Source organism: Choloepus didactylus, chromosome 16 (assembly GCF_015220235.1).
Source record: "Choloepus didactylus isolate mChoDid1 chromosome 16, mChoDid1.pri, whole genome shotgun sequence".
In the NCBI taxonomy this organism is placed as follows: domain Eukaryota; kingdom Metazoa; phylum Chordata; class Mammalia; order Pilosa; family Megalonychidae; genus Choloepus; species Choloepus didactylus.
This window is the reverse complement of record NC_051322.1, coordinates 46,740,166-47,028,523: the sequence shown is the minus strand read 5'-3', so window position 1 is coordinate 47,028,523 and position 288,358 is coordinate 46,740,166. Positions and strand designations below refer to the sequence as shown.

Genomic DNA, 288,358 nt, shown 5'->3' with positions numbered 1-288,358 from the left:
GTGGGTGACATAATCTCAATTTGGGCATATAAAGAGGTAGCTGGAGGTGTAATCTCCAGAGAAGTCAACACATTGCCAGCAAAAACTGCCAACCAGCCAGTACTTATGCAACTGACAAACCAGATCGCACAGCCAATGAACTTCCCTCAGAGATGTCACTTTCCTAATACAGGATCAAGACAATTCACAGTATTTTGCCTTTAAAAGTCCTACCTCCTCTCACCTTGAACTTCATGCCAAGAGCCTAGTTAGACTCTGTGTTGGATTGAATTACCTGCTTGGCAGGAATAACTTTTTCACTAACTAATCAATCTTTAGTCTTTAATAGTCTATTTTTTCTCTAACAGTATGTTTAATAAAACCATATTCTTGATTTCTTAGACTTAATTTTTCCTCAAAAGTTGTCACAGTTTTGTGTTATTGTTATAATAAGTTACCACAAATTTAGTGCCTGAAAACAGCACAGATTTATTGTCTTACAATTCTGGAAGTTAGAAGTCCATGATCAGTTTCACTGGGGTAGAGTCAAGATTTGGGCAGGGCTGGTTCCTTCTGGAAGCTGTGAGGAGAGAACAGTTTCCTCGTCTTTTTCAGCTTCTAGGGGCCACCTGTATTCCTTAACTTGTGCCTCTTCTTCCACCTTCAAACTGCATCACCCCAACCTCTGGTTCTGTCATCATACTGCCTTCTCCTCTGATTCTCTCTCCTCCTGTGTCTGCCTTACAGGCTGTTGTGATTATACCAGGACCACCCAGGTAATTCAGTAGAATCCCATATCTCAAGAACCATAACTTAATCACATCTGCAAAATCCCTTTTGCCAAATAAAGTAATATTCACAGATTTCCAGAGATTAGGACATGAGCATGTGTGGGGACGTTATTCTACCTACTGCAAAAATGCTTCACCTAAGAAAGAAAAAAAAAGAATGAAAGAAAAATAGAACATGATTAAGGGGATTTTGCATCATCTGGAGAAAAGCAAATTGTACCCAGTCTTCTTTGATGAAGCATAGTGAAGCCTGGTGGAAGAATCAAACAACCATCATAGCTTAATGGGTTTCTTTTTTTTTTTTTTTTTTAATAAATGTGATTTGCTTACATCAAGGGAGAAAAGAGGAGAAAAACAGTACCGCAAATATCAGGCTGAGAAGCACCACAGTCAAGGAAAGTGTGAATTACTTAGGGGGAAGAAGAATTTTAAAAGGAGTCTACTGCAGAGATTCAGAACGCAGGGGAAAAAAGTCACCCTTGTTTTAGTGTAGCTCTTCATATAATTTTTTTTCCCTGTCCATTTGCACTCACAAACGTTCATCACTATAAGCCTAATTGATCATATTGGAGAGTTTAGTGGAGGAGAGTGCCACCATCTGCTGGATTTCAGCAATAGCAAATCCTTTGGGATGTTAAAAGGGAGGAACTTGTTATTTTGTTTTCCAGCCATGTCAATACTGGACTGTTTGATAACAGCCCATTTTAGGAGATTTAAAAGGGTGTGTAAATGTAGTGGATAGACTCACATTCTGAGAATAATTTCCTTATAAAAGGTTTATTTTTTCCTATGTTGTCAGGCAAAGAAAAAACTGTTCAGCAAAAATAATTACAGCATATTAATCACTTACTGTGAATTCTGGCTAGAAATTATTTTTGTTAAACTTGGATTTTTAACAGAGCAACCGTTAATTATTCATAATACATAGGTATCTGGTTTGAACTATCTAGTCATATCATTAAATTAGTCATGAATATGTATTTGTGAAACATACTTTCACCATATTTCATGATTTACAGATGCATCTGCAAATGCCTGTGATGCAATCTTTCATTAACATTGCTGACTTAAATGCACTTTGAAGAAAGAAGTCTTAAAAGACCATGAGATGAAAGCAAAATAACTAAACTGAATTTTAACTTGGAAATTTGTTTAATAAGGATTATGAGAGAAATATTCATGAAGCACAAAATGAGAAGGTTATTATTCAAATGAAATGGAAAGAGCTTCTATTTTTATACACAGACAAATGCCAAGAAAAGTAAAAAAGCTATCTGGAAAGGGAAGTAAAACTGCTTAGGATTTTTCCTCTCAATACAAGCAATAGTATTACTGTTAGAAAGTTAGGAGAATTATTCCCATTCAATGTGTTTAATAGTCAAATTTGCTAATAGAATGAAAATAGGAATTGGGTACTTAGAATTCGTACACACACATACACACACGTACGCACACTCTTCTTCAAAATTCAGTTAATTCAATACTATTTGGAAAATGAACAAGAATGAAAATTTTGAATATATACTAAACTACTTCATTCTAAGTTAAAGAATTTTCCTTAGCTAATGTGTCATTCATATAAACCAAGTTTATTTACAGAAGCCAAAAAAAGGAGGAAACAAAATAGAGATGACATTTTTTTTCAAAATAACTTGCAAATGAAAATTCAAAAGTTTATGTAGTATGCACACTTGTTTTCTTCATGCCTCAATCAAATGTTTATCTAATACCCATTTTTTGAACAATTACTTGACAGATTGTTTTGTTAGATGCTGCTTAGTGCAATCATACAGTGCCCCATGGGGAAACCATCTTGGTCATGATTTTAGGCAAAACTATGAAATACATTAAACTGGAATGTTGCCAGTGCTATTTCTCACTATTCTGAACTCAAATCCTCACATCCCTTCATCCCTTCTCCCACTCAGGCAGGAGCTTTCCTCATGACCCTTCCTAAATCCAGTATTTGTATATTTGTCCCATTTTCTAAGGGCTCTCCTATGTCAATGGTTAGTTAACTGGGAAGATTCATTCCAGCTGTGAGGTGATAATGACAGATAAGGCCATGCTTGTTAAATTTGCAGTCTGTGTTGGGAAGGCAGCCAAAGCCACAGGACAAATATGGATCATTAGCATTGATTTAAAATTTTCTCAAAATACTTTCATATACATAATCCCAATTTTTGCCTCAGAAAAACTTTAACGTTAGAGACTATAGTATATCACCATCTTGAAAACCCAAATTCAAATAATATTGCCTAAAATAAATGCATTGATATTTGTCTTTGAAATAGTGGATAAAAAGTTGAGAAGCAAAAATTATTTTTAAGAAATCATAGAAGTATTATTTATTATAAAATTCTTACTTTAAAAAATAGATGGCTATGTGATGAGATACACATAAACTGGGGAACAAAGCTTTGTTTCCTCTAAGAATATCAGAAATGACTGCTGACTTTTATCCTACATTATTAAGCCACAGTTGGGTGGTTAATCAAAATCTCAGTCAGAACAAAACAATACTAGAAAATAATATTCAATGAAGATTGTTAAATAACTGTAAAGTAGAATAATTTCAGTTTCATAAACATGTTTGGCAGAATTATTGTGCTCCAAGAGTGCAGTTATTTTCAAGTTTTGCAGAAAAAGTAGACAATTAACTTTTCCCCACATTCTAATGAAAAAAGACCTAAGATCTAAATGTGGGCAGTTCCAGGCTTCCATAATGATCAGCTCATTCACAGCACAGTTCATTAAGTACATTGTGCCACGTTAGGATGGACTTAGAAACCAGATCAACTGAAAAACAGCTGATTTGTTGGGATGGTTAAGCACAGCCTTAATAAGCATAATAATTTTCCCAGAATTTATAGTACTATTTTATTTAATAGGACTTCACTAATTCAAATGTATTTGAAAATTTTTCTAAGACTCAGATTTTGCATTTTAAATGAAGGATTTATTAAGCAAATTGACAGGTGAAGATCCTAGGAATGTTTAATATATTTGCAACTGTTTCCAAATACTTGAGTAGCAACCATTTGTACTAAAATAATTAATGTGCTAGTTACATATGTGGCCTTATTCTCTTTGTTGGAGCAGAGTCAGCAAGACCTCTGGTTGACAGCGATTTTTACTTAGTTTGAGGAACTGAATATACTTAGAAATAAAATTACATTAAAAAAAAAACCAAGAAAAACTCCAATCTCATATAACTCATTATTCCCTATCTATAGATGTCTCATTCATCAAATTCACCCTGTGAAACACAACAGCTGCCTAGTATAAAGCTATAAAGCTCTTTTGCAACATAATTGATTTATAAAACAGGTGATTCTGTAACTTCTCCCATTCCTTAGTCTCATGTTTTAAAAAAAGGCTTAAATGATCTGCAATTTAAATATTCTACTATTCTCTAATTGGCTAAAATTTACCAACCTTACTATATGAGGGTGAAATTGGCCTATGTCGTATTGGAAAGTGATAAATTATTGATTTTCAATGTTAAACCCACACAGGAGCAGCATATATGAATCCAGGATGGTGAGAGTTTTATTTTTTCTTTTAATTACTGGCTACCATTCTCTGTTTACTGTTTTTGGCAGTCACTTCATTCTAGAAGCCATATTCACAATGTCAACTTCTATAGCACCCAGGTTCTGAGTAGTGATGGATTTAGATGAGCATCTATCATTAAAGCGATAATGGTTTAGCTTTGCAGTGTTTTCCCTCTGCAGTAATAGCTAATCTACCTCGAAGTTTATTCCCCTTTATATTTGCCCAAATTTATTAAATATAATGACAAAAATATTTAGTGAACTCATGGTAACAAGAGGAAAAGGAAAGAAGGTGGGAGAGAGGAAAAACTGGAGGGAAAAAAAATTGGCATTATTGGTAATACAATGGGCTCCTGAGAGGCATCTGCCGAGGCTCTGAATATGAAAACCACTGTTTCATTGGGGGTGCAGTGGGGGTAGGAGGGTGGGGATCAAAACTGGAAGGGAGGAAAAGGGGGCTTCTGGAGTGCTGTTATTGTTCTGTTTCTTGATCTGCTTACTGGTTATTTAGGTGAGTTCAATTTGTAACAATTCCTCAAGCTGTATACATATGATATGTGCACTTTTGGTGTGTATATTATACTTCATTAAAATATTTTTAAATAAAACGTGTGCTATAGGGGAACACACATTATTTTCCACCTGTTTTACGTTTACCTAGATGAGGGGACCTTGAAAAGTGACTTAAGGCCATCTATAAATGTCAGAATCAATATGATCTTAGTCAAAAAATAACATCGAACTTAGTTTTAAATTATGGCACTAGCTTGTTAATAACTGAGAGTTCAACACCTATTAAATGTGTTATCATCCCTACTTTGTAGGTGATGAACATGAGTCACAAAGAAGCTAAACAATCTATCCAAGAATCAGAATAGAATAGGAATCAAAGCAAATTTCTCCTGGCACCCTTACTCAGTATCACTGTTGTGCATATTAAAAGTAAATTTTTGTTGGCATGCCTAGGAAGTGCCACTTTATCCCTTGCAGTTCACCTTAGAAAATATGGGAATTCATTATGTTCCTAAAATCCTTTTTAGTCATTTCAGGATACAAGCAAAATATGCAACCCAATTTTATTACAGGGTTGCATAGGGGAGGTAAAGACACCTGGAGCAATATAAGAACCTGCTAGATACGATGGTGCTTAAAGATCAAAATGATCGATACAGACTATAGGAGCAAAAGGAATTTTGTAAAAGAAAGCTCAAAATGGATCAGGATAGTTGAGAAAAGCATCATGGGATTTGAAGTAGAAGTTTAAGAATGGGACAAATAAGTAGAAAATTTAGGGAAAGGCTTAGAGATCAGGAAAACAACACACATTTCTTCTACATAAAGGCCCCACAGTTTAGTCCCAATTTTTATCTTCAGCCTTTGTTCACTTTATAAGCCCTACCGACACTCCTTCCCTCGACATACACACTCAAAACTTCAATCACCCTACTCCTCAAAAGGACTCAGCTCCTTTGTACAAGCTGCCCCCCCTTGCCTCAATCTCTGCTCACTGGCTCATTCCACTTGCAAATTCCTATTTTCCCTTCAGATTAAAAATTCAAATTCACTTCCTCATATTTTCTAAAAGGAAAACAGCAATTTCCTCTTCTCTATTCCCAATTCCATCATAACACTTGCTAGATTTTTGGTAATTTATGCCTGAAAGTGTCCCCCAAATATATCAAACACAGAAATCTCTGATAAATATTAACTAATTCATCCTGATCAACAAATTTGCTCTACCCTTTGGTTGAGCACCATCAAAATCCATTTACACTATGTATACCAGACCCTTCAAATTCATGTTTACCTGTACAACTAACATGCAATTCCAATTTCTTTTTATATTTTCAAAAAAAGTTAGACATAAATCTAAAAACCTTTTGACTCCATCTTCAATCTGAGGATCCTCTCCCATTCTCCTGAGATAATCCCATTATGTCTTTCATGTATATTTCCAAATATCTTTTTTGCCTTTAGTTTGTGGGTAAGTGTAATATTTTGAATTATTTTGTGAATTTGTTTTTTTATAGGTGACATCACATGCTATGCATAGTGCAATGTGTGACTTTTAGAGTTAACTATGTTGATATCTGTGGATTGTGTATTTCAATTATAGTCGGTAGTCCATAAAATGCACATTCCATGTTTGATTTATATTTCTTCTTTTGAAAGACAGTAAGTTTGTTTTCAATGTTTTGATAATTCAAATAATACTGCACTGAACATTCTTTTATTCTCAGGCACAGATATCTTGATTAGAGTTGCTAGATCGCAGGCTCAGAAAATTTATTTTTAATTATACTGGCAAATTGCTGCCCAGAGTGAAATAATCAATTTATTCATACCTTAAAAATACTTAGTGAAAGGATATGTTCCCACATTCTTATCAACACTTTATATTGTCAGAGTTTTGAAGAGTGGGGGAAATAATCTCACTTTTGTTTTTATATACATTTCCCTGATTAATTTGGGGAATATTGATATTTTCACAATATTCAATATTGCCATTATGAATGTAGCATAGGTCTAGGTCTCTTTTTATTAAAATTTATATCACTGAATAAAATTTTATAATTTCCTCCATAAGCATTTTGCATATTTTATTATTTTTAACTAGACATTTTATAATTCTGTTACTGTTATAAACAAGTTCTTATTCTCTATTTTAATTCTTGTTTCTGGTACTATTTGGCATGTTTCTAATATGTTATTATTAAATATGATATTTGCATAGGTTATTGTCAATTAGCTTTTAATGAGTTAAGCTAATTAACTCATGTTTTGTGTTGCTGCCATGAATAGATGTTAGATTTCATACAGTTCTTAATCAGCATCTATTAAAGTAATCATATAGTTTTTCTTCTTTAGGCAGTTAACAAAGGGAATTACCTAGATAGAATTTCTTGTGGTGGCCCATCTTTACAATACATGAATAAAACTTTGGTCACAGAAGATCGGGGACCCGCTGATCTTTCAGCTCCCCTCACCCAATGTCATTTACTCCTCCAGGAAAGTAGGTAGAAAGCCAGGAACTGCATGGGCTGGACACCACAGAGCAATCTGACTTTGGGCATACTTCATACAACACTCATGAAAACGTGGAACTGCTGAGATCAGCGAAATCTGTAAGTTTTTGTGGCCAGGGGACCCGCACCCCTCCCTGCCAGGCTCAGTCCCGTGGGAGGAGGGGCTGTCAGCTCCCGGAAGGAGAAGGGAGAACTGCAGTGGCAGCCCTTATCAGAAACTCATTCTACTGATCCAAACTCCAACCATAGATAGACTGAGACCAGATACCAGAGAATCTGAGAGCAGTCAGCCCAGCTGAGAGGAGACAGGCATAGAAAAAACAACACGAAAAACTCCAAAATAAAAGCGGAGGATTTTTGGAGTTCTGGTGAACATAGAAAGGGGAAGGGCAGAGCTCAGGCCCTGAGGCTCATATGCAAATCCCGAAGAAAAGCTGATCTCTCTGCCCTGTGGACCTTTCCTTAATGGCCCTAATTGCTTTGTCTCTTAGCATTTCAATAGCCCATTAGATCTCCGAGAAGGGCCCTTTTTTTAATCCTTTTTTCTTTATCTAAAACAATTACTCTAAGAAGCCCAATACAGAAAGCTTCAAAGACTTGCAATTTGGGCAGGTCAAGACAAGAGCAGAACTAAGAGAGCTCTGAGACAAAAGGCAATAATCCAGTGGCTGAGAAAATTCACTAAACACCACAAATTCCCAAGAAAAGGGGGGTGTCCGCTCACAGCCATCATCCTGGTGGACAGGAAACACTCTTGCCCATCGCCAGCCCCATAGCCCAGAGCTGCCCCAGACAACCCAGTGTGACGGAAGTGCTTCAAATAACAGGCACACACCACAAAACTGGGTGTGGACATTAGCCTTCCCTGCAACCTCAGCTGAATGTCCCAGAGTTGGGAAGGTGGAGCAGTGTGAATTAACAAAGACCCATTCAGTCATCATTTCAGCAGACTGGGAGCCTCCCTACACAGCCCAGCAGCCCAGAACTGCCCTGGGGGGACAGCACTCACCTGTGACATAGCACAGTCATCCCTCAACAGAGGACCCGGGGTGCACAGCCTGGAAGAGGGGCCCACTTGCAAGTCTCAGGAGCCATATGCCAATACCAAGGACTTGTGGGTCAGTGGCAGAGACAAACTGTGGCAGGACTGAACTGAAGGATTAGACTATTGCAGCAGCTTTAAAACTCTAGGATCACCAGGGAGATTTGATTGTTAGAGCCACCCCCCCTCCCTGACTGCCCAGAAACACGCCCCATATACAGGGCGGGCAACACCAACTATACACGCAAGCTTGGTACACCAATTGGACCCCACAAGACTCACTCCCCCACTCACCAAAAAGGCTAAGCAGGGGAGAACTGGCTTGTGGAGAACAGGTGGCTCGTGGACGCCACCTGCCGGTTAGTTAGAGAAAGTGTACTCCACGAAGCTGTAGATCTGATAAATTAGAGATAAGGACTTCAATTGGTCTACAAATCCTAAAAGAACCCTATCAAGTTCAGCAAATGCCAAGAGGCCAAAAACAACAGAAAATTATAAAGCATATGAAAAAACCGGACGATATGGATAACCCAAGCCCAAGCACCCAAATCAAAAGACCAGAAGAGACACAGCACCTAGAGCAGCTACTCAAAGAACTAAAGATGAACAATGAGACCCTAGTATGGGATACAAAGGAAATCAAGAAGACCCTAGAAGAGCATAAAGAACACATTGCAAGACTAAATAAAAAACTGGATGATCTTATGGAAATTAAAGAAACTGTTGACCAAATTAAAAAGATTCTGGACACTCATAGTACAAGACTAGAGGAAGCTGAACAATGAATCAGTGACCTGGAAGATGACAGAATGGAAAATGAAAGCATAAAAGAAAGAATGGGGAAAAAAATTGAAAAAATCGAAATGGACCTCAGGGATATGATAGATAATATGAAACGTCCAAATATAAGACTCATTGGTGTCCCAGAAGGGGAAGAAAAGGGTAAAGGTCTAGGAGGAGTATTCAAAGAAATTGTTGGGGAAAACTTCCCAAATCTTCTAAACAACATAAATACACAAATCATAAATGCTCAGCGAACTCCAAATAGAATAAATCCAAATAAACCCACTCCAAGACATATTCTGATCACACTGTCAAACACGGAAGAGAAGGAGCAAGTTCTGAAAGCAGCAAGAGAAAAGCAATTCACCACATACAAAGGAAACAGCATAAGACTAAGTAGTGACTACTCAGCAGCCACCATGGAGGCGAGAAGGCAGTGGCACGATATATTTAAAATTCTGAGTAAGAAAAATTTCCAGCCAAGAATACTTTATCCAGCAAAGCTCTCCTTCAAATTTGAGGGAGAGCTTAAATTTTTCACAGACAAACAAATGCTGAGAGAATTTGCTAACAAGAGACCTGCCCTACTGGAGATACTAAAGGGAGCCCTACAGACAGAGAAACAAAGAAAGGACAGAGAGACTTGGAGAAAGGTTCAGTACTAAAGAGATTCAGTATGGGTACAATAAAGGATATTAATAGAGAGAGGGGAAAAATATGACAAACATAAACCAAAGGATAAGATGGCTGATTCAAGAAATGCCTTCACGGTTATAACGTTGAATGTAAATGGATTAAACTCCCCAATTAAAAGATATAGATTCGCAGAATGGATCAAAAAAAATGAACCATCAATATGTTGCATACAAGAGGCTCATCTTAGACACAGGGACACAAAGAAACTGAAAGTGAAAGGATGGAAAAAAATATTTCATGCAAGCTACAGCCAAAAGAAAGCAGGTGTAGCAATATTAATCTCAGATAAAATAGACTTTAAATGCAGGGATGTTTTGAGAGACAAAGAAGGCCACTACATACTAATAAAAGGGGCAATTTAACAAGAAGAAATAACAATCATAAAAGTCTATGCACCCAATTAAGGTGCCACAAAATACATGAGAGAAACACTGGCAAAACTAAAGGAAGCAATTGATGTTTCCACAATAATTGTGGGAGACTTCAACACATCACTCTCTCCTATAGATAGATCAACCAGACAGAAGACCAATAAGGAAATTGAAAACCTAAACAATCTGATAAATGAATTAGATTTAACAGACATATACAGGACATTACATTCCAAATCACCAGGATACACATACTTTTCTAGTGCTCATGGAACTTTCTCCAGAATAGATCATATGCTGGGACATAAAACAAGCCTCAATAAATTTAAAAAGATTTAAATTATTCAAAGCACATTCTCTGACCACAATGGGATACAATTAGAAGTCAATAACCATCAGAGACTTAGAAAATTCACAAATACCTGGAGGTTAACCAACACACTCCTAAACAATCAGTGGGTTAACGAAGAAATAGCAAGAGAAATTGTTGAATATATAGAGACAAATGAAAATGAGAACACAACATACCAAAACCTATGGGATGCAGCAAAAGCAGTGCTAAGGGGAAAATTTATAGCACTAAACGCATATATTAAAAAGGAAGAAAGAGCCAAAATCAAAGAACTAATGGATCAACTGAAGAAGCTAGAAAATGAACAGCAAACCCATCCTAAACCAAGTAGAAGAAAAGAAATAACAAGGATTAAAGCAGAAATAAATGACATAGAGAACAGAAAAACAATAGAGAGGATAAATATCACCAAAAGTTGGTTCTTTGAGAAGATCAACAAGATTGACAAGCCCCTAGCTAGACTGACAAAATCAAAAAGAGAGAAGACCCATATAAACAAAATAATGAATGACAAAGGTGACATAACTGCAGATCCTGAAGAAATTAAAAAAATTATAAGAGGATATTATGAACAACTGTATGGCAACAAACTGGATAATGTAGAAGAAATGGACAATTTCCTGGAAACATATGAACAACCTAGACTGACCAGAGAAGAAATAGAAGACCTCAACCAACCCATCACAAGCAAAGAGATCCAATCAGTCATCAAAAATCTTCCCACAAATAAATGCCCAGGGCCAGATGGCTTCACAGGGGAATTCTACCAAACTTTCCAGAAAGAACTGACACCAATCTTACTCAAACTCTTTCAAAACATTGAAGAAAATGGAACACTACCTAACTCATTTTATGAAGCTAACATCAATCTAATACCAAAACCAGGCAAAGATGCTACAAAAAAGGAAAACTACCGGCCAATCTCCCTAATGAATGTAGATGCAAAAATCCTCAACAAAATACTTGCAAATCGAATCCAAAGACACATTAAAAAAATCATACACCATGACCAAGTGGGGTTCATTGCAGGCATGCAAGGATGGTTCAACATAAGAAAATCAATCAATGTATTACAACACATTAACAAGTCAAAAGGGAAAAATCAATTGATCATCTCAATAGATGCTGAAAAAGCATTTGACAAAATCCAACATCCGTTTTTGATAAAAACACTTCAAAAGGTAGGAATTGAAGGAAACTTCCTCAACATGATAAAGAGCATATATGAAAAACCCACAGCCAGCATAGTACTCAATGGTGAGAGACTGAAAGCCTTCCCTCTAAGATCAGGAACAAGACAAGGATGCCCGCTGTCACCACTGTTATTCAACATTGTGCTGGAAGTGCTAGCCAGGGCAATCCGGCAAGACAAAGAAATAAAAGGCATCCAAATTGGAAAAGAAGAAGTAAAACTGTCATTGTTTGCAGACGATATGATCTTATATCTAGAAAACCCTGAGAAATCGACGATACAGCTACTAGAGCTAATAAACAAATTTAACAAAGTAGCGGGATACAAGATTAATGCACATAAGTCAGTAATGTTTCTATATGCTAGAAATGAACAAACTGAAGAGACACTCAAGAAAAAGATACCATTTTCAATAGCAACTAAAAAAATCAAGTACCTAGGAATAAACTTAACCAAAGATGTAAAAGACCTATACAAAGAAAACTACATAACTCTACTAAAAGAAATAGAAGGGGACCTTAAAAGATGGAAAAATATTCCATGTTCATGGATAGGAAGGCTAAATGTCATTAAGATGTCAATTCCACCCAAACTCATCTACGGATTCAATGCAATCCCAATCAAAATTCCAACAACCTACTTTGCAGACTTGGAAAAGCTAGTTATCAAATTTATTTGGAAAGGGAAGATGCCTCGAATTGCTAAAGACACTCTAAAAAAGAAAAACGAAGTGGGAGGACTTACACTCCCTGACTTTGAAGCTTATTATAAAGCCACAGTTGCCAAAACAGCATGGTACTGGCACAAAGATAGACATATAGATCAATGGAATCGAATGGAGAATTCAGAGATAGACCCTCAGATCTATGGCCGACTGATCTTTGATAAGGCCCCCAAAGTCACTGAACTGAGTCATAATGGTCTTTTCAACAAATGGGGCTGGGAGAGTTGGATATCCATATCCAAAAGAATGAAAGAGGACCCCTACCTCACCCCCTATACAAAAATTAACTCAAAATGGACGAAAGATCTCAATATAAAAGAAAGTACCATAAAACTCCTAGAAGATAATGTAGGAAAACATCTTCAAGACCTTGTATTAGGCGGCCACTTCCTAGACTTTACACCCAAAGCACAAGCAACAAAAGAAAATATAGATAAATGGGAACTCCTCAAGCTTAGAAGTTTCTGCACCTCAAAGGAATTTCTCAAAAAGGTAAAGAGGCAGCCAACTCAATGGGAAAAAATGTTTGGAAACCATGTATCTGACAAAAGACTGATATCTTGCATATATAAAAAATCCTACAACTCAATGACAGTAGTACAGACAGCCCAATTATAAAATGGGCAAAAGATATGAAAAGACAGTTCTCTGAAGAGGAAATACAAATGGCCAAGAAACACATGAAAAAATGTTCAGCTTCACTAGCTATTAGAGAGATGCAAATTAAGACCACAATGAGATACCATCTAACACCGATTAGAATGGCTGCCATTAAACAAACAGGAAACTGCAAATGCTGGAGGGGATGTGGAGAAATTGGAACTCTTATTCATTGTTGGTGGGACTGTATAATGGTTCAGCCACTCTGGAAGTCAGTCTGGCAGTTCCTTAGAAAACTAGATATAGAGTTACCATTGGATCCAGCGATTGTACTTCTTGGTATATACCCGGAAGATTGGAAAGCAGTTACACGAAGAGATATCTGCACGCCAATGTTCATAGCAGCATTATTCACAATTGCCAAGATATGGAAACAACCCAAATGTCCTTCAACAGATGAGTGGATAAATAAAATGTGGTATATACACACGATGGAATACTACGCAGCAGTAAGAAGGAACGATCTCGTGAAACATATGACAACATGGATGAACCTTGAAGACATAATGCTGAGTGAAATAAGCCAGGCACAAAAAGAGAAATATTGTATGTTACCACTAATGTGAACTTTGAAAAATGTAAAACAAATGGTTTATAATGTAAAATGTAGGGGAACTAGCAATAGAGAGCAATTAAGGAAGGGGGAACAATAATCCAAGAAGAACAGATAAGCTATTTAACGTTCTGGGGATGCCCAGGAATGACTATGGTCTGTTAATTTCTGATGGATATAGTAGGAACAAGTTCACAGAAATGTTGCTATATTAGGTAACTTTCTTGGGGTAAAGTAGGAACATGTGGAAGTTAAGCAGTTATCTTAGGTTAGTTGTCTTTTTCTTACTCCCTTGTTATGGTCTCTTTGAAATGTTCTTTTATTGTATGTTTGTTTTCTTTTTAACTTTTTTTTCATACAGTTGATTTAAAAAAGAAGGGAAAGTTAAAAAAAAAAAAAGAAAAACAAAAGGAAAAAAAGATGTAGTGCCCCCTTGAGGAGCCTGTGGAGAATGCAGGGGTATTCGCCTACCCCACCTCCATGGTTGCTAGCATGACTGCAGACATAGGGGACTGGTGGTTTGATGGGTTGAGCCCTCTACCATAGGTTTTACCCTTGGGAAGACGGTTGCTGCAAAGGAGAGGCTAGGCCTCCCTATGGTTGTGCCTAAGAGCCTCCTCCTGAATGCCTCTTTGTTGCTCAGATGTGGCCCTCTCTCTCTGGCTAAGCCAACTTGAAAGGTGAAATCACTGCCCTCCCCACTACGTGGGATCAGACACCCAGGGGAGTGAATCTCCCTGGCAACGTGGAATATGACTCCCGGGGAGGAATGTAGACCTGGCATCGTGGGACGGAGAACATCTTCTTGACCAAAAGGGGGATGTGAAAGGAAATGAAATAAGCTTCAGTGGCAGAGAGATTCCAAAAGGAGCCGAGAGGTCACTCTGGTGGGCACTCTTACGCACAATTTAGACAACCCTTTTTAGGTTCTAAAGAATTGGGGTAGCTGGTGGTGGATACCTGAAACTATCCAACTACAACCCAGAACCCATGAATCTCGAAGACAGTTGTATAAAAATGTAGCTTATGAGGGGTGACAATGGGATTGGGAAAGCCATAAGGACCACACTCCCCTTTGTCTAGTTTATGGATGGATGAGTAGAAAAATAGGGGAAGGAAACAAACAGACAAAGGTACCCAGTGTTCTTTTTTACTTCAATTGCTCTTTTTCACTCTAATTATTATTCTTGTTATTTTTGTGTGTGTGCTAATGAAGGTGTCAGGGATTGATTTAGGTGATGAATGTACAACTATGTAATGGTACTGTGAACAATCGAAAGTACGATTTGTTTTGTTTGACTGCGTGGTATGTGAATATATCTCAATAAAATGAAGATTAAAAAAAAAAAGAAAAAAGAAGAAACTTTGGTCAGTTTATCAGTTAGGAATTGCATTCAGCTACTACTAAGAGATTCCCAACTATAGTGGATTAAATACACAAAGGCTTAGCTTTCTCAAGTAACTAAGTCTAGAGTAAAGTGGTTACTGGTTTTCTTTCAGACTCCAATATTGCCACCAGAGATCCAGCCATCAAGTCCTCATCAGAGGCAAGAAACATGTGGAAGGGTATTTCAGGTTACAACTGCTTTCCCAGAAGTCTTATCCAACAGTTTTCTCTTGCATTTCATTAGCCACCCTAACCTCCAAAAGATTGAATGTAATATAAGTTTTTGCTGGTTTTATTAGTGATTAAATTAAATTAAGGTTTTTGTTACCAGAGAATAAAAGGGCTGAGTGTTGAGCAGGTAACTAATTGCCCTCTCCTCAAATATAATACATTGTTCTTTTAATGCACTACTTGATTTAACTGACATTTTATTTGTAATTTTCTGTCATCATCAAAAGTGATTGTTTCTGACTTTGGTATCAGAATTAGCCTTGAAAAATGAGTAGGGGAGCTTTCTTCTGGTTTTTAGTCTCTGGAACAGAGACTGGTAAGAATTAAACAGTTTTCTTTTTGTTAGCATTTGCTAGAATAATTTTTTTCTATTTCTTTATTTTCCATTCTCTTATGTCACTTTGGTTTAAGCATGTGTTTAGTAACTAAGGATAGCTGGATTTTTAATACAATATTAGAGCTAGGTTACTTGAACCAAACTAGATTTATTGGTATAGTTAATTTTTTAAACTTATTCCTTCCATCTTATTTTGTGGTTAATATTTATGATATTCTCTTTGGGTGCTCTCTCTCTCTCTCTCTAACTGTTCTATGAGGATTGGCCTGATTACATTTTCTTTGTTCCATTTACTTCCTTGTATGTGTAGAAGTTTAACAGTCTATTTCTAGAATAATGGTATGCTTTAATGATTTAGTATACATGCAGAATAGGATTTTTAAATAGCATCTAGATTTAATCTGTTCTCAGTCTCCCTCATATAATTAGCCTGCCATCTTGAAGCCAGATGTCTTACCCAGATATGTGAGGTTATATGTTGCTGAACTTTTGGGGGAGATACATTTCATTCATCTGTCAGCAAACATCTATGCCTTTAAAATTTCTCTTCTCTGATTCTGCATTTCAGTTCTGAATGCCTTGTTGAACTGGTCAGAATGTGGTGAGATAAGAGGGAAATTCCCCAGCAACTTAATGGGCTAGGTACTTGGAGCCAAAATTATGGTAATTAAAAAGAAGGAAAGAAAGTGATTACATGGCTTGTTTTGCACAGAGTTTTTGGATTAAAATAATTACTTGCTGCTTGCTTAAAAATTCAGCTGGAAAATATTTCAAGGAAAATACTTCCTGCCTAAAGGTTGGTTGTATTTAAGGATGACAGTGCAGCACCCCCAAAATTTTAAGAAGTATCCCCAAACTCACAGATTCAAGATATATTTACTGAGTGTCTGTGAACAAAATAGACACTTTAAATACTTTAAAGAAATAAGTACACTAATATGTACATTTATAACAGGATGCCCCACCAGAGACGAAATATTTAGGGTTTTGTTTTTTGTCTTTTCCATAAACAGAGATGCCAAAAACAAAAATAGAATCACTGAATAAAGTCCTTCTCCTCCTTAAAGGTAAGTGACGGGACTCCTGGAAGCAGTGAACTGTTGTGAACCAATTCAGCTAACTGGTGAAAGTTAAAGTAGTTAGAACTTGTTTGTTCTAAGGATTGAAAAGGAAATACTCCAGATGCTAAGGAGTGGATTCCCTAGGAAGGCATGCCAAAATTTAATATAACCCCACATTTTTCACTTCCCAGTCCCCCCAACATTACTCAAGTTACCCCTTCTCACTGGTGAAGGTGATGCTTGTGGGTACCTAGGCAAAACTTACTAGGTGTAAGACCTTTGTAAATATTAAGACTGAGAAATTTTCACACGAAAGGCTGAAAAAATAAGTCAATATAACAGTATTTAGAGGGTGTCAAATTAGCAAATCAATGCACTACAAAACGGTGACAGGTAGGCCATGCCTTGCATTGATAAAAGATCTGCTTTCTGGATGGGATTATGAAAAGCTGTGAAAACAGGAATCTTGTATTTGTTGACATGAAAAATTAATCAAACTAGTGTCATTAACAAATAATTAAAACAGGAAAACTAAAGTCAAGTTCATTAATCATTTTAAATTAATTTTGACAATGATGTTAATAGCAATTTTGTATTTGCATTTGTATCATCATTTTAGAAAAGAAATGTGAGCATATTAGAGATGTAGGAGCAGTGACTCTCAAAATTTAATATGAATCAGAATCTCCTTGGGAGAGGAGGCCTGTTAAAAATGTAAATTACTGGATCTCACCCCCAGAAATTTAAATTGGTTCATTGTGAAACAGGGTTCAGGAATCTGCACACACTCCTACACACACACACACACACACATACATACACAATGTCATTCTGAGGCTGACGATTGGGTAGATACACTTTAAAAATTTTTTCAAGAAGAAAAACAGTGATAAAAATGAGAATTGTTATGTCATCTATTATGAGTTAGCATTTGTTTGAATATTTCCTTTATATATTTTCTTTTAAAAGAGTGATTTATTGTTAGGTAATGAAGTTTTATTAATTATAGATACTAATAGGAGTAAATCTATAAACTAATAAAATTGTTACAAAATAAACTAATACAATTAATGTAAGGAGAGTTCTAGATCTGTTTTCTAGTAAGATGCTCAATAGCATGACAGTTGGCTCCCTCCTCCAAGAGCAACCAAAGGGAAACTAGATAGGGAAAACAATGAGAAGAGGAAAAAAAAAATGTAAAAGTTCTTGGGGGTAGAGGGGGACCTGTCTTGGAATTGTGTGTTTGGGGGCTCAATTCTAGACATTAGCCAGGATGGGAGGCAGCCTGTGGTTACTGTAGGAGGCAAATGTAGGAATGGAGCAGTTGGAGTTCTGCTTCTGCTGCTTCCCAGAATTTTATATCATTTTGTAGTTCTAAGAAGACAAAGTTTAACTAGCATGAAAGGCCCCAATGAATACAAACGTATTCTCATTGGAAAGTCTAGTAGGCTAGGTAAAGTGACAGGACAAGCTACAAATAGACTGAGCCTTATTAAAATATCAACCAAGCACTCCACTCCATCTGTCTAGCATAAAAAAGGAAATATTCTCAGGTGTATGATATATTATCTGAAAGATTCAATAAAATTTGCTTACTACCTTAGTTCCTGTAACCCAATACATTATGTCCAGCATTAACAAATGCTAAAAGAAAAAAAAAACTGTTAGAAGATATGAAGAAAGCATCAAAACAGATTCAGATATGATGTAGATTTTGGAATATTAGACAGGACATTTAAAATAAATATGATTAATATGTTAAGGGCTTTAATGCAAAAAGTAGACAACATGTAAGAACAGATGGATAATGTAAACAGAAAGGTGGGAAGTCTAAGAGTCAAAAGGAAATGCTAGAAATTAAAAATGGTGTAAAAGAAATGAAGAATGCCTTTTATGGTCTCATCATTAGAATGGACATAGCTGAGGAAATCATAGGAAGATACAGCAATAGAAACTTCCCAAACTGAAATGCAAAGAGAAAAAAAGAATATTTAAAAGAAAAAAAATTGTATATACTCAAATTGAGGGACATTTCAAGAGCTAAAACATATTTGTACTTAGAATGCCAGAAGGAGAATGAGAAACAAAGCAGAAGAAATATCTGAAGTAATAGTGACTGAGAATTTTCCAAAATTAATAACAGGCACCAAACCACAGATCCAGGAAGCATAGTGAATACCAAGCAGGATAACTACCAAAACGTCTATATTTACACATATCATCTTCAGACTGCAGAAAACCAAAGACAATGAGAAAATCTTGAAAGAAGCCAAAGGAAAAGAACATCTTAGTACAGAGGTACAAGGATAAGGATTGCATAGGACTTCTTGTCAGGAACAACACAAGCAAGAAGAGCATGAAGTGAAAAAAATAAAGTATTGTAAGAAAAATTACAAAACACTAACCTAGAATTCTATATCCTATAAAATTCTCCTTCAGAAGTGAAAGAGAAACACTTTCTTGGACAACAAAAGTGAAAGAATTCATCTCCAGTTGACCTATGCTGCAAGAAAAGTTAAAAGAAATTCCTCTGAGAGAAGGGATGTAGATCAGAAATTCAGGTATACATAAAGAAAGGAAGAGCATCACAGAAAGAATAAGTGAAGGTAAAATAACATCTTTGATTTGTCTTAATTTATCTAATCTAATAGATAACTGTTTAACATAATAGCAACAATGTATCAGGTTATTGTAGCATATGGATAAACGAAATGAATGACAGCAATGTTATAATGTAAAGAGGGAGGAATTGGGAATATTCGATTAAAAGATATTACCCATCAAGTGATATATTATTATTTGAAAGTGGACTTAGGTTGGTTGCAAAGGTATGTTGCAAACTCTAGGGCAGCCACTAAAACAAAGTTTAAAAAAAGTGATGTATAATTACATTTTAGAGAGAGTAGAAAGTAAAATCATATGAAAAGTTCAGGTAAAACAGGAGAAGACATTAAAAGAGTGGAAGATTAAAAAGGAACAAGCAAGTGCAATGAATAGAAAATATTTATAAAATGGTATATATTTATCCAACTCTATCAATAATCATTTTAAGTGTGATTATTAATTTCAGACAAAGCCAACTTCAGAACAAGGAAAATTATCATGGATATAGAGGTGCATTACATAATGACAAAGAGGTCAATACTCCAAAAAGACTTTAATAATCTTTAATGTGTATGGGCTTAACAAAAGAATGCCAAAATAGTTGATGCAAAACTGACAGAACTACAAGAAGAAATACATAAATCCACAATTATAGCTTGAAATGTCAACATCCATCTTTCAGTAATTGATAGATTCAGCAGGCAGAAAATCAGTAAGGCTGTAGTTGAATTGAACAGCACCATCAGTCAGCTTGTTCTAATTGACATTTATAGAATATGCCATCCAACAACAGCAAAATATACATTGTTCTCAAGCTCACCTAGAATATTCCCCAAGATACCATACTCAGGGCCATAAAACACATGTTAACAAATTGAAAAAATTAGAAATCATACAATGTATGTTCTTTGGCCACAATGGAATTAAACTAGAAATCAATAACTGGAAAATCCCCAAATAATGGAGATTGAACCATACTCTTCTAAATAACTCATAGATCAAAGAAGAGCGATTTTAAAATATTTTAACAAAATGAAAATGAAAATGCAGTTCATCAAAATTTGTGGGGTGCAGTGAAAGCAGGGCTTAGAGGGAAATTTATAGCTTAAATACATCTGTTGGAAAAGAAAACACATAAAATCAATAATCAGGATTCCGTCTCAAACTGGAGAAAGGCAAGCAATTTAAGCCAAAAGCAAACAGAAGAAAACTAATAATGAAAATTAGAGCAGAGACCAGTGAGATTGAAAACAAGAAATCAGTAGAGAAAATCAACAAACCCAAAGCTAGTTTTCTTAAAAAGATGAATAAAATTGATAAACATGTAGCCAGGTTAAGGAAGAAAGAAACAGAGAAGACACAAATAAAAATTCTAAATAAGTTCTCCAGTAGAAGGAAAATGATCCCAAACAGCAACTTGGAAGTGCAGGGAACAATAAAGAACAATAGAATGAAAAACTAGGCAGGTGCTTATAAAAGTATACTGACTGTACACAGCAATAATAGTAATGTGTTGTGGAATTTAAAATACATGCAGAGTTAACATGTGTGACAACAGTAGGACAAATGATGGGAAGTGGGTAAATAGAGTTCAAGTGTCCTGGAGTCTAACATAATTAGGGAAATGATGAAATCAATATTTTAGTTAGATGTATTGTTACACTTCTATTCTTTAGAGTAAAGATCTTTAGAGTAACTGCTGAAAGAATAATAAAAGAATGTATACCAAATTAAAGAGGGAAGAATAAAATAATTAAAATATTGTATTAATTCAGAAAAGACAAGAAAGGATAGAAAAATGAAACTAAAGAGATGTCACATGGAAAGCAGATTACAAGATGGTAGATATTGACCCAAATGTATCCATAATTTACTTATATTTAAATGGAATAAATATTCAAATAAAGAAATAAGAATATCAGACTCAATTAAGTACAAAAAAAACACAACAATATGGTACTTACAAGAGATATATCATAGAGTCCATGACAGAATGTTTGAAAGTATAAGAGATGAGCAGCTTATCAGAGTTACTTAGGGACATTTCATAATGATAAATGGAACAATCCATCAGATAGACATAACAATCCTTAATCTGTATATACACAATTACATACTTTGTAACAAGTATTACATACTTTATGTGCCGGTTTGAATGTATTATGTCCCCCAGAAAAAGCCATATTCTTTGATGCAATCTTGTGGGGCAGACATAATAGTGGGGATTAAGTTGGAATGTTTGGATTAGGTTGTTTGCATGGAGGTGCGCCCCACCCAACTGTAGATGATAACTGATGGGATATTTCCATGGAGGCGTGGCCCCACCCATTCAAGGTGGGCCTTGATCAGTTGAGCCATGTAAACGTGCTGACTCAGGGAGATGGAACTCAGTGCAGCTGTGAGTGATGTTTTGAAGAGGAGCAAGCTTGCTAGAGAGGAATGTCCTGGGAGAAAGCCATTTTGAAACCAGAAGTTTGGAGCAGACGCCAGCCACGTGCCTTCCCAGCTAACAGAGGTTTTCCGGACGCCATTGGCCATCCTCCAGTGAAGGTACCCGATTACTGATGTGTTACCTGGGACACTTTATGGCCTTAAGACTGTAACTGTGTAGCCAAATAACCCCCCTTTTTATAAAAGCGAATCTATCTCCGGTGTTTTGCATTCCGCAGCATTAGCAAACTAGAACACTTTATAACAAACAAAAACTGACATAGCTAAATGGTGACATAGACAAATCTGCAGTCAGATGAGGTTTTAATGTACCTCCTTCAATAGCTAACAGAACATAAGAATTCATCCCTCTTAATTCTGCTTCTACACAAAAGACAAAAATCCTAATGAGAAAAGGATTTTCCAAATGGGAGGTGATTATTTGTGGTTTTCTGATGTCTGGGATTTTATCCATTCATTACATCATAGACTTTATCCATTTCCCTTTGTTGGGACATACAGGGCTACTTACAAACTGAAGTCTGATAGAAAAGCTGACACCTCCAAGAGGAAATGTCCTCAAAGAATGAAATAACAAGATATTTGAAGAGACAAACTATTTGCAAAGAAAAAAAAAACTGTAAACAGTCTTTCATAAACATAAGCATTAGAACAAACAAACCCAAAATTTAAAATAAGTGTAATAAATAATATAAAGCATATTAAGGCATGAATAAGATATTTTCAATGTGAACTAGAATGACACTGTGTTAACACAAAATAGAAACACTAGTTTGAAAAAAAAGATTATTTAAATAAAGGGAACAATGGTTGGATAGAATTGATTTTGTATAACTGAGGAATGAACTAGTAACTGGAAGACCTACTTGGGTAACTATCCCACAAGGAAGATGCAAAGGATTTAAAAAATATTTTTTTAAATGTTAAGAGATATGGAAAAATAGAAATAAAAGTGCCAAAATACAGATCACAGAGGACCCCAAGAAGGAAGGTGTCATGGAAATTGAGAGGAGGAAATATTTAAGGAAACATTGGAGAAACATTTCTTGAAATTAAAAAATAAATGAAACAATTCATATGGTAAGCATCCATAGATTGTCAAAGGGGAGAGAATAGGGGAAGAACACACCTGGAATTTAAAGAATATATCAAAAGCAACAAAATTTCTAAAAAATTCAGAAAGATGGAAAAAGATGAGCTGAACAACACATTTGCAACAGAATCATTGGAAGCAATACAAAGATGGAATTGTTCTGTGAAGTTACTGAAAGAAAGAAATTTGAACATAGATGCTTATATCCACCCCAACTAATTAAAATATTAGAGAATGATTAAAATATTCAATCATTCATTGGATTCAAAACCTTAGCAGTTTTTCCCAAAAAAGACCTGCTTTAAAAAGTTTTGATAACATTTTTAAAATAACATTTTAATTAATAACATTTTATCTCAATAAATCTGAGATGCTATAGAAGACGAAAAGAAGGGATTAAATATGTCAGCAAATTTATTGTTTTCTTTAAAAAACAAGGGCTGAGAGATGGAAACACATAGAAAAGATACCATCTTATAAAAGAGAGGTATAGATAATTCAAAAGAATAAATAAAATAAGATTTAAAATAGAAAACATGGAACACATTGAAATAATAAGCAAACTGTTAGAATTAGGTACAAATTTATTAAGAAATAGACTAAATGTAAATTTTCTAAACTCACTAGTATACATTTTCAGATTTAATTAAAGAAAAAGAACAAAATCAAGATATATGTTGCTTACAAGAGAAAGACCTAAAAAAAAAGACATGCAGAGATTGAAAATTTTTAAAAAGTGAAAATATTCTAGTAGTCCAATAGTAACAAGAAGAAAATGGTTATAGGTAAGTTAACTATTAGAAAATTATATTTTAAAATATTCTAAAAGATTGCCTACAACAAAGCTCCTAGAACTAATAAATGAATATAGCAAAATGGTGGGGTACAAGATCCATACCCCAAAATCAGTAGTGTTTCTATACACAAGCAATGAACAAATGGAAGAAGAAATCAAGAAAAAAAGTCCTGTTTACAATAGTAACTAAAAGAATCAAATATCTAGGAATAAATCTAACCAAGGATGTAAGATTCAATATTGTTAAAATGTCAGTTCTACCCAAAGCAATTTAAAGATTTAATGCAAACTCAATCAAAATCCCAGCAACCTTCTTTGCAGAAATGGGAAATGTGGAAGGGTAAGGTGTCCCGAATAGGCAAGCCATTTTGAAAAAGAAGAATGAATAAAACTCATTACAAAGCCTCAGTAATCAAAAGAGTGGTACTGGCACAAAGATATATAGATCAATGGAATTGAACTGAGAGTTAAATGAACCCTCACATTTATGGCCAGATGATTTTTGACAAGAGGGAAAGACCATTCGATTGGGAAAGAACAGTCTCTTCAATAAATGGTGCTGGGACAACTGGATCTTCATTTGTAAAAATCAAACTCAAAATTGATCAAAAACCTAAATATAAGAGCCAGAATGATCAAACTATTAGAAGAAAATGCAGGGAAGCATCTTCAGGAACTAGTGGCAAGTAATGTTTTTTTACACTTTACGCCCAAAGCACAAGCAACAAAAGAAAAAAAAATAGAAAAATGGGACCTCATCAAAACTTTGTCTCAAATGTTGGATAAAATGACAACCTACACAATGGGAGAAAATATTTGGAAACCACATACCTGATAAAGGTTTAATATCTGAAATATATAAAGAAATCCTTCAGCTTAATAACAAAAAGATAAACAACACAATTAAAAAATGGGCAGAAGATTTGAATTAACATCTCTCCAAAGAAGATATACAAATGGCCAAAAAGCACATGAAATATGCTCAAGATCATTAGCCATCAGGGAAATGCAAATCAAAACCACAATGAGATACCAGTTCATGCCCACTAGAATAGCTACTATGTAAAAAAGAAACAGAAAATTATAAGTTTTGGAGAAGATGCAGAAAATAGGAACACTCATTCATTGTTGGTGACAATGTAAAATGCTGCAGCCACTGTGGAAGACGGTTCGGCAGTTCCTCAGAAAGTTAAGAATATCATAAGACCCAGCAATTCTAATTCTAGGTATATACCCAGAAGAATGGAAATCAGGGACTCAAATGGACATTTTCATACCAATGTTCATAACCACATTATTCACAATCACCAAAAGATGGAAGCAACCCAAGTGTCCATCAATGATGAATTGATAAATAAAATGTGGTATATACATACAATGTTAAAAAGGAATGAATTTCTGATATGTGCAACAACATGCATGAACGTTGAGGACGTCATGTTGTGTGAAATAAGCCAGAAATGAAAGAACAAATAATGTATGATCTCACTGATATAAAATAATTAGAATAAGCAAGCGCATAGTGTCAGAATCTATTATATAGGTTACCATTAGATGGGTTGGTGATAGGGAATAGGGAGTTAAGGCTTAAAATATACAGAGATCCTATTTGGAAGGCTGGAAAGGTTTTGGTAATGAGTAGTGGTGATAGTAGACAACATTATGAATGTAATCAACATTTCTCTGAATGTGAATAAATGGGGAAATGTTATGTAATATGTTTGGTAATAGAATAAATTTTTTAAACAATTCATGAAACTGCACAACATGAACAGTGAACCCCAAATTAAGCTATTGACTGTAGTTAATTGTATAATTATAAAATATGCTTTAATCAATTGTAACAAATGTACGACACCAATTTAAGGTGTTAATAATGGGGAGAGGATATATGGGAATCATGTAGTTTATGCATGATTGATCCATAAACCCACAACTTCTCTAATAAAAAGATATACATACTAAAAGATATAAAACAAGGGTCATCCTACTATTTCCCCAGCATTTTGCCTGGAGATGTTTCTGAACTGAGTCACAGGGAAGGGGAACTAAAGCAGTGGCAGGCTGTCTTACTAAGTGGAGAGAGATCAGAGTTACAGGAGGCAGAGGTATTCGGAATTTGCAAGGCATGGTAGGGAAGAGGAAGGAACTATGCAGAAAAAGGGCTACAGAAATCTACAAGTCTGTTCAAAGAATGACCAAGGAGGTACAAGTTGTATGTATCACAGAGCTCAGAAACATTCAGGTTCCAAACAGCCAGAATAGAATCTCTTAGACATTCAGAAGAGACCCCAAAGGGTCATGTATTGATGGAGGGTTAAACTAGCTCCAGAGTAAAAGCTACTATAAATACACCATGAAAGTCTTAACAACAAGCTTCCAATGGAAAGAAAATCTGAATAGTCCCATGTCTCTAAAAAGATATATTCTTTAATAAATGTTCTTTCACAAGAAGACTCAATCCCAGAGGCCTTCAGTGGTAAATTCTATCAGACACTTAATAAGAAGCAATACCATTCCTACACAAATTTTTTTTCAGAAAATAGAGGAAGGAGGAACAATGCCAACTCATTTTATGAGACTGCATTACCCTGATAGCAAAAACAGAAAACTGTATTACAAAAATAAAATTATAAAGGACTATTCTACCTATTTTAAAGATATGAGAAGATAATAGGCTCTAATGTGGTTTTATGTTACCTTGATTAATGTTCAAAGGATGTTTCTTAAAAACAATATTGTGTATTGTCCCTTTGTTAAATATCCAAGAGATCTGATGTCCTCAGGGCAATGCACCATACTAAGATTCTATATAGGTAAAGGATTTCAAAGGAAAATCAACATGATTTTAGGAAATGGTATGTATGGAAATTTGTCTTCAGGAAATTCTTGATATCCCTGAGGTACTAACTTTCCAATCCTAAACTGGATTGCTGATATTATTGTACAGTTATCTATGCTGTTGCCAGGATAGTGCTTAAATGTCCTTCAGAAAGGAGGTCTAGTCCTGGGGCTGCCCCATCACTTACATGAGGATTCTGTTTTCTATCTGACTAGAAGTTTATATGAGCATGTCACTACAATACTGTAGCATCTGCCTCCAATAAACCTTTCCTGCAAAGTATTTACCATAATTCCTAAAGGATAGAGAAGTAGGGCTTTAGCAAGTCTAAAAGAATGGGTTCTTCAATCTTTTTATGTTTGCCTCATAACAAATGTTTAATTGTATCAGAATTCATCTGAAAATTGCTTTTATTTTAACATATGACCTAGCAGAAACTTTGTGGGGGACGTCCCTATAGCTCTCACCTCTCACCTCCTCAGATGACTGAAGAATTCCATAACAATTGTAGTTGACCAGATTGGCTTGGATGAGCTCAGCTGACAAAAATACCAACTTAAAATCAGGAATAAGAAATCTTACTTCTAACTTCTTTCTTTCTTCTGTCTTGACTTCCTTGTTTTTCCCATGACCACAAATACATATATATGTAATATATATATATATATATATTTCCAATGTGTGTGTGTGTGTGTGTGTATATATATATATATATATAAATATATCCTAAATTATGTATATAGAAGTTCCAATACATTTAATTCCATTATAGGTTATTACTGATTTTTCCAGTTCTAAAAACCTCCTAAAAATAGATACAGAATTTTGAAAATCCATAGATGGAGCTTCTCTTTCTGCCATACTACAGTGTCCTAAAAATGTATCAATATCTTTAAATAATTTAATTTAAATGTAAAATACTTAAGTATTAGTAGGATCAATTTTTAAATGTTTGAAATCAAATTAAATTTTCAGTACCTCAGGCATATTGTTTTTGCTCCCTTTTTAAATAGAAATCAGGAAAAGTTTTTTACATAAAAGCACATACCACATTTTTTTCTTCTTTGAAACTGCAACCTTAGCTTCCAGCAGAAGTTCCCCAGGTTTTTAAAAACATCAATCAGTTTCACAACTGGAGAGTACTTTCTTTGAGAACAATTTTATCTAAAAGAAGAGTAGGCTTTGTCATTTTCAAAGGTACATGATGAGTTAAATTTAAGACATTGCAAGAAACATCTTTTCACTCATAACTGACTTTATTTAAAGAGTTAAAAATAGAATAGGCAGAGAGATGAAACAGTTACCTAAGTCTTTCAAGTTCCAGTTATGTCTGAACATAGCAAATGGTGAAGTGAGGTAATGGTCACTGTCAGGCTCTGGGCCTAGGGACTGTGCCTGTCCAAATCTGCAGAGAAGTCTTGATGTAACAGCAGCAAGACAAAAACACGTTATTATTTGTACTTCTCCCTGAGGCAAAAGGTATTTCATCCTCCAGCCTGAATCCTGTCAAATAGAGAAAATCTAAAATCTCAAGCAAAAGCTTTGCTTTAATTTACAAATTGTGTTTTATTTACCTTTTACTTGAACTTGATGCTTTTACACACAAATAAAAGAATTTCATAAATTAATCTTCCTTATAATATGATCCTGAGATAATTGTTATTGCTGTTAGTTCATTTAGGCAGAAAATGGCAGTGAATTATTTTAAACTCTGTGTATTTTAAAGGAAAATACAATTTTTTAAAAAAGAGATAATTATTTGACATTTCTAATAAAGCTCATTCATAGTAACTTTGTTTTTACCAGTAGTTTAAATAGGCTAATTTCCTTCCCTATATCATTGTCACAATATTTTGACCAAAATTGCGGAAGATTCAAGAGGATACTTTTAGTCAATGAAGATAAGTGTAAAAATGTTCTATTTAATAAAGCTTGTGCATTTTTTATTGGTTGATTCATATGAAAACAACCACTATGCCATAACCAATTGAGATATTGCTTTATCAAAAGTTTATAAATCTATGTGCAAATATGCATTCATCTATGGCTAAAACATGAAATAATAATTTGGTAATTAACATTTAATTTCACCCAAACAATTATTTTAAGTAAACCACAAATATTTTCCTCAGAAAATCTATCAAGCTTAGAAGCAAAGAAGAATGCTTTATTTCTTTTGTAATTTTAACTAGCTTCCAGGTCTGAAAATGGGAAAAAAAAAATCACCAATTCTGAAGATGGATTAATGTTAATAAAATCATTTGAAACCCTCATTTTGATATGTATTGCATAAATATGAATGTATTACTAATGAGAACTCAAATATAGTTTGAAAAAACAAATTGAGGCTTTCAGGTTTTTATTGCAGAAGTTTGCTTGTGCTATTTGTTTGTGCTATTTGTTCTAACTGGTTCTACTCTTTGAAATTATTCACAAACCAGAATTTATTTGCCAGAATTCTCTTTAAAATGCAAATGTGAGAATACTGATATTATTTAATATTAATATATTTAAAAGTGTACTTTTCCCATTAACAAAATAATTTATGTGGACTGATTTGGAAAAAAAGTAACATGATGATGTGTGAGAAAGCCAGAGGAAATGGTAGGAGGAACCATGCGATTTGTAAAGAAGGAAGCATGAATTGAGCATCTTTATGAAATGATACTGAGAAATTAATTTTCTAATGTTTACAAATAAGGGAACTGGGGATCACAGTTAGGTAACTTGCCCACAGTCAGTTAACAGACACCGAGTGGCACACAAAGCCAGATCCAGCTGCCTCCAAGGCCTAAGAAAATGGCTAAGTAAATTGTTTTGATCCTTCTTCATAGTCCTGTACAGGTGAGCCCAGGACCTTATCCAGTACAAACTGAAGTGGACAAACTTGAGGCTTTTTCATGCTTTGTTTTCTATACAGTGCCCCAAATGTACACATATCCACCCTCATACTCACCCCAACAGCTATCAGTGACACCTTCCCAGTCCCTCCCATTTTTTCTTGTTCTGTCGTCCATTTTATTCATTTAATTGTTCACTCATGTGTGAATTCATTCACCAGATATTGAGTGTTTACTATACACTAGGCACTGTTTTGACACTGAGGCTGCAAACGTGAACTAGATGGGCACCATCTCTGCTTTCCTGGAGTTACAGTCTAATAGAATCTGAGAAAAACCTTAGGAGATACTCTTAATTACACATATAATGCATACTGAAATTGTGGTTACTTTTCATACTCCCCTTCTCCATCCTCAACTCCAATCAATGTTATCTCTCATGAAAGAATTTGAAAACTCAAAGTATAATGTAGATCTGAGCTTTATATCAAGCCACATTCGCATAAGAGTCTAGCTACCAACTAAAAGGTGGCAGGGGTAAGGGATGAGGGAGGTACACCTGAAGCCCCTAATAAGTGTCAGGGAGGCCCCCTTGCTTTCTCATTAGTCTAACTCTGTTACTGACTGGCAAAATGAGTTGTGTTCCCTGTTTCTCTCTAAGGCTCTATGTCTCCTGAGAAAGGAATGGCCTTATTTATTTGTGTATTGCCACATCCATGGCATTCTGTCTTGCACATAGGACACATTCTGTAATATTTATTGGATGAAAGGAAAAAGGAGAGAAGGAACCCATCGTATTAGCCTTTAATACTAATTACAGTGATAATTTATAGGCAAGTCACTAAATGCATATAGCACCATCTCTTCTGGCTCCCACGGTAATGGTGACAAGAGATCTGCTTTCGGCTTTTAACTACTTCACAAATTCCAGGTATTAGCCATCACTAAGATTTTTTGCTATGGACTCAGCAGTGGAGCGTGGGTGTCCATAGTTGTGCACATTTCATAGAACCCATGATTTATACAGTACTCTCATGACTCTAACTTTATCCCCTCTAAGCTTCCACATGTCCAGCTGAATACCTTTAAATCAGGCTTATCCACTCAGAGGCATACTAGCCCTGTTGGAAGTAACCCCATAGGTGTACTCCTGTTTCCAACATCCTGCCTCTGTTTCCCTGTTCCAGTCCCAGTGCACACCCAATTTCTGACCTTTTTATTTGTTCTCTTGTAATCTAGCCCATGCTTTAACATTCCCCAGGACAAAATTCCATCCTCATTGTTGGACCTCAGCACTCTATAGGTGAGGTATTAAGTTTACCTTTCAGTTCTTCCTGCTCTTGGTTGCTGTGGATAATCATAATGTCTAACCCAACCCCAATTCCTGGAACTGGATTTCAGGAATATATGATATCTTTCTTAGGCCTTTCATAGCTTCTCATGTACAGGAATTAAATTCTTACATGCCTAGATCTCATTGAATTTCCTGCCTACTTGGATGAACATCTTGAACATTGAATTGAGCTTGGATTCCACTGTTCTTTCTTATAGTGGATTGAGCTCACTTCTACCTTTGGATTCAAAGTCTCACTTTCTCATCTTGCTTCTATGTTTATCTCCTTAAGTTTTGCTTGAACAATAGGTATCAGGTTTTTCCCAGTCAGATTTCTCACCACAGTGGAATCCTCCTGTTTCTTAGAGTCTATGCCTTAATATACCATAGAGTTATCCGGAAAACTAATGTCACTCTCAGCTGGGGTTGGTTACCAAGTCAAATTAGAATTGCCTATACCCAAGAGTATTAGGCTTCCTTGATGTATCCTGAATTATTCAAGAATCTCCAAAACCATCCAGAACAACACAGTCTTTAGAATATCTCCCAGATCTTGAAGATTCAACCTAAATCTTCTCAGAAGAAAGCTAGCAAAAGATTCAGAGCAAGGTCTCCAATTTTAAAAGAATATTAATATGAATATTAATAAAAGAATATTAATATTTGCTCCAGAAAAATGAGTGACTACTAGAGGAAATAATAAAAGTCCTGTCCTGCACCTTCCCTCAAAGGGTATCCTGTCATTCTTGGATTTTAAAAAGGGCATAACAGAAATACTTACTAGATTTTATCTGCTTCATGACTGTATGATTAAGTTAAATGTTGACCTGAATGTTTCTATGTACCATTGTTACCACATGTCTCTCTCCAGCAGTGCAGGGAATAGAAAATAGTTGACTTGGCACTGCTGTTATTTATTTCATTAAGGCTAATACAAATTTATTAGGGTACAAAAAAAATCTAGTTCCAACTGACACCAGAACTAAGGTATCTAAATATTTGATTTCCTTCAAGACTTTATCAATTAAGACCACTTATTTTTTTAAAAAATAGGGGACTTCTGGGAAGATGGTGGATTAGGAGAGACAGGGCAAAATTCTTCTCTGTGAAAAACACTAGATAATGAGCAGAAAGTGCTCCAAAGTAGCAGCTCCAGGATTCCACCAGCTGGGCAGGTACTTTTACACCCATAATGAGTGTGTACTTGGAGAAGCCGAGAGACTGCATTTAAGACCAGGGAGTGTTCGGCCCAGAACGCTGCCAGGGAATGGGCAGTTGGAGCCAGTTGATGAGCCTGGAGGGGAGCACCCTCCGTGTCCCGGGCAGCCTCCTCCGTGTCCCGGGCAGCCTCCTCAGCACTTGGCTCAGGTATAACCCTTCACATATCTGTGGCCAAGAGCCCCTGTGACAAGGATGGACAGTTGGAGCAGGCAGATTAGCAAGGCAGTTGGCTGGGGAGATAACCGTTCACAGCCCCACGGCCAAGAGCTTTCTTGAGGGAATTCGGGATTTGGCAGGCTTGTGATGGTGTCCACCCTTCCTCCACAGAAGACTGTGGTGTGTACAGCCTAGAGGCAAGGGCGCCACACAGAAGTACCAGGATCCCTCCTCCAATCACAGAGACTCACTGGTGCACAGCAGACAGAGACCGTGGGGCATTTGAGTTGGAAGGTGATATGTACAGCTCTGCAGCCCCAGAGTACTCCAACTGCAGCCCCAGGAACAGCCAGGACCACTGTGTCCTGGGGCAGACTCCCTGCCAAACTGCATAGGGCACACTACCCACGTACAGGGCAGGCAGTCCCCAGTGCACACGAAAATTGGTACACTGATTGGACTTCCATATGGTTTGGACCCCCGCTCACTGCATAGATGATGTTGAGAGAGAACTGGCTTGAGGGTAAGAGGTGGCTCAAGAGCATCTGCTGGTAGTTCAGGGAAAGTGCATCCACCAAGCTGTCCCTCTGCCAAATTATAGATAAATGTTCAAATAATCCTGCATATCCTAAAAGAACCCTATGAAGATAAGCAAATGCCAAAAGGCTGAAAACAACAGAAAATTATAAAGCATATAAAGAAACCAGAAGATATGGATAACCCAAACATCCAAATTAAAAAGCCAGAGGTGGCACAAAACTTGGGACAATTAATCAAAGAAGTACACACAAACATCAATGTCATGGCTTGGAATAAAAAGGACATGAAGAAGACCCTAGAAGAGCATAAAGAAGAATTTGTAAGAGTGAATAAAAAAAATAGTGATCTTATGGAAATAAAAGATACTGTTGATCAAACCAAAAAAAAATATTCTTGAGACACATAACAGCAGATTTGAAGATGCAGAGGAATGAGTTATTGAACTTCAGGACAGGGCAATGAATTGCAAAAGCACAAAAGAATGAATGGTGAAAAAAATTGAAAAATTTGAAATGGATTTCAGGGAAATGATGAACAACCTAAAGCCCACAAATATATGAATCATTGGTGTTCCAGAAGGCGAAGAGAAGAGTAAAGGCTAGGAAGAGTATTCAGACATTGTTGGGGAAAACTTCTCAACCCTTCTAAATGACATAAATATGCAAATCAGAAATGCCCAGTGAACTCCAAATAGAATAAATCTAAATAAACCTACTCTGAGGCATATTCTGATCAGATTGTCAAATGCTGAAGAGAAGGAGAAAGTTCTGAAAGCAGCAAGGGAGAAGCAATCCACCACATACAAGGGAAACAACATAAGACTAAGTAGTGACTACTCAGTGGGCAATCATGGAGGCAAGAATGCAGTGGTATGACATATTTAAAATTCTGAAAGAGAAAAATTGCCAGCCAAGAATTCTTTATCCAATCAAGATCTCCTTCAAAACTGAGGGAGAGCTTAAACTTTTCACAGACAAACAAGTGCTGAGAGAATTTGTTAACAAGAGACCTACCCTATAAGGAATACTAAAGAGAGCTCTACTGGATGAGAAAAAAAAGACAGGAGAGAGAGGCCTGGAGAAGAGTATTAGTAAGGGTAACTTAATGGAAATAAAGAGAGAGAGGGGAAAAAATAGATCTGACAAATAAAAACCAAAGGATAAGATGGGTGATTCAAGAACTGCCTCCAAAGTATAGCACTGAATGTGAATGGATTAAATTTCCCAATTAAAAGATATAGATTGGCAGAATGGATTAAAAAAATATGAACCATCAATGTGCTGTTTACAAGAGACTCATCTTAAACCCAATGACATAAAGAGATTGAAAGTGAAAAATGGAAAAAAATATTCCATGCAAACTACAGCCAAAAGAAAGCAGGGATAGCAATACTAATTTCAGATAAAATAGACTTTAAATGTAAGGATGTCATAATAGACAAAGAAGGACACTATATATTACTATATCTTGATAAAAGGGACAATTCACCAGGAAGAAACAACAATCATATGTTTACGCACCCAATCAGGGTGCTCCAAAGTATATGAGACAAACATTGGCAAAACTGGAGGAAGCAATAGATGCATCCACAATAATCATGGGAGACTTCAATACACTCTCTTCTATCAATAGATCAACCAGACAAAGGACCAATAAGGAAAATGACAACCTAAACAATGTGATAAATGAATTAGACTTAGACATATTTAGAGCATTACATCTCAAATTACCAGGATATACATTCTTCTCTAGTGCTCACGGAACTTTCTCCAGGATAGATCATATGCTGGGGCATAAAAAAAGCCATGGTAAATTTAAAATATTGAAATTATTCAACGCACATTCTCTGACCACAATGGACTGCAACTAGCTGTCAATAATGATCAAAGATCTAGAACATTCACAAATATCTGGAGTTTAAACAACAAACTCCTAAACAATCAATGTGTCAAAGAAGAAATTGCAAGAGAAATTGCTAAATACCTAGAGATGAATGAAAATGAAAACACAACACATCAAAATTTAGGGGATAAAGCAAAGGCGGTATTGAGGGGGAATTTATAGCTCTAAATGCATATATTAAAAAGGAAGAAAGAGCTAAAATTAAAGAACTAATGGAACAACTGAAGAAGCTAGAAAAGGATCAGCAAACTAATCCTAAAGTAAGGAGAAGAAAAGAAATAATAAGGTTTAAAGCAGAAATCAATGATATGGAGAACAAAAAAAAAACAATAGAATAAATAAAAACAAAAGTTAGTTCTTTGAGAAGATCAACAAGATTGACAAGCCTTTAGCTAGATTAACAAAGTAAAAAAGAGAGAAGACCCAAATAAACAAAATAATAAATGAAAAGGGGGCATTACTGCGATCCTAAAGAAATTTAAAAAGTCACAAGAAGATACTAGGAACAACTGTATGCCAACATACTAGATAATTTAGAGGAAATGGATAATTTACTGGAAACTCATGAACAATCTAGACTGACCACAGAAGAAATAGAAGACTTCAGCAAACCAATGACAAGCAAAGAGATCCAATCAGTCATCAAAAAGCTTCCTGAAAATAAAAGCCCAGGCACAGATGGCTTCACAAAGGAATTCTACCAAATTTCCCAAAAAGAACTGACACCAGCCCTACTTAAACTCTTTCAAAAATTTGAAGAAAATGGAAAACTACCTAACTCATTTTATGAAGCCAACATCACTCTAATACCAAAACAAGATAAAAAAAGCTACAAGAAAGGAAAACCACAGGCCAATCTCCCTAATGAATAGAGATGCAAAAATTCTCAACAAAATATTTGCAAATCAAATCCAAAGATACATTAAAAAAAATCATACACCATGACCAAGTGGGGTTCATTCCATGCATGCAAGGGTAGTTCAACATAAGAAAATCAATCAGTGTAATACAGCACATTAACAAATCAAAAGAGAAAAATCAAATGATCATCTCGATAGATGCTGAAGAAGCATTCGACAAAATTCAGCATCTTCTTTTGATAAAAGCACTTCAAAAGATAGGAATTAAAGAAACTTCCTCAATATGATAAAGGGCATTTATAAAAAACCCACAGCCAGCATAGTGCTCAATGGTGAGACACTGAAAGCCTTCCCTCTAAGATCAGGAATGAGACAAGGATGCCCACTGCCACTACTATTATTCAATATTTTGCTGGAAGTTCTGGCCAGAGCAATCCAGCAAGACAAAGAAATAAAAGGCATCTGTATTAGTTAGGGTTCTCTAGGGAAACAGAATCAAGAAGAGATATCTATAAATATAAGATTTTATAAAAGTGTCTCATGCAACTGTGGGTATGCATGAGTTCAGATTCTGTAGGGCAGGCAGCAAACTGGCAACTCCAATGAAGATGTTTGATGAACTCCTCAGGCAGCGAACTGACAACTTCGATGAGCATGTTCGAAGAACTTCTCAGGAATGAACTGGCAACTTCGATGAACTCCTCAGGAAACTCTTTACTGGTTAGCCGAAGCAGAAGTGAAGGTCCTCTATCCGTCTCGCTGAAAAGTCCTCAACTGATTAGATTAAACCCAGCTGATTGCATTCTCTCATTGTGGAAGACATGCCCTTCGTGGACGTAATCAGTCACAGCTGCAGCCAATTGATGATTTAATAAACTAGCCTTCTGGTTTATTGACCAGCCACAAATATCCTTGCAGTAATGTTTAGGCCAGTGCTTGCTTGACCAGACACCTGGGTACCACCATCTGGCCAAGTTGACACATGAACCTAACCATCACAGCATCCAAATTGGACAGGAAGAAATAAAACTGTCAATATTTGCAGATGATATGATCTTATATTTGGAAAACCCTGAGAAATCCATGACACAGTTACTTGAGCTCATAAACAAATTCAGCAAAGTGGTGGGATACAAGATTAATGCACATATGTCAGTAATGTTCCTATACACTAGAGATGACCTAACTGAAGACACACTGAAGAAAAAGATTCCATTCTCAATAGCAACCAAAAAAAATCAAGTACCTAGGAATAAACTTAACCAAGGATGTAAAAGAACTCTATACAGAAAATTGTATAACTTTACTAAAAGAGATGAAAGGAGACCTAAAGAGATGGAAAGATATTCTCTGTTCATGGGTAGGAAGGCTAAATGTCATTAAGATGTCAATCCTACCCAAACTGATTTACAGATTTAATGCAATTCCAATCAGAATTCCAACAATCTACTTTGCAGACTTGGAAAAGCTAGTGATCACATTTATTTGGAAGGGAAAGATGCCTGGAATTGCTAAAAGCATTCTAAAAAAGAAAAATGAAGTGGGAAGACTTACATTTCCTGACTTTGAAGCTTACTGTAAAGCCACAAGAGTCAAAACAGCATGGTATTGGCACAAAAGTAGACATATTGATCAATAGATGTGGAAAGCCGCCTCCCGAATCGGGCCTAGCGTATGCGCTGCAGCCTGCTCTAGAGTTACCCCCGCCCATCGAGTGAGCCAAGATGGCGCCTGCATCCTGTTTCCGCATAGTGACGCATGTATCCGCCACCCGCTCCTACCAATCGAAATCCTGTATACGCGATACTAGCCTAGAAGCTTATTGGTTGTTAATTGTGTATAAAAGGTCTTACCCGGACGGGGTAGGGTGAGACAGCCCACAAGGAGCCGTGCCTGACGGCCACATCGAGGCTGCTCTCCCACGAGGCGCCGTGCCCCGTGTGGGAACCAGTAACACAGAATGTTCATCTAGCTGTAGTAAAGGGCTTGCTTTCACAACTGCCGTGTGGTTCGAGTCGTGATTCATGACCAGGTTAGTTCGCGCAGTCTGCATCTCTCTCTCTCCTTCCCTGTTTCCCCTCGCCGGCCGGGAACCGGGGACCGAGCGGGGCAGCGCTGGACAAGTGGTGGCCCGTACGGGGACGCTCCTCCTCCTGCCTCGCTCTCGACGGTCCCTCTGTGAGGAGAGCAGCGCTGCGCGTCGAGCTTACGGCGGACTTCCCGCGCCTGATCAACGCGAGAAGGTGAGTGCGTCTTATTACATGATAGTTAGGGCCCGTGGGTTTTCAGGTGACCCCGGGGGACTCGGAAGAGCTCTCCGAGTGACTGAAGTATAGTGCCGACTGCAATCATGGGGCAGTCCGGAAGTTCACCTCTCTTAGCTCCCTTAAAGAACCTTTTGAAACAACGGGGTATCTCGGTCAGGAAAAGCTCCCTTCAGCGTTTTCTTGATGATGTTGATACTTTTGCCCCTTGGTTTGCCTGCACCGGCAGCCTTAGCCTACCCTCTTGGATGAAGCTCGGTCGCGACATAGACCGAGCGCGCCAGACGGGCGTGTGTATGGACCCGATTCTAGTACCCATATGGGAGACCGTCCGTGCGGTCCTTGAACTAGAATCGGCTACCGGCCTAAGCCCGTCCTCTGTCTTGCAAGAAGCACGGTGCGCGCTCCAAGAAACCCAGTCAGTTTCGTCAGCGGACGGCTCCTGTAAGGGCAAACCGCCGGAGTCCAGTGACTCTGACTCAGAGTCAGATAGCGATACTGACGAGAAGGCGGAAGCATCCCCGCTAATTGAGTGGGAGGAGCCTCCCGCCACACCCGTGCGGCCTTCCGCCCCGCCAATGTCTACCGCTGCACCCCCAGGGACACCCCAGCTCCCAACTGACGCCTTGGGCGGTCCCACCAAAGGACCTCGCCGAGAGCTCCCTCTAGTGGCCATGCCCAGTAAATGTAATTATCCTTTGCTGCCAGACCCGGAAACCCCGATGGGTCGGTCAGGGGAGGGGCAACCTTTGCCGTACCCCCCGCCCGAGTATACAGGCCCTCAGGACCCTTTGCCATTAGGTAGTGGTGGGAGACATTTCTGGAGATGGAACCCTTTCACAACATTTAGACCTTTTGGCATGCTGGGTGGCTACCAGCCACTTGAGCCGCAGCCAGTCTCAGAAATGTACCCGGTTATTATCAATCCCCAAGGTGGCAATCGGCACGAATCATATGATTACAAACTATTGAGGGAATTGAGGCAGGCCGTCCATCAGTATGGCCCCAATGCCCCTTATACCTTGAACATGATCGAGAACCTCTCTGCTCTAAATCATACACCCGCAGATATTTTTCAGCTAGCCCGTGCTTGCTTGCCGTCAGGCCGATTCATAGATTGGAAAGCATGGTTTGAGGAGTTAGCTGAAGAGCAGGCCGCAAGGAATGCGGCGGGGAGACGTGGCGGGTGGAATGCTGACATGCTGTTGGGGAGAGGCACCCATGCCCAGAACCAAACGGGTTTCCCACAAGAGGTCTATGCCCAGATCTTCCACTGTTTTGTGGGTGCCTGGAAAAAGCTAACAGGTGAGGGAGAGGCTCAGGCCTCACTCAGCAATATACACCAAGGCCCCACAGAACCATTTGCGGATTTTGTAGCCAGGATGCAAACCGCAGCTGAGAGAATCTTCTCAGATCCAGGAGTAGCAGAGACTGTGGTTAAGCAAATGATTTTTGAGCAGTGCAACAAGGAGTGCAAAGTTATCCTGGCACAAAACAGAGCAAAAAATTTGACAGAGTGGGTCAGGCTCTGTAGAGATGCTGGCAGCCCTTTAACTAATGCAGGTCTAGCTGCCATGCTAGCCAGCTCCCTACAGGTGGCTACAAAAAGCCCGAGAACCTTAGGGGCAAAGTCTAACGGGTGCTATGGCTGTGGCCAATCAGGGCACTTTAAGAGAGATTGTCCCAATAGACGTCAACCCCCTGCCACTCAACGGTTTGGCGAACCAGGTGCAGCAACCAGGCCGTGTGGCCGTTGCCACAAAGGCCCCCACCGCGCAGAAGACTGTAAATCGGTTTTCGATGCGCAGGGTAGACGCCTCTCTGGCCGCCCCGAGCAGATTCCAAAAAACGGGAAGAGGGGGTCCGCCCTTTCGACGGACCCCCTTGCATGCCATTCGACAACACAGGATCCGATCAAATTCGTGCGTCCCCCGGCTCAGCAGGACTGGACCTCTGTGCCACCTCCAGACTCGTACTAACCCCCTCCATGGGTGTCCAGTTAGTAGGGACCTCCTTCAAGGGGCCCTTACCGGCTGGTACTGTAGGGCTCATATTGGGAAGAGCATCCACGGCCCTGAAAGGATTAACAGTTATACCAGGACTTGTAGATTCAGATTTCACAGGCCGTGCCCAAGTTATGGTTCAATCTCAGCGGGGCACCTTAGTCATTGCAGAAGGTGATAAGCTGGCGCAGCTCCTGCTCTTACCCAGCTTACATGCAGTCTTTCCAAGCAGAATCAGACAGAGAGGGGAAAAAGGGTTCGGATCCAGTGGAGCGATTTTTGAGGGACTCCATATGTCCCTGGAGTCTCGACCTATGCTAACCATTAAGGTGCAAGGCAGATCTTTCTTGGGCCTGCTCGATACAGGGGCCGATCGGTCTATCATAAGACAACAAGAATGGCCCCCCACCTGGCCAACGAGCAGGGCGGAAGAGCCCATTAGAGGAATAGGCCAAATTTCAGCGCCCATGCTCAGTGCAGCTGCCCTTCATTGGGCCGATGAAGAAGGACACCAAGGCAGTTTCCAGCCTTATGTATTAGCCCTGCCTGTGTCTTTGTGGGGAAGAGACATTCTGACCCAAATGGACGTTACTTTAATTAGCGGCTACTCCCCAACCTCTAAGCGACTGCTAAAAGAAATGGGGTATACCCCCGGCAAGGGTTTAGGAGCTTCACTGCACGGACGTGCGGAGCCTATACAAGCTGCCCCCAAGTCTGACAGACGAGGCTTGGGTTTTTCATAGGGGCCACTGAGGAGAGATTCCCACCCACACCTATAAAACTAAAATGGAAAACCGAGGCTCCGGTGTGGGTGCCTCAGTGGCCCTTGCCACAGGAAAAACTTGCAGCGTTGCACGCCCTAGTATCAGAACAACTAGAAAAGGGCCATATCGCCCCTTCCACGTCACCGTGGAACACCCCTATATTCGTAATAAAAAAGAAATCTGGTAAATGGAGACTGCTACATGATCTAAGAGCTATTAACGATTGCATGGAGCCTTTAGGGCCCGTTCAGATGGGACTGCCCCTCCTCTCGGCATTACCGGAGCACTGGTCGATTTTCATCATAGATCTGAAAGATTGCTTCTTTTCTATTCCGCTCCACCCTGAAGACACCCCTAAGTTTGCCTTTACTGTGCCCTCTAGTAATCAAGAGGAGCCCTGTCAACGCTTTGAATGGACAGTCCTGCCCCAAGGCATGGCTAATAGTCCTACCATGTGCCAGCTGTATGTCGCTGCGAAGCTAGCTAGCACTCGGCAGCAGTTCCCTCAAGTGAAAATCATCCATTATATGGATGACATTCTCTTAGCCCATAGAGACACAGATCTTCTTAAAACAGTTTTGTCACATTTAGTCCTTAGTCTTAGAGAAGCTAACCTAGAGATTGCCCCTGAAAAAATCCAAATGACTGACATTACCACTTTCCTGGGGGCGAAAGTCGCACCCACTCATGTTTCCCCCCAAAAGGTGTCTCTCAGGCTAGACAATATACACACTCTCAATGATCTACAAAAACTCATGGGGGATATCAATTGGATCCGTCCATACCTAAAAATACCCAATGTCAAACTAACACCTTTGTTCGACCTGTTGAAGGGGGATTCTAATATAAACTCACCTCGAAGCTTCACTCCAGAGGCAAGGCGAGCACTATGCCAGGTGGAACAGGCGCTCAGTGGCGCTGCATTGAAGAGAATAGACCCTGATGAGCCTTTTGAAGCCTGCGTGCTGCCGACAGAATTACAGCCCACTGCGGTACTGTGGCAGCGGGGGCCGCTGCTCTGGGTCCACCCTGGAGTTTCCCCCAAAAAAGTCCTAGAGCACTATCCTACAGCGGTTGCAGACTTGGCCCTAGAATGCATTAAAAGGGCTGTGCAGCATTTCGGTCAGCAGCCCAAAAATCTCAGGGTGCCTTATTCTTCCCAGCAGCTTGAGATACTCACCGGATGCATAGATCAATGGGCCATTCTCCGGTGTACATTTCTTGGTCCCATTAACAATCAGTTCCCTAAGGCTCCTCTCTTGCAGTTTGTCACCCGGCACCCAGTGATTTTTCCCAAAGTAACCTCTCCTAGGCCACTAGCAGGCGCCCCCACCGTATACACGGACGGCTCCAGCTCTGGAACAGGGGCGTATTGTGTGGAGGGGGACACTCCTAAAACAGTGCTCTTCCAACCACAAAAGCCTCAATGGGTAGAACTGCAGGTTATCATTGCAGTCCTGGAAAGCCTTTCCGAGCCCTTAAATGTCGTCTCGGATTCTGCTTATGTTGTGAACTCTGTACAAATTTTAGAAACGGTGGGCATTGTTAAACATTCCTCTACAGTAAGGACGTTCTTTGCCAAACTACAGGAGGTTATATGGACCAGGCAACACCCTTTTTACATAACCCATATTAGAGCCCACACAGGTTTGCCTGGCCCTATGGCCCAGGGGAACCATAGCGCAGATGTAGCCACTCGACAGCTGCACATCTTTCCGACGCTGGTACCGTATCAACAAGCCCGAGAATTCCATGCCAAGTTTCACATCAACGCAGGTACCCTAGCTAAGCGGTTCAGCATACCACGTGCAGCTGCTCGAGATATTGTCCGAGCCTGCAACAATTGTGCAGAGCAGAGAGCAGTCCCCTCGGTTGGGGTCAACCCTAGGGGTCTCACCCCAGGGGATACTTGGCAGATGGATGTCACTCATCATTCAGAGTATGGTAAGATCAAGTACTTACATGTGTCGGTGGACACATGCTCCCAAGTTTTATTTGCCTCTGCTGAACCAGGAGAAAGAGTCTCCCACGTCATTGCACACTGCCTTGCTGCATGGACAGCTTGGGGTAAGCCAAAGACGTTAAAGACGGATAACGGGCCTGCCTACACTAGTAAATCCTTCCAAAAATTTTGTGACAACATGGATGTCCAATTAAAACATGGCATCCCCTATAACCCTCAGGGGCAAGGAATCATTGAAAGAGCGCACAGATCTCTCAAAGACTTGCTTAAAAAACAGAAAGAGGGTATAGGCCACGGCCTGTCCCCAAAAGCTCGACTGTCTGTAGCCTTGCTCACATATAATTTTTTAAACGAAAATTCACAAGGAATGACACCTGCCCTGCAACACACCACCCCGAGTCCTCCGCATAGAGGTCTAGTCCGTTGGAAGGATGTCCTGTCGGGGCAGTGGAAAGGCCCTGACCCGGTGCTCAGCTGGGCCAGAGGCTCTGTTTGTGTTTTTCCCCAGGAACCAGGACGTCAACCAGTGTGGGTTCCGGAAAGACTGGTGAGAACCGTGACATCACCTGAAGAAGCCAAGGAACAGCTGTCAGAAACGCCAACGAATATACAACCTGAACCATTAGACCAAGCCTCCGACCCTGCTGATGATGGCGACGACCGACAAGATGATAATAGTAGGACTGACCACCCCGCGGTTGCCCAAAAAGAGGATCGGTAACTCTGTTCTTTGCTCTCCTATAGCAATCCTTCTAATCTGCCTTTTTCTTTTTAGTGGAACTATATTTCCTCCACAAGCTTCAATGAGTCCTTCCCCCTCACCAATGACACACTGATCCTCTCTTTTGCTAACCTCTCTGTCAAGGTTGTCAACACCACAGTTGCGGCGAATGCTACTTGTGAAACTGGTAATGGCGAGTTAAGTAAGGGAGTCTTGCTTGAATTTCTTAACGTTACAGGGAAGAGCCGCCAGTCTTGTGAAGGGATCTTGAGTAAAAAGGAGACTCAAAGGTGCCTTTTCCTTCCGGGGTTTGCTCCTACAGTCTGCAACCGTTCCAAAGACCCGGATGCCTCGCCGCCCCACTATCCTAGTGTATCGCCCAAGTTATGTCTGGCTCCCCGTCAAGGCAACCGACTGGGTTGGCCCTGTTTCTCAAGTTGTTTCACTTAACAATATCCCCTTCTCTAAGTCTAGGCGTCCAAGAGGCATAAAAGAATGGCTATTGAATGCTGCCAGTGTAGCTTCCTCTTTGTTTGTCCCAACGATCGGGCAGGCTGTGCTACAAGCATGGACAGATCGGCAGCTCGCCATAACGATGGAAACGGTAAATGGCTTGGTCAACCTTACCCGAGACGTGCTACGCCGCCACAATCAGATGCTGAACTTAAATTTCCAGGCCATTCAGAAACTCCAAGCGGAGATAGATGAACTTGGACTGGAAATAGATGGACTCTGGAGAGTGCTTCAGCAAACATGTGACACCCGGTGGCTTACGGTTAAACTCTGTGTCACTCCTGTCAGGGCCAACGTGACCGGAAGCATTTCCAGAGTCTCTGATTGGCTGAAAAGGTCATATTTTCCTGAATTTGTTAATCTCTCCCAACAGGTGGAATCTAGTTTAGACACAATTGGGGGGATCAAGTTAAAACCCGTTAAAGTCGATCTCTCCGGGTTAGGCGAGGTTCTACAGAAACTATTGCACAGTGTTTCTTCCTGGTTCTCTTGGCCCAATTTAACTAATTGGATCCTCATTGCAGTGGGATTATTGGTGGGATTAGTCGTTGTTAAATGTTTGCTAGAACGCCTGTTTCAAGCGCAGCAGCAATTGCGTGTTACCACTATGATGGCTATGACTCCCACCTCTGTTACCCCCGATAGTGACCGATTTATTAACCATACCCCTTCCTGGTCGCCTCAGGTGGGGCGCTTTGGAGCAAAATTTGTAGCGAATCGCATGGCTGTTTCTCGGGTGTAAAAGGCGACACCAGTAGTCATAATTTTGTCTCAGGTGGGTCTCTAGGGCAGAGTCCTAGTTGTGGCCAGACTGGACCCTAGCCATTGCACAGAGACACCTAGTGACACCCCCGACTCTGGTTACTGCTGTTCCTGCCCCCGTCGTTGTTCCCCAGTTGCCAGGCAAAGCACTGCAGGGAGAGTCACGTTGCTTCCAGCTTACGGACTCTCCGGTCTCCATATGACGTGAGCATTCTGGTTGGTGCTAGAGGCTCCGCCGCTGGATGGCTGAGGCCTAGTCCAGACTCCCCAAAGCACCAAAGAGGTTGTGAACCATTTGGGTTCACGGGAGCACGCTCATCACTGGAGACACTGGGTCAAAAATAAATAAGAAAGGGGGAGATGTGGAAAGCCGCCTCCCGAATCGGGCCTAGCGTATGCGCTGCAGCCTGCTCTAGAGTTACCCCCGCCCATCGAGTGAGCCAAGATGGCGCCTGCATCCTGTTTCCGCATAGTGACGCATGTATCCGCCACCCGCTCCTACCAATCGAAATCCTGTATACGCGATACTAGCCTAGAAGCTTATTGGTTGTTAATTGTGTATAAAAGGTCTTACCCGGACGGGGTAGGGTGAGACAGCCCACAAGGAGCCGTGCCTGACGGCCACATCGAGGCTGCTCTCCCACGAGGCGCCGTGCCCCGTGTGGGAACCAGTAACACAGAATGTTCATCTAGCTGTAGTAAAGGGCTTGCTTTCACAACTGCCGTGTGGTTCGAGTCGTGATTCATGACCAGGTTAGTTCGCGCAGTCTGCATCTCTCTCTCTCCTTCCCTGTTTCCCCTCGCCGGCCGGGAACCGGGGACCGAGCGGGGCAGCGCCGGACAAATAGAATTAAATTGAGAATTCAGAAATAGACCCCTAGATCTATGGTCGACTTATTTTTGATAAGGCCCCCAAATCCTCTGAGCTGTGACATAACAGTCTCTTCAACAAATGGGGCTGGGATAACTGGATATCCATACCCAAAAGAATGAAGGAGGACCCCTACCTCAAACCCTATACAAAAATTAACTCCAAGTGGATCGCAGACCTCAATATAAGAGACAGTACCATAAAACTCCTAGAAAATTATGTAGGGAAACAGCTTCAAGACCTAGTATTAGGAGGTCACGTCTTACATCCAAAGCACAAGCAATGAAAGAAAATATAGATGAATGGGAACTCCTCCAAATTAAAAGCTTCTGTACCTCAAAGGAATTTGTCAAAAAGATAAAAAGGCAGCCAAGTCAATGAGCATGTATCTGATAAATAACTGATATCTTGCATACATAAAGAAATCCTACATCTCAATGACAATTAGTACAAACAGCCCAATTATAAAATGGGCAAAGGTATGAAAAGACGTTTCTCTAAAGAGGAAATACAAATGGCTAAAAAACACATAAAAAAATGTTCATCTTCACTAGCTATTAGGGAGATGCAAATCAAGACCACAATGAGATATCATCTCACACCAATAAGGATGGCTGCCATTAAACAAACAGGATACCATAAATGCTGGAGAGTATGTGGGGAAATTGGAACTCTTATTCATTGCTGGTGGGACTGTATAATAGTACAGTCACTCTGGAAGACAGTTTGGTTGTTCCCCAGAAGACTAGATATTGAGTTACCCTATGATCCTGCAATTTCACTTGTCAGTATATACCCAGAAGATCTGAAAGCAGTGACATGAACAGATATTTTCACACCAATGTTCATAGCAGCATTGTTCACAATTGCCAAGAGATGGAAACAATCCAAATGTCCTTCAACAGATGAGTGGATAAACAAAGTGGTATATACACACGATGGGATATTATACAGCAGTTAGAAGGAACAAGGTTGTGAAACATACGACAACATGAGTGAACCTTGAAGACATAATGCTGAGTGAAATAAGCCAGACACAAAAGGAGAGATGTTGTATGTTACCACTAATTCCGTGAAAAATGTAAAATAAGTGTCTTATAATGTAGAATTTAGGGGACCTAGAGATAGACAGAAGTAATGAAGGGGGATTGATAATCTAATATGTACAGATATGATAATATAGTGAACTTAATGGTACGGAATGGTCAGGAGTGACTATGGTTCATTAATAGGATTATAATTTTATCAGTGATACACTGAAGGCAAACATGTTTGCAAATGGTTGTTTAAAGGCATGTAACCCACAAAGTAGCACCACAAACTTAAATAAGTGTTAGCATCATATGACACTAGTGCAGAGGGTTAACAACAAAGTGGTATATGGAAAAACTACCCATTATGTATTAAAGACTATATTTAATAGGAATATCTTACCAACACTACACTAATACTAGGGATGAATAATTAGCAGCTCATAAGAGCTCCATGATGTATTATGTTATGATAATTGTTTAAAGTTGAGAGTAATGATGGTTGTACAACTAAGTGAAGATAATGTGAGAAACTGACTGTTTATCTTGGGATAAACTATATATTAAGTGAAATTAGGAGACCTCTACTTAATAAATGAAGCCCTTGACTTGAGGCATCCTCTTGTGAAACTTAGGGTTATAAATGGAAGACTGAGCCCTCCTATAATTATGCCTAAGTGGCACCTCCAGGAAACCTCTTTTATTGCTCAGATGTGGCCTTTCTCTCTCTAAACCCAACTTGGCAAATAAAATTCATTAACACCCCCCCCCCCCACCACCACCACTACCCCATGAAGAACATGACTCCCAGGGGAATGAATCTTCCTGGCTATGTGAGACATGGCTTCCAGGAATAAGCCTGGCCCTGGCAGCAAGGGATTGAAAATGCCTTCTTGACCAAAAGGGAGAAAAAAGAAAGGCAACAAAAAGCTGAGGTCACAGAGGCTGAGATCTGAAATAGAGTTGAGAGGCTATCCTGAGGTTTCTCTTATGCAAGCTCCAGATAGACAGCCCAAATGGCCACAGTATACCATACGCTTCCCAAAAATAGTCTGCAAATGTCTAGTTCCCTTCTTGAGATTCTATAAAAGTTCAGTAAGTTTTATCTCTCAGTAACTTAAAGCCACCAGATTGTTTCTATGCCAGACAAGTCCTAAAACCCAGAGGCTACAGCCTCTTTAAGACCAACAAACAGATGTAGCTTCCTTCCCCATGCTATCGACACCCCCTTTCAATATGAACAAGTTAGGTTGCCCACTGCCTAGACACCCCTGAAGATGGAGAAAGGATTAAGTGAGAGGAAGTGGTAGTAACAAACAAGTTAAGATTAACAAAGGTCTATAATACTGAAACTTTATATAAATACATTTATTTTTAGATGCTGGGGTGTTGGAATAGCTGGAAGGAGGTAAATGACATGGTGGAACTGTAACCTATAACATCCTTTGAAATTTGCTCTATAACTACTTGTTGAATTGTGCTTTGAAAGTCTCCACCTTTCTGTATATACCCTATATTGCATAATAAGGAAAGAACTGAAATTGTGAGACTGTAGCCCATAGCAATTTTTTAAATTGCCTATATAACTGCTTGTTGAGATGTACGTCGAAAGTTAACACCTTTCTGTATGTACATTATATTTTACAATAATAGATATGGTTGAGGTTGTGGAGCTGTGACCCATGACATTCTGTGAAATTTGCTCTCTAACTGCTTGTTAAATTGTACTTTGAAAGTTACCACTGTTATGTATATATGTTAAAGTTCACAATAAAAAAAATACAGTAAAAAATAGATGCAACTAAGTTTATCCAAGGGAACCTTATATTGCAAATTCCAGAATATCACTGTGCTAGTGCTAGTGTATGAGTTACCATTTATTCAATATACACCCATATATATTGCCTAAGGGGAATGTTATGTGCCTTTCTCAATTGAATACATGCATATTTAGTTGTGCTTATAGAAGAAAAGACATTTGGGCAGAAAAAAGAGGGTACTCAAGAGCAAATGTGACTTGCTGTCTTGAAATATACAGCCTCTCCTTGATATGGAGACATTTATGTACATAAATCTTTGTGAATTAAGAAATGAGTCAATTCTCTAGGTTCTGTTCAAGGTGGAGGAAGAGGGCTCAGCAAAAACAGATGTGGCCATTTGCTGCTACTCAATGAACACAAGCAATTGCCATGGAAACTAGGAAATATCATGGGGGCACAAACTGACCTGTAAGACTCCAAGTGCTTTATGATACAGGATTGCATATATATATGTATGCCTGTAACATAGATTTCCTTCCTATGTGAAAGTAGTACCATGTTAAAACAATTATTTTTTCTCTTTCTCCATTTAGTAATATCTTGTTTTAGTTAGATGCAAAACTGAACAAATTAGAAAGAATGCTTACAAAACATACTATCAAAAGATGTAAATGAATGGTGAATACCATAAAAAGATGTAAGGACTCCTACTTACAAACAGCCCTGGGAATAAAAAGCTCTGGTTATGTCTGAGAGCATTTTAGCTACCTTTCAACATAGTCACACAGTGACCCAAAGCTGTATTCTTAGTCATATTTACTTAATTCCCAATTAACCAAGTTTCCTTTAGCTGGAAAAATAATAATAAACTGAATGAATAAATTGATTGCTATAACTAACAGATCTGTATGTATACTATTGATACATTAAAGTTTAAAGAAAGTAATTAAGCATGTACTATGATAAATATTTTTTCAGTTTCAGAAAGGTGTTGTATGCATATGAGTCAATCAGGATAACTATGATGTGATTATCCTGTAGTTAATATTCCCCATATTATAAACAATATGCAAAACTTAACTTTTGCATGTTGAAACCTGGGATTAGTTTAGCCTTTAACAGAAGATTCCTCAGGAAGTGCGAGCATTTTTCTGGGAGCTGAAATTGGTAAAATTTCTGATGAGTTAAATTTCCACTTGGAATTAGATTCATTCCCGCTTGGTTTCCCTGTCACCAGCTGGTTAGAATCATCAGAAAGAGCAGCCTATGTGCTTAGTGTGCAGACTTGCCCTTCTCCTTAATTCACCAGTTTAAAACCTAATTTAATTGTTTTTTCTTTCCCCCATTTTAAAGGAAGTCGGAGTTATTTAAAATCAGGAGTACTGACTGCCTAATATTACTCATTTAGGAACAAAAGGGATCATGATAGTTGGGAATACCATTAACTTTAGTAGGGTCAACTATGACAGGTATCTTTTGTAAGTAGTTTCTCAAATTCTAGGAGTTGAAATAATGAGTATCATCTGATAACCTACAGAATACCACTAGGGGTAATGTTCTGTATAATAATCCTTATTCTATGTACCTTACGTAGTTCACCTGTTATAACAAAGTTAGGAAATAAAAGTCGATGGATCCTCTTGCAGAATTTTTACAGGGCTATAAGGGTTATAGTATAACATTGTATTATGCTTCCAATAATCTAATTTTGGTCATTGTATCCTCATTGTGCACTGTACCCATGTGAGTGTATCTTTAGAGTGAAGGTGTAAATTTATCCTGTCAAATGAGATTATGGAATTTTCCGCTATGGTATTTTTAAAAATCATTTCCTTAATAGTCCAGTCTATAAACCCATCCCTAAAAGACAGAGAATTTCTGTGGCTGTCACCAATCTTGACATTACGGTTTTAGTTGTATTAGGCATTTGTTTTGGTTTCTAAGATCTAAATAATCACCACAAGGTGCCCCATAATATAAGGTAACATATGTAAGTTAACATTCTCCCAATTGTCTAGTTCTGTCTAGTTTGGTCATTAAAAAATGGTATGAAGAGTCCTGTCACTGGTCCTGCAGAGATGTTTGCTGTTGACATGTCACAGTGTGTGGTTTCACATACAGTCAATGTTTCATTCCCATTGGCCAGCATTTGTTTACTCCTGTAGAAGAACCCATGGTACACATTCTGTGTAATGTTCTTCTTCCTGTGCTTAGTTTACAATTTCTTAACATGTAGTTATCTATTATTCATTTGTTTGCATTAATGGAAGAAGATTTTTAAAATCATCATAAATATCTTGTGGGTATGGTCAATTTATAAATTCTAGTGTAAATTAAGAGAATTCTTATAATCCACAAAATTGACTATGGTTAGTACTAAGAGAAATATCCTACATGGCCAATCTAATTCTGCGTAAGCAAACTAAGTATCAAGCCAGGCCCAAAATACTTTTGGTTTAAGGAGTTCATCTTTTGGTGTGGCTACTTTAGTTTTATGGATAGACATATTTCCATATTATATATTTGGCCGTTTCCTGACCATAAGGGTTATGTGAGCATTATTTGTTATATCATAGCTCTGTGGTACCCCTATTCTCATTATGTCACTGTACTGTAATGGAGGTAATTTCATATTAACCATAGGCCATTCTTTTGTAGAATTTAATAATTGCTGCTGTATGAGAGGTACAGTTATGGAGAGTGGTTGTGGTATAGTACTTAGGCATAGTGCTATTTCCCTTATCTTTTTCTTCTCTGTCTCTTTCTTCCTTTTCTTCCTCCTCCTTATCATAATTATCATTATAATCATCAATTTCCTCAAATATCCACTCTGTCATAACCAAATAGTATAAATATATATTGCTGAAAATTCTAAGTAGCATTCACAACTTTTCTTATTTTGTGGGTCACACAGAATCATGTCTGTATAAGATTAGTAATGTTTCTTCCTACAAGATTATAGTAACTATTCATAGCACACCCCAGAATTGTTTGGCAATTTCCAATTGCTTGGTAATCCATAGCTATGTTAGTACTTATAGAGAGGTGGTAGTCCTTTTGCTTTGTGCATGTGATTAGATTATGGATTCTAATGTGCTTATAGTGGTGATCTCCATACCTAATTAACTATCTCAAAGTATCATAACATTTCTACTGGAAATGTTGGTCAAAGTAATGTGCACAATCATGAAAGAATAAATGTTCCAATTCTTATGTATTCATTTACTCATATAGGTATCATGAAATTTGAAGGATACTTGTTTCTGCTAGCAATTATAGCCAGCCAAAGATTAAATGTTTCCCTTTAATTTGTATAATTGAGTCCTTGGTAGTATGGATTATGGTTGTAGTTTCATTACCAGAATTATCTGTCACCCTTCTCCTATGTCTCCCATGATTAGTATTATTGACAATATCACTCAACAAAAAATATAGCAAGCATAACACTAAACAATAACAGCAAGATATAGCCTTTTAGAGCAATTCACAGATATCCCCCCATGGATGTATTACTAGTTTCCCCAAGTGGGAACTACTTTGGCAGCTAACAGTCTCAGGACTCTTTGGGCTGCCTCTTTGGTGGCATCAGTTCTAAAGTGCCAAAAGCTCATTGTGCATATTATGAACTTACTCTTTCACTTGTAAACTTTCAAATGTGATTACAGAAAGCAAATCATGTAGTAAATCTGGCTGTTGTTCACTCAAGCCTTAAACAGTGTCTTAAATTACTGTGTCTAGCTCAATCAGAAATTGTTCAAGAAAGTCAGTCTCAGTACCTACAGTAGTGGAATTGTTAAAGTTCTCAGTGATCCAGGTTGGCACTGGGCATTCCCAATTGTCCTATTCAGGTTTCTGGAGTTCCTTGTCACAGCTGCTCACACTGAGGATGCCTTGCTCCACTAATTCTCTCCACTGTTCGAAAGTGCTGAAGTTACTGTGTGTAGGGTTGGTGCATTAGGATGCATGAGTGTAACCTTGGATTCAATGGAGGTAAAGTTGTTTGGTGGTGTGAGAGTGGTGTTGTGGACATTGGAGAGGGTAAAACTATTGCCACTGGTCTCCTCCATTTTTGTAGAGTTTGGCTTCAAATCTGGGTGCAGAGCAAAAAGATGAATAGTCTAATCAGGACTGCTGCTATCAGTACCCTGCCACATATCCTCAAGTTAAGTAGGCATGATATTAGGATGTTTAACCTGCTCTAGATGTCCTTTTCCTAGTGTTAGCCATTAAGTTTTGCTTAAGGCAGGTTTATAACTTCTCCTATCTCCATGGTTCGTCCATGCTTCTAACACTTTTCTCTCTATTCCTCATTTAGTCTGTCTTTCTGTATTACCTAGCATTTTTATTTCAGTACATTGTATTCTAATCATGTCTATAGGGCTAGACACATTTCAAGCTTTCCATGTGATTTAAGACTTTAGCGGCCTTCCAAACTTGTTTGGACCAAAATTTCTGGTCTGTGTTATTTGTTGATATTCTCAGTATTTCATTTAATAAACCATTATATCTTTCTATTCTTCCTGTTGCTGTGAAGTTGCTAAATGAAAATTGCAGTATATTCCTTCATTCTCTGCCCATTTTTACACTTCTTTCCTGTAAAATGACTCACTTGATCTGATTCTATGATTAGAGAGCCCCAGTAACATGCTATCTATGTTTCAAAAACTTTAATAGTTAATATCTGATCACTCTTTTTACATGAAAAAGGTATTGTAATCCCTGACCATGTGTCTACCCTATAAGGGAGTAAGTTTTATTTTCGTTCAGTGGCATTGGAACTATATAGTCGATTTGTCTTTGAAATGCAGTAGCTGGCTTTTGTTTGTCAGATATAATTTTTTATGTTTCCATGCTTTAATTTTTTTTATTTTTTTTATAGCTTTCACATTTGTGAACAATGTCTCTTGCAATGTGTGTGTGTTTGTTGGCAAATTTCTCTTTTGGATCCATTTAATTGTACCATATAATCCTTGATGTCTTCTCTGTTTGTGTGCCCATTCATATATTTTCCTCCACAGTATTATGTCAACTTTCTCTTTCTTTTTTTTTCCATTTCCCTTATTCTTTTTTTATTGATACCTTAGGTATAGTTGCTCTATGTTCTTTTTCTACCCTGGTTAACCTGTCCACTGCAGTACTATGTTTTGTTGTCTTAGATTTGCCCTTTTGATGTACCAATTCATGTATGAACATGATAATCTATTTTTGAGTTAGCTATTTTATCCCAGATTTCTTTGCCTCAAGTGTCCTGGTTATTAATTTGCCAATTTTTCAGTTTCTATGATCCAGATTGTATTGCTACTTCCTTAGTTACTGCCCATGAATCTGTAAATATGTATATTTTCTTTTTTTTTTTCTCTTTTAGCATTTGTTCAATTGCCAGCCAGATTGCTGCTAATTCTGCATATTATGCTAAATGCCCAGTTCCCTCACTAGTTGGGGTCTTTGCATCTCTGGATTTCAAACCCATAGCCCCCACCATATTCCAGAGGAGGTCATGGGGGCTCCACCCTCTGTATACCATGCATTTCTGAGTGCCTCAGACCAGGGTGCTCCCCATTGCCCAACTGCTTGTGTTTGCGTTGAATCACGCCTAGGAAATTCCTGTAAGCCCACAGTCAGCAATGCTGAGATTTCCTCCGTAAATGCAGAGGGTCAGCTGTCCATCTGAACAGTCATTTCCAAGTGAAAATATACCATTTCCAAGTGAAAATCCATTTGATCTGGCCCAATTCTCTTGTGCTTATTTGGTGTTTGCTTTGCCCATGCCAATATACATTGTGGGATTCTTAGCCATATGTTTTGTTTTTCCATTAATGGCCCTGTATTTGTAGTACTTCATACCATGTCCAAACATTCCTTTCTAATGGAAAGTATCTGGTCTCAACTCATGGAAATTTTTAGTCCAAAAACCCACTGGAGAGAATTTAGACTCTTTTGGAGCCTTGGTCGTAATGACCATATGGCAAAGCCTTGTGTAAAAATACCTTCTATTCTAAATTTGGAGTTTGGTACCATAGATAGATACTAATGCCTGATGAATTGTAGTTTCACTTTTTAGTTGTTGCAAGGCAATTCTGGAGTTTCTCCCCAGAGTGTACGTTGTTGTCTCAAATATTGGATTCAATAATATTCCTATATAGGGTATATGCTGTTTTCAATAGCCATTTAAACCTATCAATTTTTGTGCCTCTTCCTTTTCTTGGGTGATTATATCTGTTGAAACTTGTTTATGATTGGATACAGTGTAGTTCATCCTTCTGAGGACCAGTGTATTCCTGAGAGTTTTACACTAGTACCTTCCTGCAGCTTATTAGAGTTTATAATCCAGCCTCATTCTGTTATAAAAGGAAGTATTTGTATTTTAGTGTTCTGCTCTCTTTTGTCTGTTCCAATTATAATGATGTTGACAGTATAAGATAAGATAGATTCCTCGTGTGGCTCTGTGTTAGAAAATATATGTAAATCCTGTGTTAACAGGTACAGGTGGTGTGCTATTCCTGGCTGTTGATACATCCTTGTGATAATCTAGTGAACATATATTGCCTTCCTTCCCATGAGAATGCTGTCATGGGTTGGCTTTGACTAGCAATAGGTATTGTGAAGAACCTATCACTAAAATCTATGGTTGTAATAAAATACTGTAGTAATTTTGTTAATTATTGCACGCACATCCGGTAGTGCTCTTTCCAGTTTAGGAGTAACCTTACTGATATTTCTAAAATCTACAGTGAATCTATAGGATCCATTTAGTTTTTCTAACTGGCCAATTGGGATTATTATAAGGAGAGATTGTAGGAATTAGTATGCCTTTCTCCAATAGCTCTTGTATTTTTTTAGTAATATCTTGGAAACTTCCTTTTACATTATATTGTGGGGTATTAATTACTGTACATCTGGTAACACTACTGGAGTCCATTTATCCTTTGCTAATACCAACTGTCATACATTCCTTATTTCTATTTATATGTCCATTCCCAATATGTTTTCTAAATTGGGTTGTATTAGGCATTTGTCTTGCATGGGTTCTATTTTTTCTGTTACATCTGTTAACCAAGGTTCCTGTACTAATTTTGCCTCCAAGACTTTAAATATAAACTTTTTCATTATTTTGTTCATCTTTCCTAATCTGGCTTTTAATCATTATAATTTGGGATTCAGTATCTACTAGCATTAAATATTGCTCATTTTAATAATCATCCCTAGAAACATTTGTCTCTGGTTTTGGCTAAGAGATGGAGAGTACTGAGTCCCTATAGCCAGGTAAGGTCTCTATGTATTGTCATCCTTTTTCTTTGTTTACCCTGTATTTCACTCCTTACTGCCCTAGTTATGTAAGGGGAACTAGGTGGTCTAAAGTTTTTTTCTCAATCTACCATTGCTATGGCTTCTAAAAGGTAATATTATCTACATAAACAACCTGTTCCCATTATTGAAGGAATTCCTAAAATTTTTTATCCCATTTTGTTTCTGGATTTCCCTATTGGTATAGGCTGCTGCTTTGTTTTTTTGTTGTTGTTTTATCCATTCTGATGGTGATCTCAGTTTTTCAAACCTGAACAGTGCTCTGAATGCATAATGTTTATCTTGATTTAATTCTTCAGCAGTTCTAATTATACCAATTAATTTTCCAATTGTGTCAGCACCTGTGAAAACTGTGAATAGAGCCATTCTCGTATGACTTGGTGCTGATCTTAGTATAATTTTCTTAACTTGGTCTGTTGCTACTGTTTCTAATGGACTATTGGTCTGTAATAACTGTCATAAATGATGGCCAGTAGCCCCGGCTTTATTGAGATATTCGTGGCATCCCCAGCAGTGTACAAAGTCCCTGTTTTTAAAACTGTTAAATATAAGGGCCATCTTGATTTCTAGACCCTAGATATCAATCAAATCTTTCTATTTCTGGATGTTTTTCTCCAAAATTTCCATGTATTTGATTCAATCTAGTATGATTAGATATATTTCCTAATCGTATTAATTCTCTGCCTATTAGTGGCAAATTATAACCTCCTTGGACCATAGATTTAAGAGCCACTGATTCACTTGTTTCTCCATTTTACAAGACTTACTATCTTAATTTTATGCTTTCTTGTCTGGTAAATACCCTTTTCTCTGTTACTGCAATAGAGTCATCATCATTATGGTTCTTAGTAGTTTCAGCTTTAGTCATGGGTCTCACTACCCATCCCTCTGGGTTATAGGGTCATCCAGATGGTGATCACCAACTGGCAAGGGATCTGGGTCATTGTCTGGAGGGAAAGGGTTGGGATTTGGGATCGATCTTTTAGACACAATCCTTCTGACCAGAATTTTCCCTTTAGTTCTATTTTTGTCTGTTACTTACTGCTCCCAGTAATTGAGAAGATATTTTACCCTTCTTAGCTCTTTTAACTGTATAGGATATAACTCTTCTAGTTGGGTGATCAGGACAACATTCGGAGTGTTTCCGATCCTAAATTTTTGTCTTATGAGGTCCTTGATAGTCTTCCAAGGATATTCATTTTGATCCATAATTTTCCCTTTTTGGTTGTTTAAAAGATTTTCCCACATTTTTAGTATTCTCCAACCTTTTCTCAGGTTATTTTCCCAAATATAAATGCCAGCTAAAATAAGAACATACAAAATTCCAAATAGGCAATGAGAACATGTCTAAATAGGAACTCTATATCCTTTTGATTGATTCAGGTATGATGGTTTTACATATGTGTCTTTCATGAGATTCTTCTTTATACTGGCAGACTCTCTAATAGCACCAGTGTCCTTCTTGTGACCATTTGTCCCTTTCACAGGGTTCTTCCTTAAACTGTCTGACCCTTTTGGCATCTGTGCAAAACCTGTGACCAGTATTTCCTATTGATCTTGTGGCAATTCTCACCTCCTATGAGTTTTGTTTGTGTGTTTTGTCTTATTTTTAGAATTTAGACTTTAGATAAAAGTATTACAGTTATGGCACAATAACAAGGTATTCACATTGGTATTAGAATCTTGCCATCTAGGACAATTGTTGTAAGCATCACAAATTGAAAGCAGATTTTGCATGACTATAGTTGGCTGTTTGATGCAATTTATTTGCTTGCTTAGTCACTAGCTGTCAATACTACCAATACATAATAACCAGGTCAAGGGCACTGTTTTGGTCCCACCCACAATAGGTCTCTCCCGCAGGAATGGATTAAAAGAACACAGCCTTTTCTGGGGTACGTAACAGTTTCAAACGGCACACTCCACCCTCTGGACCCTCAGAAGACATGTTCTTTCCATATGCAAAATATAGTCATTCATCATAATATCACAAAAGCCTTAAATCATTTCAGTGACAATATTAAGTACAAAGCCTCATCAAAATCAGTTACAGGTGTGGTCTGTCCTAAGGCAAAATTCTCCTCTGCCTGTGGGCCTGTGAAACTTAGAACAAGTTATCTGCTTCCAATATACAAAGGAGCAACAGTCATAGGATAAACGTTAAACCAAACAGGGGTCAAGGGTCTCAAACAGTTCTGAAAACCTGCAGGGCATACTTCATTGGTTTATAAGATCTGAGAGTCATCTATAGAAAGATGTTTTATCTTTGGGGCTTGAGAGAAGAGCAGTCCCACCCCTTCCAAGGGCTTGTGCTGCAGCTCTGCTCTCTCCAAACACTAAGGTGAGTGCTCCAACATCTCCAAGCATTGGGGTGACTGTCGTGTTCTCCTCAAGCATCTGGGTTGCAGCCAGACTCTCTGCCATCTCTGGGGCACAGGCCAGACTTTCCCCAATCCCCAGGGGATGTGCTCCAGCCTCTCTGAGACTTGGGGCAGCAGCACTCTTCCTAAACAACAGGACTCCCCTCAGTTCCCCAGGTATGTGAGAGCCCTGGGGAGCAGCATTCTTCCTGGACAATGGGGAGGAAGACCTGCCCTCTGCAAACTCTGGGGCAAACCCAGCCTTTCCACATGCATGGGTGAGTCCACTCTCCTGGCCCAAGGTGTCTTGTATCCAAACCTCAGTTTCCAAGATTCTGCCTATGAAGTCTTTTTTTCCTTCAATCTGTTTCTGTAGTCCAAGCTGGCAGTGATTCCATTCATACAGATCTCACAAAAAACTTGTTGGTTTTCCATGCAGCACACAGGTGTCCCAACCTTAGACAATGGGACTTTCCACAAATCCCTTCTGGATAGCTGTATTTCCACTCCTGATATCTGGACTCTGAAGACAGGCTGCTGGCATCCAGGGTTCCTCTATCAAACAGCAAGGCACATGGCTGGGTCTGCTGGTCTTTCTCTTCTGAGTTTCCTTGCCTTCTGTTTCTGGTTCCAGTGGCCTCCTCTCTGAGCTTCTGTGGGTGTTTTTCTCTCTAAGCTCTCTTGGCTTTTTCTGTCCTTTATCCTCTGGGTCACTTCTCAATTGAAACAATCTAATCAGAAGGTCTCACCCACAATAGGTCTGCCCCCACAGGGATGGATTAAAAGAACGTAGTGTTTTCTGGGGTACGCAGCTTCAAACCAGCAGAGGCATACAGCACATTTCAAGGTGGAGAATACTAGAGTCTTGAAAGTCCATCACCCCAACACAAGCAGGTGGGCACCTTTAAGGAGAGGTCTCCGAAGCCTCTGATGGGAGGAACTGGTCTCAGGGCAGTGATGAGAGTGGCAACAAGTCTCACAGCACAGCACGGGCACTGGAGCCAAGTCAGAGCAGCCAGGTGTCAGTCAGCCTTGACCTGAGGCTCACAGGATTGGTGTCAGCATTGGGATTTGATGCATCAGAGGTCAGGCCAGTAACATTCTTACTGAGGAGTTGTCCCTCTGGCAGGCATAAAGAGAGTCCATATATCCTCACATGGATGTCTGCTTATCACTTGTTACAAAAACATGTTTTTCTAGACTCATTTACATTCTGACTGTGGACAACATGTTTACAATATATTGGGGATTCAAGATAATTAATATCATTTCACTACAAAACAAAGTCAGAAGGAAAAATCCCTTTTCGCTAACCTCAAAAGTTTGCAGTGAGACTAAAAAAGAGATGCGATTCTTATCTGTAATTCACCTTTGAAAATAAATGTATTCCTATTTGAAAATAAATGTATTCCTGTATGTAATAATATTCAAAATGCAACTTTTTCTATTTTATGATACTCTGTGGACATTTCCATTATTAAGTTTTCCTAGCAACACTGTGCATTATCCACGGTGATTTAAAGAAAATTAGTGAAATTATCCAGGATCAAAATAACAACAGATAAAATAAATTATCAATATAATATTTACAGAGATAAAACATAGAGGAGGGTGATTAATTATAGCAGTTTATGTTTTCACTTGAAGAACTTCAGAATACTTTGTAAACAATAAAATTTACCATTCCTTATAGAATTTATTGTGTTTATTTTCTTTCAACTTGCCTCATTAAATGAAATAAGCCATTTAACTTCCCAGGGCACGTCATTAAACTAACTCTAAGATGTCTTGTTAGAGGTAATTTAGCCAAGAAAAACTCAATATTGTATTCATTAACATCCCTTTGGTCAATGAGATTTTGGTGGATTTACACATACACTAATCCAGAACATGTAGTAGACCTGAATGAAGCAAAGAAATTGTATCTTAAATCCTGAATCACCTGCTCAGTTAGCATTAAATCAGGCTGGGGCTGTGACTTTTTCATTTGCTCAGATTCTCAATTCAATGTACAAAAAGACAATTTTGCCTAAGGCTCAGTACACTTAATTTACTGCTACACTCAAATGTTACCGAATCATAGAAGGCTATATTTTCTTTAAAACTACCACATGAATGATTCTATATGAATGACATGATTATTTCAAGGAAGTTTCAGAAATGAATGACTAATACTTTGTGTTCAATATAGTAACTATGATGTCATTCACAGTTCTTTAAATACTGTTTGCTAGCCCTTTAATTGTGCTATAATTGCAAATATTTTCTCCACTTTGTCATTTGTATTTTGATTTGGGTTATGGTGTTTTTGCCATGCAGAAGTGTTTTTTTTTTTAATATAGTAAAATTTCTCAGGTTTTAATTTACATCTGGATTTTAAGTCATTTTTAGAACGCCTTTTTTACATATAGGTTATTGAGGAACCTATGCATGTCTCTTTTTAATACTTGTACACTTTTTGTTTGGATTTTTTAAATTTAGGTCCCTGATCCATTTGGAGTTTTCTTAATGTGTGCTAAGGGACATGGATCTTCATCTTTATCTTTCTCAAAATGGCTATTCAGTAGTCTAGCACTGGAAAACTAAAAAGCTATCTTCCTATGATGCCACCTTTAACATATACTTAATTTCCACATGTTCTTTGCTCTATTTCTGAACTTTCTATTCTCTTCTCATCTATTTATGGCCAGTACTATAGTGCTTTCATTATAGAGGCTGTCTCATACATATTTTTTCAATTCAGTTTTATTGAGATATATTCACATACCTACAGTCATCCACAGTGTACAATCAGTTGTTCACAGTACCATCATATAGTTGTGCATTCATCACACCAATCACTTTTTGAACATTTTCCTCACTCCAAAAAATAAAAATAAAAATAAAAATAAAAATAAGAATGAAAATATAAGTCAAGAAGAACACCCAAAACCTACCATTCCCCCATCCCCCCTATTATTCATTTAGTTTTTGTTCCCATTTTTCTACTCATCTGTCCATACACTGGATAAAGGGAGTGTGAGCCACAAGGTTTTCACAATCACACAGTCACACCATGTAAGCTACATAATCATACAACCGTCTTCAAGAATCAAGGCTACTAGGGTGCTGTCTAACAGTTTCACATATTTCTTCTAGCTATTCCAACACATTAAAAACTAAAAAGTGTTATCTATATAATGCATAAGAATAACCTCTAGAATGACCTCTCAACTCTACTTGAAATCTCTCAACCACAGAAACTTTATTTTGTTTCATTTCTCTTCCTTCTTTTGTCAAGAAGGCTTTGTCAGTCCCTTGATGCTGGGCTCAGCCTCATCCCTGGAAGTCATGTTCCACGTTGCCAGGGATATTTACACTCCTGGGAGTCATGTCCCATGCAGGGGGTTGGGCAGTGAGTTTACCTGGCGAGTGGGCTTAGAGAGAGAGAGAGGCCACATCTGAGCAACAAAAGAGGTTCTCTGGGGGAGACTCTTAGGCACAATTATAAGTAGGCTTAGCCTCTCCTTTGCAGTAACAAGCTTCATAAGTGCAAGCCCCAAGATTGAGGGCTTGGCCTTCTAAATTGATAGTCTCCAGTGCTTGTGAGAATACCAGTAATTCCCCAGGTGGGGAAGTTTAACATTTCCACATTTTCTCCCAGTCCCCCAGGGGGGCTTTGCAAATACATTATTTTTCTCTGCCCAACTAACTTTGGAATATATTGGTGTTTCACACTAACTTGTACAAACCAACCAGATCTCACTCCCTATTCAAGGTTCCATGTAATTATGGTGTTTGAATAAACTGACCAATGAGGAAAAATTATTTAGTGTGCTACAGAAAATATAGATTCTGCACCAAATAAATATCTCTTCCTTTGGTCAATATCATCCTTTACCGTTTAGTCTGATTTACCTTAGTCCTAACCAGAGCCGCTTCATTCAAATCTCTAATTGATGCCTGAACTCTTTTTCAGCTTTTTTAACAGTTGCTGTATGGAATAATACTGACATTCATAGCTGCCAAACTCTAGCTCTGAGTCTCAGGTGTCACACAGATACCCAAAGTTCCAGAGACTTACCAGGTTATACACAAAGAGCTCAGCATCTCAGAATTTAGAGATAGCCATTACAACTCAAGAATAGCTGTGACAGCTATAAGAGCTTACAATCTAGGGATCTTTAAAATAAGCCTTCCCCTGATAACCTATGCTCTAAGATTCAACTCTCAAGAGTTTGCACATTAGAGTTAGTCTGTATGAGTGAGGGTTTATAATATCTGTCTTTTTATTTCTGGTTTATTTCACTCAAAATGCTGTTCTTAAGATCCATTCACCTATTTGCATGTTTCACAACTTCATTCCTTCTTGCAGCTGCTCAGTATTCTATTGTATGCATATACCGCAGTTCACTGTTCTGTTCATCAGTCAATGTACCCTTAGGCCACCTTCATCCATTGCAAATCATGAATACTGCCGCCAAAAACACCAGTATGCAAATGTCCATTCATATCTCTGCTCTCAGTTTCTTCCAAGTATATATTCAATATTGGGGTTGCAGGTCCTTATGGAAACCCCATACTTAGCTTCTTGTGGAACCACAACACTGCCTTCCAGATGGGCTGTACATTCTACTTCCTCACCAATAGTGAATAGGTACATCCCTTTCTTTCCACATTTTCTCCTGCATTTATATCCCACTGTTTATTTTTTTCACTGCAATTTTTTATTAACTTTATCAAAATATTTAAAAAAATTTTGAAACAAAAGAAAGCAAAGGAATAAAAACAAATATCCTAAAATAACTTCCTTATTTCCAGTATGCTCTTATCATACCATAAAAATATTAATGAACCATAGTCATTCCTGAGCATTCCCATATCATTAAGATTACTCTTAATATCTCATCTGTTCTTATTATATTATTGTTCCCCTTTCACTAGCTGATGTCAATCTCTAGGTCCCCTGTATTCTAAAATATAAGACACTTGTTTTACATTTTTCACAGAGTTCACATTAGTGGTAACACACAATGTCTCTCCTTTTGTAACTGACTTATTTCACTCAACATTATGTCCTCAAGTTTCATCCATGTTGTTATATGCTTCACTACCTCGTTTCTTCCCACTGCTGCATAGTATTCCAATGTATGTATGTACCACATTTTGTTTGTCCACTCATTTGATGTAGGACATTTGGATTTTTTCCATTTCTTGGCAATTGTGAACAATGCTGCTAAGAACATCGGTATGCAAATATCTGTTTATGTCACTGCTTTCTGGTCCTCTGGGTAAATACCAAGAAGTGAAATTGCTTGGATCTTAGGGCAACTCAACACCTAGTTTTCTGAGGAACTGCCAAACTGTCGTCCAGAGTGGCTGTACCATTATACAGTCCCACCAACAATGAATAAGCGTTCCAATTTCTTCACATCCTCTCCAGCATTTGTAGTTTCCTGTTTGTTAATGGCAGCCATTCTTATTGGTGTGAAATGATACCTCATTGTGGTCTTGATTTGCATCTCCCTAATAATTAGGAAAGATGAACACTTTTTCATGTGTTTTTTAGCCATTTCTATTCCCTCTTTGATGAAATGTCTTTTCATATCTTTTGTCCATTTAATAACTGGGCTATTTGTACTAATGTCATTGAGTTATAAGATTTCTTTATATATACAAGATATCCATCTCTTATCAGATAGATGGTTTCCAAATATTTTCTCCCATTGAGTTGGCTATCTCTTTACCTTTTTGACACATTCCTTTGAGGTACAGAAACATTTAATTCTGAGAAGTTCCCATTTATCTATTTTTTTTCTCTTTGGTTGTTTGTACTTTAGGTGTCAGGTCAGAGAAACAACCTCCTAATACCAGATCTTGAAGATGTTTCCCTACATTATCTTCTAGGAGTTTTATGGTGCAGTCTCTTATATTGAGATCTTTGATCCATGCTGAATTAATGTTTTTGTGTAGGGTGTAAGGGTAGGGGTCCTCTTTCATTCCTTTAGATATAGATACCCAATTCTCCCAGCCCCATTTGCTGAAGAGGCTGTTATGTCCCAATTCAGTGGCTTTTGGGGCATCATCAAAAATTCCCTGTAATTTTATATAGATATAGTCACATACCATACAATCATCCATACTGTACAATCAGTTGTTCACAGTATCATCATACAGTTGTGCATTCATCACCACAATCAGCCCTTGAACATATTCATTACTCCAAAAAATTTAAATAAGAATAATAAAAAAGAGAAAAGAAAAAATAAATACAATAACATTTTTTATTAACTTTATCAAAAAATAAAAAAAAACATTTCCAAACAAAATGAAGCAAAGGAATAAGAAGAAGATAACTTCATTGCTTCCAATATATCCCCCTTATATCCCCCTCTCATAGACATTTAACCTTGGTATATTTCCTTTGTTACAATTAATGGAAGCATATTACAATGTTACTGTTAACTATAGACTATAGTTTGCATTGACTGTATTTTTTCCCAATACCATCCCATTTTCAACACATTGTAAAGTTGACATTCATTTCTTCACCCACATGTAAAAACACTTTTATATTTGTACATTTAATCACCATCGTTGACCACTCTAGGTTTCACTAAGTTATACAGTCCTTGTCTTTATCTTCCATCTTTTCTTCTGATGTCATACATGCCCCTAGCATTCCTTATTCAACTGTATTCAGTCATCTTTGTTCAGTGTACTTACAATATTGTGCTACCATCACACAGTGTTGTGCTATCCATTTCTGGATCTATACAGTCAATCCTGTTGAACATTCTATACTCCTTCAGCATCAAATGCCTGATCTCTACCCTCTTTCTATCTCCCAAAAACCTGTGTTCTCAGCTTTAACTCTCAAAGTTTGTTCATTAATATTAGTTAATATTAGCAAGACCATACAGTATTTATCCTTTTGTTTCTGGCTAATTTTGCTCAACATAATGTCCTCAAGGACTCACTCCAGAGTGACTGCACCATTCTACATTCTCAACAACAGTGAATATGTGTTTTTCCACATCCTCTCCAGCATTTGTAATCTTCTGTTGTTGTTGTTGTTGTTGTTGTTTTTATATAATGGCCATTCTGGTAGGTGTGAGATGATATCTCATTGTGGTTTTGATTGGTATTTCCCTAATAGCCAGTGAAGTTGAGCATCTTTTCATATGTTTTTGAGTCATTTGTATTTCCTCTTCAGAAAAGTGTCTGTCCATATCTTTTGTCCATTTTTTTTAAAATTCAGTTTTATTGCAATATATTCACATACCATACAGTCATCCATGGTGTACAATCAGCTATTCACAGTACCATCATATAGCTGTGCATTCATCACCCCAATCTATTTTTGAACATTTTCCTTACACCAGAAAGAATCAAAATAAAAATAAAAAAGAAAAATAAAAAAGAACACCCAAATCACCCTCCCATCCCACCCTATTTTTCATTTAGGTTTTGTCCCCATATTTCTACTCATCCATCCATACACTGGATAAAGGGAGTGCGATCCACAGGGTTTTCACAATCACACTGTCACCCCTTGTAAGCTATATTGCTATATAATCATCTTCAAGAGTCAAGGCTACTGGGTTGGAGTTTGGTAGTTTCAGGTATTTACTTCTAGCTATTCCAATATATTAAAACCTAAAAAGTGTTATCTGTGTAGTGTATAAGAATGTCCACCAGAGTGACCTCTGGTGAGTTTACCTGCCAAGTAGGCCTGGAGAGAGAGAGAGGCCACATCTGAGCAACAAAAGAGGTTCTGAGGGGGAGACTCTTAGTCACAATTATAAGCAGGTTAAGCCTCTTCTTGCAGCAACAAGCTTCATAGGGGCCAGCCCCAAGACAGAGGGCTCAGCACATCAAGCGATCAGTCCCCAATGTTTGTGAGAACATCAGCAACAAGCCAGGCGAGGAAGTCCAACACCTCTGCATTCTCCCCCAGCTCTTTCGGGGGGAGGGCGAATATATATTTTTATTCTCCACCCAAATTACTTTAGGATGTTTTGCTATTTCATTCTAATCTATACAGACCTACCTTAGCTCACTTCCTATTCAAAGTTCCATGTAATTGTACGGTTTGAACAAACTGACTGTAGAAGTTATATTGTTTAGAAAATATAGATCCTACACCAAATAAACATCTCTTCCCTTGGTCTCACATGAAAGTTGAAGCTTGAACACAGTTTCAACCTTTACCCTTTGACCTGATTTGTTCTTGTCTTAACCAGATCTGCTTTATTCATAGCTCTAATTGAAGTCTGTTTTGCCCATTTTTTAATTCAGTTGTTTGTCTTTTTGTTGTTGAGTTGTAGGATCTCTTTATATATTCTGGATATTAAACCTTTATCTGATATGTGGTTTCCAAAAATTGTCTCCCATTATGTATGCTGCCTTTTTACTTTTATAACAAAAAGTTTTATAACAAAAATGTTTAATTTTGAGGAGATCCCATTTATCTATTTCTTCTTTTCATTGCTCACATTTGGATGTAAGGTCTAGGAAACCACCTCCTATCACAAGATCTTTAAGACATTTCTCTATATTTTCTTCTAAAAGTTTTACGATCTTAGTTCTAATATTTAAGTCTTTGGTCCATTTCAAGTTAATTTTTGTATAATGTGTGAGATAGTAGTCCTTTTTCATTCTTTTGCATATGGATTTCCAGTTCTCCAAACACCATTTATTGAAGAGGCTGCTCTGTCCCAGTTGTGTTGGCTTGACTGCCTTATCTAAGATCAACTATCCATAGATGAGAGGGTCTATTTCTGAACACTCAATTCAATTCCATTGGTCATTATATTTATCTTTATGCCAGTACTATGCTGTTTTGACCACTGTAGCTTTGTAATATGCTTCAAAGTCAGGTAGTGTGAGACCTCCCACTTCATTCCTCTTTCTTAAGATATTTTTGGCTATTTGGGGCACCCTGCCTTTCCAAATAAATGTGGTTATTGGTTTTTCTGTTTCTGCAGAGTAAGTTGTTGGGATTTTAATTGTTATTACATTGAATCTATACAGCTTTTTAGGAAGAATTGACATCTTAACTGTATTTAGTCTTCCAATCCATGAACACGGTACTTCATTTTTTTGTTTGTTTGTTTCTTTGTTTTAATGTCCTGTTTGATTCCTTTCAGCAATTTCTTTTAGTTTTCTGTGTATAGGTCTTTTGTGGCCTTGGTTAAATTTATTCCTAAATTCTTGATTCTTTTTGCTGGTATTGTAAATGGAATTTTTTCTTGATTTCCTCCTCCTGTTGCTCATTACTGTCATATGTTTTAATATCTGGTAGAGCTAGCTCCCACTTGGTTTATCTTTTTCATTATTGTTCTTGTTATTCTTGGATGTGTATTTTTCCACATGAAATTTAGTATTTTCTGGTTGCATAGCAATACTTTATCAATATTTTATTGAATTGTATAAAATTTACAAATTAGTTTTGGGAGAACTGACATTTTTATGATGTTGACTTGTCCTGTCCAAGAACAAAAGAGGCATTTTCTTTACACAAATTTATTTTTCTTTTATGAGTATATAATTTTTTTTCACATAGGTTTTGCTCTTCTTTTATTGAATACATTTCTAAGTATTTTATTTTCTTTGGCTATTGGAAATGGGATTTTCTCTACCATTTAAATTCTAATTGGCTATTATTTATGTGTATGAAAGTTTATTGATTTTATGATTTAATTTTGTATGTGCCTACCTTACTCATTTTTAAAAAATTATTTGCCTTAATAATTATTGATTCTTTTGGGTTTCTAGCTATGTCATTGTATCTTCTGTTAATAGAAAATCTTTTACTCTTTTATTTATAGTCTAACTCACATACCTCTATTTGGTTTCTGCTATTTAATTGCCTTGAGCAATATAGCCTAGTACAATGTTAAAGAGGAGAGGAGGGAATTGGAATATTTGCCTTATTCCTGATCTTAGTATTTACACACAAACACACACACTCTTACAGACACACACACACCCTTACACATACACACATACACGTGTACACAAACGTACAGACTGAGAGAGAGAGAACTAATCTTGCATTCCTGAAATAAATATCACTTGGTTGGGTAACTATATTATTTTCTACGGTGTTGTTGGGTATGCATTTCTCTTCACTAATGTTTTATTTGTTTGTCCATAACTTTCTTATTGGTGCTTCATTATTTAATGTACTTATTGATATTAAACTTGCTTTTAAGAAGTTGGGGGATTTTTCATCATTTACTCCACTCAGAACATTTTATGTAGCATTGCAACTCTATACTCTTCAGAGGTTTGGTAGAATTCTTCTGGGGAACATCTGGGCCTGGTGCTTTATTGTAGTTTCTTAATAGCTTTCTCTGTTTCTTCCACAGAAATTGTTGCGGTTAAACTTTCCATCTCTGAGACCAATGTTGGTAAATGTTATTTTTCTACAAATTTATGTTTCAACTACATCTTCAAATTTATTTGCATTGAGGTTTTCAAAGTAGGTTGCTCAGTTATGTTTTAATATTTTTTTGTTTCAGTCTTATTACTCTTATTTCATTTCTTCATTGTACGTTTGTTGTGTTTTCTCCTTTTTTATTAAATTAGATAGAGATTTGAATATTTTGCTGTTTTTCAAAGGAATAGTTTTAAAAAAATTTGTTAGAGCAATCACTTTTCTGTACTTTCCTCATTAATTTCTAATTTTGGCTTCACTCTTTCCTTCATTGTGCTTTATTTTGGTTTAGTTTATTGTTGTTTTTCTAGTTTATTTTTGAATTAGGAATGAATGCACTTATTTTCATTTTTCAATTTTCTTGATATGATCTTAAGGCAATACTTTTATTATTTCCCATAAATACTAATATTTAGAGTTTCCATTTTCATTATTTTAAAAAATAATTCTTTAATATGAGTTTTTATATCCTCTTTCACCCAGGAGTTTAATAGAAGGTTTTCAAATTGCCAAGAGGAAAGATGATTTTTGTTTCTTGAGTCAGTTATTAATTTATAGTTTTGATTGTATTGTGATATGAGAGTATTGTTTATAGTATTTCTTCTTCATGGAAGATAGTGATACTTTTTTGACTTAGTATATAATTAATTTTTGCTAAACGTTTACATTAAAGAAGTTTTATTGTCTGTTATCAGAATATAAAATTTTATATATATCCACAAGGTCTACTAATTCATTATGTTGATTAACTCTTCTATATCCTTACTTAAATTTTGTCCTTACATGTGTGATAAAATAGCCTGTTATGTGATAAAAATATCCTATTATTAGTATTTGCATCCAATTCTCCTCCTATCTTCTGCTTTCTAAAGGTGGATGCTGTGTTATTTGGTACATAGATATCTGTACTAAGTTATAGCCATATTGTCAAATGTGACTTTTAGGATTAAAATATGTCCTTCTTTGTCATGGTTTAATGTTTTTGACTTGAGTCCTTCTTGTCTGATACTAGGATTACAAACCCTTCCTCCTTCTTATTGTATTTGCTTGATATATCTTTGCTTTGCTTAGTTTTGAACTTTTCTGTGTCACTTCATTTTGGGTTGTTTCTTGTGTATACAGAATTGGGTACTGCTTTGTGAACCAATTTAAAGATCTTCTTCTAATAGCTAAGTTAATCTCATTCACTTGCTTATAGATAAATATGTTTGGTTGATTGATAAAGTAGCTATGCTTGGTCACTTTGATGGTTTAAAGCTGAATATACCTCAGAAAAGATCATGTTCTTAATGCTAATCCATTCCTGTGGGTGTAAACTTATTATAGGTGGGGACTTTTGATTAGGTTTTTTCAGTTTAGGCATGCCTCAAGTGGGTCTTAATCCTCTTATTGGGGTCCTTTATAAGAGATGAAATTCAGAGAAGCACATCTTGAGAAGTTCAGAGAGAAAAGCCAGAAAAGCTTGGAAAGGACATACAGAAAACAGAGAGAAACCCCAGAAACAGGGAACAAGTCACTGAAGCCAGATGCTGGAAGCCACAAAACCCAGGAGAGAAGGGAGAGACCAGCAGACATCACCATGTGCCTGGCTATGTCATAGAGGAACTGAGGATTGCCAGTAGCCAGTCTTGGGGGAGAAGTTATTGTCTTGTTGATGCCTTGATTTTGACGTTTTCACCAACTTCAGAACTGTAAGTTTATAAGCTAATAATCCCCATTGTAAAAGCCAACCCATTTCTGGTATATTGCTATTTTATAACTTTGTAAACTAAAACAGTCACCAACTTTGTCATATTATTTTATCTTATAATAACTGTGTGCATTATGTAATATTTACTGCATTTCTTTCCATATAATGTGTTTTCTTTGCTCTTTTATATATTTTTAAATTTATTATGGCATTAGGGAAGATTTGCATTTTTTCCTGTTGGTTACCTTTCTTCTTCTACCATTTTAAATGCCCTTAGTCCTGTATTTTTCAATATGACCTTTTAGTACCTGGTTTGTCAGTTTGTAATGATATGCCTATACAAAAATCAATCTCTCTTTCTTCTCCCAATTTTTAATTTTATTATTTCTCTTTTGTCAGTACATATGATATTCATATATTATTCTACCACTCTTGTCCCCACATCTGTGTTATTCTTAGATCTACAGTATATATGTTCACCATTAGCCTTTTGTTCATATTTTCCCAGTTAATTCTTATTTGGATGATTTTGTAAAAGATGTGAGGTATGAGGTTGTTGCTTTAGGTATTATGTTAAATATAAACAACTTGTCATAGTCAACTAGTGTCAAGGTTTTATCATTTTAGGGAACTTCCAGGGAAAATGGTGGAGTAGGGAGCTCCAGGACTCACTCCTGCTCCGAAACAGCTAGTAGACAGGCAGGAACTGTCCTAAATAACTGTTCTGGGGCTCCGGAGCCCAGGGGAGCACTGTACAGCATCCAGGGAAGTACAGGAAGGAAAGGCTGAGAAAATGTGGAAGAGAACTGTGAGTAGTTCCTCCGTGGCAGCTGCCAGTGCCCATCCCTCACTCTTGAAGCAGGCCACCCTGGGGTCTGGTCCCTGGCTGAGTGCTGGTGGACAGAGAAGGATGTGGAAGTTTTCTTCCTCAAGAACAGGGGAAGGGGGGTGCTGAGAGCCAAGCACTTATCTTGGCTTTTGATCGGTGAATTCAGATTGCGGGTCCTGGCTCTGAGCTGCTGTTTCAGCCCGCCCCACCCTTTGCCATTGTTTCAACCCCACCCCTGACAGAGGCAGTGGCAATGGGGGTTTACAGACACAGTACCTTCTTAGGGCTGTAGGAAATAGTCTGCTGAAGAGTGGCATCTACTATGCAGGCCAGGAAAGCACAGCTTAGGGGAGTCATCAAAAAGACTTCTGTCATCTTTCCTGACCCTCTCCCCAGGGCTCTTTGGAGTTGGTCTGCACCCCCTTTGTGAGTCCCTGGCCCTATTTTGGCTGGATAATGCTGACTTGGGAAAGTTCCCTCTGGAGTGATCCTCTTCCCAGATTTTCCCCTCCAGGCAAAAGCAGCTGAAGACAATGAAAAAAATGTAAACAAAAAAACAAACAAAAAACTATAGAGGTGAAACAACAAACAGAACAGATCAAGATTCTCAGAGAAGGAACAGAGGAAAGGAAGCTCTCTTCCGAGGGTGAAACAGTTGCACAAATAGGGAACCTTAAAAATTGTACTGCATATCCAGGTAAGAATCATATGAAGAAGAGCTGGAAAACTCTGAGCAGTTAAACACGGGCAATTCTAAAGGTCTAGAAAAAGTTGAACCATGTATCGAAGAAAAGCCTTAACACAAAGCCAATCAACAAGAACACCCTACACAAGAGAGAGAAACTGACCTTCAGAGTAAACTCATCAAGATAATCAGACTGCTAGACATCTGCAAAACCTTACAAGCCATACTAAGAAACAGGAAGATATGGCCCAGTGAAAGGAACAAATTAAACCTCAGAAGAGAAGCAGAATTTGAAATAACTAATCAATGATGTTCAAAAAATGTCCTAAATCAATTCAAGGAGATTAAGGAAAATACGGCTAAAGAGATAAAGGATATTAAGAAGATATGCTGTGAGCACAAAGAAGAATTTGAAAGTATAAAAAGAAACATAATGGAAATAATGGTAACGAAAGACACAATTGAGAGAGATGAAAAATACACTAGAGGCATACAACAGCAGATTTGAACAGGCAGAAAAAAGAATCAGCAAACTAGAAAAACAGGACATTCGAAATCCTACAGACAGAAAAACAGGTAAGAGAAAAGAATAGAAAAAAACTACTTGTTAAATTGCACTTGGAAAATTATCACTTTTATGTATATATTTTATATTCTACAATAAAAATTTTTTTTTAATTGAGCAGGGTCCCAGGGATTTGAATGACACCATAAAGCATGCAAAAAAAAGTGCATCATGGATTTTCCAGAAGGAGAAAAGGGAAAAGGGGCAGAAAGAATATCTATAGAAATAATGGCCGCAAATTTCCCAACTCATAAAAGTCATAAATATACATGTCCAAGAAGAGCAATGTACTAAATACAGAATAAATTCTAATAGACCTACTCTGGGACACATCACATACTAATCAGAATGTCAAATTCCAAAGATAAAGAGTGAATACTGAAAGCAGCAAGAGAAAAGAAATTTGTCACACACAAGAGAATTGCAGTTAGACTAAATGCCGATTATACATCAGAAACTATGGAGGCAAGAAGGCAGTGGTAAGATATGTTTAAGGTACTGAAAGAGAAAAACTGCCAGCCAAGAATTCTTTTTTCAGCAAAGCTGTCCTTCAAAAATGAGGGAGAGTTTAAAATATTCACAGATATATAGAAACTGAGAGAGTTCATCAACAAGAGACCTGCCCTACAAGAAATAGTAAAGTGAGTTCTGCAGGCTGAAAGGAAAAGTCAGGAGAGAAAGGCTTGGAGGAGAGTATAAAAAACTTATCAGTAAGGGTAACAAAAATGGTAAAGAGAGGCAAAAATAAAATATGCCATAAAAACCAAAGGATAAAATGGTTAAACTAAGCACTTCCTTTACAATAATAACATTAAATATTAATGGACTAAACTCCCCAATCAAAAGACACAGATTTGCAGAAAGGATTAAAAAGTATGATCCAACTATATACTGCCTACAAGAGACTCATTTAGACCCAAAGACACAAATAGATTGAAAGAAAAAAGTTGGAAAAAGATATTCCAAGCAAACAGTTACAAGAAAGAGCTGGGGTAGCTATACTAATATCAGACAAAATAGACTTCACATACAAAAATGTTATGAGGCAAAGAAGGACAATATATAGTAATGAAAGTGTGATCCACCAAGAGGAAATAACAATCATAAATATTTATACACTTAACCATGGTGCCCCAAAACACACAAGGCAAACCCTCTGAAGGGAGAAATAGGTGCTTCTACAGTAATAGTTGGAGACTTCAATATACCACTCTCATCAATAGATAGAATGCCTAGACAGAGGATTAATAAAGAAACAGAACTTGAGATTTATGATAAATGAAACAGACCTAACAGAAATATACAGAACATTGTACCCCAAAGCAGCAGATTATAGATTCTTCTCAATTGCTCATGGATCATTCTTCAGGATAGAACACATTTTGGGTCAAAAATAAGGTCTCAATAAATTTAAATAGACAGAAATTATACAAAGCACTTTCTCTAGCCATAAGGGAATGAGGCTGGATATCAATAACAGTTGGAGAACTGTAAAATTAACAAATATATGGAAGTTAAACAGCACACTCTTAAATAATCAGTGGGTCAAAGAAGAAATTACAAGAGACATCAATAAATATCTTGAGATGAATGAAAGTGAGAACACAACATTTCAAAACTTACGGGATGCAGTTAAGGCAGTGCTGAGAAGGAAATTTATAGCTGTAAACACCTACATTAAAAAGAAGAAAGTGCTAAAATCAAAGACCCAACCGCACACTTGGGGAACTAGAAAAAGAAAAATAAATTAATCTCAAAGGAAGCAGAAAGAAAGAAATAACAAAGTTAGAACAGAAATAAATGAAATTGAGAATAAAAAGAAAACAATAGTGAGAATTAAGATAACCAAAATTTGGGTCTTTGAGAAGATCAATAAAATTGACAAACCCTTAGCTAACTGACAAAGGAAAAAGAGCAGAGATGCAAATATCAGAAATGAGAGGGGAAGGACATTACTACTGACTCCATAGAAATAAAAGGATCATAACAGGATACTATGAACAACTGTATGCCAACATATTAGACAATTTAGATGAAATTGACACATTCCTAGAAACACACGAACAACCTGTACTGACTCCAGAGGAGACTGAAGAACTCAACAAACCAATCACAAGTAAAGAGATTAAATAAGTCATTAAAAACCTGCCAACAAAAAAAAGTCAAGGACCAGATGGCTTCATAGGTGAATTCTACCAATCATTCCAAGAAGAATTAATATCAATCCTGCTCAAATTCTTCCAAGAAACTGAAGAGGAGGGAACACTACTTAACTCATTCCATGAGGCCAACATCACCATAATACCAAAGCCAGATAAAAATACTACAAGAAAAGAAAACTACAGACCAATTTCTCTTATGACTATAGATGCAAAAACCCTCAACAAAATACTTTGCAAATGCAACCAACAACACATCAAAAGAATTACACACTGTGATCAGGAGGGTTTTATCCAAGGTATGCAAGGGTGGTTCAATACAAAAACATCAATTAATGTAATATACCACATTAACAAATCAAAGAGGAAAAACCACTTGATCATGTTGATTGATGCAGAAAAGGCATTTGACAAAATCCAAGATCCTTTCTTGATAAAACACTTCAGAAGATAGTCATAGAAGGAAACTCGCTCAACGTGATAAAGGGCCCATGTGAAAAACTCACAGCTAATATCCTATTCAACAGTGAGAGACTGAAAGCTTTTGCTCTAAGATCAGGAACAAAACAAGGAGGCCCACTGTCACTACTGCTATTCAACCTTGTACTAGACGTTCTAGCAAAGGCAGTTAGCGAAGGAGAAGGAATAAAAGGCATCCATATTGGAAAGGAAGAAGTAAAACTCTCGCAATTTGCTGATGACATGATCTTGTATAAAGTCTCGAAAAATCTACAACAAAAGTGCTGGAACTAAGTTCAGCAAAGTAGTGGGATTCAAGAGCAACATGCAATACTGTTTCTAGATACTAGTGATGAGCAACCTGAAGAGAAAATCAAGAAAAAAATTCCATTTACAATAGCAACTAAAAAATCAAATATCTTGGAATAAATTTAACCAAGGATATAAAGAACTTGTACACAGAAAAGTACAAAATATTTCTAAAAGAAATTAACTAAGAGCTAAATAAATGGAAGGACATTCTGTGTTCATAGATTGAAAGACTAAATATCATTAAGATGTCAATTCTACCCAAATTGATTTAATTGATTTACAGATTCAATGCAATCCCAATGAAATTTCCAAAAGCCTACTTTCCAGTAATGGAAAAACCAATTATCAAATTTATTTGAAAGGGTAAGGTTCTCTGAATATCCAAAACCATCTTGAAATAGAAGAGCAATGTTGGAGGACTCCCACTTCCTGACTTTAATGCATATTAGAAAGCTACAGTGATCAAAACTGATGGTACTAGCATAAAGATAGATATATTTACCAATGGAATCTAATGGAGAGTTCAGAAATAGACCCTCTTATCTTGTCATATCTATTTACAAGGCTGCCAGTCTACTCATCTGGGACAGAATGTTCTCTTCAACAAATATTGCTGGGAGAACTGAGCCATATGAGAAAGAATGAAAGAAGAACCCTATCTCACACCTTAAATAAAAATTAACTCAAAATGTATCAAAGACCTAAAAATAAGAACCAGAACCATAAAACTCCTAGGAAAAAATGTAGGGAAGCGTCTTCAAGATCTTGTGGTAGGAAATGATTTCTTAGATTTTTATACCCAAAGCACAAGCAATGTAAAAATAAATAAATAAATAAATAAAGGGACTTTCTTAAAATCAAAAAAACTTTTGTTCTTCAAAGGACTCTGTCAAGAAAGTGAAAAGGCAACTTAGTCAATTGGAGATAATATTTGGAAACCACATATCTGATAAGGGTTTAATATCCAGAATATATGAAGAAATCCTACAACCGGCAATAAAAAGACAAACAACCCAAACAAAAACTGTGCAAAAGACTTCAATATAAATTTTTCCAAAAGGAAATACAAATGGCTAAAAATCACATGAAAAGATAGCTATTAGGCAAATGCAAATCAAAACCCCTATAAGATATCATTTCACACCTACTAGAATGGCCATTATTTAAAAAACAGAAAACTACGTGTTAGAGAAGATGTGGAGGAATAGGAATGTAAAATGGTGAAATGGCTGTGGAAGATAGTGTGGTGATTCTTCAGGAAGTATAGAATTGCCATATGACCTGGCAATCCTGCTACTAGGTATAAACCCAAAAGTACTGCAAGCTGGGACTCAAACTGACATTTGGACACCGTTGTTCATAGTGGCATTATTCAGAATTACCCAAAGATGGAAGCAAACTAAGTGCCTGTCAACCAAAGACTGGATAAACAAAATGTGGTATACACATGTGATAGAATATTATTCAGCTGTAAGAAGGAATGAAGTCCTGATGCATGCAACAACATGGGTGAACCTTGAGGACATTATGTTGGGTGAAATAAGCCAGAGACAGAAGGACAAATACTGTATGATCTCACTGATATGAGCTAATTATAATAAGCAAACACGTAGGGTTAGAATCTAGAATATAGGCTACCAAGGGATAGAATGGGCATAGAGCTGGGGAGTTGATGCTTAATTTGTGCATAGTTTCCATTTTCATTGATTGTAAGTATTTGGAATTGGATGGTGGTGATGTAGGTAATTGTGAGTCTAATTAACAGTGCTGAATTATGTTTATGAATGTGGTTGAAAGGGGAAGTTTTGTGTCAATACAAAACATGGTACTGTATCACCAAGTAAACCCTACTGTGGATGATGGACTGTGATTAATAGTACAAATATAAGAATGTTCCTTCATGACCTATAACAAATATATGATACTATTACAAGATGTTAATAATCAGGTAGTATATGGGAAAAAGATACCTAATGTAAACTATGGGCTATAGTTAACAGTAATATTTTAATGGATTTCTTTAGATTTGTGGTTTACTCAACTTCTTGAATCTGTAGGTCCTTTGCTAACTTCAAGAAGTTTTCAGCCTTTATTTCTTCAGGTTCTTTTCCAGCCCTGCTTTCTTTCTTTTCTCCTTCTGGGACTCCAACGTAGGCCTGAATTCTAGAACTTGGTTAGCGTAGGTGAGCATGAAGCCACACAGATTTCTGTGGTGTTTGGCTTGAGTGAAGTGATTATTTTCGAAAAGTTTTGTCTTTCTAGGCTACCCCTTTATAGGTCTTTTGGCTAGAGAGAGCAGCCTTTGTTGAGGCTTTTTTTTTTTCCTGTGCCCTTAGGTGTTTCTGTGTTGCTGGCTTCTCCAATACCTAGTCTGGGATTTATGAGGCGAAAAGAAAACTCAGGGAACTCATCGCTGTGTCACTCCTTAAGTTTTGTGATTCCTACCCAGTCTGCCTTCTTTTCTACACCTTCTAGAGTCTTCTTATGTTTCCTTTATAGACGATGTCCAGAGATTTTAGCTGTAGTTAACGGGAGGAATAGGGAAAAGTATATCTAATCGACGTCGTCTTTTCTGAATCTGAACTCCTCAGGACTGTCATTTTCATTTGAAAATGGGTTCAGTTTGAATCTAGATAGTTTTAAAGATATAAAAAAATGGAAATAGATATGCTTGGCTTTTTATTCATCAAATATTGAGAACTTAAAGTAAGAACAATAACAGCTACTTATTATAAATAGCTACTTACTAAGCACCTAGTGTGTTAGGCACTGTATCAAGCACATAAAAATAATGTATTTAATTTTCAGAGAAAACCTATGAATAGGGGTAATTGTGCTCATTTTACATTTAAGGAAGCCGAGGCTTAAAATGGTTATACAACTTCCTTAGTTTGTACATGGGGTAAAATGTAAAATTTGATTCCAAACCCATGCCAGACTCTCAATTCCTTTTTTGTTTTCAACCCCTGTGACTGCCTTTAGGACATTATATTCAAGTAAATGGAGATAGGCATACAAACTAGAATCAGATTGAGTATGAAGCTTGACTGAATTGGTAGCCTTCACCATCCTGCCTTCCAATGGCTCACACGTATTTTAAATAATATTTTACCAAACTTTAGAATGTTTATCTTCCATATTGTAGTGGAATCTCTTTCTTGGCTCTTTATCTCATGTGCAGCAGGCATAATCTCCTTCAAATCCAGAGTCAATCCTGAAAGAGCAAAGTTTATAGCGCAGCCTGTCTCCAAACCTCGAACGGGTCTTGGAACAGTCAAACTCATATGTGTGATCTAATAGCCCTTCATGACTATTATGTTCCTTCCTTCCCTCCCACCCTTCCCTTATCAGACTTCTCTATTGTAAGCCAAATCCAGGATTAGGTATTTCAGGTCCATTTCCAACAAGCTGACTTGGCTCCTGGTTTCAGCATGCTCTCTCTCACTGCCATAATTTTGATTTCCAACCCATAGTCTGCCTAGTACAACACTCTGATTATGACATGAATGACAAATTCTTCGTCTGGGGTCCTACTATCCTTGCTCCTCCTTAACAAAAGGTTGGATTTGTTGAGTGTCTGCTACCCATGACAGATCTCCTGGAAAGAGGTCTTCCTGAGTCCTGATCCAGGTTAAGACTTCCTGAAATAGGTGTTCTTCAAGACATATTGTGCCTTGAAACCATATCCTTTAAACCCATGTTCTCCAAAGAAAGGATTCACATACCCCAGGGAACATGTAGGTTCATATATTAAGGAGCCGGAAATAAATATTAGACTACATGTATTTATCAATTTTTCAGAAAAAGAAAAATAAAAAACACACACTTTCCTATTATCTAATATGTAAAATGATGTTGGTATACATGTCATGAAGAGAATGTGAGGTATCTTGAAGGAAGAGAAAAAGTTATATAATGTGAAGTCTTATAGTGGCACTCTCACTAACTGATTCATTTTCAAGCCATTCAGTATATTGTGAAGTAATGGATTTACAGAATATATGCCCTTCAGTGGTAGAATCTTTCGAATACTTTGTAAAGAAATCAGGAATGACCATGAAAATCTTTTGTACCATAAAGGAATTTGAAGATTATCCAAGATGATAGGCTTAAAAGAGTCATTGAGCTTAAAGATGAATTACACTTTTCTGTTAAAAAAAAAAGACATATGCAGATCTTTTCTGTGATAATACATGGCTGTCAGCAGTATGATTTCTAGCAGATAGTAAAAAATAAAAAATACGTATTTAATCCTGTTCCTCTAATAGAGAGTTAATTTTAACAATAATTGAGAAGATAATGACTTTTCAAAAGAACCTCAGAAAAATAGAGAACTTTGAAAATAGATGTTTGAAACTGTTACTCTCATTATGTGCTGTTTGTTGCTGAAAGGATATTAAGTATTTAAACTCTAAAGAAAAGATTTTCAGATTTGGCCACATGAAAAACTTGGGAACACAATTTCGTAACATATTAATCTTCCAAATGAAGAATTTCAAGAATTTCTTTTAAACCAATTTACTAAAATTATTAAAATCCAACATCTTCCAATTAGTTTGCTAAAGCAACTGTTTGGTATTGGGGAAAATGGAAATATATTAGCTGAATTTCAACAGAAACCTTGGCATCATTTGTGCATGTGGTTAAAGAAGTGTGTGTCATGATTTAGTAAATGCCACGTTCAAGTCCTAATTCCCAGTCCCATGAATGTGACTTATTTGGAAATAGGGTCTTTGAAGATTTGATTAGTTAAGATAAGGCCAAACTGGGTTATGATCAGCCCTAATGCAGTATGGCTGGTGTCCTTATACAAAAGAAATTTGGACACAGAGGAGCACAAGGGAGGATGCCAGTGCAGGTGGAGGCAGGGATTGGAGTGCTGCCTCTGCAAGCCAAGGAAAACCAAGCCTGATCACAGCTTGATTTTGAACTTCGCGGCTCCAGACAGTGAGACAATAAATTTCTGTTGTTTTAAGCCACCCACTTTGTGTGACTTTGTTACGGCAGCCCTAGGAAACTCAAGTTGATTTCATATATCTTTGTGAAGTAAATTTCAGTTCTGTAGCCATTCAAAACGGGACTAAGCCTAATTTAGAGCTATTTCATTTTAGCATAAAATATTAAATTGGCTTTTCAGAAATAATAAAATCTTTTTTCATCACAGTGCTTTCACTGAAAAATAATAGTGGTTATTAGATGTTGCATGAGAACAAAACAGTTTTGTATAGTTAATGAATTAGATAAAGTGAAAACTAATTTTAAAATCTCATTTAATTCTTTAGAACTGCCCTTATAATTTGTATTTTATGTGTTTTATGATATATATATATTTGCTTCTACACAATAGTACAATATACATAATAGTACTTTAGAATTTGTGGTGGGTTTCCTTATTTTTTTTTAAACTCTTTAGGATGTGTACTTAGAAAAACAAAATTACAAGTTCATTGCATTTGATGAGGCCGCTGTCCTCGCTGCCTCTCTAAAGCTAAGTGTACCCAAGACTCCACACAAACATGAGCAGGAAGCAATAAAGAAACTACTCAATACAACCCACAAACCCATGGCCAAAGCTGTTTATACACTCAGACATGCACAGACCCATAGACACACATACAAATGCAAATGTAATACTATATTAATGATTACTGAATCTAGATGGAGACTATATGGGTGTTCATGCTTTTAGCTTTTAGAATTGTTGAAACATTTGCAAGATAATATGTTTGAAGAATAAAGCTCTTTATCCATTTATCTAACATGAAAAAATCATTTTTCAATATTTATGTATTTCTTAATTACCAATTCTATTCAACAATTATTGGGCTCCTGCTACATGAAAATATTTGAAAGACAATTTTTTCTGATATTTGCCTTAATTTTCACTTCAATCTGCTAATGTATACACCATCCCTAGTTATAACTATAGCTGGAGTAGAATCTTCAGTGAGTAAGAAATGTCAAAAAATGTATTTTTTTTCCTATAAAATCTGAACTGTTCTAACACATCAGCTTTTCTAACATGAGATTCATTCTTGGCAGAATACATTCTACAGCTGCTATTTATATTCATTCCATTTTAATATTTTCTTTATCAATTTGTAAACAGGAGGCCAGAAAAAAATAATGAAAAACTCAAGAGGGTTGATGTTGCTTGAAAAAATGTGCTGAATACTCTTCACCATGGGAACCATCCAGAAGACAAAAAATGTAAGCAGATTTCCAAAACAGCCTTCCAAGTCTTTCAGTGGCATTAAAGTTGAATTTTGCATATGTATAAACTGAGAATAGAAGGTGTTGCCAGTAAAAGAGGTTTCTATATATACATTAAAGGATTTTGAGGATTTATAATAACCATTAGTATGGAGCAGTGGCAGTTTGCGATGTTTTTGAAATCTCAAGACATTTAAGTTCTGTTATAAAATGTTAATGAAACAGCTGACAAGCCAACAAAATTACAGAGGCACACATCTCTGATGAGAGAAATTTGGTGACACTGATTTGGACTCTGAAGTGGGTTTTATGAACTTATAGTAATGGACATGCCTATTATTGCCTTTGTGTTTATTGTAGATTCAATAAAGAGTTGCAAAGCTTTCTGGCAAGACATATCATCCTAACCTCTTCCATTATTCCATGTCTTTTAAAACTACGGGGAAGGGCAGAACTTGAGCTGATGTTGCTTTTACTTGCTTTAAATATGAGTGATTTACCTTGCAAAGTGAATCTAGATTGGTTTTTGTTATTTTGCTATTAGGCATTTGTAGTTCTTTATCACTGCAGGAATTCCTGGGCTTGATACTTTTTGAGGGGGAGAAAGAACATCTGATGATTATCAGAAACACTTTCACCCACCAGGGGTGCCATAGGATCAGTTGCCATAGGCACGAAGTTTAGGGGACAAGGCTAACTCATGACTATTGGGAGCTAAAGAGCACTGGGACAATTAAGACATCCCTGAAGCAGAATATTACCTTCTTCTTCACCCCCCCCCCCCCAATTTTTGATGGCTCCCTTCCCATAACTCTAGGAGAGAGCAGTAGTATCAAAAGCAGCCAGCAATTCTACTCTATACTAGGAAAGAATAACTGACTTCCAGCATGTTTAATCCTTATCTGGCTGCTAACCCAGGACGTTTACCCATTTCTTGTTGTTGTTATTGTTGTTGTTTATACCAATGAGCAATAAGGACTACTATTTTCACAATATGGCTTTTGTTGTGCTGAGTTTTACCTGAGCGAGGCACTTAGAATATTTCTCCCTTCATAAGCAAGGATACATATTTGCACATCAGCAGGCAGAGTGATAGTAGAATTCTAGAGAAATCCCAGCACACAAAGGCATATGTGTCTAAAATATTTTGTTTGTATGAATCCAAATTACTTGTCCAAGATTTAACTTCAATATTGACCTCATTAGCATTGTATTTTAAACAACTGAGTTAACTATATATACACATTAAATAATTGCATCTCAACTGATCTTTGGCAAATTTTAAAGGCATTTCAATGGAGAAATGATAGTCCTTTCAACAAATGGTGCCAGAACAACTGGATGTCTGTATGGAAAAAATGAACCTAGAGATAGACCTCACAACTTTTACAAAAATTAACTCAAAACAGATCATAGACCTAAATGTAAAATGAAAACAATAAAAGTTGTAGAAGAAAACATAGGATAAAATCTCTGTAGCCTGGGTTTTTTTAGTAAGTTTATAGGTAAACACGAAAACAATTGAACAATAAAGCAAATAGGTGGTAGATGGTGGGACCATGATTTCTCATCGTTTTAGTGAGAAGCAAGGAGAGGAGATCAGAAAAATCCATGTGGTAATGAATCATAGTTGGAGACATCAAAATGAACTCATATTTAGTTTAATGTAAGTATAAATGGTTATGCATGGTAATATTTACAGATATGTGAATACATATCATTTAGTATTCACACATACTAAATGCTTTGTTAGATGAGAAGCCTTACAAACAACAACACTTCAGTTTCAATAAGCACAACTTACCATTTTGGTATCTAATACCCTTCTCCAATAAAAGAAACCAGAACTTCTTGGAGAAATGGCTGAATCTGGGACTCAGGTAGGGAATAAGGCCAGAAAGTAAGATGAGCAACAACAAAACAAAACAAAAAACAATAAACACAATGACAGAGGTATATGAAAGGGACACAGGAACCATCTCAAAGAGTTCACAATGGTCAAATAAAAAGTAGTATTGGTCTGAGCAATAAAAAGTAATATTGGATTATAATGCAAAATACAAGTAAATATCCATATGTCCGTTCTGATATAAATAAATGATTGGAAAAATAAAATAAATGGGAGGGGGAATAAACAAATCTCTGCAGAAGATTTAAAATAATCTATGTAGATACAAAGCTGGAGCATAAATCCCTATTCCTTAAGGGTTGGCCATGCATATTGGCTTCTTTCCAAAGAGTACAGCATGGAAAGGGGACAGGGGGAGGGTAACTTTCCAGGGAGTAACTCACAAGCACAATCTCAGGCATGTGATCATGATTAATATCATGATCAGATCAGTCATGTTGATCATATTTTCTCTTGTTGCAGTGTGATGAGCATGGCACTTTAACTCGGTGGTCTTTCTCCTCCAAACTCATGATTCTAATTTAATCATAAATATCAGACAAACCCCAATTGTCTTAGTTTGCTAATGCTGCAGAATGCAAAACACCAGAGATGGATAGGCTTTTATAAAACAGGGGTTTATTTCACTACACAATTACAGTCTTAAGGCCACAAAGCGTCCAAGGTAACACATCAGCAATCGGGTACCCTCACCGGAGGATGGCCAATGGCCTCCGGAAAACCTCTGTTAGCTAGGAAGGCAGCTGGCATCTGCTCCAAAACTCCGGCCTCAAAACGGCTTTCTCCCAGGACGTTCCTCTCTAGCAAGCTTGCTCCTCTTCAAAACATCACTCCCAGCTGCACTCAGTTTTCTCCCCCCAAGTTAGCTCATTTATATAGCTCCACTGATCAAGGCCCACCCCAAATGGGCGGGGCCATGCCTCCATGGGAACATCTCATCAGAATCATCTCCCACAGCTGGGTGGGGCACATTCCAAACAAATCCAACCAGCACCAAAACTTCTGCCCCACACAAGACCACAAAGATAATGGCATTTGGGGGACACAATACACTCAAACCGGCACATTCCACCCCCTGGAACCCAAAATGGCATTATCTTTCCAAATACAAAATACGTTCATTTCACAAAAACTTAAATCATTTCAGTAACAAAAGTTAAGTACAAAATCCCATCAAAATCAGTTTAGGCTTGGTCAGTTCTAAGGCATAATTCCCCTCTAGCTGTGGATCTGTGAACCTAGAACAAGTTATGTGCTTCCAATACACAAAGGAGAGACATTCATAGGATGGACATTTCCACTGCCACAAGGAGAAACAGTAAGGAAAACAGGGTTAACAGGAGCAAAACAGTTCCTAAAACCCACAGGACAAAGTCCATTAGATTTCAAAGTCCGAGAGTCATTTACAGAACAATGTTGCATCCTTGGGGCTTGAGAGAGTGGGAGCCTAACCCTTCCCAAGGGCCTTTTCGGCAGCCTGTTCCTCTCCAAACACTTAGGTGAGTGCTCCAACATTTCCACACATTGGGGAGACCACCTTCTCAGCCCCACCCTCCTCAAACATTGGGGCAGCTCCCGGATTCCCTTCCATCTCCGGGTCACACGCTCAACCCCTTCAGAACAGTGTGGTGGCAGCCAGGCTCTCCCCAATTCCCTGGAAATGTCCTCCACCCTCTTTGGGACCTGAGGTGGCAAAACTCTTCCAGAGCATCGAGGCGGAAAGCCCGCCCTCGACCTCCAGGGCAAACTCACCCTTTCCATGCATGTGGGCTGCTCCGCTCTCCCAGCCCTAAACCTCTTGACTCCAGACCTCAACCTCCATGGCTCTGTCTTTGAAGAGATTTTTCCTTTAATTTTTTCCTTGTCTGTCTCCTCCAGTCCAGACCGGCAATGGCTCCGTCTATAAAGATCTCGCAAAAATTCTGTTGGCTTTGCATGAAGCATGCAGGGGTCAAAGCCATCAGACAATAGGAGTTTCCACAAATCCTTTCTGCTTAACTCCTTATCCAATCTTGGCTTGTCCTCAGGTTGGGCTGTAGCTTCTGGGATTCTACCCACTGGAAGCCCATAATTTTCCAAGCCATCAACTTCTGGTTTCTTTGAACCCAAGAGTTCAGTTCTAAGTTTATCTCTCTCTGCTCGCATTTTACTATAAGCTGCAAGGGGAAGCCAGGATACGTCCTCCACACGTAGTCTGCAGATCTCCTCAGCTAAGCATTCCAAGTTGTTGCTTCCAGATTCTTCCTTCCATCTGACACCAGGACTCAATTTTGCCAAATTCTCTGCCACTTTAAAACAAGGATCGCCTTTCTTCCAGTTTACAACACATTCATCATTTCTGTTCAAGTCCTCATCAGAAGTATCTTTAGAGTCCATATTTCCACAAACAGTCTCTTTAAAGCAGTTTTGGCCTTTTCTATCAAGCTCCTCACAACTCTTCCAAAAATTCCCCCTTATCCATTTAAAAAGCCTTTCCAACATGTTTGGTATTTGCAAACTCAGCAGCAAAAGCACCCCACTCTCGGTACCAAAATCTGTCTTAGTTTGCTAATGCTGCAGAATGCAAAACACCAGAGATGGATAGGCTTTTATAAAACGGGGGTTTATTTCACTACACAATTACAGTCTTAAGGCCACAAAGCGTCCAAGGTAACACATCAGCAATCGGGTACCCTCACTGGAGGATGGCCAATGGCCTCCGGAAAACCTCTGTTAGCTAGGAAGGCAGCTGGCATCTGCTCCAAAGCTCTGGCCTCAAAATGGCTTTCTCCCAGGACGTTCCTCTCTAGCAAGCTTGCTCCTCTTCAAAACATCACTCCCAGCTGCACTCAGTTTTCTCCCCCCAAGTTAGCTCATTTATATAGCTCCACCAATCAAGGCCCACCCCAAATGGGCGGGGCCATGCCTCCATGGGAACATCTCATCAGAATCATCTCCCACAGCTGGGTGGGGCACATTCCAAACAAATCCAACCAGCACCAAAACTTCTGCCCCACACAAGACCACAAAGATAATGGCATTTGGGGGACACAATACACTCAAACCGGCACACCAATTGAGGGACATCCTAAAAAATATCTGACCAGTTCTCAAAACTGTCAAGGTCATCAAAAACAAGGAAAGTCTGAGAAGTTGTCACAGCCAAAATCAGCATAAGGCGACATGGTGACTAAATTAAATGCTAAGCTGGATGGTCTCCTAGAAAGAAAAAAGACAATAGATAACAACTAATGTGAATATAATGTGAACTTTCATTAATAATGTATCAATATTAGTTCATTAATTGTGACAAATGTAACAACACAGTAGGATGTTAATATAGGGTAAACTGGGTGTTCTAGTTATTGCTAATGCTGCTGGAATGCAAAACACCAGAAATGGATTGGCTTTTATAAAAGGGGGTTTATTTGGTTACACAGTTACAGTCTTAAGGCCATAAAGTGTCCAAGGTAATACATCAACAATCGGGTACCTTCATTGGAGGATGGCTAATGGCATCTGGAAAACCTCTGTTAGCTGGGAAGGCATGTGGCTGGCGTCTGCTCCAAGTTCTGGTTTCAAAATGGCTTTCTCTTGGGACATTCCTCTCTTGGCCACAGCTCCTCTTCAAAATGTCACTCTCAGTTGCTCTTGGGGCGTTTGTCCTCTCTTAGCTTCTCTGGAGCAAGCGTCTGCTTTCAACGGCCATCTTCAAACTCTCTCATCTGCAGCTCCTCTCTCAGCTCCTGTGCATTCTTCAAAGTGTCCCTCTTGGCTGTAGCAAGCTTGCTCCTTCTGTCTGAGCTTATACAGTGCTCTAGTAAACTAATCAAGGCCCACATTGAATGGGCGGGGCCACACCTCCATGGAAATTATCCAATCAGAGTTACCACCTACAATTGGGTGGGTCACATCTCCATGGAAATACTCAGTCAAAGAATTACAATCTAATCAACACTAATACATCTGCTCACATAAGACTGCATCAAAGATAATGGCGACTGGGGGACATAACACATCCAAACTGGCACACTGGGCCTCAGGGATATGGAAACTCTCTGCATATCTTTGCAGTTTTTCTGTGAATCTAAAACTGTCCTAAAACAAAGTTTATTTTATTTTAAAATAATTGTCTTAAGGGTTCTAAGGAAGTCAAGCACATGTGTGGGAATTTGTTTCTAAATAAATTTATGTGTTCACACACAAAAATGAAGTAAACAGCACTTGATCCTTTTACAAATATATATTAGTGAAACAGGTCAATAATTTAACTGACTTAGTATTTTCTTTGTGGAACATAAATTTCAGCAGAATCCTAGATATAATAAAAATATTTAGCCTAATTTTCGCTCTTTATTGAATGGGAGAAAATGTTTTGTTGCAGAAAAAAATGTACACTATTGTGCTGAAGTGTGGTTTCTTGGAAAAGGAGAATGGCCTAAAGTTTCATATCACCTCTATTTGTGGTTTTATGACCTTGGGTGAATCACTCAATCAATCGTCACCTAAGTTTCCTCATATATAAAAGAGGAATAGTAATAGTCCATTACTCAATATTGCAAGTAAGAAGACGGGTTCTGATAACTGTGCCTATGGTGTAAAAAGTACTCTGAAAAAATTAGCTGCTGTTATAATTAATATCATTATTATTAATTAATAAATAAGAACAATCAGTTTTCTCATACATATTGCCTTAACATGGACAAATGTTTGAATATTTTGATACATAAATATAAGTTAATCAAATTCCTATAAGTGTAGCCTTATAGATGTGAAGGTCAGATAATCCCATATTGATCATGAAGACACTGAAAGGGAGAGTCCAATTGCCTCTCCTCTTCTCTGCCTTCTCTCTCTTCTGTTTTCTCTCGCGCTTTTTTTCTCTTTATCCCACCCCTTTCAAGTGTGGAAGTGACAGTGATTATAAAAGAAATAAAAGGAGAAATGGAGAGGCTTCACTGGAGTGTCCTGGCTGAGAAGGATGGGCTTAATTGGGCAAGGCTGAGAGTTATAGTCATCTCAACTGGTGGTATATTAAGCACATAATCAGAGATGCACTTCCTAAACAAAATGTGAGGACAAACATTGCCATTGTTGTTTGGAAATTCATTCGTCAGTTCACTAATTTATTCGCTAAGTATTATCGACAACTACTATATACCAGGCCCTGGACTAATCATGGTACTGTCATGCTGGCAATAAAGATATCATCCTTTTCCTCAGAAGCTTTTTAATTCTGGAGAAAATGGTGGGGACCATCTACTAAGCAAAAATAATATTTAAAGATATAATGGCTTAAAATTTTAAAAAAATTTGTTGAAAACTATAAATTTAAAAATGTAAGAAGTTCAATGAATGCCAAGTTTAAGAAACATGAAATAAACACTACCAAGGGACTTTGTAATCAAAATTTTCAAAATAACCTATAAAGAAAAAATCTTAAATGTAGCCAGAGGAACAAAAGACTCATTATGAATGAGGAACCAAGATGAGAATGACCACAGATTGCTCATCATAAACAATGCAAGAAGAAAGTGGGGCATCATCACTAAAGTACCAAAAGAAAAACTGTCAGCCTAGAATTCTTTACACGGCAAAAATAACTTTCAATGAATGGTGAAATAAATGACCTTTTCTGATGTGACAAAACCTATAATAATTCTTCACTGAAAGACCCACACTAAAAGAAACGTTAAAGGAGGTCATTCTGGCAGAAAAAATGATACCAAATGGAACTACAGGTCTACACACAAAAATGAAGAGCACAGGAAATGGATACAAAAACAAACAAACATATCATCAATGTAAGAAAATGGATAGTTAAAAAGGAAAATTACAATGTAGGATAGGTGATATAACATATATCAAATTATATGACAAAATCACACAGATGACAGAACCAGAGAAATGTAGTTACAGCTTTGTAAGGTTTTCATGCTACATGTAAAGTGATATAATATCACATGAAACTTGACTGTGATAAACTAAAGATGTATATTATAAAACCTAAAACAATCACTAAAATAAGAAATTAAAGTTACAGCTAGAGACAGAAAAGGAGAGATATGGAGGAAAGACCAAATGGGATAAATGTAAAAGAAATTACAGCCTGATAGACTTGAAACTAACCATATCAATAATCACACTTAATGTAAATGATCTAAAAACAATTAAAAGAGACGGATTACCAGATTGTATAAAAAGCAAGTTGCAACTATATGCTGCCTACAAGAAATGTGCTTTAAATTTTAAAAAATGATAAAATTTAAGGACGGAAAAATACATACTGTGCAGTCATTAACCATAAGGCCTATAAAGTGCTTATATTAAAATACAACAAAATAGACTTCATGAAAAATGTAAGTGGAGACAAAGAGGTACATGTTATAATAATAAAACTGTCAGTACATCAGAAAGATATAAAAATTACAGACCTATGCATATAATAGCCACAAATACATGAAGCAATAATTGGCAGTAATGAAAGGAGGAACAGACAATTAAAATTGGAAATTTTAATACTCTTCTCTCAGTAATTGATGGAACAATCTGGAAAGAAAACAACAGAGATAGAGAAGATTTGAACAATACTATCCACCAACTTAAGTGACATTTATAGAATGCTACACACAGCAATAGAAGAATACACATTCTTTCCATGTACACATGAAACATTCTGCAGTTTGGATGGTATGTTTGACCATAAAACAAATCTTGATAAACTTAGCAAGAGTAAAATCATATATTCTCCAACATCAATGGAATTAAATTAGAAATCAGCAACAGAAATAAATTTGTGTAATTCTCAATATTTGAAAATTAAATAGCATATTTCTAAATAACCCATGAGTCAAAGAAGAAATCGTAAGATAAATTAGAAAATATCTTGACTTAAATTATCATAAAAACACAACATATCAAAATGTTGGAGAAGACAGCAAAAAATGCTTCGAGGGATGTTATATTAGAAAGAAATATATTTTATTTATAATTTATATATTTATTTATTTATAATATATTATACCTCTTTCTTATATTAGAAAGATTAAAATAAATCTAAATAAATCTGTTTCCACCTCAAGAAGCTAGAAATATAAAAATAAACCAAATCTATAGTACATTAAAGAAGGTAATAATAACAGGAGAAAGCAATGAAATAGAAAATAGAAAAGCAGTAGGAAAAATCAATGAAATAATAGTTTCTTTGAGAAGATTAACAAAATTGTTAAACACATAGCTAGACTGACCAAGAAAGAAAGAGAGAAGACACAAATTAGCAAAACCTGGAATAAAAGAGGGGCTATAATAACACCCCACAGAAATTAAAAGAATTATGAGGAAGTATTGTGAAGAAATATATGCCATCAAATTATATAATTTAGAGGAAGTGGACAAAATCCTAGGAATACGAATTCCCAAAATCAAGTTGAGAAGAAATACAAACTCTGAATAGGTCTTTAAAATGAAAAGAAATTTAATTAGTAATTAAAAATCCTCACACAAAGGAAAACCAAGAATGAGATGGCTTCCCTTGAATAAATTTATCAAATATTTAAGGGAAAAAATAATACAAATCCTTCACAGACCCTTTCAGAAAATAGAGAAGGTAAAAATACTTGCTAATATATTCTCTGAGATCAGTATAATTAATGACAAAGCCAGATGAAGCCATCACAAGACAACAAAACTACTGAACAATATCCCTTAGGAACCTAGGTGCAAAAACTTAGCATATTAGTAAACTGAATAAGCAAAATATAAAAAGGATTCTATACCATTGCTAAGTGTGACATATCCCAGGAATACAAATTGGTTTAATATCCATAAATCAATTACTATAACATAGTTAATACAGAATATTACAATTACAGAACAAAGGACAACACAAATGATTATCCCAATATACGTCAATAAATCATTTGACAATATCAAAAACTCATTCATCATAAAAAGACTCAATAAATTAGGAATAGAAATGGACTTTCTTAATCGGATAAAAAGAATCTATGAAAAATCCAGCCAACATCAGTTGCAAGGCAAATTGTCTGCTCTCACATTTATTCAACATTATATAGGAAGTTCTAGCCAGTGCAATAAGGCAATTTTAGAGAAAAAGAAGAAAAAATAAACTTATACAAATTGAAAAGAATTGTAAAACTTTATTCATAGATAGCATGACTTTATGTTAAAAATTCTAAGAAACCTACAAAGACAGCCCTAATAGAATTAAAAAGCAGCTTAGAGAAGTTGTAGGAAATAAAATCCCTGTAAAAAATCAGCTGTATCTCCATATACTTACAAAGACAAATCAGAAAATGAATTTGAGAAAAGAAAATTATTCACAATGGCATCAACAAAATAAAACATGTAGGAAAAAAATGTTTTTGAAAAAGGTCAAAGCCTATACACTAAAAAGTTCAAAACATTGGTGAGGGCAATATAAAAAGTTATAAATAAATGAAGAGATATAAAAAGCCAATGGATTACAAGTCTCAGTATTATTATGAAGGAAATTATTTCTAAATATCCATTAATTGAATGCATTCCCTACCAAAATATCAGCAACTTTTTTTTCCTTAGCAGAAAATGACAAGCTGATCCTACCATTTATGTTGAAATCCACAAGGACCTTGAAAAGTCGAAACAACTTAGAAAAAGCAAAACAACGTTGGAGGTTTATATTACTTGATTCAAATTTTATAATAATGTAACAGTATTCAAAACAGTGTGTTACTAGTGTAAGGACAGAGATATATATCATGCAGTCTAATACAGAGTCCATAAAACACCCATATAATTATGGTTAATAGATTCTCAACAAATGTATACAGACAAACTAAAGTGTTAAAGATCTTTTCAACAAATGATGCTGGAACAATTGGATATTCATGTCCCCAAAATCAACTGAGACCTTTAGTTCACCATACACAAAAATGAACTCAAAATCAATTATATATCTAAATATAAGAGCTGAAACTACAAAACCCCTAGAAGAAAACCTATGAGAAAACATTTGTGACTCTAGGTTAGGCAAAGATTTCTTAGATATGACACCATAAACACATTCAATAAAGAAAAAAGATTGATGAATTAAATTTTATGAAACTTGAAATTCTTTGCTCTTTAAAAGATGCCAGTAAGTAAACAAAATGTTAAGTTGTGGTCTGAGAGAAAATATTTGTAAATCATGTATCTGATAAAGGACTTGTATGCAAAATACATGAAGAACTCTTAAAACTCAACAATAAGACAAATGATACAGTTAAAAAGAGTAAAAGGTATGAATACTTCACCAAGGAATTTATGTCATTTTAAAAACAAGTCTGGCAGTTTCTTAAAAACTTAAACATATACTTACCATAAGATGCAGCAATTCCACCTGTAGTTATCTACTGAGAAAAATGAAAACATACGTCCAAGTGAAGATTTGAGTATAAATGTTCATAACACTATTATTTATAATAGCTCCAAACTGGAAAACCCAAAAGGTCCAACCGGTATACTGAAAAACAAAATCTAGTACACAGAAATAAAATATAGTACTTAGAAATAACAAGATAAAGAATCCAAAATAGATTATTCTAAGCAAAATAATCCATACAAAAAAACTACACGTATTGTTATTCCATGAGGAGGAATTTCTAGAAAAGCAAAATTATAGGGAATAATAAGATTAGGAAGGCCTGACTCTGGACGTGGGTTTGGGTTTGACTTCAGATGTGCACAAGGGCAACTTTTGGGGGAATCAAGTTTACAAAATTAGATTAAGGTGTAATTGAACACCTGTATAAATTTATAAAAATGGAAATATCCAAATGCACAATTACATTGGGTAAATTTGTGGTATGTAAATTATACCTCAATAAAACGGAATAAACTTCAATAAAGTAGAATTCAGAGAAACAGTGGAAATTATTAAGACATAGCCCTTCATATATCTCAGAAATTTAATTATCTGGCAAAAATCTTTCCATAAAAAATTTAAAACTTCAGTTATAGGTGGCATGAACAGTGAATTCTACCAAACAAAAAAGGAAGAAATATTAATTGAACAAAACTTTTTAGCATTTCATCATACAAATGAGGAAGAAACTCTTTCCAACTCATTTTATGAAGCCAACAATACCAGAATATTAAAACATCTCAAGTTAATAAAAGAAAAGAAAATTAAAGATTAATATTTGTCATGAAACTAGAAACAAAAAAATCATTAAAATATTAGGAAAATGAATTCATCAACATATAAAATATAATAAAAATGACCAAGTGCAATTTATTGAATAAATGTAAGGTCAGTTAAGCATTAGAAAATCAATCAATGTAATATTCTACATTAACAGGACAATGGAGAAAAATCATTACAACCGATGTAGAAAACCTGATAAAAATTTAAAACCCTTTCATGGGAAAACAACAACAACAACAACAAAGAACTGTTACCCCACTAGGAAAAAAAGAGAACTTCCTCAATCAGATAAAAGACATCTGCCAAAAAGCACACAGCTAACATCATACTTAAGTGGAACATGAATTTTTTTAATTCCAAATTTGGGAACAAGGTAAGTGTGTTCACTCTAATCACTTGTATTCAGAATTGTACCAGAAGTTCTAGCAAGTTCAATAAGGGAAGATAAAAGAAACAAAAGGCATTATATTAGAAAAAAAAGTTTACCAGCTATTATTTGTAAAGAACATAATTGTACATATAGAAACTCTATTTGAAACTATGAAAAATCAATAAGTGAATTTATTCACAATGTACAAGATCTATATTCAAAAATCAATTGTATTTCTATATAATATCAGCAAACTATTCAAAAGTAAAATTAAAATACTTTACAATAGCATTAAATATCAACATGAGAATAAGTATATCAAAAGATGTTCAAGATGGTTGCTAACATGACCACAGACATAGGGGACTGGTGGTTTGATGGGTTGAGCCCTCTACCACAGGATTTACCCTTGGGAAGACTGTTGCTGCAAAGGAGAGGCTAGGCCTTCCGATAACTGTGCCTAAGAGCCTCCTCCCGAATGCCTCTTTGTTGCTCAGATGTGGCCCTCTCTCTCTAGCTAAGCCAACTTGAAAGGTGAAATCACTGCCCTCCTCCCTACGTGGGATCAGACACCCAGGGGAGTGAATCTCCCTGGCAATGTGGAATATGACTCCCGGGGAGGAATGTAGACCTGGCATCGTGGGATGGAGAACATCTTGACCAAAAGGGGGATGTGAAAGGAAATGAAATAAGCTTCAGTGGCAGAGAGATTCCAAAAGGAGCCGAGAGGTCACTCTGGTGGGCACTCTTACGCACAATTTAGACAATCCTTTTTAGGTTCTAAAGAATTGGGGTAGCTGGTGGTAGATACCTGAAACTATCAAACTACAACCTAGAACCCATGAATCTCGAAGACAGTTGTATAAAAATGTAGCTTATGAGGGGTGACAATGGGATTGGGAAAGCCATAAGGACCACACTCCCCTTTGTCTAGTTTATGGATGGATGAGGGGTGGGGGAAAGAAACAAACAAACAAACAGACAAAGGTACCCAGTGTTCTTTTTTACTGTAATTGCTCTTTTTCACTTTAATTATTATTCTTGTTATTTTTGTGTGTGTGCTAATGAAGGTGTCAGGGATTGATATGGGTGATGAATGTACAACTATGTAATGGTACTGTGAACAACTGAATGTACGATTTGTTTTGTATGACTGCGTGGTATGTGAATATATCTCAATAAAATGAACATTTAAAAAAAAGGGGCTGAGGAACAGAAAAAAAAAAAAATGTTCAAGAGCACTACACAGAAAATTTTAAAACCTGGCTAAAAGAAATTAAATAAGTTCTTCTAAAATGAAGAGATTATTAACCAATTTTATGGATATACCAATTTTAATATTATTAATATTTCCATTATTGCTAAATTAATCTATAGATTCAACTCAATCCTTATCAAAATTGCCAATTTTACAATTTATAGCAAAATGCAAGGACCTAGAAAATCCACAACCATATTGAAAAAGAAGTTTAAGGACTTACATTTCTGCAAACCACTGTAAAGTTATACTAATCAAGATATTTTGTTATTGGCATAAGGATAATCAAATAGATAAAAAAGAACAGACTATAAAGTAGAAAGTAGACTCACAACTATATGGTCAATTGATACTCAACCACAGTGTCAAGTGAATTCAATGGGTAAATAATTTATTTTTAATAAATTATATTGAAATATCTGAATATGTGTATGGAAAAAATTAACTTAGACTCCTGTCTCATCCCATACACAAATCTTAGTTATAATTAAATCACAGGCATGAATGTAGAATCCAGATCATAAGACTTTTAGAATAAAAAATGGGAGAATTTCTTTTTGAACATAGGATAGCAAGGATTTCTTGGACAATAACCAAAATTCCTACTGTCAAAGAAAAAATCATAAATTCTAATTCATCAAATATCATCAGACACAGCTGCAAAAAATTAATACAAGCCCTAGGCAGGGATATTCACAGTCAACTAACATTCCAAACTCATCTATGGTGATTGAAGTCAGAAAGTAGTTGTGGGAAGTGGGAATTGACAAGAAATGGCTTGATGAGACATTCTGGGGGTGATGGAAATGTTCTGTGTCTTATTTGGATGGTAGTAACTGGGACATATACAATTATTAAAGGTCATGGAACAGAACACTAATGACCCATGCATTTTAATGTATTTCAATTATGCCCCAATTTTAAAAGAAAATAAATGAAAGGTTTTTTGTTCATTTGTTTTCTTTTACATTTTACCACACTGAAAACACTCCTTGCCATCGTAGAGAGCTCAGGAATAAGCCCAAATATAGAAAGGGAGGAGGAACTAGTTTTATGAAGTGGAAATTAATTAACTGAATATGGGTTAGGCAGAAAAACAGTGATCTAGACATGTTGGGTCTACTACAGAATTAATCATCTCTTGATCTAAAAAGAGAAGTGGGGTTCCAGAGAGGAGAATTTTCCACTAAAAAATGTGCATTGATCAAAATTCCTTCTAGCGACTCAATCTAGATATTGTTAAAAAGCATGATTCATTATTTTGACATCAAAGTGTCATAACTATCTTTGATCCTTCTCCTTGGGGATGTGTTACCTAAATGTGATAGAGTATTAGAAAGTCAGGGGGAAGAGGCAAGCAAGAATTCCTTTTTCTGAATCTCTCTATTCTCACACAAATATAAATATGCTTAGCCCTTATCCTCACACCCAGTAACACTCTGAGACCCTGGACAGAGATATCAGACACTGCAGGGTCATTGTTCCCTTTTCTGAACTATAGTCCTGCTGCCTTTCCACACTGCTAGGTGGGTCTCAGTGTGGGCGTGGCAATTTCTGGGCTCCCCCTTCCATTTCTTTTCTCATCACATAAGCCAGTGGGATAATTGGATGGCATTTCCTTGGTACAATGGGCTCCTAAGAGATCTCACAGTTATTCCTGCTATTTAGCTAATCAATCGTGTCACCCATGGTTACTGGAAGTGCGTTGGTTAAGATGATCAGCCATGTCTCTGCAATAAAACTCAACAGGAAAGCAATAAGAATTCTTTAGTTACAAAAGGAGCACTATGTCCCCATCACTTCAATCCATCCTTGTAAAAGTTGCACAATGACCTTCTATCTACCTTTGTTGAGCTTTTGGTGCTGTGCACCACACAGAGAGGAAGTTCCAATACTAGATTAATACCTACACTCTGTATTTTATTTACCTTACTCCATAACTTAAAATAGCATCTAGGTGAAAAATCACTGGAATGTGTCACTTGTTAGTGAATCCCATTTTTTGTTGTTGTTGTTGTTGTTCTCAATCACAATCTATTTTGGTTACATGGAAACTGAGGCGAGCAGAATTATCAGTGATGCAGCCAAGACTCCTCTGAATTACAGTGTCTGAGACAGTAGTTGTAATTAGAATTCTCGTCTCCTTCATGAACTAAGAACATTCTTTCCACATAAAGATGAATTTAGCAGCATGTAATTTTCTTTCTTATCCACTAAATGTGGGATTGAATTAGAGTTTACCTAGAGAAATCTAATTTGTGGTTTTGAGAATAAGCAAAAAGCCGTTAGACTGTAATGTTGATATTCTGATCACATTACATATGCATAAAAAGATAGTATCAAGCAAAGCTTTATTTACATTTCTTAAGTGTTTTTTCCCCTTTTCTTTTCATTTTGTATAAACTAATGAGTGGTGCAGTTAGAGAATATGTGTATCCCTCTTTGTGTAATGGATTAAGTGTGAGTCCTGTTAAACACCAGGCCATAAATCAGACTGTGTTTTCTATGCCTAATTAAGGGTTTAAAGGGGAAAAAGGTAAATTCTTTAATGAAAGCCTCTACTCAGAAGCAGAGTTTGTTACTGCACAAAGACAGGAAAGAGATAAAGCAAAAAAAAAAAAAGCAATTTAAGAAAAAGAGGAAAGGAGAACTATAAAAATATTTTTAGCCACTTTATTCCACGTCTTTCTCCTCAGATTTAAGACAGTTAAGCTGCTAAATCTCTGTACGTATCATTAAAGATTTTATTTTTCTATTAGTACATTGGAATGTAATAATACAAATTGGGCAGAGAATTAAAAATATGTCCAAAAATTGCTCTAATAAATCTGTAAAAAAATAAAACTATATGTAATGACAATATAAATAAATCAGCTATAGAAAAGTTTTGAAGATAATGAAATTTCATTTTTTCTTTTTAGTTATATGTATCTCCAAAAGTCAGAGTACAATGAAATCTTAAAGCATTAAACAATTGCAGATTTCAAGTAAAAAACCCAGAATGATCACAGTAACCTACTCATTTCCTAGTTGAAGATAGTCACTACTTGAGATAAAAGTAATCTCAGATAATATTATTAAAATATCTCAATGTATCTTCCTGGAGTGCAGCTAATGTCTATAGTCCTAGTATAAACTGACTTTAAATGGATATATTGACAGACTTAAGAAGTATGTTATACAGGGCATATAGGATCAGAATAAGAAAGACAAGTTTAAAATTCATTAGCCCTTAGGAACATTATCCAGTAATATCTGACTAACCATAACAACTAACACTGGTATTTGGCTTTATTTCACTTTATTTTGTATTATTCCTGAACTTCTCAGTGAAATATGGGAGAAAAAATTTGCTATTAAAAGGAGAAAAATGGAAATATATCTTGATTTGCTGGAATTTTATTATATTCACAATAAAATGTTAATTTACTAATTTTCAGTCATTTATTTTTTACTCAAAAAATATTCATTGCACTCTAGATTATGAGAAGTAATTTGCTTAGTGATTGAAATTTGGTGAATTCTGCAATGGACCAGGGAAGCACGGAATTTTCAGACTACTTATATCCTCAGTGATCTTTAATTAAGGATGTTTAGGAAAAATAAGATTATTAAATGCCCTTATTTGTAGAATTCAGAGATCCCATGATTATGCATAATGAACATATTTCAGAAATAAAAACATGTTGCATGGACACCAGGACCATGTAAGACCTCCTCCATCTCCCCTGCAATGCTTACCTCCATCCTCTCTCCCCAGCCTTCATTTACCCTCCCCTACCCCCTCACCTTCTGTTTGTGTGTGTTTGCTGGTGGACATTCGTGGGAGAGAGGTGGAAAATATTTCCATTCATTCCAGACTTCCACATGCAATGGACATGTGTGATGGCAGCTGTGTACACAGAGGATGTGAAGGCTAAAAGCAATCTCAGCCCCTTATTTCTGCCTGAAACACCTCAATTTTCCCATATTTGGTCAACTCTTTAAGTAGGTTCCATGGCAAAAGCCTGTATCCCCTGAGGGAACTATAATCATGACACCACAACCTCTGTCCCCAAATTCTTAATTATCTCTACTCTTGGTATTGGATTTTCATATTAACTTTAATCCTCTTCCACTACACAATCACCTCAATTTAGTATTATATAAATTGACATTTATTACTGATTGGGTTTGATCTATCTTGACTGTTTTTCAATTATTAAACATGTAATACATTAAAAAACAAACATCCCAGGAAATGAAAAGATCTGCTGGAAGGGATGAGGGGAGACATGCACAACAGGAGTTTGAGTTTTTCAATTCAGAACTTAATAGCAGAAATGGAAATGAAGAAACCAGAGCAATGCAGGGAAGCTGCTGCTACATGCCAATTACACTATCAAGGTATCCCCATTGCTCTACACTTGGAATGGCTCTTAGAAGAGGAAGAATTTATGGGGCAATTTTAACTGGAAACTGTGCTCTTCGAATTATTGCTCCTTTCCGACTTAAGGGAAAGGTTCTTGAGATACATGTGATCTTATAAGAAATGTAAGTGATTGTTAGCAGCCCTTGGCAGCTGTAATATATCCACTGAAACTTTTTCCTAATTGTCCTGACTTTTCTAGACTTGTGTTTGGAAAAGCATCTCTCTATCCCCCTAATTTGAATATTGTAATCCTACCCATCCCTAAAATCTCATTTCAAAGGATACCTCTTCCTTAAAGTCTTCTTTAATATCGTCAGAAGAGAATTATTTCTGTTACTAATTTTCACAGTTCTATTAGTACATTTCTTAGGAAATTTATCACTTTCTTCCTCTGTTTTTTTTTTTTTTTAAGATATCCACATAATTTACCAAACCATAAAAGATTTCTATTTGATTCATATAAACCTCCCCCCATATAGACAACCATTTACAGAGAATGAGTCATAAGGAAAAGCATAACTGAATGCACTTAGGTAAACATGGAAAAAACAAATACAACCACCACCACCACCACCACCACTTCTCTGGAATAATGCCAACCTCCCATTCTGTGCTTTATGAATATAATATTTTGATGTAGCATATTCCCTAGTCTTTAACCAGTCTTACATGCCATGAATTATTTATATTCAAGTACACAAAAGTAAAGTTCCCAAAGCCAGTTCATAATATCAGTTATTTATATTTGGCTCCTGTCAGACAGTGGGTGCATAAACAACTATTTTGTTTAGTTTTTGTTGTTGTTCTTGATTTTTACCTTCAGTTTACATCTGCTTAAGTGGGCTGATGCATTTTCTATTCTTTAATAGTCAGAACTTGGCCTTTCTGTGAAGCAATTGAATCCGTATATTTTCCTTTAGCTGGCTCCCAAACTTATTAGGCACTATTTCACAGAAAACAACAAATTATATGTTATGGTCTGATTGTTTACAATAGGTATTTCTGAGTAGGAAAAAAGCATTAGAAAACATAATAAAAACTGTGTCAATTACTTTAGTCATAAAGAGAATTCTTCAAAATAAAAGCAGACATGAATGTGATTCATATATATTTGAAATGGAAAGTAAAAATATAATACACCTGGACAGAGTTACGCAAATTGCATGGGTAAAACTTTCCCCTAGGGATAACTGCAGTGTGTCCTCTAAATCCATTGAAAGAGAAATGCAGAGAGATAAGCAGAGAGAGGAGGAAGGAAAGAATGAACAAAGGAATAGAGGAATAGACATAATCTTTTGATATTTCTTTACTTCTTATTCTAATGAATTACTAGCCAGTATTTACAAATAATTAGCAAAATCAACTCTTTATAATTACGCAGTTTATGCTTAATTTTGGAGACAAACTATTACTTCAGTCATTTGACAATGTTCTCAAAGGTATCACTATATTTCTTTCTTTGACAAATCTTTTTATAAGCTGTAGATGTTCATTTCTTAGATGAGTATTTTTAAGGACTGCAGTATAGAGTAGTAGAAACAATATGGAATAAGAGTCAGAAGACTTGGGTTCAGCTCTCAGAACCGGTTTGGCAAGAGAACTTGAATACAATGTAACATTTTGAGTTTCATGTCGTCTATTGTACAGTAGAGGAAAAACTAAGTTTGTGGTATTTTGAGGAACAAATGTAATAATATCATAAAAAAAACCAAAGTACTATTTGCATACCATTATTATTATACTCCGGAAGTAACTTTAGATAACTAATCCAGGGTGAGTGCCCTTTTTACTTTTTAGATACCCAAGATAAATACTCGTATAGTTAAAGTGTGGGTCATGGTGCCATTACTTTCTCTGCTTAACAATACCTTCATTGACCTAAACAATTCCCCAACGATTTAAGAAGTTGGAAAGGTTACAATAAACTTTTAGATCTTAAATTTTTTTGTAGTTTGTTAATAAGGATAACAATCCAACACTTCATGCATCTCAAACCTAGTAACTATAATTTAAATATATATATATATACACAAGCATTAGTTGTGCAGTATTTACATATGGAACATTATACGTTTCAGAACGATCACTGTACGCTATTTAAAAATAATTAGTGCTACTGCACCGCACTGCAATAATAATCTACGGCCACAGCTCTTTCGTCTTGCATTGTTTAAGATGATGTAGGCGGCTCAATGTTGTGTCAAGTTTCACAATCATTATTAGTTCCGTATCAGAAGAGGCTGGTTCTGTAACCTTTCAGCAAGGCTCGGGGAATCCAGCGATCCAAAAAGAACCTTTTAACACGGCTAAAGGAGTCCCGTAGAAGGGAGTAGTGGGCAGTGTGGACTATGCGTGTATATGTGAGTGTGAGCACGCAAGACGGAAGCGTCGAGTTGCGGAATCGACTCGTCCCTAAGTTCTAAAGGCCACCGCGTCCGCAGTTTTCCGCCCTAGAGGGGCCGGGGACTCACGGCCTGCACCGGAGAGTAGCGCCCCGTGGATTCTAGGGGGTGGGCTGGAAGGAGGAGGGGGTCTCGCCAGGGTTTCAGGGCGTGGCTGGAGTGGGGGCGCGCGGCGAGTGTGCGCGGGTGTGCGCGCGCGACAGGGCGAGTGTGAGCGCGGCGAGTGTGAGCGCGGCGAGTGTGTGGCCGCGTCGCCATTCCCCGTGACGTCAGAGTGTATTGTTGTGAGCGGGGCCGAGCGGAGCTTCCCCGGAGCTGTCACCGCGGCAGCCGCGGCGGCGGCGGCGCAGCGCGAGCCCCACGCGAGCGAGCCCGGCCGGCTCCGCCCCCGCCCCGGCTCGGGCCCAGCCGCCGCCCCCGCCCCCGCCCCCGGCCCGCCCGCCCGCCGCGCGCCACCGCCGCCGCCGCGCCCCCACCCACCCACCCCACCCCCTCGCTCCATCCCTCCCACCCGCCGCCGCCGCCACCGCCCGCGCGCCTCCCCCCGCGGAGCGAGTGCGGGTCACCGGGTCACTGGGTCATTGTCTCCGCGCCCGAACCCCGAGCACCCCGTGGAATCCCCCACGTCATCATCAGAAACATCAATGAGATGCAAACATGAAAGACAAGAGGAAGAAGAAGGACCGCACCTGGGCCGAGGCTGCCCGCCTGGTACGTACCGCCCCCCGCCCGCCGCCCGCGCGTCCCGCCGGCCCCGCAACTCGCCCGGCGCCGGTCCGGGGCGCCGGAGACGGCCACTTACAGCCCGAGCGCCGCCAGCTCGCCGGGCTCCTGCTCTTTGTTATTCCGCGGGAGTGGGCTTGCCCAGGGGCCCCGTGTGTGTGCGTGCGCGCGCGGAGGAGCGCAGCGATTATCTCGGGGAGCCCCGCGCCTGCCGCGCCCGGGACCGCCCGGGACACTTCGCCCGGTACTTCGCTCTCTGGGCTCGGCTGTGCCTTATCCACGGGTGAATTTGCGAGCGCTCGGCCCCGCTCTACTTCCCTCTCTGCCGCTCCGGAGACCTTTGTGTGGCAATTACCACTCCCTCCCGGTCCCCCACCCCCCGGAATTTCATCAGTAACTCTCTGTGCACGGTCTGTGTATGTTCGGCGTTTGTGAGTTCATACATTTTACACGTGCATGTACAGTGTGTGTCCGATACGGACTTGTGGGGCGTATGCATGTGGGTTAGGTCGTTGCGTGTCTGTGTGCCGTGTCGTGTGCATTATCTATGCACATTGATACGTGCATGTTTTGTGTGGATCCAGTTTGCTTGTGTTTGTAGGTATTTGCATTGCTCGATGTTTGTGTGGACATTCTGTACACGTGTGTGCAATTTGAGTGTGTGTCGGGGTGTGTGTGTGTGTTTGGTGAAGTTGGGTCAGTGTCATTTGTAGTGGGAGGGTATTAATAGTGTACAGCTAGGTGTGTTTTACTGCTGGGTTCCTGGGCGGTGTTACTTGGCTGCTTTTCCTTTTCTTTAACCTTTCGGAGCTTACGTTTTAATCATCGAAAGAATGTCTCTATAGAAATGCTGGTTGGCAGAGGGGCGGCGTCGTCTTGGTTTGATGCGTGTGTATGTATGCGTGTTTTTCTTCTTCTAAAGGACAGCTGAAAACGGCTTTTTTTTTTTTTAAAGGATATTTCTGTACAGTATGTCTCACGGGAATGCACGGCATTGCATTTGAAGCTGAGCCTTTCAGGGTTTCGGCTGCATAAATTAAATATTTATTCACCAACTTACTATCTGTTATAAATTGGCCAAAAGAAAGCAGACTGCATGCAGCAGGGAAAAAAAAAGAACCAAGGACATGTTATTGGGTTGACTTGGAAATACTGCTTTTCTGTAACTGTGGTCATTTTTTAAAGCTTTGAACAACTACGTTGTGCTCATGGAGAACATTTGTCGAAAGTAATTATATGAGTTTGGTTGAAGGGACTTGCTGGCATGTCTCTGGATTCTAGCAAAGGGTTTTAGATAATTGGTCCTACTGCCCTGTGAGGAAGTGACAGAAGTCCTTTTTAATTGCATTCTAATTATTTGTAACAGAGTGTCCAGGTCCCTTTACTTCATCTCTTTATTTTGTAGCACTGTGTTATCATTGCTCTCCTTATCTGTGGTTGTGTTAATCACTAAATCACTTGCTGCAGAGGATGAGCAGGTGATAGTCATTCTCTAATGAACTGCATCTGGGAGAGGAAACTTAGTTCCTGGGGAATATGTGAGAAGTAAGCAATAAGTGTTAAGTAGATGCCAGATTGATGTTATCGCTGAGTTTTTGCTGGAGCACAGTACATTACTTATTGTTTGCTCGGCCATTAATTCAGAATTGTGTGGGGGTGTATAAGGCTCGTGAAAATGCATTATTCAGGTTTCTCTAAGTGGCAATCAAGTAATGTCATAGAGCTTCAGTGTATGTATTTTAAACAAGTGAACAATGAGTTGATTTGTAAACATTTTAAAATAATGATTTGTGGAATAGCCCTGTCTACCTGCAGAGATTTACTTAATCAATAACATTATTCTGATGGAATTTAAGGCTAGCCACTTGTTTTCAATCATTATATGTTACTATGCTTGAAAATGCTCTTTGTTAGTTCATCTAATGATAATGTAGCTGTGTTGATACATCTAGAAATATGTTTCTAACTCATGGTTTTCTTCTTTTGTTAAAAGTGGTATTTTTCTTTTGCAAAGTTCATTGATGGGAAAAGACAGTCGAGGAGTCACCAACACAAAAGAATTAATGATAGACCAGATGTCTCTATTTTAAGCAGACATATTGAACTAGTATTTATGGTAATTTTTCAATTTGATTCAAGTTGTTTTTCCCCTGGTAGTTGTACAAATGTGTTGTGTTCAAAATGTGAGAGTTGAAATAAAATACTGAATAAAATAACATGTAATTGTAGGAGAAAAATCTTTTTTGAGAAATGTTATTTGTAGAAGTGACTTAAGATAATTCTAAACTTATTTTGTGAATAAAAGAGAAATTGGTCCATTTAGATAATAATGCCATCATTTCATCTTTTCTTTATGGATTACATGAATGCATATGGATTTAAAACTCTCTTCCAAACTAGCATGATAGAATATTTTTACTCTTATAATTGATAATAATAGTTTATACTCAAGGAAAAACTAATGTCTTTTTTAGCATTTCTGTGATAGAAATACAGTACTGCCATTCCAAATTTTAAAATGTGTTCTATTGATTTTTGTTGTTGTTGAAGACTTTTAGCCTTTTCTCTACCAAATGTTCAACTAGGTGTCTGATTTTTAAAGTAAAGATTAAGGATAGGTCGAAGATGTGCAACTCAGTTTGTGGTTCTTGGAATATATGAACTAAAGAGAACTCAAATTAACACTAATAACCTTCCAATTTGTACAGTGTGTAAAACCTTCTGGAGTGAGTGTGTGTGTGTCTGCACGTGTGTTAGGTTTTCTTGAAAGAGGATGTCATGGGGGAAGAAAGGCAAAATAGATTTTTTGAGCTATAATCTAAAGCTTATGTTTTAGATGTAGCTTTGTATCCACTTTTGAGAAAAAAATGTGTGGAAGAACAGCCATTCTTTCTAGAGTAACTAAGAACTTCCAACTGACAACAGAATTTTTGTTTTCTTTATCAGAAAAGTATAACATCTTCAAATCTGTACACTCTGAGTGGTACCTCTGGGGTTTCTGTTTTAGACATAGATACAGCTATTGCAAGCTCTACCATTTTCCTCATATAAGTATGTAGTATTTGTATGCGATGGGCTTGCTTAGCTTACAAAAGCAGGAGTGGTGATATGATTTCCATGTATTTTCAGGAATACAGGCTTCCCTTTTAAAAGAGTAGTACCACATCTTTTTTCTTAGTTTCAGACATTTCAGTTTTTAGGCTCCTCCCCTCCCCCACAGCCTTCTGCATTTGTGATTGTTACTTTTCACATTGCCATTTAATATGGAGTCTGCTCCCAAACCATATGCATTTTCTTCTGTTTTATTTGCTCTTCTAAGGATGTAGAGTCTCAGAGGATCCCACAATCACATGGAAGTATCTTCTGTCTTAATATTTGTAGGCCACAATAAGAATAAAAATCAAAACCATAACTCTTGTCGAGCTGGGGCTTTGACTTTAATCCCTTTGACTTTTATCTCAAGTCTTCACTCTGTTACTATAAATACAGTTTAAACCATTGTGAAAGGAACTTCATGCTACATTGTAAAAAATGGGGATTTGACAGGACTTTGTTTTACTGCACTAAGGGGTTTCTTTGTTACTAGCTTAACACAGACTATGCTGTTATATGTATATATTTACTCTAGATTAATTCTTTTCTTTTTTGACGTGGAAAAATTTCGTTGCCTTAAGAAGTGCTTTTTGATAGTTTCATCACTTTGTTCTACCTGGAATGCTGCTTTGAAGAGCAGGGTTCAGTGTATTGATTTGTTCCCTGAGTTTCCTTCTATTTGTTTTATTCCTTACTATCTTTGTTTAGTCTCAGTGGCACCTGAAAATAAATCTTAACAGCCTTCAATAGCTTTGCGCTTGGTAACATGGCTGATTTATTTGCTTGTAGTTTAGATACAGTCAGACAGATAATGCATATTGTTTTGTTTTTATTTTTTTAATTTTTGTAGTTCAAGGTGACCTTTGAGGGGGAAGCATTTGTGTGTGTGTGTGTGTGTGTGTGTGTAATGGCAAAGTTGCCTCTTTGTTGGGTGAAAACAGGCACGCATCTCTTTATGCACAGCAGGGTCGCTGAAGGTTTTAAGTAAACTGAAATTTTATTAATCATATCGTATTAAAATTTAGTGGGGGGGATTTATTAATTAAAGCAAATCTGTGAATCTTTTTTGCACAGTTAATCTTTTGCGTAATTCATTACATTTTAAATAAACTGTTAGGGTTTCTATAAAATAAGGCTGAGTGGTATTGGTAGCTATCAAAAGAGAAAACAATTCCTATTTACGAATTTACTGACAGTCTCACCTTATGTCTTTCTTTGTATTTTAGAAAATCAGTATGATTTTTCAGGAATTATGAGAATGGTAGTTGTGATTGGGTTGTAGGTTTGGATCAGGACCTTAAACAGTTGAGAAAATCTAGACTTATGATTTGGGGGTCAGCTAAAAGTTGCACATGAGCATAATGCAGCTGGGCTTACTGGCTCACAACCTGGCTAATAAATTGTAAAAGCAAATGGAGTTTTATTTTCTATCACTTTAATTTTAATTGGTTTGATTCAGCTATTTTCTGTAGTCTAAAAGTAGCATTGTCTCTGTGTTTTCAGATATGTCAAACTGCAAATTGTCTGTTTGCAATTTCAACTATAGAAAAGATTTAGTGATCTCGATGCATATTTAGGGAAAAATGAATTTTAAGTTGGAAAAAATGAGTGTGAAATAATGGGAAATGTGAACTTAGCCCTATTGTCTAGGTTGTTAATTTTTTATTCCCTGCTAACGTGAAAGGGAATTTTAGGAATTAATTCTTTCTTAAGTATTTCTCTTCTTTTGACAAATTCTTTGGTACCAGATGATTCCTTGGATGACAGAAATGAAGCATCTTTTTTGATGTACTATGACTTTTAGACTTACAAAATTACACCTGTAAGGGCTTTTACCATAGAAAAGCTAGTTTGTAAAGTAATTAACTTTACTATGTTATAATTTAATAGTTTTCATATCACTGAAATACATGGAAAATTGAAATATGGTTCCTAAACATTTTGAGGGCAACAATGTATTAGGATTCAAATACTGTGAGGATTCAAAGATGTAACCTTAAGAGGGGGGGTTCCATTTCAGTAGAGGAGATGAGAATAACTGGAGGATGGCTGGACAGAAACCATTTGTAGGTGTTGTATGAATGATCAAACAGGTGGCAGTTTGGAAATTTACCCAAGGGAGAAGCCATGTGGTATGTGGTGATTGTAGAAGGCCTAATGGATTAGGTGAAACTTGGTTTGGCCTGGAAATATAAGTAAGATTAAATATGTGACAAGAGAAGAATATTCTGAGAGGAGAGAATATCATGGACAAAGATGTAGTGTCAAGCAAGACCATGGGTTTGGGTCATGGGGAGACATGTCTAAAAGTATTAGAAGACTAGAGGGCCTGGGCTCTGGGATGATAATGAAAATTAGATTGTGACCAGACTGAGGAGGGATTTGAGTCATTTTAAAGCAGTTGGGTCTTATAAGTTGTAGCTTGGAGCTGGTGGAGTAGGTTGTCATGATAGGGGAATTAAAAAACAACAACAGAATAAAATGAATATCCCTTGTAATAATGTATGTTTGTACCATGATAGAAGGAGCACCAGTGGTGGGGTTGAGGGGGCGGATGTGCCTCTGATGCTTCCATTACTTGGTACTAGTGAGTCTGAAAACAAAATTGTGTTTAGAAATATTTTATTTTTCTAAAAATATAACCTTATTCTGTCCCATATTCTTTACCAAATGAGGCAAAGTAAAAATCAGTAAGTATATACATTCCATTTGTAGAAGTGCTTGGAGAGTACTCCCATTTGTTCTCTAAATCACTCTTGCGGGGTCAGTAGGCAGCTATGATTATTTCAGGAACTCAGTGTCTGGTGTGATATAATGCCTTGTCCAGTACCATCTCCCTGCCTACCAGGAGCAAAGCCAGGCCGGGGCTGATAGTCTGAGGCCCCAGGCTCTTTTTCTTTATACCTTGATGTCCTTCTGATTTTTAAAAAAACAGTAATGGCATTCTGATTGATCTGTATTTGACCAATTGGTTTCATTGAGCCGTAAGGAGGATTTGAGCATGTTTCAGACTTCTTCCTTGTCTTTGTGATTACCTGATTGTTACTTTTCATATATATTTAGCATTAAAAATTCTTTGTGAAGTTTTTATTTTATTTATATATTTATCCCCCACCCCACCCCACCCCCCACTCAAGTTGTCAGTAGCAGATCCTGTCTCCTTCCTGATAGGGTCCTGACAAGGGACATCTGTATAGAACTGCTTTCAGCTATTTACGAGCACTGAGTGCCGTGATTGTTCTGCTTTTGTCCCTGCACAGTCGGTAGCTGCTGAAATCTAGCCCTGACTGAAACTTTCCTTGAAGAGCCCTTGGAGAACAAATAGTAACATTATATGATTAGCCACATTGTTTTCATTATTAAACAAATCTACATAAAAGGGTAGCAGTTTACAGCTTTATCAGCTTGAACTTAGACACCTACCTCTCTTCTTCCCTTAATATTCCCACTTGAAGTGGTGACAATTAACTGTTGCTGGTTTTAATGTCAGCAACTGACAACACCAAATTGGGAATAGGCACTTCTCCTGGTTGATTGACATATAGCCCTCTGACACATTCTTAAATCATTTTAAGGCAAATTCATGTCCTGGGGTTAGAGCCAAAGGGCTTGTCAGAACATTGACTTTAATAGTCCGAAATATATAACTTAAGTGACATCCAAGACCTTAGTTTGGGTGGAAATTTTAGAACCCAAGGAATTCTCCAAGGCAGTGCAATTTATACTTAGTAGACAAGCTTAGAAATTGTAAAATTTTGAAAACATATAGCTATATAATTTAATTTATGATAGAATTATGTGCCATGGGTTTATTTTGCATATCTTTAGCATAAATTAACCCAGGATAAACTAGATAATAATTTTGGAGACTGTATTTCCCTGGTGACAGCTAGAATAATTCTGAAGTTGGTATTTTCTTTTTTGGCAAATGTTCTTTTGCTTTTTTAGTTATGCAACAGTTGATTTCTGAATATATTACCTATGCCTTAAAATAAATAAAAGAATAGTATGAGCTCTTTTCACCTTATTTAGAAGACAGATGTCATTTTTAAAATATTATTAGAACCTACTTTAGTATTTTCAAGAAATTAGGAAATGAGATTGGATCTTTGGGCTGGTTTTTTCTGCTGAGCCATAGGGCAAATGTGATACAGGCTGTTGTTTATTCTTCTGTTTGTTTTTATTTTTATGTCAAAAATAAATGTATGTGTAATTTGTACAAAACATTGTTGATAACTGCAGAACCAAGTAGAGGAAAGTACCTCATCTTGCTGTCTGGACCATCAAGTTCTAAGACTCTTTACTTTCCCCTCTCCCAAAAGAAGAACAAATAATCTCTTATTTAAAAAAAATATTTATAAGAAAATTCTCTTCCTTTAAAAACGTTATGTTTTCAGAACTTTAAGAAATTGTATTAATGTCTTTTCTGAATCCTTTCTGCTAAATTCTTTGTCTCTCTTTTAAATCAGTCCTAGATAACTCATTTAAATAAAAATGTATCCAGCTTCTTTATAGTGTCATGTTCTCTTCCCATCACTCTTCTAACACTTTCTGGCCTGCTTCAGGATTCCCTTCTTTTATTTGCCCCTTTATTGTTGATATATCTGTGGATCTTGGGCACTTTCACCCACTCCAATGGTAGTTCTCCCATGATGACTTCAGCCTTGATCTTCTCCCTGAATTTCAGACTTATATTACCAATTCCTATCATTTATCTCTGTGTATTATGGATATTTCAGACAGAATTATCCAGTTCAGTTAAGCCTTTATTGGACATCTCCCACAAATGTGTCAAGCATTGGGTACACATAAAAGAATGCGACCGCGTTCCTGCCTGGGAGGGACTTATCTGTGTAAACCTAAATCCATGGTGTTAGTATATTCTGTTTCCTAAATATAGCTCATATTTAGCTTCCTCTCTTTTTGTTCATTACAACTCAGCTTGTTCTGTTCAACCAGCTAGTTTTGTCTCAAGTCTCTTTTCAAAGTCATCTTGGTTACTGATGCTGTATTTCTTTCTAGAAGATACCTGAGATTATTGAAACACTTCTTTGCCTAAAAACTTTTTTAATTACTTTCAAGCTAAAGTTCAGTAGGTTATAGAGAGCCCTTTTCAAAATAGGAAACATTCTTAAGTGGTTTATGATTGTTCTTCTTAACAGTGTGCAGAATTTAGCATGTCCTAGCCATTATGCACCATAGCAAACTTTCCCTCTTGTAGGTACTCTCTCAGCCTTAGATTTATTTTATATTCTTTTAAAAAATACTCACAAGCAAGTTATATTTAACAGTCAGTAGTTAATTAAATTTGTCAACACATTTTCTAATGTTTGTGCTCAACTTTATTTCTTTATCACATTTCCCTTCTTTCTGAATTATCCTTTTTAACAGTTTTTTTTTTTTTTTCTTTTAATGGGGGTCTCTGGTAGTCAATACTCTATCTTTGTATGTCTAAAATATTTTTGTTTTGCTATCACCTTTAAAATTTTTTATTAAACTTTTAATTTGAGATCCTTATAGATACACATGCAGTTGTGAGATAATTCGGAGACCTTGTGTTGCCCTCACCTTTGAATGATAATTTAGTCAGGTATAAAAGTCTAGGTTAACAGTTGTTTACCCTCAGTACTTTGGAAATGGATGTTCATTGTGCTCATGCATCAAGGGTTGTGATGCAGTCTGCTGTGAAATTGTTATTTTTTGGAGATGAAATTCTTTGTATATGAATTTCGCAGTTTTAATATTCTGTCTCAAGTTTATGCCTATAGGTAGATTTGTCTTTACTCTATTTGATACTTAAGAATATAACTAATTGTTGCCCTCTTTATGCCCTTAAAATTTTAACCGTGTTGTTATATAGAACTTATTTCATTGTATCACCAACTGCCTGTGAATTCTTTGATGTCTTCAAAGAATATCCTCTGCATCTAGTCCATCTATCATATTTAGCTTATGGATTATAAATGATTATTTAAGAACAATGGGGAAAGGAGTCCCCTAGTACTGAATAGGATTTGGAGATGAATGTGTAGACTTTCTTAGTCAGGATTCTGGGTTGCAGGCAGCAGAGAACAACTCTGACTTGTTTAGGTAGAAAAGGAGTTTTTTTTTTTTTTTTTTTTTTTTTTTTTGTTTATGGAAGATATAAAGTATCTCATGTAATCATCAGGAAATCTCTGAAGAACCAGGCTTGGAAAATGAGCAGGAACCATTGGAGGCTGGGAAACAAGGACACATAGGCAAGGTCATGCCACAGGAGTAGTCTAGTTGGGATGTCACCATGGGCACTGTCTCTATCACCATCTGTGATTCAGTGATGACACAGGACACTGCCACTGCTACCAGTGCGCAATGTGCATTTATCAGAACCTGCTCTGTCCTGTCATCCCATGTTCAGGATTCAAATTCATGAGCAGAAGCATGTAATTAGCAGGCTCCAGCTTCCATGGGAGTGTTAGAGAGTGGTGAGCAGATGTACTGGGCCCCTTAATTCCTGAAGGCAATTAAATGCATCTCCAGTTGCATTTTTCAGAGTAAAACTAAAATCAGTAAGTCCAAAACGAAGTTTCATTTCTTCTTCACCACCTTTTCCCAGCATGTCCATTCTTCCTTTCTTTCATTTTACAGTGAAAGCCTCACTAACCTCGGTTGTCCAAGCTGGAAACCCACTCATGCCAGTTAATGTTAGCAATTGGTAGTTTCTGTATTCTCATAAAGTTGCTGCAATAACTTTGTCACTAGTTTTTTTACACTTGCCTCCAGTCAGAGTCATTCTTCATATTTCATCCATAACTACTTTTTTAAAGGTAAATCCAGTTCATGGTATCCCCTTGGGTCCATCCTAGTCCCAGCAGGAAATGGATAGCATTATCTGAAAATGGTGATTGAAGAAAGTTAGGGCACAGTGAGAGAAAGGAACAAGGGATAGTGATGATTAGGAAAGCAAGAAGTGTCCGGAAGGTCAGGGAGTGGTTGCTGCAATTATGGGGCTTTGGTAGTGAGGTATAGCCAGCCCTCTTCTCTGCAATGGGAAGTGTCAGTATTCTGACTCCTGTCTCCTTCCATTTTCTCCTTTCCAGTTGGTGGCTCCTATGGATGTACTCACCCAGAATCTGGAGGACAGGGGAAATTCTTGAGGAAATTCATAGATGTCAGTCTCCTGGGGCACAGAGCTGGGTGGAGAAGGATAGAGAGTGAACCTGGAGGAGCTACTAGAGACTATCAAGCATACTTAAAAAACAAAACAAAACAAAAAACCAAAAAAAAAAATTTTTTTTAATGCCTCCCTGGTTTCAGAGTACAGTCCCCCATTTGTTTCAAGACCGCTTTATGTCTATCTGCATACTTCCTCTTTTTCATTGCTTGATCCTCCTGTCACAGGCATTCTAAACTCCAGTCATATTAAAGTACTATTAGATCTTTGAATTTATCACACTTTCCCTTATTTTGCCTTGCCTCTGTGCGTGCTTTTCCTTCTGTTTGTAAATTCTCTCTCCTCATTCTTATACTTCATAGGATAAATTCCTAAGCCCCATTCAGATTTCAGCTTCCTTTGGGAAGCTTTTTTATGCTCCCAAAGCACTTTGTAGTTGGGACAATATATTACAATTTGCTGTTTACTTTTACAATTGTTTCTGAAGGCATAATGCCCAGTGTACTGCCTCATGTTAAGTTGGGGCTGATTGTTGTTGAGTTGAGTGAATTAATCCAAGAAGATTTTTCAGGGGAGCTGTTAGAGCCAAATATTTAAGAGTTGGACAGATCTATAGAAATGGAGAGCAACTTCTCCCTAAAATTTATGTCTTCTTGATTAATTTCTGTTTGTCGTTGCTGAATTGTTATTGTACAGTCCAGAGAAGGGATCAAATTTTCCAAGAATCCATTAAATGGATTTTGAAAGTCTGTATTTATTTTAAGCTCACTATTTTTTCTCCTTTTTTTAATTAGAGAAATTGTAGGTTTACAAAAAAAAATGAATAAAATAGAGTTCCTATATATCACCCTATTATTAACACTTTGCATTAATTTGTTACATTTGTAGCAATTGATGAAAGAACATTTTTGTAATTATACTATTGGCTATAGTCCATGATTTACTTTAGGGTTCACTGTTTTTGTTGTACAGTCCTATGGATTAAAAAAAGTTTTTATTCTGGTAACATACAATCTAAAATGTCCCCTTTTAACCACATTCGAATATGTAATCCACTGCTGTTAATTATATCCATAATGCTTTGCTATCATTACCACCATCCATTCCCAAAGCTTTCCATCACCCCAAACAGAAATTCTGTATAATTTAAGCATTAATTCTTCATTCTCTAGCCCCCCCACCCTGGCCTCTGGCAATATATATTCCAGTTTCTATGAATTTGGTTATTCTGATTATTTCATGTCAGTGAGGTGATATATTTATCCTTTTGTATCTGGCTTCTTTCACTCAACATGATGTTTTCAAGGATCATCTGTATTGTCACATGTATCAGAACTTTATTCCTTTTTTTTGCGAATAATATTCCATTCCATTTTGTTTATTCTTTCCTCAGTTGGCGGCCGCTTAGGTTGACTCCATCTTTTGGCATTTGTGAATAATTCCACTATGAATATTGGTGTGCAAGTATTTGTTCCTGTCATTGCTTTCAAATCTTTTGGGTATATAATGGGAAATGAGGTTGCAGGTCATATGGTCATTCTATACTTAACTTTCTGAGGAACAGCTCACCTGTCTTCACATGCACCATTCTACATTCACACCAACAATGAATTAGTGTTCCTATTTCTCCACATCTTCTCCAACACTTCTAATTGTCTGTATTGTTTTTTTAAATAGTAGCCATTCTAGTGAGTGTGATGGTATCTTGTGATTTTGATTTGCATTTCCCTAATGGCTAATGATATTGAACATCTTTTCACCTGATTTTTTGGCCATTTGCTTATCTTCTTTGGAGAAATGTCTGTTCAAGCCTTTTGCCCATTTTTAAATTGGGTTGTTTGTCTTTTTATTGTTGAGTTGTAGACTTTATATATTCTGGATCTTAAATCCATATTGGATATGTGGTTTCCAATTATTTTCTTCTATTTTATAGGATGTCATTTTACTTTCATGATAAAGTCCTTTGGACAAAAGTTTTTTATTTTGATGTGTTCCCATTTATCTATTTTTCTTTTGTTGCTTGTGCTTTGGGTATAAAATGTAAGAAACCATTATCTAGCAAAATGTCCTGAAGCTTCCCTATGTTTTCTTCTAGGAGTTTCATAGCTCTGATTCTTATATTTAGGTCTTTTATCAATTTTTTTTTTTGTATATGCTGAGGGGTAGGGGTACACCTTTGTTTTTTTGCGTATGGACATTCAGTTTTCCCAGCACCATTTGTTCAATAGACTGTTCTTACTCAGTTGAGTGGACTTGCCACCCTTGTCAAAAAATCACTTGGCCTTAAATGTGAGGATTGATTTCGGAACTCGCAATTCAATTCCATTGATCTATATGTCTTTCCTTATGCCAGTACCACGGTGTTTTGATTACTGTGGTTTTGTAATAAATTTTAAGATGGGGAGGTTGGAGTTCACTAGCTTTTTTCTTCTTTTTCAAGATGCTTTCGCTATTTTGGACCCCTTACCCTTCCATATATATTTGATGATTTGCTTTTTCATTTCTGCAAACAAAGTTTTTGGAATTTTGATTGGGATTGCATTGAATCTGTACATCGCTTTGGGTAGAATTGACATCTTAATATTTAGTCTTCTAATTCATGAACAGGGAATGTCCTTCCATTTATTTAGGTCTCTTTTGGTTTCTTTTAACAATGTTTTCAATTTTTCTGTATACAGGTTCTTTCCATACTTGTTTAGATTTATTCCTGGATACTTGATTCTTTTAGTTGCTATTGTAAATGGACTTTTTTCTTGATATCTTTTTCCAGTTATTCGTTGTTAGTGTATGGAGACACTACTTATTTTGGAGTATTGACCTTCTACCCAACACCTTGTGGAATTCATATATTACCTCTAGTAGTTTTTTGGGGGATTTTTCAAGATTTTCTGTATATGGGATCGTCATCTGCAAATAGGTAAAGTTTTACTTCTTTTCCAATTTAGAGGCCTTGTATTTCTTTTTCTTTTCTAATTGCTCTGAGTATAACTTCCAGTACAATATTGAATAATAGTGGTGTCAGTGGGCATCCTTGTCTTGTTCCTGATTTTAAAGGGAAAACTTTCAGTCTTTCACCATTAAGTATGATGTTAGCTGTGGTGTTTTCATATATGCCCTTTATCATGTTAAGGAAGTTTTCCTTCTACTTGTAGTTTTCTAAGTGTTTTTATTGAGAAAGGGTGCTGAATTTTTGTCAGATACATTTTCTGTATTAATCGAGATGATCATGTAGATTTTTTCCTTTGTTCTGTTAATGTAGGGTATTATGTTAATTGGTTTTCTTATGTGGAACCACCCTTGCATACCTGGGACAAATCCCACTTTATTTTAATGCTCTGTTGGATTTGGTTTCCTGGTATCTTGTTGAGGATTTTTCCATCCATATTCATACGAGATATTGGTCTGTTCTTTTCTTTTATCTTTATCTGGCTTTGGTATGATGATGATGTTGGCCTTGTAGAATGAATTAGGGAATGTTACCTCCTGTTCAGTGTTTTGGGAGAGTTTAAGCAGGATTAGTGTTAATTTTTGTGGAATGTTTGGTAAAATTCTCCTGTGAAGTCATCTAGTCTTGGATTTTTCTTTATTGGGGGTGTTTTGATTACTGATTCAATCTCTTTACCCTTCATTATTGAAAGATTTTCTATTTCATCTTAAGTAAGTGGCGGTAGATAGAATTTGTCCATTTCACCTAGGTTATATAATTTGTCAGTCCCCTATTGATAACCTTTTAGTTCTTTGGAATAATAATTTGATACTTTTCATAATTAATAACACTGGAAAATAGTTTATACCAATAAAATGTTGGGTGCTATGTGAATGAAATAAGTTTTTTTTTTTTTTAGGTAAACCCTAAGGTCTGAATGCAGTTCATTTTTAAATTTAAATTTAAGTTATGTACCATAGTAGAAATTCAGTAACCTTAAAGTAGTAGTCTTTTGTGTTTGATTTTCTTTTTTTTTTTTTTTAATTAAATTCAGTTTTATTGAGGTACAGTCACATACCACACAATCATCCACGGTGTATAATCAGTTGTTCACAGTACCATCACATAGTTATGCATTCATCACCGCAGTCTATTTTTGAACATTTTCCTTATACCAGAAAGAATCAGATTAAGAATAAAAAATAAAATTAAAAAAGAACACCCAAATCATCCCCCCATCCCACCCTATTTTTCATTTAGTCCTTGTCCCCATTTTTCCACTCATCCATCCATACACTGGATAAAGGAAGTGTGATCCACAAGGTTTTCACAATCATACTGTCACCCCCCGTAAGCTACATTGCTATACACTTGTCTTCAAGAGTCAAGGCCACTGGGTTGGAGTTTGATAGTTTCAGGTATTTACTTCTAGCTTTTCCAATACATTAAAACCTAAAGAGGGTTATCTGTATATATAGTGTGTAAGAATGTCCACCAGAGTGATCTCTGACTCCATTTGAAATCTCTCAGCCACTGAAGCTTTACTTCATTTCATCTCGCATCCCCCTTTTGGTCAAGAAGATGTTCTCAATCCCACGATGCCGGGTTCAGACTCATCCCCGGGAATCATATCCTGCATTGCCAGGCAGATTTACACCCCTGGGAGTCAGGTCCCATGTAGGGGCAAGGGCAGTGAGTTCACCTGCTGAGTTAGCTTAGCTAGAGAAAGAGAGAGGGCCACATCTGAGCAACAGAGAGGCACTCGGGGAGACTCTTAAGCACAGTTATAAGCAGGTTTAGCCTCTCCTTGGCAGTAACGAGCTTCATAAGGGCAAGTCCCAAGACAGAGGGCTTGGCACACCAAGCCGTCAGTCCTCAATTTTTGTGAGAACATCAGCAACAATCCAGGTGAGGAAGTCCAACACTTCCGCATTTTCCCCCAGCTCCTCTGTGGGGCCCTGTGTATATATTTTTATTCTCCACCCAATTACTTTGGGATGTGTCGCTATTTCACTCTAAACTATACACACGTACCATATCTCACTTCCTATTCAAAGTTCCATGTAATTGTGGTGTTTGAACAAACTGACTGTAGAAGTTATATTGTGTAGAAAATGTACAAATAAACATCTCTTCCCTTGGTTTCACATGGAAGTTGAAGTTTTAACACACAGTCAGTTTCAACCTTTACACTTTGGCCCTATTTGCCCTAGTCTTAACCAGGTCTGCTTCATTCATATCTCTAATTGAAGTCTGGGCTTTTTTCCAGCTTTTTTTTCTTTCTTTTTTTTTAAACAGTTGCTGTATGCATTAATACTGACATTCTTATGTGCTGAGCTCTAGCTCTGAGTTTCAGGTGTCACGTAGATACCCAATGTTCCAGAGACCAATCAGGTTATACACAAAAGGGTCAGCATCTCATAGTTCGGAGATAGCCATTACAATTCAGGAATAGATTTGACTGCTGTAAGATCTTACAATCTAGGGACCATTACAATAATTGTTTCCCTGTTAAGCTGTGCTCTAAGATTCAATTCTGAGTTTACACATTGTAGTTAGTCCGTATTGGTGAAGCATTATAGTGTTTGCCTTTGTATCTGGCATACTTCACTCAAAATGCTGTCTACAGGATCCATTCACATCGTTGGGTGTCTCACAGCTTCAATCCTTGTAGTTGCTCAATATTCCATTGTATATACACACCACAGCTCACCATTCTGTTCCTCAGTCGATGTACCCTTAGGCCACCGCCACCCATTGCAACTCATGAATACTGCCTCCATAAACACCAGTGTGCAAATGTCCATTCATGTCTCTGCTCTTGGATCTTCTAAGTGCATACCCCATAATGAGATTGCAAGATCTTATGGCCCCGACATACTTAGCTTCTTGTGGACACCACCACACTGACCTCCAGAAAGGCTTCACCATTCTGCTTCCTCATCAACAGTAACTAGGTACATCCCTCTCTCCGTGTTTTCTCCAGCACTTTTATCCCTATTTATATTTTTTCCTACAATTTTATACAGATATATTCATATACCATACAATTATCCACAGTGTACAGTCCGTTATTCATGGTATTATCATATAATTGTACATTTATCACCACAGTCAGCACTTGAACATATTGATTACTATGAAAGAGTTCTTTTTTTTAGTGAATAATAAAAGAGATAATAAAAAGAAAAATAAAATGTCATGTGATACAATATAATAGTAAGGACAGAAAACAACACCACTACCAAGAATCCCATATCCCTCTCTTATATCCCCCTCTCATACACGATTATCTTTGGTACAATGCCTTTGTTACATTTAATGGAAGCATATTACAGTGTTACTGTTGACCATAGACTCCAGTTTGCTTTGATTATGTTTTTTCCCCCAAATACCATCCCTTTTTCAACACTCTGCATGGCTGGCATTCATTTGTTCTCCCATATGTAAAACACATTTTTCGTATTTGTACTTTTAGTAACAGTCATTGGCCACTCCAGTTTTTGCCAAGTTATATAGTCCCAGTCTTTTTCATTTTTCTTTACCTCTGGTGTCATACATTCCCCTATCCCACCTCTTTCAGCTTTACTCACGGACATCTTTGTTCAGTATACTTATAATATTGTGCTACCATCAAACAGTTTTATGCTATCTGTTTCTGGATCTATACAATCAATCCTGCTGAACATTCTGTAGTCCTTCAGCATCAAATGCCTGATCTCTACCCTCTTTCAGTCTCTTGGTAGCCTGTGTTATCAGCTTTTAACTCTCAAAGTTTGCTCATTAATGTTAGTTCATATTAGTAAGACCATACAATATTTGTCCTTTTGTTTCTGGCTAACTTCACTCAACATAATGTCGTCAAGGTTTATCCACATTATTATATGTTCCATGTCTTTTTTCTGTCTTACAGCTGCATAATATTCCACCATGTATATATACCACTGTTTGTTTATCCACTCATCCGTTGATGGCCATTTGGGCTGTTTCCTTCTCTTGGTAATTGTGAATAATGCCGCATTAAACATCAGTTTACAAATGTGTGTTTGTGTCTTGACTTTCATTTCCTTTGAGTATATACCTAGCAATGGAATAGCTGGGGCAGATGGCCAATCTTTACTTAGCTTCCTGAGGAAACTCCACACTGTCTTCGAGAGTGTTTGCACCATTCTATGTTCCCACCAACAATGAATAAGTGTGCCTCTTTCTCCACATCCTCTCCAGCACTTGTTATTTTCTGTTTTTTGGATATGGCCATTCTGATAGGTGTGAGATGATATCGCATTATAGTTTTGATTTGCATTTCCCTAATGGCTAGTGAAATTGAGCATTTTTTCATATGTTTTTGAGCCATTTGTATTTCCTCTTCAGAAAAATGTCTGTCCGTGTCTTTTGCCCATTTTTAAATTGGGTTGTTTGTCTTTCTGTTGTTGAGTTGTAGGATCACTTTATATATTCGGGATATTAAACCCTTATCTGACACGTGGTTTCCAAATATTGTCTCCCATTGTGTCAGCTGCCTTTTTACTTTTCTAACAAAGTCCTTTGATGTAGAAAAGTGTATGATTTTGAGGAGATGAGGTAGTGTGAAACCTCCCACTTTGTTCCTCTTTCTCAAGATACTTTTGGCTATTTGGGGCACTTTACCCTTCCAAATAAATTTGGTTATTGGTTTTTCTGTTTCTGCAAAGTAAGTTTTTGGGATTTTAATCGGTATTGCATTGAATCTATAAGTCAGTTTAGGTAGAGTTGACATCTCCATTATATTTAGTCTTCCAATCCATGAACACGGTATGTTCTTCCATTTTTTCAGGTCCTGTTTCTTTGTATAGGTCTTTTGTGACCATCATTAAGTTTATTCCTAAATACTTGATTCTTTTATTTGCTATTGTAAATGGAATTTTTTTCTTCCTCTTGTTGCACATTACTTGTGTATAAGAATACTACAGATTTTTGCATGTTGATCTTGTAGCCTGCAACTTTGCTGTATTCACTGATTATCTCTAATAGCTTTGCTGTAGATTTTTCTGGATTTTCTACATGTAGAATCATATCATCTGCAAACAATGAAAGTTTTACTTCTTCCTCTCCAATTTGGATGCCTTTTATTTCTTTTTCTTGCCTAATTGTTCCCCCAGGAGGGAGAAGTGCAGTTGCAGCACTGATTAACAAACTCAGACTGCCGAACAAAAGCTCCAACCATAGATGAACTGAAACCAGACACCAGAGAATCTGGGAGCAATCAACCCAACAGAGAGGAGATAGCAAAAACAGCAAAATAAATAAATAAATAAATAAATAAATACAGAGACTTTTGGAATTGCGGTAAACATAATCCGGAGAAAGGCCAGGCTCAAACAGAACAGGCACATATGCAAACCCAAGGGGCCGGGGCCCTTCTCTGAAAAGCCAGTTTCTTTGGTTCCTTGATTGTTCCTTAATCGCCCTTAACTGTTTTATTTTTGCATCTCAGCAGCCCATCAGAACTGCAAGGACTGTAAATAGCCTATACTGTGCCCTTCTTTTTCTTTTCTTTTTTAAATAATTCTCCCTCCTGGTCCCCAGCACTGATGTCCACTGCTCCCTTGGGATTGTGGCTGGCAGGGAGGTGTGTGGGCCCCCTGGCCATGAGAACTTACAGATTTCGCTGATCTCGACTGCTCCATGTGTTCCTGAGTGATGTATGAAGTATGTCCAAACTCACATTCCTCTGCAGTGTCTGGTCCAGCAGTTCCTGGTTATCCACCAACTGTCCCAGAGGAGTAACCAAAACCCGTACCTCACCACTCCGCCATCTTGCCCCTGTGTTTGATTTTAATGAGATACGCTGAAAATCTCCAAATTGATAGAAGAATTATTTAATACAGTGATTATAACACAGATTGTTAATGTTTGCAAAGTAAATGATCTCCTTGTATACATGTAAATATTTCTAAGTCAGTTGTCATAGCCTCCCTCTACTGCGAGCACCAGAATCTAGTATAGTGATGGAATAGTCTCAGTATATCAATTATCATAAATATTACTATTGCTAGAGTATGGTACTCTCTTTATCACTAATTAAAAATAATGTCTAATAAGAGCTCACTTTTATTGGGTATTAATATGCCTGATACTATATTAAACTTTTTATATGAGTCATGACCCTTAATCTTAAAAGCAAATCTAGGAGACATGTTGTAATATTACCCGTGTTTTTAAAATGAAGAAATTGACATTTAGACAGGCTGTTATTTGAGTTTCTTTTAGTTGTTAAGTGACATAAATTTAACCAAAGGCTAAGCCAAAAGCTGGAAGTTTAAGCCAGAAGGTCCACCTGAATGTGAATTTCAAAAGTGGACTTCAGTTGTGAATGGACATGTAGGGACTTAGAGAATGTCCTCAAGGTATTTGCTTTCTCTCTGTGTTTTGCCTTGATTGTTTTTCCTTGGTTTCATATTGGAAGCAGGGTTTTGTTCAAGTCTTGGGCAAGGTAGTCACCACAGACCTGCATCCTCCAAACTTAGTCACAGAAGCGTAAAGACCGTCTCTCTTTTTTGTATTAAAGTGTCAATCCCAGAGAAGATGACAGTTGGTTTTGCTTGTCTGATCTGTCCAACATATTGCACTAACAGCAATGGCCAGGGTCAGGAAAGGGGATTGTTTGCCACACAAGCATTATGTGGAGCAAAGGAAAATTACCCAAAAGCACCAGCAAAAGGCAGATGGAAAATATGTTGGGAAATCAAACCATAAATACCTTTGGTTTTGCCACAGAGAGGGTGAGTTAATGACTCAGCTCCTAAGGAGAGATGCAGTGATTCAAATCCATATTTGCCCATTTTTTTGTGCTCTAGACATGAAGCCATACTAATGTAGGTATTTTCTCATTTATTCTTGCTGGTATTATTTTGATGATATTTGTTTTACATTAAAAGATGTTATTGTTCCAGCAGCCATTGGAAAGATTCTAAAGATTTGTTTTTTTTTTCACTGAAATTTACTTTCCTGATTTAAAGTCTAGAAGTTACTTTGGAGGTTTTCTGTTCCATTTCCCCCACAGACTAGTATATTTTTTGGAGTTATGCATGAATAGCCTATATGTAATATTTATAACAGGGCTTAACACAGTTTAGGTCTTACCTCACTAAAATATATATTTCTGGCTAAAGCCCTGACATCCTTTCTAAATGCAAGTACATTTTTTGTTCTCTGTCTACAGTACCATTTTTCTTCTAACAGTTGCTCATCATTAGATGATGTAAGTTTAGTAAAAGAATAAAATTTTCTTCTTCATAGAGTAAATCCTCACTCATACCTCTGGATATTGAGATAGTCAGTATCAGATGATGACTCTTCTTGTAGAATTCTATAGACCTCACAGCCTTATTACTGTAATTTCTTACTCATGGATCTTACACCACTTCTATTCTCTTAGCACCTAAATGAAACAAAGATAGTGTTTCAGAAAATTTCATATTCTCTTCCCTCCTCTTTTTTTTCTCAACCTTGTGGCTATGTATCCATATCTTTTCAGTTTGGATGAGGTTGATAGTACTGAGGATTGATAGTTTTTCATGGCCTACTCTAGACAGAAGTGCTACTGTGTATGAAGAGAAAAACATTTATTCCAGATCTGCCAGGATTATAATGTGGGCTTGAGATAAAAGAAAGACACTAATACTTATTCTCATACTTTCCTCCGTTTTTATGTGTGTCTTGGCATGTTTTAGCTAATGATATCCTCACAAACTAAAATCCAGTAACTAAATAGGAATAGATGAACTATCAGTGGGGAAAAAATCAGTGCATCTATATATGTATTACACTTCCTTTTGATCTTCTAATGCATGTCCTTTTTTTTCAGAATTTTTTCAGAATTCAATTGCAGCTTCCTGGATGGAAATGCAAGATTTATGAAAGTTAAACACTTTTTTTTTTATTTGTTAAAAGTTGCAGTGGAAAATGAGTTTCTTTCTTAATTAGTCCAGTATACTCCCTAAACACAATCTGTATTTTTATGAAATGTTGTCTCTCATTTTTTTGGTGCTGGGTAAGAGGGGTAGGCATTTTTAGGACAAGAAGAAACTAAACATATTAAAGGTTTCAGCCACAAGAATGGATGATGGAGAAACAAGCAGTAAGACTAATAACTTAGTGTTTTGTTTTAATTTTACATGTGTGTGTCTGCATGTCTTTAATGGTGTTGGATAGCATCTAAAGGGGAAACGATTGTCTTCTACTAAGCTATTTAAAAAAAAGCTTTCTCTGTCCTTAATACATGGGCAGGTAGACATCCTTATAGCCATTAGGTTGGTGCACATTTACTTCATTTCTCCTGCTGAGAGGTATGTGATAAGATTGTACTTTGTCCCCTTGGAGTTAGGCCTGCACATATTAGTTGTTTTGTTCCCTTGGGCCCGATGATTTTAAGAACCATTTATCTTATTTCTCTCCCTGCTTTGTTGATCAAGAAGCAGGTGTAACGATGGAACCTCAGTCATCCTGGTTCTTGGTTGTACATGTACATGCGAGTGAAAATTAAGCATTTGTTAACCCCACTGAGCTTTAGGGGTTGGTTTTTACTATTGTATATCCCAGACTATCCTGACAGATACATTCCTAATAGGAAAACAGGACCTTGTTTATGGGAAACTAAACATGTAATTACGTTCTTAGTGGGTCTGGTAAGACAAACAAAGTCAAGTCCCTTTCTTCTCCGTTACGTTAAATTCACTCCTCTTCAATATTTAGGCTTTGGTATGTTTAAGGCAGCAAACAAAATAAAATTATCATCAGGAAAATTCTTCTGTATTCCATTTTAAGATAATTCTGTTTAATTTTACTTTCCAAGATAATTGCTTTTCCTCCAGTCTGTCTACTGAGGAGGGCAGTTTTCTAACCAGAAAGAATGGAACAATTACGGTTAATGAGGATTGAATTCCAAGATAGTTGAAGAGATAGAAAAAGAGCACCTGGACATTTTAAATAAGTTCAGGTTCCCAAGTCCGGAGAAATGGTGTTTTGTTAAAAAGGTATGGGCAGATTTCCACACCACTGAGAAAGAGGAAAGCAGACACTGTAACAATATGGATACCCTTCTTTCTTTCTTCTCTCTCATTTTTTTTTTTTTTTTGCCTAGGGGAGTGCTGGTAGAAAGGAGCACCCCATAATGGATTTTATTTCCCAATCTGTCTCAGAGATCCCTGTCTCTGTTTCCCTTCCATGGAGGGCCCAGTCACCCTTGGGCTGTTTCCCATCAGTTTCCGCTCTTCCCTGGGGAAACTCCTGACAGCTCCTGGACTCCCCATTGAGCCCTACCCCTCATGTAGAAAAGGAAAAAAACAAAAAACAAAAACTGGTCTTGAAAATCTGCAGACATTCATACCAGAAGGAATGTGTTGACCATATGCATTTAAAGCCAGATGAACGATATTTGTCTGACTCTTTAATTCATCAGTGTGTAGATACAGCTGCACTAATCTATAAAGCAAAAGCTCAAAATCATGAGGTTTTCTGGAATTTTCTGCCAAGGCTTTCTTCAAATGGAGGTGGAGTTACAAATGTACATCCTTTACATGATAAATTATATATTTTTATGGCATAATTTATCTGCAGGAGACATGGATTTTTCAAATTCAATTTTATTGAAATATATTCACATACCATACAGTCATCCAAAGTGTACAATCAGTTGTTCACAGTATCATCATGTAGTTGTGCATTCATTGCCACAATCAATTTTTGAATGTTTTCATTACTCCGAAAGATAAAAATAAGAATAAAAATGAAAATAAACATAGAGGTAAAAAAGAACCCCCCAAACATGCTATACCCCCTATACTCCCCTATTATTCACTTACTTTTTGTCCCCATTTTTCTACTCAGCTGTCCATACATTGGATAAAAGGAGTGTGAGCCACAGGGTCACATTGTGTAAGCTATATAGTTATACATTCGAGGACACATGGATTTTTACAGTGAATTCTTATTTTCAGAGTTTTAGGCCATTATGTGAGAGTGTAACCACTTAATTGTAATTATTATGGGCAAGACCCCTCTGAATTTCTAGATTCACAGAAAAGAACCTCATTTTCCTTTTTCAATTTCCACTAATACGGAGCTGATATGTCTTACTTCCCCTTTGTACCAGAATACATTCAGGTTATCCACATATTTATTCTCCCATGTGTTCTCTGCACATGATGGCAGGCATTTATCTCTTAAACCTGAGTGCCAGGGCTGTGAACAGAACTTTCACTGCTTTGACTTTGGATAGTTTGCACTGGAAGGATGGATTCCTGTGGGCCCACTGCCTACTGAATATAGTTGGGTCTATCTAAGGGGAAAACATCTGGCCTAATTTATCTTCAGGCATCATTAAATAATGCTGAATGGCAACTATGGGGAAAAAAATGTGAGACTTTTAGTGTTAATTTAGAGTTGGTTAATAGGTAACTCTTGCTCTGTATTTCTTTCAAAGGGATGAATATTTTGATAACATCAAAATTAATCTTTTTTTCTTCATTTTGATATCTAAATGTGGCATTGTAGTATAATGAGCTCTCAGCCTGATGGTATTTGGAAACTCAGCTGGTAAAACAGGACTGAGGAAGGCTAGGAAAGCAGTCGGGACTATCTGATTTCATAGAGAACTTTTTTGTTGGCAAAGGTGAGTTTTAATACTCCATTGCTTCCTTAAAGACACTTAGCCCATATTTCCTAAGAACAGATATTGGCTGTAGGAAACCAGTTCTGTTTGCTTTCTGCCTAACAAATATGGCTTTTATTCCTCTAGCACTTCTCCATTTTTAGCGTACAATTCAGGGATATTAATGACAATGACATTATTGTGGTACCATCATTACCATCCATTACCAAAACTTTTTCATTCCCCCAAATGGAAACTCTGTCTGTTAAGCAATAAGGCCCCATTTTGCCCTTCCTCCAGTCCCTGGTGACCTCTAATCTACCTTCTAACTCTATGAATTTGATTATTCTAGATATTTCATATCAGTGGCATCATACAAAATGTGTAGTTTTCTGTCTGGCTTATTTCACTCAGCATGACCTTTCAAGGTTTATCCATGTTGTAGCTTGTGTCAGAACTTCATTCCTTTTTATGGCAGAATAATATTCCATTGTGTGTATGTGTGTATGTATATATAAATATATAAACACACCACTTTTTGTTTATATGTTCATCAATGCTGATATTTTAATTGAATCATAATTTCTTGGATATAGTAAATCTGGTTGGGAAATCTACTTGCTTTCTAATATAAAACTTGTGGTAGATTTTTATGGATTACTCCGTTAGAACCTGGAAGCCCATATCCAATGTCTCTTGGCCTGTAACAAGCCTCTAGGCCATATCTCTAGAGTCTTAGCATACCGGCTTCATATTTTTAAAATGTTAGCCCTCTTTCTGAAGCCTGGGAGTCAGGAATTCCTTCAGCTATTACTCATCAAAAATGGCTTCTATGTAAAGACCTCTTATTGCTGAAATTATTTATATGGCTTTGCTATATAAATATGAGCCCTTAATGTTGTAAAATTGTTTAATTTTTAAGAGTGCCTCTGGATGGATATTTAATAAAGGGGTAACACTCTGCTTTCCCAAATTTTATTTCATTAAGGATTTGGTTTGTAAATGATGAAGCAATAGCTTGTAGCGACAGCGACTCTTCCAATCATTTTCTAAGGAAGTCAGAAAAAGTAACATCTGATTTAGAAGTGTTTATTCTTTATTTTTTACATTCTTATTTGTTACTGTACTTTTAAAATGTTATGTGAAAGGAACTAACTATGGGCCTGATAATTATTATAACAAATACATTTGTCATGAACATTGATTACCAATAATTAAAACCCAACTCTAACTGGTTTAGCAAAAAGGAGAAGTTAGTGGGAAGTCCGTATAACCACAGACAGTACAGGAGAATAACAGGCCCTCAATTACAGCTGGAATGAAGAAGCAGGTGTTTCCAGGAGTCTCTCATCTGTGCTCCTGTCTGTAAAGCAGCCTTTTTTCTGAGCCTGGCTTTTCCCACATGGCTAGGAACATGGCTTCTAGCAATTTCCAGGGTTTTATTGCATGGTTTCATGACTAGAAAGCAACTGAGATGTGTTTTCTTTAGTTTTAGGTTTATGTATGCAGGAGAAGAGCAGTGACTGGCTGTTCTTGTGTACCCCATCCCTGCCACCCCACCACCCAGTCATTAGTAGGCAGCTAACTTGGCAGTATCTACAAGACTGTGGTAGCTCCTATTCAAACACAAAAGGGAGAGCGTATTTTTCAGAAGGGACTAGGTAGCTGTGCACATAAGACAGTAAATTCAGCACATCGATACTTCCTTGTCATTTGTTTATCCTGTTTTCATTCATTCAGCAACTTTTTGTTAAGCACTTTCTATGTGCCAGGCACTGGAGATACAGTGGTGAACAAAAGGAAAAAAAATACCATTGTGATCACTACTTTTCATAGAATGTAAATTATAATACCACCGCTGAAAATGGGCTAGGCGAGGGTCATTTCTAGCTAGCCTTGATTAGCATTTTGAATAAATACAAAAGAAGACGTATGGCTCAGTCTCCTTCCTTTTATTTTAATCCTTTTCAAAATAAATTAGATATTTGCCACCCTTTTCCCCCGTAAACCAGAGTATGTGTCTCCAGAGACGGTGATAAGATGTTTTATTGTAGTTCGTTTTGGTGTATGTATGTGGTTGGTAACTATGTGTTAAATCAGTGACTTATTGAGAAGGTGATGCTTGTGGTCTAGCTGCCATCAGGAGAAAAGGCCTCCTATTAATTGTGACAAAAGACTCATTGTCTTTGTCATTGTTCACCACTTAACTGGTCAAAATTAAATAATACAATGTAGCCACTGATTTTATACAATTATCTAAAGATGTAGCTTGTAATTAATTCCTTCCGGCAGGTTCTTCCGGATGCTGTGTCTTTTAGGACCTGTCTGTGGGAATAACATTGAAGACTTTTCCTGACTCTGGTTGAATGATGAGTAATGTTTGCTTTGGAAACATTTTATCTACCTGTTTTTTTTCCCTCCACTATGCTTTATAGTATAAGGTATTGTGTTAGTTTCCTAAGGCTACTGTAACAAATTACCACCAATCGGTTGGCTTAAAAGAACAAAAATGTATTCTTTCAGAGTTCTGGAGGCTGGATGTGGGAAAGCCAGTTCTCCACAGGGCCATGCTCCCCTGGAAGCCTGTTGGGGAGGGTCTTTCTAGCCTCTTGCAGGTTCTGGTAGCCCCGGACGTTCCTCAGATTGTGCACCTTCATTGTACTCTCTGCCTTCTCTTCACATGGCCGTCTTTGCTGTGTGGCTGTGTATTTGTGTCCAAATTTCTCTCTTACCAGGACCCCGGTCTTATGGGATTAGGGTGTACCCCAATCCAGTGTGATAATTTTAGCTAATTACTTTAACAAAACCCTATTCCAAATAAAGTCACATTCACAGGTGGGGTGGTGGTGGATAGGACTTGAACATATCATTTTAGGGGACAGAATTCAAACTACAACAGGTATATAACTATTTCTGTTGTTGTTGAATATTATTTTTTGTTTTATTTTGGAAATGATTTTTAAATGGTTGATTATTTAATTTATGTATGTGTACATTATATAATTATGTAATGTATAAATTATGTAAATATTAATTTAAAGGTTATGAAAGTAATTTGTGCTTCTGAACATAAAAATGTAAAAGAAAAAGAAATTTCCTCCTTCAATTTTGGTTTTCTACCATTCTCCAGGGTAACAATCGTTAAATATTTGAATATTTTTATAGGGTGTGAATGTGTGTAGGGATTGTGGGTATGTATATTTGTATACCACATTCGTTTGCATGCATGCTTTCTCTATTCATAATTTTCTTCAGCTTTGTATTTTCACCCATCGATTCATCTTGGACATCCTTTCATGTCAGTTCATATTGAACTACTTTATTCTTTGTAAGAGCTATGTAGTATTTTATGATGTGTGTGTCACTTAGTTTAGTTAGTCACCCTCTCTTACACTGTGTCTTGTCTGTTTGTTGGAATTTCACATGATGCTTCATTGAACATGCATGATGGGCTGTGGATTTCTGTAAGATAAATACCTAAAGGTAGACTTGTTTCAACAAATGGGACCACCTGTCTTTTATTTAGTACTGCTAGGTTGCCCTCCAAGTTAAGTTTGTACCATTTGATATAAAGATACTTTGTTGTGATGGTAGAACACTTAGAGGGCCTGGGTTTGAATCCCAGCTCTGCTTCTTACTTGGGAATATCCTGGTGTATGTTATTTAATGTATCTTTGCCTCAGTCTCTCATCTAACAAAGCAAACAAAAAATATCTACTTCCACATGTGATTATGAGGATTAAATGTTTTAATGTAAGGCAAGTTTTTAGAATAGTGCCTAACATTTTTCTACCTCAGTGTATTTTCTAACATTATGTATTAGCTATTTTTATCACCATGAGGATTTTGTAAGGATTCCTGAGATGTGGAAATTTGGGACCTCAACTGATTGCTGCTTCAGAATGTTATTCTGAAAAGAATGCTGGTTTGACCATAGATTTTCCTGTTGTCCATTTCCATGTGGGTAAGGGTTTAATCTCCCATCCATGGATAAAAACACATATTGAGCACTTTAATTTTCATAATACAGTGTTAATCCTGCCACCTGCAAATTTGGTTTTCAGAGTTTTTATAGCTGTCCATAGTTAGTCGTAAAATACAAATAAACTCCAAGTTGTCAGAGCATGTAATCTTGATTTAATCATATTGGATATTGAGACTACTTGGATTATTTTAATTGATATTCCCAATTTTATTTTCATTTTGTGTTTAGTTTTTTATAGAAGACTTCACAGCAGAACTTAGGTGTGTTTTATGTTTGTTTTTGTGGAAGTCTCATTGAGGATATTGTCCCCTACCACCCAGGGCCTCTATATGAATTTGTAGAGTTTGAAGCTAGAAAACTTTTATCTCCTCTAACGAACTAATGTTGCTATCATTTAGCTAATTAATGAGTGTTAACTAACTAACGTCTGCCTCTGCATTTTAACTACCATGAAATTTGGACAGCATTCTAAATCAGTCATGGCAACTTTATCATCTGACATGATTTCTCAGTTTTGAAACAGTCCAATGTATTTGTATCTTTTATGCTAGTACAGATTTTTTTTGAGGAGGTGTGATAAGGAAAGTGATACAGAAAGAAGTTATATCCACTGTGCTTTTGATGGGACAAGAGATGATGAAATACAAGCTTGATGATAAACAGAGAATCTGCATATATGATCAGGAAGTGTTGTTGATAATCATGGGAATTATCACAGAGAACAGGAGATTCATAGAAAGCTGCACTTGTGCAGTTGTCCAGTCTGCCTAGTTTCAATTCTTGGCTCTACCACTTGCTAGCTGTGGGCCTTTGGGCAAAGTTAAGTGAATTCCTCTGTGCCTCAGTTACTTCATCTGTCATCTGTAAAATGAGGGCAATGATGGTTCTTATATGGTAGGGTTGTAGTTTTGAGCATTAAATTAGTTTATATGCATACTAGGACAATATTTGTTGGAAAGTAACTGCTGTGTAAGTGTTGGCTACTGCTATTTCAAAAACAAAACAAAAAAAAAAAAAAAGGAAAGGAAAAAATTTGAAATCTCAGACTGTTGAGCTTCATTTCAATTCTCAGCAAACTTCTAGAGTGGATTACTAAACAGGTGTCTGTGAGCATATAGAAATGGAAGTAAGGATCCCTGGAAGGCATTATGGATTCTCTGAGTTAATTCATGTCAAACTAACTTAATTTATTTTTGATAGGATTATTAGATTTATACCTCAGGAGGATGCCTCTTGTTGGAACGACATTTCAGCCAGTCTTTGACATAAGCCTATTATGAATTCCTTTTAGAAGTGATGGACAAGTGTGAACTGGGTGACAGTGTAATTAAATGAATTTGTAGCAGATTGAACATCTATGGCAAAAGTATATTGATTGACTATTCACTATCAATCTGAAGTGAGATCCCAGTGGCAACCACAATGCTTGATTTTCCATTTTCTTGTTCAGTTCTGTCATGAATACTTCGGAGAAATACATCAAAATCATGCCTGTCAAATGTGCGGACTTCACAAAATAAAAAGGGAAACTGAACAATTGGACAACACAATGATGATTCCAAAATAACTTTGTAAGTTTGAACAAATGGCCTGTAGCTCCAAAGATGAAATTTAACTGGCATATGTATTTCTCAGATTTGGGGATGCCACAAAATTTCGCTGTTTCCTTGGATAATCAGATATTTGGGACTATTGAGATTTCAGAAGCTACAAAAATGGGTTAAGTACTAGTACATTAATCAAGTGTGCATTTATGTCTGTCAAGTTTGGAAATTACAACACAGAATTATGGATGTGATTTCAGAAGCAGATGTTGAAATATCTGGAGGTCTTAATTGACTGCCAATGTGAGGTGGCTGCTTAAAATGAGTGTCATATTAGGTTGTATTGATATAATTTTAGGAGAAAGAGGAAGGGAGGTAATAGTTTTACTATATTGTGTTTTGATCAAGCTGCATTTAGAATATTTATCAATAGTATTTAGTTCATTTATTCTAATGACTATAATTCTTAAAGGCATGTTGTATTTGAAAAGACATTGGCAAACTGAAGAATATTCAAAGAAGGGAGAAGTGGATGGTAGAGCATCTGCAAACTATTTTATGTGAGGATAGATAAAAAGTACCAAGGATCCATTATCCTGGAAACAAAGGAAAACTTAAGGCCTAATAGTATTTTCAAACATATGGCAAAGAATCATGTGCATAACTTGTTGGACCCCATTTTGTAACTTTATGACACAATTGCTTATAAAATGAAATGTTTAGAAAGTGCTTGTAACTTAATATTAAATAATTGTAACATTCAAAGGCAAAAACTAGGATTACATGATAGAAATATGAAAGGGGAATTTTTACTTTGATGCATGGAAATCGATTCTAATAATGTACGCTCTGAATAGAAAAGACTGCCTGCAGATTTCTGTGGTGGAAGGATTTCTTTGCTTCTCACTAAAGAGAGAAGAGTATCATTAAACAGGTATAATTAAACACTAATTAATGACATACTTTTTATAACAAGTTTTGTATACTTCAACATTTAAATAATTCTTAGTTTTTCTTTTCTACTTTTAGAACATTGTATGAATTTTGGGCCTCTCACTTTCTATTTTCATTCTGTATATATAGAAAAATGCCTTTATTAAGTGTGTCAAAAGTTCAAGAACTTACTGAGGTACAGAAAAGTTGCCAAAATCCCACAGGAAATTACAGGTCACCTCTTGGTTCCGTAGATGCTTATCTGCAAGCTCTATTGATGATCATTTTGTTTGCGAGTTCTAGGACTCAAAATTCTGTCACCTGTGCTCAGCTTTTATGACTTTGGGCAACTAAAATAATTTTACTGTAAGACAGAATTTCCTGCTGATGACTATTATATGATGCTATATATCATAACTGATTGAAAGCTTGTTGGAAGTAAGTTGTTGCAGTTGATACCCTGTAGTGTGCTATCTTTGTAGGTATTAGAACAAGTGTTTGAAAGTATGCTGTGTTGTCTCATCCCTCTTGTTAAAACCGAAAGGAAGTCTTTGGAATCATGAAACTGGGCTTCTGTGGGGTGCATGTTTACCTGTGAATCTGTGTTGGAATAAGTTTGGCAGAGGTCAGGTGATTAAGGATGGGAATATGTGGCTAACCTGATTTGTAGAAATCCTGGTATAATTTACCCAGGAAACCTCAAAGAAGACCATGTCTAATCTCCATCATTTTCTTTTAGCCCTTTTCTGTTTATTAAAAATATTCATGCATTTCTAGGCTATACTCAAGTATTTTTTTTTCAGCCGGGAGTATTAGCTAATGTTTATTAACTCACCTTAAAATAATATGTGCTTTACATTCAGCTTCCTCATTTAGTCCTTTATTAAAAAAAAAGGAAGTAGGACTTAGGGAGGTTAAAATATCTAAAATCAGCTTATCTAAGATCTTGTATGAAATCAGCTAGTAAGTGGGACTTCTTGGTTGATCTGATGCCAAAACTCATAATCTTCATTATTATGCTATAAAAATGTCAAAATATTGAGCAGCTCAAAACATCTTTTCCAAAATTGACTTGATCTTTATTTAGTGAAACCTGCTTAGTAGTGCCACTCGCTGGGGACACAGAGGTGACCAAAAAGAGCAAAGTCCTTAATTCACAGTGCTCACAGCATAGCAGGAAGAGTATCATTAAACAGGTATAATTAAACACTAATTAATGACAATTGTGACAGGTGCTATAAGGGACAAGTCGAGTTTAAACCATTGTCTGAGGTAGTTTGTTCTTAATTGTGCCAAAGTGGGGTTTATGGAATAGATATTGTATGTAATATCTTGACTTTAGGCCCTCAGTCTGTTAAAGTGGTGTGCTCATGGATGAGAAACTGTTTAACTTTGTAGAAAAAGCAAATATCAGAGCACCAAATGGGCTGTTCCCTTCACTTTCAGGCTGTGAGGCCATGGGCACATCATCCTCCCAGACTGCTTTCTTCTGTGTGAAGAACCGCTGATTCTCAGGGCTGTTATAAGGATACTTTTTGAGTCTTTTTGAATCACACATTCAGGAATACTGCAGAGTGTATAATTTCCCCATAAAGTGTGTTAAAGTACACAGAAAATTTTAGCATCATCTTTAAACCCTTAACTAGTAATCACATATACAAGGAGTAGAGGGCAGCCTTACTGAGCTGATACTGGGCAGTTGGCAAGGTGTTGTCACTTTTAACATGGTTTTTTTTTCTCATCTGATGTTTTATCAAAGTGGCATGTACATTTGAGGTTTCTCAAGAGTGGATGAAATAGGGAATGTTAAATATTTGAATCCTGCAGTCTGTCCGTAATTTATGTAAAGCCCCTAGAGAGGGCTTAGCACAGAGTTGTTTAATAAGGATTAGCTGTTCTTGTATTTAAACATTGTCATCATTAATACTATCATGTATACAAGTCCCGTTCTTCCACTTACTAGCTTTTGTGACCTTGGGCCAATTGCTTCACTTCTGAGCATCTCAGGAAAGATGATAATACCTCTTCTGTGCATCTCACCGAGTTGTTGTGAGGATCAAATGAAATAATACATGCACTGTGAAAGTACTGTGGCAGTCATGGAGTGCTATATGATGGCTTATTGTTGTTATAACCCCAAAATTGTTCACCTACATAAGACCTTAATCAGAGAAATATATTAGTGAACTGCCAGTGCAAATAAAGGGAAGATGCATTAATGTAAGAAGAGGGGAGAGTCTGGGAATCGATACCCATTTGAGGCTTCCACAGGTGTGAACATATCATTGAAATGGTTCTTATATTGTGGAGCTCTTTTAAATTTGCAATCAAATAGGTAAGGTCTCTCAGAAAGTTTTTCTTGGTGCCTGAAGGGCCAAGGTTTGAATCTTCAGATGAACACTAGTCTAATGTGTGTGTCTTAGGTATACTTTAAATGACTTTTCTGTTTGTAATCTTGAGTAAGCCTTAAAATGTTTGAGAGACAGTATTTCTGGACCAGAAAAGTACTTAAAGACTGTACCTAAAATATAGAAAAATGCATTCTCCACATAACCAATGCCCCTCAATTATTTGGCTCTCCTTCTTTTATCTGTAGTGCTATCTTGTTATTTCAAGCTTTTTTTCTTTGTTTTGGTTGTTTTTTGTTTGTTTGTTTGTTTGTTTTTTCTCCAATTTGGGGGAAGAAGTAGTCTGGGGAAGAAGGTTTCTGGGTTGAAATGGTCTTGTCTCAAAGTTTCCGAATTCAGATGTCTTATAGTTGGTCACGTAAGTAAATACAGCAAACCAGTGGTTTATTTGCCAGTTTTGTACCTCTGTTTATCTCTTCTGAAAAAAAGATGAGGCTCCATTGTAGGAAGGTAGCAGATTGTACACATATGCTTTATGTTCCTAGTCATGTTGACGTTGAAACCCATTGAGGAGTAGCAACTCAGGAAAGAGAAGGTTGATGAGAACTGAACAACATTAGTGCATGAAGCAGAAGTGTGCGAGATGCAAGATACTACTCTTAGGGAGGGAGAATGAAGTGGAATCACAAATACAGCTTTAGCACAGTAGAACAATTTGTTTTAAAAGGAAAGAAAGGACACATTTTATAAAGATTGAGCACTGTGACAAACTCTGATGTGTGTAGAAGAAACAGTGACATCTGGCCAGTGCTTTCTAATTATGTTGTAAAGTTACAGCAATGAAAACAGCATGGTGTTGGCACAATAATTGACTGAAAAGTCAATGGAAGCTAGTGAGATCTCTGGAAGAGCCTCAGGGACAGTTGTTTTCTGTTTATACTGTAGACCCTAAGGATGCCCCAAAGCATCTTAACCATTACTGGGAGAAAGTACTGGAATCTCTAAGCTCTCTCTTCTCTGTCTCAACAAGAACAGCTCTGCTTTTGCATGTTTTATATATTGGGTTCCCATATTTATATATTGATTTCACATTAAAAAACATTTCCATTAGTCTAGCATTTCGTATTAATGTATGGTAGCGGATGCCTCTCTAACCAAGTGAAGCTTATAAAACAAATTATGTTGGAGAAACTTGTCTTACTAATTGGAGGTGGGGGCTTCAGGTAGTGCTTCACCTCTATGTAAAAAGATAAATTCCAGATAAATTAAAAACAAAAAATATAAAAGTCCTTGAAAAACTGTTGGTAGATATTTGTGTGCTCTTTGGAAAGAAGGAATTTCTATACATATAAGCAGTAGAAGTCACAGTGGAAAAGACCAAAGACTGACAGAGTTGCTCATGTGAGAATAGAAAACTTTCCGTATCTCCCTAACAAATCCAAAACATAATCAACAACAAGGAATAAATATCTATTATTAGTGTGAGAAACAGTGAGTATTATTCTTAATGTGTAAAGAGCTTTCTTCATATTAAGAAAACCAGAAATAAGTACCGTATTCCATATGATATTCTCATGAAAAAATCTTTAGCCTCATTTGTATTTACAGAAATATAATTAAAATAATGGATTACCACTTACTTTGCCTACTAAACTGGCAAATATTACCAAAAAGTTCATGTTTAATACTGGCAAGGGTATGGTGAGAGGCAGATTCAGTCTTTCCTGGTAGGAGTATAAGTTATTAAAATCTTTCTGGAAACAACTGGCAGTGTATCAAGAGACATGACAAAGCTCACAGTCTTTGGCTAAGTAATATTATTCTAAGCATATTACTTTCATATTTCCTCACAAGTTTATTATTAATCCAATCTTGAAAACAACATAATGCCCGTTCTCAGTGAAGAGTTAATTTTGATGCTGTTTTTGGAAGAATTCAAATTACATGTAGAAAAGTAAGACACCTAACAATATGTACACATACTATATACAATATTAGGAATTAGATTAAAATAATATGTACAAATATAAAAAATTGAGAAGGAAAACAAAAATAATAATAGTGATATCTCTTGGTTGTAGGCTTGTGAGTTCCTTTTGTTTCCTTCTATTAGATATGAATTCGCCTTTTTCCAATTTTTACTATCAGAAAACAAGGTTATATGATTATTTTCCATTGTAAATATTAAAATTGGATTGCTATTTTGTTCACAATTAAATCATTATTGTGCAAACCAATGTGAACCTATTTTGATTATCTGAAATATTTATTGGCCCTATTTCTAGAATACATTTATTGTGACAAATAGTGTTAAAGATTGTGAATCTAACACTGTTTGCTCCCTTTCCTGCTCTGTTACATCCTTGACCCATTCTCTAAAAAGATGGGTACAATGTGGAAAGCAATTGGAGTTACTTGTTAAATTCTAAAGAATTACCACATACCATAAAAATATATGCAAATAGCAGTTGTCTTTGAAAATGTCAAGGGGGATAATCCAGAGTGTAATGCTGTAGAACATATGAAATTGCAGTGCCTCAAGGTCAAGAGATTGTCTGAAGAATGGAAAGCTGTTTGATCTCAGGTTGGAACTGGTAGCTTAGGATGCCATTTTACGGAATGTGGCATCTCCACAGGGTGGTGTTTTAGCGTATGGCTGTCTTGTGAGTCTGATTCATGTCTCTGCCATGTGTCACATTATTTTGATGGTATCAATGTTTTGTTCTGTCAAGCTAATCTCTCCCTATCTTTTATTCTGTTAATGTTCAACACAGCTAGTTCAGTGAAGCTTGTTCACACACAGGAACCCCTCCTCTTTCTGTCTCTTTTCTCTGTCTTGCAGGAACTGAGGGTGGCTTCTCGTGTTTTGTGTGGCTTCATCATTTCCTTCCTGCCTCTCATCCACTTCATGATGTAATTCTTGGCACTTTTACTTCCTTTGTAGAGTAGGATGTGATGTCATAGAGAAGGGGACAGGGCTATCCAAATTATCTCAGTTGCTGGGAGGAGCTGCCCAGGTGTGCTGAGGGGCCTGTACTCAGGAAGAGAAACAGGGAATCCTCCACAGTGAGTAACCCCACTTTCAAGTGCACCCAAATTTCCTTTAAACCATTATCCAGTACAGTGGAGTTTTCTCTTTGGCCCTTTCTAGATTTAATCAGTTTGCCTTTTGAACATTCCCAATTCAGCTCAATTCCCTTTCTCTCCCTTCTCTTTTTTCCCTCTTTCAGCCATCCTCTGCCTCTTCCTCCACTTTCCCTGCTCTTGGCTTGCTTACGTGTCTACATCTATGTCTATTGACCTTTTTGCACATATCTTTTACAAGAGACCATTAGTGTTCCCAGCGTGCCTTTCATTTGGGGTGTTGCCCGCCATGTATATATCTGTGTCCACAAACACCCACTTTCAGTAATTCATAATTTTGCACTGTTTACTTGCAGTTCTTATTTTTAAAATTCTGTCAGCCTTTTTTTGCACTCATTTATGTCTATTGCTTTTTCTTTTCTCTCTCTGATCTAATATTTTCTCCTTTTCAGCTCTATCACCAAGTTTCCTTATTGCCTTTTTTCTCCCCAATATTTTTACAGTTTATTCCTCTTCCCTATACAGCTATGCCCGTTTCCTTTTTTCCCCTTTCCTAGTCAGCTCGCCAGTGTCCTCTGTGAGGACCATTTCCCTTCTTTCCTGTTGATATACTTGTTATAGCCCACAGATCACTCTAGTGTAGTTCATGTTTCTGTATTCTTTAAAAAACTATCCAACTATTGACTAAGGAACTCATGAGAATTGAGGGAAAAAATGGGAAATTGCCTGGGAACTTGAGAGGGGGGAACAGGAAAGTGGTCTTAACTGGTAAAGTGAAAGAGGGACAAGCTGTATATAACTCATTGGAGAACCATGATGAACAGAGCCTTTGGTAGTGAACTAGTCTAAATTTGGCCATTGGTAGTAGGTGAGACGCACAGTGCTATTTTGAACAATTTCGGAAGCTTTTTCAATTTTTAGTTTTTAGGGTGACCCTCTTAATTCTAAATAATTATGGCCCTTCTAGTAAATACTCATAAATATTTGATCTGTAGAATGTCTGTTATCTAAATTATGCACATGACTTGTGCATGAAACTCCTGTACAGCATCTTTAAGTAGCAGTGGTCTAACCTTGGAGGAGGTCATTGTGAGAATGTATGTAGACTTGTTGCTTATACCCAGATGTGGTCCCTGTAGGCCAAGTTGGTGAGAAGTATGGGAACTGCTGCTTACTGCTTCCATTACATGTAGTTAAGTCCCTAAATAAATAAAGAAACTTGATTTCCAGGGCTGATGTCTAACGCCTATGGAAATAATCAACCATATCCTATGTGCTCCCCTTTTTGCCCTTTGTTTAAAAGAATCCTACTCTTCTCCTCACCCCCAAATAAGTAGGGTAGAAGAGGAGAAAAAGAAAATGGAACTCACTCCATGAACCAGAGATGGGCTGAATGGGAAGAGGAAGGGGCTTACTGGAAATTAACTGGAAAGGCAAATGAAAGGAAACTGAGCTGAACTGGAAAACACACTATAATGAGTTGCATGGGCTCCTGTGTGCTTCTTTCAGCATTTTGACCATGAAGCTTTCTCTTTCTCCCTCTGTCTTTTTTTTTTACTATATGCATACAAAAGAGGTTGATCAAAATATGAATCCAGTGAGGTTGTTTCTGTCCAGCATTTTGTTCCCTGCTATTGATAGTATTAAGGCTCTATGTTTCCAAGGTCCTGGAAACTTAGGAAACATATTGTCAGCCTGAAAACATATCTACCAAAAAAATTAGCAATTTTTTTAATGTAAGGGAATTGTGCATTTATTAACTTGATTTCTTTAGGTTTTACATTTCCTTTTTTGGTGTGTATGCCTTTGTGACATTTTTGAATACTGGCCCCTATACTTTGCAAAAATTGCTGTAAGTGTTCAGAAAAAATTACATTCTCACTTTGCACACCTGAACTGTATGATGGGATTTCATTTTGACACAAAAACACCTTCCCCTTTTAAATTTTAAACCAACATTGCATGATTCGCTTGTTTTATGTTTCTATGTGTCATGCAATAATCTAGGAATCTAATGTTTATTTTTTCTTTTTTAGGCACTAGAAAAACACCCCAACTCACCAATGACAGCAAAGCAGATATTGGAAGTCATTCAGAAAGAAGGGTTAAAAGAAACAAGGTCAGTATTTGTATTTAAAAATTTTCTCATTTCATTGATTAACAATTGCAAAGCAATAGGTACATACAGATTTTGATAATGTAGTTGACTTTAAATGAAGCTCCTACCTGCAAATCTTTAGTGGTTACCAAATATTTGGCTGACCTAGAATTTCCTCAGAACTGCCTGTTAGCTTAATACATTTTGTTAAATAGATTGATACAGAGCGTACTTTGTTAGCAAAGAGCAGCACTGTGTGAATTAGCCCCTTGGAGTATTCCTTTTTGTCTTTCACATAAAAGGAGATTATATTTCTGAAAGTGTGAGTAGTGAAAGAGAGCACTTTTATAGGCTTAATAGATAGATCCCAGGATATAAAGATAAGCTCACTTTCAAATTTACAATTCGCAGTACAAAAAATGAATATGATTGAAAATGTAGTCCTCTTACACTTAGACCTCCTGTGCTTGGAGTGTCATTTATCAACTGTTGATCTTTTCAAAATTTTTCCTTTTAACTGCTTTATTGAGATATGATGCACATTCCATAAAATTCACCGTGTTAAAATGTACAATTCTTTGGCTTTGAGTTTATGTTCACACAGTTGTGTAATCATCACCACTGTCTGATTTTAGAACATTTTCATCATCATAAAAAAGAAACCCTTTATCATTTTTACCCTCATTCCTCCCCTCCACCGCCCCTGACAGCCATTCATCTTTCTGTCTCTATGGCTTTGTCTATTCTGGACATTTCATATAAATGGAATCATACAAAATGGCTTTTTCTGGCTGACTTCTTTCATTTAACCTACTGTTTTCAAGGTTCATGCATGTTGTAGGATGTATCAGCACTTCATTCCTTTTTATTGCCCAGTAATGTTCTGTTGTATGGATATACCATATTTTGTTTATGGTGATCCTTTATTTTTATTTATTTATTTTAAAGGTATAGTGTTGACTTTTAGCCAGAAATTTAGGGCCATGTCAGATGATATTTATCAAGGAGAGAAAAAGAGGTTAGTTAAAGGATAAACTAACCTAGAGTTGTCATATGTGAGTGTAATCAGCCATGGTACAGAGGATGCCCTTTTGTGCAGGAGATTGCAGCTGTAAGCCATTGAGCAAACAGTGGTTGTATCTTGGTGAAAACTAAACCCACTGAGGTACCTTTTGTGTGGTTTAACTGATATCAAGGTAGTACTGAGAAAAATGGGACAGTCTCTTGAGGCAGACTTCTTTTCCTAAAAAAGTAGATATAACCCCTAACTCCTATAACCATAACGTGTATTAACATCAACCTCTAGCCGTCTAAATGTGCCTTCTGCAGGTTAAGATCTATGAAGCCACAATTTAGTGGGGTATGGAATGCCTAAACTCACATTTTCATCTGTATTTTGGAGAATTGTTTCTGCCTGTTCTCAAGAAATAGCCTGAAATAATGTAACTATGTTGGGTTTACAATAATTGTTCCCCCACAAAGTGGAGGCAGCAGTGGGGAGGGAGTTTCTGATGGTGCCTAACGTTTCCATTAAAGGAGATTCTTCTCCTAAACCAGATGTCGGTGTGAAGAGTTGAGACACAAAATGGGGAAGCCTGGAGATTCATTTGATCCTTGTTCTCTGTCAAAAATCCTGAAAATATTTATGCCATTGAGGAAGCACTTGAAAATATTTGTGCCATAGCCAGCAGAAAAGAGGGGGTAAAAAAAAATCTAAGGATATCAACTCCTGTGGAATGTGGACTTTGTGCCAGAGGAATCTGCCCACACAGACCTAAAAAGTGTCTTCTGTAAGCAGACATTTGAAATTTGTTCATTAAGATATTCTCTGCAGGAGTGAGATGCTGCTGTTGGTTGTCATAGACCTTGAGGCCATGGCACCAAAGGACATTTTAATTACCCTTATTATTGCAACAGCGTTATTTCATAGTTTGGAAAATGCTGATCTTTCCAGAATGATGAATTAAAGGAATTTAAGCATACATTGTTAACAAAAACAAAACAGCTTCTTAGAATGATTAAAGAACATTGAAATGGGAAATGCTGCCTGTTCCTCTAAATGCCCTGAACCCCACCCTATACCCTCCGTTCCATTATTATTCCTTTCTATAAAGGGAAAAAAGTTCCATTGTTACAGATACTGAAGAGCTAGTATACTAATACTGAAAGTACCTGCAAGGAATTCACAAGTTTAATAGGAAAAGGAAAAGGCAAAGAAAGAGACAGGAGTTCTATTTAAATTTTATTCTGTAAAATCTGCTCTGCATTGAATGGCTTCAGACAACTATGCATTGTGTGTTCTCATTTCGTTTCGCATAATATTTCTTTAAATCTCCTCTTTCCTGTCAATCTGTAACTTGCTATTTGTGGCTAGCATCTCTGTGTTGTTTCTTCCCTTGCTATTTTCTAGTTCTAGTTTGCTTTCTACAATCATCTCTAAAATAAAGGTATATAGATTCTCAGTGAGTTTGTGAGGCTTTCCTACATTGTATGTGTAATGCTTCAGGGTATAGATTCTGGCATTCATTTTACCTACTTAGTGTACTGTTTGGCTGCTTCCTAGTTCTTAAGTGTTTTCCAAATATTTAAGGTAGCCAAACAACTGTATATGTTTTGCTGAAGTAAACTTAGGTTTAGCAATTCTGTCTTCAGAAGATCAGACATAGCTGATTAATTTCTAGGTATTTAATGATGCATTTTTCAACAAGTGCAGGTTTGTGACATGCCTGATTAAATGCAGGGCAGTGATTGTGAAAGTGACTAACGTGGTCTCCTGTACGGATGAGAGTCACAGGCCTCTGGTCCTTCCCCATACAGTCCACCATATACCTAGTATTTCTAGAAAAGAGAGGATTGGGTCTGTCCATCATCATTCCAAGCTGGACTTAGAGTCAGGCCATTTGTTTCTCGCACTATGGGGATACTCCATTCTCTGTGGGCCAGCACAAGCCTCTCATAGCATTTCTCCTGCTGGACTCTAATTGTGCCCTTGTCTGTCTTTTATTCCTAGCTGTGAGGTCTTTAAGGGCAGGGTACCTAACACTCCTGGCACTTAGCAGATAATAAATATTTGTTGAGTAAATAATCTTCATTCTCCAGATGTTAATATGGTAGCACTTAGTGACATCTTTGGCTGGCAGTCAGAGTTAGACATTCCTTTTTATCATTACATTTTTTTATATAGTCATCCTCTTCATTAGAGTTTTAAATAAAAAAGAACATAATTTTGTGAGAGTTCCATTAAATATATGTATGCTCATGTTCTCCAGCATATTGTCTGTGAACGCGTGAGGTTATCCTGCTCTTGATTGTTTTTAAACACTGTGAAAGGCTCTGGTTTAAATTTGTAACTTGCAATTAAAAAATGTACCAATGACACTTTGGCAGAGCTGATGTGGGTATTTCAGTGTATTTACAAATATATATGATATTGTTACTGTATTTGACTGAGATGAAATTCTTGACATTTTATATTATCTTTTCCTCTTGTCAAGTGACATACATTAAATTACATGCTTTTCAATGTAGACATGATAAAAAGGGAACATATTTCTACATCCTATTCTATGTATCTCCTTCATGGTTTTGATGAAATTTGCAGTATAAGATTAAATTCTATTTAGAGAAGCCAGAGTGAAATAAGTACTTTCCTTGTGGTTTGTAAAATGATATGTGAATGTAATAAATTGACAAAGGACATATGGTGTTTGTTGAAAAAATTAATATGCTCATGGCATGATTTGTTTTTCCATAATTTTGTTTTTAATGAAAATACATTGGGTAAGTTTTACTTTCCTTCTCTATAAAAGGATAGAAGATTGTGTCAATATAATTATATTTTGGTCTATACATTTGCTTTACTGATTCTGAGTATTTTCAGGCTTCAGTTACTTTATGTTTATTGATTGTCAAAGGATTGATCACAGATAGCTGTTTGGAATGCTTCTCAGTTGATCAGGATCTTATAGTCAGTCAAATAGCCATACAGCTTGTAAAGAGAATTATAATGTACACATTCCAGTTTGCTGCTTTTTGTTGATGGATATTTGATTTCCTGTTTGGAGTCCTTAGCTAAACATTCCTTCTTCCTCAGGGAGTTAGGGTGCTACTGTGGAATATGATCTTGTCTGCAGTGGTTAAAAATAGTCCATAGAAAAAAGAGTAACTCAAGTTACCATGTCACTTTGGATGATTTGGGGTTTTGTCCTAATTCTGTCTTTCTGTTTTTTTATTTATTTATTTAGAAGTAATTCCTTACAAAGAGGACTGAAGGATCTTTGATGCCTGGGGATATGTTTTCTCTTCTTATGTACCTTTTAAAGTAATGCCTCCAAAGAAATGTGGGCTCTCTTACAGTGACATTTTCAGGGGCTTAAAGGTCACAGAAGTGAGGCTCGGATCACTTACCTCCGAGAGCCAAACAGGCATTCATCAGAGGTTTGGGGGATAATTTTGTAATGTGCTGGGCATTCTCATTACAAGATACCTGTCATTAATGTAGTGTGATCTGTGATATAGTTTTTTATATTATGTGGTAAATAGGTAAGTAGGTTTCTAATGGAGGTGAGGTGGTCATATAATAGACACCAGGGAAAAAGCCCCACAAAGTAAAAATCCTCTGTTGGGTTGGGGCTGGACAGTATTTATGAGGCACATTTTTACAATGTTATAGATGCCTTACTTATAAAATCTATATTAGAGTTCATCAATTATTTACAGAGCAGCAGCCTATAATTACATGCCACAGTAGGGATATTTTAAAAGTCTTATACACAGTGGTACTAAGAATAAGGACATGTTTTCAATTTTGTGGTGAGGAGCATGCAGCTGACAATCCTGGATTTTGCAGTTATTCTGGTATCAGTGAGAATTTTTTTATTCCGTCTAACAATTCGTGGAAGAAATTTGTTTTTAGTTACTTGTTTTAAGGCTTTTTATGTTTTTTTGTTTTACAGTCTCTCTTATGATATGCTGAAATTAGGGTCTCCACTTTGTATTGCGGTTTTTTAAAGATGTTGCATTTCTCTAGGGGGATAAAATGTCAGAAAATTCTATTACCATGTATAGTGACAAACAATAAAATTTCTTGGCGTTTCTCTTGGTGAGATTTACGTTTCTAATTAGTGCTATAGGAGATGGTTCTTTCTTGCTGCTGAAATGTTTTGTCTGGAGATAAGAAAGAAACACAAATAAATTGTTGCAAAATCAGTTCTTATCTCCAGACTCCATGTTGGTATCCTTCCTTTCATACTGAAATGGTGGTCTACTTTGTGTTGGGCTTCTTTAGAATTATAGTGCTAGCTCACAGTGTCTTCTCTGTCATTTGTTACATCTCATTCTCTCATTCTGTAAATGGTGTGCAAGGTCAGCTACTTAAAGAGGGGTGTAGGAGACAATGGGGGTTATTAAACAGTAACATTGGGCAATCTGCATGTATTTATGCATGTTTCTGGGTGTATGTGCATGAGTGTGTCTAAGCAAGTGCCTAGGATATTCTTGTAGCTCCTTAAGAGACCATTACTCAGACTGACTAGAAGTCTCAGTGTCATTTTTAACTCTTTTCTCCCTTACCCCATATCCAATAGGCCCTTGAGTAGTGTGGGTTCTATGTAAGTCCTTCTTTCCTTCTCCATATCCCCACTCTTCATCATTCTTCAAACACATAATTTCTTACTTGGGTTATTGCACTATTATTTGTGTTTGCTAAAGAAATGCAAACTGCCAGAATGCAATATACCAGTAATGTGTTGGCTTTTACAATGGGGATTTATTAGCATGCACAATTACAGTTCTAAGGCCATAAAATGTCCCAGTTAAGGCATCTACAGAACAATACCTTCTCTGAAGAAAGGCTGCTGGCATCCCGGACACCTCTGTCACATGGGAAGTCACATGGCCGGTGTCTGCTGTTCCTTCTTTCCCAGGTTTAGTTGCTTCCAGCTTCTGGTTTTAGTGGCTTCCTCTTCCAGCTTCTATGGGTCCTCTCTTAACTTCTCCTGGGCTTTTCTTTAAACTTCTCTGGTCTCTGTCTGTGTGTCCTTTCTCTTCTTATAAAGGACTCCAGAAGGGAGATTAAGATCCACCCTGAATGAGGTGGGCCACATCTCAGTTGAGACAACCTAATCAGAAGGTCCCACCTATGATAGGTCTGTACCCACAAGAATGGATTAAAAAATTTGGCCTTTTTTGGGGCAAATAACAGCTTCACACTACTACAACTATATTCTTATCTGATTTCTTTACCCCTAGTTTCCTCCCTTTTCAAATCCATTTTTTTCATCAGACCACCAATGTCATCTATTGCAGCACTCATTAATAGATGATCTATGATATTCCAGAATATATTCTACCCAGTCAGTTATGAATCAATAAATAATTGTCAGTTGATTGTTTGGTGACAGATGAAATCAGATATGGTACTTTTGTTATTTACCTTATATCTGGATAAGTGAAAGATATTCTGATAATGTAGGATGTATGAGGTTAATGGTGAAAGTATACTTATATCTTAACAATTAGGTAAGATTTTGATATTCTAATCAGGCCATTTCTATATATATTTGGTTCCCCCTGCCTAAAGTTTGGCCAGTGTTTGTTGGCATTCTGTTTTTATACAAAATATACTACTTTTAAATTAAATTATTGTGCCAGTTCGGTGTATTATGTCCCCCAAAATGCCATTGTCTTTGATGCAATCTTGTGTGGGCAGACATATTAGTGTTGATTAGATTTTGGAATCCTTTGAGTAGAGATGCACCCCCCACCCAACCATGGGTGATGACTCTGATTGGATAATTTCCATGGAGGTGTTACCCCACCCATTCAGGGTGGGTCTAAATTAAATCACTGGAGCCATATAAATGAACTGACAAACAGAAGGAACTCAGTGCAGCTGTGAGTGACATTTTGAAGAGGAGCTACAGCCAAGAGGGACACTTTGAAGAATGCACAGAAGCTGAGAGAGTAGCTGCAGGTGAGAGACAGTTTGAAGACGGCCGTTGAAAGCAGACTTTTGCTCCGGAGAAGCTAAGAGAGGGCAACCTCCACAAGAGCAATTGAGAGTGACATTTTTGAGGAACTGCAGCCTAGAGAGGAACGTCCTGGGAGAAAGCCGTTTTGAAACCAGAACTTGGAGCAGACGCTAGCCACATGCCTTCCCAGCTAACAGAGGTTTTCCGGATGCCATTGGCCATCCTCCAGTGAAGGTACTCGATTGCTGATGTGTTACGTTGGACACTTTTATGGCCTTAAGACTGTAACTGTGTAACCAAATAAACCCCCTTTTATAAAAGCCAATCCATCTCTGGTATTTTGCATTCTGGCAGTGTTAGCAAACTAGAACAATGATATATTTGTTGAATAAGTCATAATTTTTAGGTGAATATTACTGATTGTTTAAAAATAATTTTGTAATGTGACGTTTGGAAGTATAACGATCTAAAATTAAGCTTTTTTTATTTTTTACAAAACGAGTAGTTTTTTTCTAGTGACAAAATGATCAAAATAATTCATGAAGGGGGGGACAAGATTATATATTACTGCAGAAGCATTTCCTGAACTAAAAAGTAATTATTGGGGAAAAAAGTAATTATTGGAAACATTACACTATGGTCAGGTCCCAATGCCTCAGCACAATTCTGATCCTCAGAGACTTTGAGCAGCTTTTAAGGCTCTGCAGTCAAGCATCTGATAGTGTAGCCATAGTTGATCACTTGCTTTTGCCTGTGAAATTTCCCTCATTATATCTTGATTTGGAAACTAGAAGTAGAGCCCCATGAGGCATACATGAACTATGTTGTGTGTATGTGTATATGTGTGCATATGTGCATGTGTATCCTTTTGGTAGTTATCACATTGCTCCTTAAGAGACCATAAAATTGGATTGCTGAGTGGGAGGAGGCACTTTTCAGACAGAATGCCTCTCAGTCATGTAATGAGTTTGGAATGGGATTCTCTGTGGTTCCCAGAGAGTAGTCATATTATTACCAATTCAGAATTTGGAACTTTTTATTTCAAGAGTTCATGGCATTCTATAAGAATACTTCCAGGATTCTGAGTATCTGATTCATCTTGGATGATAGTCATAATGATATGCTTAGTAAAGTGCCATACTTCCATTTTTTGCATGCTTCTAATATCTGTTTTCATGTTATTCCTAACAAATAAATTAATGGAACACTTGGTTTAAGAAGATCCATGTTCAAGTATAATGTGTATCCTCATGTAACATAAATTGATAGGGATTTTATTTGAAGCCTTTGGTAACAATAACTGTGGGGACAGCATATAACCCTCAAGGCATCTGTGTCCAGTAAGATACGCAATTATAGCTCCGAAATGGCCATTGCTTAATAATACTTAAAAAAAAAATTCTGTTAGGATTTCTTTCTCCATTCTTCAAATAATTGAACTGGAAAGGTAATTTAGGTGATTCCAGCTTTTTCCAGATCTAGGTATAATTTACTCCAGAAAGTCTGAACACTATAAATATTTCAGTGAAGAAATAGAGCCAGAAATGGATATAAAATTGCATTACATGTGAGTCTAAGTCTCATAGACAGGTGAACATCTTTGGATAGGAATAGGCATTTAACTGGGGTGATTTTATTTAATTTTTTCTCATTGGTGCTTTTCTCTTCATTTTATTGCTTATACTCTTAATTGCCACATCCCTGCATGGTTTTAGCTTTGCTTCATTGTTTTGAGCTTGACAACATAATTCAAATGCAAAACAGTTGATATGCTGACATGGGGACTTCTTTTTATAGTTGATTTGTTTTCAGAAGGAATAAAAATTATGTTTTGTTGAGCCAGGTTTTCTATAAGTTACAGCATATAATTCTTAATACCTTTTAGTTTTTTTAGTACAACTAAGGACTATTTATCCTACTCTTCCCCATAGACCCACACAAAATCAAATTGGTAGTTGTTGATTGGAATTCTGCATGAAATTCCTGAGAGTATTCTATTAACTAACGTTGTTTTTAAACTTAACTTAAATTTACCTTATGGTCTGTGCTAGGTGCCACGTCAGACTTGTGTGCAGTCTCAGTCTGTTAATAATCACTTCCTGGGCAGGTTTGCAGTATTGAGATGTGTACTGTGCAAACTCGCATCAGGTGCTTAGTAGTCAAATTAGAGGATATTAAAATAAAATACGGTGGTGGAGATAGAGATATCATAAGATGTTAATTAATTAATTCCCTATTAAGTGCCTCCTCTCTGTTCCCTGGGTTAGATCCTGGGCGTGGTAAGGCATGATTCATTCCACAAACATTTATTAAGCACATGCTGTGTTCTTGAGACTATAGAAGGGGCTGGGGGTTAATAGAATAATACAATGTAGTCCCTGCTTCTCAGGATTTCACTCTGTGGCTCCAGACTATTCTTCTCTCCCAGTAATACACTATGTTATTGGATTAGATGTCTAACATCTCCTCTGTTTAGCTTGTCTAAATCCTAGTGCGTAATGTTTTCTTTTTAACCTTTCTTTAAAATTTAGGAATATCTAAATTCTCTCTTGGATTCTTCAGGAAATATATATATATATATATATATATATATATATATATATATATATATATATATATGATGTTTAGACATGTCAAGAAGTGTTGTCTTTCTATCACGAATATAAGCCCCTTAAGATAATTCACATCTTTCTATCCATTAATTTGCTTGGCATAGTGTTTATGCCAGGTTTTATTTACCATGTCAGGCTAATACAAAGATACAAGTAGGGGCTCTATGATAAAAAGAATACTTAACATTTATTGAGCATTTATGTATAATGGGCCCAATGCAAAGGACTTTTTATGAATTATCTTAAAAAATGAAACTTTGAAGTGAGTGGAAATATTAATTTTCCCGTTCTACAAATAAAGAAACTGAGGCTAACAAGGTGAAATAACTTGAGAAAGGTCATGCAGCTAGCAAGTAGCCAACCTGGGATTTAAGAGCCAAATGCTTTTAAACTTCTTAAATACTTGTAGCTTGAACCTCATAATAGTTTGATTAAAAAAAATATTGGATGTAAGCGTCTCTTAAAGTGAATGCTCTCCCTTCCTTTAAAGGAAAAGAAGCACCTTTTCTAGCTGACTGTTTTGTATCTTATTTTTGCCCACTGAGATCAAACTCTAGCCTGTAGACACTTTCAGCTTTCAACCTAATTGTAGGTAGGAATGAAGGGTGAATAAAACATTTCCATAACCAATCAAGATTTGGAGGATGCAGAGCCTCAGAAGAACCTAACTGTTGTGCTTGTCCAGTGTGAGGAGGATTACTTTGAGTAAAGATCTGGGCTGTTGGATATGAGTAAGACATGTTTTAAATGTAACTTCTATTACCATTTGCTCTCTATTTTAGAAGTTAATGTGGTAAGGGAAGGAAACAGACTGTGGTCAAAGAATCATTGCTAACAAAATTTAGTTAATCCAAAAGGCTGTTTTATTGGCGGTCGTTACCACAATTGTGGGAGCAACTGAATGAAAATAGATGGGACTGCTAAACCATGTTTAGGAGAGAGTCTAGAGGAAGGCTAAGTTATTAACATTGTTCTCCTTTAAAGAGATGCGTCTAGGGAAAGAAATGGAGACCCAAATGAAAATGTGAATCTAGTTCCAGAAGCAATATCTCTGTGTCATTTAGGACATTTTATTAAGAGGGAAATAATCAGAGATATTTTACTGTTTTTTTTGTTTGTTTTGTTTTTTGTTTTGTTTTGTTTTGTTTTGTTTGTGATCTGTATCAGAACCAGTCTTCCACCCACCTTCCTATCCTTTGTACTCCTATTGAGAGGTATAAAAACACCTCTCTTTCCTTTTCACTTTTATTTTCCACCTTTACAGAAGACGTATATAAAACTGTCAGGCACTGCATGTTCTCCTTCAGACCACTGCAGTTAGCCTGAATTCATGACTTTCTTCTCTAGCATGTCTGCATGAAATACAACAATTTGTGTAATGATTGTTATTCGATTTGTTGTTTAATTTGTGTTCATTGAAGGTGACCTGTGGGTTACTGAATATAGAAAAATGGCATTCAAGAAGATTTATTGGAACAGAATGTTGCCAGTGGGAGACTAAAGAATGGCTCAAATCTTAAATTCTGATGTGTTAGGATTAGCAAGGATCACTTTGGAATCCCCTGCCACCCCACCCCAAGCAATAAATACTGAATCAGGTACACAGGTAGTGCTATTTGGACTTAAAAAGTTTTACTGCTCACTTCTTTTTAATCCAATCTTAATATTCGAAATGTTAACCTGATTTTTGAGATTCAGTTTTATTTAATTTGTTCTTAGACACTGTCATTTTGAATCAGCCAATTCTAACTTGGGTTTGTGTAATAGGTACATTGGTATATTCCTCTCTCCTTTTTCTAAGTGAAAACAATGAGGAGTTGTGAAATAATGTCTGAAGTTTTTGTTTTTTTTTTTTTAGTATCTTGGTACAGATAAATATGTAAACTGTCAAATCCAGTTGTCCTGGCCCCCAGCTTCCAACTTTGTGGTCACCAAGCAAATTCCATTCCTTATTGAAAGTGTGCCTTTGTGATGGGAGAGCAGTGAACTGAGTAATTCATAAGAGCTTAAGAGTTATGTCCTTTGGTCAAGAAAAGGGCAGGACTAGTTTCCTCAATGGGCCATTTTCTGTTGTCATTACCATCCCACCTTTAAATTGTGCTTTTGAGAATTGATCTGAGAGTAAGTTTCATTTTTAAAACAGGATATTCAAAGCAGCTTCTGTATATCAGGATGTACTTTAAGATGTGAATGGAGTTTAACTCACAACTGTACATTTTATTTCTGGTAAGGGCTTTGCACGTTACGTAATCTTAAACTTTTATTTTACAGCCTAATATACTACAGTTAGAAAAGGTAAGTGAATTGTCCACCATAATAGAACTAGTCAACATTTGGCTCATGTTTAAAATTAGAAGAGGCTGATCATTTCAGAATTTTGAGAAGAACCGACAAAAGCCCAGTAGTAACTGTAGGCCAAACTGGATAAAGAAAACAAGATAAATGTTCTCTTCTAAGGGACATGTCTTTCAATTGTTTTTTTCCTGAAGTGATGGGTTTTCATTGATTCAGTCACCCTCTGTTACCTGATTTCATTTGCCTCCAATAGCCCATGTTTGTAAAACCTGACAGGAGTTAGGAGTTCCAGAAAGATTTTACTGACATTTAAACTTTAAATGGTGATCCAGAATTCTCCATTCTGGCCTCTTTGGTTCCTTGTGGCCATCAAGACCTTGCCCAGAGGAGGCTCTGAGAATAGAAGAGGCTGTGGCTGCCTGACTTTCTTGCTCTCTGGGCTGCTGTACGGAGGCCATGAGCTCATTAAGGCACAAAGCAGACAATGAAAACCTTACAGGAATAGAATGTTTTATTGAATATTCTTATGCCAGCTACTCTTTGAATTGCTTATAATGTGAGGATGAGGTAGGTGAAGGAAGGGAGAATAGATTGCCTGCAGATAGCTCTGTGCAAAGGGCCATCCAGCCCCCATTGTTTTCTTCTTTTCAGATTTTCCATTGGAGTTTTACAACTGATGCTATTTCTTTATTCAAGTTGTGGTAATATTTTTATGTTTTTTTTTTAATTAAAATTTCCTTCTGTTCCTTATAAAAATAGAATGGATAGCAATTAAATATTCAGTATAATTACAGTGTGAAAAGAAATGGAGTGGTCTGAAATGTCCAATAGGGAAATGAAAACGTTGTCAACTAATGTAAATCGACACCATCAATCTAGTTTTTGTTTATTGATTCTTTGTCTGGCATTACTAACTCATTTGGGTTTTCTTTATAATCAGATCTTTAGTATTCCAGTGCAGTATGGAATTTATGTAGTGATTATTTTGCTGATTAAATGAGGTTAAAACTCGATAAAATTTGAAACTCAAATTCTTTTTGCAACGAATTCATGGTATGTCATCTTATTCTTCATTTATAAAATGACAATATTGATTTCTACCATCTAAGGTTGATGTATAAATCAAATTTTAAAAACAGATTTGAAAGCCTGTTACAATTGTATGGTGCGGATTTTATTGAAGCCTTTAAAATTATTTTAAATATTTTCAGATGATTTTTCGTAGTCATTGCGAATTAAGGCCCAGTAAATTATTTGTGATTTTTATTTACTTTATAGCATAACCTATTGTATAAGCTAGTGTATCAGTTTATATGGGTATCCCAGGAACCTGATATGTAAGTGGCTTAATCAAACAGAAGTTCATTTCTCACATTATAATGTGAAGGTAAATTGTCCAGGAATGATGAGGTAGCTTTTCTCCACCAGGACACCTAGGTTGCTCTAGTCCTTCTGTCTTGCTGCTTTGCCAGCCCTAGGGTTTTGTCCTTATCCCCATGGTCTCAGGTAGCTGAGAAAACCTGTGTATCTAAGCAGCAGATAGAAGAAAGATCACCTGCAGTCAGTTCTAGAAGTTGAGTGCATCAGTTCTCCTTATGCCTCGTGATGTTCTTAGCTGAATAGCGAGGCTGGAAAGTGTAGGCTTTATTGCCAGAGTCAGGTTTCCAGCTAAAATATGAGGTCATAACTGTAGGGAGTAGTGGAAACTGGGAAACAACCACTAGCCTTTGCCATATGTGTTTTTTCACTTATTTTCATGCTTGGGTTTTTCTTTCTTTGGATCAAAGATGTATTATCTTTTTTAATACTTCAGAACACAATTACCTGTGTCCTTGACATAATACACACATTTCACCTATGTTCCGGTTGCTCAGGCTGTAAACCTTCACCATTTCTTACCCTCAACCCCCCACCTTCAAGGACCAGTTCAGATTCCATATACCACCTCATCCATGAAGAAATCTTCAATTCTTTAGCTTCAATCCACTGTTCTATCCTTGCTGTTCCATAGTATTTATACCATAATATGTATGTTCCTTTTGTTGTGATAGTTAATGCACTCTTTCAGATTTCCTCTTGTTTTAAGAGAATGGCCGTTTCCTTTATAAGTAGAGTTCCTGTCTCAGTGATCCTTCTCTTGCCAGTGGTGTTCTTCAGATAATAGGCCCATGGTATTTTCTGATTGAGTGAATAGAAATTTGAATTCTTGCTCTATTTCTACTTTTAACTGTATTATCCTGGCTAAGTCACTCAGTCTTTTTTTGTTATTTTTCCTTTTCCAGTAAACTGGGGAAAATTACAACTCTGCATCATAAGGCTGATGTAAAGATGAAATAATTTGGAAAAACTTGGAAAATGTGCTGTTAATTGTAAGATATTTGATTTATGAGATTTCTCTGTTTGCTGCTTTATTAGGAACTTGGGGAGAGTTAATCAAGATTGAATGAGTTAAGTCAAATTTGTGTTCTAATGTATTTTCAGAGCAGTTTTAGTGCATGAACTCTTTCAATAAGAAATATAAAATACTGTCTAAAACCTATTTTTTAATCTAAAATTTCATTGAGTCATTAGAAAATGGTTTCTAGTTAGTTTTTGCTCTTAATTCAGATTTCATGATAAGATTTGAGACTGAGGTCACTGGATGAAACAGAGCCTGAGTTTAATATGATATATGTCAGTGACTAATGTTTGGGACTTTAGAATCAGAGATTTTCCCAGTTTACAACATACAAATGAATAACTTTTCTTTTATTAAAGGAGATGCTCTTTGGGGATATTATTTGTAACTCAGAAATGATTTTTCTGTCTAGCTCTTACTATTCAGCCATTTTGGCCTTCTAAATGTACAATATTAATATAGTGTTTCTTCTGGTTTCCCACCCTCCAAACTTATATGTGTTAACATGTAGTGTCCTGAAAATACTTCCTGCTAAATATCTAACTGATAGTTTTTGTTTTTGTTTGTGGGGGATGGGGGGCGGGGGGAATAATGCCTTAAAGTACTATGTATTTGTGCTAGCACCAAATTTCTGCTTAAAATTTAGTTATAAAGCTCTGAATACACACAGTGAAATTTTGGAGGATAGACATTAGTAAACAGAACCACTTTGCTATCTCTTTGGAGGTCTACATTTAAACATTTAGGGAATAATTAATTCCTTGGAAAATCTATGGCATTATTTGTTTGCTTCTGTCATTGAGGTTACTCATAGTTTTGGCTTGCTTAATACTTACTGAATATTCATAATATGCTAAGAGTTTTCCATTGTACTGAAATAGTTTTGCTGCCTGTTAATCTAAATATAAGCTAGAATGTATTTTAGTTGTGCATAGCAATCTGATTTCCAAGATTCTTGTAAATTGCAAATATGCTCATGCCTTAGCTTCTGTTGGTTATTGCCGGCACTGTCACCCTAATACCTACTTACCATTTTAGATGCAGGTTGTTATCTCTTCTGGGAAGATTTCCTCAAGGTTTTTAGGCAGAAATTTGGTTTCTTCTTTTGTATTCTAAGGGAAATTTTTAATGTATCGTTATCACAGTTCTTTTTTATTGTATAGATATGTCTTTCTCCCAACTAAACTATGTATTCCAAAGTGGCTAATGACATGACTTATATTTGTACGTCTTGTATAGTTCCTAGATCATTGCTGGAGTCTTAGTAAATATTTAGTTGATTGAACATGCATTTCTTACGAATATTTTTAGCCAGCATTCATATAAGGAATGGTTTGAGAAGATTCTCAAGTACTGTCGCTACTATGCTCAGATTCTATCTCTCCTATGGTCAGATTCTCAGGTCAGGTTATGCAATGCAAGATCAATACATCAAACATGAGGACTTTAATTTTAGGAGGAAAAGCACTATATATAGCTAAGCACCATGTGGACTCCAATTTTGAACTAAGCAACCAAGTGGTCCATCCATTTCAGCATATTTTCTGAGTCTTTTCTTATGTGAGTCATTCAGTCTTTCTATTATCCCTAGTGAAGTACGTGTCACCTTAGTTAATGGGGAGTGTCCAGAAAAACAATGAATATTGTCTTTGATATAAATCTCAGGTTCACACCTGTCTAAAATGCTTCTGGATAGTTGGTATCAGTGGAATAGTTGACTTGGGAATCAAACTATATACTGAGTGGATAGGTGAGGCACTGCACCTAAGGACATTTCCAAGCTTTTCAATTTAGTACAGGTGATCATAACTGACAAGGATGGGATAGGTCTGGCCACTGGAGCAAGTGAAATGATTAGGAGGCAGAATTTTATTAACTTAAAATTAAATCATGTATGATGAGTAGGGTTATAGATAGCCATTTGCTGGATGTAAATAATTTTGGGTAAGTAAGCAGAAAAGAATGCTGCAGTGATTCAGCCTTTTTTTTTTCCTTTATTTTTACACATTCTGGAGATAGAGAAACTTGGTAAAATATTGTGGTGGAATTGCAAGTTTTAGTTTTCAGTATTAGATTAGTTTAGAAGAAAGGGTCAAGCAAGAGGAAATAGTCTTTAATCTTTATCTTGTTATAAAAGGCCCAATAAAATAAAGATAGTGAATTCTCTATTCACTCTGAGCAGTATTCTGTGTAGTGCCTATCTCTTTGTTTCTAAAAAGTCTGGTCATTAGAAAGTGAGTCTTTAAGTTGATATTTTTTAGTTGATTGAATTGTTCTTTCTCTTTAATGTATAATAAGTCTTGGGCTCCATTGATCATTTTTCATTGTTTTTACCATTTGAAGTTGTTATTCATTCAAAGGGTCTTGGCCCTGTCTCCATGCTAAGTGAGTGTAGTCAGTCTAGAACTGTTTGTACAGAGTCTGGCAGTGCAGTCAAGGTGGTGGTGGTTGGGATCATGTGAAAGTGGTGTCTACAGAGTGGGATTCAGGAGGAGGCAGGGCACATTTTGTACCATTGAGTAGAACATCAAGGGTTAATCCAGCATTGAGTTTTCCATCGCTTAAAAAAGCCAAGGCTTTTTTTTTTTTTTTCCTTAATTTCAAAATAGTTTGATCCTATATACCAAGTTTAGCACATTAGCCTTGGAAATCAATACTGTGGTTTTTCTTTCTTCCCTTCAGGACAAACTGTGTTCCATCTGGGACCTCCAACTACCTTACTAGGCACACCAATTCTTAATATGTTTTAAGTTTACATTCTACAGCCAAAAGGATCTTTCCTTGATGTATCATACTTTGCCCTTGAGAAGGCAATCTATATAGGGTGGGATTCAAGCAGCTGTAAATAAATAAATAAACAAACTAAATAGCAGAGTGGTTTGTGGGAGTTTTACTATATATACACATATATAATATTTTCCAGTCTGGTTTCAGACCTCGTCATGGCTTGGAGACAGCGTTGGTGTGTATGAAGGATCTTCCTCGAATGAAGGATTTGGGACAACTTTCCATGATGATTATATTAGAGCCTCAGCTGCTTTCGTGTTGGTCATGAGGTGATGCTGAACCGAATGCTTGAACTAGCAGGAGTGGCTGGGATTGCATTGGAGTGGTTCCGTTCATTCCTTCCGGGTAGGTACCAGTTAGTGGCAATGGGTGGCAATGGACATTGAGGCTTTCCCTTCTGGAACCCCGTAGTAGTCAATCCTTCCCCTGTTCATGTTCGGTGGGTATGAGAAGACAACTGGACACCTCAGGGCCAGGCAGTGTGATTTGAATGACTGTGTGGAAGGTTCTGAGAGTGATTCCCAGCTCGATGTTGCCCACAAACGTTATTTCTGTTTTGTCAGTGTGGACAGTGCAGACTAGAATCAAAACAGAAAAGTGTGATGTGTTGAGAAGTGAAAATTCAGGGAGGCCCTGGTCTACTTTCTTATTTCTCTGTCTGATTTACAGATTGTGTAAACTGTGGCCATATTTTGACCAATTTTGATGAGATTATCTAAACATGAAAACCTCATTTCAATATTGGATAGAAATGTTTTATTTTCCTTTCGTCTTCTTATCCAGAGCCTTCCTCCCCATGAACGTTGCCTGCATCTCCATGCTCTATCTTGCTGAAGTGGTAGTCTGCTTTTGTTCATTCTGTAGCTCATGGCTCATTCAAGCGCAAAGGAGCCTGACTACATTAATAAATATTCTTGAGGGTGATGGCTGATTTTTTCCAGTGAACATTTTGCTTTATCTTTACTGAAGGCTCTTCATTATTCTGATTCTGTTACACTAAGATGCAAATTGGCTTATACTTTTAAGGAGTTGTGCTGTGCTGCTTCTTCTCTTTAAACTGCTTGAGGATTTTAGGATTTTAGGATTTTACAGGGAATATGCTAGAGTTTCTTCACTTTTGAAGATATTCTTAGAAAGTTGGGACTTCTCCTTTACTGTGATTTGTTTATATAATATTATTTTAGTTATTTTCTTTTAGGGCAATGAAAAACTAGCTGAGTATAGAAAATGGAGGAAGTTTATTAGGTCCAAGAGTAGACTACAGGTAAAAAAGGAAAAGAAGAAGTACAGATGTATATATGCCTGTAAATATCATTAAAGCTGTCTGTTGAATGTCATTTTGGCAAAAGGGTAGAACTAACATTTGTGCAGAAACTCATCAGTGTCAGGCACTGATCCAAGAGTTTCTATTTTGTCACTCATTTAATCCCCACAGTAACATTGAGAAGTGGGTACTGTTTCTTCATTTTACTTATGAGGAAACTGATGCTTAAAAAAGTTACATATCTTGCCTAACTACACTCAGTTACAAGTGGAAGATCTGATATTTGAGGCTGATTCCAAAGTTCAATCTTTCTTTCCATTGCAATGGACTACAGGCAAATGTTAGACTTGAAGAGGGAGGCCCCATAGGAAAAGAAGAAAGTAAAAAACGACAAACAAGCAAACAAAAAAACCAACAGAGCAAACACAACAACAATAAAACAATCCATTAAGAGTCATGAACAAGCCAAAGAGGAAATGTGGAAAATATAGGAATATACTAGCCTAATGTTTGATTTGAGAAGTTCCAGAGTCTAAGCCAGCTTGATAAGCCAAGTGACAAAAAGAACAATTTTAGGATTATTAAACATTTACTGTTTGAGGGATGACCAGGCTCAGAATTTCAGATTTTATGTCTTTTGACATTTGTTCACTTTTTGTGCTAAAGATGAAGTTATGGTACCCCATGATGGATCCTAGGAAACTAAAAGGTTCAGTGCATTTAAGTGGAGATTGAGGTAGGTAGTAATTATCCAAAGAAAGATACCATATGAAGACAAATGACAGGAGTTTGCTGTTTATAAAAGCTTTTTTTATTTTTTCAAGTGTCTGCAAAATCTTTCCTACTGGAACTTTAGCTTACACTGCCTTTCATGGTGCTTCTGACTGGAAGATGTGGTGATGTGATTTTTTGTGTTCTGTTTAAATAGTAATTTGTTTGAGTTTTTATAAATAGTTGCTTTCATCTTTGACTAGATGAAGTGTGGATCAGTATAATTAGCATATATAATATTACTTGGACACTGTGTTTTGGTTTTATATTGATGAGTAGCTGTCTTCCAACACCAGAATATTCTTCTCATACCTAGTCAGAGAACATGGTTTCTGGGCTTATAAATGGACATTTTTCAATGGAACCAATAGAAAGAAACATATATTAATGTTGTTGTGGTTATTCTAACATGATATATACTGTTATTGTGTTAGTGGTACTTTAGAAACCAAACCAAAAAAAAAAAAAAAAGATTTTCAATTCAGTTGTCTCTTTTATCTCCCAGCAGCTTATGAAGTAACGCATTGATAGCTGAGAACACCTTAAGCTTTCCTGACTTAGCTTAGGTGATATATTGATTTCATGGAATTAGGTGGCAGGTACATCGAGGAACTATTTTCTGAAAGCTTTAAGTGGCAATTTAAAACCTCAGGAAAATTAATTCAAATTAAATGAATGGGTTGGAGTTGTGCTTACTTAAAAAGGATGTTTGCCAAATGGCCAGCAGCCATGATTTTTCAAGTTTTATTTTTTGAAACATTGAAAAATGAAGGAAGACTGAACATTTCTTCCATCTTTATGAAAACATAGTTCTCTATAATTTTAGTAGCCGTTCAATGATTTACCACTTAGTTAATTGATTAAATAGGGCCTGATGTTTAAAATAATTTTCCTGAACACACCGATTGGCACACCAATTCTTTTCTTTTCCACCCAGTTTACATTTACATATTGTTCTCCCAATTTGTAACTGGAGTTGTTCTCTGCAGGATCTCTGAGAACATTGATTTTCCTGTAAAATATTGTACAGGAAATCTTGTTTTGTCTAAATATGCATTTCTCCCCATGGGTCATCAAAATGCGCATTTTTTCCTAAGAAAGATGTCCGTAAAACAGTGGCAATGCATATATAACCTCTTAGTAGCATTGCTTTTAGAATTTATTAATATGTACATGTGTATAATTTTGTAGCTTTCAAAAACCATTAGCCTGAAACAGTATTAATTTATTTTCTTTTAACATGTATATTGATCTTAGCTATCTTAACCCTAACTTTCCTCTGTGGCCTGTTTGGAAGAGTGTTAATGCGGCTGGTAGCAAACACAAGCGTTTCTCCAACCCCTGCCTGCAACTGAGGACTCTGATGAATCATATTTCCCTGAGGGTGAAATTAAAACAAGAACTGGGTGTATTAGATTTCTTTCAGGCCTAGTGCCAGATTCTTTAAAACAAAAAACAAAAAACAGTGTTTTTACTGTTTGGGGAAGGGAATGCAACTTAAATTCACTACTATTTTTTTTTTATGCTTCCTTTCTCAAAGCATATTGTTTTCATAATAGGTCCTACCCTGAATTTAGACCTCTGGTGTATTAAAATTTCTTTCCATTGTATAAATACATCTCAGTTTTTCCAATGTGTTTCATATCATTTCAAATAACTATGTTTGAATTTCACAAAACCTTCATTTTGTAACAGAAAGCTCTGTTTATAAAGTATCTTTATATGATAACACTTTCAGTAGAAGAACACTGTTGAACACATTACCTTGAGAATGTAAGTAGACAAAGAAAGGGGAGCAGGAGAGAGAAGGAGAGAGGAAAGCTAAATTAAATGACATTTGTCCTATGCTATGAATGCCATCCTTAACAGAAGTGATTGGTTAGGTTATTGTTAAGTATTTCCTTTATAAAACATATAAAGGTAAAATTTTTCCCACAGCCAGCACAACTCTAAGAGGAATTCTTTTGACCTTCGACTGATAAAGGAATTTCAGATGAGTAGTACCAGAGTTTTCTGCTGAGAACAGGAAAGAGGATAATTCAGAAATGAAGTAACGGACAAGGGAACCTGCTTTTATTTTCTTTTGGAACCATAGAAAATCTTTAAAAATGATAAATGCTTATTGAACACATAATGAGCTAGTTGTGTTTCATGTTGAGGAAGACACATACCTAATGTGAATATTTAAATATAAAAAGTAAGCCATTGTAAAAAAAATTAGAAAAAAAACATTCCAATCAAACATTTAATTCTACCTTTGACAGTTGGATTTAAATGACTTTCACACTTAAAAGCTGTAAAATAAACCACAAAGGATTAGATGGACATAATTGACTACATAAAATTTTACATGTTTGCATATAAAAAACCAAAACATTAAGTGACCATTAAGGTATGGAGAAAATATTTTTGGTTAGTATGCTGGAGGTATTATATAAAGAGATAATTAGGCAACAAAAAAAGTGATGATCTTAGCAGCAACATGGTCAAATGGCATGAACAGAGGAGCTCCAAAGCATAAAATTAAGGCAAAAACAAATATGTAGAAAATGATAGAAATGCAAGTTAAAGTAACCATTCAAGATTGTTTTATAGCCTACGTAATAAATTAATCAAATCACTTCATGTACTTCACTCTTAATTCCAAATAATGTTCCCTGCTTATGTACTGCTGGTGAGAGTATAAACCAAAACAACTCACTTGAAAAGGCATTTGGCATTATTTGTAAAAGGTCATTAAATAATTTATATCTTGTGGCTTAATATTACCACTTCTGGAAACCTATCCTAAGAAAGTATTCTTAAATATAAGGAAAAAATGTTAGATGCACTAAGACACTCACATTGGTGTTTCTTCAGTTATAAATAAAGGGCACAATTTAAATGTCATTAGTGCAATCGGTGGTTCTCAAACTTGACTGTGCATTAGAATCAGTTGGAGATATTTAAGAAACTTCTGATGTTTGAGCCCCATCCAGATATTTTCATTTAATAGAGTGGAGTTGGCCCCAGACATTCCTATTTTTAAGAAATTCCCATAAAAATTCTTATATACAACCTGGTTGAAAACCTCTGAATTCAAACAAATTGACAGAATTTTTTAACTGTTAGATATGATATTGATGATGGTTTTGTAGAAGTATGAAGTAGGCTATGATATTAAGTGAAATATTTTCATTTAACATTTATGTAAATTGCAGTTATAATGTTGAAATAAAAACACGCAAGAAAAATAGGCTAGAAGAAAATTTATAAAATGCTCAGGGTTGCTTTAAGGAGTTGAAATTTGAAGTAATTTTTTTCACCTTTTCTTCAGTTGGCAGATATTTAGTATTGTTCCTATATTATATTACTTTTACAAATAAAAACTGTATTTACAAGAAAGGTTCCTGCTGTCAAAATCTTCTGGGTAACTTCCTATTTATGGGTTATTTATATCTATGAATATAGGGCTTTTTTCTGACATCTAAAATAATTTTATACTGAAGTTAAGATTATACCTCATAATATAATGAAGGATTTGTTTTTTCCTTTTTGCTGTCTCAGAAATGTTTTCTCATAAAGTTTTCTGACATTTGGGATATAATAAACTCAAGCCAGTCAGTCATTTTTCTCTTTTTTTATTACTCTACAACTGTATCTGTTTTCACTGTTCTTAATAGCATCTGCATTCGATAGTTCACCAATGTCTGTCTCCAATGTCAGCATTAACTCAGTGATGTGTGTACCTGAATTTTTAATACCTTCCTTTAAAATAGTAAGTCCAGAACTAAATTTGCCACCTTTTCCCCCCAAACCATCCTCTCCTTCTATATTGCCTATCTTAATTAAACCACCGTTCACCCCTACTCCCTGAAGCCACCCTAAACTTTTTCTTCTCCCTTATCTCATGGGTCTAGTCAGTTTCCATGTCGTGCTGATTTTTTTCTTCCATATATTATTTGAATCCTTTTCCAGTTCTCTTCCCTTTCCACCATGGCTCTGGCAAGGGCCCTAATCCTCTTTTCTGCAGACCAGTATAGTCAGCTCCTCATTGATCTCATTGATCTCCTCATTGATCTGTCTTCTTCTAGGAGTGTCCATCTTAAATCTTTGCTCAGACTAAGAGAGAAACAAGGCCACGTTCCCCCTTACAGTTCTTCAGGCTGCCTGTTTTGTCCTGGATGAAGTGTGAGCTCCTTGCTGCGGCCTTAACCCCTCCATGGAGCATGACTCCCTGCTGGAGCTCATCCCTGCCCTCCCCTCCCTCCTGCTCACTGCCCTGGAAATAAATGATCATGTTTCTGCACACCGCATTCAATTCTGTCCATCTGGGTCTTTTCCCATGCTGCCCCCTTCACCATGCCTCTTCTCCCCCACCCCTCCATTGGAGTAGCAAAGTAGCAAACATAACAAAGATTAATACTGCCCGTCATTGACTAGGGTGGGGGAAGATAGTGACTCTTGTGGCAAGGTAATCTGGAAGTAGCTCTCAGTATTTTAAAAGCACCTCTTCAATCTCAAAATTCTACTTTTTGGAATCTATTCTGGAGAAATAGTTATATATAAGGACAAATACACATGAGACTGTTCATTGCAGCAATATTTTATAGGTAAAATTTGAAGCAAAGTAAATGCTCAACAGTCAGAAAACACTAAAACAAATTTTGATATATCGTATGAAATATTAAAGCTGTTTAAAAAAATGTTCTGTGTGAAAATCTCCCAGACATGTTTTTAACTAAAAATGTATGTGCCTACCATATGGACTGAATGTCCACATTTATATTGAAAATAAATTAAAAACTACCATACACTGAGTTGAATATATATACATATATGAGTGCAAATTAAAAAAAAAAAAAACAAACTCTGGAAGAAAACACGGAAGCGCTTTACTAGTCATTAATTCTGAAGCAAGTGGTTGGATTGGAGGAGATGAGAGGGACTTTTTGCTTTTAACTGCGTATAATGATGTACCTTTATGTTTTTATATAATTGTTTTTTAATGTTTAAACAGTTGATGTTTTCTCTTAAAATTAACATAAGTTGAATCAATGAGAGAATATGATAGAATTAGAGGGAAGCCAAATGGTATATAAAAGAACAAAATCAGCAACCATCTTTTTTTTCCTATTCAGAAAAAATTCGAAAATACAGCAAATTACTCAAACACCAGCTGGAATTAACAGTTGTGAACATGTCATAATTGCTTCAGATTAAAAAAAAAACAAAGTCTGGCAGAAAAATATGAAGTTCCTCTGGTTCCCTTTTCTGTCTCTTCTGAGGAACATAGTACCATAAATTTGCTGTGTATTATTGTAGTTCAGAGAAATATACTTTGTGAATATATAGGTAAAAGTATATATCTACATGTCTATAACCTATTAATGGATATTTAGATTATAAAATAAATGATCTGCAGAGCATGCACACCTTTTTTTCCTCACTAGATTCTGCCAAATATCTTTCCAAATTAGTTGTTTCAATTTGTTTTCACTAGAGTGTTGCATAGTTCCCATTTCTGGACTTCCTCACCAATACTTGGTGTCGCCAGGTTTCCGATTTTGTTTTACTCTGTGAATTGTGAAACGTTAGCTTACCAGGAAGTCTTGAGTGTTTTCTGACTGTCCAAGTCTGATAGGCTGAAGGTGGGCAACACATAGAATGGTGATAAAGTCGGTTTTCAAAGAGTAGCTGCTATTTGGCTGTGCAGTGTCAGACTTTACGGAACTAAATGCTGTGAATGTAATTCCTGTAGACGGTCAGAAAGGATTGTTGTGGATGGAGAGTAATTAGGGTTTTTAGGAGGTGAAAGTGAGGGACCTTGACAAATGAGAGGAAAGAGAGAGCAGAGGGCCTTGAGGCTGGAGGGACATTAGCAGGCAGCATAGTTAGCATGAACATTATGCCAATGGTCAGACCATTACACATTGTCCTTAAAACCTTAACCAGAAAAGGGTTAATGGATCCTTAAAGCATGTTGGCTTTAAACCCATCATTTTACAGATGGAGAAATTGAGGCCTAGAACAATTTCAACTTAGCCAACAGATCGCTCTTCAACATGACTAAATAATCTAGTTAAAGTGATAGCACCAATGTTTCTCTCTTCTCTTTCTGTTTTCCTCTGGTTAGTTTTATTCTCAGCAGGCTCTGTACTTATGGAAGCAGATATAGACCTGGAATCTCAAATCTTTTATCTTTATACTAATGTTCCTACCGAAAATAATCTCTTCTCTTTGCCTTTATTTCTTTATCAGTCTCCCCCAAAATATTCTACTTTCCACCATTTGATCAATCACTGTGGCCAGAAATATAGGGTAATCTGACCAGTGTGGATTAGAAGCTCACCCTTGGTGAGGAAGTCAGGGCCATTTCATTGACAAGTTGGAATTACATTGACTAAGGAATGAAAAGTTCCTAAAAGAAAGGAACGTAGGGCATGCAAAAATAATTTGGCCACAGCAGCCTGTTTGGTATGTAGTGTTTTGCAGACATGATTGTAGTTACCAGTTTAAAAAGAATTTTTTTGTAGTTGCCTTATGTCCACAAATCCATGATTGTAACAACTTTTATAACTTTGATTAAATTCATTTCAACAAACGAATTTTGAAAACATTGGGATAGCTCGTCAGATAGTAGAAAGACAAATGCGATGTGCATCTATCCCTTATGGTGTTTCCAAACTCATTGGAAATATTAAGGACTGGAATGTTAGATGCACAAACAATTTTGATCAAAAGAAACCATAAGAGATATGCAGGGTGTTTAGATTGTTCTAAAGGAAGGGAGATATCCTAGGATCACTAAAAACTTCACCGTACAGGTGTTATTTAAACTCTCTTTTAGAAGTTTTATTTTGAGTAGTGAAATGGAGCATGGCAGGAGTAGGATGCTATTCCATGCCCAGGTTTCATATGAGGAAAAGTAGAGAAGTGGGAAACCATGGAGGCAGAATGATTTATTGAGTTGGCTTGGATTATAGGCGAGTGGTGTGCAAGTTGGAGAAGATGAGGCAGGTGCTAGGTGTGTTGCAGAAGGCCCTGAATGTCCTTCTCAGGAGTTGGTGCTTCTTTTGATGGACAGTGAAAACCACTGATTTGTTTTGTTTTGTTTTTAGTCCTGTGTATGTCATGGCCTGAGCAGTGCTCTTTTTAAAGAAAATTGCTCTGGGACACTGAATTGGAGTGAAGAAGCATTGAAGGTAGAGGACAGTTGGGGGGCTATAGAATTGTCCTTTTGTGAGGTAAAGATTCTGTGAATTAGGATGTGAGGAAGAAAAATGCAAATTAAAAGATGAGCTTCATTGAAGTCTTGTGGAGGCAGAATCATGGAAATAGTTTGAGAAATATTTCAGTTCCAGGTGATAAACTAGGAGGATAATGCCATCATTGAGAGTAATAGGGGATCAGGAGGAAGATTTACATTGGGGGAAATGAATCAGATGGTTTTTATGTAAGTTGTGTGATCTGTTGGCTAGTATAATATTGCAAATATATAGTATTTTCAATTGTGTATGGATACTATTTGCAAATTTTTCAATGCTAAAGTTCCTAGATATAATTTACAATGCTGTGAATGTACACATGGAAAATAGTCATCAAATGGCATTATTTTTGTTTTACAGATAAATGTATACTACACACCCTTAAATGAATTTGTTTAGCATTTGTCTAATAAAATCAAACATTCCCAGGAGTAATGAATGCTACGTACTTTTTATAATGATCCTAATCAGATAAGTATAGTGTAATCAAATGAATATAATATAGCATTTTTTCAGGTATATTTATGAGCAAACTAAAATAGGGAATGTTGATAAGCATTATAGTGGGGAGGATTCTTTTATTATATATGTTTAGGAAACATTGAGTTAAGCAGCTTTCTTGACGGTGGGGTTTTTCAGAGACTTTAATATGTATTGTTAATATATTTGGTGAGTTTACAAAAGGAAAATACAATATGCTGCTTTTCCCCAAACTCGTTTGGCAGTTTTCTGGAAGCAACACTTGGAACTGGCGTTCCATACAGCACACTTTGGAAATGCTAGTGTTAGCCTATGCTAACAAGAGGGGGGAATAGCTACAAGTACAACACAGACGTGTACACTTTAATATGAAACAAACTTATCATACAAAATATACTTAAAATATTTGTTCTTTTCTTTAATATATGAAATTCACTATTTTATTTTAGAACATTTGTTTTTGGGTCTTACTGGAAATACTGTCTTTGAGCTTGCTGGAGGGGGAAGTAGTTAGAGAGACCTGAAGAGCCACCACTGGGCATGGATTGGCTACCTCTGCCTTGGAGCTAGTGACATAAGTAATCCACACATGATCACATCTCAGTTATCTGCTTGGAATAAACTAAGGATAGTGTTTAAAGTTCACATGATTTTCCTTTTGTCATTCAACACGCCTCAAGACTGCCTTTCTCCCAAATCCTTTGCCATTTCGTGTGTATCCAGGGAATTTAATTGCGTTCAGCTTGCATTTCTTTTATGTGCAAAGCACTGTAAGAGTGCAAATTTATTTCAAAATTAGCTTGACATATGCTACATGCTCAATGAAAGTCTGTTAAATGACTGGAGTGTTATTCTTTATTGATCTAATTTTACAAAGAGTCAACTGGATTATGGATCTGAATTCTCTTCCATATTCTGTCAAAGTTCTTTTGTCCTTAGTTTTCTTGGGTAAGCATTACCTGAGGAAGATAGCCAACAACATCATCTTCTACAGCCTAGTTCTTTAAAATATTTGAATCCTACCCTGGAGATATCATGGCTATAGGAAGCGTTGGGTTAAGATGGAGTCATCCACCTTACCATTTAGCAGCATCTGACTTTTCTGTCTTTCCCTCAAGTGCAAACTGTTTTTCCTGAGCACCCTTGGGAAATTAAATTGAGAGAGCAACTCTATGGAGAGAGAATGTGGATAGTGAAAAAAGCATGGGCTGGAATTTGAGTTTCAGCTCAGTCATTGAATTGTTCCTTGACTTCGGTAAGATTCTTAACCTCTGTAAAACTTGGAATCATGCTTATGTTTTATGGTGGCTGTAAGGAATATAGATGATAATGTGAAAGCCCAGGTACAATATAGGTGCTAAATAAATGGTAACTCTAATTATTAAAGTATCTATTGTCATTCTTCTCCCTCTACCCTTACTGTATAACATATAACTTATTTTCAATACCATTCTCCTGTGAAAGACTGCTTCCATTTCTTCCCTTATTTTTCCTAAGGGGAAATGAAATTAGAAGAAGGTAAACAAAATCTTACCTGAACAAATGCTTTAAACAAGCAATGAAATATTAATTTCTTTCCTTCCGCCATCCTCCATACCTTACAAGTTGAGTGGCATTACAGTATTGATAATAACCCACATTTTTGAACACTTACCATAGTACTTTACATGTATTAACTCATATTTATTCTTCAGAATAATCCTCTATGAAATAGTGACTTTTATTATCCATATGTTATAGTTGAGGAACCTGAGACCCGGAGATTGAGTACAAAGTCACATAGCTAGCACATGGTCTAGACTGCAGATGAACCAGTGTTGACTGGCTCCAGGGCCACAGACTTACTCATTGTAGTCTGCTGTCTTTCCTAGTATAGTGGTGGTAATATGGCATGACATGACATGCATTGCTGTAGAGGAATGAGTATTCATCTGGGATAGTCTGTACTGAATGTGTATAATCAAAGAAAACCACCTCACCTCATATTTTAGTTGGAGGTCTTTAAAAATTATAATATAGATACATGCTTTGGTTTATACTCATTTCCTAATAGACCGGATTTAGAAATAATACTATCCAATATTTTGTCCTTGTAGTCATGGCTCTGAATTTTTGCCTCCTAAAACAAAAGGTCGGTTTAGTGAAGAATGGCTGTGTGAATCATTGTAGTCTATATCGTGGTAGCTTGGTAGTCTCTATAAAGAGGATAAAAGGTCTAAGTTCAAATGTCTATAATCCAAGAAAACTATCTTTTTATACTGTTCAAGCAAATCAGACACATGTTGAGGTTTGGAGTCTAAGATCTTTTTCTTTATATTTAACAGTTAAATTGCACCAAATGAAGTGTGTGTCATTTGACAATTATTTCTTGCCTCAGTATTCCCACCTAATAAAAAGAGGACCAGGACTACATTTCTAACCTTATCTTAGAGACATGTAGAATATTGGAAATCATGTAGATATTCCTCACACACAGAAATTTGCAAAATGTCTTCCTTTTAAGTAAGACCCATCTTGTATTTGAGTTGATTGGTTGTTCTTATTCCTTTATATTTTTCTAAATACTGTTTGTTGTTATTCCTCATATATCAGTGCTCATTTAAAACTTCAATTAGTGATCTTCTTCAGGGACTGTGAAGTTTGGGGCACTGTTCTTGTCTTTTGAACCAAAGGTCAAGGTTACTAGGGGTTACTTTTTAGCTAATACGTGATGGTATTATTCAGATAACATATAAATGACTCTGGTTTCTAAGGTTTTATTTTCAGTCATTTTAGGGAGTTCTTAACTAGTGGTGATATATCTCAAGAGTAAGAAGTTAGTTGGGCCTTGGTTTTCTAGGATAGTTTCTAGGTTACTGATGTATCTCCTGATATAACATGTGTACCTGTGTGTGTAAGAGTCATTTTCACTCATTGGTAGAAATAGTTTATTCTTCTCCACTAGTAGGGGCATGCCCATTAAATATGTAAATAAGAGACAAATAAATTCAAGGGTACATTATTCATTTTTAACGTTTTAAAAACTTTTTATGAAGTGTAATATATATAGCATTGAAGTGCATAAATTCTAAGACACTAGTTTAACAGTGAACCTAAAGATTCCATATCCAGAAATAACACATTACCTGTACCCCAGAGACCCACATAATTTACTTTTAAATATATATCCTTAATTATAATTAAGGTGTTTCCTCTGAGTTATCAATAATGGAAGTATGTCAAAGGAACAGGTAATTAATTTTCTGAAAGTATAGCAAACATGTAATTGCTTCTATTCATTTATATTAATAGTACCTAGCATAATAACTGTCTAATAATGTTGCTTAATAATTACTTGTTGAATTTGTTGAGTTTTTAAATTTATGTTGTACAGGAATAATTTTTTGATGTCCCCATATTTGAAAAATGAGATTTAAAAATGATTTCTGGAAATAGCTTTTCTCTAAAATCTTACGAAGTAATAGATATTTAATAAAATAAATAAAGATTTGGATTAATAAATACTGTTTGGTGAAGCATTATTATTTTATAAAGAAATGGAGGCCCACATTATATTTTCTTTGTCATGTCTACAAATATTCTTCCAATCACATTCCCCAGGTTCTTTCTGGTTTTAAAATTATTAATATAGGTCATCCATTTACCTCACTGAATGTATACTCTTAGTAGAATTATTTGTGTTTCATTAGCAATTTGATGCAATAAAGCCTTTTTTTTTTTTTTTTTTTTTTTGTATTTCACACAGTACCGGGGTTCCGCAAAGTGTCTCTGGAGATTCTTTGATGTCTAGACAGTTTAAATTATGCCTGCTCCCCTGCTTCCAAATTCCACCCCTGTTCTGCTTCAGGGATTGTGGGAAATGAAAACAAACCAGAAGGGTTCCACATCCCTACAATATAGGGGGGAATAACCAAGTAGAATAAGCTGTATATCTACACTGGCAGGTGTACAGGAAAGGGTCAAATTAAAGAAAGAAAAGAATCAGGAGCAATGTTTGTCCTACCTGTTTATTTCTAATTAAATAATGTGTGAGTTAATGTGCATTGTGAACAAAATGAAAACATTATAAAGTACTAGGGAAGAGACTGGAAGTCCCCTTTTCCCCAAACCCTCCGGTTCTTTCCTCACCTCCCAGTAGGCAACCAAATCTAGCACTTTGTGTGTTTCTTTAACAATTGTCCTGTTTAGAAGTGGTAAGATGGAGACTTGTGTTTTAAATTAGAAAACTAACTGTCTTTTTTTCCTTCCTTTTTCTGTTTCCCTTTCATAAATCGGAATATTGTGGTTCTTCCAATTCATCTTGGTAGAAAGTAAGTAACTTCTGAAATTTCAAAGATTTTCTTTTTTGTTAAAACATTAATATTTTATTATTTCATATACACTGTTTGAAAATTTTTAACTTTTTAGTTTGACTGATTTACTTAACCTTTGCATTAACGGTGAAGAAAAATTGTTTTAATAGATTAGCAACAATAAATGTTACATAGAGGGTGTTCATGCTGTCTAAGAACTCAGATTTTTAAAGCACATCTTCTTTCTTAACCACAGTTAATCATTGTGTTTTAAATATATCTCTTCTTTAAAGCAGGCTCAATGGGCTCTTACCAGGTCTAGCTTTTGTGAATATAAAAATAATAGAATTATATAAATTAGACTTCTATTTGTTTCTACTTGTGTTTCTTCAGGAAAAGCAGTCAACATTTTCTATACTTTATGGGTTTGGATGACAATAATAGCAACACTTAAATGGTATAAAAGGATTTTAGAATACATTTCTCTATAGAATACATTTTCTATGTATATTCTTTATTGGATAAATACATTATTTTAAAAAGCATATACCTTTTTTGATGCAAATATTTATTGTTTTTAAGTAAATGGAACATTTAAATAGTTTTGTTTTTGGTAAAGAAATACAAGTTATAAGCTTATAACTAAGCGATCAATCAAGGAATGATTTGAGTTGTAAAATTGTCAATGGATAGTGAAATATTTTCTACTTCATCTTAAATGTAAAATTTGTAAAGTTTTGAAATAAAACAAATTTCATATGTTTGTTTTAGGGAAGATTTGGGAAAATTAGAGTAGTCATTGAGACTTTTGGAGATATCTATAATTTATATATTTCCAGAGTGAATCTTGAATTCAATGTGTTAATAAACAGTATAATTTAATAGTATATTCATGCTCAGTTGAGCTTGTTATTTGTATGAAACCGAGTACTCATCACATATGTTGGCAGCAGGCATATCAGTAAGCCACTATTTAATAGCCAATTTACCTTGTATAATTATCTTCAGTTTGCTGTACTTCAGAAAGAAAATGTAATTTATGGTGACTTTCAATTATACCTGTTCAGTATTTTTTTAGTTTTCTTTAAATCTGCAGCATTCTTTAATATTATAAATCTGAATTCTTGGAATTGTGTTTATTAGGATTCATGACCCAAGAGCAGGAAGAGTATATGTGAAGTTTGACGCTAGTGTACAATTTTATTGTTACTTTTTAAAGTCTACATTGTGTCATTTTTATGTATTGGAGTCTATTTCACTTTGAGTGTTAACATCTTCTTGCCAAGTCCCTATGAACAGTCTGCAGTTCTGACAGTTTTACTAAATTAAAATTCCCAAAATCCAGCACAATGATCCCTAGCTTCAAGTTGCCTTTGCCTGTGTCTGAAGAGTATAATGATAAAAAATATATTTTTGCAGTGTTCAGTATAACATGTGCAGCATTATTTATCTGTGATTTATTCATGAAGAAACATTGCTTGGGAGATGAATGTATTTTACTTTATCTGTATGCCTGTGCCCAATTTAAATATGAGCAAAAAATATTTTGTGAAGGAAAACAATTAAATGAAGCTGTAAGCTTGCAGGAACTTCATGAGGAAAGATATTACATAAACACACAACATTATTATCATGTGTACTGTAGAGTTATAACTGCATTGTACTCTGACCAGATTTCTATTAGGGCTCTTTTTTGCTGTCAAACCCAATGGAATCATATTTATGTGTTGGCACAGAGAAGCTGTCTCCTGAAATAATAAAAAGCATTCTTCTTATTGTAATGCTTATAAACTTTTATGACCATAGGTGCATATATATATGCTGACTTGCTATTAAATGTGTGCTGGCAACTCAGCAGATTTGACTTTTTCATTTTACTGGTGATTTTCTGAGCAGCATTTTTCTTAGTGAATAAACAATTTGATAATCTTGGTTTTTAGAAAACTCTTTTAATTTAGTAACATAAAATGATGTTTCAAGCCCAGAAATTCAAATTTTGAAAGCTTAGGAATGCAAAAGGCCTTCTTGTCATAGAATGTTTTGGATTAAATACGCAGAACCCCTAGGAGGAATATGGGGCTTCCAATCAATACCGGTCTGACCAAATATTGATCTTTTAGCATAATGGAAGTAAATTTTATATGGAGACGTTATAATTAACAGAAAGTAATAATTCTATTTCCTTAAAAATATCAGTTTGGAAACAAAAGACAAAAAATGGTCTAAAGTCTTCCCCAGGAAATATGTATATATTATATGTTTCATAATCATCTTTCCAACTTTATGGATATATTTTGGTAACATTTGTATGTATGTGCTTTGATATTTTTAATCCATTAATTTAATGCTTGCTTGATTTACCTTTAAAAATCTGTTGCTTTAATAGTTCAGTCACATCCTTACTACAGAACATAATTATTAACTGGGCAGAATTCCCAAACACATATTTATTTATTTGACGTCTCTAGCTGAGAAAAGGATGTCACTGTAGAAGCTGTATCAGAGATACAAACACAGACTTAGATTCTCATATGGCCATGTGAGAAATGCAGTCCTGCCAGTAACTTTAATACTTGTAATTTCAAATCAGTTCTTCCTTGGTTTCTTATTATTCTTTTGTTGCTTTTCAACCTATAGGATGGAGCTGTCCTTGAACTTGGTTTTTTGATCATTCAAGTGCAACCATCAAGTTGTCTGTAATATTTAAAAACTGGAGCTTCATGGCATTGTTAATAAAATAATGCCACATAAATGTTTGGACTTTGTTTTTTGAAAGTGTTGTGTTGTTTGCTTTCTAAATAAATGCATAATTCCAATTCAGGCTGTGCTTGAAGCCTATAAGACAGATGCATCTGATTAACTTTGTGGAAACTGGACTGGCCTGTTATTGTAATGTAGATATTTTTGGGGGTGGGAGGATATTTTAAAAAGGCATGCAAGAGAGTCTTTTTTTTTTTTTTTTTTTTTTAAGAGACTGGAAGAACAGTTTTGCCACAGACGCTCCGTCTCAGACTGCTTCATTTTTGCACACTTTTATTTTCTAGTGGAACCTCTCCATTAGCCTGTTTGAATGCGATGCTTCACACTAACACTCGAGTAGGGGATGGAACTTTCTTCAAAATCCCTGGAAAGTCAGGCCTCTATGCTCTGAAAGTAAGTTGGATTGTTCTGCATATTATGTATTCTGTTAAACTATTCCTCTATTTCATGTATTTTTTTCAGACGTGAAGGTAAACAAAATTAGATTTGGATTTAGGGTAGAATAGAAAAATGACCCCTGTGCCTTCTAAATGTTTTCAGATGTCTTAAAGATGATTTCTTATTAAGACTAAACAATGGCATTTTTCTTTAAGGAAAGCATATCTGTGGTCTCATGCTAACATATGGTAATGGAAAATATTTGTGGCTTCCTTAAAATTCTTGATTCTTTAAAATTTACATGGAGGAGTGCCATGGCTCATCATCTAGGAACTTAAGATAATCAAGTTTGCCATAAACTACTTGAGTTAATGACCATCAGTTGATATTCAGCCTTCACACCTGTATGCCTTTCTGTCTTTTATAAAAAAAAGGAATTTATTCATTCTGCTTGACAACTTGCTGATTTAAATCAAGTAATCAATTTTAAAACAAAGACTGAACTCGAGTGGAGTTTTATTACTAATGAATTCTTGTTAAAAGAAAAAAGAAAAATAAAGTTAAGCTTTAGATAAATGAAGCCTAATTATTTCAGTGGCAAGTAGCGTTTTTTTGTTATTGTTTTAATTTTTAATTCTGTCTAGAATTGTAAATGTCATCTAAAATGGAAAATTCCAGGAAGAACAGAAGTTGATTATACAGATCGTTGCATAGGTTGCAACAAGTAAAATGAATGTATTATTTCTTATACGTTAAAAATAAGGTCACTGTTAATAAATGATGAATTATATTTAAAGTTCATTACTTTCCGTTGAGAAGTCTTTTTCTTTTACTAAAAAACAAAAGTTATATGTGACAAAGAACCAGGGATTCTTCTTCAGCTGTTAAGCATCAGGCTCTTGCTTGGCCCCCTACATGTTTCAGAAAATAACACAGGTTAAATTAAAGAGTTTCTATTAATTTAGTTGCTTTTCCTAGTTAATTGGGTATTTAATATATTGATTCAAATTCTGAGTGGTAAACCCTTTCCTTACATAAGGATAAATGTAGAACTGAAGTAATGAAACCAACATATGTAATAAGGAAACCTTTTTGGGAGTGTACAGATTTTAAAAGGTTATCCAAAAAAAAAAAAAAAAAAAAAAAAATCAGCAGTAACAATGTACTTTTCCCCTTTTTCTCCCAAGTGACTTTACAAAAAGTAAATTAGTATTGAAATTCCAAATCATATATAGCTATGATAATACTTTGGGATTCTAAAAGTATTTTGAATGTTTTCAGTTGCTAGTACATACCCATAAATCATCATTTTTTTAACAAATAATATAGAAAGAGGAATCATCATGCCCAGCTGATGGAACTTTGGATTTAGGCTGTGAGTCGGAATTAGATGGCACAGAGATGGCTGAGGCAAATGCTAATGGAGAGGAAAATGGAGGTAAGTATGGCAAAATTCAAGATATAAACAATCATGCTCTTAAAAGTTACATAGAATTCTAATAATTCATTAATTGAATTCCTCACCATACAGATCCAGTTTTTTTCCAGCATTTTTATCACTTATATTTATTGTCAATTTTTAAATTCTATTTTATTGAGATATATTCACATACCATATGATCATCTAAAGTGTACAGTTGTTCACAGTTCCATCATATAGTTGTGCATTCATCACCCCAATCTATTTTTTTAATATTTTCTTTGTACCAAAAAAAGTGAAAATAAGAATAAAAAATAAAAGTAAAAAAGAAAACCCAAATCATCCTCCCCCCCATCCTATTTTTCATTTAGTTTTTTGTCACTGTTTTTCTACTCATCCAGCCATACACTGGATAAAGGGACTGCAATCCACAAGGCTTTCACAATCACACTGTCACCCCTTGTAAACTGCATTGCTATACAATTGTCTTCAAGAGTCAAGGGTACTGGGTTGGAGTTTGATAGTTTCAGGTATTTATTCCTAGCTATTCCAATGCATTAAAACCTAAAGAGGGTTACCTATATAGTGCATAAGAATGCCCACCATTGTGACCTCCCAACTCCATTTGGAATCTCTCAACCACTGAAACTTTGTTTCGTTTCATTATGCGTCCCCCTTTTGGTCAAGAAGATGTTCTCAATCCCACGATATCGGGTCCAGATTCCTCCCCGGGAGTCATATCTCACTTTGCCAGGGAGATTTACACTCCTGGGAATCAGGTCCCATGTAGAGGGGAGGGCAGTGAGTTCACCTGCTGAATTGGCTTAGCTGGATATTGTCAATTTAAATTGAAAATATTAGCACCTAGGAAACATACAGTTCTTTGATTTTTGTTTTTCAATTGTATGTGTTTTCCTGGAGAATTACCTTGGGTGTTATTAGTATCATATTTCTCCTGCAAGGTGAGAGGGCTACTGGGAATATCTAGTGACTTTAATCTTATAATAGGACTGAGAATACCAGTGCTTTATTTCTGTTTGTGATGATTTTTCTTGTGATCATTAGTACTTTTATAATAGATTTATTCCTTGGTTTGTCATTTGTAAATCAAGCTTATTGCTATCATTCTTCACAGTGAAACAGGGGCCAAACAAGTTATACTCTTGTTAAATGCTTTTGAGAAATGGGTGGCCCTTTCAGAATTCTATGGGGGGAGAGAGGGAGCATTTTCCACCTCTGCATTTTATCCATGTTAATTCATTTTTATCAGTTTGAAGATAATCACATTGTGATTTGGAAGGAAGACTGTCATTAAGGTATCTGCAGTTGAACTCATAGACATCAGTTAATTACCTTTAAACAAACAAAGCTTCAAGGATTCTTGCAGAAATATCATCTCCTTAATAGTCAAGAGTCATTCATTTTATTAATAGCCATAGGAGTCCCTTTGTATTCATATTGCCTGCTGAATGGACACTCCTGCACTTCAAATTGCTGTGCTTTCTCATGGGCCTCATGGCCTGATGTTGCTTCAGTTCTTACTTGATTTACAGCTGAGGTTGGGAATTTAACACAGAAACACAGACTCTTTTCTTAGTAAAATGACTACATACTACTTTGTAGACTCCACCTTTTAAAAATTATTATTATTGCCAACTTTCATTTGACTTGATGTCTCTTTTTCTGTACCTTTTGAAAACTCAGATCCCCCATTGTTTGGTCATGTTGTGAACCTTGGCTGGTCCTTCTGGTTCGAGAGAGAACAAGGCAGAGATTCACGGCAGTTTCTGGCTTTCTGGAAGAGCTGGTGAATGGGGTATACTCTTCTCTTTCAATAGGATGAGGAGAGTCTTTCTGGGATCATTCGTATTGTTATACTTAGCCTGCTTGCATGAGTGCTCACTCTCGCTCTCAACATATATATTGGCTTCCACTGTGTACCATGTACTGTCCTGGGCTTGAACTAGCAGCAATAAAAAACAAACACAAAAGCAAACTTTTCATGCAGCTTATACCTGTTGAAAAATACAATAAGCAAAATAGATAAGTAAAATATATGACCTATTAAGTGGTGAAAAGTTATATTGGGCCAAATAGGGAGGATAAGAGTGGGAGAAGGGAGTGCATTTGAGAAAAGACCTGAGTGAAGTGAGGGAACAGGTATATAAGGAGGGAGAGTTATAGGTAGATGGTACAGAAAGGACTTGAGTGAGAGTGCCTGGAATGTTCCAGAAACAGCTAAAGGCCAGTGTGTTTGGGAGGTTGGAGTGAGGGAGGGAGAGTATGATAAATTATGATAAAATAATTTGTGTTGTAGAGTGTCTTGACTTTTACATTTGTCTTGAACAAGGTGTTAAATCATTGTGGGATGAGTTAAGGAGAGACAGTGATCTGACATATTTTAGTAGGATAATTGAGAGCAGGAAAAGTAAGAGAACAAGAACAAAAACAGGGAGACCACTTAGGAAGTTATTACAGTAGTCTAGGTGAGAGGTGATGGTAGTTGAAATCAAGGGAGTAGTAGCAGTGGAAGTGAGGAGAAGTTATTGGATTCTGGATATAATTGAACATAGATCCAACAGGATTTGCTCACAGATTAAGGAGGGTATGAGATAGAGGAGATGAGGATGACTCTCAAGTTTGAGGGTGAGCAAGAAGAGAATAGCACTGTCAATAACTTTATTAGAAAAATCTGCAGAAGTAGTTTGAGGCAGTGAGTTGTTAATCAGTTCACTTTTGAAAATATTAATCATGGATTCCTTTTCACCATCCAGGTGGATATGTTAAGTAGTTGAAATTATCTGTCTGAAGTTCAGGAGAAAGACTGTGCTGGAGATATACATATGGAAGCTAGTGGTTTATAGATGGGATTTACAAAACTGAAACTGGATGAGATCATCAAGGAAGTAAAAATAAATAAAAAGAGAAGACTGAGCCCAGGGGTGCTTCAATTTTAAGAGGTTGGAGAACTTATAGGAACCAGCAAATAAATCTGAGAATGAATGGACAGGAGAATGTGTCATCTGCCTGGAAACCAAGTGAAGAAAGAGTTTCTGGAGAGGGAGTGACTCAAATGAGTTTTTTAATGCGCCAAATTATGATAAAGACTAAGGACTCATCACTTGCTGTAGCTATCGAGGTTATTGATGAACTGGACAATGACAATTTTTGTGGGATGGTGAGACCAAAAGTCTGAGTGGATTGGTCCGGGAGGGAACAGGAGGAGAGAAATTGAAGACACATTGAGACAATTCTTTCAAGGCTTTTTCTGAGGTGAAGGGAAGGAGAAAAATGGCAAAGTAGCTGGAAGATAAAGTGGAATCAAGAGAAAGTTTTTTTAAAGATGGGAGATAAAGATTAGGATATATGAATACTGCTGGGAAAAATTCAGTTGATGAGTAGAAATTGATAATAGAAGAGGAATGTCCTGGTTCCGTGTGCTTGGTTAGCTGAGAGGAAATGGGATCTGTTAAACAAATGAAGAGACTGGCCTTTGCTATGGGTATAGACACGTCTGCTAATGTCGGCAGTAAGAGAAGTCAGGGTGTGTGGCTAGAGGTGCAGGTAGGTGAGTATATGAGGAGAGGGCTCATGGAAGTTCCCTTCTTATTGCTCCATTTATCTCTGTGAAATAGGAAGCATGTTCATCAATTGAGGGTGAGGATAGAGGTGGTTTGAGAGATTTGAGGAGAAGGTATGAATTTTTGTCTGAGAGGGTTTGAGAGCCTTAAGGGCACACTTAAGGTTACTAACTATGAGTTTACGGTGAGGCAGTCAGCTTGGTTTTGCGCCTTTCTCCAGTCAGGTTCAGGACGACTGTACGTGTGCAGAGTGGGTACAGAGTTGGATTTGACAAGGGTTAGGGTTTTGCCAAGGGTGAATGATGGAGCAAGAAAGGAGCAGTAGAGTTGAGAGTGTATGAAATCAAGTGATTAAAATAATTCTCTGTGGAATTTAAGCTGCTTGTGGAGATGAGTGACGAGATGGCTGTGTAAGGGATGTTGTAAATGACAGGGTCTTCCTTGGGGCCAAAGGATTGTTTGATTTGTTGTCCTAGAGGAAGTGAGCTAGAGGGATAGGTGATATGATATGAAATTTTAAAAAAATTTTTTCTGAATGTGATCATGTTTTGGATGATACCTGAGCAGGGTTACCTTTTTTATTTATTACCATTATATATTATATTAAATTATATATTTTCTGCTTTCTTATAACTTGAGGAAAGTCAAATCTTGGTATTATTAAAATTGTGTTAAAAAGAAATAAATTGTCCAGTTGAAAAATCACTGGCCTACCTTTAAAGTAATACGATTTTTTCTTTCATTACTGTGGAATAATGTGCCAGTTGTCTATTCATCACAATGATTTTGTATGTAGGATAGGGAAGCAGTGATGCTCTTGATGGGAAGCTGTGCAACATAGATTAATAAGGGGGAGTTCCATGTATTTTATCTCCTCAATGGAACGTCAAATTAGGGGCTTTTGTGAATAAAATTTAGTTGCTTTGTAAAGTCCTTTGAAAGAGACATACCTGATCTGTGAGAGAATTGTAGTTTTCATTTTTTTAGAAGAAAAATTTGTAAAAGATCTTTCCAAAGACAGTGTGCCACAAATCTTTTGTTTGTTCTCTACAACGAGGATTAATTGCTGTTTTAAAAAAAATGTAATTGACTTGTTTATCTTCAAATTCTTTCCTTTTCACAAGAGGATTGAGCTGTAAAAATAAATAAACATTTAGAGAAAAAAGAAAGACTTTAAAATCTTGAAAAACTGAAGAAGAGTAACTCAGGAGTAGAAGTACAGTAAGGATGGGTCGAGTCGGATGATGTGAGGTGCAGTGCTGGAGGCTTCTAGGGCTCAGGAGGGAGGGCAGTCTGGGAGGAACAGTGGGAAGATAGAGGTCACCTACTCCATTTCCAGGCCCCCGTGGTGCAAGAGGTCTGGGAAAGAAAAGACCATCTGGGAGGGCTCCAGAAAAGCAGCATCAGAAAAAAGGTGGAGGATCTAGGAGATTTTGCTAATGACTCACCCTGAATTCCAAAGGAAGTGGTGGAAAGATTTTAGGGGTTGGGAAGGGATGGGCAATGGGGTGAGAGCACTCAGTCAGCAATTAAACGAAAACAGGGATAAGCAAGCTCCCCTAATTTGAAATGTGAATGGGTATTTCACAAAATAACATATACCCACATATGTCCCGCTAATATAACCAAAACTAGATTTCCTGGTCTCTCCTTTGAAGCTGCATTAGGGAAATTGCTGTGGGGAGTCACTGAAAGGATACTTAAGTATTCCTTGACTTGCCCACTTATGCATCTTATAGCAAACCACAATTACTTCTTGCAGAACAAGTATATTTCCTATCCATGCAAGTACCATATTCCTCTGGGTATAAACTATTAATCTAGCTTTAATATGCATTTTCAAACATAGATATCTAGAATGTATTAAGTGCTTCCAACGTCCAGCCTTTTTTGCAAGCTGTTTATGTGCATATACTTTAATCCTCACAACATTCCTGGTATCATTTCATCTTTGTTTAAGCAAAGTCCCAAGCCCAGATGTGCCTGACACCGAGGCTTGGCTCTCAAGACTCTGATATTCAGCCAGAAACCACAGGGAACAATTATTAGCCAGTAGTCGTTAATACAGTTTGCTTTTCCAGCACTTGTCCAAATCTGTTCAGATTATACACTTGAGATTTTGAGAAAGAGGAACCTCTGGTTTATCCAAATTAAGGAGTATTGGAATCATATGCTAATGATTTCTTGCAAATCAGTAATAAATTCCATGACTCTGAACTGGTTGCTTACTCTGCTTTCTAATACATATTTGAACCAGAAGTTAGAATGAACATACTTTCCACACTTCTTACAGCTGTGAAAATATAATTTGAAAATCTGGTTGGGGGTGGGGAGGAGAGAAGAGGGATTTGCCATCTGTTCTTCTATCTTTATCCTCCTCTCCCTTTCCTCCTTTGGGATGAAAGAGTAGGAAGTATTGAGGTGACTAATAACCATAAATTGGTAAGATATCCCTTGAGGCAATCAAAAGAATGAACCTCTGCTACCTTAAAGTTGTTTCAAATTAATAAAGATTAATTGACATTTGCTATGCCATTAAAAGGGGGAAGCAGAGAAGTATTTGAGGAACAAACAGTTTACAAAAACTGATATCAATAAAGAAATTAAACTCTTACTCTTAGGAGCTTGAGTCCTTAGGTAGAACTAAGATAATGACAATAATGCTTCAGTTTTCTTGTTGGAATCAGTTACCCAGGGAAACAGATTCTTTTAAAATGGAAGATGAATTTCCAAGTTTTTGTGTGTATATATATATATATTTTAAGTATTCTTCAACAATTTTACAGTGTGGGAAGAATGGTATATTATTGATTATAGAATTCCCAAGACACAAAAGCTATGTTTATGCAGTAAGTTTCTGTGACTCCTAAACAGTTCCTCAAGTAAATAAAAATTAGACATATATAGAGTCAAGAAAGTAAACTGCAAATTTTACAAGCTAAGCTCTAGAGATTGAAGAGTGATTTAGGTAAATCACTTGATATATCTGTGTTGACAACCCATGACCATTTATGCCAATATAAGTATAGATCTGTGTCACCCAAAGAAAATACTTAGAATTTTATGGGCTATTTTAGTCCCAGATTTATGGCTGTGTTTGTGTCTGAGTTGTTTTCTGAATCTAATACATTGGTATATCATGAGTTTGCTCACATATATTAAGTTGACTTTTGCTGGCCTGCAGAACCCATATAATATTTTATTTGAAATGATACCATTAGTTTACAATCTTCACCCTCTTCACCCTCTATTTATGAATTGTTATTAACAAGAAAAAAATGAGTTTCTCATCTTGTGGTCCTAATATATTTCATGTTTAAAATCAACAGCAAGTATCGTGTGTATATATATATATATATATATATATATATATATATATATATATTTTTTTTTTTTTTTTTTTTTTTTTTTTTAATGCAGAAACCAGAGAATGTACAGTTTTCATCCACAGAGATCAAAAAAGGTTCTGCTTGTTAGTTACCCTCGTGGTTTTAAGGGAGGAGGCAGCACACTGGAATTAGTGTTTTTCAAAGTCTCTGTTAAGGAAAAAAAATTACCGAGAACATGTATCCTATCTAAGAACATGTGTCCTTAGATCCTGGGGTAAATAATGACTCTAACATTGGAAGATTTTTATAGGGTCCTTTTTCATTATTCTTTATGGCCAATTTTATAAGTTGCTTTCTGATCGTATGATTCTTGGCAGAGTCGTGTTAACTTAATGAAACATAAGTCAGCGCACTCTTTGTTTTTATTGGCTCAGAGGCCACAATTTGAGGGGTCTTTTTTCAAAAGTGAAGAGTGCTTTAAGGTGGCCTGATGTGTGGGGATATGGTTTCTATCGAGACATCAATTACAAACAGATGAGCCGCTTCGGGGAGAAAGTGAGACGTTTGCTTATGAAGCTTAAGGGAGCACTTTGGTTTAGACATCATCGAGCAGTGGCCACGCTGACGGTTCATCTGCAGTGATTTTACGCAATGGTAGGAGAAAGGATCACGAGGACCGCTGTGGACTTGTGAGGTTGTGTTTTGAGTGACTTTTAACAGTTGCCAGACTGTTTGGTGTGTCTCTCCTCATAACTCCTCATACCTTGTTTGGCTGGACGTTTTTCAGTAACTTGCCTGGGAGTGCTCCAGAGTGAGTTCGTGTAGTATGGCTTGTGTTTCTGCCTCTTTGTGTTCAGGAGGGTGGGACTGTGGGCAGGTGTTTACAGGCTGGAGTGTCCATGCAGGAAGAGAAGACAGCATGATCAATTCCAACTTGACAGATAAACCTTGTAGGTGACGGAAGGACATTGTTTCAGGGACTCTACCAGTTCCCTTTGTTTTCTTGAATTAAGCTCATTTGTCTCTCATCCCACATTTGCATTCCAGTTAACAGCTTTACTAGTTCGTAGAGACACCTGATTTGCATTGGTGGCCTGGGGAAACTTAAGTAGGTGAACATGATGTTTTAGCTACACGTGGAAGAAAATACAGAGGAACGAGAACCCCCTTAATAGTCAGAAATGACCATTGGCAGGATATAAAACTTCCTCTGCCCACTCTTTCTCATTCCTCCTTTTTCATCCCAGCCCACAGGTTTCACAGTTCATCAGACGCAGGAGAGGCTTCAAAAGCCCACACAGTCCTGGCTCCTCTCTCATGCCAGAGTTTTCTGTAAACCAGTTGATTCAATTAGATGGTAATACTAATAATAGAAGTCCGGAGGGATAGGGATCCCTTATATTTGTCTTGTGTTTTTTGATCAATTTTATGGTAGAAAATTTTTTCCTTATGCTGAAATCCTTTTTGCCTTTAATTAAATAAATTTCCTCCCTTTTCCCCCTCTGATGATGGAGAGCAGCTGTGTATCGTCTATACACCATCCCCTTCATCTCCACTTCTCCAAATGGCTTCTCCCAACTCTTTCAAACATTACTTATAGATACTGTTTTCCATTTATTTTAGCCATTAGGGACCTCTTTTTCTTACATATTTCCCCTTGAACTGTGAACTTTGTTCTTTTATAAATGGAGTTTGGTCAGTTTTAATAGCCCAGCAGTCATAGAGGGAAAAAAACAGTTTTCTTTTTGACTACAGATAAAATGACCCATTTAAGTGTACTTTTCTCTCTTTTCTCATGCTATGAGAGAAATGACATAGAGATAAAGATTGGAAAAGGAATATGATCTCACAGGAAAAACAAACTCCTTCTCAAATAAAATCAGAGTTAAAGGTATTCCCCCAATTACTCATCAAACATGTTCTGTTTGATTTATGTAGTTTGTGATTGATATGTAGGGACAAAGCATACACATTAAAAAAAAAGTATTTTCATTGATGCCAGGTTATCCCTTCTTTCTGAAATGATAGCATTTACCCTTCTACCCATTTCTCAAACAGTGAGCCTCCAGGTCACCTCACCTACTCCCCTTGCTGTACGTTGGAGTTGATAGTTTATATATTGAAGTATAAAGTAGGTAGTAGTGATGCCCATGAGTCAAGCACTTTCCCTGCCCTGTACTGTCCTTTTGCTGATATCCTCTCTGTCCCCTTTCTTCTCTTCCTCACTTTCTAGGTCAATGGCTTTCTTTCTTTGCACAGGTTTCAGGAATCTAAGGCAGTGTAGTAGATCACAGATGTCTGTTTTTTTTAAAAGAAATATCCTCTGATGATCCCCACCCTGCAAGCAGAATATTGAGTTGTTACTCTTCGTAATTTTGTGAGCCAAACCCTCGTTGGTTCTCTGGTAGGTAGGATTAGGTGGTTAAAGGCTGGTACCCATGAGATATGCTTTTCCCACTAAATCTGTTTATTTCTGGTTTGAGTTTCTCTTTTCTGATTTCTGTTTTGAAGGAGTATTTTTATGGATATGCAGAGATATTAGTGTAACTCAATTGCCCTACCTGGTAAATTGAGTACTTGTAGGAGGGATTCTTAGAGCTATAACTGCAGTGTGTAAAATGTTCCTCCTAATTACCTGTGGTGCTTCTAGTGTCCTGTCCATTGTTAACGTGTTTATAAACCATTTGCGGACATTGGAAGGAAGCTGTGCTATTTCCAGCTCTTGGGATAGGATAAGTATCATTTGCATCTTAAAAATCATAAAGAAGTTGTCCTGGATTGTTCCATCCCATAGGAACAAAGATGTTCTTGCAGGTAGATATTACTGGTATAATTATCACTGAATTCACTATTCCCCTTGTTTTACTTGGTTCTTTTTTCTCTCTTTTTTTTTTTTAAATTGTCTTCTGAAAAAGGTGAGGAGCTCAGAGAAATGAGCAAGCTCTTTCTTGTTTTGTATTTCCCTGGGTTTAACTACATGCATTCCTTCTTAGAGTTTTAAGAAAATATTAGCACTGTTTCCACTTAAGGATCTTCCATCTCTAACATTTTTATCATTTCTCCAAACCATTGGGCTAATGAAGCATGCAGTAAAATACAGTAAAAATTTTAGTTATATAAATGGTTTAGTATAATTCATTAATAGAAGATACTGTTCTAAATATTATCAAGTGCATCAACAGAAAGTTTAGACTCTCCATTAAAAGATGTTTTAGGGGAATATGGCTATTTCTATTTTTATATTGCTAGTATTTGCTGAATTTAATTACTGGTCTCTCTTGGCATTTCATTACCCTCTGAATGCTTTCTTTAAAAGCAACAAGGCAAGTTGTTTAACCTCAAATTGTATATACTCATTTTGGAACAAGAATTGTTTTGAGAGAGGGCAGCTCTCTTTTATTTGGGATCAAAAAAGGATTAAGGAATTATCTTGACTGTGAAAGAAATGGAGTTCAGGAAAGATTTACTTGAGGTCAGATGCATTTTCCTGTGCTTCAAGTAATGTTTTTTTATAGTGTTTGCTATGTAATTTACTGTTGTGTATATCCAGAACATTTGATATATACAATTTCAAATGTTAAGTACTGTATATAAAAATAAATTACAATCCAAACTAAGCTCTTTTATCTGCATATCTCTTTATTTCAACAAATTTTAGTTATCACTGCTAAGTTTTCATAGGGTAAGATTGATAGTTCCATATCATTGTTCTTTGAAAACAGATTTTTCTTTTAAACTTCATGTCCTCAAAATCAGTTGTTGGTCTTACCCACTATTTTTTTGCCAGCACGTTATACTGTGCTTGGCATGAAGAAAGGTGCTAAATATGTGTTGTGCAACTGAATGAATGATTAATAAATAAATAGTAAGATCCAGCCCTCATTTTTAGAAGCTCTTGAATGATAAACATTCTGATCTACTATTTTTTCATTAAAAACTTAGTTAAATCTATAGTGTGTTTGAGGATCATTTCTACAGAAAACTGTTGTGATTTAAGAGCATCTAGTTTGATTGTTTAAAATATTGAAAGGGAGTGTTTGGGGAGAGAGCGGGTAGAAATGAAACTGGTCAAGGGAGGCTCCCCTCCTGGCCTTTCATAGACCACTGGACTCAAGCTAGTGCCTTCGGATAGTCTGTTACTTATTTTGTGTTTCAGTGGGATGTATAGCAATTAGTAGTAGGAAATATTTGTGTTGCAGTGATTATATGATGTCCAGGTTCCGGCCCATGTTGTGGCTTCACCCCCATGTAGTTCCTGCCATTTTAAGTAAGCACTATGATTTCTAATTTTGCCTTTGAAATTTTATTTATTTTTATTTCACTAGGCCAAACCACAAAGTGTGCCTTTTCTCTTAAAATAAAGCGATGAGTAAGGTTAGCAGCAAGACATATATCTGCAATTAGTGGCAGATTATGCAACTTTCCACTAACTTGCATAGGAAGCTTTGTGGTTTGGCTTCCATATTTTCCCTAATTGACTTAGGAGATACATATATATATATGTGTGTGTGTGTGTGTATATATATATATATATATTTTAATTTTATTCTTTAAGGAAGAAATCTGTTTTCAAATAAAACAAAGAGTTTTTGCATTTTAATGGATGTGCAAACTTGTTTTTCTCACCTCCACTTCCGTGAATGTTTATTAAAAGTAATAACTGAAAACCAACTTTAAAAATAGGTACCATAGGTAAATTTAATAAAATCAAATTCAACAATTATAAATCAGTTGCTCTGTGCCCATCTTTGCAAATGAGTAAGTCCACAGGTAGTTGAGCCTGTGGGTGCTGAGGCAGAAGCAAGCACCAGTATTACAGAGACTCTCACAGTTTCATATACTAAAATTCCAAGGAAGCGTGGGTGTAGGAGGAGCAAGGCTTTCTCAGAGACTGGAGTAGTCAGGGAAGCTTTGGGGGAAGGTGTTTGAGTTTGGTCTGTCAAGATGGGTATGCCAGGCAGAGAGGTGGAACAGGGCATTTGGTGGAGGGACCGTCAGAGCAAGTGCAGCAAACACAAGTGTGTGTTCAGGAAACAGGCAGGATGTAGGCTGGCTGGACCCAAAAAGGTGGGAGTGGGGCAGGGATGAGAGACTAGAAATGAGACAAAGCCAGGATTGCAAGATTTTCCTTTTTTGTCTTAGGTTGAAGGTCAAAGCTAGTATTGGAGATGCTCTCATATACCTGTCAGGAGATTATTAATTAGATTAGAAAATATATAAGAAATAACTTCTTTCTAATACTCAAATTTTAAAATACAAGCAGAGGTCCACATTTCCTAGTTCAGTAACATTTTCAAGGTGCATGGTGATTGAAAAAGAGGAGAAAGGGGGAAAGTTTTGAGACTCTGAGAAAAGAGACTGCGCTCCACTGTGTTGCTAGAACAGTCATCAGCTTTCCCAGCCTTCAGGAATATCTCATGGTTACCTGCCATCCCCCAGTTTCTTTGCTCCTGGGCCTTCTAAATAGAAATTTTGGTGGAGGGATTTGGGAGCGGGAATGAGAATGGAAGTAGATGAGTAACAAATTCTGAGAATCCCACCAGGCCATTTAAATTTAAAACTAGAAAATTAACTTTAAGCTATGTTTCAGGCTTGCCTAGTTTTGGCAGGTAAGCCAAATGTAGACTGAAATTGTATTCCTGTATCTTTTTATAATATGCTGAATGATAAGAGATCTAAGTAAAACCTGCTCTCTCAGTTTTAATTCAATTCCTGTCTTCAGTTTGTACATCTAAGAAAAAGGCAGCCAGTTTTATGGGGTTTTGAGCTATAAAATCTTGACATTGGTTTTGTGTTCATGCCAATGCATGGTTAGAAAAAAATAATTCCCATTTTCTTCCGAACGCCAAGAAGATATCACTTTCTAGACTGTATGTCAGTGTTTGATATTTATTGGTTAAAACATCTATCCTAATTCTTCAGTTTCCTGGCTCTTCTAATTTTACAGGCAGGAGATTTTCCCTGATCCTTTGGTTAACATTAATTTTTCTTTGGCTTATATTTCAGAGGCCTAAGCTTAGTCCATTAGATAAATATTCAGGCAACTGCTTAAAATGAGCCCTGCATTATTTATTCTTCACATCTATTATTAAGAAAGGTGCAAGAATAAGTAAGAGGAGGAATCTTGTTTTGTCAGAATGTGAATCAACATGAATCTATGCAATCTTTCTACTCTGTGAGCAAGTGTTTTTGGAGTCAGCTATCCTCTTGCCATATACTTGGTGAAAGAGTGAAGTGACTCTCTGCCCATAGTGGGAGTCCGTATTTTTCAGGACTTAAGGGAAAAAAAAATGGGCTGACAGCCTTGAGCCTATGGATGGCATTACATGTGTGCCCCACCTAGTTTTTCTTTCTTGGCTTTTTTTTCTCCTGTAAGTATTTTACTGGGTTTAAAATAAAGTTCAGCCTAGAACCAAGGGCCCTGTGGGAACCTGCCTCATGATGTTTCTTTAAAATTAAGGTGTTTTTCTTTCTTTCTTTTTTTTTTTTAACTCAAAGGATTATAGATTTTATTTTCTGATACATTTTACTTTTCCTTAAGTTTCAGTAATTATTTTATCAGAAATAAATAATTCAGAGAAAAGCAGTTTAATCCAGAGGATTAGGATTCAGGATCAAGTTCCGGAAAGAGGAATTGGGAAGAGAAATGACTGTCTTGTACAGGAATTCTCATGATGCTTCACTCAGTCTAGGATGTGGTGTAAGATAAAGCAAACAGAGTCAGGTTAAAGGAAAATTAATCAACTTGAGGACAAATTTCATAGTATTCCCTTATGCTGTTTCAACTCTTTGTCCTTCTCTAAAGTGAGCGGAATCTTTTGGAAACACCATATTTGTATGTATGTGTATCCCTATAAAAACAATGAAATCATGAATTTAAACAAAATATACAGCATGCATGCTGATACTGAAAGAGGTATTGCAATGTCCTATGGTTTCTGAGGTTAGAGAGAAAAAGGGTGAGTTGTAAGTGAGATAGCTATTATTGTCAGGAAGGACAGCTGCTTATTGCAGCAATCAGAAAACATTTCAGGGGAAGTAAAACATTAATTACATATGTACTGATTCAGGATTTATTATTTGGTCCTGCTATATTGCAGTATCCCATTGAAAGACTTAGAAAAAAAAGCATTCCCTAAGCAAATTGGTAGTAAATTTGAATTGATATATCCAGTATGCAGAAGCATTCTCATATTATCCATAAATTGCCTAAGATCCATTGACAGCATTTGGTTTTCTTTTTTTACTATCAATAATTCTCCAGTTTTCTAGGTTGAAATGCTGAAATGCTTTTCTAAGAATTTGAAAGTAATAAAGCAAATTTACTAATGCACACTTTACTCTTAGTTGTACCTATATTACATCCATTCAATTGGGATTGAATAGCCTGTCTGCCACCCCCTCTTGCCTCCCCACTTTTTCCCTCTTGCTAGGGACTTCAGAATATTAAAAATGTGGTTTATGTAATCAGTATACAAAATAGATTTTTATCTTTAGAATATAAACTAAAGATTGTTTCCAATGTTTCTTGTAAGAACATCTAAGCAAGGTGTTACAAATCTCGCTAGTGATCATTTCAAGGAGAGAAGTTAGGAGCCACAGTTTATGGAAGCCACGTTATGTGACGTATCTTAACCAAAACATTTAGAATATCCTCTGGAAGACTGTGATATTGTACCAAATAGGAAAAATGTTATCTGATCTTTAATTCAAGTATTCCTCTCACTAATCCATTGGCAAAGACTTTTACTACTTCAACCATAGTAGTTCCTGGGCTCATCACTCTCACCCAGAGTTCTCAATTATTTCATATCAGGGGCCACATAATTTATTCCCTCTGCCCTTATTAACTTCCTGTGTCAGCACGTCCAACATGATGCAACTAAATTAAACTTCCTTGCACACTGACTCTTCTGCATCAGTTCTTGGTTTTTGATGCCATGTATTTTAAGTAAAAACTTACAGGCTTTGGAGCCAGACAGGTCTGTGCTTGGATCCAAGCTCTGCTGTTTCATAGGCTGCAAGACCCTGGGCAAGTTACTTAGCCTTTCTGAGCCCTAGTTTTCCCTTTCCAGTGTGGTGCTGATAGCTTTCTCTCTTGCAGAGAATCTGTGAGGATTAAATGATATCCCATATGTAAAGTGCTTGGCCTCAATAACTAGCAGTTATATCCTTTTCTAAAATGTTTTCATGTTGGTGACCCTATTTCCCCCATATTAAAACAAAATTTGATTAATTCTTCTTCCCCCTGAACATTCTGTTTCATGAACCACATTCTCCTCTCTAGGCAATGTGTGCTGGTATGTATCAAAAGTAACTTGAATGTTCTCACTGCTGTACATAATGCTTATGCATCCCTTTTTAACTAAAACAACTTTTCACTCCTTCACCTTTCTTTAAAACCCAGGCTTGAATCCTCTCCCAAGCTACTGTTACTTGGAAAATTTTCTTGAATTTGAGCCAACATTGGTACCCTTAAAAAAGTCATGTTTTGATGTGCTATATGTTTTCAAGTTATTTTCTTCCACGCAAGTTCCTCTTGCCTCCTGCCTTTGACATCTGCTTCCATTCTTCCACTAATCCTGAGAACTTCCTCACTTTGATTTTCCATATAACTCCTTCTCCCCTGGTTTACACAGAAAAGGGTGTACATCGGAGTGCCTGTCAAAATCTCTTCAGTGCTAAGCTGGTCTCTCAGGTAGAGTGTGAGAAGAGGGCTTACAGGGGAGTTGTAGCCCCAGCGTGGGTTTCTTAGAGCAGAAAGATGTGTCAGCTCCTGGGATCACCCCTGTCAAGGAGAAATTGGTTCTCCCAAAAAGCAGTCTTGTTCAGAAAAAAAATGTCTTCTATAGAATAGGCAACAGGGAAATGACTCTGGTTAAATTGCCATGTTGTCTTCTGAAGAGGTAACAATTTTCTTGAAAATAATTGTCTTGAAACCTAGCATCCTGGATTTCATTCTTCCTTTTCTGTGCTTTGTGACTTGGCCCAGAGGAGGAGATAAATGTGTCCCAGTAGCTCATATATTCTTTAGAAGGAGGGATGTTAAATAGAAGATTATTAATACTTGTGAGGCTGGCTAGATTTAAAATAATTTCATTAATATAGATTTGTCTCTGATGACTGCTGTGCATTGCACAATCTCCATATTCAGATTCAGCCAGTGTCTATTGACTGCCAACTCTGGAGCCAGATATGGTGCTATTTTTTATGTCTATACAATTGCCCTATGACAGAGAAATTATCATCTTCAATAGTCAGTGAGGAAACGGAGGCTTGGAGAGGTTAAATACCTTGTAACTGTGACCACATGGCTATTAAATGATCCTCTTACTTTGAATCTAGAAACTCTTCTTTTTACTGTGCTATTTTGCTTTATTTTAGGTATCCATTTTCAATTGGAGAAAAGCTCCAATTGAGTTAATTACAGAGGATATAAAAAAAGAATTCAAATTAGTAATATCATTATCTCTCTGTTTCTAGTTTGTGCAAAGCAGGTAACTGATGAAGTGTCTTCCACTCGAGATTCAAGCCTTACTAACACAGCAGTGCAAAGCAAGTTAGTGTCTTCCTTTCAGCAACACACCAAAAAGGCTCTTAAACAGGTAAGATCACATCAGTAAGGATTTGTCCTCTATCCTTCTGTTTTGCTGATCAAGTATAATAAATAAGAACCTAGAAATCAGAAAACAATAGAGGTATTTCCTGGATGAAGCCACTTTTGCTGTATAAAATGAATAGTTTTAATATATAGTAAAATCTAGGGAGAGGCAAGGCTGTAGACTTTGATGTATCATTTAAGAGGGGAAAATGTGCTTGGAAACATGTTGGAATTTGTATTGTTTGTTTTTTATTTATAGTAAATAAATTGGGCTCATAAATGTATTACATATTTTGAAAATAGTAACTTCTCTATTCATGGTCCCATTGTGTTTATCTGATGGTTATTGTAAAAAATGCAGCGATATTTCTCTCATTAGTGATAAGCATTAAATTACAAATGAGAAAAAAATAACAGTCATGACATATTTAGAATATCCATCAGTGAGTGTTGTTGGTTGCTGATTGGCAGTTAACTTTGCAGTGCTACCCAGATTTTACCTAAGAAGTTTTGTTGTGTATGACCTTGCGTTGAGACGGTGGTGGTAGATAATGATCATGAGGATGGGCTGTGGGCTCTAACATAACTCTGATTTGAATCTTACTATTCACTGTGTGACACTGGGTGAACCAGTTCTTCTCTCTGAATTTCACATTCCTTCTCTATAAGGTGTGGATAATAATAGTACCTTGAACATGAGATTGATCTGAGTAGTCAGCGATGTGAAACGTTTAAAGCACATGGTAGAGTGAGTGCTGGCCCATAATAATCACTTAGTAAATGTTAGCTACTGCTGGTACCCTAGCAAAGGCTGAATTGCTCCGGGGAGGAAAAGGGGGCAATGCTAAGGCCGGGTGGGGACATTGTATGATTGTCATACTAATAGAGGCAGCAAACAGAAGGCTCACATATTTAACCTTGAATTCATAGCTTTCCCCTGGGAACAGCTTTCCTCTTGCATTCTTTATTTTGATCCTTCTATAACTGGTCCCGTCCAACTCACCTCACTACCTTAGAGGTACATAATAGTGATAGATTTATAACAAGGAAAAGTGAAGCCATGTTTTCTAAAATAAAATTAATAATTAAAAAAAAAGTGCCAACAACTTCTACAGCTTCTTAATATTCCCATCCAGTTTCTTAGACTCAGAATGCCTTTATCTATCTTCTCCTCCACTCCAGACAGGGGAACTTAGGAAAGAAATTTAACATTTCAGACTGAATTATATTCATTTTTTATTCTAGGTTGGCTCTTGGGCTTGTAGCATTTCCATTCAATGATTTTGTATTTAAAGTGATAACAGTATTTCATTCTACATAGGTCAGATAAATAATCTTTGGTGAACTTGACATTTATATCATTGATTTTGTGAAATGCTTTAGACTACAAAGAAGAAAAACTGAATTCAGCATTTAGATCTCTTCTTAATTGATGAAATAAAGGATGGATGAGTTAGGGAAGCCTGAGCAAAGGCTTATTCAGGCAGCAAATAGGATGCACGTAATAAAATACTTACCAGGATAGAATGAAAGATATGAAACTGGACACTTGTAGCTGTGGCATTCAAGAAATACAAGTGTGATCCTGAATGAACCTTGTGACAGCACTGATTAAAAAAGGGAACTCTATGAAATCTTCCTGAATATGAATGCAAAGATAGTGATTCACATCTCTGTGCTGTTATGTCCCATTACTTTTTACTTTCTCATTTTGGTTTTATTTCATCTGAACATATTTAAACAATTACTGAAACATTACACAACTGTGAGTTACTGTTTTCTTGTTTGTTTGTGAGGCATGTCTTCATGGGAAGTGCCACTTGTTTACTTAGGATCTAAGCCTTGTTTTAATAAATCCATTACTTCTTGTAAGCTTCTTAATGTCCTGAAAGAGTTATTTATTCATTTCTCAAAACATCCTACTTTAGTTAGTAGGAGAACATGGCTCAATTTGTAGCAGATATGCTAATGTTTGATTAATAACCAAATTCTTATTAGAAATACATTTAACAGAAAAGCTTTTCTTGCAGAATTTAGTCCAGATTCCCTGTAATTGCTGAATTTCTTAAAACAGCATTTCAGAAAATTGACTGAACATATGGCATTTTAAATTGTAGCAACCTCAGCAAATCTGTAGCTTTCTTTGGTTCTTTTGGATGGTTGAATGACTATGACCATGCAGAAAATTCATTGTAAATGTATTATGTACATATACGTAAATCCCCATATATGTGTTCTGTGTTTGTGAATATATGTTTTGGGTGTATGTATATATGTGCAAATAATAATCTTATGGACCTGTAGGTCTAGGCCAGCTGGATGACCCTCATAATAATTCTATTAGCTGATATTTACATTTTCTGAATTCTGGACACTGTGCTATGCAGTTTACATGTACTATGCCATTTACTTCTCCTATGAGTCCTTTGAAGTCATACTGTCTCCACATTTCAAATGAAGAAACTAATGCCCAGAGAGGTTTAAATAACTTGCCCAGGGTCAACCAGCAAGTAAATCTTTGATATGACTTTTGGATTCAGAATTACAGTTTCAGATTCTGCCTCTTTACCTAATACAGTACCACCTTTTAGCATTAGGGTATATAATAAGATAGATTGCTGACACTCTCTAAGGAAATTCAGATCCTTGAGTACTTGCATTGCATAAGGAAAGCAGTATAGCATAGTTATTAAGAATACTGTTTCTGAACACAGACTGCTTACATTCAGTACCACCAGTACACATTAATGTTACGCACGCAAATATTTTAACCATTATTATTTTATCAGAAATATATTCAGAGTCAGTAGGACTTCACAGTGGTGCTGATTGCAGTGTAATTATAGGCTGGGCAATATGGAGGCGGTAATACCCCTTGGCTGCTGACATAAGAGTATTTGAATTGCTCACAATATTTGGGTCCCTTTTACTTTCTGATCATCAAAATGTTAATATCATATGTTATACATAATTTCATGAATAATATATTGTTATTTCAGGGTTTTTTGGTACACGTTAAACATATTCAGAAGCCTCTGGAGAGTAGCAGATTGCTGATTATTACCTTGTTGCCTGTCTTCTTTCTGTCTTATTTTAGTTGTAAATGATCCCAAAAGGTATGAAAGGATGAGATTCTGAATTTTGAAGAAGGATAATTAAGAAAGATGCAATTTTGGAAGTTTTTAAAGAGCAGAGAAAAATGAGAGATTAAAGAAGGGTGAATTCTGTTATGATGGGAAATATCATGGTGGTAAAACTTAACCTTTCTGGGTCATTTCTCTTGGTTTATTTGACTTCCTTCATTATTTAGGGTGGTAGAATTTATTTATAAAGTTGCACATTCTTGCACATTCTTTTCTCTCTTGATACTGCAAAGCAAATGTATTCTTGCCATTTTGCTTTAACCTTGATGTTTGACCAATACTGTGGAATTCCAAAGACTATGTTGCATGATAGCTGTCTATGAACACAAGTGTTGACATTTAGCAGACTAGCAACAATGTGAGTTGTTGGTGCCTGGCACGGCCAGCTGTTTCCTATGTGTGCATTTCTAATTATTTAAGTTTTAGCATTCACAGCATGGGATATTTTCAAATTTTCAGTAAGGGCTTATTGCATTCTATGCATTCTTAAGTTACAGCCTTGGTGCTATTTCTCTATTAAAATAAAGCAGGCATTACTTGTTTATGCAAATTCCAGGTTAGCACAAAAGCCTCTGATTTTAAATTCGATTTGATTTTTCCGCAAGGGTAGAAATGAGAACTATTTTGTATTTTTAGAGTTATCTGACAGGCTTTCTGTTTAAAAAAAGAAAATGTTTATCTAGAGATTCTTCTTTTTTTTTCGAAGAGAATATTGCAGTACATCTCTAGAGAAAAGCATGCTCTGTCAGCCTCTTCTGATTTCTTCCTTTTCACCAAAATGGATGTATGATATGATCTAAAGTTTTCCTTACCTGTTTTAGTTCTGTTATACTTGTTTCTTTTATAAAATATGTTTATTTCCAGTTTTGAGGTTGTAAATTTCTTTCATACTGAACAGAACCTGGATGTATTAAACTTGGCGTTTTGGTTTCCCAGCTGCTAAAATGAATACCACACAATGGGTTGGCTTAAACAACAGGAATTTGTTAGCTCACAGTTTTGAGGCTAGGAGAATCAAAAATTGAGACTCCAGCAAGTTGATGCTTTCTCCCCAAAACTGTGGCATTTCGGGGCTGGCTGCCAGCAATCCTTGGTCCTTGGCTTTTCTGTCATGTGGCAATGCATGGCAACATCTTCTCCTTTCTCTTCCAGTTCCATGGACTGCCAACTTCTTGATGCTCCCTGTAACTTCTCTTTCCATATCCGATTTCCTTTGCTTATAAGGATTGGGTCTTTTGGATTAAGGCCCACCCTCATTCAGTCTGGACACACTTTAACTGATAACATCCTCAAAGGCCTATTCAAGACCAGAGGTTGGGACCTGAACATGCCTCTTTGTGGGGGACATGATTCAGTCCCCAACACTTTTGCATCTGATTGCTCTCCTTACAAATGCCGTAGATATTGAAATTGTACTCTGTGTGGCATGGGCCCAACATGTTAGACATATGGCCAGCTCGAAGATACATTCCTTCATAGTAGATAGCACTTCTGCTTGCCATCTGCTTGCTTATTTAGATTTGTTACTGCTTCTTTCTGGGTTTGAACTTACAGAATTCAAAGTTGTTCGGTAAAGGCTTTCATTGGTATTCCAAAGTGAAGTTTAAGCCGGAGGCATTTGGAGGTGACTCATTGATATCATCCTCCCAAAATCAATCTGAAGTAAAATAGTAGGACTTTAATGTTGATGTCAGCATGAAGCCATGTTATAAACTAATCAACAGGGCAATGACTAATTACTTGAGCCTCTTGGTGTGGAATAGAAAAAGGTGCCCCCCCCCACAGTTTCACAGCAAAAATGAACACCTCCGCTTTCAAAGTGGAGGGCACCGCTTACATAGCCATCTGGGGTGGCCCTCCTAATCCTATGCATCCATTATATGAATTTATCTTTTCCAGACTGTGGGATACCCAAGTTTAGAAGCCTCTCCATTAAGGCCTTTGAACTACCCAGTCATGTACCTATAGAAAAATAACAGCAGTTGGGTGTTAGCATTTCCCACCCTACCCCCCACCAAAGGCATTATGATTATGATTATGGTTAGGACAACTTTTCTTTTTTCTTCTCTTTCTTCCCTCTCAACCCCAACCCTGGTGAACTAGGGGAAAAAAAAAAAAAAAACGGAGTAGATAAAGGAAAAGTAAAATCAGGAATTTGCTCATCAGTGACATTTTTGACTCACGGCATGACTGTGGCTTGGGAAGAGGAGAATGGAAGCTTTGATTAGGGGAAAGATGAATGCTTCGATTTTTATTTAACCTTGAATTTTCAAACCTGAAAATGATACTGTAGAAATACTTGAAACAAACTATGTATTCTATAAGAAATATTGTCCAGTAGTGGGAAAGGGAAATTGGATTGAACATGTGTGAATGTAATTTTAGAAGAATAAAGCTGTTTGTTCATGCCGATTTCTGCCTCTTTTATAAACCAATTATCTGCATTAAAAAGAGATAGGTGAGAGCTTTGCTATTTTTTTAATAAACTTATTTTTGAAGGTTTTAATTTTTGCTTGGTAAATATTTAATGAGCACTTAATATATGACAATACTCTTCTAAGCACATAGGGATATATCAGTGAACAATGAACACATATCCCTGTCTTTCACAGAACCTAAGTTTGAGGATGGCGGAGGGGAGATAGTGACATAATGCAGCATAATAGAAGGTAGTAAATGCCATGGTATTAAAAAAATAAAACCAGGTGGGGTGGGGCATCTGGAGATATATGGTGGGAAAAGTAGCATATGAACAAAAACTTGAAGTATAAGAGGGGATGAGCTATTCAGATATCTGAGGGAAACAGCTAGAGGGAAATAGGCGGAGGGAGCACCTAATGCAAAGGTTCTGTAGCAAACATGTACCTAGCGTGTTAAAGAAAGGGATATCTCCGAATGCTCAGGCTATGAAGAAACTTGTCCATGATGTAGGATGTGATGCATTTCATGCAGTGGAGTCTTTTAAATAATTCCTAAATAAATGAATACAGGCAAACAGCAGTTGTTTGTTGGAAGACCCCCTGTGCTTTCTCCTTGCTGGGCCACTTCATATCCTTGGTGCAGAAATGCTGATGTGGTGACTTCAGGCTAACAGGGAAAGGACTAGGGCAGTAGGGTGGCCTTTGCATTGAACCTAAGTCCCTGCTCCTAATAAACCTTTAGCAAGAGTTTTGGGAATTTTTCTCCATCTCTGTCCCTTTCCTTGTCCTTTTTTCCAGCCACACTGGCCGCCTTTTTATTCCTTGAATCACCAAAGAGCCTTCCTTCTAGAAGCCTTGGACCTATTTCCTTCACGGGCTAGGGACTCTGCCACCTTCACATGACTGAGTTCTTGTCACTGAGGTCTTATCTCAATTGTCGCCTCCTTAGTGAGGCCTTTTCTGACCTCTCAATCTAAGTTGGTTCTTCCCTGTCCCAGTTACTCTGCCTCAACATGCCGGTTTAGTTTTTTCTGAGCACTTGTCTGCATGTGAAATTATCATGTTTATTTTATGTTTCTTTGTCAGTTCCTCACTATAATGTAAGATAATTAAAACAAAAACCTTGCTGTGTTCACTGCTCAGCATCAGCAGCACTTCTGTCTGCAGCAGAGTAAGTCTTTAAAAACCTGCCTTCATTGCAGAACTGGATGAATTATTTAAATACAAAAAATAGCATTTATTATTTACTATGTGCCATAAACTGTGCGGAGTACTGTTCTGTGGATTTCCTATGGGACACATCTTACCAACATAATTGCCCCAGTTTTACAGGCTCAGATCAAATCATTTACCCAACATTACCTAACTAGAAGTTACTTAAGTCTTTCTCTGACTCTACAACCTCATCCTTAACCATTGCACCACGTGGCCATTGAGGCAGCTCTGCAGGAGGCTCGTTAGAGGAGGGAAATTTTAATACCTACATTGGGCAGTGGTCAGATTCAAGGGGGCAGGGCAGAGGGGGAAAATGGGGAATGATGTTTAGCAGACATCCAAGTTGGTCCCATTAGGGTAAATTTGGCCCGAAGTCACGTTTGTTTCATCTGGCACATTGTTTAAAAACAGGAAAATTCACCTAACAATCCAGACTTGTAGTTGAGTAGCAGCTGCCCCCTCAGAGGGGGTATATGCTTTCACCCCTTACTGCGTTCTCCCCCACTGCTGTGGTCTCAGCCCAGCAGCCTGGCCCCGTGAAGGGCTGGCTCTCCTTACACATAGGATGCGCATGCACGCCCTACCTCGGAGGACCACGCATCAACACCTGCCTACCTTGTGGCCATGAAAAATGCCGGCGTGTCTCTTGCTTGGAGGCAGCCCTGACTGTCCCAGGCTTTGCAACTGAGTCAGCACTGATTTTCCTCCCTTCACGAGTGTTCTTCTCTGCTTGGAGGCTGTCCCCACGTCCAGAGTCAGAGTCTACTTTCTGGAAAGTGAATTAGAATCTTCAAGGCAGCTACAGATTTTGCCTAAAATGACTGTGAATCTGAGATATGCATTCAAGATGCCTCTTGAACCATTCTAACAATTGTTATTCTTTAAAGTTTAATTAATAGCCTGTTGCTTTACTACTGTGAATAGTGTCAGAATAAACAAACACTTCTCCATTTTTATTTGCCCCAAGAAAATTCATTTGGGGTCAAATATACTACTTCTTTTACAGAAGTAAAAAAAAAAAAAGTATTTTTTTAATACACTTAAAAAAGTATTTTTCCTATAGGGTAGGAATTTAGTGTTGGTGATCTATAGGCACACGGTGTTGTGTTTCAGTACTTTTAGAAATACTGTATTAAAAGTTGTTCAAATTTTCTAAGTGAGTAGGAAATATGTACTCAGAAAATTTCATTGAAATAGGATCAGTATTGATTAGGATTCCTGTATTCCTGCATTGGCTCCATCTTGATCCTTTAAAATTCAAAATAGTTATGTGTTTTTATTGGTTTTATTCTTACATTATTTCTGTCATGCTTTTCTTTCTCTCTGACTACTGATTTTTTTTTTTCTGACTTTTGCATTAATGCAGGTTCTCTCAGCTCTGGAATTTGAGGTCAAAATTTCTGTTACTCTAATTGTTGATTACTGTAGTTGCTCCAAAAAGGCATGCTTTTTGATTCCAGCTTCTAGGTCTCTAGTTTGTTTCATCTTTTTTTCTTAACCAACATTTTCTAAAATATCCCCCCCATAACACCCATAAAATGAAGATTAAAAAATGCCTAGTTGGATTGCCAGGCAAAGTTGTTGAAGTCTGTGGTATACAGGCTCCTAAAATTTGATTAGCTTTTGTACAGGTTTTATTATTTTGTGAAGTCCTGTATAGTGGGCAGAGATGGACTTAATTGTAATTTAAGGTGATATATTACCATATTCTATTTATTACTGGATTGATAGGTTACTGTCTACAAAGTGCTTTGAGTTCTTACCCAGGATAGAGAGATTTTTGCAATTATGTACATACATGGCATAGAAAGAGTAAATGTCTTAAATATTTTATAGCACACAAGCTCTCATTAAATACGTTATTGACTATAGGCTAAAGGTGAGGAGGATGATGTCTTATTCATCTTTGTATTTCCCGCCCCACCCCCAGTGCTTGGTACTTCCTAAAAGCTCAATAAATGTAAAAATGGAAAGGGCAATGTCCTGTGTTATGATTAGCAACAGAATCATTTGTAATAGATTTCCCAAGCCATTTACTTTCACATCTGGATTCAGATCTCATCTGAATGTGCCATTACTCACTTAAACAGTGTTCAGTTTTTCTCTTGTGTAATTATTTGATTTGCTAAATCTTTTGATCAACAAGTTGGACATTCATCTAATACCCTTTCCAAATAAAGTGACATTGTTCCTGACAGCAAGGGAATATACAGTCAATGCAGTATTTCAGGAGATTCTGACAACTACCGGTCGAAGAACATTAATCAAGTAACTGAGATGTTGTAAAATTGATAGAAATTACACAGACACCAGGAATAAAAAAGGTTTGAAACTGTTGCCAGCCTTTTAACCTTTGGAGGAGTTTTCTCATTCCTGTGACTGTGAATTTAATGGGTCTTCTGTTTCGTGTGCTTAAGACCTTTTTTATTATAGGTAATTTTCTGCATAAAGCGATCAGCTAGATAAGCTGTATTTCAAAACTTTTAAATGCCTTTTATTACATGATCATCACCGTAGTTGATTAATTTACAAAACACAAAGCACTCCCATTTGGAGAGATTTATTCTCATCTCAGTGTTTTCCTGGATTTTCCAGAACGCTGTTATGTTCGTGTTCTGAAGGTTAATGCCCAAAGTCAAGCAGACAGAAGGCAAGAGCTGCAAGGTTTCCAAGATTAGGACTGATTCCCTTCACAGAAATAAATGATTCCTGCCATGTTCAGTGATTTTGTGCAGTGCTCCCCACGGCTGAGTGAGTGCATCAATACTGTAGCCCTTACCTGCCATACATACTGATGACACTCGGTGTTAACTTGATTGACGGAGCAGTGCACGGGAGAGGACGCACCTGCAAGAGAAGTGCAGACACATATATTTTTATCCCAGCTTCGAAACATTTATTTTACATTTATTTTACTTGGGAGTCATAGTTTCAAATGCCACGGGCTCTCAAGCCATATTGCCAAGGTATAACAAACTGTTAAGTCCTGCTTTGTTGTCAGAATTGTACTGAAAATGGTCTCAGGTTTACACCCTTTGTCAATGATTTTATGCCTTGGAGGGAAAATGATATGCAGGTGCCTATTAAGGATCCTGACAATTTAGTGGCTCTGTGGAATTTAAGTCTATTAAGAGATGCTGTCTAAGGATGGGCAAATGGTTCATTTGATTCAATTATAAGAAATCATTTTGGTTGCATTTGTATGCTATATTTTCATTATGTTTTGTAGGCTTTGAGGCAGCAGCAGAAAAGAAGAAATGGAGTCTCAATGATGGTAAACAAGACTGTCCCTCGTGTTGTTTTGACACCATTAAAGGTGTCTGATGAGCAGTCGGATTCACCTTCAGGTAAAGAGCTACAATACTGGATGGGTGCTTGGCGAGCGTTCTTCCCGGTGGAGACTGCCTCCCTGAGAGAGATGTCATGATTTTTTCTGAAACTGAATACTATTTCCACTTGAGGTTTGGGTTAATTCTTTTATACCTTTGACTATTTCAGTGATTCAAAAATATAGGGTATTTCCCCCTTAAAAAAAAAAAGGTAGCAGCTGGCTCCTCATCAAATGACTTCATTTGCTAATGTCAGTAAGTGGAAGAAAATGGGTGGTAAGGCTAGGAGGATTTTGTTGATGTTGCTTTTGCTTTTGTTTGAATGTTGAACTTCAGTGGTGGACCACATGCTGATGTGTAAAGTCATCACAAGCAGTTCTGTGAGTGTGAATTTGTTTTTCAGTACTCTGTTGCAAAATCAGGAATCCTTTATTAGTTTTTGTGTCTGCCAGCATTCTTCTCACCTCGGTGCAGCCCTGACCTTTTCTCCTAATTTACCTTCCGTCACGTTATCACCCAGGTACCACTCTATTTATTATAGACTGATGCGTGCTTTCTCCTCATACTTCAACAGAAGTTATTTAAAAAGATAGGATCTCCCCTTCTCCTTAAGCCTCCCTTCTTTTTTTTTTTTCCTGTCTTGTTTCTGTTCCATCACTATGTAGTACAGTATTGTTAAGGCTTATTCGTGTGTGTGTGTGTGTGTGTGTGTGTGTGTGTTTTCCTCAAGCTCTGACTCGCTCTCTTAACAGCTATCAGATCAGTGAATGTATTTTTTTGTCTTCACTATTAGGCCATCTGTTCTTGCTTTTTGTTCCATTTGATTGATTTATTAGGCTTTTCTCTTTTTATCCAATAGGGGAATCAGATTGTGGCCCAAGGGAGTGTATTCACTCTTAGAAAAGGAGATTTTTATCTATGGTTTATAAAACAATTTTAGATTTTTCTTTTTCAGGACAGCAAAAGGAAGATAATGACATAATAACTGTTTTCTTTTTTAGGATCTGAATCTAAAAATGGTGAAGCAGACAGTTCAGATAAAGAAATGAAACATGGGCAAAAGTCTCCCACTGGGAAACAAACAAGTCAGCACTTAAAACGATTAAAAAAGTCTGGTTTAGGTGAGTGTTCAGTAGACTATGACATTTTGCATTTCGGAGATTTGTATCTTTTCAGATGAAATTATTGAAAATTCTCAGAAGATTTTTAAAAATGTTTAAACAAGGGACTTTAAAAAGCCTTCCAATTTACCTTAAAATAAAATAGGATGTTAAGTAAGGAAAACCTATAGTTACAATTAAATGATCTTAAGCTTATTACTAAAATTGTTTACTAAAGTGTTGTTACAGGATGATGCAGAGGTTAATGATGAGAGATTTAAAATGATACGTGTTTCCAAATAATTACCTGCCAACTCATGATTCTTTTTAATGTGCAGTGTCTTATTGCATTTTTACTTTAATGGAATACATTGTATTGTGGAGAAAACTCAACTTTTTATGAAGATTTCATTGAATAGGAAGTCACATCCTGCTGCAGTAAAATTGTTTTACCTTGCTTTTTGTCTGCTCTGCTTGAAATAGTCAGTCGTGCCTGTCTGAAAAATAGAGTAAAATTGCTGAGAAGTGTTTGAGGCACAGTTCATGGATCTTGCAAGTCAGCACCAGGTTTTCTTCTGAAGATTTCCTTCCTGCTAACTTTTCGTATAGACCCAACAGCAGCATTTAGGGAAAAGGGAGTATGAGAGTTAAAAAGACAATCCTGAATGTTCCCCGTCCTGAACATTATAGTTCTAGATTGTCCCTGCCTTGTTGAATGACCTGGGCCTAATGGCTTCATTTTTCTTTCTTAGTTATTTCACCTGCTTAAAGGGGTAATGGTAATGAACTGGAGCATTGCAACATTTTGTAAAATGATTTGTAGAAACTACAAATTTATGGACCTCAACTTTATTACCGGTTCTGCTACTTACTTTTTTTGCAACCTAGGAGAGTTCATATTGGGAGAGTTTATCTGTTTGTAAAATTCAAGCATTATTTTCACCCATTTATTTTTTCATTGTAGCTTTATTGATTGCTGATTATATACCAGGCATTATACTAAATCTGAGAACCTAACTTTTAATGAAAAGCCTGTAATGGCATTTTTAAATACTTAGATAAAAGAATATGGGAAAATGGAATTTGTTTAGTTTTAATTTCTTTAAACAGAGCATAATTATCTGTTTTGCATTATTTCCAAGTTCAAATGATTTTGTAGTTATTGTCTAGCCCAAAGTGTATTTATTGATGTATAACCACATATATACATTGATGTATTTATTCCAATCCTTTCAATGTTGTAAAGACTTCAATATGAGCAGCTTCTGACAAAGAAATATATAATGGGAGAATAATATATAAAGAATGTACTAACAAAACACTCCACACAACTACCACATTATGACACCCTAAGAATTTGAAGGTCAGGAACCATCAGTTAAAACAGTCTGCTGTCAGCTTCAGTTAAGTCAATGCCGTGTTAACAAGTATAAGATATTACAGGCCCAGAGGCCTCCTCACTTTTTTACTTCACCATCGTCGGGACTAGAAGTGAACAAGGGGGTGTTTTAAGGTATCAGGATCCTCCCAGGAGTTCCGATCATTAGTCAGGGCCTCCTGTATTTTAATTACTATTACCTGGAAGTCCGTGTTCAAGTAAGTGTTGAATCAGAAATTTTATTTATTTTTTTTTACCTTGATAGTCAGCTAAAAGATATAAAGCCTGATTTATAAGCCTATTTTTATTAAATCCTGTATGCCTTAAAACAATTTATATGTTATATGTTAAAAATTGTACTGTCTTAGGTATTTCAGCTTTTTTGGCAAATCTTAAAAGGTGATAGAGGAGACCACCATGTTCTTTCCAACCTGCTTAGTTTTAGAATACAAAAGAGTAGAAATAAGGAAGCTACTTTAATGGAGGATTGGAGAACTGAAATCATATTTACTGTCCATGTATAATGCCAATATAAGTACTTTGACATAAATTGTTTCATTTAATCTTTTCTTCAGTTGTGTACAGTAGAATGCTTTCCATTTTACAGATGATGGAACTGAGGCCCAGAAGGGTTAAGGAGGTTGCATGCAAATGGCATAGCTAAGACACAAGCCAAGGCATATCTAGCTCCAAAGTCTAAACAGTTAACCCTGGATATGACCTGAATGTCAGATCATCCATTGTGTATTTTAGACCCATAGAGGAACCAGTGGGAAGCTATACCTAGCACTGTGTGGCATAATGAGTCCACCAAAGGTGTTAGAATGCAGGTACATGGTTACACGTAGGAGAGCTAACAACTAGATTTCCTCACTGATCCTTCACAAGTCAAACTTGTGAGGAGGAAGAAAATAGGATTTAAAATAAGTCAATGCAGAAATCAGTCCAAAATAAACAGAAGGTGATTACTGGGAAGGAACTGTGTGACTGACTACCCCAGCAGCATGGAAAGGCTTATTTTGAGCAAATGAAGTCAGTATTACTTTTTAAACCTCTCCAACATATGCCCAGCATTATAAAATGAAAGGAAGAGTCTTAAAAGTAACCATCCCCAGATAAAACCCACATCTCTTTTGGAAAGTAATGTCTTTGATATTCTATGACCTTATGCACCTAAGCATATGGAGCAAAAGATTCTATATGCTGTGAAACATTTTAGAATCTGGGTAATATTTAGTACTTTGCAAGGCATATCCATGTACGTTTTTCTCTCCCCTTTTTGCCATTGGATTGTAACTCCTCGGAACAGGGACCTTCATCTTTTTAGTCCTCACAACCCTCATTATATCTCCTCCTGTTCCGTCTGTGCTGAATAATTTTTCAAATGAATTACGTGTAGGTAACTGAATGAGGTGAGAAGTTTGGATGTATGAGGCATCCTGTTGGTTCCAGCATAGTTGTGTTCTTCCTTGTATCTCCTCGAATGAAAACAATCCTGTGCTTGGGGAAGCTCATTCTTTGTGCCCCAGGGTATGGCTGCAGAACCAATGCGGAGAGAAAAATGAGCCCACCCCACACCTCTTAGCCAGCTGGACGGGGACAGTGAATTCTGGGCATCAGTGTGATGGTCAGTTGCCCTTATGTGTTTTTTACCACCTGATTCAGGAATTGAATTTATGTAGTTTTGGAAATTTGGTTCTGACTTTCCTTGCCTTCTCTATGTAGGGGTAGCTGCAGGTAAGTCCTACCTGTTGGGATCATGCTGAATGAAAACAAAGGACGTGTCTGCTCTAATTTATATTGGTAATGCTGAAACCAAATCCAGTAAAAATCAGACTTCATGGTTTCATGTAACTTTTCATTTTCCTTGTGAGATTTCCCTAACAGGATACAAAATGCTTCTAAGAGTCCCCTAAGAGCTTCCTCTTGCCCTCTGATAATTACTGAGTTTGTCAAATTGCAGGATATTCACCCTGTTTAAGGTATATGATTTACCTGGATCCTGGAGCCTAATGAGTGCAGCCCGGCACACGAAGGGCCCAGTGTGTCTCCCTGAGGAGGCTGCAGGTAACGGGCACAGCAGACTCCTTAAGCTCTTTCATACGCACCTTCCCCGGAGAGGGTTAGGATCACACAAGACAAACATGAGCTAAAACATCCCCCAGTCATCCTAGTTCTGATGGTGGTAATCTTGAAATTCTTATAAGAAATGCTTCATTCCTCATGGAAACCCACTACTTCTTAATGTAAATATTTTCTTTCAATCTAGATAGTTTTGAATCCAGATAGTATTTCTATGGTGATGTTTTTGTAAAGCAAAAACAAACAATGAAACCTTGTCGCTTCTTTTTCCATTTCTAAATCATGCATGATAGAAAATGCTATTCTGGTATACATAAAAACAAATACTAAAGATGTCCACAAGGGCTCTTTCATTGTCATAGGTCTTGAAAATTATTATAATAGCAAATATAAAGCTACCAAATAACCAGTCAGTACACACCACATCTGGTGAGAATAGGGTAGGTGCCCTCTGCCAGTGAGGTGTTTAGTGCGTGTTTTTCTTGCCTGGTTGGTGTTTTAATGCCCACTCTTTTTGTGTTTCCAGAGGATGGAATACATGTAAAACCTTCCCTGTGAAGTTTTCTGATGGAACCCTAGTACATTATTGTTGCACCATAGTACATTATTATCATGCTCAGAAAACTTAGAACATGGATTGTGAATATTTAAAACAACTTTTGAAGATATACTCTTACCTCTTCTTTTGTACTCTTTAATTAATCACATTTCCTCCTAGCTAAAATTTAAGTTCCTTAAATTCAGAGTCTTTGGCCTAAACTAGAAGCTAATAGATTGCAATAGAAACTTGGGAAACAAGGGAGGAAAGATTATAAAAATAAGAGCAGACACTCATGAAATAGAAAATACAAGAAAAATAGAGACCATCCCCGAAGCCAAATGCTGTTCTTATATTAGACTTTTGAGATATGCAAAATATGCAAATATAAAATATTCCGATAAACTGAACTATTTTTGAAGCTTATAAATGTCCAAATTTAACTTAAAATAGAAAACTTGAATAAACATCTATAAGTTAAAAAAAGATCAATATGCAAAATATTCCACCTCATACACAAGTCACAAATTTATAAATACCTTTAAAGATGAATTTTAGCAATGCATCAAGAAATGCTCTCACCACTTCATTTTATATGTCATTCAGAGAATAAGAAAAGAGAAAAAGCTCTTTAATTCACTTGATAAAGCAAATATAACTTTAATTCCTAAATAAGAACAAACAAGGATAGTATGAGAATGTTTTATCAGCCAACCTCATTTTAAAAAATAAAAAGTACAAAAGTTGTATCTGTTAGAAAAAATCCAAAGTAAATCCAACAAACTCCTATCATTTTTTAAATTAAGGTGATGGGTTTACAGGTGTGTACTTTACTACTTTCTGCATTTTTCTTTTAAGTGTCAAGTATTTTGTAATGAAATTAGGCCACGGAGCAAAGAATTAGGAAGAAGCATCCTTTCTTGGCAATGGCAGCAAAGGCAAAACCTAGCGGCAAAGAAATGTTGAAAAATTAAGGAAGGGGTTTTACTCAATTCTTATTGCATGGCCTAAATATTCTCAGTAAAAAAAGGAGGTGAGGTCATTTACTGAAAGTGGCTTTAATTGGGAGGGCTTGTTGGGGGGAATTGAGAAAAATGTAGAACTTTTGAAGCATATGCCATTAGTGTGAGAAGCAGGTTTTATACTGTCTGTTACTATATGGTTCAAAATCTTTAAGAATAATATAGAACAAAGAAACTTCAGAGAAGCACATATTCTCTTACAACGAAGCCAAAAGAAGATCTATTTCAAAGATGTCCGAAATATGTTTTATAATTTTGAAACAGAGATTGAGCAGATGATCTTTTTGCTAAATTTGTTGCCACACAGGATGTTGAACTCAGTTTAATTATCCCTATGCATGTACTCCTAATTGGCTTAAGAACAATCCAATTATGTATGATTGTCTTATCTTATTAAAGCTGGTACCCCATCTCCCCACAGTACTCAGCAGAAGAAAAGGCTGCAGTTATTTTAGTGTCTAATTCCCAGACACTTAGCCTATGGAGTTGAAGGTCGCTGAGGTGGGCTGAAGGGGGAGGGGAAGCAAAGAAAGCCAAGTTGCCACAGTAAAAGTCTATGTTGTACAACAAGACACTGTGCTGCCTGCATGATAAAAATCAGGGGAAGTGTGCCTGGTCGGGGTCAGGGGGATGGTCTGTTGTTTTGACCAGAGGGAACCCTAGAACACCAATCGAAGGAAAGGCTACAGACCATGGAGGACTGGATGAGCGGGTAAACCCACTGGCTTAATGATTCATATTCCCTAGAAGGGAACCCGTGCGGGACTTATGCATATAGTGTGCACACAGAAACACACCACGCAGAGGGAAGGAGCACATCCAAGAGGCAGAACCAGATCTTTTATTGTAAGAGGAAGTGCCCAAAGAAATACAGGAAGAGTTCAAAATGTTTCTCATTGTCTCAAACGAAATTAGAGAGGAATGATTTGGAACGACTTCCCAGAGAAGAGAAATAAGCTTTCAGAGAGTAAAGTCTAAGGAAAAAAATATATCAGAGGACAAAATCTAGTCATCTAAGACATGAATTAACATAGTCTTAAAGAATGAAGGAATGCGTGAAAAGTCTCTTGGGGAGCATTGAATCCATTAAGAGAGAGTACTGGGGTTAAAGAACTATGGGGATTATGGTTACAAAATAGAAAGTGAATGTTATGAACCTTGGTGATTAAAAACAATAGTGGAGCTAACAGGAAAATGGAGTTGAGGGAGAGGAGAGATACGAAGGAGTATACGTGTACTTATTTCCCCCTTTTTTATAATATATTCAGATTTAAAACAAGTAGTTAAAAAAGATAATCACTCCAATTTGTTTTGCCGTATTTTTAATATTTTTGGAGAAAACTCCTAGGTGTTAATAAACCTTGAGGCAAAGTTTAGCAATTTTGTTTTTTTGGATTAACATCTGTTCTTTTTAATTATTCTTTAAACAAAATTAATTAAATATAAGTCTTTTACATCAAATGGTACGGTATATATTTTTTCTGAACTGATCTCTGGCTATAGATATGAAGAGATGTTCAATAATTTTTAATAATGCACTGAGGATAATTGTATTGGATGATAGGATTTTAGGTTATTTGTTCAAATTTAATTTTATTTTTCTACATTGATTTATTTAAAAACTATGTAACATTTTATAAAACCAGCAAAGTCATAATTCTTCCCCTACATTAAAATTAAACCAAATAGACTATATTGGAATGAATCCCAGAAGTTGGGCTCAATGAAAGCATTTATCTCAACCCTTCTCAGATAAATCCATTAGAAGCTTAGATTTGTTTAGCAAGCATTTTTTAAATTCCCACTATGTGACTGTGTAGGATGAAGCAGAATTAAAATTGGCTCAAGTCAAAGACCCTGAATTTAAGGAAGTTAAATTTTAGCTAGGAAGAAATATGAGAAATTAAAGAATACAAAAGAGGAGGTAAGATTATATCATTAAAAAGTTGTTTTAAATGTTCACGATCTATGCTCTAAGTTTTCTGAAAATAGGTGTGATGATAATGTACTAGGGTTCTATCAGAAAACTTCACATCAGAGGTTTTAAATGTATTCCATCCTTTGGTAAAACAAAAAGAAAAAGCATTAAAACAAGTGATCAAGCAGGAGAAACATGGAATTATCATCTAGTATTTTATTTCAACTTTGCTTTCACTCCCCCTTAGTGATTAGTATTATTTTTTACAGTCCATCTTTGGACCTATGCCTGTAAGTCCTTTTTTTTCACCATTGCTTGTGCAACCCACCCATTCCTCCCTTAATTTAATTAATTTATTTATTAAAAACACCCATAATGGCTATTTCAGCAAGATTCCCTAAGAGATGGGTTCAGTTTTGGATACTGAAAATGTTCTTATACCATTGTCATTTTTTAATGACATAGATATGAATGAAATTATAGATGGATACTTATTTTCCCTGGAGTCCTTGAAGATATCTCATTGTCTTCTGTTATTTATTTGTGATAAGAAGATTTCTGTCACTTATTGTCATCCCTTTGGAGTAATCCTTCTTGTTTTCTAAATGATTTTAAGATATTCTTCTTTTGATATTTTGAGATTTCAGTATACCCAATATAGGAATTGTTATTTATCTTTCTAGACATTTGATTTGTCATATTACTTTATCAGAGGATTCATACCATTTTTCTATATTCTAAAAAATATTTCAACTGTTAGCTCATTAGATATTGTCTCTCTACCATCCTCTGTGAGTTTTTTTGTTCTGAAACTCCTATTAGATATGCATTCTGACTGCTTATTATTTTCGTTGTATTTCTTTTCCATCTTCTTTTCCAACTCATCATTTTTTATGCTGCATACTAGATATTTTCTTCAACTCTATATTCTAATTATTCAGTAAGTCTTTCCTCTATGTCCATTGACTATTTCTTTTACATTTCTAAATAACAAATTTTCATTTCTAGTTCTATCTGGTTCTATTTCACATCTGCCTATTCTTTTATCATAGTGTCCCATTTCTTCAAAATGGTTCTTATTCCTACTTTTGTCTTTATTTAAAACAGAGGTCAGTATCCTTTTTCTGATAAAAGCCAGACTGTAAATATTTTAGGACTTATGGGCTAGCCATGCAACTTCTGTTACAACTATTCAACTGCACTGTAGCACAAAAGCAGACACAGAGACTATGTAAACAATTGGGCATATCTGTGTTCCAGTAAAACTTTATTTACCAAAACAGGCCCTTAGGCTTTAACCTGAGGGCCATAATTTGCTGACCCCTGATTTAAGAAAAAAACTCTATTATAAAATCACATTCAAGTGCTTCTTTTAGCTCTAGTAACTCAGAGTGTGGTAATTCTTCCGGTTGATGCATCAGCTGACTGAATCATTTTCTTGCATGCCATAATTTTGAGTTGTGAACTCAACATTCCATTGGAAACGTGTGCCTTTTGTGTTGCGGAATTACCCTCAGACATATTTGCATTTCAAACCTTTTAGGTAGTATTTTACAAAGGACTGCTTTTTAAACTATCACTCTCAGGAATACCCTGAATAGGAAGGAATACTCTGAAATAATTCAGGGCATAAAGGGTTTATCCTAGGTCTTGCAGAATCTACATAAATTGTAGTTGTTGCTGTTTATGCTTCCAAAGTTTTTGAAAATTCGGATTGAGAGATCATAAGTAAAGTATTTCTTTATCTGGACCTGGTGCTAATTTAAGTTTAAAATATAGATGATATTGAGTAAAGTATATATTATGAAAATTGAAGATGAGACAGAAACATAATGAAAAAACCTTTAGAATTAAATATATTATTGAAAAGAAATAGATGTATTATGCATGCATTTCCCTCCCAATCTATAGAAAATTTGTACCTTCTGCTTTTTTATCACAGGACATTTGAAATGGACCAAAGCTGAGGACATTGATATAGAAACTCCAGGATCTATTCTTGTCAACACTAACTTGAGGGCATTAATAAATAAACATACCTTTGCTTCCTTACCTCAGCATTTTCAACAATACCTCCTACTTTTGCTCCCAGAAGTGGATAGGCAGGTAAGTAGAAGTTTTAGACATTTGTATCAGCCAGTAGTTATATTTCATGAAGTGTCAGGGCTATTAGTGGGGATGACTGATACATGGACAGACTGTTTTGTAATAATATAGTGTTCTTATGTAATTTATGTGTGTGTATATATATATATGGAAATGTGTATATATATACTTATTACTATCATCAATTTCTTTGTTTAATCTCCCAAAAGAGAACCATTTTTTTGCCTCAGTAACAAGCCATTTCAAGTTTTAAAATACTGTACATTGCTGAAAAGTGAAAACAACAGACTTATTCACATTGGGAAAGGAAAACGGAGAAATCAGACATTCCATTATCAAATAAATCTTTGAAGTAGCTGATCTTTTGCCCAGAGGGAATATTGAAGTGCAGCAATAAAAAGCCAGGGTTTCTAAGAAATTATGTAAATGTTTTTATTCTCAACTCTCTCCAAAAAGCATTTAAAATTTATGTTTGCAGTTGCCTTCCGAGAGTCTATCATCATGAATAAGATTGCCTATAAATACTTACCTTTTATCTTTTTTTTTTAGTATAACTGAAAATGCTTTGGGTTATAAGTATATATATATTTTTTTATATTTTTGAAAAGCCTCTAAAATAAGAGAATACAAATTTAGGTCCATAATAGCAGGCATCAATCATCATCCAAGGCTGTTTCCTTAGAAAGAGAAGAAAAAAAAAATTCATCATGTAAACTTTTATTAAATTTCACAGAAATTATTAAATGGTATCTAGGAAACATTTCTTTATGATTCTTATTCCAATAACTTTAGACACAGTATATAGTTTCTAATTGATGGACATGATGCATGTGTGTTTATGAATTTGTATTTCAAAATGATACGCACATCCCTGTATTGAAGTTGGCAAGATTGAATCAATATTTCCGTATTACTTTGAATAAGTTTTCCCAACTTTGTATTCGATTCTGTTTTATACTAACTTACCTATCTCCTTTTATGCCTACTTAAAATATAATGAGCAGCAGTTTGCTACCAATCTTGTGTATCTCATATTGGGGATTATTGATATTTAGAAAAAGATTATTTTGATTTTGGGTACATTTCTGTTTGAAAGTGTGCCTTCATTCAACAAGAATATATTTGATTGTGAATGAGATATTTTAGGTGCTTTGGGATAATAGTAAATGTTTATTAAATGAACATTGAATGAATGATAAGTACACTCTGGTTGAGTACTAATACGTTATTATTGCAAACTATATGTGTAAATACCCAAAATATGAGGTATACATGGGTAAGCTTAGGGGGGAAAGCACAAAGTATATTGAGCTTTCATAGGCTGAAACAAAAAATCACACGAATTTAAGAATCTTGGATTGAGCCTTGAGATTTGGTAGAATTTGAATAAAATGGACTGAAAAGTACCAAGAGAAAAATCCAAAGATGCATGAAACAAAAGCTAATTTGGTGGGAGTCTGGAATGTAGGAAGAACAGTGCAGATGAATCTGGAGAGATGGATGGGAAATCGATTTTTGAAGATTCCTTGAGTATGAGGCTAAAGAGTCTGAATAATATTCTCCCTGTGTCTGCAATGCAGAGCCATTGAGGGCTTTTGAACAGAGCTATGATGTAATAAGAGTTTTCCTTTTTGAGAATACTCAAATGGGAATGCTAGAGTTGGAAAGCATGAAACTGGAAGTTAGAAATAGTTAGAAGGCATTTTTAGTCTTCCCAAAAAAGCCTAATGAGGGCTGGAATTAGGAAATCACATTGAAATCAACAAAGATGAGGGTAGTGCTATCATCATCACCATCATCCGATGGTGGCAATTTTACATTTTTTCAAATAACACTTGAAGCAAGGTGTGGGGAGAAAACACTGACTCTCAGTTTTCAAACCTGTGTGACTGAAAAGGTAGTTCAGGTATTAGGAAAACTTCTTTGGTGTACTGATTTATATGCTTAGGCATCTGTTCCATCCACTTCAACATATGTATGCTTTATCTTGTTTACAACTCTATTTTCAGCTTCTGAAATAAGGGTTGGCATGTACAAGGTGCAAATAAATCTTTTTGGAATGAAAAGAATGACAAATTGTCCTAGCTTTAGCCAAATATGTAGATAACCCAGGAGGCTCATGTCTAAAGCCGGTGTTTTATTCAGCCTGGAGGAGTTTCTATTACTCAGTTCTTTCTCATCGCTGTGAGAAATATAAATGAATAAGGCACAATACCTTTGCTTAAGTAACATTTAGTTCATTAGGTAATTATTTGTTCAAGGAATATTTATAGAGCTTCAGCTTAGTAATATGCCTTTGCAAATACAGAGGAAACAGGGATGACTCTGGTGGAGGAAGATCATTCAAGTGGAGGATAAAGACACACTCACACTGAAATACACTTTGTTCAGTACTGTAAGAGAAGTTTGAAAACTGTATAAATCTACACCAAATTTAATATAAGACCAGGAAGAGTCACATAAATGTCAAAATATAAGTATAAAGAAAGTCCAGTAAAGGCATAGAGAATGAAGAAATTTAATCTGAAAGTAATAGTGCAGAAGATTTTATAGTGGAAAAAGTGTTAGGACCTGGAAGTCTGGTAGGTATTTTAAAGTTGAGCTAAGGAGAAGTAAAGTTTACAGAAAGACAGTGTGTCATTTACAAAGACTTGCTTGCTGTGCTCCAGAGTAGTAGTTGAGTATGACTAGGACATCTTACTGGGAGGGGGAAAGTGGTGGGATACTCCAGTGAGCATGAGTATGGTTCACAACCTTGATAACCTGGTTGCAAGCTAAGCTCTTTGAACTTTTTCTGAAACTAATAGGCACAATCAAAAGAGTTTTCTAATGAGAAACAGCATGATAGAATAATTTAAGCAAATATTCTTGTGACTGGACTTAGGGGAAGGGAAGAGGATCCAAAGGATAAATAAAATGCACTCGTTTTCTCTTAGGAGCTAATAGCCCTGTGAATGTTGGATTGGGCATCAGTGCAATAAGGCAAGAGGAGACTGGTTAAGAGACAATTACAGTAGTGGAGATAGGAGGAAAGAGTCTGTCCTTAGGCTTTGGTCTTGCAAATGAAAAGAAAGGGATGAATTCCAGACGTATTTTCAACCCAGAAGGAGTAGAAATAAAGACAGATGATCCTTGGCATAGGGGTTGTTAAAGATCTGGAAGGTGATGGGAGATTTTATCTTAGGGTGAACTTTGGGAGGATAGAGAGGCTCTGTGGATCAGTGAGTGCATGATACTGAGGAATTAGAGCCCCCTCTCCATGCCTTGCTATAGGTGGGCTCAATTCTCTTTCCTAGCAGAAAGGGACAGCAGGCTACCAAAACTGCTGCTATTTCCATCCAGTTTATAAATATCAAAGAGTGGATGAGCACCACTCTTTCCTGGGCCAGGAGGAGTAGAGAAGGCAGGAAAGTGTGAATTCAGTTACATAGATTTATTTGAGCTGGTGGGAGGGGCTGTAATTACATGAAATACCTAAGAATGTCACTTGTGTGAATGCTTGTATTCACATATTTATACAAAAATTGAAACTCCCAGCTTTCTTTGACTACACGTAACTTTCTGCCTGATTTTCCCCTGAAAAATCCTTTAGGGCCTCCTACTCTGGACCCATATTAAACCACTGTTTATCCCATCATCACATCCTTACAATATGGGAAGCTACATTTCCCATTTGTCTTGCTGCTGCAATCTGCCATGAAGCCATCCTCTCTGGGTGTTTTATTTATTTTTCTATGCTTATATTTCTGGATCTAGTTTTCTGTTTATCTTAAATTACATTTTTTACTTACTCCAGTTGTTTTCCAACTTTTTGGCATTTAGTTTTGTATTTAATTTTACTCTACTTCCCACATTGTACTGCAGGTAACAGAAAATTCAACTCAAACTGGCTTAAACCATTGAGGGGATTTATTGGTTCAGTTAACTAGAAACAAAATGTTGGGATGGGCCTCTTCTGTTTGTTTGAGCTGGGTTTCAGTTATTACCAAGGATCTACTGAATTGTTAGTTATTTAGTCAATTTTAAAATTGCCTCTCTTGGTGTGGCTTTATTCTAAAACTGAGTCCTTTTGTGATAGGATGGCTACCTGAAGCGAAAAAAAAAAAAAGGGTACTGGCCTTTTGGTTCATATAGATGAGAAAGTACTTCTGACACAGTATTCCATGCAAAAGACTTAAAATTTACATTAATTATACTATTTAGGTCACATGACTGCTTCTTATCACTGATTCTTGCCAAGAGAATGGATTATGAAAATTATCCTAAACCAAGTTAGGATACATTAAGCCTACACTTGATGATCAACATCACCTTAAGTAAATGGTGGACTATAGTAGATTTTGGGTATACCTTAAAATCTGTTTTTTAGGACATTCGATTCGGGGATGGAGGGAGGGGAAGTGATGGTTGACAGGCAACTAAAAATGTCCACTACATTGAGATAGGTAATAAGTTTTCATTTTGACATATTGGTCTTACATTCAGGTTTTGAGATTCTAGAAGATGAAGTTGGTGATAAAATGCCACATACATTGTGGTTGCAAACCGTCAGACTTGATGGAATTGGGAGATAACACAGTCAACTCAGTGAACTTCATATATTTATAAGAGAAGGAGAAGGAGAAGTCTGGAAAGGAGACAGGGAATCAATAGAAAATAGCAAATCATGAGAGATAATCATTATGGAGATCACATCCAGCAGCCGAGTCAAATGGACATTAGCAGGTCATTGGGGACTGGCAAGGGTGACTTTTCTTTACCCCTCCAGGTCACTCCTTCTTCACGCTGCTTTGTGCTCCAGGAAAATAACCCCCATATGGACTAGTAAGTCAGGAGTACCTGCGCTTTTTTTTTTTTTAATTTAGAAATAATCATAAATTTTTAGAAAAGTTGAAGGTACATTAGAGTAAGTTTCCAGCCTGATACTCCAGCACCTCCCCCACAATACATTATGAGTTTAGGGTGTATTTTCTACAAGGACCTTCTCTTATGTAACCACACTGCAACCAGTCAAAATCAGGAAATTAAGTCATCGTTTTTGCCTGCTGATTTTAAGACCCTATTGAAGTGTAGCCATTTGTCACTTTTTGCCCATGATATTACTTTTAGCAGTAAGATCCAGTATAGAATCAGGCATTGCATTTAGTTGTCATTTCTCTTTAGACTCCTCCTGCCTGGAACAGTTCTTCAGTCTTCTCTTGATTTTCTTGACCTTGACACCTTTGATGAGTATAAGCTGATTTTAGTTTGTGTGATGTTTCATTGTGATTAGATTCAGATTATGCACCTGTAGAAGAAATACAATAAATGTGCTGTGATCTTCTCCTTGCATCTTATTAGGTGGAACAGTTTTGATTTGTCTCAGTAGTGGTAATATTGACTTAATCATTTGATTAAGGTGCATCTGCCAAGCTTCTCTGCTGTAAAGTTACTCCTTCCCCTTTTGTAATTAAATGGTATTTTATGGGGAGGCATTTTATACCATGGAAATACACTGTTCCTTGCCATGTAAAGTTACCCTCTTTTGGTTTTTCTCTATCTTATTTTTCTTTGTATTTCCTTATCTGCACTTATGGTCTATGATGAGCTTGTTTATATATTTCTTTTTTGTCTTCCACATGAGAATAAAAAACCCCAAGACAGAGGCTATGTTTTCTTTCACTCACTGTGCCTGGCACATAGTAAGCACTCAGTGAATGTTTCCCAATGAATGAATGAATGAATGAATAGATGGATGGATGTGTGAATAAATACAGACTGGGAGGTCAATTATAGGGCTACTACAACATACCTGATGAAACATAAGGACTTTAGCTGACACTATTACAGAACAGAAAAGAAATGCCTAGTTAATGAGGTATTTTGGAAATAAAAACATCAGAACTTGGTAATTGGATATAAAGAAGAAGAAGCTGAACACAAGTTTTAAGTTGTATGTGTGTATTGCACATTTGAGACTAATGAAAGAGTGGTAATTTTTAAAGCTAGGGTAGATTTTAGCATATTTTTTTTTTACCTAAAACTAAGGAGACAGTTGATGGGAGATACTGAAGACAGAGGAGAGAAGATATACTTATTGGCCATACTTTTGGAAAAGATGAGAAGGAATGGATCACACTGGAAAAGCTGGTTAAAGAAAAAAAAATGCACTGATTTCCAAGATAGCAGCAGGAAAGAAGGGGTGAAGACTTAACTAAAAGTGGAAAGAACAGTGCAAAGTGAAGGGTTTTCAGCCAGATCATGATAATATTTGTCTGTTCAGAGACCAGAGGATTAGAGGGTTTCAGGATAGTAAAAAGGCTTTGGAAAACAGCTTTATGGACCATGATAGGGATTCTACTCCCAGGAAAAAGTGGCTTCTGAGCCATACTGAGGACCCCTTTGAGGTTAGATGGCAGTGGGCAGAGTTGGTCTACTTGTTTTTCCCTTCCTGCAACACTAAATACCTGTGCATTTATCTTGGTAACAGGTGTGCCAGAAGCTGGATTTTGCAGGGGGTGATGATCTACAAAGGCTCAAATTGAAGGAGTTGAGGGATTTTAGGGAATTTATGAGATGCTTGATTATGGGGTACAGACTGGGTAGGGAGACATGAAGTGAGTAGAGATTTCAGGGAAAGGAAAACATGAGTTTGAAGGGAGGTATGTTGTTGAACGAGTATGAGAATAACAGACTTCAGATATGATCAGGTTTAGGTAAACACAAAGGTCAAAAGTCGGTCTGCTGGGCCACAGCATTTTGTTAAGAGAACAAATATAAAGAAACAAGGGGTCAAAGCGGCATTGGTCAGTGTTAGCAAATACATGGAATGATAGCTAGTCCTTCATTCAGGCCGCATACGAAGATATTGGCTGAATAACTTCAGTGTTTGGGTTTACAGCCAGACAAGCCTTTGTGCGTAACTCCTGCAAGATGTGCTTGGAAAATTTTTAGAGCTTCCTGATTACACAGAGCAGATTCCTTCTTTCTTTAAGAATTTGTACTTTATAAACTGTGTCTACATAGAACAATTTTGTGACCTTTTAAAAATATATGGCAGCTGGTGGAATAAATGTCAAGTAAGGTGGTGTCATATTTAAGTTTTTATTACACTTTCAAAATGAACCTAACTGATGAATAGGTTGTTGTCATTTCTGTCATCTGTATCATTTTTAGTGGTGTTCATCTCTGCTTCCGTTTGTGGTATCAGGGCTACAAGAGCCATTCCTCCAGATACTTATAAGACCATCTCCCAACTGCTTCTAAATAAATTACACCTATTATTTTTTGTCCAAATGGTAATTGTGGCATTTCAACCCATTCTTACTAATCTCCCAATTTTGTTCTGCATTCATATTTGTGTGTCGATGGTCTGTTTAATAGCTAGCCACTGAAGCATATGTACTGTGTAGGCTATTTAAAATCCTATCTAGCTTTGTGCTCTTCGGGTTTTTGCACTCGCTAGCAATAATGCACACGATTTTAACTGTGGAGAATACCATTAAACTAAAATGGAACATTTACACAGTCCCTTTTACAGAGAATTTTGGATTAGGAAAATGAATGTGTGTGTCATACATTTTACAGCACATGAGAATGTGATTTATTGATTTCTGATGGCTCTGTTGGCATCAGTGTATATATTTAAGAAGTCACGCAGCCTTTATAAATGCAAATGGGAAGGAGCTTTCCATCTTTTTCCTCCATGGAAATAGCTCATACATTTTCAATAACTCAGACTCCTCTTAGAGATTGCTCTGTGTACTGTATATATTGATTTAAAAATTGTACTGTTATTTTATTCCACACATAGCGTATATAATGAAATGTCAATTTACTTACAGATTATTAAAATTCATAAATATTAAAGATATGAAAAATGCTAGTATCTTTTAAGCCTATAGGGAAAAGTAAGTATGTACTTCAGTTGTAATTATTTTAATGGAACTGACATTTTGGCTTTTTCTTTGCTTTTGAAAGCATATCTTAAAGTACTTAGGAAATCCATTATTCCTTCTTGCCTAAGTCAATACTGCTGATAGTAAATCACACATAGCCAAAGATATCCTTGCAGTCCATGCTGATTTTTTCATTCTCACCATTTTGGCTTTATGTTTATGGAGGGAAGTGGTTTCATCTGTATCTTATTCGTTCCTTAGTTAACTGGATAATGAATATCAAATCTAGTTTACCAGTATCTGTTTTGATGTATATAAAATAATGTACAGGCTGGAATGAATTACAGATTTGCAAGTAATTATACATAATAGGCAATCCAATAGAGTTTATTTCAATCCCATGCATAAGGTGGTTAATAGAGGAGCACAAATTCACTCAACCTGGGGAACATTCCAGTATCTGTATTAAACCACTTTCTTCTTCCTTTATATGTATAGTACTCGTGGATTGAAAAGGTATATTTGCATAGTATGTATATGGTGGGCTATGGAAATCACTAGACAAGGTGATGTCATGTTTCATGAGACTGTTTTTCATAGAGCTGAAGGAGTCCTGCCTTCATAAAGCTTACACTTAGCATCAAAAAATATGAAAAAACAGCATTACAGGTAGTGAATGTGCTAAAATTATGACTGGTGTTGCATTTAATCTCAAGGTCAGTTTGGAGAGAGTTGACACTTCAGAAATATTCAGTCTTCTGACCAATAAACATGGTAGATCTCTCCATTTATTTTGGTGTTCTTTAATTTCTGTCTATGTTGTTTTTATAGATTTTAGTTGTACCAGTTTTCCCTTTTTTCAGATTTGTTCCTATTTCACATATTTTGATGCTATTAAAAAGGATATTGCCTTAAAATTCAGTTTTTGAATGTTCAATGTCAGAATATAGAAATACAATTGATTTTTGTACATTGATCTTGTATCCTACAATCTTGCTAAACTCAGTTATTGTACATTCTGTCAGAACTTCTACATAGATAATCATATTACCTGTGAATAAACACAGTCTTTCTGCTTGCTTTCCAATCTGAATGGCTTTTATTTTTTTATTGCCTTATTGCTCTAACTAGAGACTCTAGAACAACAGTATTGAATAGAGCAGACATCCTTGTCTTGTTCTTGATCTTTAGAGGATAGCATTCAGTCTTTCAGCATTAAGTATGCTAGTTGTAGGGTCTTTATAGATCCCCTTTATCAGATAAAGTTCCCTTATACTCCTAATTTGCTTAGAGTTTTGATGAGGAATAGCTATTGGATTTAGTTCAATGCTTCTTCACCATATATTAAAATGAGTGTACGGTTTTAAGTTTTTAAACATAACATTGATTTTTTTAATATTAAATCAACTTTGCATCCCTGGGATAAACCCCATTTGGTCAAGATATTTTGTATTCTATATATTGTCGGATTTGACTTTTAAGTTTTTGTTTAGAAATTTCGGGCTATGTTCATGAGGAATATTGTTCTGTAGTTTTCTTTTCTTGTAATATATTTGTCTGGTTTTAATATCAAGACAATGGTGGCCTCATGGAATGAATAGGAAAGTATTTCCCCCTTTTCAATTTTCTGGAAGAGATTGTGTAGAATTGGAGTTTTTTTTTTTTTTTTTTTTTTTTTTTTTTCATTAAAATTTGGTAGAAATCTCCAGGAAGACCAATTTGGCCAGAGTTTTTATTTGTGAGAGGATTTTTAACTGCAAATTCAAATTCTTTAATAGGTATGGGGCTATTTGAATTATCTGTTTCTTCTTGAGTAAGCTTGGGTATTTTATATCTTTCAGGGAATTTGTCCATTCCATCCAAATTGGCAAATTTATTGACATGAAGTTGTTCATAATATTTCCTTATCTTTTTTAAAATTAATTTTGTTGATCTTCTCAAGGAACTGACCTTTTCTTGTACTGATTTTTTCTTTTTCTGTTTGTAGTTTCTTAAGGGAGAAGTTTGAGAGACTTGATTTGAGTACTTTCTTCTTTACTAATATAGGCATTTAATACTTCATGGTTCTTCCTAGGTACTTCTTGAGCAGTATCCTACACGTTTTGATATGTTTTGCTTTCATTTTCATTCCGGTCAAAATGCTATCTTCTTACCCATTTGTTCTCTTCTTTGTTCTATGAGATATTTAGAATTGAGTTATTTTCTTTCTAAATATGTAGGGATTTTTGAGATATTTGTTTGTTTTGATTCCTAATTGTGACCAGAGTACATATTGTGTATGACTTAGATCCTTTTAAATTTACTTAGAGCTCTTTTGTAGCTGAGATTATGGTCTATCTCGATAAATACTGCATGTGTACTTGTAAAAGAATGTGTGTTCTGCTGTTGTTGAGAAGAGTGGTCTATAAATGACAGTTAGGTCTAGTTAATAGTGTTGCTCAAATCTTCTGTACCTTCTTGACTTTCTATTTGTTCTATAAATTGTTGAGAAAATAATACTTGAAACATCCGACTATAGTTGTGGATCTATTTCTTCTTGCAGTTCTATCAGTTTTGCTTCATGCATTTTGAAGCTCTTTATTAGCTACGAAATGACTTCTTTGTCCATAGTTGAATCTGTGCTCTGAAATCTGCTTTGTCTGATATTAATATAGACAGCCCAGTTTTAGTTAACTAATTTTAACACAGTGAATCTTCCATCCTTTTTACTTTTGACTTATTTATATCTTTATATATGTAGTACCCTATAGTGGCAAAAATAAGAAAAATGGTGAATACTGAGGAAAAACCCTGATGAAAAATGTTTGACCAACATGGAGAAAACTGCAAAAAAGTACCAAGGTCCGTCAGAGAATAACTTTTAAAATAGTATTTAAAATATATTTTTAAAATATCAAAATATGTGACATTAGAAGTAAGCAGACATAACCAATAAAGTTTAAAAAAGAAGTTTGGTTATGACAGATGCTTTACAAATATTAAAATATCTTATAAAATATAATTTAGAAAAGTGGTAATTGGTAGAGGGTTAGATATCTCATTAAAACAGAATGGAAAGCCTACAAAGAGGCTCTTACCTATATTAGAATATTGTATATAAAAAAGGTAAAATTTATTTTACTTTTTGAAGTTGGTTCAAAAATTTTGGATAATCTGCGCACGCGCGCACACACACACACACACACACACACACACACACACACTTCCTTTAATCTTACCACTCTTAGCAAACCAGTCATCTTCTGTGCTCCCCTGAACACATGTATATAGATTCCTTCCTTCCTAGTGTCAAAAACATAATCATACTATATAATATGTTCTTCAACTTTTTAACCTAGCAGTGTATCATGGACATCGTTTCAACTCAGTACACAGAGATCTAACTCATTCTTTTGAATAACCACAAAATATTCCATAATATTTATGAGACTACGTTTTCTTCAACCATGCTTTCATTATCAGGTATTCAGGTAGTTTAGCCACTAGGTATTTATTGTGTTGCATATAACCACTTTGTGCACATATCCTTATATTATTGGTCCTGAATTTGAAAACTTGGAGTTTTAGGATCAAAGATTTTGCAGATTTCCTAAAAATTTATATGTTGCCATGTTAATTTCCAGAAAGTCACTGAATTCACATATCTTTTGGCAATTTGTGAGCATTTTCCTTTTCAACACATTTGCCAGACTGGATACTTAATAGTACCTCATGTTTTACTTTTATCTTTATTTCTCTGATTCCCAGTAAGTTTAAACAGTTTTTCATATACCTGTTAGCTGTTGGCATTCTCTCTTATCTGAATTGCCTGTTCATGTCCTTTGCCAGTTTGGGAGCTTTTAATATTTGGGCTTTTAAAAATTATATTTTATTTTTAAATAATCACTTTGCAAGACTTCTTTATATATTAGCAGTATTAATGCTTTACCTGTCATTTGTTTAACAAATATATTTTAAGTGCCTGTCAGAATCCAGGCACTATGTTGTTCATGGGGGATCATAGGTGAGCAAAAGCAGATATAAGTCCCTACTCCTTTGGAGACTGCAGACTGTTGGAAAAACAAAAAACAAATATAAAATGAATATGTATATGATTGCCAAATAAGAGAGCTTGAAAGAAAATAAACACGATTCTTTGAGATTATGTGACAAAAGTAGCTGACCTAATCTAGAGAGGGAGTGGAGTTTTTGGTCAGAGACAGGCAATAGAGATTGTGAAAAGTAGATAGATTCTAGTTATTTAGAAGGCTTAGTAGACTTGTCTTATGATGGGTTAGAGGGAGATAGAGATATCCAGGATTAATTCAGAGTGTCTTGCTAGCACAAAAGATGGATGGTGGTACCATTTAATCAGGTGTATAAACTGGAAGAAAGCGTGTTTGTATTTTTGGACTTCTTGGACCTAAGATGTATTTGGGTTCTATGTGGAAATTTTGAATAGGAGATTGGCTGTATTGGTCTGAAGATTAACTAGAGTTCTAAGCTGGAGTTAAAAGAAGTTGAGAGCCACCAGCATATAGATGTTAATTAAAGCCAAGGATGTAAGTAATATTTACTATAGAAAGTGTATAGAGTGAGAGGAGGACCCAAGACTAAGGCTTGATAACTCCAAATCTCAATGTTTAGATAGAAGAGGATGAGCTTGCAAAAGAGATTGTAAAGTAACAGCCATTGAAGTCAAGTAGGGGGAAAACCAGGAGTGTGCATTGCTGAAACCAAGGGAATGTTTAAGAAAGAAGGCATGCTCAACAGTATTGAGGTGAGGATTCCTAGTTAACCAGTTAACCATCAGATTTCACCTAAGCAGTTCATGGTGATCTCTGCTGAGAACAATTGTAGTCTCTTCGGAGGACACAGCTGTGCACTGTGACCCTGGGGGTTTCTTTGTCTCTTTCCCTGATCTCTCGTGCTAAACTGTCTGCTTCCTTTGGTATTCTACCCATCCGTTGGTCTCCATTAGTTGCACCCTGACTGTTGTATTGTTTTCAGCAGTTTCCTGAAGCATAAATTGCTCACAGTCTGATCCAGTTAAATTCAAGCTCCCTTTCATGGTAGTTTTAAGGCCAGTTTTTGAAGTTTGTTGTGACCCCAGAAGGGCTATTTTTATCTGGCTCTTTCCCTGGTTCTCTCTCTGTTAAACTAGCTGGCCTACACTTTAGCCTTTGTTCTCATAGAGCTACCAGCCTCCTCTCTTAATTACTTGCCACCAAAATTTTCATTGTTTCCAAGAGTGCCCTTGGTCTTGAACAGTTACTTTCAAGAGACTTTAAGAACTTTCCTTGGGCAAAATTTCAGAGCCAGTGCTCATGAGCTGGGGGCAAAAGTGACATCTCTGTTTTAGGTGCAGTACATTGGAAGGAGGTGGTACCCTCTAGTCTTCTTGGCTTTCCTCTCCTGGCGTGGTACCTCCACCCTATGCACAAGATGGGCTCTAATATTCTGGGACTGCTGCACCTGGGGTACAGTCACAACCCTGGGAGAGGTCACGGATGGAGGAAAGGGACCTTTGACCTCTTGGCTGCACTTACCAGGAATTTAGCCTGTGTACTTCAGAGCTGGAGGAATGAGACATGTTCTTGCTCTCCCCCATCCCCAGTGAGATAGTATATCCGTCTTCTTGGCCACACTCACCCAGATTAGCACTTTCAGCTAGTCAAGCTGGGTCAGGGGAGGGAAGGAATCAGGTCTTAAATGCCTCAGGGTCTTTTTGTTGTTAACCAATATTTAGTAGATTTTTAAAATAAATCTTTCCTCATTTTCTGTATGCCCTTAGGGCAATTTCTAGAGATTTGGGTTTTTGTTTGTTTGTTTAATTTAACCAGCTGTGGATGTATTGCTGGGGAATAGGTTTGCAGAGCTCCTCCTATTGCCATACCAGAGGTAGAACACCACTATCTTTAGCTTTTTAATGCAACTTTTATGTATCGGAAAAATATTATTTTAAAATTGTTTTTCCCTCCTAGATTATCAAGAATGCCAACACTATTTATTAAATAAGCCAACTTTTCCCATAAAGTGACATATAAATAATGCATAGATTTTTCAGTGCATGGTATAATGCAGTAGATATTCAATAAATATTTTGAGCGAAGATCAAATAACATTTTATTTCTATCAGTAAAAGCACCTGAAAAAAATTATTGCTTTATATTCTCCCTGTAATCTTATATTACATTTCACATTCAGACTTCCAAAAGAGAAGTTGCAGTTTTGCTAAGCTTTTTATATTACTGAGGCCTCTAAAGAGAGACTTGTATTAAATATGTGTAGTGATATTAAAGTATAGATTGGTTCAGCATCTCAGGGAGCTTGAAAGCTTCTGTTAAAATTACCTATGTTAAATGTAGTAATTGTTTAAAGTATTTGTCTTTTGATTGTATCTTTATTTTAGCATTATTTCCCATAATTTTGAGGCGTTTTACTTACATTTTCTTTAGGGAATGGGATAATTAGTATTAGATTTCTAGTAGTCCCAATAAAATACATTCTGCCATTCATAACCATTGTGAGTCTGATTCTTTGTGCCTTGTTTCTTTGATAAGCACTGGAGATAAAATAAATGAGTTGTTATTGTGCCTGAGCGCAAGGGTTTTGCAATCTAGAAGTACAGTCAGAGTCTAGAAGTAGAATCAGAGAGTCACACTACTTAGAAAGTAGTGTGATGAGTTCTAAAATAGAAGTATGCCACTAGTAACTAATGTGGGAGTTCATAGGTGGTAGTGATACTTATATTTGTTTCATTTAGTTTTCTTGCCCAGAGTAATTTGCATTGAGCCTTTACAGATTCTTTTTTATTTTTTTTAACCAATTGATGTATTAATACTTATATTTTGTTTTATAAAACCTTGTATTTAGTACATGGAGTTATTAAATTGATGGTGAGTGAAAGAAAAGAAGGATGCATTGGTGGAGGGTTGAGGAAGTCCTTCAAGTGATTCAATTTCCCCACTTTCTTTAATATTTTCTTGAGGTATTTTCTAGAATGTTACTTTTTGTACTCTGTGTTCTTATTTAAATTATTTATCTAATGTTTTATCCATTCAGAGATTCCATTGAAAGGAAAAGATAGAAGCCAGGAAAAATCTGTTAAGCAATATCGAGTAAGCGATTATTGATCCTCAAATATTACTATATAAGTTTGATAATTTGGATATACTTATTATATTAATATACCAATATATCATAATATATCAATATAAATTTGATATATTAAGAGACAAGTAATTACATTATCGGGACTGCAAAATATGCTTGCATAATTTTTATAATACTAAAAGACCAAATAACTTTAAAGAAATAATGGAACTAATATTTATTGCATTCTTAGTATGTATTAAGGATATATTCCATTGTTGAAGGAAGAGTCCTATGAATACCATCCCATTAACTTTACACAGACCCACTTCCAAAAACCAAGGATACATAGCAGGGTTTTTTATTTAACTTTAAATATTTTTCCCTCATGCCAAATGTATGTGACAGTTTTATTAAACTAAAAATGTGGTCAACTAACAGTTATAAACTTTACTTTTTATAATATGACCTGTATTGAGCAATACAATCAAGTTTGAATTCTATAGATTGTTTTTAAACCTATGCCAAACTACAGATAATTGCAGAAAATGTTACACTTACATTGTGTTAAGGAATCTAACAAGATTGACTCTTGCCACTTGTGACTTTATCAGTGCCAGGTCTTCCTTTGTCTCCACATTTATCTTTCTTGCTGCTCCATAGGTCATCTATTGATTAAAAGGAGAGAATAACGGAAGGAAAATATTTTTTTCCCTTCCTTTTCATAAAAGTTTTAATGAATATAACATGTATAGAGTAAATGCTCAACTGATAGTTGTACAGCTTTGTGAAATTTTTAACAGAATTTTAAAACGTTGTAAAACCATAGTTAACACATTAAAACAGAGCACACCCATGTAACTGGGAGAGAGAGAGCATATTTAGCACTTCAGAAACGCCGCTTGTTTCGTCTGCTAATACCCACTGTTCTGGTATCTATCACCAAAAATTAAATGGCATCATTCAGTATGCACTCTTTCTTTAGCTAAATATTGTGTTTATGAGCGTCATCCATTTCGTTGTGTGTAGCAGTAATTGATTCTCATTGCTGTGAATGACTGTACCATAGTTACACTGTTTGTTCTCTTGATGGACATCTATTTGGGTTGTTTCCAGTTTGGAGCTATTTTTTAGTACCGTATGAATATTTCTGTATACATGTTTTTTGGGGTTGCCTAAGTACAAAATTATTTGGGATATATGCCTAGGACTCAGATTGTTGGATTATAGAGTATGTGTATGTTCAGCTGTTTATTAGTGTTAAACAGTTTCCCAAAGTGGTTATAGCAATTTGTACTTCCACCAGCAGCATCTGAGCACTCAGCATGCTGCGTCCTTACTGGATATTGTCAGTCTTTATAATTTTATATTATGGCTTCAATTTGTGTTTCTCTGATGAATAAAGAGGTTAAGCAACATTTTATGTTTGGGGATATTTGTATATCACCTTTTATGAATTGCCAGTTCATCTTTAGTCCGTTGTTTTTAATTGGGTCATCTTTTTCTTATTGATTTGCAGCAGTTTTTGTGAATTCGGGGTGAGTACCTGATCATATATATTGCTAATAACTTCTTTCACGTTGTGACTTGTCTTTTGACTCTCTCAGTAGCTTCCTTTGATTAACAGAAGTTCTTAATTTTAATGTAGTCCTATTTCCTGAGTTTCTTTTTTATTAAGGTTTTTTGTGTATTGATGAGAAATATAATATTCTACTGTTATTTTCTTGAAGATTTTTTTGTTTTGCCTTGTGAATTTAGATCTGTCAACCACTTGGAATTAAATTTGAGTAAATGAGACAGAAATCATTTTGTTTTATATGAATATTCAGTTTGCCAAACATATTTTATTGAAAAGGCCATCCTTTCCCCTACTGAAATGTAATAGCAAATTTGTCAAAAACAAGTGACCAGATATGGGTCCTTCTTTTATGGATCCTGTATTCTTCTTTCTTGGTCTTTTTGTCTATCCTCCCGCCAAAATGATGTTATCTTGATTATTGATGGCTTGATATTTGATAGAGGAAATCTACCACCTTTGTTTTCTTTCCTTGACTATCCCTGGCACTTTGCCATTTTCATGTAAATTTTAGAATCTTAGTACCAATTTCCATAAAAATACATGAACTTTGATTAGGAAATGTGTTTAATCTATAGATCAACAGGGAGAATTGAAACGTTTACCATATTGTGTCTTCCAGTCCATGAATATAGCATATCTTTTTATTTACGTCGGCTTTAAGTTCCCTCGATATGTTTCATACTTTCCTTAGGAAAGGTCATACACATCTCTCAGTAGATTTGTTCCTGTGTATTAGCTGATTTTTGCTGCTATTCTAAGTTGTTTCTATTTTTTTATTGTTGATGACATAGAAATCAGTCCATTTTTGTATGTTGATATTGTCCAGTGAATGTGCTAATGCATCTATTACTAATAGTACATAACTTTTGTATTTTCTGAATACACAATTCTGTTACCTATAATAATTATAGTTTCTTTTATTCTTTCATAGTGGATATATATACCTTTTTTGCCTTATTATACCGGATACTGTCTTCGATATAGTGTTGAATAGAAGTGGTGATAGCTGGCATCCTTATCTTATTTCCAGTTTCGGGGATAAAGATTTTACTATTTACTGAACTTTATGCAGGATGCTTACTTCAGGTTGTTTACGTATACTTTTATCATAGTAAGTAAGTTTCATTCTCGTACTAGTTTTCTGAGATTTAATCACAGGTGGCATTTCCTGCATCTATTAAGATGATTATTTTTTCCTTTAATGTGGTAAACAACATCTTTTGCTTTTCTGGTATTAAATCAACTTTGCAGTCCTAGAAGAAACTTAAATATACACATGCACAGGCATGTAAATGCAATTTGCTAATTTTTTGCTTAAAATTTTTCTATTTATGATCAAGGAAGAGATTGGCCTGTGATAATGTCCTTGTCAGGGTTGGGTAGCAAAAGTAATGCCTGTTTCTTATGATTTCATAAGTACTCTATTTGATGGCAACATTTGGATAAGATTTGTACTGTTTGTTTTAAAGATGTTTGCAATAATTCACTCCTAAAGCTACCTATTCCTTGAGATCTGTTTATGGAAACCTTTTAATTACAGATTCAATTTCTTTAATAAATATAGTACTTAAATCTTCTGTCTCAGTGTAGTAACTTTTGTAAATTATGTCTTTTTGAGATTTAAAAAAATCAATGGCTCTATTAAAGTAAAATTGACCTAAAATAAACACCAAATATTGTAAGGGTGCAAGTTGCTAATTTTGACGTAAGTATACATACATGGAACCATTAGCATAATCTAAATAATGAATATTACCCCTGATCCCAGTTTCCATCGACCTCTGTTATCTATATAATATTGACTCTTCCAATCCATTTACATTCTACACCATTCCATTTACTTAGGTCTTCTTTAATATTTTTTAAAAGTTTTATAATGTCAATGTAGAATAGTGTTTCTCAACCTCAGCAATGATGACATTTTGAACCAAATAATTCTTGGTTGGGGAAGAGGAGTGCTGTCCTATGCATTGTAGGATATTTACGAGCATCCCTGCCCTCTATAGTACCTTTCCAAAATTTCATTTTACGTTTGTTGCTGGCGTTTAACAATAAAATTGATTTTTATATATAGACTTGGTGATCCAACAATTTTGTTAAATTTACTTGCTAACACTAATAATTTTTTGTCAACTTGGAAAAATGATGGAAGACTTCAGCTGGTACTTCAAAAATCATGATATCCAAGTGACCAATATACATATGAAAAGGTGCTCAGCTTCATTAGGCATCATGTAAACACAAATTGAAACTACAGTGAATATAACTGCATACCCAAGAGGGTGGCTAGTGTTATAAACAAAACACTATTGCACACAATGGTGACAATAGCACATGATGGTGAAGATGTGGAGCAAATGGGACTATCATAGTGATGGAAGCTTATAAACATTGAAAAATGGTTAGACCCAGCATTTGAAGTCCTATATTTATACCCAGTGGAAATCAAGCATTTGTTTACCAAAAGACAGGAGCAAAAAGTGGTTATTGCTAGTATGTTCACCATAGCCAAAACCTGGAAGCTGCTAAAACACCTATCAACAATAAAAGGGATAAATTAATTCCAGGATAGTATTGCAGTATTTAAATTTATCACAATGAGAATGAACAAACAACATCTATATGCAACAATACCAGTGAATCTTACAAACATGTTGAGCATAAAAGCCAGATTCAAAAGAGTGCATAGTGTATAATCCATTTCTACAACGGTCAAAAACAAGCAGAACTCATCTGTGGTGTTAGAATTCAGGTTCACTTTACCCTGGGAGGTTAGTTCCTGGAAGAGAACCTGAGTGGGTCTTCTGAGTGCTGTGAATGTTCTGTGGATCTTTTTTTTTTTTTAACTTTTTTTAAAAATTTGATTTTATTGAGATTGTTCACATACCATACAATTATCCAACAATCCAAAGTGTACAATCAGTTGCCCATGGTACCATCATAGAGCTGGGCATCCATCACAATTAATTTTTTTTTTCAAATTTTAGAACATTTCCATTACTCCAGAAAAGAAATCAAGACAAAAAGGAAACTCAAATCTTCCCATATACCTAATCACCCCCCCTCCATTGTTGACTCATAGTGTTGTTATAGTACATTCGTTACTGTTGATGAAAGGATTTTAAAATACTACTAACTGTAGTATATAGTTTGTAATAGGTATAGTTTTTTTTCCCTATATGCCCTCTATTACTAACTTCTAGTTATAGTGTCATGTATTTATTCAGGTTCGTGAAACAGATTTCTAATATTTGTACAGTTAATCACAGAAATTGCCCACCACAATATTCATTGTTTTATGCATTCCCATCTTTTAACCTCCAGCTTTCCTTCTGGTGACATATATGACTCTGAGTTTCCCCTTCCCACCACATTCACACACCATTCAGCACTGTTAGTTATTTTCACAACGTGCTACCATCACGTCTGTCCATTTCCAAAGATTTAAGTCAACCTAGTTGAACATTCTGCTCATAACAAGCAACCACTCCCCATTCTTTAGCCTTGTTCTATATCCTGGTAACTTATATTTCATGTCTATGAGTTTACATGTTATAATTAGTTCATGTCGGTGAGACCCTGCAATATTTGTCCTTATGTGTCTGACTTATTTCACTCAATAGAGTGCCCTCAGGGTTTCTTCATCAACCCATTTTTTTAAAGATGGTTTTGTTCACACACCACACATTCCATCCTTAGTAAACAATCGATGGTTCCCTGTATAGTCATGAATTTGTGTATTCACCACTGTCACTACTATCTATATAAGGACATCTCTATTTCTTCTATAAAGCAGGAGGAGGCATCAAAGAAGGTAGAGAGACAAAAGAAAAAGAATAAAGGAAGAGAAAAAAAAACCATGACAGCTAGGAAGCAACAAAAGGAAAGATAGAATTAAACTAAAGTAAAATACAGAGTCGGATAACATCACCAGTGCCAAGAGTCCCATACCCCTTCCTTATGTCCCCCTCTTACAGGCATTTAGCTTTGGTATATTGCCTTTGTTACATTAAAGGAAGCATAATACAGTGTTTCTGTTGACTGTAGTCTCTAGTTTGCATTGATTGTATTTTCCCCCAATACCACCCTATTTTTAACACCTTGCAAGGTTGACATTCATTTGTTCTCCCTCATGTAAAAACATATTTGTACATTTTATCACAATTGTTGAGCACTCTAGGTTTCACTGAGTATACAGTCCCATTCTTTATCTTTCCTCTTTCCTTCTGGTGTCCCACATGCTCCTAGCCTTCCTCTTTCAACCATACTCACAGTCCTCTTTGTTCAGTGTACTTACATTGCTGTGCCACCATCACCCAAAATTGTGTTCCAAGCCTCTCACTCCTGTCTTTTCCTTTGTGTCTGTAGTGCTCCTTTTAGTATTTCCTGTAGAACAGGTATCTTGTTCACATACTCTCTCATTGTCTGTCAGAGAATATTTTAAACTCTCCCTCGTATTTGAAGGACAGTTTTGCTGGATATAGGATTCTTGGTTGGTGGTTTTTCTCTTTCAATATCTTCAATGTATCACCCCACTTCCTTCTTGCCTCCATGGTTTCTATTGAGAGATCCTCACATAGTCTTATCAAGCTTCCTTTGTGTGTGATGGATTGCTTTTCTCTTGCTGCTTTTAGGATTCTCTCTTTGTCTTTGACATTTGATAATCTGATTATTAAGTGTCTTGGCGTAGGCCTATCCATATCTATGGATATGGGGTATGCTGCACTTCTTGGATCTGTAATTTTATGTCTTTCATAAGAGATGGGAAATTTTCATTGATTATTTCCTCTATTATTGCTTCTGCCCCTTTTCCCTTCTCTTCTTCTGGGACACCCATGATATGTACATTCATGCTCTTCATGTTGTCATTCAGTTCCCTGAGACATTGCTCATATTTTTCCTTTCTTTTTCCTGTCTGTTCTTTTGTGTGTAGGATTTCAAGTGTCTTGTTCTCCAGTTCCTGAGTTTTCTTCTGCCACTTGAGATCTGCTGTAGTATGTCTCCATTGTCTCTTTCCTCTCTTGTGTTGTGCCATTCATTTCCATAGACTCTGCCAGTTGTTTTTTCAAACTTTCAATTTCTACCTTATATTTGCCCATTGTTTTCATTATACCCTTTATCTCTTCCCTAAACCTTTTGAATTGATTTAATATGAGTTGTTTCCATTCCTGTATCTCAGTTGAAGTGCAAGTTTGTTCCTTTGACTGGGCCATAGCTTCGTTTTTCTTAGTGTAGGTTGTAGTTTTCTGTGGTCTAGCCATCTTGTTTCCTTGGTTACCCCAATCAGGTTTTCCCAGACCAGAATGGGCTCAGGTCTCAGAAGGGGGAAATATTCAGTATCAGGTTTCCCTGAGGGTGTATCTTAGAAGATTGACACATCCTGTGAGGTCTCTAGATGCTGTGCTTTTCGTAACCTGCCTAATAGATGGTGCCTGTCAGCCGGTTGCTCCTGACTGGTGTAAGGAGGTGTGGCCCCCTTAGTTTCTGTTTTGGGTATTTTCCCCCAGGCTCTAGGGTCTGGCTCTGAATGGAATGCAGGTAGTAGAGCTGGACACCACCTCCTTCCTCTTCGGGAAAATACACCCCCTAGGGAGTTATTATCTGCATTTAAATAGGTTCTTTGTCTCTCTGACTCTGCTGTCTCCACCCTTGTCTGGGTCAAAGTGCTGCAAACTGAAAATGGCTGTGGCTCTCTCCTCTGAGCCACTCAGGTTGAGAGAGAAAAAGGGAGAGAAAGCCCCGTTTCAGAGCCAGTCCACAGCCTCCCTGTTTCACCTGTTGGCCCAGAGATAGCGCCTGGTCTTCTGGGCTCTTCCTCCCAGGATAGAGAATTCTTCTGGCTCATTAAGGTCAGTCGTCACTAGAAGCCTCTGTCTGGTTGTTGGGGATTTGTAGCTTGTATTGAGCAGTGCACATTTGTTAATTAAAACCCCAGTTGGAGCTGGACTGAGGTATATTTGCTTGTTCAGAGAGTGCTACTTTCTACTACAGCAAGGTTTTGCAGTTCAGGCTGCTGTGGGGGGAGGGGTCTCCTGGCACAGTTCCACAGTTTTTACTTCCAGATTTTATACTGTGATCTCAGCAATTCCACCTTCAGGTTGGTGTATGATGTGTGGACAGTCACAGTTGTCCCTCAGCAGTTATTCCAGATTATTTACTAGTTGTCCCTGGTTGTTTTTCAGTTGTTCCAGGGGGACTAACTAACTTCTACTCCTCTATATGCTACCATCTTTCTCCTCCTCTCTTCTGTGGATCTTGATGCTGATAATGTAGGAGTGTCCAGTTGGTGAAAATTATTCAAGCTATATGCTTATGTTCACTTTTCTATGTGCTGCACTTCAGTAAAAAGTTACAAAAATTATGGAACTATTTTTCTGCCTGTAATCTGGCTCTACAATAGGCAGTCTGTTGTTACAAACGCAACTTGAGTTATGTTGCTTATGTTGCACACTCCCCATCCCCCGCTTCCCACCACCACTGCCTAGTCACCTCCACTCCCACTCATAACTCAGCTCGGTGAGATGAGGTAGTTTTTAATAGGTCTCATTTAAAACCTAAGTCATGCATTGAGCTGGACAAAATCTGTTATTTTATTCCTCCACTTGTTGAAACTTGTTTCACTGGGACTTCCCCAAGGTTGGCTAGGAAACTGTAATTAGCAAGAGTTTCAGTTTAAAAAACAGTGACCACAGTTCAAATGTCTTGACTAGAAAGAACATTTCATTAATTTGCTTTTTTTTTTTCCCATTTCTATATTCTCTTTCAGTTGATCATAGTGCACTTAGGGAGGGATGCCTATGCACTTACATGAGCTTCTGAGTATGTTCGTATACATCAAAAGTTCAGGATCCCTTTTTGTCAAATTCAAGACATATGTTTCTATATATGCCTTTTTAAATAGGCTTCACCCACCCAGTATAAATTTTCCTTAAATTTTTGTCCTTGATTTGATTGTCAAATCAATTTAGTTCTTATTTAGATATAGATCTGTTGGTTAACAGTTTAGCAGATTTCACTTTCTCTTTTATTTTTTCAAACATGAGAAAAGTTTGAGTATCAAATTATTGCCTGTAACTGTTCAGTGAAATATATGTATGTTCACTTTACCTGACCATATTGAAATTTTGATTCCATTCTTTAGTGAATATTTGGGAGATTTTGTTTGTTTGTTTTTGTAAACAAATATTTTACAAAGCTTTTATTTTATAATATGTTTTGGAAAATCTATGAAAAATTAGGCTAAATTGAAAATGTTCAGTCCTATCATGTTAATCATTATATTCTGTTGTCTAACATTTTCAAAATGTTCATAATTTTTCATTTTGCCAGATTTATTATTTCATTTAAATTTTCTGTTTAGTTTCCTGTATTTTAGTCTAACAGATTTTGTCATTTTAGAATGAATATAGATATCATGTTTTTTCTTGAATTGATTTCTAAATTAACTAAATTACATTTCAATTTGTAAACAGATGTTTGCATTTATTTTATGGCTATAATTTCTCTGTACCTTTTAGAGAAATGAGTCATTTTTATTTCTATTGTCAATGGCAGTCATATTTGCTTTTTTTGGCCGTTATATGCAAATTTGATGAATATTCTTCTCATTTAATTTTTTGATTTGATTTTGTGCCATATGCCTCAGATTCACTTTCAGAAAACATGAGAAAAGTTTGAGTATCAAATTATTGCCTGTAACTGTTCAGTGAAATATATGTATGTTCACTTTACCTGACCATATTGAAATTTTGATTCCATTCTTTAGTGAATATTTGGGAGATTTTGTTTGTTTGTTTTTGTAAACAAATATTTTACAAAGCTTTTATTTTATAATATGTTTTGGAAAATCTATGAAAAATTAGGCTAAATTGAAAATGTTCAGTCCTATCATGTTAATCATTATATTCTGTTGTCTAACATTTTCAAAATGTTCATAATTTTTCATTTTGCCAGATTTATTATTTCATTTAAATTTTCTGTTTAGTTTCCTGTATTTTAGTCTAACAGATTTTGTCATTTTAGAATGAATATAGATATCATGTTTTTTCTTGAATTGATTTCTAAATTAACTAAATTACATTTCAATTTGTAAACAGATGTTTGCATTTATTTTATGGCTATAATTTCTCTGTACCTTTTAGAGAAATGAGTCATTTTTATTTCTATTGTCAATGGCAGTCATATTTGCTTTTTTTGGCCGTTATATGCAAATTTGATGAATATTCTTCTCATTTAATTTTTTGATTTGATTTTGTGCCATATGCCTCAGATTCACTTTCAGAATTTACTTAGTTGATCTACTTCCTGCTTCTAATCATTTCAGTGCTTATCTAACTGCATTTTGTTCCTGTTTATGAGGTAAGAACCATGGACTATATGAACTCCCAAAAGACTAATTCTTAACCTCTCAGTATATGATTATTATTTAATGAAATGGAAACATTTTTGAGTTATTATGCTAATGAATTGTGTCACTGATTTTTAAACAGCTTAGAATTTTAAAAGCCATTCTCTCTTTTATCATTTGAATAAAATTAGATGGTTGACTTGATTGTTTGCACGTAGCTCATATGTGTCCTGTGGGTGAGAGCATATGGTGTGATTAGATCATCGTGTGGAGAGGGAGGGAACTGTGGGTGTCCCTTGCAGAGCCGGTGCTGCATTGTTAAAGCTATTGCTTCCTCAGAATTCCCTCATAGCTCACACTTTCTCACATTTTTTGGCCAGTCACTTGTATACCCCTCAGCAATACAAAACCTTGGTTGGGAAAAAAAAAAAATCAATTCTATATATTCCTGCAGTTGCTGGAGAAAATGGTGATATAAAATAGGCAGTCCTTATTTTCTTACATTTCATACTCTGTGAAATGAATTCATTAGTTACACGTACTCCTCCAATTTCTAGTTTACTGACAACAGATTTTTCTTAGGGTATTATTTTTTGCTTGCTAAAATGTGAGAGTTAAAGAGAAAATAGATAATGTTGTTTTGGCCAAAATTTGAGAGCTATTGTTGATCCTCCAGCAGCTATCATTTTGCTAAAATTCTTATATCCTAAGTGGATGCATGCATAGTGGTTAATCATGACGTATATGAGTTTAGCTTTTTGTTTTCCACCTCCTATATTTGTCGCAAGACAGGTTTGCTTTAGAAATTCACCGTTTATTCAGGACAGAAAGACGGGTGGTGGAATTTTAGTGATTTCTCTCATTTAAAGAATTATATTAGAGTCTAAATGGTTGTTGCCCCAGTATATATATGTTGACACACTTAAATAAGCTTTGACATTCATTATGATTATGTGCTTGCAAGCCTGAAAATAAAGATAAGAGAGATGAAAGAATTTAGGTTATTAGGGAAGGAGCCAATCATTTAATCATGAATTGATATTTTAGAAAGCTCTCCTTTTTCAGTCCTGTAGATTGCAATACTGGTTGACAAAATGAACTTCCTTATTACTGCCGCAAAACAAATGTTCCTCAGGTGGTTTTTAAAACCAGTTTTCCTAAGAGACATTTTCGCAACCCCTACTTATGGCAAAACTTTTATCCCAGAGTCCCCAGAAAGGCTTCAGCACTCTGTGAAACTCCTGAAATTTTATGCAGCATTTTGTGTGTTTGTATTTTATGTATGTTTGTATGCATACATACATGTATGTTTGTTTTTGTTTGCTTGTTTCTGGGGTGTATTAATCAAAGCAGAGGCTGTGCTGCTATAACAAAGAGTCCCAGAAAAGGATGACGTAAACTTGATAGCAGTTTTTCGCTGACATAACAGTCGACAAGTAAACAAACAGGTGGCCCTGGAGAGTATGCACTTCTGCCCCTTGAGGTTATGCAGCATCTAAGTTTCTTCTGTCTCCTCATCGCATCTGCTGCTAGGGTGTAGCCTTTATTCCCAGTGGTTGAAACTGGTGCCTTTGTGTCCTAGTGTAAGGATCCCAGAGGGCATGCTCACGGAAATCACGCACGAGTTACACACACCTCATTTGCTCACATTCTTTGTGGAGAACATTGCCACAGCTAAGCACAAGAGAATCTGGGAAATAACACCTCTACAGCTGCTCAAGCTCAAGGAAGTTGTTAGTTACTACAAGAGAAGGAAGAGGAGAACGGTTACTGTGAGGCAATTAGCAGTCTGCCACACAGACAGAAAATGGAGGAAAGGCTCTGTGACCCCAAAAGGTTTAAAGCCACTGACGGAGAGTAAAAGTTTTTAGCAGCAATAGCCTGTTTTAAAATGTGGGGTTTTTAAAGCCCTTTTTACAGTCTTAGAACAAAAGTCATATAAATAGAACTCTCCTACCCACATATTTTTAAATAGATAAAGAATATACTCAAATTACAGTATATAAAGGAAATAAAGGAAATAGTATTAAAACATTGTGTGTTTCAGTATGTAAGTGTCAGGTATGAGCATCCCTGGAGGCATAATGGGGAGTAGATAGATGGCCTGTACCTAAAATCCCTGCTGGCACTGTAGCTGCATTTGCAGACCATGCAGATGTGGTATATCATCAATGGAAATACCTTGAGGGGTCCTAACGCCAGTGACATAATTTTCCATGAACAGCTCTTACAACAAAGTATGGCATTCTCTCATAATACAGGGTTGGTGTGTTCCTAGAAAGAATATTCATGATATATTAAAACCCATGCAAAAATTTGGAGTTATAGTCTAGTCTCAGACATCATCAGCAGTTCTACTTACCTGAATGCCGTGGAGTCATCTGGAAGGCCTGCGAGATGCAGGGCATTCCCCCACTGACAGTGACTGTCCTGCACATGGTGAGGCCTCTCCCTCTTTGCTCTTTGCTCACTACGGCCAGGAATATCCCCATAAATGTGAAAATTACCCACCTACCAACCCCCCACTCCCCCCCCCCCCACACACATGCACACACACATTTTAAGTGGCACTGCTTATTTTTTAGAAAATTTTCCCTTGGAGATCATCACTGCCTTTTGTTCTTTCAGTTCTTCTGTGGTAACCCTGCACCCACATCCACTCGTTTGCCTCTCAGCAATGTCCATGCAAATGTTTTAGTGCAGCACAACTTGAGTGATTCATATTGCATTCAGTGTAGGCAGATCACTGGTGTACAGAATCATATTGCTCATGGAGCTTGGCAGCAACTAGTTTCCTCTAAGCTCCATGACACCTTTGTTTTCATTAACTATTGTGACTTTGGATCTGACCTTTGGGATCACTGTCATTTTCTTTTTCTTAATTTTTATTTTTTCTTTGCTGGGCCTGTATAATAGAACATTGGGTCTGGAAGAAACATGAGAGATTGTCTACTTTAATCACTTTATTTTATAGACCTTTTAAAATGAGTTTCAAATGGTTAACAGTAACTTCCGCAAGACCCTGTGGATTAGTCCTAACTCTAAAGCAAGCCAGGGATATTCCTTATTGCTCTCATGTTTCATGTATTTCATTCTTTTTATTCTGTCCAAGTTCTCCCAGCTCGACTTTAGATCACAGTTGGCTTCCTGGGTTGATAGTGCTTTCTAGACCCATCCTGCAGACATCTCCTCATACCTCCCCGTTCTCAACCTGATTCTTTCCTTCATGTGGCTCCCAGTGAATTCATACAGAGGAGAGGAGCTGGGTCAGCTCTGCTCCATTCCTGTTAGCTTAAATTTTCTTTATTTGTATTATCTGCTATCTACTTTTATTTTTAGTAATTTTTTCCCACCCCTTGTCCATTTTGGGGGAACTGGTTTAATTAGAATTTATAATTGGTAACATTGCATAACTGGAAACAAGTTGAGTGCACTGCTTTGAAGTACACTGAAGTGAAGGAACATGGAAGGTCCCTCCTCTGACTGGGGTCCCACCTCTTCCTTCATGACACCTCTTCCACAAGTGACACCTGACGATGGAATGGAGGTGAAGTGCCGGTTCAGGGTTTTGCTTTGTTTCACTTTATTCCTGCATCCCAAAATGTCATTGTGTCCACACCACAAGGCTGAGTGCCATGCTGGAGACAACTGTTTTTGACTCTCTACACTCACCGCCTGAACTTGTATGTGTGCTTCATCTAAATTCTGGATCCAAATGACCTTACTGAAATATCCTAAGTGCCTCCTTTTCTCGTGATTTTTGCTTCTGAACCAGCAAGTTCCCTAAACACTCAGCAAATTCATTCCTAATGCTCTGAAACTTTTCAGGAGTGCACAGCTGTATCACAGACATTAGCTTTTAAAAATTCACTGTAGGTCTATACATTCTGCCCCAGTATTATCTCTTGGCTTGTCACATTAGTCTTTTAAAATTTTATTGTACTCAACTCAGCCTTCTGTTATGCCTCAAGCCACAGGAACTGGAATGAAAGGTCATTTTGCTGTTGGGAGTGAGTGTGTCCAGTGCTAGATTTTAAATTATTGAAAAACTCCCTAGTTTGATGCCTGAAACATCTCTGCACAGCTAGTTATTTTTGTTGTTAGCAATGATGTTCCTATTTTCAGTTTTAGTTTTAGAAAGTGTTCTAGTTTGCTCATGCCGCCGGAATGCAAAACACCAGAAATGGGTTGGTTTTTATAAAGGGGGTTTATTTGATTACAAAGTTACAGTCCTAAGGCCATAAAGTATCCAAGGTAATTTATCAACAATTGGGTACCTTCACTGGAGGATGACCAATGACGCCCAGAAAATCTCTGTTGGCTGAGAAGGCATGGGCTGGTGTCTGCTCCAAAGTTCTGGTTTAAAAATGGCTTTCTCCCAGGACATTCCTCTCTAGGCTACAGTTCCTCAAAAATATCACTCTTAGTTCCTCTTGGGGTGTTTGTACTCTCTTAGTTTCTCTGGAGCAAGAGTCTGCTTTCAATGGCCATCTTCAAACTGTCTCTCATCTGCAGCTACTCTCTCAGCTTCTGTGCATTCTTCAAAGTGTCCCTCTTGGCTGTCGCTCCTCTTCAAAATGTCACTCTCAGCTGCACTGAGTTCCTTCTGTTTGTCAGCTCATTTATATGGCTCCAGTGATTTAATTTAGACCCACCCTGAATGGGTGGGGTAACACCTCCATGGACATATCCAATCAGAGTCATCACCTACAGTTGGGTGGGGCACATCTCCACAGAAACACTCAAAGAATTACAATCTAATCAACACTGATACATCTGCCTATACAACATTACATCAAAGATAGTGGTGTTTTGGGGGACATAATACATTCAAACTGGCACAGAAAGGATCTTTCTTGTATTTATCAAATAGCTACAGAAATATACAAATATATACAGAAATATATGTATGTATATAATATACATAAAGATATTAAAAGTGGTTTCATTGTTTATCATCTGCATTTCTGAAGTATTAGGGTACATATAAAAAATGAAGGTTTTCTGCATGCATGTGTGGGGAGGGGTAACCAGGAACTTTGGTACTCTCTGTTCCATTTTTCTATAAACCTAAAACTGATCTAAAAAATGAAACCATTGGCACATAGGTAAAGAGACAAGTGGCAGGTAGTAAAGAGAAAGGAGATGGCATGCAGGCATTATATCAGAAACCTGCAAGAGTGAAAACCCTGCATTTGAGCACACAACTTACTCCACAGATTCCTGAAAGCAAAAGCAGAGAGCAAACACACACAGTTACATAGACCTCATTTTCTTTTAAAAGGCAGCATTAGTTTGCATATAGGGAAATCCGAACATTTGAACAAGGTTCAATGGCGATTTTGAAGAATGGTGAGGACATCATTAATGAAGACCATTACTTATTCTCTAGCCTTTGACAACAGATTGACAGTACATTAAATTGGAGTTTATGAAGATGTATCTATTTGGGGCCAAAGTAATAAAGCAGATACTAGGTGGATTATTTCCTAGTGTGCTAGCTTGCTATAGTTTAGATACTACAAGGCAGTATTTCCTACAGTGAGCACGATCTGTCAAACACCAATCCCACAGAATGTTCTATGAAGAGCAGTTTTCTTAACTTTCAGGAGTTTAAGAAATGCTGCACTCATTTGCATAGTAAAGGCTCCAGAAAGCTCTTCAGTGAAGAAAAACTGTTGAACTTTGTGTGTTTCTCAAACTTAATTGGTCATAAAATCTTTTATTTCCCAGAAATATCTCATGGATTATGATCATAGAATGCATTTCAGAAAATGAGGAAGTAAACGAAGGTTTGGCATGCCATTAAGCTATGTCATAGGTCTTTCAAATATAATGTAGGACTGGACTAACAGGCAATGTCCGTTACTAATGCAAAGAGAACTGGGTGTTTTAGAATTTTAATCTAAATGCTTGCTATAACTGTAATTTAGGTGGCATTTTTGGCATTTTGTTATGAATATTTGAAGATTGATTTAGAGTCTTATCTTTATGAAACACTACCCTTATACTGTACTTTAACTTGAACTCCTGGCTTAGTTTATAATCCAACTTTTTTTTTCATGGTCTTGGCTTTCTTTGTAAATAGAATTTCTTTCTCCAGTGAGCTGCATACTATCTTCAAAGTGGAAAATGTTTAATAGATTACTCAGTATAATACTTTTTAGTTGTATTAGTTTACCCTGGATCGAGTTGGACAAAATAGATATCCATTGGGGATAAAACAAAAGCAAAAACTTTTAAGTGGTGGAGGTGGTAGAAGGGTGGTTAAACATGCGTTGACCTCAAGTTTAATTTGCTCTATGATTCTGGGGTATCACTGTTCCTCTTAAGCTGTCTATTACGATCTTTCACACCCTATTCCTTTCCCCTAAAATAGGGAAGAAGTGATTGATTGGTTATCATAAGTCATAGAATATCTCTCTGGGACAGTTTTAGCTCGGTCACTGATGTCTGGTCCAGTCAGTATGGCCTGGGTGGGAGGACTGATATTACTCAAAGCTAAGGGACTGATTTCTCAGAAGGGGACGGTAGAGGTCATGTTACCAGTCATCAGAGCCTACTGAGTGCACAACACCCTCCAGCTATAATACTTAGCTTCAAAGCAGATAGTCCCTTTCAAACTCTCCCACTGATATCATGGTATCTGTATTTGGTGATATAAAGTTAGAGCACAAACATGACCACAGACATAGGGGACTGGTGGTTTGATGGGTTGAGCCCTCTACCACAGGTTTTACCCTTGGGAAGACGGTTGCTGCAAAGGAGAGGGTAGGCCTCCCTATGGTTGTACCTAAGAGCCTCCTCCTGAATGCCTCTTTGTTGCTCAGATGTGGCCCTGTCTCTCTAGCTAAGCCAACTTGAAAGGTGAAATCACTGCCCTCCCCCCTACGTGGGATCAGACACCCAGGAGAGTGAATCTCCCTGGCAACGTGGAATACGACTCCCGGGGAGGAATGTAGACCTGGCATCGTGGGACGGAGAACATCTTCTTGACCAAAAGGGGGATGTGAAAGGAAATGAAATAAGCTTCAGTGGCAGAGAGAATCCAAAAGGAGCCGAGAGGTCACTCTGGTGGGCACTCTTATGCACACTTTAGACAACCCTTTTTAGGTTCTAAAGAATTGGGGTAGCTGGTGGTGGATACCTGAAACTATCAAACTACAACCCAGAACCCATGAATCTCGAAGACAGTTGTATAAAAATGTAGCTTATGAGGGGTGACAATAGGATTGGGAAAGCCATAAGGACCACACTCCACTTTGTCTAGTTTATGGATGGATGAGTAGAAAAATAGGGGAAGGAAACAAACAGACAAAGGTACCCAGTGTTCTTTTTTACTTCAATTGCTCTTTTTCACTCTAATTATTATTCTTGTTATTCTTGTGTGTGTGCTAATGAAGGTGTCAGGGATTGATTTGGGTGATGAATGTACCACTATGTAATGGTACTGTAAACAATCGAAAGTACGATTTGTTTTGTATGACTGCGTGGTATGTGAATATATCTCAATAAAATGAAAATTAAAAAAAAAAAAAAAAGAGCACGTACTTGAGATTTTTGAGATTTAAAAGATAACAAAGTAGCATTCAAAAAATGATGGGTATTGACATTTTATATTAATTTTTAAAATTTTACTCTTCATATATTATTTGCTAAGTGATATTTGGGTTCTTTACACTCATCATTTCTAATTCATATAATAGCCCTGTACATTCAATATGTTTCATTTCCCCATTTGACTGAGACAAAGACTCAAAATTGTTAAGAAACTGGAGCATCCTCAGACAGCTTGGAAGTTATTGCCGGACTAGGATTAGCAACCCAGTTTTCTAACTTTAAACCTAGCCATTTTTCTACTGTGACATGCCGGGTAACTTATTTAAGAGAATTCCAGGGAATGTCTTGATACATCAGATGTCAGGTATGTGTGTGTGTGGTTTTTTTTTTTTTTTTTTTTTTTAGCATTTAGGGGATATTAGAGGGAACAGGGTTGTACATAAAATTGAAATCTTCCTAGAGTATTCCTTAGTAGTCAGTTTTGCCCACAGCTGATTGACTTGATTTTAAAGAGATCTATTATCCACACTTTGAAAAGTTGTATTACAGTAACATAACTTTGGTATTGATAGCCCCTAGGATAAAGCTGAAATGTACTGTATGCTTTTTCTTTTTGTTACTTGACATAAAAACCAGTAACTAAAAGTAGCTCCTGTTACTTGTATGTTCCTTGCTGTTCATACATCCTGATAAAAGTATCTTTTAAACACCCTCATTACAAAACTGGTTACATGGATTCGTCAAATAGTAATATAACTGAACCACAACAAAATTAGTTTATTCAGTATAATATAAATTCAACACCCACCCTGCTGTGCTATGCAAGATGCTGCTCTCATGGAGATTACAGTCTGCTTTTTTTAAGTATCTTACTTTGTAATGCATCTTCTCTGATAATACTGCTTTGAGTCCTATATTCTCTCCCCCATCCCCTAAACATGCACACACACATATAATTTTGTCACTCAACCAGTAGAGAAATGAAAAGTATTAAATGAGTTTTGTCCCTCTTTTCCTGCATTAGTTTTCTGTTGCTGTGTAACTCGTAGCTTAAAGCAGCATACATTTATTATCTTATAGTCCCCATGGATGAGAAGTCTGTTTTCAGCTTAACTAGGTCCCCGGAGCAGGGTCCCAAAAGGCTGAATCGATATGTTGGGAAGGCTGGAAATCTTATCTGTAGCTTAGAGTCCTCTTTCAAGCTCATTCAGGTGGGCAGAATTTGGTTCCTTGTGATTGTAGGACTAAGACTCTATACTCCTAGAGGCTGCCCTTTTTCATCGGCAGTTCAGAGCATGGTTGATTGCTTCTTCAAGGCCAGTAAGAGAGTGTTTCTCACTACAGTCTGCTAAGTTTTATGTAATGGAACGTAATTAGTGGAGTTCAATCCCATCACCTTAGCCATATTCTGTTGGCTACATGCAATTCATAGATCCTGACTCAAGGAGAGGGGATAATACAAGGGCATGACCCATTGAGAGTCATTCTAGTTGTGCCTGTCACACCCTCCACCAAATAATAATTATATTAATAATTACTGTAATTATATGTGTAACCATATATAATATAAATATGGTAATAATGATTGTTATTATTCTAGCTAAATCTGTTGAGAACTTTCTCTGAATCAGACACTACTTATAGCATTTTACATTTATATTCGTTTAATCTTCACAAAAACTGTGAAATAGAGAATTTGATAGTCATAGTTTACAAATGATGAAACTGAAGTGTGGAAAAGTGGATCCTCCTTCTCAGCTAAAAATATCCATCCAAAACAAAAGATAAGCAGGCAAAACAATAGCAGCAGAAAATCTTGATGCTACATATTCCTTCAGCTACCATGTTCTCACTCCTTTTCCATTTATAGCAAAATTCTTTCCTTCCCTCTTAGGAATTTTGGTGACTTCTCCTCCTCTCCTCAAATTCCCAAGGGCTCCCTCCTCCCTGTCCTTCCTTCACATACATCTCTGCTTATGATCCTTCCTGCACACACATACTCCTATTATAGTGTCTTATTGTACTTTTTATGTTTCTTTCGGTGGCCCTGACACAGTCTTTAATTATAACTTTATAGGTCACAGACCATGTCATTTATTTTTACTGTTGTATTCCCAGAACCTAGTACATAAATGGTTTGACAGGAAGAATGAATATCTGAACATTAGAAAAAGAAAGCCGTGTGGTGTAATAGAAAAAAATATCAATTTGGTGGCTCAGATCATGCTTCTCTGCTTGCCTTCCTTCAAGGTTGTCAGAAGCACTAAATTAATGATAGTTATTATTTACCAGTTGAGCAATAAGTAGATTGGGGCCGTTATTAAACTGGGGCTGGGAGGAAACTTTCAGGCATTAGGCATTGATGGATAACAGTAGGGGGAATTAAAGGCATACTGGATGCCCAGGTTTGGGAATTCTCGAAGCAGCCTTTCCAAAATTCTGGCATTTACCATTCTATTATTATGAACATTTCCCCTTTTCTCTCCTGCTCTGGGTTCTAGGCTCTTGTGGCAGCAGAAGCTGTGTTTCTGTTTCACAGTCCATGGCACATAGTAGATGTTTATGAAATGTTTGTTAAAGAAATGAATGACTAATAGATAGTCACTTCCACACAGCTGTTCAGTGTATTAGAAATGGAAACAGTGATTCATTGATTCCCATTATATTATAACATAATCTCATTCTATCTTAACAAGAATAATGAGCTTGAGTTTCACTAAATAAAGCCTTAGTATTCTGTTTCTTGATTGGGTATATTGGAAGTTTGCTTTCTACCCCTTCCATAGAGGAAACATTTATGAAAATACAATTACAAGAATGATTATCTTTTAAGACATACATGCATTCTTTATTTGCTAAAACTCATTCATTTTTTTAATCTGCCTTTGGGCATTTTTAAATCATCACTTATTATCACAGCCCATCAGAATGTCCCAATGTATGGCCGGGGGTTTTCTACACATTTGTAATGAGATGGATGAGCCATGAACATCAAAACACACTTCTCTGATTTTGTTGAAGCTGATTAAAACTGTTCTGCCTGTGGCTTTGTATTTTTGCCCTTAGATGTCTTTATTTCATTTATTCTCACCTATTTCACCACAGGCTACATCTCGTTTGAGCAGGCTGTTGAAGCATCTGATAAATTATATATCAATTTGAATAGGATTTCCTTTGCCTTTTGAAAAAGGATGATTCATAGGAAAAAGTGGCAGAATATAAAAGCATAGTCTATCACTGGAAAATAATTATTGTTTTTAATAATATTGTACAGACGCTTAAGGGAAATCCCATGTAAGTTAGTAGTTGAAACTCAAAAATTTAACCTTTTGAGAATGAATATTGGAGTTCTCCTTTTTTTCATGTTTTTCTAATATTTGCATCCCTCAAAAGTGGTTTCCTGAATTGTTTTTGCTGATATCCAAATCAAATTGTGACTGATAGTAGCAATTACAAGCAAATATTTATTTTTATCTCAATTTTTCCCATAATTGGGACTTGAGAAATTGCTTGCGAACATCTCTTACTGTAATGACTGCCTTCCCAAAGTCTGATTAAACATCTTAACCAACTGGTTGGTCTGCTTACGAATTGTGTTTTCAGAGGGAAGAAGTACTGCACATACACATATATGCACATATATGTACACAAATATGTACACATATATGTATATGGATAAACAGATATAGAGATATACAAATATAAATATGTACTTGTACATATATTTTTTTAATGAAAAGATGATAATCAGTTTCTACAAGGTTAGTTATCATAAGGCTATCTTATAATTTTCTTTAATTTTCAAAGCCTTTCACAGTTTACATACTTATATGTTTCATTTAATAGAAGGAGAATGAAAATGGTATAACAGTTTATTTCCTTTAACCCTATATAATAACAAATAGTCTTGAATACAGCTTTATAATGACAGTCTCTAATTAAAGGAAAAGTTTTTATGCATAGTTATATTTTGATTTTTTTTTCCAAAGACTATCAGAGTAATTTAGTTCATGCTGTGGTATTTAGACTTGAGGTTGTTTAGGCTTACAGATTAAATCTCATTGCATCATCCTTTACAATTTTTCACTTATTTTATTTATTTATTTGTTTATTTTGAATGTTTGAATTGTGCACAGTGCTAAAAATTATCTGATACCCTGATCCTAGGTATTTTTATTCATTCATTTCTTCAACAGTGATTGAGCATGTAGTTTGTGCAAATGGTTGTGTAAGGTTTATCTCATTTTACTGTTTCCCATGATGATACTTCCACAACTCTTAATGTACATTTCCCATACCATATCCTGGAGAACACTTGTTCCATGAGATATTGAAAATTGTTCCGTGAGAGGATTAGAAGTTTCAAAATTTTGAGTAACACTTCATAATAGATTTATTCTTAAGGATTTAAAATAAGCTAGTGTATTAGAGGACACTTACAGTAAAGAAACCTATTAACCACGTTCGAGAAGTACAGGCCTATATTTATTGAATGGAAAAATCTATTCCCTTAAAGATGGATTGCCTATTAAAATTATAATTAACCGTTAAAATACCTCTTTTGCAGAGTACAATATGGGAAATATTTTAATTCAATTTTGGAAATAGATTTTAAAATTATTGATTTGCAGAATTATCTTTAGTATATTGTTGATCTTATTTCCCTTACTTACACTAATCACTTTTAGTGACGCTCTCATTTTTTACCTAAGTTTATGCTTATAGAACAACATTTTCTCTTATCGATAGAAATTGAACGTATTCATTGGGTTTACTGGACCATCTTATTCACAAATAAGGGTGAGGCAGAAAATGAAATACTACCTTTTAGAGGGAATGAATACCCTCATTTTAATTTATATTGGTGTATAGACTACAAAGATACTGGATTTTTGATCGGGCAGGGTATTAAGGAAGTCAGTGATAACAGCTTATAATTCATATTCTCATTACTCTTTTGCTATTGCATTAGACTCCTGGTCAGTGTCCCAGTGTCTTGGTTGTCCTTGCTCTGAGGATCTTATTGATTTCTTTTTTAATCAGACACAGTAGCTAACATAGTGGACTGCACAGTGTTGACAAATAATTCCAAATGCCTTGATAGAAATTAGTGCATTTCTTCCCTTGCATCTGTGATGCCACTTGCTCTGGTTTTCTTCCTATCTCTGACTGCTTTTGGTCAGTCTCCCTACAGGATCTACTTCTACTCGTTCCATGTTGGTGTTCCTCTGGGTTCCACTTTAAGCCATCTTCTGTTTTGATAAAATTTCCTTCGGTATTCTCATCCCTACCCAAGTTTTCAACTACATCTTCTTTGCTGTACTTCTTAATTTTCTGTGTCCAATTCCTACCTTATTTTTGATCTTCTTGCCCCATTCTCAGTTATTAATTAGACTTCTTTACTTGGACGCCCTTATGATACCCTCAAGTCAACGGATCCAAAGTAAAACCCATCATCTCTTTGTCCAAAATGCTGCTCTTCTTGTACCTTGTCCTGTTCGAGGGTTTGCTGCCAGCGTCCACCCAGTTATCCCAGCCATGTTCCTGGGAATCCTCTTTGACACCTTTTCTCTTTCACCCCCAAACCCAGGCGCACTTAGCTCCATCATTTCCGGTTCCTGTTCCTCTCTTGAATATGCTCCCCCTCCTCACTCCCGCTGCCTGGGCATCTGTAGGCCACATGTTCCATCATTTGTTCCTGAGTTTTTACTTGATGCTTTCTGAGAGGGGACACTGTCTCCACTTTTCCCACAGCATTGGCTTCATCGTATTGAGAGTGACGAATCTAAGATAAGTATTTGGAATTCTAATGAGCATCTCAACCTTAATTGGTCCCAAATGAAACTTATTTCTACCATCACAGTCTCCATTTTAATAAATAGCAATTTCATATTTTTAATTACCCAGACCCCGAATCTTTGGTGTTATTCTTGCCTGCTCTCATTCTCTCACACCAGGCATCTCATATTATCATTAACTCCTATTGCTAAACCTTTGGAAAATAATCAGAATCCATCCATTTCCAACCATTTCCAAGGCTACCTTAGTCCAAGCTACCATCATTTTTTTGCCAGGATTATTGTGGTAACTATACACTAGTGTCCATGTGTAAGTCTGTATCTTCTAAAGCAACATTACCCATGTGGCTGTTTAGCATTTGCAAGATTGCTAATATGAATTGAGATGGGCTACAAAAAAATGCACCAGATATTGAAGAATAATATACACATTGAAATGATAGAATTTTGGATGTATTGGGTTAAATGTAGTATTAGAAAGAATTTCATGTTTCTTTTTACTTTTTTTAATGTGATGACTAGAAAATTTTAAATAACATACATAGTTCATATTTACGTTGCTATTGGACAGCACTGCTCTAAAGTTGTTTTTAAATGCAGCAATTATAGCTATCCTTTAGAAATATCATATCCTATCATTCCTCTGACCAAAATCCTTCCAAATGCTCCCCAATTCATTCAGGGCAAAAGTCAGACTTTATAGTGGCCCACAAGTCCCAGCATGATCCTGCCATTTTGTCCACCACAGCTCCCGTTGTCTTACGCCCCACCCCACTCTCCAGCTCTTAGGACCTCCTTGCAAGACCCACCTGAGGACCTTTGCGTTTACTATTCCCTTCGCTTAGCACACTCTTATTCCTGAGAGCTACATGGCTTGCTTTCTCACTTCTCTCAGGAATCTCCTCCAATGTCCCTTATTAGTGAGTATTAGGGCTGCTGACCCTGAATGCCGTATCTAAACCTTAGTCTGCTTACTCACACACAACGCAGCAGGAAGCTTTTCCTCATGTTTTGGTTTTTCTTTGAATGACTCCCCATTGCCTATAGAATGAAATCCAAATTGCTTAGTATTTCATGGGTGTCCTGTTATTGTGTAGTCACTTTCTAACTCCCCAGCACATTTCTCACTTTTCTTCTAAGCAGCCCACATACCAAGAATTCTGAGTCGCTTGCAGAAAACACCGAATTAGAACAAATTGACAAATAAAGAATATAGTAGATGTTTAAAGGATTATTATAAAATGTAGGTGTATTCTTGTACTAAATTAACATTCACGTAACTTCAAACATTGAATGGGGTACAAGTAGCAAAAGAGTTTTAATCCTTTGAATTATTCTCACATCCATCTCTTAAAATGTATATTAATATAATCAATACCAAAGACAAGTGATATACTCACCAATAAAGAGTTTAAGCCTTTGCAAAGAGATCACTATATGAATAATATTTATTTCCCTTTGTGTGCCATTAAGAAAAAATCAACATCAGAATTTTTCTCTTCTTAATTAAAAGGAAGTGTAATCCATCAATAGTTCGGTTAGACACTTCATTATAAAAGAGTCAGGGGATTTTGGGAATGGATGTTTCTATTGTGGCTGATCAGAAAAGCAGGAATTTATAGCTCAGCAATAAATAAATAAATAACCTTTCAGAAATGTTTATTGTTTCAGCTCATTAAAATGTTATATCTTTTGGACAGTGTTTATTAAAGGCCATAAAATTAATAGTGTATTTTAAAACAGTTTTGTTGGCATCTATTTCCTAAGTCTAATTTAACACTGGTGTTTAATTGTGCTGTCTCATATAGGCTGGGAATCTGGCAGTAAATATTATTTTTCTGTTGTAAAAGAAAAACATTTTCCTCCAGGGTTGGCTTCCATATTCTTGAATGTGTTTATATCACACTGCCTTGCATTTTCATGCCCTAAAATCTTGAGAATCTGTCAGAGCTAATCTAGATCTGGTATTTATGTCTTAAAATTATGCTGAAATATCAATTGATACTTTATCATGCCTCTGGCCCTTCAGAATACACAGAACTAAAATCCTGCATATTGCTCTTCTCACTATGCCTGTTTCTTTGACTAACTGCTGGGTCAAATTTTAAAAGTCATGCTGCATAAGCAAGTATGGCACAGTAAACATTCACTGGGTATGTGTAATAGGCGAGGTACTGCAGGGACTCTAGCAGTTTATAAGACACCATATATGTTCTCTCAAATGTAGAATAATTTTAATCCTTTTTTCAGTGACTTCTGGATCCATATTCTATAGTAAAATTCCTCTACCTCTTTAGAGAACTTGCTTTCCACCTAGTAGCCCTAATTAAAATCCAGCTATGCAATAAGAATAGCTCTTCCTTTTTAGACTTCCTAAATGGAGTTGCTTTTCTCCCGAAGCTCCTAAACCACAAGGACAGGCATTGAAATAAATCTCGGAACTTTTAGAGGCATGTCATTCAGATGGACCCTTTTCCCATTGTTTCCATTGTCTTTGCTAGGTCTCCCTGTAACAGTCATTCAAGATGTGTTCCCACAGGCCTGCCATCTTTTCCATCCACTCCATCTTCTGGCATCATCCTGAACAACCTCAGTGTCCTTCTGAAACACTCTTCCAGTGCCTTTACCTCCTCAATCCTAAGACCTTCACCTAGTCCTGCGTATCTCAAGATTTACCTTTCTTTAATCATCTACTACCTGAAATACTTCCTTTCTAGCAATGTTTCTGAATCAGTTTTTTTCTTTCCATTCCATAATTTACATAGCTACTAAAATAATCTTTTTCAAAAGAAATCTTTGCAGACTTTCCCCAGGCCTCAATTATTTTTAGTGATTTTCCGTTTCTGATAACACTTTCTCCCATCATGGTGCACATTGAAAAAGGCAGTAAGTATGCTGGGGAAACTTGAGGGGTCACTTGGAACCAGAGGCCACTAACTCAGGGCCTTCTGGCAATTCAAACCCTGCCTGGCTCCCTCCGGCCTCATGTTTACCTGATATATTTATCGGCCCCTTCCATGTAGAGGATAAAACCCCAATTCCTTAGCTCTGTGTATTAGTTAGGGTATCCCTACCCCTACTCCCCACCCCCATCCACCCATAAAGCAGAGCCTAGAACAAGGTTTTGAGTATAGATAGATTGGAAGCAGAAGTGAAGGATTAGATAGTATGAAACAGAGAAAGGAGAAGAACCTTCCAGACAACTGGGGCTCATTTCTACTGAGGGCCATCTGAGTTTGTTAGAATAAGACACAGAATTGTCCCACAGGAGGACAATTTATCCAGAGTGGGGAGAGAGGGGCATTTATCAGCAGATCCTAATCTCCCATGGATTGTGAGTTTTCCCTCAAGGCAAATGCCCTAAAGCTTTCTATTCTTGGCTGGGACAAGGATATTGAATGGTTTACCACAGCTGTTCTGGGGTAGATGATAAGAAATGGAGCATCACAAATGCCTGGTACAGTCTGTCTTGTACCAGTCAGAACCTAGCATGCCTCATATAAGTCCCCCGGTCACTAACTCCGGAAGGGGTGGCTGGTCACACCATCTTGGGAATGAGGAAGGCTTTTGACAGGAGCATTAGTGGATCATTTATAGGCTCCACTATGGTCTTAAGGCTGTGACAGAGAATCATCATCTCCCTCGTTTGACACCGATTTCTGGTCTTCCTCACCCTTGGCCAGCATTTCTGCTGGTTGACCTGGTGGAGTCACTCAGACTGCTGTCCCCGAGGACCCCCTGCCATCCCCAAGGCATGTGGACTTGTCTGCCTGGCCCTTTCAGGCCAAAGTTGCTTCAGGACTGTGCTCACTGTCATCACCAGGTATTGGGGCACCTAGAGATGCCTCAGGGAATCCTCAGAGTTCTTGGCACTTTCTTCTGTGCCCCATTATGTAATAGCAATTCTATTTCCTCATGAATCAGGGCTAAATATCCTGCCCATCTGGTAACTCCTTTCTTTGCTTACTGGTCCACCAGCATGACAAGCACAAAGTAACCAGACAGAGCTTCTAAGTACAATAGCGCCCTTGCCCCCTAGTATAGTGTTTCTCAACCAGGGAAGATTTTGCCCCCTACAGGACATTTGGCAATATTTGGAAACGTTTTTAGTTATCATAACTCATTGGAGGGTTTCTGTTATTATCTAGTGGGTAGAGTCCAGGCTTCTACTGGACATCCTACAATGCACAGTTCCACCCCCCACAACCAATAACTATCTGGTCCAAAATGTCAATAGTGCCAAGTGAAGAAGCTCTGCCCTAGAGAAGTGATTTCTCCCAGGGAACATTGAACTTCTAATCCAGCAGAGCCTAGAGCTACAGAGACAGGAAGCAGATATTCCTGGGTCACTGAAAGTGATAGTGCAAAGGTTTATTCTTACTCCCACTCTATGGTTCCCCACTTATTCTGGCCACTGGGGACATAGCACTATATGTCATCCATTTGTTCAGTGCATGTACCACATTCATAGGTTCATAGGGGAGTGTCCTACAATTGTCCCACCAAAGCATGGGAACACTGGGACATTTATCCACTTGCACGTTGAGGTGGGCCACTGACATTATGCATGTAAGGATACACCACAGCTGTGCTGAAGTCAGATGGGTCGAAGGACACAATGTCATAAGCATCTGCTACACATAGCACTAGAATATAAGGCCAGGGGCATTTTCTTTGTTGCCACTGTATTGTCAGCTCACATAAAAGTGCCAGACACATAGGTGCATATGAATGCTGAATTATGAGTGAATAAACAGTGAATAATCAATGAATGAAATCCTGCCTGAAATTTTCCAGGTGTATTGAGTAATTTAATGTGGTTATCAGTGTGTTATTTGATAAAGAAACTCAGGGTTCCCAAATCTGAATTTGGGATTCAGTCTGTTTCCTGTAGATGCCATGGCTGATGGCAGCATTCAGCATAGCTCCCATTTATTTTCTGTCTGTCTCTTTTTTTGGGGTTTGGTTGGCCATTATCCAGTTTAAAGTAGCTAGTAAGATATTCCTTTTTATATTTAATATCTCCTTCATCCCTTAATTATTTGAGTTATATTTTAAATGAGAGAGCATTTCAATGGATGAAAATCAAGTGTACGGCAGATTGTAAACAAAAATGTGGGGATAACACATCTCTGAGTATGTTTTCAGGGAAAGTGGGTAGAATATATGATATACAAGGTGTGTGTGTGGGAATAAGAGGGAATCTTTGAAAATGCAGTTGGAACTACAACCTGCCAGGTGTTTGAGTTCTAGACTAAAACATCCTCACAAATTCCTAAATTTTCCAGTTACTGATGGGATCTGGTGTCCTACCTCTGCAATAAAGCTCGCGCTCTCTGGCAGTGTACTATATGCTTTGATGTCTGACTATTCTGCCCGAATTGTCTCATTCTCTCATGACCCCACCTCGTGTATCAAGTTCTTCATAACCACTCAAGTCCACCTAGATATTTTACCCTAGCTTTTATTTTTTCAGCTTCTCATTTTCCACTTACTCACCAGGTGCTTGACATTAGTTAACTTTTATGTGTTTTATCTTCACTCCCAAATCAAATAAGAAGCCAGTCAAGGATGACACTCTTAATTCTTTATATCCCCTACACCAGCAAGTAGAGTACATGCACATAGAAAATACAAGAAATAATTTGGAAGTTAAAAACATTCACTTTGAAGCTTATCTGAATTTTTACCATGCAGGATTCTATTAATTATTAGTATGTTTGAAGAAAAAGGTTAGCAGCATGTAATTGCGAATATTTTATCATTGCTGGTATTTTATACATTCAAAGAGGATGAGAAAAGTAGAAGAGGATTATGCATATCAGTGAGGATATATTTGTTTTAATATGTTTCAGAATGTTTTGCTTCTCTAAACCTCAGTCAATGGAAGAGCCCAAGTGATTGGACTGAATTTCTTTAGCTTTCACAATTATTAGACAATTTCATTTAAAAGCTTAATCTAAAGGTATAAAATATATCTTGATTTTAATATATTATCACTTCAGGCATATTGAAATGGTAAAGATACAAAAGTTCCATAATTAAATTGTATTTATTTGTTACACTCACCACTGATACTGGAAATGCCTAGTAAGTATTCCTTTAGATTGACTTAATTTTTCATTATAATAGTCAATATAAAAAATGCAGTTTAAAACTAGGAAATGCGTCTTTTGTTAGGTTCCTTTCTTCCCTTCTTCCTACCGTCCACACTCACTCTCTCTGTCATGCTAACACACACCATTTAATTCCCACTTCTTTCCTATGGACTTTAGCTTTGAATTATTCCTAATGGAATGTTGTTTTTGTCGGCTTCTTTCCTAGATGGGAAGTGATGGAATTTTACGCCTCAGTACTTCAGCTCTAAATAATGAATTCTTTGCATATGCAGCACAAGGGTGGAAACAGCGACTGGCAGAAGGTAAATTTCTATTTTCTGTTATTACTTAACATATTTGAGCTCATATACTGTACTGAGCTTTGTACCTTTCTCCCATTTCCAAGTCATTTTCCCCTTGAAATATACTTGAATTTAGTAAAATGTCAAATCTTATTCCAAGTGACGTCAGTAGTTCTTTTGTAGTATTTGGTGTTTTTGATGTCAGATATTTTTGTAGAACTCATGACATCATCAGGGACCTAACAAAAAACTGTGATGATAGCAAGATTTTCTTTGGAATGGTGATTTTAATTACAATGTTTGATCCATTATGTAACTTCTTTAAATGTCTTTGAGCCCAAAGAAACTTCGTAAAAATGTGTTCTCCCCCTAAAGCCAGCTTTCACCTTATCCTGCCTTTACTCACCAAACTTGTTGAAAGACTAATACTCAATGCTACCATATTTTTACCCTTTAGCCAGTCCTCAAGTTGTTATAGACTGTGGTGGCTCTGCCACTTGACAATTGAAATAGTCCTCGTAGAGAATACAATGTCTTTCTGGTGGCGAAGTCCAATTTTCTCTTCTCAGTCCTTCCTTCTTTTATTCCTTCTCCAATATCTCATTCAGTTTTACACCATTATACTTGAAACCATCTACCTTATGCATTCACAATGTATTTGAAATGGTTTCCTGCTTCTACATTTTCTGGTGACCTTTCCTCATGTTCCTTCAGGTCTCCTGTTCTTCCAACTGAAGGTAAATGTTGAAGTCTCCAGCATCCTCTCTTGTGACATTTTCTTTTGTAACCGTATCTGTCCTCCAAGATCTCTCTCGTGCAGACCTCAGCTTCCATGTTCTGCCCTTGAAGTCTGTCTTCCTCCAATCTGTCCCTTCTCTGTTCCTTGCTGTCCAGTCTGGCAGTGGTTCTGCTCACACATATTTCACAAAAAAACTTGCCAGCTTTGCATGTAGTCCACAAAAGCCAACAGAACTTCCGCAGTTCTTCCCTGCATAATTGCATTTCCAATCCTGACTTGCGCTGAAATGGCTGACTAGATTCATATTCAGTTAACCCCCCCATGGAGCCCTGTTTGCCAGGGACTGCCTATCCAGAAGCTCAGGATGTCCCTGACAGAGCCACTTCTGACCCTATTCTCAGAGCACACTATCTGGATTGGCTCAGAATTTTCCAAACCATCTGTTTCTGGTTTGTGCCCAGAAGTTCAGTTCTCAGTTATCCCTTTCCTCTCTCCTTTTACTATAAACTGCAAGGAGAAGCCAGGCTTGCAACTTTTCCACACTTTGCTTGGAAATCTCCTCAGCTAAATATCCAAGTTTATCACTTTCAAGTTCTGCCTTCATCTGACATCAGAACTCAATTTCTCCAAGTTTTCTCCTACTGCAAAACAAAGATTGCCTTTCCTCCAGTTTTCCAGTAACAACATTCATCACTTCCATCTAAAGCCTCATCAGAAAGTACCTTTACTGTCCATATTTCTAACAACAGTCTCCTCAAAGCAATCTAGGCTTTTTCTATCAAATATTTCACAATTTTTCTTACCCAATTCCAAAGCTGTTTCCTAATTTTTTGGTATTTACAATAGCAGCACCCCAAATCTATTTTAGTTTCCTTGGGGTGCTCAAGCAAATAGCATGCAATGGGCTGACTTAAACAATGGAGTTTTTTTAGTTCACAGTATTGAGACTGGGAGAAAGTCCAAAGGGTTGCTTTCCTCCTGAAGGCTATTTTGGGGTGACTCCTGGCAATCCTTGGTCCTTGGCTCCTCTCTCACATGGCACTGCATATGGCAGCCTCTCCTGGCCTCTCCCTTCTCTTCCAGGTTCCATTGACTTTCAGCTTCTTGCTCCCTGTGACATTTTCCTATATCTTTCTGAATTTTATTCAGCTTACAAAGGACTCTAATAAGGATTACAGCCCATCCTGATTGAGGTGGGCCACACCTTAAGTGAAGTAAACTCATCAAAAAGTCCTATTTACTATGGGTTCACACCCACAGGAATAGATGAAGTTTAAGAACATATTTTTCTGAGGTACATAACCCACGCAGGTCCAAACCACCACAGTGGAAAACTTCAGAACTCTCTTTAGAACATGCATTGGGCAATTGGGCCCACCCTACTCATCGTATTCTACTCTCAGTTGGCCACTCAGAAGGACATAAATGCACATGTTCATATCTCCCTGCCTTCTGATTTAATTACTTTATAAAAGCCTGATCATCGTTAGAAAGCTAGCTTGAGAAGCAGCTCCTATATGCGGTCCTCTTTAATCTACTTAGGCACAATTAAGTGCTTTCCCTTCTACATTTGCATTACATACTTTCTTATGGCTTGTACAGGGCTTGGCATTACATTTTATTCAACCATGTGCCTTTTTTTCCCCACCAGACAGATTTCCTTGAGAACAGTGAATATATACTCTTTTATTCTCAACCATACATTTAATTCTCTCTGTCCATTCACTAAAGGTTTGAGTTTGCATAAGACTAGATGACTCTCTTTGAATGATGTTCATAATAAAAAGAAGCTGTAGAAATATTATCACTCCTCATCTTTTTACTTTTCAATATTCATTAAAGTTTAGTCAAGTTAATTACGTGTGTTTATTTTTATTATTTGGCAAAAGATGTGACCACGTTTACTCAATAGATTAGTATTTTCTTTCTAGGTGAGTTTACCCCAGAAATGCAATTGCGGATAAGGCAAGAAATCGAGAAGGAAAAGAAAACAGAACCTTGGAAAGAAAAATTCTTTGAAAGGTATTATGGAGAAAAGTAAGTACTAGAGCATTTTTTCTCATTTCTTAGATGGAAATGAAAATGTAATTCTCTGCTTCACATAGCACGCTCATATGCTGTAAAACTTAATAAACCTATGATAAAAGGCAGTAGTACCTCCATGTAAGAAATTGAAGGTAAAATTATAGTGGCATATCAACACTTAAATTAAAAAAAAAATGCATTTTCAAGGGTTTATAACCTGTCCATAAAAATTCATTTTGTACTGAAAATAGCATATGAAATCCTGTATAAGTCAATTTTGGTTTTCTTAAGTGGATTTTGGTAAAATTCTACAGTATTTCGACTCACAAATACTATTCATTACTGAGTACTTGAGAGATAAGTAGTTTTATGTACATATTTTATTCTCACATTTTTCCAAAAATGTTGACTGTGCATATACATTTTAATCTCTGTTTAGTCCTTGCTTTGGGTACCTTTGTCTGAGGTATTGCCTTTCACATTTTTCTCTTCGAGTATAATATGTATTTAATTTATTATTTTTATTTGTGTGCATGTTTCTTTTTTAAGTAATACCTCCCACAATTAAGTGTAGTAGTGGCTAAACCAACCTGAAAGTAGCTACACCTTTGTCTCACCAAAGCAGAAGCATATCTACTTAAGCAGAATTAATGTCCCATAGACAATCAGATCTTTAAGAAACGAGGGATTTCGGAGCTGATTGTTGACAGTAGCTTCGTATCCCCTTATTTAGCAGAGGTATTTGTGCTTTAACTGTCTCTTACACAATTAATGCTCAAGAGTTATTTTGTGTCAAAGACACTGAGGTGGTTGCAGGTAACAAAACCTGAACCTTTTGTTCTAATTTCACACAATTCTCCTGTGGATGGGGAAAAACATGCCAGGAGGACTCTCCCAGGTGAGTTCTTCATGAAGAGGCATCAGATGCTTAATAGACTGCTTTCTCAGAGTAGACTAGCCTTTGGTGATTTGTTCCTAATAGCAGTATTCTTGAGTAGGAAGACCCATTTATAGTTGCTTTTTCAGGACTGCTGGATGCATACACATAGTTTGGCAAAACCAAATAATGGTAATTAATGTCTCGTCTCAGAAATTAAAAATATGGCAGCTAGTTATATGCCTTCATGTATAGTCACCTGCAGTTTACCCAAGCCTGACTGCATCAGAAGCCTCATTGGAGCTTTTAAACATAAGTACAGATGCCCAGGATCCACCCCAAACATACTGATTTAGAATCTCCTGCCCAGGCATCTGGATTTCTAGAAGCTTTCCAGGTTGTACTGATGCCCAGCAAGATTAGGAACCCTGGAAGACCAGACTGCCTACCATTCAGGAACCCTCCCCCTCCTTTTGTCTGTGATAAGGAACATCATTCCCACACTCTTTGCAGTAATGACAGAATCATAACCGAGGTAACAACCTCCTTTTGTTAAGTGACGTGCCCAATTTTTATTGAACAATATTTATCTACCATCTCCTCTGCATCACATACTATTCTAGACGCTGGAGGCACAGTCATCTGCAGAGCTTTCCCAAGGCTCTGTGCTCAGAGAGCTGACATCCTTAGGAGCTCACATTACAGGGAGCTTTCCTTCATGCAGCAAAAATTACTGAGCATACTCTGGTTCTGATCTTTTAAGACCTTTGAAATAGTATTTCATTTAATCCTCCAAACAGTCCCATAAGATAGATACCATTATTATTTTTCAAACAAACAAAATCATTAGGAAACTGAGTGACTGTAAAGCTAAATAATTTGCCCAAGTTCATACAGTGAGGTAAAATAATTTGCTCAGGATTTAATCCTGTAAACCCTTTTCAGAAAAATTCACACTTGCGCACACATATACTTATGTTCATAAAACTAACTTCAGGGCTTCACAGACTTCTTTGAATATCAAGTTCAGAGCCCCTGCCCTGGAGGCTGACAGCTCTACTACTGTGAGTGATCATAACTCCCCAGCAAAATGGTTTTTCTACATAACCCTTTGCCCCTGGTCTGTCTTTTTCATTGCTATCTCTATTACTTACCAGATGATAGATGAATTTTGGATATTTCATTGACTGCCTTTATAATTTTGTTGCTCCTATAATAACTGTTTTCCCCTGATGTGTGGGATTTTTCCTAGCACCAGACAACTTTCAGTTGACTGATAACTGTATACCTTTTCATTGTTCTAAGTTTTCCCGTGAATGTTACCATCCAAACTCACTTCTGTTTAAGATCTGTCTAGTGTGGTTCTCTTCTCTTTGTTTGAAATCTTTATTATGGTTCTGAGTAAATTACTCTGCTATAATTGTGATACTATTAGTTACTGCTGGAATGCAAAACACCAGAAATGGACTGGCTTTTATAAAGGGGGTTTACTTGGTTACAAAGTGACAGTCTTAAGGCCATAAAGTGTCCATCAACAAAGGGTACCTTCACTGGAGAAAAGCCATTGGCATCTGGAAAACCTCTATTAGCTGGGAAGGCACATGGCTGGCATCTGCTTGCTCTGAGGTCAAAATGGCGTTCTCTAAAATATCTGCATCAGCTTGCAACGGTCGTCTTCAAAATGTCTGTCTCAGCTCCAGCTAGCTATGAGCTCCTTCTGTCTGAGCTTATATAGTGCTCCAGTAAACTAAACAAGGCCCATGCTGAATGGGTGGGGCCATGCCTCCATGGAAATTATCCCATCAGAGTTATCACCTACAGTTGGGTGGGTCACATCTCCATGGACACTGAACCAATAGGTTCCAACCCAATCCACACTAAAACATCTGTCCCCACAAGAATGCATTAAAGAATATGGCTTTTCCTGGGGGACATATACAATCTGGCACATTCCACCGTCTGTACACAAGAAAAATATATTCTTTCCAAATACAAAATATATTCATTCCATCACAGTATCACAAGAACTTAAATCATTTCAGTAACAATAGGTAAGTACAAGATCCCATCAAAATCAGTTACAAGCATGGTCTGTCCAAAAGCAAAATTACCCTCTGGCTCTGTACCCATGAAACTTAGAACAAGTTATCCGCTTCCAATATACAAAGGAGGGACAGTCATAGAGTAAACGTTCCCATTGCCATAAGGAGAAACTGAAAGGAAAACAGGGTTTAAGAGACCAAAACAATTCCTAAAATCTGCATGGCAAACTGCATTAGATTTCAAAGTCTGAGAGTCATTAACAGAATGATGTTGTATCCTTGGGGCTTGAAAGAGTGGGAGTCCAACCCTTTCCAAAGGCTTTCCTGGCAGCTTTTTTCTCTCCAAATGCTGGAGTGAGTGCTCCAACCTATCCACACATTGGGGAGACCACCTTTTCAGTTCCACCCTCCTCAGACATTGGGGTGCCACCCGGAGTCTGCCTCTCTAGGGCAAAGGCTCTCCCCTCTCTAAATAGTGGGGTGGTGGCCAGGCTCTCCCCAATTCCCTGGCAATGTGCTCCACCCTCCTTGGGGCCTGGGGTGGCAAAATTCTTCCTGAGCATGGAGGCAGAAGGTCCACCCTCGACCTCCTGGGCACACTCACCCTTTCCATGCATGTGTGCTACTCCGCTCTCCGAGTCCCAGACCTCTTGATTCCAGACCTCAACCTTCATGGCTCTGTCTTTGAAGAAATTTTTCCTTCAGTTTGTTCTTTGTATGTCTCCTCCAGTCCAGACTGGCAGCATCTCCATCTGTAAAGATCTCGCAAAAATTCTGTTGGCTTCGCATGAAGCACACGGGTCAAAGCCATCAGACAATAGGACTTTCCACAAATCCTTTCTGCTTAACTCCTTCTCTAATCTTGGCTTATATAGAAATGGTGGCTGGGTTCCATGTTTGATTAAATTCTAATGTGTGGCTGTAGTTTCTGGGGTTCTACCCCTTGTAGCCCAGAGTTTTTCAGACCATCAATTTCTGGTTTCTTTGAAACCAAGATTTCAGTTCTCAGTTTATCTGTTTTCTCACATTTTACTATAAGCTGCAAGGAGAAGCCATGCTGTATCTACAACTTTTAGTTTTGAGATCTCATCAGCCAAGTATCCTAGCTTGTCGCCTTCAAATTCTTCCCTCCATCCAACACCATGACTCAATTTTGCCAAATTCTCTGCCACTTTAAAATAAGGATCACCTTTCTTCCAGTTCGCAGCAACACATCATTTCTGTTCAAGGCCTCATCAGAAGTATCTTTAGAGTCCATATTTCCACAAACAGTCTCTTCAAAGCAGTTTAGGCCTTTTCTGTCAAGCTTCTCACAGTTATTCCAGAATCTTCCCCTTATCCATTTAAAAAGCCTTTCCAGCATGTTTGGTATTTGCAAACTCAGCAGCACCAGCACCCCACTCTTGGTACCAAAATCTTTTCTACTTTATTAATGCTGCCAGAATGCAAAATACCAGAGATGGCTTGGCTTTTATAAAGGGGGTTATTTGGTTACACAGTTACAGTCTTAAGGCCATAAAGTGTCCAAGGTAACGCATCAACAATCAGGTACCTTCACTGGAGGATGGCCAGTGGTGTCCGGAAAACCTCCGTTAGCTGGGAAGGCACGTGGCTGGTGTCTGCTCTGGAGTTCTGGTTACAAAATGGCTTTCTCCCAGAACACTCCTCCCTAGGCTGCAGCTCCTCAAAAATATCACTCTTGGTTGCTCTTGGGACGTTTGTCCTCTCTTAGCTTCTCTAGAGCAAAACTCGGCTTTCAAAGGCCATCTCCAAAATGTCTCTGTAAGCTGAAGCTCCTCTCTCAGTTCCTGTGCTGTCTTCAAAGTGTCCTTCTTGGTTGTAGCAAGCTCGCTTCTTCTGTCTGAGCTTATATACTGCTCCAGTAAACCAATCAAGGCCCACGCAGAATGGGCAGAGCCACACCTCCATGGAAACCATCCAATCAGAGTTATCACCCACAGTTGGGCAGATCACATCTCCATGGAAACACTCAAAGAATTGCAGTCTAATCAGCATTAATATGTCTGCCCACACAAGATTGCATCAAAGATAATGGCATTTTGGGGGACATAATACATCCAAACTGGCATACCCATAAATATGGGAACTCAGAATTTTAAGTGTGGGTCTGTTGATTTGTGATCTAGAATCTAGAGGTTAGGTTTTCCTTTGTGAGGTATGTGGTATGCTCTGAACATCATCTTTATATGACTTATATGCCATATTAAATCTGTTTTCCCATGAGAATGAAATATTGACAAAGCAATATTTTATAAATGCTATTTAACATATAGAATATATATAAATGATATCTTCATACATGTGTAGATTTAATAATATCTATCAATTACCTAGCAGAAACTTGACTGTCAATGGTCAGATTTAACTGTTATACACCTAACCAAATATCAGTGGTATCCCTTCCTTTCCCAGACCCAAAGGACCTTGTTTCTTGCTGATTATTGATTATTGTGCTTTAAATTTATCTGTAATGCTCTGCTCTATGTATTGTATGATTATAAGTAGTAGCTTAGTTTGAACCAATCTTAGGAAAAGTTGAAAAGAAAGAAATATTTATGAAGACAGTATCTACTCTCTTCTTGTCAGAACCTTCTGAAGACAGCAATCAAATACCCAACAAGTGTAATTGATTTTATTTTGCTTTCATTTTGAGGATTTTATTTAAGAAAAGGTTGACGTGTATTTCACTGAGGTATTCTCTTACATCAGTACTGTTATAGCTGTATTTCATCACTCAAATTTACTTCATTCTCTAGAAATGTTCTCTTCTCCTCTGATTATCTTTCTTATTGCCTGCACCTTAATTTAACCTTATTTAGAACAGCTTTATTTCTCTACCATCTGAAGCTGATGTTACTTGTAACTTAGTGTGACAAGAAATATTGATTTACAGTATTCTTGATTATAACTCTGATTAGCTTTGCCTTATGACCTGAACATTAGGCTGGATTATTTCTTGATTTTCATTACCATCTTGTATGGCATGTATTAACAATAAGAAATCTACATGAAAGCATTTAACAGTCTTTCCAGAATCATAAGCTGGTAGAATCAATTTTAATGACCCCAAACATATTTGTTATTCTTCAGTGAAATTTACATGTTGTCTTAGGTTAGGTGTTTAGATGCTGAAATAAGGTGATGGAGTAATACTTCTTAGAATTGTTTAAGAGAACTGAATCTTTGGAAGTCATTTTGATTTCAGAATTTTACATCTCAATCATTTTTCATTGATCCCAATACTTATTTGGTCATGTTGCATGCATGTTTTTCTATTTTAAAAGTCTACTTTCTGACTTTTAAAACATTTCAGATTATTATAAATTCTTTTGACTTCTGCCCCCCCCCCAATATTTTCTGAGTGTTTTGTGGTCTGTAACTTGCCATTTTTATGAAATGTCCATGCTAACATTTTCTTGACACTGACCAAAGTGATCACAAAAGTTTGGCTTGTTTAGTAAATTTCAACTAATTTTATTTATTCTCTTTACTAACATTTGGTAAGGTTCCTACTTTCTTGAATACAAAATGAAAATCTATAACTTTTATAACAAAAAATAGGTTTGATTTTGGTTATAATTATAAAAGCAGTAGAGGAATTAATTATTCATAAAGTAGTCTAAATAAATTAAACATGTTACTTTTAGGATTTTTAGTGATTATAAAACTGAATTGTATGCATTTGCTTCTATTGAATACTGTGTTTGTGGAGGTCTAGATTATAGCTTTCATGTCTTGTGGTTGAGAAATAATTCAATATCTCTAATATCTGTTCAGGTTGGGCATGTCAAGAGAAGACTCTGTAAAGCTCACTTCTGGACCAAACAGTGGTGGAGCTGAAAGCAGTTCCTCATGTGGGACCTCTGGTCTTCCGGTTCCTTCTGCACAGACGCCCTTGGAAGAGCAGCAGCCGAAAAGCATGAAAAGTGCAGCTTCTCCAGAGCCTGATTTCTGTGCCACACATTGTCCTATGGTGGAGGTTCCAGCTAAAGATGTGATGGCAGACTCCGAATCAGAGGATATCTTGATCCCTGAGGAATCCTTGATTCAGGAGGAAATTGCAGAAGAGATAGAGACTAGTATATGTGAATGTCAGGATGAAAATCATAAGACAATACCTGAATTTTCTGATGAATCTGGAAGTCCAACCAACTCTCATGAAGAGCCCCAAATAGCACCTCCCCAAGATAACTTGGAATCCTGTGTTGTAATGAATGATGTTTTAGAAACTTTGCCTCACATTGAAATAAAAGTTGAAGAGAAATCAGAATCTCCCCAGGAAGAAATGCCAGTTGTAATTGATCAGCTGGAAGTCTGTGACTCTCCTTTACCTTCTACTTCATCTGTGACTCATGTCAGTGACACAGAACATAAGGAGCCAGAGATGGTGAGAGAGACCAATACTCCAAAAATACAAACAGAGTCATCTTCTTTAGAAGGCCAGTTTTTAAGTGAAGGAATTGCTGTAGACATGGAGCTACAGAGTAATCCTGATGAACTGCTTTCTGAAAATGCTTGCATCTCTGAAACTTCCTTGTCTTCTGGGAGCCCAGAGGGAGCCTCTACCAGCCTGACATCTCCAAGTGGTGAAACCCAGTCCACTTCAGAAGAATCATGTACTCCAGCCTCCCTTGAGACAGCATTTTGTTCTGAGGTGTCCAACACTGAAAATACAGACACATATAATCAGAGAAACCCCACTGATGAAAACCTTCATGCATCTTTAATATCAGAAATATCTCCAATATCCACTTCACCTGAAATATCAGAAGCATCTCTTATGTCCAACTTGCCTTTAACATCTGAAGCATCCCCAGTATCAAACTTACCTTTAACTTCGGAAACATCACCAATGTCTGATTTACCTTTGACATCAGAAACTTCTTCAGTGTCTTCCATACTTCTCACATCTGAGACCACTTTTGTATCCAGTTTACCACTTCCTCCAGAAACATCTCCAATTTCTAATTCTTCCATGAATGAAAGAATGGTACATCAACAAAGAATGCCATTTTCTGTAGCTGAAGAGCCACTATCCCCACAGAAAAATGAAGCTTCTGCCTCTGCCAAGCCCCTGGGAGACAGCCTTCTTTCTCAGAAGATTACATCCAATACTCTTGAACCTATCAAAGCAGGTTCTTCTTCCATTGCTCCAGAAGCATTTCCATCTGAAGAATTGCACAATAAAACCTTAAGTCAACAGCCTTGTAAATCACATGTTGAAAATGAGAAACTCTACTCTGCTTCTATTCCAGAACTTTCTTCTCCAGAAGTGATAAAAGTTAAAAATCATGGCGTCCTCCAACGAACAGAAAAGAAAGGGGTGACCTCACCATTGGAATTACCTGTCTTTTCTGAAGAAACAGAGAGTAAGAGAAGTGAGCTTCCATCAGCTAAATTACAAGACAAGCAATATGTTTCATCAATGGATAAGATTTCATTTTCAGAAGGCTCCAGAAATAAAACACATAAGCAAGGAAGCACACAGAATCGGTTGGAGACCTCACATACTTCCAAGACATCAGAGCCTGCCAAGTCACCTGATGGAATAAGAAATGAAAATAGAGACTCAGAGATATCAAAGAGGAAAACTGCAGAGCAGCACAGCTTTGGAATCTGTAAGGAAAAGAGGGCCAGGATAGAAGATGATCAATCAACCCGTAACATGTTGTCTAACAGCCAGCCTGAGAAAGAACAGCCTCCAAGAGAGGAACCCAGGGTTCCACCTCTGAAGGTATGGTATTTTGAAAATATGGCAGTTTCACAGATAGGTTTTTCCTATTAGATTCTGGATTATTCCATGTGATGAGGTACTTGATTTTTCGTGAATAAAGTAGGTTTTCTTCCATGCAAGTTTTATGTATCAGTTTATAGTCTAATAATCCCAGCACTCATACTAATATTCAAAGGTCTTTTTTAAGACTGTGCATTGAGCTCATATGAGAAGATCAGATGCACATATATATTTCAACATCAGCAATTAAGGAAAAAAGAATTGGGGAGAGCAGAGCAGGTCTGTAGGAGCCTGCAGACCACTTGAGACACAGGGCTTCTGGCATTCTGAGGTGTAGGACACTGACCTTGGGGAAATTTGAAAGATAATTCAGTGTCCTATAAAAGTTCAGTAGGATTAGGGAGAAAAATAGTCAAAAGTCAGAAGTATGCCTTAAAATGGTGAAGGTACATATTCCTTCATGATCCAGCAAGCATTGAGCACCACTAAAGCCTAGCAGAGAGCATCTGATCTCATTAAATGTATCTTAAATAAATCAGTTAAATGTCTTTGTAAATACTAAGGGAGAAAAGGTAGATATATAAATATATAAATCCGATCTTTTTATTTCCAGGTAGAAAAGAGGTCTTTAACGTCACAAAATAATTATGCTGTATTGACACACATTCCTATTTGTATGCTTTCTTTGATCCCAGATAGTTATTTACTCTTAGGAAAAAAAGAGTATATAAATTGACTCTGCTCAGATAAACTGAAAATTAAGGTTAATTCAAAAGAAACCCCGTTTCATTAAAAAAAAAAAAAAAACCTATCCACTATAATTCACAGTTATTCAGTGCTTTTATATAATTCTTTGTATTGCCCTACAATAAGAATGAATTATTCCATCACGGATTGGTCTACGGTCATAAACATACTCAAGTTTTGTTTTCTTTCCTCTCTTTGCCTTAATTTTGCTGTGCTGGAATATCTACTTTTTGTATATGTCTTGTCTCCACAAGGTTGACCTTTTAAGAGTATGGTTGCAGTTATTCTGTTTAATAAGACAAGCCTATTTAACATCATCCTAGAGATGGCAAAGATGAATGTTAAGCTCCAATTAAAAACCCACGATACCTCTTAATTTCTGAAGCAATGGAAAGAAAAATAGAAATTTTTATAGGAGATATTTTTAATAGTTTTAAACACACCGAAAGCTTATTTTCAAAATTATATGAACTTGATTTAAAGATTGATAGGTAATGGAGGGATGGATGGGGGCGGTGGAGGGGGGCAGAGACGAGACAGAGAGAGAGAGAGAGAGTGAGAGAGATACTATAACATTTTGATATTTGTTTGGCTTTCGAGTTCTTAAGTATATCCAGTTTTAATTTTTTTAAGTGTTTTTTCATTTTTTTAGACTAAAGGAAATATTTAAAAGAGAAACTTTAATCCCCCTCACTAAATTCACCTTTTCTAGGAAAGCTTTGGATTAGAAGAGAGACTTCACAAGCAGTTTGAAAGTGAGAAATGAGATAGCTCGGGAAGATAATGCCCTCTGTCAAAGAGTCTCAAAAGCATAATTCTAAATTGATGTGATCCTGCAATGTGTGTCAAGTGATTGTAACTTAAATATCCCTATGTTAAGAGAAGAGATACATGTTCTCTAGGGAAAGCTTTTTTCTCAGAGGAAAAAAGAAGAAAACATAGTACATGTAAACACACTGAGTTGGGAGTCCAGAGACTGTGAGTCACTGCTTATGTGACCTGAGGGAAGACAGCTTTCCCTGTACAGACTCCTTTTTTTCCAACTGTAAAATGAGGGTTTTAAAAACTAGATCCCTTCTGCCTCTACCAATCTGTAGCCCTAAGAATGTTCTTAGTGCCAGGAGTAGCGCAACCTGGTCTTGGTTGTTATATCTTGTGCTTCCTTTTTTGGGTCATAAGTTTTATGAGAATGACTCTGAAGATCTCTTAATTAATTTATCTAGGTAAATGGTGGACTGGGACATATACCTGATTCAGCAGATTATGGATTATCAATAGAAAAAGAAACTGGCCAAGCCATGCTTTCTTTTACAGGCAGAAAATCAGAGTGACCCTTGCTTTTATGAAAACATAATGATAATACAATCCTTTTAGAAAGCAGAGCACCCTCACAAATATGGTCTCATTTCATCTTTATAACAGCTCTGTGAAAGAAATAGACCAGAAAGAGCTAGTCTCATTTTACAACTGAATTTACAAACTTTTATGGTGCACTTTTATATATGGGTAAAGCAGCATGCTAAGTGAAATGGGAATATGTATAAAACCGTACAGTCTCTGACTTGGAGAAGTAATTTGAGAAACCGAGGTACAGGGTGATTTGCCTAGGATTACAAAGCCCCTTTGTGTGAAGTCAGAATGAGAATTTTAGCCTCCTGATTTCTTGGCCAGAGCTTTTAAATTTGGGTCAAGTTAAGAAAGATAAACTCAGGTAGAGTTAAGGCCCCAGGTTTTGGTGACTGCAAGGAAGATCATTTTAAAACTAAGTGTCTCTAATCTTTTTAGCTAACCTCATTTTAAGAAGCATTAGCTTTGTTTCATTTATATGCCACAGTAAGAAGATCTTTCATCTCCATGCCAAATGAAATCACCTGTTGATGTTTTCGTAGATTAAAATTTTAACTTTCAACTTCATGCTGCATTTATTGTTGCCATATGCCCTAAAGGTGTGTTCAGGGATTGAGGCGTGGTTCGTTCCACATCATGGGCGAACTCAACTAGTTCTTTCCATTTGCATTATCGTGTTCTCCATGCCTCCTTGGTGATTATGTATGAAACTCTGTATCTTTCCATTCTCCTCTTCCTTTAGATCCAGCTTTCCAAAATTGGGCCACCTTTTATTATCAAGAGCCAGCCAGTGTCTAAGCCGGAGTCGCGAGCATCCGCTAGCGCATCCATCAGTGGTGGGAGGAACACAGGAGCTAGGACCCTCGCCGATATCAAGGCCCGGGCCCAACAAGCAAGAGCTCAGCGCGAGGCTGCCGCTGCAGCTGCAATCGCCGCCGCCGCCAGCATCGTCTCGGGAGCCATGGGGAGCCCAGGAGAAGGTGGAAAGGCAAGAACCCTGGCCCATATCAAGGAGCAGACAAAGGCTAAGCTCTTTGCAAAGCATCAAGCCCGAGCCCACCTCTTCCAGCCCGCTAAAGAGGCTCGGTTGCCTCAGCTCAGCTCCAAGGAAGGGTCCCCCAATTTAGAAGTCCCTTCTATTCCTGAAGCAAAAATTGAAGGTTCACCTGGTGTCATCATTGTTAATCCAAACTGCAGATCTCCTAGCAGCAAGTCTGCACACCTCCGGGAGGCCGCCACTGTATTACAGCAGTCTCTTCACCCAGCTAAACTTCCAGAAACTGCCACTGACTTATCTGTGCATAACTCTGATGAAAATGTACCTGTGTCACATTTATCTGAGAAAATTGTTTCATCTACCTCTTCTGAAAATAGCAGTGTGCCCATGCTTTTTAATAAAAATTCTGTCCCTGTGTCTGTCTGCAGCACTGCTATGTCGGGAGCAATTAAAGAACATCCCTTTGTGAGTTCTGTTGAAAAATCCTCTGTTCTAATGTCTGTTGACAGTGCAAACACTACAGTTTCTGCTTGTAATATAAGCATGTTAAAGACCATCCAGGGGACTGACACTCCATGCATAGACATGATACCAAAATGTATTGAAAACACTCCTATTCCAGCTGCTCCAGAGGGCTCAGGCATATTGAGCTCCCTGGACAATAAGCAGGTACTCATCTCGAGCAGCCCTGCTAGTAACCTTGTCTCGAGTCAATACACCTCTGTGCCAACTCCCTCCATTGGAAACAGTTTGCCAAACCATCTCTCCACTAGCTCTGTCTTGATTCCGCCAACGGGAATTAACAGCAGATTTCCTTCTGAGAAGATAGCCATACCTGGGAGTGAAGAACAGGCCCCCGTATCCATGGGTACCACTGTGAGAGCAGCCCTCAGCTGTAGTGATTCAGTAGTCGTCACGGACTCTCTGGCCACATGCCCACCCATTGCGCTGTTTACTGGAAACATGCTACCAGTAAACTCTTATGAGAGTCCTCCCAAGTCGAGTGCAGAAAGCTTGGAGAAAAATTCAGGGCCTCGAAACAGGGCAGATAATTCTGGAAAACCTCAGCAGCCACCAGGCAGCTTTGCACCAGCAGCCATTAACCGATCGATCCCGTGTAAAGTCATTGTCGACCACAGCACCACGCTCACCTCCAGTTTGTCTCTGACGGTCTCCATCGAAAGCGCAGAAGGCAGCTTAGACCTCCAGAGCCGGCCGGTGAGGACGGAAGCCTCCATACAGCCCATGGCATGTCCCCAGGTGTCTGTTATTAGTAGGCCTGAGCCAGTTGCGAGTGAAGGCATAGATCATGGCTCTAGTTTCATAGCTGCTTCAGCAGCAAAGCAAGACTGTAAAACATTACAGGCCACCTGCACAAGTCATCGAGAATTACCCCTTGTTGCAGACAAGTTGAGTGAGGTGGCTGTGCCTAGTCATAGCTTTGCTGAGCAGGCCTGTGGCCTGACTGCTTTCAAAAGTGAAGGTGACTCAACCTGCAGCAATCAGTATAATTCAGGTAACCGGATTTGCTGGAATGATGATGCAATGAGGAACACAGGACAGCCTCAGGTTAGTCACTTGGGTCCAAGTAAGCAGAAAGAATATCTAGAACAAAACTGTCCAAAGACTGTCAAAACAGAACACGCCAGCTTCCCCCACATACCTGAACTTCACCCCAGGAATCTTGTAACAAACGTTGCTCTTCCTGTGAAATCTGAACCTCATGAAGCGGGCAAAGGCTTTAGGATGGACACTGAAGACTTCCCTGGCCCAGAGCTGCCTCCCGCTGCAGAGGCAGCCTCTGGTGTGCAACAATCACAGAATGCAAAGGTTTCCACCTCCAGCCCCATGGAAGAGGTGATTTCCTTGGCTACAGACACCCTGAAAAGAGTTCCTAGCACAGGGACCTCCAGCTGTCGTTTGTCATCTGTAGAGGCAAACAATCCTCTGGTGACCCAGTTACTTCAGGGCAACCTGCCTTTGGAGAAAGTGTTGCCACAGCCCAGACTGGGAGCCAGGCTCGAAATTAACAGGCTTCCTCTGCCTCTTCAAACTACCTCAGTGGGTAAAACAGCGTCAGAGAGGAATGTCATCGAAATGCCATCCAGCTCTCCGAATCCAGATGGTAAGGGCTACTTGGCAGGGACGCTTGCCCCATTGCAGATGAGAAAGCGAGAAAACCACCCCAAAAAGAGAGTAGCCAGGACTGTAGGGGAACACACTCAAGTGAAATGTGAACCAGGGAAGTTGTTGGTGGATCCCGATGTTAAAGGGGTGCCTTGTGTCATCAACTCCGGCATGAATCAGCCTGGGCACAGCCAGCCCTTTAAGCAAGAGTGGCTGAGCAAGCACTCCATGCAGAACCGAATTGCTCACAGCCCTGAGGTCAAACAGCAGAAGCGGCTGCTCCCCTCGTGTAGCTTCCAGCAGAACCTATTTCACGTTGACAAGAATGGCGGCTTCCACCCAGAAGCCAGTACCTCACACAGGCAGCAGTTTTACCAAATGCCTGTGACTGCAAGGGGCCCCGTTCCCACGGCAGCTCTGTTACAGGCCTCTTCCAAGACCCCAGCGGGCTGCAATGCATTTGCCTTTAGTAGGCATATTGAACAGAAAGGTTTAGGAGAGGTTAGTCTTTCTTCAGCACCTCACCAGCTAAGGTTAGCCAACATGGTATCCCCCAGTATACCCATTAAAGAAGGTGATGACGGGGGAGGCACTGCACACGCAATGGCAAACAAAGCACTAGTGCATCCTCCACCTCCACCGCCACCCCCTCCACCTCCACCCTTGGCTCTTCCCCCACCTCCCCCACCGCCACCTCCACTACCTCCACCTCTTCCTAATGCAGAAGTCCCTTCTGATCAGAAACAACCGCTGGTTACCATGGAAACCACTAAAAGACTCAGTTGGCCACAGTCCGCGGGCATATGTAGCAATATAAAATCGGAACCTCTTTCTTTTGAGGAAGGTTTAAGCAGCAGCTGTGAACTGGGCATGAAACAGGTTTCCTATGACCAGAATGAAATGAAAGAACAGCTAAAAGCGTTTGCGCTAAAAAATGCAGATTTCTCCTCCTATTTGCTTTCTGAGCCACAAAAGCCTTTTGCCCAATTAGCTGCTCAGAAAATGCAGGTGCAGCAGCAGCAGCAGCTCTGTGGAAATTACCCAACAATACACTTCGGTAGCACGAGCTTCAAAAGGGCAGCATCTGCAATCGAAAAGTCCATCGGGATTTTGGGAAGTGGCTCCAACCCTGCCGCGGTCCTGCCTGCCCAGAATTCTCAGATGCCCGCTCAGAACTTTGCCGACAGCAGCAACGCGGATGAATTGGAACTGAAATGCTCTTGCCGGCTGAAAGCCATGATCGTGTGCAAAGGCTGTGGGGCCTTCTGCCATGATGACTGCATAGGGCCTTCAAAACTCTGTGTAGCTTGCCTGGTGGTACGATAAGAGCTGAGGGCAAGATGCAGTATCCCTTTTCAACACGAAAAGCCAAACAGCATCAGCAGCAGCAAATTGAGTAACTTGGTGTTTTATATCATGCTAATTTATTTTACCGCGGAACAGCTTATCTGTTCTCTATGAGATTACTATTTTCTTGAATTTCTCATAAAGGAGAGGATGCATCCCAGCTGAATGGCTCAGCAGCATGTCTTTTGCATATTTTAAGTTGCCGTTCGTTTCCAGCTTTGGAAAGTTTCTGTCCATGTGTATGCAGGTCACTGTCCCATTCATTTTTTTTTCCCCTGGCTATAGATAGGAAAAAGGAAAATTCTGATTACTTTATAATAAGAAGAAATGCAGATGTAGAGAGAATGCTGAAAGTGATTTAAGGTGGTTTCTTCTTCTGTAGATCAGCTGTTGCAGTAAGAGTTTTCACAATTGACTCTTCTGGACCAACCATAATGATTAAATCATCATTGGAAAAGGGAATCTGATTTAAATATATGATTCCTTGTATTTACTCTTATCACAAAAGATTCATTAAAGGAGGTATGCTATTAATGAAACCCACAGTCCTTATTATTCTTTCTTCCCTTTTACTCTTCACAGAGACGATGGCAGAGTATCTTGATCTGCCTTAGAATTTATTCAGGCGGCATAGAAAAATTTGTCTTACACCTGAAATTGCACTGTGGGCCCCTAGTCCAGTCATTTCGTTCTGTCCCTTTGCTACCTGACTGGCCAATGGAGAAGCAGAGGCCACAGGTTGTTGGAGCTTCATGTGTGGCTTTTAAGAGCAAGTGTGGGGAAAATCGCCCTATATTAGAAAGAAATAAAATGCTGTATATGCAAACACATACATGGGTTGATAATGTAAATATTAGTCCATTCTATTTACTCTAATGCAATTACTAGATATTAAAATTGGGAGGAAATAATCGTAGCCCTTTCTTAATGACCCCAGTGCATTCTGGCATCTGACTTTGCAGAGCTTGTAAAACGACACTGTCTCTTAAAGTGTCATTGATGATGAAAAGGACTGCAGAAGGCTGAAGTGTTGACATTCTTTTGAACAATTTCCTTCTCATAATTTATTATCTGTATAAATATACTTGACTCGGAAACAACCCTTATTTTACAAATTGTTCTAGGGATGGCATATTTTATTTCTTTTTGTCCTCAGGTGAATTCAATACATTCTTCATATTTGGGGGGACTGGAACTGCTTTTAAAAAAGGGATACTGCATCTTACAGTTATCTTCCGTGTTTATCTGGTAAATTCTGTGTTGCGTATTTTAGCTACATTCCATGTACTTTGGCCACCATCATGTTGAAGAACTTCTATAGTTCAGGAAGGCTCTGTTCCCTAAAGCAAGTTCAAAAGCACATGCACATTGTGGGAAGATGAAAGAAAACAAAACCAGGCCCTTTTAACTTCAGATTACAGAGCACAAAATATGGAGTGCCATTAACCCATTGATTGATTGTGGCTGTAGAATAAAAACAAAAGCATGGGGGAAGTCATCTGTATCCAGGGTGAGAATGACAGATATTTTCACATGGGATCATCCTAATCAACGTAAACTTTTTGACATTCCCTTAAAATACATCTTAAAGTTAACTGGAATGAGCAGAAAGAACATTCCTTGAAAAAAAAAAAAACAAAACTTGGGATTTTAAAATAGTAATCAACTGTGGTATATGTTTTTTCTCCATATTTATTGTTGTGATGTTGCCAAATTTCTTTAGGTGATAGAGACATCATTTTTATTAACCAGTTGCTGAAACTGCAAGATACTTTATCTTAAAAAAAAAAAAAAAGGAAAAGGCCTGCGTCTGTGGTTGTGATTTGGTGCTTCAATCCTGTTACTTATATTTTTCATATTAAAATTAACAAAAAAATTTACCATTGAGGAAATTAGCAATGCACTTAACCAGCCCTTCCCAAGGAATTCAGCATAAATCCTGGCAGATCTTTAGTTAACTCTGCTTGCCAGGTTGTATTTGGGTGTCATTTTTGTCGGTGTCTTTATGGTCAGCTTGGCTCTGATATTGTCTTGATTCAGAAGATCATGCCATAGTCTCATAGTGGGGCACCTCTAAGATATAGGCATTCGTGTGCCAATTTCTTCTTCCAAATTCAGTTGCCATTATACCAATGTCAGATACTGTCTACACCAGCAGATTGAAAATACCACATCAGTAACTGACACGGTGTTGGAAGATACTCCAGCCTACAGAAGCTTTGCACTCTGCATGTGGGGTACAAATGAGGTTGATGTTATACTGAGCTCATTGTCAGCTCCATCTTTGTTGAATACTGCCTGCAAGTTGCTTTCTGGGGATCAAGAAAGTGTCCTTCTGTATGTTTTGATATTTCACCTAATAGGTTTGGAGAATTAATTGATGATATAGTGCATGGATCCTATTACCCAACTATGAAAAGAGCATTAAAGTAAAAACATCATTTTTCTGTGCCCTTGCTCTTTTTTGCCCTAATTCAGGTTCTTAAATGTTCTCAAATGGTTTATATAATTGAAAAATTAATATCTCTGGGCTAAAAAATAATGGAAATGAAGAAAAATTCACAAGTAAAATGTGAGATATTCTATTGGAGTCCATTTAATATACATACAAAAGCCAGTACATTTGAATTAGCCTAACGGATTCCTAGTTTCTGATTTCCACAGGTTTCTGCCAATGTGCAAATGGAGTGAGTGTGTTATTTACTACATGGTTATTGTGGTGTAATGTGCAAAATTTAATGTGTGCATTATCCTGATTATTGGACACAATTATATCCCTATCAGGAAAAAAACTTGCACATGTAACATGTTTTTTTATTTGTTTTCTTGTTTTGGGTTTTTTTTTTTTTTTTTTTTTTTTTACTTTTTGGTTTTTTGTTTTTGTTTTTTGAGTCTCAAAAGGATGCATTTCCCAAAGTAGCACTTTTGGAGCAGGGGAAGGAAGAAAACTGCTATTCCCCAGTCCCCCTCCTATATGATATGCATATGCCTGAGGTGTATAAAGACATTTAGATAGTTCATAGGCATGTTAATAAGAGCGTTCTGATGCAAATTCATTTTCAAAATGAAAATATTTTTCCTGCCCCAAAGTGAGAATAGGAGAAATTTTGGTGAATTGAGCACCATACTTATATATAATATTGCCTCGCTAAGGTCTAATTTGAATTAAAAAAAAAAAAAAACAAAAAAAAAACCTTGAAAACAAACCTATGAGGTTGAGCGTTTTTGCTATAAAGACTTTGTAGTGGTATGTGTATCTGGGATGAGCTATAGAGAGTTGAGTTGATTTCTGGGCCTTAGATATTCTTACTCAGTTAAAAATAAACACAAAGAAACAAACAGTCTGGTGCATATGGTGCTTTATAAAGCAGTCAAGACTATGACTCCTTGATGCAATACTGCAGCCCCGTTTCCTGTGCAAATACTCGCACCGTTTCAAAGGAGGAGATCACTGTGGCCTCTGGTTTCCCCATTCCTCCATGCTGTGGAGAAGTCCCAGATTCTAGAAGCTTGAAGAGGTTGCATCCTCTCTCTGGTGTAGTGGCCCAGCACCGTGTGAGCTGCCTGGTGGGAAATACCCCACAGAAAGAGCAGAGCCCAGAGTCAGTGTCCATCTGTGTTTCCAGAGAATAGGGTGAAGAGTCCTAGGAAAGGAATTCATCAGACTGTCAGGGCCTGTGTAGCCAAAATACCACTGAATATAAAAATCCTTTCATCTTCAGTCCTCATGCTTTGCCACTGTAAAACGATCAAAAACCATTTTTACTATTCTTTAAAGGAGCTGCTTTTTTTTTATAACACGTACTATTTCACTTCGTACTATATTTGATAGTTGCTGAATAATTTAGACTGTAGAAGAACTTTGTTGTATGTGTACTGTTTATGAATGTTTCAAAGAAAGTGCTTTATTTGGTTGCCATAATTTTCTTGTACTGCTGTATTTTCTGCTCTGCTTCATGGAAACCTAATCTGATTCATATTTTCAGTACAGTTTTGTTTTGTTTGTAAATGTATTTGTGTCTGTGTGTTTTTTTTTTTATTTTATTTTTTTTGTCCGTATTCTGAATGTTTACATCTGTTTGACATTAGCCATTTAATGCCTTTTGTAAAAGGCTGTATTACTCTTACAATGGAACAGCAAAATGTGAAATCAGCCCAAACATAACACGCATGACAAACACAGGGGGCAAAGGCCCTGAACATACATAGACATTTTATATCAGCAAACAAAAAGTCAAACCCTCCTTCAGTCCTCTACCAAAGAATCTATTATTCCCACAGGAAAACTCAGAAAAGGTGTGTAAACTCCTCAGAAGGGGGAGCAGTTGATTCAGTGAGACTGCTACAATTTAATACTGTTATGCTTGCTTTGATACCTGACTAAATGTGACTGAGTGCAACAAGCATTTTAAAATTTTTTAGAAAGTGTTTTGTTTAGAATTCAGGGATCATGCATTCTTTAATGGTGCTGTTTGTTTTTTTATTTCTTCTTTTCTACAAAGAAAGAAAGTGTTGCCTACAAACGTGACTGCTCACAATACCATAAGTTAAATGAAATGTTTGTCTCTTCATGTTTCTGTTTTCCCTTTCTCAAAGTAACAATTTGGGTTTCGATATTAAAATATTCTGAAGAAAATAAAGAAATTAAACATGAAATAATTGTCATTTTTAAATTTGTTATGAAGTGAAGTAGTTTATATACAGTATATAATGCACAGTATTACCCTGAAAATTTTAATTAAGAAAAAATTATAGGGAAAACATGAGCCATAGAGTGGTAAATTGCCTGTCCTTCTTTTCGGTATGGTGAATTTTCAACACGTCAGTTATAGCTATTGTTAAACAGTAAAAAAAAGAAACAACAAAACAAACATCTTTGAATTAACTCTGCTATATTTATTGTATTAAAATATATTTGGACCCTTTTGCTTTCATAAAGATCTTATTAATTCTTTATACTGAAAAGAAATCAGTTCAAGCACATTGTTACTACCATATTTAATTTTAAGTTTCAAAATGAACAGTACAGAAAATGATTTTTTAAAAGAATTACTTGGATTAATTTTTTTGAAATCCTACATGAAATATTATAGCTAGTTATTTGAAAATAATACTGTGAGCCATTAGAATAAAATTGCCTCATTTATGTTTACATAGATTAAAGATATATGTTCTGTAAGATGACTCAGAAAGCATTAAACAATTGTTAGATCTGACTTTGTTTTCATCTACACAGAAAATGTCTTCAGCCACCAGATGGCGAAAGAGGATGTTTACTTTTGGAGGAGGAAAAAAAAGATCAAACATGCTTCTTCCTTCTCCAAAAACTAAATTAAGTGATTATAATAAAAGGAGAAGCATATTCAAGTAAGTCAATGAGGATGAATACTTCTAAATTTCATTAAATTACTATACTGTACTTTCAATATAATGATGACATTCTTTTACTCTACTGCTATTTTTCCTAACATTATTTACAAAATGCTTTCTTAATTTTATTTAGGTTTGTAGAATATTTTGCATCGTTTTCATTACATTACGGGCATCATCCACTCTAAAATTGGTTAAATAAAATTGAAGAATCTAGCATTCTTTAAGCTGACATTTATTAAATGTGTTTTGAATGCTTTATATGTTCTTATTAATTTCATTTGCATTAAATGGGTACAATTAAACAATTTTTTTGTAAAAATATACAGCTATTTTTAATACATTATCATGGCCTGAACTTGAATAATAGTCTCTCTTAGGATCTAAAGTATTTATTTGTATCTATCATACCACTTACCTAGAAGAAAAACTGATTCATCTAGTGATTTATCCATTTCACATAGATACTTCATTGTAATCAAAGGTAATTACATTATTTAGCCAGGATAGTAGTTGATACAACAGAGCTGGGCTTCTTTGTGCAGATGACAATTGAACAGTATTCCTATGAATTGTTTTCCCCTCCATAAACTTATTTTAATACTTTAGGAATAGGTCACCTAGACTTAATGTTTCAAGCACAGAGCACACACAGTTATTCACAGAGATACACAAAAATGAAAATTGGAATGATCAAATGTTACAGCTAATCTGGAAATCTAAATTGAGTGATGAACGTAATTGTCTTCCCTACAGAAACTTATATCCAAGTTGCCCATGCAATTAATTACCATACATTCTTCAATTACTGGAGGAAGATCACCTGATTTATAAAGCAAAGCCTACATTTTTAGCCATTATTTTTAAAATAATCAGCTTTATTTCAACTTTTACAGGTATGTTAAATAATATCCCCCTTGTTATGCCTGACAATAAGTAGAACTGATACTAAAAGTATTTAGCAATCTGGTAAGGCTTCAATCAATCAGAACAAATAGTAATCAGATCGAGATATCTGCTGTTTCAACAAACCAGTGACGACTGGCAGAACATCAGTTCTGTGAGTAAAGGCTCTCCCTGAATTTCCTTATGTGGATGATGAGCACCAGCTGCTGGAAAACAAGATCCTGGACATTTGGGATCTCGTAAGAACCATCTCTTTTCCGTGGGTTCGTCACAAAGTCTTTATTATATTATGTTATAAGCTTGTAAATAGGTTTCACCTTTTAACAAACACTTCTCTAGTTTCAAATTTGGTTTTTATCTTGGGAAAACACTGCATTCATATCCTCATTCTTTGATGATGTAGGGACATAGAGGGATTTCAGAGCACTGCACTATGGCTCTGTTTGCCTTGATTCAGTTGACTTTCAGGATCCATTTCTGGGATGCTAGAAAGTCTACCGGATCCAGGAAGGCATGGTTGACCTTGATGACCGCGGCAACCAAATGGGATTCTCCTGAATGTTCTCTCCCCATATAGAAGTTGCAACAAGTATGCATGTCCATTTTATATAGAAATAAACAGCATGATTTCTTACTGTAACATAAACTGCATTTACTAACTTGTTTAAATCTAAAAATGCAGAATTGAAAATCTTAGTGTATGAATAGGGACAGTTCTCCATGATGGCTTATCAGTGGAAGCCACTAAGATATTTTATACTCCTTCCCTGAACATGTGGGTTCAATGTAGATTGTTTTTTTAGTATAAAGCTTTTTTTTCAGTAAAATAATCTTTATGTCTCCAAGAAACAAAAGCTATGGAAAAGTTACTTGACACCTTAGAAAGGAACATTCAACAGTTTCTTAATTCAATTTTGTTGAGATGTTCACATACCACACAATCATCCAAAGTGCACAATCAGTTGCCCATGGTACCATCATACAGCTGTGCCTCAGTTATTCCAGAAAAGAAATAAAAACACAAAAGAAAATGCAAATCCTCCCATACTCCTAACCACAACGCCTCCTCCATTATTGAATCATAGTATTGGTATAGTGCATTTGTTACTGTTAATGAAAAAAGGTTAAATTACTACTAACTGTAGTACATAGTTTGCAAGAGGTATATTTTTCCCTATATACCCCTCTATTATTAACTTCTAGGTATAGTTTCATACATTCATTCTAGTTCATGAAAGATTTCTAATATTTGTATAGTTAAGCATGGATGTTGTCCACCACTAGGTTCACTGTTTCATACATTCCCATCTTTTAGCCTCCAACTTCCCTTCTGGTGATATACATGACTCTAAAGCTTTCCCTTTCCATCACATTCACACACCGTTCAGCACTGTTATTCTCACAATAACATGCCATTGTCACCTCTGTCCATTTCCAAACACTTAGGTTCAACCTAGTTAAACATTCTGCTCATAATAAGCAGCTGCTCCCCATTCTTTATCCTCATTCTATATCCTTGTAACATATTTCATGTCTATGAGTTTACATATTACAGTTTGTATTGGTGAGACCATACAATATTTGTCCTTTTGTGTCTGACTTATTTCACTCAATATAATGCCCTCAAGGTTTCTTCATCAACCCCCCCCCCCTTTTTTTAGATGGTTTTGTTCACCCACCCTACTTTCTGTCCTAACAATCAATGGTTCCCTGTATAATCATGTATTTATGTATTCACCACCATTACCACTATCTGTATAAGGACATCTCCATTTCTTCTACAAAAAAGGAGTAAGAGTCAAAGAAGGTAGAGAGACAGAAGAAGAAAAAAAAAATGACAGCTAAAAAGCAACAAAAGGAAAGATAGAATTAAATAAAGTACAGTAAAAGAGTCAAACAACATCACCAATGCCAAGAGTCCCATACCCCTCCCTTATATCCCTCTCTTATAGGCATTTAGCTTTGGTATATTGCCTTTGTTATATTAAAGGAAGCATAATACAATGTTTCTGTTAACGATAGTCTCTAGTTTGCATTGATTGTATATTTTTTCCCAATACCACCCTATTTTTAACACTTTGCAAGGTTGACATTCATTTGTTCTCTCATGTAAAAACATATTTGTAAATTTTATCATAATTGTTGAGCACTCTAGATTTCACTGAGTTATACAGTCCCATTCTTTATCTTTCCTCTTTCCTTCTGGTGTGCCACATGCCCCTAACCTTCATCTGTCAACCATACTCACAGTCATCTTTGTTCAGTGTACTTACATTGCTGTGCTACAATAACCCAAAACTGTGTTCCAAACCTCTCACTCCTGTCTTTTCCTGTCTGCTGCAGTGCTCTCTTTAGTATTTCCTGTAGAGCAGGTATCTTGTTCACACACTGTCTCACTGTTTGTCAAAGAATATTTTAAACTCTCCCTCATATTTGAAGGACAGTTTTGCCAGATATAGGATTCTGGGTTGGCAGTTTTTCTCTTTCAGTATCTTAAATATATCACTCCACTTCCTTCTTGTCTCCATGGTTTCTACTGAGAAATCCGCGTACAGTCTTATCAAGCTTCCTTTGTATGTAATGGATCGCTTTTCTCTTGCTGCTTTCAGGATTCTCTCTTTGTCTTTGACATTTGATAATCTGATTATAAGTATCTTGGCATAGGTCTATTCAGATCTATTCTGTTTGGGGTATGCTGTGCTTCTTGGATCTGTAATTTTATGTCTCATAAGAGATGGGAGATTTTCATTGATTATTTCCTTTATTATTGCCTCTGCCCCTTTTCCCTTCTTTTCTCCTTCTGGGAAACCAATGGCACATACATTCATGTGCTTCATGTCATTCAATTCCCTGAGATGTTGCTCATATTTTTCCATTCTTTTTCCTATCTGTTCTTTTGTGTGTAGGATTTCAGGTTTCTTGTTCTCCAGTTCCTGAGTGTTTTCTTCTTCCTCTTGAGAGCTGCTGTTGTATGTCTCCATTGTGTTTTTCATCTCTTGTGTTGCGCCTTTCATTTCCATAGATTCTGCCAGTAGTTTCTTTCAAACTTTCAATTTCTAACTTATGTTCTACCAGTGTTTTCTTTATAGACTTCATCTCTTTTGCCATGTCTTCCCTGAACTTGTTGATTTGGTTTTTAAGTTGATTTAGCATATTTCTTTGAAAATCTTTAATTCATTCATTAAAGTGAAACAATATCTCAACTGTATCTTAATTGAGGTGTAAATTTGTTCCTTTGACTGGGCCATATCTTCATTTTTCTTAATGTAAACTGTAGTTTTCTGCTGTCTAGGCATCTGGTTTCCTTGTTTACCCCAATCAGATTTTCCCAGACCAGTCCAGTTTCAAGTCTCAGAGTGGGGCTATATTCAAAAGTCAAGTTTCCCTGAGGGGGTGTCTTAGAAGATTGACAGACTTTCCTTTGAGGCTTATGGCCACTGTGCTTTTCCTAACCTGCCCAGCAGGTGACACCTGTCAGCCTGTCACTCCTGACTGGTGTAGAGAGGTGTGGCCCCTTTACTTCTCAGTTTAAGTTGTTTCTGTTTTGACTGTTTTCCCCCAGGCTCTGGGGTCCGAGTTCTGAAAGGAAGGCTGGCCCTTGAGCTGGGCCCCACCTCTTTCCTCTTAGGGAAGATATACCCCCTAGGGAGTTATCCTCTGTATTTGAATTGCTTCTTTGTCTCTCTGACTCTGTTAACTCCACCCCCGTCTGGGTCAGAATGCTGTGAACTGAAAATGACTGAGGCTCTCTCCACTGAGCCATTCAGGTTGAGAGAGAGAAAAAGGGAAAGAAAACCCCCTTTCAGAGCCAGTCCATGGCCCCCCAGTTTTCCCTGTTGGTCAGATGGAGCACCTGGTCCTCTGGGCTCCCTTTCCCGGGGCACAGGTGTTCTCTGGCTCTCTATGGTCAGTCTCTAAAAGCCTCTGTATTTTTCCTTCTTCTTTTTTTTCTAATTAATTTTTTTTTATTTCAGCCCTACCTCCTGTCCACTGGGAGCAACCTCAGGGTACTTTGCTGCTTGTTAGGGGTTTGTCTATGTTTGTAGCTTGCATTCAGCAATCCACATTTGTTAGTTAAAACCCCCATTGGAGCTGGGCTGAGCTATATTCTCTTGCTCTGAGAATGCTGCTTTCTCCCACAGCGAGGTCCTGAAGCTCAGCCTGCCATGGGGACAGGGAGGGTCCTCCCGGTGTGGGTCCGCAGTTTTTACTTAACAAATTTTGTGCTGCAATCTCAGCTATTCCACCCAATCCAGGTTGGTGTACCATGTGTGGACAGTCACAGTTGTCCCCCAGCAGTTATTCCAGATTATTTACTAGTTGTTCCTGGTTGTTTATTAGTTGCTCCAGGGGACTAACTAAATTCCACACCTCTCTGTGTTGCCATCTTAGCTCATCCTCCATTCAACAATTTTTAAAATGCATTTAGAGTAGGGCTTTATGGATTACTTCTGACCTTTTGTTTTCCATCACTCACCTAATTTCCTCACCACCACAGAGCTTCATCACACACTCTTTGATCATCAGAGGTATGTGAAATTGGTAGCAGCAAATTTTAACATATTTTTTCATATTTTGATATTGGTAAGGTTCTTTTGTGGAAACTTTGCAATCCAAAATGTAGATTAGTCTTTGCCTGGCAAAAACTGGGAATAATTAAGAATATCATTTTCTATAATTCCAGCTAATTTTGGGTCAGTAATAAATCATTTCTAAGTCTTTAGCCTTCCTGACCTGAATATAGAGGAGATTTTTTGTTCTCTTCTTCTAGATAAAATTTTAGAGATTTAACTGTATAATATACCAAATATGGCAGTATCCTAGATTTTATGCTGAAAAGCAGACTGTTAAAAAAAAATAGGTAACATTTATATGCTGAGTGCTGCAAAGCATTTCCCAGATATTAACTTAATTATCTTGAGAAAATCCCTATAAAGTAGACACTAATATTACATCCATATGATAAAAGAGGAATCTGAGGCTTAGAGAGTTAAGTAGTTTGCCTAGAAACACACAGCTAATAAAAAATATTTTGAGTAAGTGGAAGATCTGGGGTATGAAAGAAGGTTTTTCAGAGTCCAAAGCTCACCCTCTTATACAGGATGCAATGGCTGCTACACAGATTCTGCTAGGTACTGGGTCCCAAACCTTGAAATAAATTGTAGGCTAGTAGGAAAGGTAAGTTAATAATTTCAATTTGATGTGAAAAGAGTAGAGCCAATACAGTAAAAGGTTCAGTGGGGAAGGGAGCAACCAAGAACCAAATGGGTGAAACAATTTAGGATTCCATCTAGAGAAGAATGAAACCTCTGGATTTGCATCAATTTCCCGCACCTAACACAGTGGGAGGGAAGTCCTCTGTGAGAGCATATTCTCTCCCTGCAGCAGCCCAAACATTTCCATGTAATAGGGTTTTTCTCTAATAAAGACACTGACTTTCCTTATAACTGTCTCTTCTAGGTATATAATCCTTTACACATTTCAAAGCTCCGTCTGTCCCCAAGCCCCTATTGCACAAATCCATGGATTTGTTTAGGTGTAAATGATGTTAACAACTGATTTTGTAAATACCAGTAACATACTAAAATGATGTTTGTGGTACCTGATGACCTTGGTGGTCACTGACTTTTCTAATACCTTTTCTTTTCATCAATATAATACATATTCCTATATCAAGAAGTCGAATAGTATTAGAGATTATAGTAAAAAATAGTGGTGCCTTGATATAAATTGCAATGTGGGCTATTATTTTTCTTAGTGGAGAAGACATTATCATTACTTCTGGCTATTCAGATTATTCAATAGGAATAAGGAAATAAAGAGCTAGCCCTGCACATGCGAATTGCAGGGTGGATAGAAGTCCAGGAACTTACTAACGCCTTGCCCAGCACTGTTGAGAAGTAAAAGCTTCCCACTCCATTGCTGGTGATCACAGGAGGGAAACAGTTTGGTCACTGAGGACAACTAAAAGGTATAGAGAAAGTGGTCAAAAGATAATGCTAGGATATATAGTATCAGATAAACTTCACCTGTATCAATATTCTACCAAGCAAAGCTTGCTGGCTTAACTGTGCAACTAAGTCTGGACTGGTAACCATAGACATGTAAGATAGGTGGTGCTCTAGAGAGAAGCCTGCTCTGTAGCATCTAGAGGCCCATCCTCTACTGTCCACTGTTACATCACAGATGTAAGAGTATGACTTTTGGTTATTCCTGTCCCTGTCCAGCGTCCTACTCACCAACTTCCCTACAAGACAGAGACATCTTTTCCCACCTCTTTTAAATATTTATCTTAAAGCCATCTGGCCACCTAAAGTGCTAAATATGTGAATAAGTTGTCATTTGAAGATATTCTTGAACTGGTAAGATATTTATTTCCAAGTTAGAAATTGCGCTTTTCCTATTTCTGAAAAGAGATGCTTTCACTTACCCTCTACTTTAGGGGAGTGTGTCGTCTCACTGAATATAAGCAGAATTTACTCCTTCATATCCAGTACTTGCAAGGGGAATCTGATGCCTGGGGCACTGTCATTGCCAAGCTTCATCCAACACTCTATGAATAAATAATTTTCTTGATTACCATGTCTATACTAGGTTCTATATGATGGGGGATACAAAGTTTTACTGATGATTCGTTAAGAAAAATTAAGTTATAAAACATATCTTTAATTTGTTCTTATTTGGCATTGTACCATGAAATATCATCATAAGATGGATGGAATTTTCTCAGAAAGTGCCATTCAAACATAGCATTCCAAAAAACACCATATTCTCAAGAACAGTTTGGGTGTGAATGGGGGAATCATTGAGGGGATGGAAATTTTAGAAAGATAAGTAAGCCACCTTTGAATTCATACTGATTTCCTGTCCATTTTCTCCAGGCCAATAATAGAAATATTTAGGTAATGCAGTATAAGAAGCAAAATGTTTTTTTTCTGCATCT

The 288,358-nt window shown here is 36.8% G+C and overlaps 1 protein-coding gene across 5 annotated transcripts; it reads left to right on the top strand.

Annotated features, from left to right (window-relative positions):
* The first annotated feature begins 102,163 nt into the window (after positions 1-102,163).
* On the top strand, positions 102,164-276,795 carry ASXL3 (ASXL transcriptional regulator 3). Of its 5 annotated transcripts, XM_037806048.1 has the most exons (14): positions 102,222-102,258; positions 140,003-140,085; positions 157,264-157,472; positions 158,261-158,263; positions 174,226-174,334; positions 175,649-175,757; positions 192,133-192,254; positions 202,258-202,375; positions 203,359-203,478; positions 212,338-212,501; positions 257,061-257,157; positions 259,807-259,912; positions 266,618-268,574; positions 271,411-276,795. In XM_037806048.1, the coding sequence occupies exons 5-14, from the start codon at positions 174,257-174,259 to the stop codon at positions 275,116-275,118; spliced, it is 6,579 nt and encodes a 2,192-aa protein (XP_037661976.1). In that variant the 5' UTR covers positions 102,222-102,258; positions 140,003-140,085; positions 157,264-157,472; positions 158,261-158,263; positions 174,226-174,256; the 3' UTR covers positions 275,119-276,795. The 5 variants fall into 5 exon arrangements, with proteins under 5 accessions (XP_037661974.1, XP_037661976.1, XP_037661975.1 ...); XM_037806046.1 differs by lacking the exons at positions 157,264-157,472; positions 158,261-158,263 and adding an exon at positions 148,534-148,536 and having other exon boundaries at positions 102,164-102,258; XM_037806047.1 differs by lacking the exons at positions 102,222-102,258; positions 157,264-157,472; positions 158,261-158,263 and adding exons at positions 131,253-131,628; positions 148,534-148,536.
* Positions 276,796-288,358: the final 11,563 nt, after the last annotated feature.

Bases quoted from the DNA above. Each gene is read 5' to 3' on its own strand.
- ASXL3 (XM_037806046.1), top strand. From the start codon at position 102,205: ATGAAAGACAAGAGGAAGAAGAAGGACCGCACCTGGGCCGAGGCTGCC. The intron at 203,479-212,337 runs GTGAGTGTTCAG...TTTTTATCACAG, and splicing joins ATTAAAAAAGTCTGGTTTAG to GACATTTGAAATGGACCAAA. The intron at 257,158-259,806 runs GTAAATTTCTAT...TTTTCTTTCTAG, and splicing joins GAAACAGCGACTGGCAGAAG to GTGAGTTTACCCCAGAAATG.